This window comes from Tursiops truncatus, chromosome 12 (assembly GCF_011762595.2).
Source record: "Tursiops truncatus isolate mTurTru1 chromosome 12, mTurTru1.mat.Y, whole genome shotgun sequence".
In the NCBI taxonomy this organism is placed as follows: Eukaryota; Metazoa; Chordata; class Mammalia; order Artiodactyla; family Delphinidae; genus Tursiops; species Tursiops truncatus.
Window position 1 is genome coordinate 58,521,363 of NC_047045.1, and position 235,793 is coordinate 58,757,155.

At 38.4% G+C, this 235,793-nt stretch overlaps 3 protein-coding genes and 1 long non-coding RNA gene across 8 annotated transcripts; 2 read left to right on the top strand and 2 right to left on the bottom strand.

The window, feature by feature from the left end:
* Nucleotides 1-45,703: 45,703 nt before the first annotated feature.
* LOC141276100 (uncharacterized) lies at nucleotides 45,704-49,768 on the bottom strand. The gene is made up of 3 exons (XR_012325045.1): nucleotides 49,613-49,768; nucleotides 48,979-49,108; nucleotides 45,704-46,216 (listed from the first exon to the last, which is right to left on the bottom strand). It is a non-coding gene; the product is annotated as an uncharacterized lncRNA (long non-coding RNA).
* A 10,269-nt stretch (nucleotides 49,769-60,037) lies between these two features.
* Nucleotides 60,038-72,465, top strand: ARG1 (arginase 1). Its single transcript, XM_004313335.4, has 8 exons — nucleotides 60,038-60,194; nucleotides 64,708-64,780; nucleotides 67,143-67,317; nucleotides 69,172-69,331; nucleotides 70,558-70,652; nucleotides 70,986-71,090; nucleotides 71,314-71,450; nucleotides 71,694-72,465. Exons 1-8 carry the CDS (start codon nucleotides 60,138-60,140, stop codon nucleotides 71,858-71,860), a joined length of 969 nt encoding a protein of 322 aa, XP_004313383.1. The 5' UTR covers nucleotides 60,038-60,137; the 3' UTR covers nucleotides 71,861-72,465.
* On the bottom strand, nucleotides 72,355-114,863 carry MED23 (mediator complex subunit 23). 5 transcript variants are annotated; one of them, XM_004313333.4, is made up of 30 exons: nucleotides 114,628-114,862; nucleotides 114,243-114,274; nucleotides 113,997-114,084; nucleotides 111,096-111,220; nucleotides 108,875-108,986; nucleotides 107,350-107,448; nucleotides 106,678-106,779; nucleotides 106,140-106,209; nucleotides 104,746-104,858; nucleotides 103,329-103,424; nucleotides 102,765-102,782; nucleotides 97,527-97,727; nucleotides 94,589-94,732; nucleotides 92,805-92,950; nucleotides 91,608-91,853; nucleotides 89,869-90,011; nucleotides 88,551-88,725; nucleotides 87,710-87,873; nucleotides 85,107-85,231; nucleotides 83,858-84,063; nucleotides 83,589-83,769; nucleotides 82,463-82,633; nucleotides 81,807-82,023; nucleotides 79,694-79,930; nucleotides 78,550-78,715; nucleotides 77,917-77,989; nucleotides 76,883-77,097; nucleotides 76,102-76,222; nucleotides 75,224-75,355; nucleotides 72,355-73,579 (listed from the first exon to the last, which is right to left on the bottom strand). In XM_004313333.4, the coding sequence occupies exons 1-30, from the start codon at nucleotides 114,673-114,675 to the stop codon at nucleotides 73,412-73,414; spliced, it is 4,134 nt and encodes a 1,377-aa protein (XP_004313381.2). In that variant the 5' UTR covers nucleotides 114,676-114,862; the 3' UTR covers nucleotides 72,355-73,411. The 5 variants fall into 5 exon arrangements, 4 of the variants coding, with proteins under 4 accessions (XP_004313381.2, XP_004313382.2, XP_019807208.1 ...); XR_012324838.1 differs by having other exon boundaries at nucleotides 73,438-73,579; nucleotides 76,113-76,222; nucleotides 114,628-114,863; XM_004313334.4 differs by lacking the exon at nucleotides 102,765-102,782.
* A 469-nt stretch (nucleotides 114,864-115,332) lies between these two features.
* On the top strand, nucleotides 115,333-196,644 carry ENPP3 (ectonucleotide pyrophosphatase/phosphodiesterase 3). Its single transcript, XM_004313332.4, has 26 exons — nucleotides 115,333-115,347; nucleotides 132,162-132,302; nucleotides 135,888-135,963; nucleotides 139,935-140,057; nucleotides 141,854-141,979; nucleotides 145,146-145,206; nucleotides 146,247-146,344; nucleotides 151,171-151,250; nucleotides 153,564-153,683; nucleotides 154,249-154,358; nucleotides 155,946-156,011; nucleotides 156,517-156,589; nucleotides 160,867-160,975; nucleotides 162,343-162,471; nucleotides 162,855-162,886; nucleotides 165,628-165,755; nucleotides 171,388-171,454; nucleotides 173,424-173,511; nucleotides 174,832-175,010; nucleotides 176,739-176,790; nucleotides 178,392-178,546; nucleotides 184,871-185,006; nucleotides 187,294-187,371; nucleotides 188,111-188,243; nucleotides 190,052-190,208; nucleotides 196,313-196,644. Exons 1-26 carry the CDS (start codon nucleotides 115,333-115,335, stop codon nucleotides 196,481-196,483), a joined length of 2,703 nt encoding a protein of 900 aa, XP_004313380.2. The 3' UTR covers nucleotides 196,484-196,644.
* Nucleotides 196,645-235,793: the final 39,149 nt, after the last annotated feature.

The following is a 235,793-nucleotide window of genomic DNA, read 5'->3' on the forward strand; positions in this document are numbered from 1 at the left end:
CATAAATTTCATCTACTGTGAGTGGTGCCTTACAAAGAATCTTTTGTATATATATAAAATCTTTTGTATATGTATAAATTGCATAGTATAACATTTTCACAGAAGAGGAAGTTCTGTAGGCATTTCTATAACTGATTTTCATTTCAGATTTGATTAGAAATCCATTTCATTGTCTTAATCTTTTTCTTTTCCTGTGTAAAAAAATTCCTTTATGTAAATTAATTAACTATACAAAAGCTTCTAGACCTTGCACATTAGGGCAACTACTAAATATACCCCAAATATTATGTTAAATGTTGAACTGCAAGAATAGAGCTACGCAATCTATTACTAGATTTCCTGGGCATCTCTTTAAGTTTTTGAATGAGTATAGAGAGGCTTCATTATGAAACAGATATAACAATTATAAATGTATTATACATACCTGACAACAGAGCCCCAAAATATATGAAGCAAAAATTGACAGAATTAAAGGGAGAAATACAATAATAGCTACAATAATAGCTGAGTATGGACTTCCCTGGTGGCGCAGTGGTTAAGAATCCGCCTGTCAATGCAGGGGACATGGGTTCGAGCCCTGGTCTGGGAAGATCCCACATGCTGCGGAGCAACTAAGCCTGCGTGACACAACTACTGAAGCCCACGTGCCTAGAGCCCCTTCTCTGCAACAAGAGAAGCCACTGAGAAGCCCGCCCACGACAGCAAAGAGTAACCCCAGCTTGCCGAAACTAGAGAAAAGCCCGAGCGCAGCAACGAAGACCCAATGCAGCCCAAAAAAAAAAAAAAAAAAAAGGTGAGTGCTTCCATATCCTACTTTCTATAATGGACTGAACAACTAAACAGAAGATCAATAAGGAAACTGAAGATTTGAACAGCACTATAAACAAACTTGCCCTGAGAGACATATATATAACGCTCCACCCAAGCAAGCAGAATACACATTTTTTCTCAAGTGCCTTTGGAACATTTTCTAAGATAGACCATATGTTAGAATACAAAACAAGTCTCAGTAAATATTTTTAAGTTTGAAATCATCCAAAGTATCTTCTCTGATCACAATGGAATAAAACTAGAAATCAATAACAGAAGGAAAACTGGAAAATTCACAAATTTGAGAAAATCAAAGAAATACCCTTAGCACAATTCAACCCATAACAAGGATTACTGGATTTTTTCCCCTCAAGTCCAGTTAGAAAACTGGAAAATGACTCTAATGGCCCAACTGGAGATTAAGTGTTATCCCTGAGCCAGTCAGTTGGGGCCAAGGTAACTGGAGTAAGAAGAGGCTAATCCTTGTATAGACACACAATGGGGTTTGGGTGATTTTCCAGGAACAGGAAAGGGACCTGATCAGACAATATGGTAGGTCCACCATGCTGAGAGTGGTTCACATAAAGTCAAAAGAGTTATAAGGAAATTAATATTTAAGATACACATGGGGAAGGGAGGCTGGTAAGATAAGGATCATCTATTGCTCAGGTGGGTGAGGGAAAGCTTTCACCTCTGTTGCCCAGGCAACATGAATCTCTGCATCTGGAAGTAGCAAGGGCCAGCGAACCCGAGAGTGGTTATCTCTGGCTTTCTAAGCCAAAGAGAATAGAGCAAAATGCGTCATTAGAACAACATTCCCTGAGCTAAACATTGAGAGCTGAAGTACAGAAAAAAATCAGTTGAATAACCTAAGAAAGACATAAGATAGAGGCATAACTTAGACCAATGCCAGAGATCAGGCTGTTGCCCACAAAAGTACATATGCATGTTTCTAGAAGCATATGAGAAGGGTAGGCTAAGTGCAATAGTGAGACTTGATGATTTTAAGAATATCTTTATTTCTTTACTCTAATTCTTTCATATATATTTCATTTCTTTTGTTCTTTGTCTCTGGAGGTGGAATGGAAAGAATGCTTCTGCATTCTAGGAACAAAGGTTTATATTGCAATTGTCACTTAAAGGGGAAGACCTTACCCACTTCAGGTGATCTCCCTGAGCGTTGTTTGTGGTGTCCCTCTTTTAACGGTGTTCATCTCCTTATCTGGATGCAGCAGAGAGGCAGGGAAATCACCATGAGCATGTCAGAGCACTGACAGGGGATAGGTGGTTCTCAAGGCAGAGCTTTCTTTTGTCCAGAAACGGCCGAGCTCAGCTCTGTTGCTGGTAGTTAACAGGTTCTTCACCTTTCTTCAGGGAGAACTACCTTTTTCTTCTTGCCCTTGGCATTGACCAGTCATTCTTTGACAGCTTGGTGAAATTCCTAGGAGAGAAAGGATAAGAATGGCTCTCAGCAGATTCATGAGGAAATTCTTTTGTAAGGAGTTTAAATTAGGAAATACATTGACTTTAAATAGTGTTTGTCTCATTTTGAAAACTTAGTGAAATGTCTTTCAAATATTTTAGATTCATTTAAGTTCATTTGATACATAAACTATGTGACAACTAAAAGAAACCTTCTTGAGTACTCTAAAAATATATTAAAAACATTAACGTTACAATATTGAAGAAACTTAAATTTTGTTAAATGTCCTCAAACTGGACGCAACCTTACTAAGATTTCATTTTGAAATCACAAGTTTAAATTAATTATTCAATTATTCATTTTAAATTGGAATTACAAGACTGATCTCTTACTCGAATTGGCTAAATTCTTATAAACATAACAAATATGAAATATTAATATTACACAGATTCAATAACACAAATATTAATGCTATGGTTTTGATTACTTATACATTTTTATATTTAATTCTAAATCTTTGCAGAATTGAAAAATGCTTAACTATCAAGGAGATATTTATGCCTTTGCAAACAGTTTTGAAGGATATCTTCTCTGCTGGTTGAAATTCTGTAAGAGTGGAGGATTTCAGCTGAGACACTGATTGGATTCTTGTGGATGACATTGATGGGCCATTTTTTGACCTGTTATCTTAAGATCCTCTAAATAGGGTGGCCTGATGGCACTCATGGTCCCTATTCCTGTGACTAGGTTGTATATTACCCAATTCTTTTATCTACTCACAGAGTATGAGGCTCCCTTTCAGCAGTACATAAATTATTCTCTTATATCCTTTTTTTTTCTTTCAGGGGGTTCTGGCTGAGGGATCTTGTACCAGCTACATATTTCTACATAATAAACTACTTCAAAACTTAGTGGCTTTAAAAAAACCCTCTATTTTATTATATTTCACAATTTTGTGGGTCAGAAATTTGGCAGGAATCAGCTGGTTCATTCTTCTGTTCCATCAAGTGACCTCCATTAACACCACGTGGAAGAGAAAGATTATCCAGCTGAACCTTACAGCATTCATGACCTACAAAACTGTGAAATCTAATAAAATGGTCTGAAAAGTCCAGAGAAGTTTTATTCCCATGTCTCATACTTTAGGAGAATGGCTGGAAGGCTGGGCTTAGTTGGGACTGTCAATTGAAGTGCTTACATGTGGTGTCTCTAGCATGTGACCTTAGGGTAGGCAGACTTCTTACGTAGACTCTAAGGGCACTAAAAGCAAGTGTTCTTGTAAGCAAGGTGGAAGCTGCCCGAGCTTTTGTGATCTAACCTCAGAAGTCACATGGGGTTCACCTGCCATGAGACTTGACTAGTTGAAGAGTCACAAGCCCCATCCATATTCAAGGAAAGGGGACATAGACACCCCTTTTTATGGCAGAACAAATGTGTCTATGGCAGAACAAATGTGTCAACAAATATGTGACCACACTTTAAACCTGCCACAAAGCTATTAGAATAATTAAAGGTCTTTTCCATTTAACTCGAAAGGTCTTTGACTTTGATGTGCATTCTTTTCAAATACTTCCTGTATGTTATGAACGCATAGATATTAAAACAATATCTGATTAATTCTAGGTATATTGCATGGCATTTTCTCACAATCTGGTCATGACTTTGAAAGGTCTTTCTATTTGGTAAAATGACCTCGAAAGATCATTCTACTCGATGAAATCCTGTATAAGAAAATTTCTGTACTTTATTTGCTAATGAGCCACAGATGCCATCTCTCGAAATGAACTCAGAGGTGAAATGTCCTGGTCTTACGTGAATGATTTTTTGAATTTTTCTAACTGATAAATGTGCTATGAAGAATATTTTATGTTCTTATATACTCAATTCAACAAATATAGAATGAGTATCTTCTGTAAGTGAAGTGCACATTAAAGAAAGGTTTGGATTTTATCAGGTGTAGGTGGCTAGGAAGTCATTCAAAATGAATGGGACAAGACAGCAATCTAGGGAAGACATTTCTGAGAATAGTGTGCTAAGAAAAGATGCGAGAAGGTCTGCAACCTGCTTCATTCAGTCGGACTTGCAGACCAAATTCCTTCTGTTGTCTTACTCTATCTGGTTAACTCCTACAGGGTTCTTAATCTTGATTCCACTTTTTGGGTGATTCTGTCCATTGCCCCTCATTGAAACAAGAATTGGTAGATGTTGAATAAATATTTGTTGACTGAATAAATGAATGGCCAATTTCAGAGAATCTAAATATAATAAATCAACTCTTCACACTAAAATTATAGTGCTCATAATTTAATTTTTCAATGATCAGAAAGCATTTTAAATTCTCACTAGTACCTTTGGTAATCATTGTAAATAATCAGTTATCGTTGTTTTTGCCACTCAACTTATTTTGCTTTTCTGGGTATTTTAATTCCAGGTAAAGAAGCACATACTGTATTTCTCTCTAAATGTTTTTTCTATCTAAATAAGATGATAGAGAGTCAGGACTCTAAGAATTCAGAGTGAGCTCACTGATATACAAACAATCACCAGCTCTTTTCAGTGGCTACTGTAAAATATCCTTAGGAATAGAATCTTGTTTGGTTCCAGTGAAATGCCCTGAAGAATGCACAATGCTTGATGTGTGCTAAAGGCAAGATAATACTGCAAAGTTGCCATCCCCTAAATTCAGGGGGTTTTGATCTCACTCAGTTGTGTCCTATAATGTGGGTCTGGAGGGAGATTTGCTTGATCTGCCACTGATTTAGTTGCCGGATCGCCCTACCTTTTACATTTCATTGGTTCGTTCTATCTCCTTGTTAATCTCCTCTTTCCACTCCAAATACCATGTCCTCTTTGTTTTGTCTTACAGGCTTTGTGCTGCTCTTGAAAATAACCTACCATAGTTAAGGGGGCCTGAGAGGAAAAGCTATCTGTGATTTAGGGTGATGATTTCAATTTTCAAATGCTCTCTAAATATAGAGTCTACTTGCTTGAAAAAATATGTTTAGAATGGGATCAGTTGTGGCAGGTTTCTTGCTTTCAGGAATCTGAAGGGAGTGCTGAACAGAGGGGAGGAATGAAATGTGAAATGAGTTTCATAGTCCTGAACCTTGGCAGGCTGAGCTGTGTCACAGTGGGAAACAATTCAGGGGGAGTGTGACATGGGCGAGTGGATGTGTTTTCTCCTTATGCTATTGCAGCTAAGTGACTGGGGTGTCAGTATTTTGCTACCATTTAAAAACAAAAAGGGTTCCTGGTAGGAGGGCCTCTAGTTATTTTTGATTTATTACCTAATTTTCAGACACTAGAAATTAACAACAAGAAATGAACATGGGCAGAGAATAGCAGAAGCTCTGCAATGATGATTCATTCATATGAATAAATAACATCATTTCAGCATTAAGACAAACTAGGTGTGGCCATTTTCGAAACACCAAGGTCTTTTATCTTTTATTTCCTAGAATTACATCATTGTACACTGTACAATGAAGAAATTGTGCAAAGAGCTGTTCATGAACATTAGCCTCTTTTCTAAACTGGTCCATGAGATTTTTAGTAAGTAGTCTTTGGAGGGAAAAATGAGGTTTTTTCCCCCTTTGAAAAATGAAGTAAGAGAAAGGAGTATTGCTGATCTAGTGTGCTTAAAATTGTAAAAAAAAAATCAGTAAAAAATTTTCATGTACAAAGATTCTAATGCCGATCTGGCCTCCTTTTCCATGGAATATAAATCTGTATCATTCAGCTAATTTTGCCACATGGTTTTTACTCAGGTAATGCAGTAATAGATTAAAAAATTAAAAAAAAAATATATATATATATATATTTTTTTTTTTTTTTTTTTTTGCGGTACGCGGGCCTCTCACTGTTGTGGTCTCTCCCGTTGCGGAGCACAAGCTCTGGATGTGCAGGCTCAGCGGCCATGGCTCACGAGCCCAGCCTCTCCGCGGCATGTGGGATCTTCCCGGACCGGGGCACGAACCCGTGTCCCCTGCATCGGCAGGCGGACTCTCAACCACTGCGCCACCAGGGAAGCCCTGCATATTCACTTTTTAAAAACAATAGACAACTCTTTAGATTTTCTATATATTCTTGTTTCAGTTTCAGTAAGTTGTGTTTTTCAAGGAATTTATCAGTTTCCTCTAAGTTGTTAAATATATTTCCATAAAGTTAAATGTGATTGCTACTGGTGGCCACCTCACAACTGCAAAAGGAACGAGCTTTATTATGATGTATGGAGAAAAATATTAGATAGACAGAAGGAACCTGGGTGCTGATGAGAATGAATTGCTTCTGAAGCTGCCCACCTCTGGAATTCTTCTTACATAAAATAGCTTTTTTTTTTTCTTTTTTTGCTTAAACTAGTTTGCATATGAGTAGAGTGAGACTAGAGTAACACAACTTTAATCCTTAAATTCCAATAAATATTTCATTTGTACTGCTGAGCCACAAAATGAACCCACACCAATCTTTGCATACCTTGTTTGATTGAACATTTTTTATACTTTTTCTTTTATTGTTTAAAAACCAGTATGTTTATCATTCATATCACAAAGGGCTACTTTTCCTAATAAACAAGAAGTTCTTCAAATCAATAAGAAAATAACAATTGAATAGAAAAATAAGCAAATGCCACAAACAGACAATTCACAGGAAAGGAAATAAAAGTAGATCTTAAATATAAAAGAGGCTTACCTTCACTCATAATAAGATAAGTGAAAACGAAAATTACACTACTTTACACTATTTTTCTTCCATCAGATTGCAAAGACAAATCTATTTGATAACACTATTCTGGCAGGTGTGGAGAAATGGCATTACATATGTTACTGATGGTTATTTAATTGGTACAACTTTTATGAAGGGTCATGTGGCACCATCATTTTTTATTGGAGTATAATTGCTTTACAATGTCGTGTTAATTTCTGCTGTATAACAAAGTGAATCAGCTATATGTATACATATATTCCCTCCCTCTTGGACCTCCCCCACTCCAGCCCACCCATCTAGGTCACCATAGAGCACAAAGCTGAGCTCCCTGTGCTATACAGCAGGTTCACTAGCTAGATACACTAGCTATCTATTTTATTACATATAATAGTGTATATATGTCAATGCTACTCTCTCAATTTGTCCCACTCTCCCTTTCCCCTCTGTGTCCACAAGTCTGTTTTCTACATCTGCATCTCTTTTCCTGCCCTGCAAATAAGTTCATCAGTACCATTTTTCTAGATTCCATATATATGTGTTAATATTCAATATTTGTTTTTCTCTTTCTGACTTACTTCACTCTGCATGACAGACTCTAGGTCCAACCATGTCTCTACAAATGACCCAATTTCGTTCCTTTTTACGGCTGAGTAATATTCCTTTGAATATAGGTACCACATCTTCTTTATCCATTCATCTGTCGATGGACATTTATGTTGCTTCCATGTCCTGACTATTGTAAATAATGCTGCAATGAACATTGGGATACATGTCTCTTTTTGAATTATGGTTTTCTCAGGGTATATGCCCAGTAGTGGGATTGCTGGGTCATACGGTTCTAGCAATTCCATTTATGGGAATTGAGCTTACAAATATAATTATACTCATTGAAATTATATTTTCACAAGTTTATTACTTTCAGTTTTGTTTGCCATAGCAAAAGATTGGAAACAACCTGTATGTCTAGGTACATAAAACTAGTTAAATAACTTAGGGTGTACTATATAATGTAATACCATGGAAGTATTAAAAAAAATGGAAAAAATCATCTAGAAAGAGAAAAAATAATATCAAAGATATATTGTTTAAAATAGGTACAGAGCAGTATATATAATGTGCTATCAATTATGTAAAAGGAGAAAAATAATGTTTTGGAATTTATATGTATTTGTGTTTGCATAAATTTATATTTTTGCAATATATGAATTTGCTCAACTTTTGTAAACTATCTCTAAAAGGATACACAGGTAAGTAAGTGATGACTTTTTTTGCCTTCAGGAAGGGAAACCAGGGGGTTAGAGGTCAGCATCAGATGAGGCTTGAACTTTTTGAATTTAAATACAAAAATATTTTGAAAAATAAAAAAGCACAATTAAAAAAACCAAATAGCCAAACAAATATATATATGTATATATATATGTATGCATACATGTAGACATGAGAACAATTTCTGTTAGTAATTTCTAAAAATCGTTTTAAAAAATTTATTTTAAGGATTTCTTTTTCTCTAAAGTTGCATCTTCATATTCTTTAGGCATGTTTTTTGAGTAAATAAGGGTGTGCATTCAAATTTATTGACACAGAAAGATGCCCATATCACATACCATACAAAATTGCATATATATGTATATATACTTAGAAGACATATGTATACACACACAGACACACACACACACACACACACACACACACACACTAACCCCTAGAGAGATACTTGGAAGTAGTGCAGGTATCAAGTATTATCCATAATAATCTCTCTCTAAGTGATAGCATTTTCACGATTTTTGCTTCTTCTTTGTACTTTTCTATAATTGAATTTACTACACACAATGAATATGTATCTCTTCTCCCCCAAAGAATAAAGTTTTTGTAAAAGAATGCAAAATATTCATAAGTTGGAAAAATTTATCCCATAGTGAATAATATTAAGTGTAGTGTTTTTTTCTAAATTGCCACTTGAAATTAGAATAAAAACACTGCATTTTAAAATAAAAACTGCTAGTTCCCTTCCTTAATAGCATACCAGCCTAATAGGAGCAGTATTTTTCTAAGGTTCCAGATATTTCCAGGCGTCACAGTCCCACGTGTTTTCCTGCCAGAGCTTTCCTGGCTGCAACGTTGTTTTTTCTTGCAAAAAAAGATTTACAGAAAAAACTTGTAAAAGAAAGGCACTACTTCAGCAAAATTTTTAGACTCTTTTATCAGATAAGATTTGCAGGCTGAACACGACCAGCCTTACCTTAGCCTAATGTAGGAGGGATGGTTTGGCCTGACGTTTATACCCCTTTTCTGGAGAACTGCTAGGTTATTTCTCCTCTCCACCCTGTCCTTCGGCACTGATGAATTTTATTCAAGCTCCTCTTCAAGTCTTGCAAAGTTGCCAGCACACTTGCTCCCTACACTATATTGTTACATGACCTCTTAACCCAGTAACTCCCATCTTATAATTACAACATGGAAAGAAGTACAGAATTTCCAATGCCAATCACCAGTGTGTACATACTAAAAAAAAAACCATAGATATAATACATATTATTACACACAAAGAAAAACATCATCTTTTTCCTGTGTTGTGCCAGTTCTTCAGGGTCAATAGATTTAAACTTGCTGGATTATCCAACCTAAATCATGAAACAATAAATGATTTAAAAATATGCCTACAGGGACTTCCCTGGTGACACAGGCGTTAGGAGTCCGCCTGCCAATGGAGGGGACGTGGGTTCGATCCCTGGTCTGGGAAGATCCCACATGCCGCGGAACAGCTAAGCCCGTGCACCACTACTAATGAGCCTGTTCTCTAGAGCCCGCGAGCCACAACTGCTGAGCCTGCGTGCCACAGCTCCTGAAGCCCGCCCGCCTAGAGCCTATGCCCCACAACAAGAGAAGCCACTGCAGTGAGAAGCACCGCAACAAAGAGTAACCCCTGCTCGCCGATTCTGGGGTCAGAGATAAAGAATATTACCACTCATAGCAAAAGCAGTACATAGACTTTCATGTTCATTTGCATCAGTTTCCCATGGCCCCCAAGTCCAGGCACTATACAAAGAGCCCTTGATGGATACCTGTAGACGCACTGAGTTGCATTACAGGAGAACACTGATCTCGGGGAATCTTTCACTTTTAGAGTGAGCCTACTCTTAGTCTTGGGGAGATGTACCTCATCCCTCAAGTTTGTTTCCTACAAACACCATCCTGAAAAAGGCCTAGTAAATATCTGTCAGGGTCTTGCAATCTTGGCATACCAAGCAAGGACGTGCAGGACTGCTCAGAACCCATGGCAAAATTGCTTCGCCCGAAGGGGCAGAGGGTGGAAAATTACAGACTGCACGAAATCTGGCCTGCTACCTTTTTTTTTACTATCCATGAGCTAAGGACGGTTTTTACATTTGAACTCTGAATAAAGAAATTATTATGTCCCACAAAAGAGAATTCTATTCTTCTCATTAATAGACCCATACTACAAAAAATTTTACTCAATTGTTATTAAAATACCTTGACTTTTATCAATAAAAAAATCTCTTTTTTTAAATGTTTCTATATAGTATCGTTGATTTTGTTTCTTTGCCTGCAAGCCCGAAATTATCTGACTCTTTTTTTTTTTTTTTTTTTGCCGTACGCGGGTCTCTCACCGCTGTGGCCTCTCCCGTTGGGGAGCACAGGCTCCGGATGCGCAGGCTCAGCGGCCATGGCTCATGGGCCCAGCCGCTCCGTGGAATGTGGGATCCTCCCGGATCGGGGCACGAACCCGTGTCCTCTGCATTGGCAGGCGGACTCTCAACCACTGCGCCACCATGGAAGCCCTAAATTATCTGACTCTTGACAGAAAAAGTTTGCTGGTTTCTGATCTAGGTAATTGAGAAAAAATTCACAAATGGTCCTACTTATTTGTCATTTTTGTAACTGCTAATTTCATTGCTAAGCTTAGAGGAAATGTGTGACTAACCAAATTAGTTCAGATGTGTGCAGATTCTTTTTTTAAATATACTTTTTGAATAGGTAAACATGTACATTATTTAATTCAAATCAGAATTTATAAGGCTTCTTACCAGCTTTTCTCCCCTAGTCAGGTTGGTCTTTGAGTCTCCCATCACCAAAGCTGAGGTTTATCACTTAAAAACACCTTGGCTTTATATTTAATCTGATAATAAAAAAGACTAGCATGCTTGAATTAAAGGGATAGAATACTGCTTATCCAAACTTTTTTATTTGTATCATTTTCTCTTCTTTCTTGGATCCAGCTTGCCTGGATTAGCTTTATTTAGTCCTCAGTACAAATGTCAAACTAGTTAAAGTTGGTGTTTCAGTTATGTATTGGTGCATAATAAATTACGTCCAAACTTAGAGGCTTGGAGCAATAACAATTTATTATGTCTCACAATTCTGTGGGTTGACCAGATGGTTCTCCTGCACTCTGGAGGGGTCAGCTGAAGTGCTGAGATGGCTGGAAGGGCCGTTATGGCCTCCCTCATGTTGCTGGCTGTTGGTGCCAGGGGCCAGCCGGGAACTCAGTTGGGATTTTTGGCTGGGGCCTTGGTTCTTCTCTAAACGGGTCTCTCACATAGCTGCCTGGTTTTTTATCGAGTGGACATTGGGCTCTGAGAAAGAGCATTCCAAACCTAGTCTAAGAAGTTACACACAAACCACTGAATTACATTGATCAAAATATATCACAGAAATGTATCCTGGTTATGCAAGATGTTAACGTTATGGGAAGCTGGGTGAAGGGTACACAGGACCCCATCATATTATGTTTGCAACTCTTCTACAAATAAAAATTATTTAAAAATAAAAAATTTACAAAGAAATAAGTCATGGGGTTAGCTCGGATTTAAGGGGAGGGTAAATAGACTCCACTTTTTAAAAAAAATTTATTTAATTTATTTATTTAATTAATTTATTTTTGGCTGCATTGGGTCTTCGTTTCTGCATGTGGGATTTCTCTAGTTGCGGTGAGCGGGGCCTACCCTTCATTGCGGTGTGCGGGCTTCTCATTGCAGCAGCTTCTCTTGTTGCAGAACATGGGCTCTAGGCTCGTGGGCTTCAGTAGTTGTGGCACGTGGACTCAGTAGTTGTGCCTTGCAGGCTCTAGAGCACAGGGTCAGTAGTTGTGGTGTATGGGCTTAGTTGCTTTGTGGCATGTGGGATCTTCCTGGACCATGGATTGAACCCGTGTCCCCTGCAATGGCAGGTGGATTCTTAACGACTGCAACATAAGGGAAGTCCCTAGACTCCACTTTTTGATGGGGGAATGACCAGGTTATATTACAAGAGAGCATGTGATATGGGAGGGGTTGTTGTAGCAACCTAGTGGGCTTCTAACAGTGTCTTCTGTTCAGGACATCTTAGCCATGGCATGAGTTGGAGAGTGTGTGTGTGTGTATGTGTGTGTGTGTGTGTGTGTGTGTGTGTGTGTGTGTCTGATTTCTAATGCTTTCCCACCTGAATTTCACAATTTCACTTTTGAGCCAACTATTAAGAAATACTTCTGGGTTCGTATTGCTATCCACTCCTCCTTGGATCACTTTTTTTGAACATGATCCAGAAAAAATAGGTTGTCTTGGGTAAAGTTAAGGAATGGTCACTGACTTGACTACGGTGATGTGCTGATCCCAAGATTGGGACTCAGACATAGAAATCCATCACATGCAAATGGCGCATGAGCTAAAGTAGAGAGCATTTGTTCCTGAAGGACCTGGGTCTCTCGGTTGCAACCTCTAGAATCTAGATGAACTGCTAATCATCAGTATTTGCTTTGTGAGCTAATCAATCACAAAACACTTTAAATTTGAAAGCTTGGCTGTGATAATTTGCAAGTCATTTGCAAACACCTCAGAATTTATTTAAACTACATTTTACCATCTGCCTTTGTCTTTCCTGAAGTTCCAAATTCCACTTTCTGCTCTTCTTTTAACCTTTCATCATACCCCAGCATGGGAACAGAGGATTTATGAGGGAAGAGGAAGAAATCTGGGGTTGTTTGGCACAGAGATTCTCTCCAAAACTTGTTTAAGAAAGTGCCATATTCGTAAATGAAAGTGATCTATGTTTTACTTCTTGTGCTGTCTATCTATATCGGATTTAGTATAAGAGACATGCTAGTTTTCCAAAATGAACTGGAAAGGTTTCCATCTTTGCATGTTCAGCAAAAATTTAAATAACACAGGAGCCATCTGTTCTTTGAGTAGGACACATTTTTTAAAAATAGGTCTTTGATAAGTTAAAATTTTTTTTTCAGTGACTATTAGTATATTCTAGTTTTCTATTTATTCTTGAATCAGTTTTTAAAATTTATTTTTCTAGAAAATCAGCAATTTCACCTAGATCTTCAAATTTGTTGGCAAAAAGCTGCGCATGATACTTTATTATGACCTTTCAAATGTATCCTTATTTGTGGATTTACTGTCTTTCTCATTGATAGTTTTTCCTTTTTTGTTTTATCTCTTTTCCTTGGTTAATCTTAGCTATCTTTTTTCTTTTTCATTGTCTTTTTGGAAGAAAAAGCTCTGATTCTATTTATTAATTTTACTTTTCTGTTTGCTTTCTAATTTATTAATTTTATTAATTTCTTTGGCTTTGTGACTACTCTCATTTTACTGATAAAGTCCAGAAGCTGAGAAAACTGAGTGGTAAAATTTCAACATGGGTATGAAAGTTGTTGAAATTGGTGGTGAGGCATGTGGTAGAGAGGGAGGCCGCTGGATGTGGTAGGGGCTTCTGAATGGTCAGTAAACAAAGTTGGGAGATGAGGGACCACTTAGTTTAGTATGAGTGGTAATCCAAAGACAGTCCTTTTGAGTGATTTCCCTGAAATGTAATGAATAATTTAAAGATGTTTATAGTAAGTAGAGCATAAAGGACAGAAAGGAAATAAAACGAGCATATTTAATGGTGCTTAGGTAGATCTACTCTGCTCTGACTGCTCTCAAATTGTTTTACAGCAATCAAGAGCTTCATGATTTCTAGGAAAAAAATTACTCAGAAGGTTATACTTCTAAATTTAAATTTATGAAATATTTTGTTATTCAGTGATGCCTTTTCTTCCATCCAGAGCCATGAACTTCCCACGTCAAGATGTAGAATCTCTCCTTCTTGAAACAAAGGCAGATTCCTAATGAGCAGAAAGAGGTTTTTAATGCCACTGGGAAAGCAAACTATCCTTCTGCCATTTTGATAACTTAAGGAGAATAATTGACATTGAATTAGGAGTGGAGGGCTTTGTCTCAGGCTTCAACAGCTAATAAAGTATTACAGAGAAGCAATTCCTTGGATTCAGATTCCTCCGGGATCAAGTGTCTGTCTTACTGAATTTGAATGCAGAGCATATAAAACTTGTCCCAGCATTTAATGCAAACCAGATAATGAAGCATTTATATGTACTGCTCTCAGTAATGTCCAACAATTTTCATTACATCCCCCATCTTTAATTCCCTGGCCCCAAGAACCTGGGCCCCATAAACCTCTTAAAATGAAAATTTTCACATTATTCTCTTCCAACCTATTATTATCTCCTCATGGGTCTCCGAACCTCCTAGTTTTGCCTATCCTGAACTCAACCATCTTTGAATTTTTTGCCTACCCTCACTTTCCTCTTACAAATAATGGTTTTTAAATTCAGCTGTACACATGTGGTTCAGATGCATTCTTGCTTTCAGAGGAACTAGGAGTCACCAAACACCAAAATATATTAGACATTGTGGCAGGCATTGGCTACCTAACAAGATTTACTCTCCCCTTTCCTTTAATAAGAAAATCGTGATTTTAAGCTGGGCACATAACTGCTCAACCAAAAGGAAATCTTCTTAAAGATTTCCTTAAAAGGGAGTGTGTAGGTTTTTCTCCTATCCTTTCTTTGTCCAGCTGTCCAAAAGAGGGGTCACGGGTCAGTGAACTATAGTCTTTGGATAAGAAAAGTAGGAAATTTGGTGAGAAGAATTACTGTGGATTATGAATTGTGTCTTCTACCCTCAAGTCTTACATTGAAGCCCTAACCCCCAATGTGACTGCATTTGGAGATAGGGTCTTTAGGGAGACCATTAAGGTGAAATGAGGTCATAAATGTGGTACCCTAATCTGATGGGACTGGTGTCCTTGTTAGAAGAAGAAGAAACACCAGATCTCTTCTCTCTCTCTCTCTCTCTCTCTCTCTCTCGGTGAATACAAAAATACCATGGAGGATACAATGAGAAGGTGGCTGTCTACAAACCAGGAAGAGAGGCCTCACCAGAAACCAAGTCTGATGGCACCTTGATCTTGGACTTCTAGCCTACAGAACTGTGAGAAAATAAATGTTGTTTATGCCACCCAGTCTGTGGTATCTTGTTGTGGCAGCCTTAGCAGGCTAATACAGGTGTATGGGAACTCTCTGTACTATCTTTGCAACTTTTCTGTAAATTGACAATTATTTTTAAATAAAAAACTTATTAAAGAAGAATACAGTGAGAAGAAAGAAGAGAAAGAAAGGTAGAACACAAAATGGACAGAAGGCATAAATACAAAGCTAGGCTGTGTTGGAGAGTGGTTCTTCTCCACCTCATTCCTTTAAATCAGCCACTGCCATTTTTGAATTCATTCCTTTCACCTTCCTGCTTTACCTCCCCTGCCTTCTTCATTGTACTTCCATATGACTAGCCCTCTATTTTGTGAGTCCTCCCATCTTCCTCCTCCCTCATATCTGTATATTTAGCTTCTTGGTTATAAGAATTAAACAAGCTATGGACTAGAGCTACTTCATGCAGCCCGTGTTATTTCATGATTATGATGTGATTCTTATAATGTTCAAGGCCACAGGTAACACATGCCAAATGAATGGCGTAGCCTCTGAAGACGACTGGATTCCAGGGACAAAGGGAGTCTGTAGGGACCTGAATGGATTCTGACAATATTCTCTGTGTGTATAATGATATAACGAATAAGGAAACTGAGGTTCAAAGAAACCAGGTAACTTTCTAACATTACCCCCTGCTATATGATCTGAATGTTTGTGTACCCCCCAAATTTATATGTTGATATCTTGACCCCTAAGGTGATGCTCTTAAGAGGTGAGGCCTTTGAGAGGTAATTAGGTCATGAAGGTGGAGCTCTCATGAATGGGATTAGTTCCCTTATAAAAGAGACTCCAGAGGGATCCTTTGCCCATTCTTCTGCCATATGAAGGTACAATGGGAAACCTGCAGTCTGCAAAAGGACCTTCACCCGACCATGCTAGAACCTTGCTCTTGGGTTTCCAGCCTCCAAAACTGTGAGCAATAAACTTCTCTTATTTTTAAGCCACCCAGTCTGCAGCCCAAATGGACTTAGACATCCCCTTACCAATACCAGTAAGTCTACATTAACAGAGAATCCTAGCTATTTAGTCCCAAGCCTCAAAGTGCCTGGCACACAGGGGCACTCATTAAGTGCCTATTGTGTGAATGTCTCAGTCCTCTTCAGTTGTTACATTGGAGTTCATAGTGCACAGCCTCTAATTTAAATCCCTGGCTACTTTGCCACATTGTCATCATCCTTGGATGGTGGTTGTTAGGACCTTTGAATAAGAAAAGAATAATTGAATATTTCTCCAAATAATCTCCTTTTATATACTGTCACTGTCTTTGGGCTTAACAACCCCACATCCTGTCACCATGACAACACACTGTCCTTAGTCCCATTCAGACCATTAGACATACTTTATAAGTAGAATATTTGGTTTCATTCTACCCCATTTCGACTTAAATTTTTTGTGTGTGATAAAACCAGAGATACGAAACAACATATTAAGTCTTTGCTTTAAAACTCAGGCTATGGTGTTTTCATGAGGTTTTGATTTAATAGTTCACACAGGTCATGTGAGACTTGTCATGAGCATTGAACATTTAGAAACTATTTATTTTGTTCTCGCAACAAGTAGCAAGAAACTTCTATCTGGTAGGTGTAAAATTAGGTTCCAGAAACACAAAGATGAGCAAAAACGCCTTTCCTTCCCTGGGGACACTAACAACACAACACCTAGTATGTTCATGTGTATGACGCATGAATCTGTAAATTTAAAATTAGAGATAATATGGTCAGATAGTGTTTCCCTCTTTTCTGCTAACACAAACACAACCAACTATTGATGTCCTCATATCTGCAGTTTGTTCTAGATTTTACTCTGAGAGTTTCAGATTATCCTAATGCTGAAGGGTTTATAACCTATCAAACGACAAGACAGTCAAATTAGCGAAAGGAGAGACAGCACATTAATTCCAATCAGTGGGTTGTCTTCCTGTCTTGTTTCAAAATATATTTGGTAGAGAAGCAGTTTCCTTTACCTCAGGTAATAAAATATGCTCTAGGAAAGTTTTCAGAAAATAAAAAAATTCCACATTATTTAATTATATTTTATATTCAGTCTTAATGATTATCTTTCAGATTTTTCTAGGGGTAGGAAGAATGTGCAGAACTAACTGGGATTGGTAATACCAATGGTAATAATAGTTATTATATGTATTAGGCATGGTAATCTGCCTATTTACACTCATTACCTCATTTAATCCTTATAATAATCTAGTGGAATATGTACTATCATCAGCCCCATTTAAAAAATGAGGACTCTGAGGCTTAAAGAGATTAAGTAATTTGCTGAGCTCCTAAATAGTGGAGGAGAGGGGAGGAAGTTTTGGATATTATTGGTACTCATCTTCATTAATAAAAAGTCCATCTTCATTTGTTCTCAGGGTAAATGTCACGCAGACCATTTGCAGCAGAATTTTTGCAATCAGGGAATATTTTATTAAGCCAAGACATTTCTAGTCCCTTGTCATATATCTCAGGTTATTAACGTCTCTCTTGTTAGGAGCTAAATCTACTTCCTGTCGCTCTGTAATACCAAAATATCTCCAGTTAGTTAGACTGTGGAATCCAGAACAGTACCCCTGAGGTCGTTGTGATGTTGATGTTTCAATTTGGATCTTCTTCCTTTCCTTCTCCAGGAGCCATTCTCTGCATCCCTGACTCACAGCACATGCTAACGGCTCCGGGTGGCAATGATGCAAGCCGCCTTAGTTAATAAGCCCATTAGCAGTCAGCACCATTGTGGGTGGAAGAGAAAACAACTCTCAGTTTGGAGTGAAATAAAAATACACACTGTATACTGAGGCAACAGAAAGGAATGGGAGTACAACTGTGAAAGGCACAGTTATTATTCCCTTAGAGACCCCGTACTGTACAAAGCTCCTTAAAATATTTTATTCTCATCTTTCCATGACTAAGAAATATTTCTTAATGTTGAAAGCAGAAGAAAAAAAAAAAACCCACTGAAACTAAAACCTGAAAGTTAATGGAAAGAATTAGGTTTCACCCAGAGTCCTGTAAATGGTCCAAGAAGAAAAATCAGAGTTTAAAAAAGGAAAGAAAGAAAAAGCAGAGCTCTTTAGGATTTCAGAGTTAATGGGTAAACCTCCAAAGTGCTGGCCACTTGAAAGCAGCTTAGATGAACACCCAGAATTCTGAGACTTCACTAAGGAGGAGCCTAATTACTCAGATCTACGGTGACAGGAAAAAAGAGGCTGCTCTGCAAGATTCTTCCCCTCCAGGGGTGATTAAAATATGGTCCTAATTCCAAGATGCATCTTAGGGTGGCCTAGACCATGGCTTCTTAGCCTCAGCACCACTGACATTAGGGCCAGGTGATTCTTTGCTGTGGGGCCTGTCTTTTGCATTGTGGGATGTTTACCAGCATCCCTGCCCTGTCCACTAGATGCTGGGAACATACCCCCTCCCTCAGTCATGACAATCAAAAATGTCTCTAGACATTGTCAAGTGTTCCATATGGAGCAAAATCACCAATGGTTTAGAGAACCAATGGCTTAGCTGTCCCTTGTTCACGCTCCTATAATGTGTGGTGACCCAGCTGACACTTCTTCAGGAGACCTAAGCTATATAGGGTCAACCCAGGGGTAAGGACTTCTACTCTCCTTCAGATGGCTTTGAATTCCAACTCATTTACTTACTAGCTGTACAGTCTTGGTCAAGTTACAGAATAATAAGATATCGGTAGTTAATATTTATTAAGTGCATACGCATTCACTTTTCAACCAGAGTGTACTGAAGGAGCCAGGAAATATACTAGGTCCTGGGGATATGATTCTGAGCCAGAATAATACTGACTCTGATTTCGTGGAACTTAACAGCCTAGTGATGGGATGGAAATTAATCAAACTACTGCTCATGTAAATGCATAACTACCCAATCAGATGAGTGCTGTGAAGTAAAGTACATGGCATTAGCATGTACATAGGTCCTATGGTTGGAGAAAGCATCAGGCATTTTGAAAGATCAATGTGGTTGAGCCACAGAAAGCAGATTTGCCAGAGGCCAGAGAGTTTGCTAAGCACCTTCCCTGTGGGATGGCATGGAGTGGGTTCATGCCACATGATACGGGTACTGTTGTTAATACCCCTATTTTTTAAAACAAAATTCATGAGTTATCCCTCCCCTCCTTTCCCCTTTGGTAACCGTAAGTTTGTTTTCTATGTCTGTGAGTCTGTTTCTGTTTCATAGCTAAAAACATTTGTACCATTTTTTAGATTCCACATATAAGTGATATATTCATCTTTCTCTGTCTGACTGACTTAGTATGATAATCTCTGGGTCTATCCATGTTGCTGCAAATGGCATTATTTCATTCTTTTTTATGGCTGAGTTGTATTCCATTGTATATATGTACATCTTCTTTACCCGTTCATCTGTCGATAGACATTTAGGTTGATTCCATGTCTTGGCTATTGTCAATAGTGCTGCTATGAACATTGGGGTGCGTGTATGTTTTCAAATTAGAGTTTTCTCTGGATATATGTCCAGGAGTTAGATTGCTGGATCATATGGTAGCTCTATTTTTAGTTTTTAAAGAAACCTCCATACTGTTTTCCATAGTGGCTGCACCAATTCACATTCCCAACAACAGTGTAGGGGAGTTCCCTTTTCTTCACATCTTTTCCAGCATTTATTATTTGTAGACTTTTTGAGGTGATACCTCACTGTAGTTTTGATTTGTATTTCTCTGATAATTAGTGATGTTGAGCATCTTTTCATGTGCCTATTGGCCATCTGAATGTCTTCTTTGGAGAAATGTCTATTTTGGTCTTCTGTCTATTTTTTGATTGGGTATTTTGTTATTGAGTTGTATGAACTGTTTGTATATTTTGGAAATTAAGCCCTCGTCGGTTGTATCATTTGCAAGCATCACTAATTTTGATGCTGACAAATTTATCATCCTTTTGTTTAAGGTATTTACATTTTGTGTGTCATTTAAGAAAACCTTTCTTACCCAAAGCCATGAAGACATTTTCTTATAAAATGTCTAGAGTTTTATTTTGTTTTATTTTTTAATAAATTTATTTATTTGGCTGTGTTTGGTTTTCATTGCTGCATGCAGGCTTTCTCTAGTTGCAGTTAGCGGGGGCTACTCTTCGTTGCGGTGCGTGGGCTTCTCACTGCGGTGGCTTCTCTTGTTGTGGAGCATGGGCTCTAGGCATGTGGACTTCCGTATTTGTGACACACGGGCTCAGCAGTTGTGGCTCGCAGGCTCTTAGTTGCTCTGCGGCAGGCTCAGTAGTTGTGGCACATGGGCTTAGTTGCTCTGCGGCATATGGGATCTTCCTGGACCAGGGATCGAACCTGTGTGTCCTGCAATGGAGGGAAGATTCTTAACCACTGTGCCACCAGGGAAGTCCCTAAAGTTTTATTTTTTAATGTAAGTCTTTCACACACCTAGAGATGATTTCTGTATGTGGTGTAATGTAGGAATCTGATTTTGTATTTTTCATATGGATAACCAATTGTTTTAGCACTCTTGAACTCTGCTGATCAGTATTGCCACCTCTGTCACATAAACATTAACCAAATGTGTATAGATCTGCTTCTGGGCTATCTCTTCTCTTCTATTTGTCTTTCCTTGTCACGTTATCTTAGTCATTACAGTTTTGTAATGTCTTTATCTGGTAGCGTATGTCTTGATCCTATCTAATATTGTTTTTAATATTCTTGACCCTTTGTTTCTCCAGGTAGATTTTAGGGTAAACTTTCAAGTTCTACCAAATCTTGTGGGCTTTTTTATAGGAATTATATTAAATTTAAAGATTAATCTGAAAGAAGTATTATATTTTGATTTCCTAAATATATACATCGCTCTACTTATTTTGGTCTTCTTTAATACCCTTCAGTAAAGTTTATAATTTTCTCCAAGTCAAGCACATATTTTATTATGTTTGTTTCTAGATTCCTCATGTCTTAAAATTACATTTTCTAACTATCTGTTGCTAGCATATAAAAATGCAATTGATTTTTGTATATTGAGCTTATATCCAACAATCTTGCTGAACTCTCTGTTTAGATCTCATAATTTGTCTGTAGATTTTCTTGGGTTTTCTAAGTAGACAACCATAATGACTATACTCATATACCAATACACATATTTACCACATGAGGATCTGTGATGTTGTCACTCAGCCAAGGTCACGTGATTTGAGAGCAGGGAAGCTGTGGTTCAAGACCAGATCTGTTGTACTTAATAGCCTGTGTTCTTTCACCACTCAGTTATGCTACCTCTTCATTATCCCATCTTTTAGTGTTTTGTTTGACTGATTCTTTTTGTTCTTTTTTTTCAATTCTTATGTATTTTATTTTGCAGACTTTTTCTTTTTGAATTGTTATGTTTTAAATATATTTTTCTTCCTGCAATAGCTAAGACTTCCAGTGGTAGCTTGGACTTGCATTAAAATATAAAATATAAGCAATATAGTAGACATTCTTGATTTGTTCTTGGTTTTAAAGAACTGTTTCTACATTTACACCATCAGGTATGATATTTACTGTAGAATTAAATATATATATCCCCTATACTAGATTAAGAAATTCTTTCTATGTAAATATTGCTCAAACATTTTATCATCAATGGAAACTAAATTTTTTCTAGTGCTTTTTTTCTGCGTGTACTTAGACATTTTCCCTCCAAACTATTATTGCAGTGACTTACATTATTGGATATGGTAAATTACAGTAATAGATTTGAGCCTCAGTTTTCTCATCTGCAAACTGAGAAAAATCTTTACTTTGCTTGGTTTGGTGAGGAATAAATTAAATAGTGTCTGTGAAGAATTGCCACGCAGGCACAAAATAAAGACCACACCCATGTCTTCCTTTTGCCCCATGATCCACTCTCTGCTCTGACACTGTGCCCTAGGACTGTGTTCATAATTAATGACTTCTTTGTGGCTGTCTCTAGTTAAGTTCAGCCAACGGGCGGTGGCAGCAGGCCATTGAAGTATTGGAAAAGGGTGAATAGAGTGTTTATTCTACCAGCCATGTCCTCGACAGGCCACACCAGACTGTGTGCATTTCTCTACTGAAGAGGTCAGTTCCTATCATGTAGCCCTCTCCACAGAGCTGCCTCATCCAGATTGTGTTAACCATACCCTCTCCTGCCTCTTTGAGCCCAGAGTTGATATAGCTCTCCACGCCCACATGCACTTACCAGACTCTGAGTTTTGCTGTCTTCACCTTGGTTTCCTTAATCTCTGCCCACATCTTTGTAAAATGTCCCTTTACTTAACTGTCGTCAAATGATTCAGTTTGAGTGCCTGTGTTTCATCCTGGGAACCTGATGAATACAGAGAAAAATAAATAAATTGTTCATTCCATCCCACTACAACCTGAATATGGAAATGGATGAGCTATTTATTTATTTAGTTAGTTTTTGCAATTCAAATTTTTTAATGTCCCTCTATTTTCACAGTTTTCAGGCAATGAAAGCATTTTAGGAAATTTGAAAGACTGGCAAGCCGCCTGAGTGGAAATGGATGAGTTTTTTCTTTTTTTTTAACATCTTTATTGGACTATAGTGGCTTTACAATGGTGTGTTAGTTTCTGCTTTATAACAAAGTGAATCAGTTATACATATACATATGTCCCCATATCTCTTCCCTCTTTCATCTCCCTCCCTCCCACCCTCCTTATCGCACCCCTCTAGGTGGTCACAAAGCACCGAGCTGATCTCCCTGTGCTATGCAGCTGCTTCCCACTAGCTATCTATTTTACGTTTGGTAGTGTATATATGTCCATGCCACTCTCTCACCTTGTCCCCACTTACCCTTCCCCCTCCCCATATCCTCAAGTCCATTCTCTAGTAGGTCTGCGTCTTTATTCCCATCTTGCCCCTAGGTTCTTCATGACCTTTTTTTTTTTTTTTAGATTCCATATATACGTGTTAGCATATTTGTTTTTCTCTTTCTGACTTATTCACTCTGTATGACAGTCTCTAGGTCCATCCACCTCACTACAAATAACTCAGTTTCGTTCTTTTTATGGCTGAGTAATATTCCACTGTATATATGTGCCCCATCTTCTTTATCCATTCATCTGTTGATGGACACTTAGGTTGGTTCCATGTCCTGGCTATTGTAAATAGAGCTGCAATGAACATTGTGGTACAAGTCTCTTTTTGAATTATGGTTTTCTCAGGGTATATACCCAGTAGTGGTATTGCTGTGTCATATGGTAGTTCTATTTGTAGTTTTTTAAGGAACCTCCATACTGTTCTCCATAGTGGCTGTATCAATTTACATTCCCCCTAACAGCACAAAAGGGCTCCCGTTTCTCCACACCCTTTCCAGCATTTATTGTTTGTAAAGTTTTTGATGATGGCCATTCTGACCAGTGTGAGGTGATACTTCATTGAAGTTTTGGTTCGCATTTCTCTTATGATTAGTGATGTTGAGCATTCTTTCATGTGTTTGTTGGTAATCCGTATATCTTCTTTGGAGAAATGTCTATTTAGGTCTTCTGCCCATTTTTGGATTGGGTTGTTTATTTTTTTGATATCGAGCTACATGAGCTGCTTGTAAATTTTGGAGATTAATCCTTTGTCAGTTACTTCGTTTGCAAATATTTTCTCCCATTCTGTGCGTTGTCTTTTCGTCATGTTTATGGTTTCCTTTGCTGTGCAAAATCTTTTAAGTTTCGTTAGGTCCCATTTGTTTATTTTTGTTTTTATTTCCATTTCTCTAGGAGGTGGGTCAAAAAGGATCTTGTTGTGATTTACATCATAGAGCGTTTTGCCTATGTTTTCCTCTAAGAGTTTGATGGTGTCTGGCCTTACATTTAGGTCTTTAATCCATTTTGAGATTATTTTTGTGTTTGGTGTTAGGGAGCATTCTAATTTCATTCTTTTACATGTAGCTGTCCAGATGGATGAGTTTTAAATCAAGTATTTCTTCTGTTCAGTGAAACAACTATTCATTGTTCTGATTTAAATGATTGAATTAATAATTATTATCTCTGATTTTGTCAAAACTGTTTTCTCTGTTGTCATTGTTTGGAACTACTTGCAACTTTCAAATCAGAGTTGAATAAGCAATGCATATAAAGAGTCTAGCACTATCCTTTGAGGCATTTTAAAGGCACTCTAACATTTGTTTTGTTTAAAAGGAAGAAAGAAAGTGTATTGTGAAGGGTTTCAGGAGTAGAAATTTGAGCCATTTTAATAACTTTCAAGCTCACTGTGCTCTGCAAACCTAATATTACTTCCATTTTGTGATATTATAATGGAAATTATAGAGCACAAGTCAGATCTGGAAGGTAAAGATATGGAAATTATTTAACATATCAAAAGGAACCCACATTTACTCTAATTTTCTTCTTGGTTATGCTGACAATCTTTCTCATTTTGGAATGTCTTTCATAGCTTGTAAAAGGCCATAGACGGACATAATGGGCCCAGTAGAGTCTAAGTTGAAATTGGAAAATTGTTCAGTAATCATCCCAATGAGAAAACTGTAGCGATCCTTCATTTGATGATAGTCTTGCTTATAGTATATTTGGAATTATTCTAAGATAAAAAGAAATTTCGGGTGAATTTAAAAATCCAAGGTATTAGAGACTACAGCTTTCCAGCTTTTTCAGGGGTTAAACAAATACCTCTGGAAAAAAATATTATTGAAAACAATAATCCACTGACCAATCTCTTCCGTGGTGTTTAAAATTCGGTATTTAATCTATCTAGGTATGATATAGAGTCTTGTTTAGAAAAATAGATAATATGATATTACTGAGTTTGGTTACTTTCAATAATATTCTAGACACATAGTTTTAAAATAGGCAGTCCTAAAAATAGTGTCACATTACTGAATCTCTGCATTTGCCATCTTCCTCATCAGTCACGTTAGAAGAATATGTACTTGTGTTTAATAAAGTATTTATTTGCTTATTTTTAATGGTTGTTTCAATTCTGTCTCCAATTACTTTTTTTTTTAATTGAAGTATAATTGCTTTACGATGTTGTGTTAGTTTCTGCCGTACAACAAAGTGAATCAGCTATATGTGTGCATATATCCCTTCCCTCTTGAGTCTCCCTCCCATCTCCTGCCCCCGTCCCACCCCTCTAGGTCATCATGCTACACAGCAGGTTCCCACTAACTATCTATTTTACACATGGTAGTGTATATATGTCAATGCTACTCTCTCAATTTGTCCCACCCTCCCCTACCCACCCGTGTCCACAAGTCCTTTCTCTATGTCTGCATCTCTTTTCCTGCCCTGCAAATAGGTTCACCAGTACCATTTTTCTAGATTCCATAAATATGTGTTAACATATATTTGTTTTTCTCTTTCTGACTTACTTCACTCTGTATGACAAACTCTAGGTCCATCCACCTCACTAAATAACTCAGTTTTGTTTCTTTTCATGGCTGAGTATTATTTCATTGTATATATGTGCCACATCATCTTTATCCATTCATCTGTCGATGGACACTTAGGTTGGTTCCATGTCCTGGCTATTGTAAACAGTGATGCAATGAACATTGTGGTATGTGACTCTTTTTGAATTATGGTTTTCTCAGGGTATATGCCCAGTAGTGGTATTGCTGGGTCATATGGTAGTTCTATTTGTAGTTTTTTTAAGGAACCTCCATATTGTTATCCATAGTGGCTGTATCTATTTACATTCCCACCAACAGTGCAAGAGGGATCCTTTTCTCCACACCCTCGCCAGCATTTATTGTTTGTAAATTTTTTGATGAAGGCCATTCTGACTGGTGTGAGGTGATACCTCATTGTAGTTTTGATTTGCATTTCTCTAATGATTAGTGATGTTGAGCATCCTTTCAGGTGTTTGTTGGCAATCTGTATATCTTCTTTGGAGAAATGTCTATTTAGGTCTTCTGCCCATTGTTTGATTGGGTTGTTTCTTTTTTTGATATTGAGCTGCATGAGCTGCTTGTATATTTTGGAGATTAATCCTTTGTCAATTGCTTTATTTGCAAATGTTTTCTCCCATTCGGAGGGTTGTCTTTTCATCTTTTTTTATGGTTTCCTTTGCTGTGCAAAGGCTTTTAAGTGTCATTAGCTCCCATTTATTAATTTTTGTTTTTATTTTCATTACTCTAGGAGGTGGATCAAAAAGGATCTTGCTGTGATTTATGTCATAGAGTGTTCTGCCTATGTTTTCCTCTAAGAGTTTGATAGTTTCTGGCCTTACATTTAGGTCTTTAATCCATTTTGAGTTTATTTTTGTGTACAGTGTTAGGGAGTGTTCTAATTTCATTCTTTTATATTTAGCTGTCCAGTTTTCCTGGCACCACTTATTGATGAGTCTGCCTTTTCTCCATCATATATTCTTGCCTCCTTTGTCAAAGATAAGGTGACCATAGGTGTGTGGGTTTAGCTCTGGGCTTTCTATCCTGATCCATTGATCTATATTTCTGTTTTTGTGCCAGTACCACACTCTCTTGATTACTGTAGCTTTGTAGTTTAGTCTGACATCCAGGAGCCTGATTCCTCCAGCTCCATTTTTCTTTCTCAAGTTTGCTTTGAACCAGTGGGAGGGAGCTGTGAAGGAGGAAAGGTTTCCACACACTAGGAAGGCCCTTTGTGGGCAGAGACTGCAGGTGGCAGAGGGGGGAAGCTTTGGAGCCATGGAGGAGAGTGCAGCAACAGGGGTGCAGAGGGCAAAGCTGAGAGATTCCCGCACAGAGGATCAGAGCCGAGCAGCATTCACCAGCCCGAGAGGCTTGTCTGCTCACCCGCTGGGATAGGTGGAGGCTGGGAGCTGGGACTTGGGCTTTGGAGGTCATACCCTAGGGAGAGGACTGGGGTTGGCTGCGTGAACACAGCCTGAAGGGGGCTAGTGCGCAGCTAGCCGGGAGGGAGGCTGGGAAAAAGTCTGGAGCTGCGAAGAGGTAAGAGACTTTTTCTTGCCTCTTTGTTTCCTGGTGCGCGAGGAGAGGGGATTAAGTGCGCTGCTTAAAGGAGCTCCAGAGACGGGCACAAGCCGTGGCTATCAGCGCGGACCCCAGAGGCGGGCATGAGGCACTAAGGCTGCTGCTGCAGCCACCAAGAAGCCTGTGTGCAAGCACAGGTCATTATCCACACCTCTCCTCCCGGGAGCCTGTGCAGCCTGCCACTGTCAGGGTCCCATGATCCAGGGACAGCTTCCCCAGGAGAACACACGGCATGCCTCAGCTGGTGCAATGTCACGCCGGCCTCTGCCGCCACAGGCTCGCCCCACGCTCCGTACCCCTCCCTCCCCCTGGCGTGAGCCAGAGCCCCCGAATGAGCTGCTTCTTTAACCCTGTCCAGTCTGAGCGAAGAACAGACGCCCTCAGGTGACCTATACGCAGAGGCGGGGCCAAATCCAAAGCTGAACCCCAGGAGCTGTGCAAACAAAAAAGAGAAAGGGAAATCTCTCCCAGCAGCATCAGAAGCAGCAGATTAAAGCTCCACAATCAACTTGATGTACCCTGCATCTGTGGAATACATGAATAGAGAACGAATCATCCCAACTTGAGGAGGTGGACTTTGGGACCAATGATATATATATATTTTTTTTTCCCTTTTTCTCTTTTTGTGAATGTGCATGTGTATGCTTCTGTGTGTGATTTTGTCTGTATAGCTTTGCTTTTACCATTTGTCCTAGGGTTCTGTCTGTCCGGTTTATTTATTTATTTTTTTAGTATAGTTTTTAGTGCTTGTTATCAGTGGTGGATTTGTTTTTCAGTTTGGTGGCTCTCTTCTTTCTTTCTTTCCTTTTTTTTAATTACTTAAAATATTTTTTTAATAATTATTTTTTATTTTAATAACTTTATTTTATTTTGTTTATTTTATCTTCTTCTTTCTTTCTTTCTTTTTTTTTCTCTTCCTTTTATTCTGAGGTGTGTGGATGACAGGCTATTGGTGCTCCAGCCAGGTGTCAGGGCTGTGCCTCTGAGGTGGGAGAGTCAAGCTCAGGACATTGGTCCACAAGAGACCTCCCAGCTCCACATAATATCAAATGGTGAAAATCTCCCAGAGATCTCCATCTCAACGCCAAGACCCAGTTCCACTCAACAACCATCAAGATACAACGCTGGACACCCTATGCCAAACAACTAGCAAGACAGGAATACACCCCCACCCATTAGCAGAGAGGCTGCCTAAAATCATAATAAGGACACAGACACCCCAAAATACATCACCAGACTTGGACCTGCCCAGCAGAAAGCCAAGATCCAGCCTCATCCACCAGCACACAGGCACTAGTCTCCACCACAAGGAAGCCTACACAACCCACTGAACCAACCTTACCCACTCAGGGCAGACACCAAAAACAACGGGAACTACGAACCTGCAGTCTGTGAAAGGGAGACCCCAAACACAGTAAGTTAAGCAAAATGAGAAGACAGAGAAACACACAGCAGATGAAGGAGCAAGGTAAAAACCCACCAGACCTAACAAATGAAGAGGAAATAGGCAGCCTACCTGAAAAAGAATTCAGACTAATGATAGTAAAGATGATCCACCCAAGAGGGAAGAGATGTGGGGATATATGTATATGTATAACTGATTCACTTTGTTATAAATCAGAAACTAACACACCATTGTAAAGCAATTATACTCCAATAAAGATGTTAAAAAGAAAAGAAAAGAAAAGAAAGCCATAAAAAAAAAAAAAGACTGCTTGGCTACTCAGGGTCTTTTGTGTTTCCATACAAATTGTGCAATTTTTTGTTCTAATTCTGTGAAAAATGCCATTGGTAATTTGATAGGGATTGCATTGAACCTGTAGATTGCTTTGGATAGTATAGTCATTTTCACAATATTGATTCTTCCAATCCAGGAGCATGGTATATCTCTCCATCTGTTTGTGTTGTCTTTGATTTCTTTCATCAGTGTCTTATAGTTTTCTGCATACAGGTCTTTTACCTTTATAGGTGGCTTTATTCTTAGGTATTTTATTCTTTTTGTTGCAATGGTAAATGAGATGGATTTCTTAATTTCTCTTTCTGATTTTTCATTTTTAGTGTACAGGAATGCTAGAGATATCTGTGTATCAATTTGGTATCCTGCGACTTTACTAAATTCATTGATTAGCACTAGTAGTTTTCTGGTGGCATTTTTAGGATTTTGTACATATAGTATAATGTCATCTGCAAATAGTGACAGTTTTACTTCTTTTCCAATTTGTATTCCTTTTATTTCTTTTTTTTCTCTGATTGCCGTGGCTAGGACTTCCAAAACTATGTTGAAAAATAGTGGTGAGAGTGGGCACCCTTGTCTTGCTCCTGATCTTAGAGGAAATGCTTCCAGTTTTTTACCATTGAGAATAATATTTGCTGTGGTTTTGTCATATATGACCTTTATTATGTTGAGGTAGGTTCCCTCTATGCCCACTTTCTGGAGAGTTTTTATCATAAATGGGTGTTGAATTTTGTCAAAAGCTTTTCTGCATCTATTGAGATGATCATATGGTTTTTATCCTTCAGTTTGTTAATATGGTTTATTACATTGATTGATTTGCATATATTGAAGAATCCTCACGTATATTGAAGAATCCTTGCAAGTGATAAATGCCACTTGACCATGGTTTATGATCCTTTTAATGTGTTGTTGGATTCTATTTGCTAGTATTTTGGTGAGGATTTTTGCCTCTATGTTCATCAGTGGTATTGGTCTATAATTTTCTTTTTTGGGGATATCTTTGTCTGGTTTTGGTATCAGGATGATGCTGGCTTTATGGAATGAGTTTGGGAGTGTTCTTCCCTCTGTAATTTTTTGGAAGCGTTTGAGAAGGATAGGTGTTAACTCTTCTCTAAATGTTTGATAGAATTTTCCTGTGAAGCCATCTGGTCCTGGGCTTTTGTTTGTTGGAAGACTTTTAAGCACAGTTTCAATTTCAGTGCTTCTGATTGGTCTGTTCATATTTTATATTTCTTCCCGGTTCAGTCTTGGAAGGTTGCACTTTTCTAAGAATTTGTCCATTTCTTCCAGGTTATCATTTTATTGGCATATAGTTGCTTGTAGTAGTCCCTTACAATCTTTTATATTTCTACGGTGTCTGTTTTAACGTCTCCTTTTTCATTTCTAATTCTATTGATTTGAGTCTTCTCCCTTTTTTTCTTGATGAGTCTGGCTAAAGGTTTATAAATTTTGTTTATTATCTCAAAGAATCAGCTTTTAGTTTTATTGATCTTTATTGATCTTTACTACTGTTTTCTTCATTTCTTTTTCCAATAATTTATTTAAAAGCTCTAATAATTATATGAAAATAAACCAAATAGAAAGCAAAGAATGTAGAGAGTCTCTGGATTGACTCATTTAAAATCCTCCCCAACATCAATTCTATTGTGCCTTCCTGTGTGTAAAACTAACAGTTACATTCCGCCGTCTCTCTTAAAGGTAGAGTTCCAGGTGTAACTCAGGTTGCAACATTCAAAGAGGCTCTTCCGCTGAGTTATGTGGAGGGAAAAGAAGAGTTTGGGGCATCCTTTTCGCCAATAGAGATCATTGCACCAGTGGCATATTGCTGTCAGCAGCAGTGGCTTTCAGATTCAACAGCTTCCTATTGTGGAAGAGCCAGCAGCTTCTGAAGTTCAGCCCATTTCTGCAGTCATCCCGACAATTCTGGGAGTTGTCTCTATCCCTGAAAAAAATCTCTTCACTAGTGGAGTGGATTCTGCTGCCTACCACTAAAAACTCTGTCTAAGACAATTGGTATAGTGTATCACTGAATCCTCAGTATAGCTGAAATGAACCATAATAGGAAAAGAAGAAGACCTTTGAAACAGTAGAGTCGACTCACTTAGTCTGCACCAGGTGTTGTGCTCTGCAAAGTGCTTGGAGTACAGCCCCTAAGGAGCTCCCCATGAGCATTTTTGTACACGGGTGTGGGGAATGGCGTGGTTTGGGAGGGGGGCAAGGAGAAGCTGACAGAGAAAAACAACCAAATATTAAACATGGCGGTAAGAGCAGCGTATTGTATAAACCTTACCACTGTTTGAAGCCTGACACCTTTTAAAATCAGAGAACTTAGGAAGGGAGGAAGGAGAAGAGAGAAGAAGGAAGGAAGGAAAAGAAAGGAAAGAGGAAGAATATCTGATGCTTGTAGATATTATTTGACCAGCATGATGTACAAACATTATCTTATTTAAAATACCATCATGGTATACCAGATACGTTGAGAATATTGGTCCTGTTTTAGAGATGAGAAAACTGAGGCTCAGAGTCTGGGATTTAAATCCACACCCATCTATACCAAGAACTTACACTGTTTTTAACTTAGTGTAGTGTGATGGGGATAGGGAGAGACAATAAAATTTAGGGTTATCTGTACAAAGTTATTAATTTAATACCCAGTCCGTAGAATGAGATTTAAAATTGTGAGCATTTTTTCCCTTAAACTTTAATTACAGCTTGCTGAGTTTTCCTCTACATAAATTCAAATTTTTATACTATGGACATTTACAGGGCAAATTTGAAATGAGGACATGAATGTTTCTGGATATTACTTACCACTCCTGAAAATTTTGCTGATTTGGCCTGATGGTTCCTATGAATAACTTTGCGAGGTGGGGAAGTGTAAAGTTAGGAGGAACAAGTTTACCAGAATGAACTATGATTAATGACAACACGTAATTCCCTTAAAGTTTTAAACTAAGAATGCATGTAAATGAATAACCTTTTTAAGGACAGACATGCTGCATCACCAGTAGAGTTTACTTAATTTATTTTGACAACTGCTTCTAATTACTTATATAACGCATTACATGGGTAATAAAAATGCTTAATAGGATAAGACCTCATTGCTATTTCAGATCAAGTGAGAGGTGTGTGTATTGATTTGCCAGACATATGTGTGTGCGTGTGTGTGTGTGTGTGTGTGCGTGTGTGTGTGTGCACGCACTGGGAGGATTCATTCAAAGAAACTTTTGAAATGTCAGGTGTAAAAAGAGATTAATTCCCACATGGGAAAACTCTTCAATTGGTGAATACTGACAATTCTCAGCTGTGGAAAGCAATAGCTAAAATCTATTTTAGGTTAAATTGTATTCTAAAGCTAATTTAAATGTTGGTTCTTGCGCGAGTCAACGTATTATATGTTAATCTAGCGCCCCCTTGTGTAATAGATTTTAATAAAGTTTGGGAGTCAGTATTTATATACTGTTTTCTGATAAAGTTCTGGTATCTATAATATATAAACAATTCTTACAACTCAGCGACAAAACCCCCAACTATCCAATTAAAAAATGAACAATGAATGTGAACATACATTTCTCCGGGAAAGATATACAAAATGGCCAATGAGCACATGAATATTTGCTCAAATTATTAATCCTTAGAGAAACGCAAATCAAAACCACAATGAAATCGCACTTCACACACATTAGGATGGCTTATATACTATATTTTGATTTCTAATTTCTAAAGGAATATTGGATCGCGATATTATTTTACCTTTTTTTTTTTTGTATTTCGAAAGGCATACATAATAAAAAATATAGAAAGGAGTGAGACTGAAATTTTCAGGTTTACGTACTACGCCTATGACTGTCATTGAACAAAAACCACTTACGCATCAGGACATTTCTTAAGAAAATCAGATTCACTCTCAGGAATAAAGGAAAAATAACTTTGTAAAACAGGAGAATTTGTTCTGATTCTTGGAATTTCAGGGCAAGAAGAAAATGTGGAGACCTAGTGAGAGGCAGGAAGTGGTTGGCATTTGTGTTTCTTGTGCAAATACTGCTGTCACCGTGTGAGGGCAGCACAGGCTAAACGGCATTATTAGTCCTTCATATGGAGCGTGGTTTTATGACAAATTTCTCTCCCCCCTTTTTTTTTTTTTTTTGCGGTACGCAGGCCTCTCACTGCTGTGGCCTCTCCCGCTGTGGAGTACAGGCTCCGGACGCGCAGGCCCAGTGGCCATGGCTCACGGGCCCAGCCACTCCGCCGCATGTGGGATCCTCCCGGACCGGGGCACGAACTTGTGTCGCCTGCATCGGCAGGCGGACTCTCAACCACTGCGCCACCAGGGAAGGCCCCGAATTTGTCTTTTTAAAGAAGGTTGTGGTGCAGATACAGAGAACAGACTAGTGGTTACTGGTGGGGAGAGGGAAGGGGAGCAACATACGGGCGGGGAGTGGGAGGTTCAAACTATTGGGTGTAAGATAGGCTACAAGGATGTATTGTACAACATGGGGAAGAGAGCCAGTACTGAACCCTGTAAATGGAGTGTAACCTTTAAGAATTGTCTATTTTCAAAAAAAAGACTCACTGTCTGTGTTCTTCTGTTCCCTTAATATCGTTATTACTGAGATCTGTTCAAGGGCAAGCATTGCGGCCAGGCTTAAATCAAAAAATGACTTAGGCCAAAAGTGGCTTCTTTTATGTCAAAAACTATAACTGGTTCTTTTCCTCGGGGGGATTCTTGCCCTATCTGCTTACAGAAGTATATTCTTCCTCATAGTAAGATTTTCAATGTGGCACAAAAACTTGTTTACTAATAGAACGAAAAAGCTTTAGTTTCTCTGTAAAAGGAAGTCAAAAGTATACAAACCTATGCACAGTAATGTTTTTATTTTTTTATATTATTTGGAAATGATCTAGATATTCAATGAATACCCATCAATCAAGTTATCTCAGTATGACTAGAAAGTTTCAAGTAACCAAAAAGATTTTGGAAATTATTTTTAAGTACACATACCATAAAGTACAATTATTGTTGAAAAGTTTATTTATAAACTTATATCTCACTTACGTCTATTTAATTTACTTGTTAATAACTGTTACGTTTAGATTACTCATGAAAATTTCATTAGACTTTGAACAGGTAACCATGTTCTTAAGTTATCTTTCTTGCTGACAAATTCTGTGACAGAGATAACACGAGCTTATTTTAGTAAACGTAGGTAGAATAAAAGTTTTATATTTAATGCTGATGACTCTAAAGGCATGACTTCTAAAATTAAATCAACAAACTAGATTTTATTTATTAATGTGGGCAGAGAAAGTCAGCCCACCTTATCAGTAAACAAAGGATACTGTAGCCATGAAGCCATCAGTCACTGCAGCCACCCCTGATGGTGCTCTGTGAAGGTCTTCAGGATGGAGAAAAACAGGACACTGGCAGTAGATAGTTAAGGTGCATATCAAAGGAACAATTTCATTGACCCTAGACTCTTGCATCTTCTAATACATAGAAAAGCACTAAATTCTTTAACTTGAGAAGTCTGCTTTTGTTTAATTAGCGGTAATCTTTTGATGTTCTACTACCTGTTTTTTGTTTGTTTGTTTGAACTCCTATATATCCTGACTTCTCCCTTACCTCTTTGGAACAGTCCCTCAGAGCTATCTGAGAGGCTGTCTCCCAGGCTTACGTCCTCAGTATGTCCACTAAACAAAACATAATTATCAACTTTTAGATTGTGCATTTTTTTTAGTAGACACTAAAGACTTATCCTAGATCATGTGAACTTGAAAACACATTTGGGTTACTTTCAATATTTCTGAGAGTCTAGAAATACTTAATTCATATAGGCACTTATTTTTCTTTAAGCCAATTACATAGAGTTCTTTTACAGATTAATGTTGGCAATATTGTCTGCAGGTAGAAAAATATCACACATCTATAATGTACATACATAGACATACATAAACATATAGACAGATGAAAACAAATCTTATAACTTTTGTTTTAAAATTTTAGCTGTGAGATGGGTAAGATAACGCAAAACTCACTAGCTTATAAAAGAACAATTTGATCCAAATAGTGTTTCTGGCTGATGGCATAAGTTTATCTGTTCAGACAGCCTAAATTTTTTACTAATATTTGTGGAGTTTTAAGATTTTTCATTTGTCTAGATTCTAAGTAAATTTCCTTTCTTCCCCCGCTTCTGATACGAATGACCTCCTTGAAGTTTGCACTTCAAAGATACGACATAATTAAGAGTTCCAAGGGAAAACCAAGTAGAACATTTACATCTCAAAGGCACGGGGAAAATGCAAGTTCCTCCAAGAAGGACTTTTGTTTCTTAAATTCAGATTTTTTTTTAATACAATATCTGCAAGCCTTTTGAGATGACTAGGGGAGGTTTGGGGATTGGTAAAAAGGATAGGTGGGCTTTGATTTGCTTCTAGAGCTGAATTCCGTTTCTTGTAAAGATTAGATTCGTAAACAAGTACAATTGTTTCTAATTCCTCTAGGGATTGGGTTGCAGCTTGAGTGACATCATAGGTTGATCCACCCATCTGACTATATTATCTTCAATTTGCTTCTTTAGATCAGGGAAATCTTCAACTTAGATAGAAATAAAATATTCCTCTGTTTGAGACTTAGAGCTTTGTCTTTGGAAGGTTTTTCTTTCCCTTTGGGTACATAGTTTCATGTAGCTTAGGGACAAATGCCTTAAAAGAAGTTTCTATCAGGCTCTGAATATCAGCTGCTAGTTTGGCCAACTTTTGACCATAGAGCTACTGAAAAAAATCCTTTCAAATGACTTGTCAGGTCTCAGTCGAGACAAACAAAGAAAACACTGAGCCCCCTAAAAATTAAGAGAGGAAGAAAGAAAGAAAGAAAGAAAAAGAAAAGAAAAGAAAGACAATTCCTCTGAGGGCTGGCAATAATTGGTAGGACCCAAGCTACAAATGTGGTGCAACTCATATTTCTATTCCACCACATTTTGGGGTCCCCAACCTGATGGTTGCCAAGTCAAGTTCTCAGGACACAAAATGAAACAAACAGGAAGGTAACAGCTGTCCCTGGGAAAGAAAGGAGCAATAACTGATAGGTCTGGATTTGGAAAAGTAGGGACAATGTGAAATTATATTTTCCTTTCTAGACTGGCAGTGCAGACAGAGATTTGGGAGAGCTGACTATCAAAAGAATTCTCATCCTTCTGTCAGTTTTCCTAGGATTTAATCTGTAGGCTCTGGAGTAAGTTGGGTTTAAAGTAGAGTGTAGCTCCACTATTTACCAGAAGTTGTCAAGATTTTCCAATAATTTTAATTTTAGTTTCCCTTTGGCTGTTTAAGGGAATCACTGGTAGCAGTTACAGGAGAACCCCTTGGAGTCCCGTCAACACTGATATGGGCCCATAAGGGGGAACTTCGAGGGTAGATATGGGGGTGTCTGTAAGGCCACTAAATTGGTGTACTTTTTTTAATGGTTGTGTAGTCTCTTCAGAGTGGAGAGACAATTCAGACAGAAAATTAGTAGAATGAGTACTCAAGTAAAGGGTAGAAGGAAGCAGTAGATGTTATGTGTGCCTTAGAGTCTTTTGTTTTAGGTACCTCTTGTATCTTTAATTTTTCATTAGCCTTTTTCAAGGAATCTTTGAATAAAGTTACTTTGGAATTTTGAAGCTTTTTGGAAGCTTCTGCATGCCAATTAAAATAGGGATCCCATTCTGTTTGTTTGATTTGGGAACCCTTGCTTTCAAATGAACTTCTTAAATAAACGATTTTGTCTAATTGGAACATTCCTCATAAAGCCATTGTAGTTCAAGGTTGTCTTTAATAAGATTGGTCCATGCACATAAAGAGACACCATAATTTTTAAAAAATATTTATTTATATGTTTATTTATTTGGCTGCGCAGGGTCTTAGTTGCAGCACGCAGGATCTTCGTTGCTGCTTGTGGAATCTTTAGTTGTGGCATGTGGGAACTTTAGTTGTTGCATGTGAACTCTTAGTTGCAGCATATGGGATCTAGTTCCCTGACCAGGGATTGAACCCAGGCCCCCTGCATTGGGAGCACAGAGCCTTAGGCACTGGACCACCAGGGAAGTCCCATAATTTTTTTTTACATAAAACCGGCTGAGGTTCCTAAAGGGGGGGCATCCTTAGAATATTTAGACGACTGAGATCTAATTTTTGGAGTTTTCCTGAGGGCAAAGAAAAAAGTTCTAGATAGCTTAACGGGTATGCTTAGGGTTGGGACTTGGGTTTTTTTTTTTTTTTTTTTTTTGCGGTACGCGGGCCTCTCACTGTTGTGGCCTCTCCCGTTGCGGAGCACAGGATCCGGACGCGCAGGCTCGGCGGCCATGGCTCACGGGCCCAGCCACTCCGCGGCATGTGGGATCCTCCCGGACCGGGGCACGAACCCGTGTCCCCCGCATCAGCAGGCGGATTCTCAACCACTGCGCCACCAGGGAAGCCCCTGGGTATTTTTTGATAGTATGCCTTTCACAGGATACTTCTTTTTCCTGGTAGATGGCCTTAGCTCTATTTGACCCACGACCAGCTGTTCCTCCTTGGAGGGAATTTTCTTACAGGTGGCTAGAGACCTGTTGTCAAACTTACTCATCCGTGACCACATTATCCTTACATGGGAATCTTGTGCTTTGGAGACAATTTTCTCTCAAATAAAGGTGACAAGTTCTTCAATACTGTTGGACTTCCCGGGTGGCGCAGGGGTGGAGAGCCTGCTTGCCGATGCAAGAAGCACGGGTTCGTGTCCCGGTCTGAGAAGATCCTACACACTGCAGAGCGGCTGGGCCCGTGAGCCATGGCCGCTGAGCCTGTGCGTCCGGAGTCTGTGCTCCACAACGGGAGAGGCCACAGCAGTGAGAGGCCCGCGTACCGTAAAAAAAAAAAAAAAGGTGACAAGTCCTTTAACACTATTTATGTTCTTGATTGGTGCCTACTGATTTTAGTTTTGCTCTCAGGGAAATTCACAGTTTAAGTCTAAACCAAGCACGCTCTAATTCAGAAACCGAAAGAGTACTCAGCAGAAGGACAATCTGTCCTTATCCAAATCCTGAATAAAGTCAGAGAATTAGACCAAAAGGAGGGAGCTCAAAATCCAGGAGGAGACTCGTCAAATCAGAAGCAGAAGGTGACCCAGGGAAGCACTGAGCTCAAGGCATTCAGTGCAAATACTTTGCTGGATTCCAAGGGTCATTGTCCCTTCAGGGGGTCATTTTCTTCAGATCCCACATTCTGTCACCATTGAATGTCAGCCTAAATAAGGAGGTAAATTGAGGTGAGCTCAAATTACCAGAAATTGGGTTTATTTGGGAATAGCCAAGGAATTGCAATCTGGGAAACACAGGCAGGTCCGTTGAAGATTTGGGGTGGGTTGTACTTCTGGGCAAGGAGCTCAAAGAAGGGGAAGTCCAGCCGGAGTTAAAGCAGTAATTTCATTGGCTTGAGGGTGGGGATGTTCGTTGGTCAGGAGATAAGTCTTGGACTTCTATAAACCAGGCATTCACAGGAAATCAGTCTCTCATTTCCTAAGCTCCATTCTTCTGAGGGGGCATGCGTGAGATTCTCCATTTCATATATTCTGGTTCCATTTTAGGTTGAAACCCCTTCACCCTGGGTAGCTCCCACTTATACGGGAGGTATACATGCTATAAAACTTCTGTTTGTTTTTCTCCTTTTAATCTGTCTTTTATTACAGAGGAGTCTCAGCTAAGAACCTAGAGGGGTAGAGGGAAAATTATTGCCCCCCCCCAAGAAGAGTTAATTTAATAACTGCCTCAAATGGTGAAAAGAGAGTGTCATTTGTTTATTTTTTTCTGACTTTTCCTTCTGTTAGTATCACTATGGATTCGTGGATTTTTATAAATTCAATGAATTTCAATAAACTACAGTTATGGAGGGGGGAGGTTTCAAACCATCACAAATATAAGCAGTGGAAGACCCTTTAAGCTGGCTCCTGGGTCCTTTGCACATGACTCCATCAGCCTTTGAAAGTGTTCTTGCTCGCTTTGGGGCACCAAATCTGAATCCTTGGTATGAGAGACAAAAATTCCTGTTCTAAGAGAGCTAAAGGCAAATGCAGCGACATCATATCTTAGATATTTCAGTGAGCAAAGGTAAAAACTACATATTTTTAAAAAATGAGTTCCTATGGGTATTTCTAATCTTGTCATTACAGTATTTTTACTTAATTTCTTTAATTTTATAGTTTTATCTCCCTCCACTTATATTTCATCCTATAATGTAAAGAAACTACTTTTAAAAACAATACCATAACACAACATTGTAAAACAACTATACCCTAATAAAAGAAAACAAAGAACACAAAAATTAAAACAAAAAACAATACCAGTATTACCACTGAAAAAAGTTAAAACATTATTTTTCCATAGATTTTCTTCCCCTTAGAGTGCATCCCAGTAAGAATGTACAGTTGGGACTTCCTTGGTGGTCCAGTGGGTAAGACTCTGTGCTCCCAGTGCAGGGGGCTGAGGTTCGATCCCTGGTCAGGGAAATAGACCCTGCATGTGTGCCACAGCTAAAGAGTTCGCATGCTGCAACTAAGAGTCTGTGAGCCACAACTGAGTCCAGTCCGCATGCAGCAACTAAGAAGTCCGCATGCTGCAACTAAGACCCGGCACAGCCTAAATAAATAAATATTAGAAAAAGAAAAAGGAAAAAAAAAAGAATGTACAGTCAAGGTACTCTCTTTTAAAGTTACTTGAAATACATCTTTCCTCTGTGGAGTAACCCTAATAATTTAATATACAGCCAGGGTCATTTATTTTGTTTGGCTTTCAATTTCAGTCACTGAGATTTAAATAAAATGATATTCCTTAGCAGGTAATGACTCAGAAATCAGATCCCGATAAGAAATCTTCCTTCCATCCTGCCTCTTCCACCTCATTTCTCCCCACCATAGGTAATCATTTTTCATGGTGTCTTCTTTAGCCTCCTAATGTTTATTTTTGCAAGAGGATATTGCGTCTTATTTCCTTCCTTTCCTACACAAAGGGCAGCATATCATTTATTTTTATACTCCCTTGCTTTTGTACATAACCATATATGCCGGTGATCTCTCCACAGCGGTGTTATCGCTACCTTCTTCTAACTTCATATATTGAGTTTCCTAATCCAGCATCTTTTGAATAGTCTCACTACATTTAGGGGACAATGTAGCCTCACAATGGTAGATAGAGCCCACAAAAGCTGATTCCCACACCTCCCCGCAAACCGTCCTCCCCCTTTCAAAATGGCATTCTTATATTTCCTGGGCTCCTCCAGTCAGGCTGAGCGGGCAGTGAGTGTTTGGGGAAGGCAGTTATGCATGACACCCCTTCTGATGGCCTTGGTGGCAGCAGGACGGTGAGGCTTCTGCGTGGTTCCAACAGTTCCTGGTACAGAAGCGTCCTGGGTGACTATGGCATTTGCAGATTTGATAAAGTCCACTTAATGGCATCAGGACAAACAGTAGCGTCTGGTGGCAGCAGTCACTGTGAGGGCCCCCTTGTCAGGCCCCCTCTGTGGTGATGTCTGGGGGCTTGTTCCCAGAAACAGCCTTGAGCCTGGTTTTCCAGTCAACCCAACACTTCTCTGAGCTGCCTGGGATCCTTTTAATAAAATCCTTTTTCAGCTTAATTGGCCAGAGTATGTTTTCCTTGCTTACAACTAGGAACTCTGACCTAAATGCTCTTTATGAAAAAATAATGATTAAACAAGACTAAATAAAGAGAGTGAGGAAAAGGAGTGTACCATCTGTCCTTAGTTCATCTGTAATAGATTATCCTTGACGCACTCTCTCTCAGCCTGTCCTCAATATTTCTATTATGTTCATTTTTCTGCTTAAAAAAAGATAAAAGCAACCAAATTTTGAATTCTGTGTTTTGCTTCCTCCTTGTGTACCGGGATGATAATTGCAGATGGTAAACTGAAGTTTAGCCCTCTACCCAATGCCAGCATTTCTCAGCATCGAGGCTCCTTCTTTTGTTCTGGCATCCAAGATGGCTTTGAGGATGACTGCTCTCAAGATATGAATGGTAAAGAAAGAAGAGTCAAATTGTTGACTTTTGGGTCTCTACGGAGATTCTCGTGAACTCCCTCAGTAAGGGAGATGTTAATCTTCAAAACGTGATTTTCTGTTTCAAGAGCCAGGTATTTGAGGGTACCACGAAATCTGATTATTGGTTTTTGTTTTAGTCCGAAAATCTCATCTTTGAATATCAAGAGCAAAATCAGGAGAACTCACACATGAATGTTTATGCCAAAACACGGTGAGAAGAACGGGGGATATCGTAAGGGGAGGTTCGGGTTTTCTCCCACTTCTAGAGATGTGTGGCTGAGTGGGTCAGTGGACCTGGAGGTGCCTTGGGGTGATGCAGGAGCATGGGAGAGAGCTTTGTGACCTGGCTGCCCAAGAGCAGAGGGGCACAGCAGAAGCAGCCAATAAGGGACTAAAGGAACGGTTAACCTCAGCAGCAAGTATCCACAGAGAACTGGCTGCATAACAGACCCTTGCATGCCCCTGATGCCATGATCCTAGTCGAGTATTATCAAGCTCACTGCCTGGAATATGGGATCTAGGTAATAATGTTCTCCTGTTGTTATCACCTTATTATCAATAGGCTGGAGCACTTCTTGGTCACCGCTGGACTTAAGCACACGCTTCATTAAGTTACTATAGGCTAGAGACGTCCCTGGTGGTCCAGTGGCTAAGACTCTGCGCTCCCAATGCAGGGGGCCCGGGTTTGATCCCTAGTCAGGGAACTAAGATCCTGCATACCGCAACTAAGACCCAGTGCAGCCAAATAAATAAATATAGTTTTTAAAAAAGTTACTGTAGGGGGCTTCCCTGGTGGCGCAGTTGTTGAGAGTCCGCCTGCCGATGCAGGGGACACGGGTTCGTGCCCCAGTCCGGGAAGATCCCACATGCGGCGGAGTGGCTGGGCCCGTGAGCCATGGCCGCTGAGCCTGCGCGTCCGGAGCCTGTGCTCCGCAGCGGGAGAGGCCACAACAGTGAGAGGCCCGCGTACCGCAAAAAAAAAAAAAAAATAAATAAATAAAATAAATTAAAAAGTTACCGTAGGCTACTGAAAAGAGGGACTGGAGGACTCCCGAGAGAACACGGCGCACAGCCGTGCCCTGGGCACACTCAGACCTCCAGGGAGAGTCAGAGCTGGGAATGAAGTAGAATATTGGGTTTTGGGAGGTCAGAAACCTCACACCTCACTGGTGCCTCTGTCACTGATGTTGCAGGGGCTGGGTCAGGCTGTATAGGTTCAGGAAGAGGGAGGAGGAACAGGGGTCCTGTGAGGCTGACAGTGCAGAGAGAAGACATGGCAGAACCCCCAGAGACAGAGCCGGGAAAGCATAACACGACCTGGACAAGGCTGGTGTTGGGCGCTTTCTATGACTCCTCTCTTTATGCCTAACCGAACCCGGACGCTGGGACTCCTCCGAAGATAGGGCACTCCAACTGGTTCCATGAGCTCCATTACTTTTGTTTTTCATCTCTTGATTCCTTCCCACGAATCTATAAGGCTCAGGCTGCTTTTTAGGGTTAACATACAAGTTTATAAGTAAAAACATATGGGAGTTTATCCTCCTTTCCTCATAATAGATTGTAAACTCCTCTGAGACGGAGGAACCCGCCTTCTACAAGATGCCTTCTATTATGTACTATGCAAACAGGGGAGAGTTTTCAAATATTAACTGACTGACTAGACCCCTCCATTCTGATGGGAATGCTGGCAGCTCCATCCTCAGCGTCACAGGTGAAAATAACAAATAGCACTAGATGTCCCAAACCTGTTTGTTTTTCTTTCCCAAGAGGACTACCTTGTGCTTCCCTAAGCCATTTCACCTGGTGGCTCATCAAACCGTAACCCTGCCCAACAAACTTGTCTGACAAATGACCTCACAGAAGCTGAAGCTAATAACCTTGAGATCAAACCAGGATTCCTGGCTTCACCTGTTGGCTCGAAGTATCTGGGCTGATTGTCCATGTTTTCTTAACTTTGTTCCACATTTAATTTTATTAAAAAACATTGTACTAATTGGCAAATTAATGAGGTTTCATAAGATAAAAATGTAAAACACTTAACACAGCTTTGACACCAAGCAAGCTCTCCCTACGTGAGCTAATCTTATTACCCGATCTTCAGAGATATCACCTTATTCATCCTTCTCTCCCGTAATCATATACCACTATATGAGAAAGCAATGTCTAAGTTGTTGAACTTATTGCTTGATATATGTTTTAAGGTATGCCCCCTCCTATTTCTCCTGCATTTGCTACTTTCTAAAGTGGTCACAAATATTAGCACAGTAAGAAGTACATGAAAAGAAACTGCATTCTCTGTGCATTATTCATGGCCTTCGTTACCCAGAAAGGGCCAGCCTAGTTTTCTTTTGTTTTTGTTTTTTTGCGGTACGCGGGCCTTTCCCTGTTGTGGCCTCTCCCGTTGTGGAGCAAAGGCTCCGGACGCGCAGGCGCAGCGGCCATGGCTCACGGGCCCAGCCGCTCCGCAGCACGTGGGATCTTCCCGGACCGCGGCACGAACCCGTGTCCCCTGCATCGGAAGGCGGACTCTCAACCACTGCGCCACCAGGGAAGACCCAGCCTAGTTTTCTATTTCCACATGGACATTTTGCACAGCCCACATTCAGCGTGACTGGTAGCATCATGGCAGGTAATTTTTTATTCAGCCGGATCTAGACATCCACACAAGCCTAAATCTTGAAAAGAAAGCTGAAGCCCCTCTTGGGAAATTGCTTTGCAGGAAACGTACTGCCTTGTTTGGGTAGTGCGTCCACTCAGATGGATCTCTAAGGACCCTATGACGGGATTCAAGTCAGTAAAATGTGCAGGGGACGTTTTCCTTTTTTTTTTTTTTTTTTTTGCGGTAGGCGGGCCTCTCACTGTTGTGGCCTCTCCTGTTGCGGAGCACAGGCTCCGGACGCGCAGGCTCAGCGGCCATGGCTCACGGGCTCAGCCGCTCCGCGGCATGTGGGATCTTCCCGGACCGGGGCACGAACCCGTGTCCCCTGCATCGGCAGGCGGACTCTCAACCACTGCGCCACCAGCGAAGCCCCATTTTCCTGTTTGGAACTTGCTTCTCCTCCACCCAAGGAGGTAAGTTACCTTTGCCTACTATGGAGATTTCAATGAGGACTGGGAATGCCAATGTCAGCTTAGTTCAGTGGTTCTCAAATTTTCATCTGCTTCAAAATCATTTGAGAAGTTTGAGAAAAGTCAGAATCCAGGTCCTATTCACTCACCTCCCCCCTCCACACAGATTCTAATTTGCTAGACCAGGGAGGGGGTCCTAGGAATCTGCTTTTTTAACTCATCCACTGGGTGACTCATTGGCAGGTGGTACACAGACCACAATCTGAGAAACACTGGGAAGGCCCATTTACAGTCTCCCACTTAACAAGCATTTACTGGGTGCACAGGGTAAAACTGGGCATCAGGAGTAAAACTAGGCATGCAGTGTATTCCAAGAGAATACAAAGCACTGATGAAATAGACAGTTTTCAAAGCATGTTCACATCTTTTGTTTCCTCTCCACGTCAACCATGTGAGAGAGGCAGAGTACAGATTGGCTCTTAGATTGAGAGGCTAGTGTCTTTAGTGGCTAATTGATTACTTTTAACAAGATGAAATGCTTTTTGTGCTAGTCAATACTGAAGTTAGTTTTTTTTAAAAACAAAAGACTACTTTTTTTCTTCACTCTACTCATGAAGATATAACATTTAATTCCTATAACAGTGCCTTGTAACATTTCTAGATCACGGAACCCCACCCCCTCTTAAGAATCTGATGAAAGTGAGGAACTGGCCTCTGAGTGTACAGAGGCACATGCCCATGAAACACTGCAGAAAATTCCATCCATGGACACCAGTCAATCTACCTTGTCCTAGAAGTTTGCTCTTTTCAAATGGAAATCTAACACTGTTTATTCAGCAAATATTTTTAGGGCACTTACACTAGGCAAAAGCACTGTGTTAGATGTGGGGTAGCAATTTGTGTTTTAACAAGCCCTCCAGGTGATTCCGATGTATGCTAAAGTTTGATATCCATTGGCCTAAACCAAAATGCTCCCCATAGGTTCAGATTTATTTGTGGGGGGCCATCACTGGTGTTTTTAAAACCTCTTCAGGAAATTTTCATACACAGGCAGAGTTGAGACTCACTGGTTTAAACGTTGGAAATGTGGTTTCTGGTCCCTGATAAACGCTCACCGTCCCCAAAGGAAGAAAATCCGATGTCCACACCTATGTATCTATGGCTCCCAGCATGCACGGTGACAGTAGGCTTGGAGTTTTAAAGCCGTCCATTATGACCAGGCAGCCCTTTTGCAGTCATAAGGTCACTTTGGAGGTGATGTTCCAATGCTCCTCCTCCTTCCAACTAATTTATTGTTTAAGAGCAGAAGCCCCAGGTCCTGCTTTCTAGTTAATTACTAAATATTAATTTATCTTTTAGAGTTGTTTTAATGGAAAAGACAAAACACAATCTCTGAGTGGTTTGTATGATACTAGAGGATAGAAAATCCATTCCTGGGGTGGAGGCTTTTAACTTCCAATTGCTGTCCTTAGTGACAAATAGATCAATTTTTGTTACTGATCAGTTGCTCTGCTAACAGTTTCTGTTAAGACATCTATTTCACAACTAATGGAGAAATTGTTTTGGAGAGCTTGTAGGCTTTTGATTCACACGAGAAGAAATTTTTGCAAGTCACTGTCCTCTGGAATATCTGCGTAGGGTCACTAAAGTCGGTAAAAGACATTGCCTTGCCCAATAGAATGATTTTTATTAAATAAGAAAATAAACATATACATGTACATATAATTTTAAAATAATAGCCATTATTATTCATTATAATTAATCTACAATAAATTGAGCATTTATTATAGATGGACACTGTATTAGACACATTACATACATTAGTTAGTATATTCTTCACCAGAATCATTCAAAGTTATTATTATCCCCATTTTGTAGATGTTGTTCAAGGTCAAATACTCCGGATTCAAAGCCAGACATTTCTGATTCCAAATCTATGAACTTTTCACAATATTGCACTCTCCTATTATGACACATAGAGTCCTAATATTCATATCATGCTTCATCAATTACCATGAGGAAGACTATTACGACAGAATTCCAAACTCCTCGTGTAACTGAACACTTAAAATGTTTGAGGGGAATTCCTTGGCGGTCCGGTGGTTAAGACTCAGTGCTTCCACTGTAGGGAACATGGGTTCAATCCCTGGTCGGGGCACTGAGATCCTGCAAGCGGTGCACTGTGGCCAAAAAAAAAAAAAAAAAAAAAAAAATTTGAGGAACTAACTGCGCAATGCTCATCGTCGCCCTTTCTAGTTCCTATGACAGCTGCCTCTGTTTTAAGCTGGTAAAATACTCTTATTCAGTATTGGGTTTATCTTGGCTGTTGTATGAGAGCCCGTAGAATGGATAACTTTGGAATTTTAACAGTAATTTCAATAGTAGTGAAGAGTGAAAAACAATCTAAATATTCATCATTCAAGTTAATTATGGCAAGATCATTTGATAGAATATTGATATCTCTTTAAAGCATTCTTCAAAAAATTATTCATAACATAGGAACTGTTCAGAAAATAATTCTAAGAGAATAAAACGAGATATAAAATTGTTCCCAATGAACAAAGTTGTTTGCAATGAACAACACATGTAAATACATAAGATATTAGAAAGTAACATAGCAGAATATTAGCAGTATTTATATATGAGAGGTAGGGTTGTGGGTAAACCTACATTTTCTTATTTTTTCAATATTTTACAATGGGCACATATCCATTTTTAATAATAAAAATATTATTTTGGTCTATCATCAGGAAGAAAAATAAAAATTATGAGGAACCTGACAGATTATTCAGTGAATAATTGAGTTGTCTAATTGAAATGATAAATGTCTCCAATCAGTCTCCTTAGAGATATTCATGTTTGGATATAAAACTTTTCTGAAACTATGTCTGTTTTATAGAAAACCACACGTTACTAACACTTTCCTTGTGAGTTTGGCATTATAAAATATTGGTTTATATATATTCATTGTTTTCATGCTAGAAATAGAGTAGAAGGTGCCTGGTACAAAGTATGTTGTCAATAAATATTTGCTGAATGAATGAATGAGTAGGAGACAGTTTCTCAGGTTGTAATGCACAAAGAGGTCACCTTCTGTCTACTTTCTTTTACCGTTGCAATCTTGGATTCTTTTTTTTTTTAAATCAATCAGCTGGTATGTTTATGAGCATTGTCCTATAAATATTTTAATCATAATTTTCTCTAAGCCTTCTCTTGGAGGATTAGTGTAAATATGCTTAAAACAGAAATATGAATTCAACTAATACTAAAACTACATGTGTCTTAATGAGGGTGTAACTTCTTTTTGTCAATGTAGAAAAGAAAGCATCAAATCTTAAACTTGCATACAATTGTCTGAAATCCTTGAAAACAGTAGAAGCTCTTCCCAATAGCACAAATCTTCCTGGAAGTTCACTTGTAATAGAGTTTGGCAACAAAGTCCATGGACATTACACTGTAAATAGCACTTATATCCCTGCTTTCAACAGCCTTGTTGTTAAAAATTTTGAAACTTTGGAAGTACCGTACCAGAAGGTAGACCTCAGTGGGAATGGAAAACAATGGATATTCCTAAATCTGAGAAAAGAGCAGTGACTAGATCCACCCAACTGAGAAACCACTTATCCCTAACTAAAGTTGTATTTTTATACTCTTAGGGCTTTCTGGCTGTTCTCCCGTCTCTATTTGCCACTGACTCTCACAAACAATTTAGGACCACTTTTTTGAACAGATACAAATAAATCAGCCTATGGCATTTCAAGAGAAAAAACTGTGTATCAAAACATTTTAAATTTACTATTTAGTTGCTTATTTATTTCTCCCATGCTTTGAGACTATGAAGAATTGGAGGGTGCTTTTAGGCAACACACATAATCTAATAATCAAAAATATACTAAAAATCAGGATCAGATAAAATGAAAGTGAACACACACACACACACACACACATACACACACAAAATCAGCTTTGAGCTTCCTGGAAAACATAGCCCCAAAGAAAAGTCCAAAAGAAGAAAACTTAACTTTCTCAGGCCAAGCAACACTTTAGAGCATTCAGTTCTGAAAGAAATTACTCAGGGGACTTCGTGTAGGGAACACTTAAAGATATAGCACACAATAACTTCAATAATAACTCCACTGCAAATATAGATATAAGGCTGCTTATATCTAAGACTTATAAGATATAAGGCTTCTTCTTATTGTGTCCTTCCAAAAAGATCAATTTCATGATACTAAAAAGCAACCCTGGGAGATCAGTCTGCAGTGAATCAAAACAGTGCCCAAGGATATTACTTTCTTAGATTGTGGTTCAAACCCTGAATAAAACCTACATTAAAAAATATCAGAATGGATGAATTGCTTCACTTGAGAACACTCATCTATTAATAGATGTAGGTATAAAGTGTCATTGATTGAAGGATGTTCCAGCCAAATACTGTAAAATCAACTAAAAGGGGAGTGGCCAAGTTGGCAGCGTAGGAAGACCCTGAGCTCCTCTCCTCCATGGGCACACCAAAATTACAACTATTTATAGAGCAACTCTTGATGAGAAGAACTGGAAGACTAGCAGAAAAGATCTTCTACAATTAAAGACATAAAGAAGTAACCATGAGATGGGTAGGAGGGGCAGAGATATGGTATAGTCAAGATCTATACCTCCAGGTAGGCAATTTACAAATGGGAGGATAATTACAATGGCAGAGGTTCTCCTCAAGAAGTGAGTAGTCTGAGTCCTACATTAGGCTCCCAAGCCTGGGGATCCTGCACCGGGAATGTGAGCTTCCAGAATGTTTGGCTTTGAAGGTCAGCATGGCTTACTTTCAGGAGAGCCAGAGGGCTGTGGGAAATAGAGACTCCACTCTTAAAGGGCCTACACACAATCTCACATGCTCTGGAATCCAGAGCAAAAGCAGTAATTTGAAAGGAGCCTGGGTCAGACCTACCTGCAAATCTTGGAGTACCTCCCGAAGAGGCAGGAGGCAATCTGGGGGCATAGACACTGGCAGCAGAGCTCCTCGGTTGCATAGGACATCTCCTACCAAAGGCCACTTCTCCAAGGCCAGGAAACATAACCTACCAACAAGATACATAGAAATAAAATCAGCAAATTAGGCAAAGTAAGGCAACAGAGGAATATGTCCAAAATGAAGGAACAGGATAAAATCTCAGAAGAACTAAGTGAAGCGGAGATAGGCAATCTCCTCTACAGAATTCAAGATAATGATTATAAAGGTGTTCCAAGAACTCAGGAGAAGATTGGATGAACAGAGGGAGAAGTTAACAGTTTTTAACAAAGGGTTAGGAAATATAAAGAAGAACCAAACAGAGATGAAAAATACATTATAAGGAATCAATAGTAAATTAGATGATACAGAGAAATGGATCAGCAAACTGGAAGACAGAGTAGTAGAAAACACTGAAGCTGAACAGGAAAAAGAAAAAAAAAAAAGAAGTGAGGACAGTTTAAGAGACAACATCAAGCACAGCATTTGCATTATAGGAGTCCCAGAATTAGACGAGGGAGAGAAAGGGGCAGAGAACTTATGTGAAGACATAATAGCTGAAAACTTCTCTAACCTGGGAAAGGAAACAGACATCCAGGTCCAGTAAGCACACAGAGTCCCAAATAGGATCAACTCAAAGAGGACCACAGCAAGACACATGGTAGTTAAAATGGCAAAAATTAAAGATAAAGAGAATATTAAAAGCAGCAAGGGAAAAGCAACAAGTTATACACACAAGGGAACTCCCTTTGCACTATCAGCTGACTATTCAGCAGGAAGTCTGCAGGCCAGAGGGGAGTGGCAGCATATATTTAAAGTGATGAAATGGAAAAATCTACAACTAAGAATATTCTACCCAGCAAGGCTTTTCATTCAGATTTGATGGAGAGATCAAAAGATTTAGAGACAAACAAAAGCTAAAAGAGTTCAGCACCACCAAACCAGCTTTACAAGAAATGTTAAGGCAACTTATCTAAGCAAAAGCAGAAAGGCCACAACTAGAAACATGACAATTATGAAAGGACAATCTCATTGGTAAAGGCAAATATACAATAAAGATAGTAAATCAGCCATGTATAAAGCTAGCAGGAAAGTTAAAATACAAAAGTAGTCAAATCATCTATATCCACAATATGTAGTTAAGAGATACACAAAACAAAAAGATGTAAAATATAATTTCAAAAACAGTAAACATTGGTGGGGGGGGTTAGTAAAAATGCAGGGTTTTAAAAATGTATCTACTTAAGAGATCAGCAACTTTAAATAATCACATATATAATAATCATATATATAATATATATAATAATATATATATACTGCTATGTACAGTGTGGGGAACATAGTCAATAACTATGTAGTATGGTGACATATTGTAACTAGACTTATCATGGTGATCATTTTGAAACATATAAATACCAAATCACTATGTTGTGTAACAGGAACTAACATAGTGTTGTAGGTCAATTATACTTCAAAAACAAACTCATAGAAAAAGAGATCAGATTTGTGGTTACCAGAGGTAGGGGGTAAGGGAAGGGGGAATGGCATGAAGGTGGTCAAAAGGTAGACTTCCAGTTATAAGATAAATAAGTACTAGGGATGCAATACACAACATGATAAGTATAATTAATAGTGCTGTATGTTATATATGAAAATTGTTAAGAGAGTAGATCTTAATAGCTCTCATCACAAGAAAAATATTTTTTTCTATTTCTTTAATTTTATATCTATATGAGATGATGGATGTTCACTAAACTTATTGTGAGAATCATTTCATGATATTTGTAAGTCAAATCATCATGCTGTACACCTTAACCTTATATAGTGCTGTATGTCAATTACATCTCAATCAAACTGGAAAAAAACACCAACAGTGGACTGGGACCAATTAGCTCAAAAGCCTGCTAGCACCAAATTCAAGTTTTTACACATCTAGTGACTTCCCTGGTGGCACAGTGGTTAAGAATCCGCCTGCCAATGCAGGGGACACGGGTTCGAACCCTGGTCTGGGAAGATCCCACATGCCACAGAGCAACTAAGACCATGCGCCACAACTACTGAGTCTGTGCTCTAGAGCCTGAGCCACAAGTACTGAGCCTGTATGCCACAACTACTGAAGCCTATGCACCTAGAACCTGTGCTCGATGACAAGAGAAGCCACCGCAATGAGAAGCCCACACACAGCAACAAAGAGTAACTCCCGCTCTCCACAACTAGAGAAAGCCTGCACACAGCAACGAAGGCCCAACACAGCCAAAAAAAATAATAAATTAATAAATAAATTAATTAATTAAAAAAATTTTTTTACACATCTAGTTGTTTTAAGCATTGCCCAAATAAACAAAATTTTAGCCATTTAGAGCTGCCTGTCTGCTTTGCATACTTCACCAAATAGCGCCCAACATCTGCTGGTCATAGATAAGATAAACCCTGTGATTATATAGGTGCCAAGCTGCTGCTGCCCTTCAGAGCTTTCTGCCCCAGAGGCTTCCTGGGAGACTGCTGAGAAACAGCACATAAACATTTAAGTACCCTCTTTTCTGGGAATTTCCTTGCCCTTCTCTCCTTCTGGATGTCCCCCTCCCCCAAATAATCTCTGGATTGTTTGGTTCTGGTTCTGTGAGGGACTATTTTCAGATGGATGGATGCTTATAGGAATAGGGGTGTGTGTGTGTGTGTGTGTGTGTGTGTGTGTGTGTGTGTGTATTTCCTAGCTCTGCCTGCTGAAAGAGCACAGAGGCAATGATTTCCCAGGAGCGATGGGCATTCCTGGCACCCGGGTCTGAGTTTCCACATACCATTCTCAAATAAAAGGAACTGGGGCTCCTTGGACAAATGGCTAGTCCCAGGGCTGTCATAGGGAAAGAACAAGATGAAAGTACAAGACGAGCCTGGAATATCTCGTGGTTCCAGAAAGTAAGGAAGTGCTCAATAAAGATGGTGTGATTAAAACAAGATACACAAGTCAGCTTGAAACATTGGCCAAATCTGGGGTAATCTGAGAACAAAATAATAAACGGTAATGTTTTACGTCAGGCAGCTATAACAAAATACTGTAGACTGTGGCTTAAACCATAGAAATTTCTCACAGTTCTAGAGTTCAAAATCAAGATGCCAGTAAGGTAGGTTTCTTTCTTTTGGCGTGTAGGCAGCCGTCATCTCTCTGTGTGCTCGCAGGACCTCTTATTTGTGCAATCATGGAGAGAGAGAGAGCAAATTTTTGGTGTACCTTCTTATAAGGGCAATAATCCCATCATGAGGGCCCCACCCTCATGACCTCATCTAACCCTAGTTACCTCCCAAAGGCTCCTATTTTCAAATACCATTGAGGGTGCAGGGTTCAGCCTATCAACTGGATGTGGGGGACACCAACATTTGTAATAGAATATGATGGATCAATACCCATAGAGTAGAAACCACGAACACATGGTGATATGAATAACTGAATAAATAAATAAATGGGGAAGGAATAAAAGCTCTTTGTTAGAGTAGAATTCCAACTAACAAATGTAAAAAGTGATGGAAATAAATGATCACCATTTGGCAAATGTCACAGTAATAACTCTTTTAGTCAAGAATCATCAATGAAGGCTAAACTTAGTGGGTTGAAGTATAATGAGAAACAGGATAATTACATAAAACTGATTAACCTCACAAGATATATATTAATCACAAAGAGAAAAATAGTAACTCTACAGTGGAGAAACCTGGCAAATCCTACTTTAACTGAGAGATCAAAGTCAACCTCCACAGTAATGGGAGAAATCAACATCACATGCCCTCTAACGTGATACACTGAGAGTATACAATATTACTTTTGTGGTATTCTTGCAAAAATGTAAAACTTGAATTTAATCAGAGGAAACCTCAGACAAACCTAAGTTGAGCGACTCTTTAAAAGTCTGAAGTTTATGAAAGACAAAGAAAAACTGAGGAACTGTGATTAAAGGAGATTAAAGGTGATTAAAGGAGTCTAAGGGGACATAACAAGTTCATGCAATCTGTGATCCTAGCTTCATCCTGAGTTAAGGGCTCTGTCTATATATTATACCTCTGGTCCCACATAACGAAAAGTACAGAAGCAAGCAGTAAATAAAATGGTTTTTAGTAAATACTTACTGATTGATTGATTACTTACCAAGGAATCTAGGTAGGTAGAGCCCTCTGCTTTCATCAGCCTCCCTCTCTTTGAGTAGCAATGTGTTTTGAACCACCCACAGAATGTAAGTGTGCACGTATACAGGTCAGAGGAGCTCTGTCCTTCACCAGAGAATTGATAGCCTATAAGCTAAAAAACTGAGTGGCTGCCTTCAAAGTGCCGGACTCTGCCACGTAAAGATGTTTCATGATCTCAGAGGTGACTCTCATTCGTCCTTAACTCTGGAAAGCCAGAGAGCCAAGCCTCCTTGCTGATGTGTCCTGAGGACACATCTTCAAACGGTTTACCCAAAGAGTGGATATCTTGTCGATTCCCCCTTTCGGGAAATGTCACTGGAAAGACCGTAAGTTCAACTTTCTACGGTATTTTGCCAGAATGCTCTCAAAAATTCACCTGTAAACTTCCAGTTTCCAAGAATAGCAGGCTAGGTTATTGAGATCATCTCTCTTGATGACAACAACTAAAAATAATGGGCAAAACTTGCTTAAAAGCAGTGATGACCTAACATGACAGTAAAGAATTGTGAGGTTAAAATTAAAAGGGAAAATGGGAGCCTCAGGAAGTAAGCTAGAACAGAAGCTGCTTTTGCTCTGGGGCATTTGAAAATTCAGGTAAATTTTAACTTTTATTTTGACAGCCTTGTGGAGTGAAATGGACATAAATCAAAGCTCAGGGCGTACAAAGTTCAGAATTAAAGAAGAGACCTTAAAAAAAAAAGCTGTGACCCTTTAGAGGGACTATCCTCAGAGTAAGGTGGACAAGAAGTTAACCAGTTTTTACAAAGATTTGCATCCAAGTTGCAATTCACCTGGGTGGCACTGAGACCCTGGGCCCTGAATTGGATTTAAGGTAGTTTTAGACTTGTTGTGCCCCAGGTACCTGGAAACTACACAGATTTTATCGGAGGAAGATACTTTTATCATCTCCTCACATTATTCCTGAAAATATTTTCATTAACAATGACCAGCACAAAGGTGACCTAGCATTAAAAAACAAATCACCATAAGAAAGAAACAATAAGAATAGAAGTAGGCCTAAAAAGATTTCAAACACTAATTACCAGCTACAGACTACAAGCTGACTCTATTTACTATGTTTAAAGAAATGAAAGACAAACTTGGAAATAGCTACAGGGAGAAGAAACCCATATCAAAAAAATGGATAATAATTGAGAATTCATTAAAGAGATTTAGCTGATGGACAAATTATTGAACCAGGGAATAGATCAGAAGATGTTCCCTAGAATGCAACATGGAAAGATAAAAAGACAAAAAGAGCAAGAGATAAGAGAATAGACTTAGAAGGCCTAACATACTTTTCACTTTAATCCCAGAATAAGTGGAGAAAGAAGGTGAGGCGGAGAATATGAGACACTTGCACATATAAAAATGGCTGGGAATTAAAAACAACCTGATAAACAATATTTATCCACAGATTCAAGAAGCCAAAAAAATCCAAGAAAGATATATAGAAATGCACAGCTAGACCCAGCACACCAAAACTACAGAAAGCCAAAGGCAAAGAGAAAAATCTTGAAAACAACTAGACAAAACCCCACTTTCCTCCAGAAATGCCTCATTGGGAGCTTAGATAATGTAATTCCCAGAGCATGAACCAAGATAACCTTAAAACAAAATCCTGCCATCTCTTAAATTAACACACTTCTGGTTTCCATGAATAGTTACAAGAAATTGATATCCAGTGCTGATTAATACACAGACACACTAAAACTCCTCAGCAAAAGAGGCAATTTTGTTTTTAATTTCAGTTTAATTTTCCAGAGAAGTCAGACTTTGAGGGCATCCACCATTTAGTAGGACAAATCGAAAGTAACCACTGAAACATAACATATAATGATTTGATTCTCTGGGTCTAGGTAGAGAACCTGATGAATTTTCTACAGATTCTTTGTCAACTTTTTCAGAGTATATGGTTCACTACTCACCAGGTTTCATTTCTGAAAGATTCCGAAAATCCTTTTAATTTTTTAAAAGCTAAAGTTTGACTGTCTCGTTTATAAGAATGAAGAAGTCTTGCAGGTGAAGAGAGGTGGCATGAGAAGTGGGAGTGGCATTAGAGGAATCCAAGAAATGTGGATCCCGTTCTCAGCTCTAGACTCAATTCGTTGTGTGAATTGAACAAGCTGCTCTACCTCGGGGGACACGGTTTTTCCATATGCCTGACTTCCTACATTCCCAGCCACATTACCTTGGAGTAAATCTAGATCCCAATAACAGGCATACACAGTAGTTCTCTGGCTCCAATCTTTGCCTGTTAGTGCAGGACCTTAAGTCCCTACGCTATTTCTAGGGTACTCTCAGGTGACTCACATGTGCTCATGAAACCAGAGATGATCATTTTCTGTGATTTATACCTTCTTCCTTCTCTCTTAGATTCTGTCTGGGAGTCTGCCACTGCAGCTTCCGAAATGAAACTTAAATACCTTCCCCATCCCAAGGCTGCAGTTCAGGGTCCCCTTGGGAACTGAGGGATAGCTCTGGAGACTTCGGGGCACCAGGTGGGTGGGTCTTCCACTTTGGGGTTACTCACTGTCTCCTGGTGCAGTGCTGCCCCGAGCTCCTATGCTCATAGAGAGATCAGTGACATCCCGACATTTTGTTTCCTATAGCCCCCACACCCTCAGGAGGACTGCCTCAAGTCTGACTGGGTAAGAGGAAGGCAAAGAAAGAGGAGGAGGCTATAAATACATAGTCATGAAGTGACACGAGCCAGACGCTCAGAGGGAAGCTTCTTTCATGGCCGCCCACTCTGCTGAAGCTTCTAGCATGCCTCAAAGGGTTAGAAGAGTTCCTTTCTAGAGACATGACTAGGTAATGTACCAGCGATCATTAGTTTGAACACTTCTATAAAATCAAAGTGTTCCAGGAGCGGGCCCCTTCTTATTGTATTGGGTTTAAAGAGTTCGGGCAAAAAAGAGTGGATCTATGTATATGTATAGCTGAATCAGGTTTGCTGTACAGCAGAAACTAACACAACATTATAAATCAACTATACTCTAATAAAAATTAAAAAAAAAAAGAACACTCAGTAATTCAAGAAAACTTAAGAACCACCAACCTGGAAACACTGGTGCCGAGCGCGAACGTCCCATCTGTAGCACATACATCGTAGACCCACCCCCCTGCTGTCATACCCACCCCCCTGCTGTCGTACCCACACCCCTCACACCCACCCTGACCCAGACCGAGATGAAACAGGCTCCAATGCCAGCCTTTCAGGTCACTTCCTGAGTAAGAGATGGCTTAAAGGAAAAGAAAATCTTTAATGGAATCTGTTCTCAAATAATATGTTACAACAAAATACAAAGAATGTATACAATACAAAAATATTTAGAAGAAAAAAAAAGTTTGGGTAATGCATCAAACAAAATGGTTCCCTGAAATCACTTCATTAGAGATTTAGTCCTTTGGATTTTTTGTACTTTCTAGTTCTTTGTAAAAGTGCTAAGACTCCTGGGCTTCATTGGAAGACAGTCGTGTTTGTTAGTTGGCTGATGAAAGGACAATGCAGAGATGGGCCACAGTTTGAAGCCTTAGAAAGAGAAAGAGGTAGACAGTAAGAGCTCTATGATTTTTTGGTTTCTCTCATCATGTAACTTATTTATTCATCCTTTCTTTTTATTGCAAAACCATTAGCGGAGGGCTCTTAAGGGTGGCACTGTGTTCCCCTAAAGATATGGTGAAGTCCTTATCTCCAGTTCCTCAGAATGTGGTCGTATTTGGAAATAGGGTCATTGCATACATGTATAACTAGTCAAATGAGGTCATACTGAAGTAGGGCGGGCCCTAATCCAATATGACCTGTGACCTTATAAGAAGATGGCCATGGGAAAACACAGAGACACAGGGAGAAGACCATGTGAAGATGGAGGATTAGAGTGATGTATCTACAAGCCAAGGAATGCCACAGGTCGCTGGAAAACCACCAGAAGCTAGGAAGAGGCAAGAAACGATTCTCCTATCGGTTTCAGGAGGAGCATGGCTCTGTGACACCTTGATTTCAAACTTCCAGCCTCCAGAATTATGAGATAACAGATTTCTGCTCTTTTAAGTCATCCAGTTTGTGATATTTTGTTATGGTAGCTCTAGGCAACTAATACAAGGGCCTGTGTGTCAAACCTCATTCTAGTGGCTTTGGATCAAAGTCAAATAAGATGTGGTCCCATCTTCAGGAAAGTGCTAGATAGGATTTCAGAGAGAGAGAGAGAGAGACAGAGACAGACAGAGAGAGAGAGTGAAAGACGGAGGGAGAGAAGGAGAGATATTAGATAAGAGGTTTGTACTACTAGGAGAAGGGCTTTAAAAACTTAATATGTACACTCTAAAATAAAGGAAAGGATTGAGCTGGAAAAACTGGAGCTCTGATAGGATGATATAGGTAAGATGCCCTCTGTCTTCTTCCTTTTGAAGTCCTGAGATGACAGCTTTGGAGATCAAAAAGATGGTTTATGTTCACAACAAAAAGGAAACAGTGATCACTAGAAGTCAGCATGGGTTTACCAAGAAGAGAGTGTCTCTCAGGGTCAATTCATCACCTTTGACAGGGAAGTCAGACTGGTAAGTGACAAAATGTAGCAGGCAAAATGTAGCAAGAATTTATTGACATACCTGGAAGTTTTCCTTATGATATCCTTACAGCCAAGATAGAGTGGTTGAGCTGGGAATTGAGGGAACAGCTGTACCTATGGATCCATGACTAATGAATGGAACTATGACAATCTGGGCTGAGGTTTCCATCAGAATGCCAAGGAGCTCTTGCATAGGTGCTGCCCTGTTCAGTATTTTTATCAGTGAATTGGAAAGTCAAGCATTACCAAATTTGTCTTTGATGGGCTAGATGCCTCCACCTACACCTGGATGTGTGCACTTGGTTCTGGATAGAATCACATAGTTAAGGAGGCCATAGGGAAGCCAGAAGATGTTTCGAAGGGAATGACCAAGTTGATGACCTGAAGGAGAGTAGCCATCATGTAATATAAGAAACTGGTGAGGTATTTGGGGATATACAGGCTAAACGATAGAGAATGCAAGAAGTACATGAAGCCGAGGGATAGTGTGTTTTACTTGGATTGAAGGGTTGTAATCACCGGGTCAAGTAATAGGAAGGCAAACTCAGCTTGATATAGAAGGAACTTTCAGATGTTAGAGTAAAAATAATACACCCACAATGAAACCTGAAAGATATCAAATCTCTATGGACTCATCTACAAATTTAGTAAAAATCCTAGCAGGATTTTTTTTAAGGAACCCATCAACTTATTCTGAATATGTAGATGAACAGAGGCTCATAAATAGCTAAATCAGTTTTGAAAAAGAAGAGCAAAATGTTACTATTAACCGAAGAATGGTAAGGTATACCGTGAAGCCAGGATAATCAAAGAGTGTGGACCTGGTACAGCCACAGGTAAATAGGCCAATGGATCAGAAGAAAGGGCCCATGTGTCTAGGGGAACTTGGTACACGAGGGAAATAACACTCGAATCCATGAGGCAAAATGGAAGGACGGCTCAGTGGGTGTTGTTGAGGAAGCGGATGGACTCTACAAGGGAAAATAGAGTTGGAAAACTTACACAATGTACAAAGATGGGTATAGATGGATTAAAGAACTAAATGTGAAACATAAACTCTAAAGCAAATAGGAGAAAATACAGAAATACATATTTGTGATCTTGGAGTAGAAAGGACTTAATGAAACTTCCAAAGTGCAAAGCATAAGGAAAAAATTATTCAACTGTCCATTTCAAAAAATAAGAATCTTGAGTGATGACATATAAAGTTATCAGGTTACTGACAGATTAGAAAAAAGTTATTTGCAATGTGAAACCATAAGAGGTTAATACTTAGCTATACAAAATACCCCAAGTAAATATCTAGGATATATTGGGTTGGCCAAAAAGTTCGTTTGGGTTTTTCTATAAGATCTTACACACTGGTCTGCCAGGCACACATAGCTGACACTTCATCTGCGTTTAGAATGTAAAGTCCAGTGGTTAGGTGGCTCCAGAATGCCTACGACTGTGTCATGCCTCTTCCTCTTTGTGACATTTGGCAACCCCTCTGAACTTTAGTTGCTTCATCAGTAAAATAACACAAATAATGAGACTGGTCATAAAATTCACATAAGGATTAAATGAGATAATATAAAACAGAACAGCATCTGGCACATGATAAAAACTCAGTCGTGGCTGTTTTTGCATCTCTATTTCATTTTGATATTATGAGTCCAATAACTGTTACTTTCCCACATATCGTATTTCAAAATTAGTATGGTAACGCTTCTGGGTTATTAATCAGGCAATTAATTTTTTCTTTAATTAATAATCAGAAAAGGAAGTCATATGCCTTCCCTGAGACTGTGCTCTGGTGGTGTATGAGGTGTGCCTCGTGGATTAACTATTAATCCCAGAGTGAAAACTGAATTCAGCGTTGTAGCGCTGGAAAGGATGTGGGAGACCATCTTGCTAGTCCCAGCCCTTTCGACACAGGAGGATGCAAAGACCTGGAGGAGGTAAGTACCATGCCCTGAGTTTGCACCGCAAGAACCATAGCACTTCTTCTGTGGTTTTGATTGATTAATTATGACTAGAAAAGATAATTAGGAAATCAAAGTGGTGATTAGGAAAGATTAATGTCACCAGCTGGCTTTGTCAAATGGGTGTGAACTGTCTACATGAATGATCTCACTTAATTAGAGACCTAGACCCAGAGGACTCATAGCTATTCCAAGTATGAACTTGCTGGACTTCCACTTGACTGTTGCTTTGTTTCAGTAGGTGGAGCCACTCTCCCTCATTAGAATAAAGTAAACAGATTTAACTCAATTATAAATAGAAAAAAAATATGTGCTCTCCGTCACTGAGAGTTGCACAGAGTGACGACTGCCTCGAAACCCTGGGTGCAGCGGTGAGCAGTGCCGGAGCATGAGTTCCAAGCCAAAATCCATAGGGATCATCGGAGCTCCTTTCTCAAAGGGCCAGGTGAGTAAAAACCCTGGCTTTGAAGAACCGGAATTTATGAGAAAGTTTCGAACTTCAAAATTACTAAGGTGTTAATGTCTAGTTAGTTAAATTCCCTGATACAACCTGACCTGAAATCTATGTTTTAAAGTCCTCTCACCATTTTGCATCATTGTATAATTATGGTCACAAATCCATTTATTCTTATGGCTCCTAATCTCAGCCACAGCTAATTTTATTTAAATCTGCTGAATTTTTCCTCATAATTTTTTAAGAGAAAATATTTTTACTTGAATGGAAATAGACTATTTCTGCATTGTAGCTGCTCATTTAGATTTCCGTGCTCTCGATGCTTTTGGTGTTACTGTGTATGTAGAAGGAGATAGAATTTTAAGAAAACATATTTGTTTAGTTATGTAATTGACACCTAGAAAAATTTCATAGACGGGCAGCAACCTTTAGAATTTAAAACTGTGGATAACCTAAACATTATTGATTTATCAACTTTGCAAGTGATTTATATTATTTTAGGGCTTTCATGATTCTATAAAATACTGATTTCATGGACTCGGTAGAGTCCCTTGTGCACCTCTCTTTGAGGGAGGAAGAAAGAAAAACAAAAAAGGAAACCCACCTGCAAGTTGACCACATTGAAAGGACTAATGAATTTATCAAACTCCCAGATTCCAAAACATGCCAGCCACACGTAAATTAGAGTCTTTTTTTTTTTTTTCTGCCCAGGCACACTCATTCTGGTAAATCTAATGAGATTACAGATATCGTCGACTCCTGTAAGCGTCTGTGCTAACAGAGGGGGGGTGGGGAAGTACAAAAACAAAAACAAACAGGATAGAGTGTGAATTGACACCTTCCCAGGCTGATTTTTTGTGGTTGTGGTTGTTTTAAATGGGGTTTCTCAGGTGTCTTAGAACTTTCTCTTTGCCCGTCTGAGCAATGTATTTCTTCTCTTAGTTTTGAACTCTTGCTTTGCACTCTGGCTTCTTTATTACAAAACAGGTCGGAGGTTAGAGATGCAAACTGCATTTGGACTGTCAGTCAATACTGCTTCACTTTCCCTGGAAATCTTCCAAAGGTCTCTCCTGAAACACAGGGACATTTTGCTGACAAAGAAGTGTTTCTTTTAATGCTGGGGGTAATTGCAAAATCCACAATGTGCTCACCTATTCTTGGGACAGGTTCTAACAAAGATAGCCCTGAAATAACTGATAAAAAAAGAAGGAAGGAAAGAAGAGAGGAGGAAGGAAGGAAGGAAGGAAGGGAGGAAACGGCTTGAATATGCTCTGACCCCTGGACCTCAGCAGAAGGCCAAATGCTGATAATAACAGCCACTCCAGGGGATAATATTTTGAAATATAGCCAGATGCATTTTCCATTCTCCATAATTCTTCCTTCCTGACTTCTACAGCTCTTCCTTATTAAAACATGGCCCGGGGCTTCCCTGGTGACGCAGTGGTTGAGAGTCCACCTGCCGATGCAGGGGACACGGGTTCGTGCCCCGGTCTGGGAAGATCCCACATGTCGCGGAGTGGCTGGGCCCGTGAGCCATGGCTGCTGAGCCTACGCGTCCGGAGCCTGTGCTCCGCAACGGGAGAGGCCACAACAGTGAGAGGCCCGCGTACCGCAAAAAAAACAACGACGACAAAAAAAAAACCATGGCCCCGTGAGAATGAAGCTTATTGTCTCGTGATAGTAAGGACTCAGAGAGAGATATTTTTCTACACTAAGCCATAGCATAGAAGGGAAAAAAATGGCCAACATATAAATTTCTGTCCTCACTTAAAGGAGGTAAAATTGGATAAATAGGCAAAAGAGAGGATTAAAGGGCTAGAAGGTTGAATCTGAAAAAGGACTCCATTCCCTTGCAGGGCAGTGGTTAAGGGGAGGAGGTGGTGGCAAAGAATGAAGTAGGTATTGTATTGATTTTACTGTTGAGTTAACTAAGGCTCAGAGAGATTTGAGAACTTGCTCAAGGTCACACAGCTTCGACTGTGTAATTCCAGACAGGACTGTCTGATACCAGAGCCTGTGCTCCCGACCTGCACTGGTGCATCTTTAGATCTATAGCGGATCTTAGAGTTGCAGTCAGTTAGGGAATGGAGCCCAGCTTCAAAGTCAGTAGAGCTAACAAAGAACAATGAGAAAAGACCAATCATTAGAAGCAGTTTGAATCAGACAAAAAAAAAATCTAAGAAGTGTCACTCTGTGAAATTGATCGACTGTGATATTGTAATAAATATACAGCTGGGCCTCCATATCTGCGGGTTCTGTATCTGGAATATCTTTATGTCATTTTATGTAAGGGACTTGAGCATCCGTGCAGGGGGCAGGGGGTAGGGGGAGTAGGGGTGGGGGGATGGGGAGGTGGTGGGGTAGGGTGGGTGTCCTGGAACCAATCCTCTACAGATACTGAGGGAGGACTTTTGTATCAACTAAGGGGTGTATAAGATTTGTTGTGGTTTTTTTTTTTTTTATAAATCTTAAAGTTCAGAATGGTGTTATTTTTATTTTTATTTTTTTGGCGGTAGGCACGCCTCTCACTGTTGTGGCCTCTCCCGTTGCGGAGCACAGGCTCCGGACGCGCAGGTTCAGCGGCCATGGCTCACGGGCCCAGCCGCTCCGCGGCATGTGGGATCTTCCCAGACCGGGGCATGCACCCGTGTCCCCTGCATCGGCAGGCGGACTCTCAACCACTGCGCCACCAGGGAAGCCCCAGAATGGTGTTATTTTTAAAATTTTTATTGAAATATAGTTGATTTATAATGTTGTGTTAGTTTTGAGTGTACAGCAAAGTGATTCAGTTTTATATATGAACGTAAATTTTAAATTCTTTTCCATTATAGGTTATTACAAGATGTTGAGTATAGTTTTCTGTGCTATACAGTAGGTGCTTGTTGGTTATCTATTTTATATATAGTAGTGTGTATATTTTAATCCCGAACTCCTAATTTGTCCCCTCCTCCGTCTCCCCTTTGGTAATCATAAGTTTGTTTTGTATGTCTGTGAGTCTATTTCTGTTTTGTAAATAAGTTCACTTGTAAGGGGTGTATGAGATTTGTTCTAAAGTTGGAAAGGGAGAGGGAAAAAGGGCAGGGAGTTTTATCAAATTGACAATTTTTGAGCATCTACTAAGTGTCAGCTCCGTACTACAAAATACAGTGCTGGAAGTGTAGAAAAAATTGGACTGAAATCTAATAATGGAGAAAAGACAAAACAAACACAAAACCAAGGCAAAATCTGAGCCAAGCAGCACACCGTTGGAGTTCAAAGAAGGAGAAATTGTATCTACTTGAGAGGGGGTGGGAGTCATACAAAAAAGGAGTGGAGTGAAGGAGCAAATGTGTCCATCCGAGCGTGGGGCGTCCCTGGCTGCCAGGGACAGGAATTTGACATGGAGGATTTGCCCAGCAGCCAGGGCAAGTCATCCGGTAATTTGAGTTGGGAAGAAATATCTACTTAGTTTGGTGCCGCAGCACAATCCTGGGGATAGATCCACCTGTCTTTTGGCACACCTTCTCCCCTGGGAACACAAGGTAACCTCCTGTATTGAAAAGGCTTGTTGGAAATTAGAATCAGAGAGACACATGAAAGAACCGGTTCTTTAGATGGCTAATCTGCCAGGAGGCTGGAGAAGATTTACAGCCAGGAGGAAGCGTCTTAGCTTCCCTGATGTAAAATGAGCAAAGGTAGAATTGTGCCAACTGTGCTTAACCAGGTCAAAATACCTGAAATACCGGGTTAGTTTTGTGGTTTCGGCTCCCGGGTGATGATTTTCCCTGCTGCCTGCTTTCTCGCCAAGAGCCCTAACTTACCACCGTGAGGACCTGCAAGTAGGTCTTTCTCATGCCACGCTCTTTTTTTTTTCTTCCTTATGTTTTTACTCAAGCTGTTCCCCTGGTTTGCAAAGTTTCTCTAGCACCCTATCTATTTTCCTGAACACCTACTCACCGTTGCAGAACTCAACAGAAGTATCAGCCCACTCCACGCAGACTTCTCTGACACACTCTGCTCCTGGCAGAGTTAGGATCATCCTGTTTTTGTGGTTATGAATCTTGTATCCGCGTTGAAGCAAGTCTCTAAGCACTGTAATTGGGATTAAATATCCAAATCCCCTATTAGCTTGTTAGTTACTCAAAGACAGAAGCCTTCTCCTTTTAATCACTGTATCTCCATCTCTCAGAGTGCTTTTGCACAAAATATGTGTTTACTGTGCTGGTAACGCGGTGCGATGGAGAAGAGGAGATGCAAGTTTTGGAATCTAAAGAATGCGGATGTGAACTAAGGCTCTCCCACTTGTTAGGAAAGTTAGGAAACCTTTCTGATTCTGGATCTTCATATTTGACATAGCGGTAATTCAATCTACCTTGCTGTGATGATTAAATGAGATCATGTAAATTCCTGACTCTGTAGGTATTCAAAAATTGATACTCTTCAATTGATTAATGAAAAGGGTTCCTATTGTGGGCATCAGATGGTCATGATAATGTCTGAATTACTCTATTTTTTAATTGTTCAGCCACGAGGAGGGGTGGAAGAAGGCCCTACAGTATTGAGGAAGGCTGGTCTGCTTGAGAAACTTAAAGAACTAGGTAATTTGAAAAAATTAATTACTTTTTATTGAAGTATAGTTAATGTACAATATTATATGTTACATATATGTACAATATAATACTTCACATTTTTAAAGGTTATACTCCATTTACAGTTATTATAAAATGTTGGCTTATATTTCCTGTGTTGTACAATATATCCTTGTAGCTTATTTTGTACATAGTAGTTTGTACCTCTTAATCCCTTACCCCTATATTGCCCCTCCCCACTGGTAACCACTAGTTTGAGCAAGGTAATTTTTAACTTGAAAGATCAGCCTGATTTTCTTCTCACTCTGAAGGAAGGACCAGGCTCCTGCTAAAAGAGAGTGTGTCTGGAGTGACATTTATACCACAGAATTGCAGCATTGGCTATAACCTTAGAAGTACAGCCTATAAAAAAAGCAGTGATGGGGAGCATGCTCAGTCAATACTGTTGGATGAATATCCTCACTCAGATCTTTTGTCTTTCCAGCCAGACTCTTGCATAAGAGAATGTGTGTGTGCAAGACCTGGGGGTGGGTGGTAGGCGAGTCAGAGGAATTGAAAATGAAAAGCCAGGGGCAGCAGGAAGTACACTACTAGCAAGAGGACCCCTATTTGTGAAAGGAAAGAAAATAAAACAGTAATATAATAACAATAATAGTACCTAGTGTTTGCATGGTGTGTATATGTGTACACATATACATACATGTATACGAGCATGCAAATGCAAAGTGACATAATTTTAAAAGTATGGGCTAAAGTCAAGGTCATCTTTATATTTAGAACTCTGATGAAGTGTTGGGGAGGTGATGGAGCAGCTCGAACCCTCGTGTATTTCTGGCGGGAATGCATAATGATACAGCCACTTTGGAAAGCACTTCAGCAGTTTCTTAAATAAACATACATTTACCTCTCGACCCAGCAAATCTTCTCCTAGATAGTTACCCAAGAGAAGTCAAAACATATACTATAAACACTACTACCCGAATGTTTGTAGCAGTATTATTTATAAAAGCCAAGAAATGGAAACGAAATGCCTATTAACCGGTGAATGGATAAACAAAAAGTGGTACATCCATACTATGGGATAGTACTCAACAGTAAAAAGGAACAGACTGCTGACATAGGCAAGAACATGGATGAATGGCAAAGACGTCATGCTGAGTGAAAGAAGCCAGACACAAAAGACTACCAACTGTGTGAAATTTTAGAAAAGACCAAAGCATAACAGGACAAAGATCAGTAGTTGCCTGAGGGTGGGGCAGGGATTGACCATAAAGGGGCACGAGGGAATTTAGGGGGTGATGAAAATATTCTAAATCTTGATTATGGTGATGGTTGCAAGACTGTAGATATTTCTAAGACTGGTTGACCTGTACATTTAAAGTGAGTGAATTTTAGTGAATAACAATTATACCTCATAAAGCAAAAAAAAAAAAAAGACCCCAAGAGAGAACAGAAGGCTTGGGGAAATGGACTAGACTAGTCCCTCTGTTAACAAGCATAATTTGGTCATATTTTATATCAGGTTGAATCTCTTGAAGGTGTTAGTGAATCATGGATACACATGGACATTTAATGACTACAGCGTACAATGACTGGTTAGTTCAGAACACTGTACTTATATCACATGAAGTTCTGTACATTGAAGCCTAAACAGGGCCTTTTAGGGAGTGACCTAGGTCCTTAGAAACTTTGGGCTACCTGCAATTTCTTTTTTAAAGAAGTATAATAATAGAGCTTTTATTTCCTGACCTCACAAAAGCTTTAAGGCTCGTTGCTAATCATACGTTCTTATTTAATTCAGACCGTCCCACTATGAGGCAGGTATGATGGACAGAGCAGGGAGCTGAGCTGCTTCAGCTGGTGACACATTGGACTGAAACCATGGGCTGTTAATATAGTGTGAGAAAATTTAGAAAATATTGGTGTATTTTCTTCTGGGCATAAATATATATGTATACATATTCTTTTAAAAACAATTTCTTCATTACATATACAAAACACGCTTATTGTAGTAAAGTAGACGGCACATAAACAGAGACAGAGACCAAGACAGTGATGCCACCCATTAAGAGCAAACCAGCTTATCACTGTTACACTTTCGTGTCTAGCCTAACTGGCTCGATTCAAGCAGTATCGATATTTGCAGAGAATCCAGTATACAGCAGGCACAGGTGTACAGCAAGGGTGGGATGATGCTGTCAGGCAACAGTGGACAAGGTTTTTTACCTTCACAAGTTTTTACAGCCATTCCAGACTTTTTTTTTTTTTTTTTTGCAAATACACCTATTTGGTAAAATTGGAATCATCCTACAGGCTGTTTTGTAATCTCTATTTTTACTTAGTAACCTGAAACTTTTAATTTTAATTATAGAGTGTGATGTGAAAGATTATGGGGCCCTGACCTTTGCTGATGTCCCTAATGACAGTCCCTTTCAAGTCGTGAAGAATCCAAGGTCTGTGGGAAAAGCAAGTGAACAGCTGGCTGATGTGGTGGCAGAAATCAAGAGGAACGGAAGGACCAGTCTTGTACTGGGCGGAGACCACAGGTCTTTTTTAATGATTATCTCTATGGAAGTCTGGCACAAATACTGTAAAGGAAGTATCACCAAAACCATGAGAAGAGAGAAAATATGGAAGGGAGAGCATTGATCAATATTTTATACCAAATTTTCTGTCTTTTTTCTTTTAATTTTATTGGTTACTACTTTATTTTGGAAACATAAATTTAGCTCTGTTTGAAGGCTTGCATTATCTGTGTAACAGCAGAAAATACATGACATGTGAATGGATTTAGGCAAAATATTCAGGCTTACATTTCTAAATAAATGAGCACCGAGGAAATTCATAGTCAGTTTACTGTGCTTGATTACTGGTAATAGAAACAACTCATTTAGGTCAACAACTAAAGCATGCGTTTTCCCATTATAAAAGTTAATAATTGTAAAAATTTTGAAATACACACACATATATAAAAGGGAAAAAACAATGGCAGTTGTAATTCTCTAACAACCGTTTCTACTGGAATTTTGAAAATCTGGCATACTTCCTTCCTGCCATAATTTTTTCCTTGTGTCTGATTTTAACAATTGTGTATTATCCTGTTTTGTTCTTAATCTACACTACAAATTTCCTTAGGGTACTTCATGATATATACAAGCATAATTGTTTATTGTTGCTTAATTTTTCATCAAGGTATGATATCACTATATATATCCATATTTTCAGATATTCAGATTATTTTCAAATTTTCACCACTATAAATAATGTGGCAAAGATAATTTTTGCGTGCAAGTCTTTCCATGTTTACTCTCAAGCTCCCACAATATGTTATCAGAAGAAGTATAATTAGCTAAAGAGTACAAACATTACAATAGCTCTTGATGCAAGAGTCAGTTACCTCATCCCCCTCCGTTTTCTCCCCTAAAGCCAAAGAGTTACCAGGGCTTCTGTGACGAAACTACCATTGAGAAACTGGAGCTCACTTTCTTTTCTAAGTGGAAAAATTTGTAAGTGGAAATTTTAAGAGTGGCAAATGGCCAAAGGAAAAGAAACCTGTAGGGAAAGACAAACATCAAGCTGAATCAATACCTGAACATCAAGAAACGACTGCTTCCACTTTGAGAATCTGAAAGTTCACGATTCTCTGGAGGATTCCTGAACATTCACAAGTGGGAGAATGCAAGCACCACATGGCAAATCCTGATCTTTTAACTTTTGTGTAAGATATTACTTAGCGTTTTCATTCCGGCAAGTTTTCTGGAGCTTGGAATGTTTGAGATGAACTTTGAGGGTTCTGGATCTGGCTAAGAGCGGGTCCTTAAATACATAGCAGGAGACTAGAAAGTTCCAGCAGAGGATCTGAGTGAGTGAGCTCCCAGGATACACTGGCTGAAGTGGCTGTAAGGACTTCCGAGTGATGCTCCCCAATTGTAAAAGAATTGGATTTTAAGAAAAATGGAAGGACTCTGTCATAATTCACTTGGGAGAATTAGTATTTACCAAGAGAGATAAGAGTACAGAAAACGAGCCTGATTTAACCCTGAGAGTTGAGTGGTGTCTCATGCTAAAAAATTTCTTGTGTGGCTACTGTCTTTTCACACAGTTAATTTTTAGTTAAACTATAATTTGCAATTTTATTAGAAGGTGGTTTTGAAAAAAATTACAAATTTATTAGTAATGCCATTGAAGGGAATAAATATAACTTGTTAGTAAATATTAAGTATAAGCTATACTTTCTCTATTGTTATCATTGTTTAATTGGCATCTCCAGTTTAAAACCTCTCAGAAATATTAGCCACTTTGACTTAAAGGAAAGTCAGGTGAGGATGTTGCATTTCTGATATGATGTACGTAATGATACTGCAAACCTGATGTCCATACAAACTTCTTTTCCTCTCAAGTTTGGCAGTTGGCAGCATCTCTGGCCATGCCAGGGTCCACCCAGATCTCTGTGTCATTTGGGTGGATGCTCACACCGACATCAACACTCCACTGACAACCACAACTGGGAACTTACATGGACAACCTGTATCTTTCCTCCTGAAGGAACTAAAGGGAAAGGTAAACAGCTGGTTCGTATTTTGTTACAAAAGAATTATCTTTAGCAGAAGCTCAGGAGGCGGAAGGGAAGTAAGAACCCCTGGGCCATCTTCTTGATTAACTTCTCAAACTTTTTTTCTGGGCAGCCAATAAGCAATGGGTGGGCGGATAGAGGTGGTGAGGCTCTGTACCTCTACCTTACTTGACAGTTTGCAAACTGACTTCATATGTAGCTTCCCTTCTGATTCTTAAACTACCCTTTGTAGTAGGTGGGGCAGAGAGGAATCCTCTATAAACAAGTTAACAGAGGTTCAGAGGTTAACAGACATACCAAATGTGCAGCAAGGACCAGAACTGGTCTCCTGGCACCTCCTCCTTCTACTACAAACCCCAAAGCCTCTCATTCTTACCAAGCGTCCCCTCCACATCATAGGGCCTTTTCAAACATGGAGTTTTAAAATGAGGATTATGGTGGTTTATTATTTAACATCTTTACTGTGAGAAACATATATCTAAACCACAAGAGGAAGAACTACCTCCTCCTTGGAAACTTCTTTTCTAAAAGACGTTAAGATGAAATTCCAGAATGAGATTTAACATTGTAGTTCATAATTTTATTGATATGCTGTAGCATATCAATAAAACAATTTTTATTGATTCAACCGTAGCAAATTGGCCGTTGTGATGATACTCGGGGATCAAAACCTCCTTCATGTTAAATGTCAGCAGCAGTGTTTTCCGAACAGATGACCAAAGTGACAGGCTTGCAAAATGCATAGCCAGCTCACGGGAAGAGCCAAGCTTGGCTCCAGGCCATCTGAAGGTACGGCCAAACCAAAGGTCTGATCGAAAATTTCCCTTAGCCACTCTCAACCACCCTCTGGATTAAGTCTTTACTGAGAAAGAGAAGAAAAGAAGGAAGCTATGAAAGTAATGGAAGCACACTGATTTCTTTACAGAGGAGTTCCAGGAGAGCAGGGCAGAGTGGAAATGGGGCGCAGGGCAGGTAAATGCTGACAAGTGATTCAGGTTAGGTGTGGGCCACAGGGTGAAGCTGGGTAAGGCCAAAGCAAACAAGGGTAGCACAGGCGGGCCGGAACTTCTTCATTTTGTATTATATTTTAATGATTTCCCTGAGATTTATGTTCTAAACCAGATACACGCAATCTAACAAGTGTCCTTAACTTTCAATGTAAGATTTGCTCAAGAGAAGCATATATAACCCAATGGAACCATTGCAATTCTAGATTCCCGATGTCCCAGGATTCTCCTGGGTGACTCCCTGCCTATCTGCCAAAGATATTGTGTATATTGGCCTGAGAGACGTGGACCCTGGGGAACAGTAAGTTTATTCCTTGATGTGACTTATCTTCCTTTTTGTCCTTTCTCTTGCTAGGTGTGCTGGTCGAGCCGATGAGAAAAAATTATTTTCAGCACCAAGTCTATATATCTATATCTACACATATTTATATGTATACAAGTACATACATATACGTGTATGTATTCAGGTGATTTTTACGTTGACTTGCTATTTAGAAATATATTGATATATACATACAGTTCACCAAACTTATTTTTTTTAATCTCACCACACTGATCTTTTCTTTAAAAGGAAATAAGAGGGCATAGGGTCAGTCTCCTTATAAATTGTAGATTAATATATTCTCTTTCATAGCTACATTTTGAAAATTCTGGGAATTAAATACTTTTCAATGACTGAAGTGGATAAACTGGGAATTGGCAAGGTGATGGAAGAAGCATTCAGCTATCTACTAGGAAGGTATGATACTTGTGTGTGTGTATGTGTGTTTGTATGTGTGTAACATAAATATTATGAAAAGGACTTGCTACTGACACTGGTCAATGTAAGTTATTAATAAAGCAAGGAAGTACAATCATGGAACTTCACTGGGTTGTTACTTTTTATAAAGTAAGAACTGTATTTTTCCACGAAATATTAAACCACCAATTTTAAACTGAATTCCTTTCCCACCTCTTAAAAGAAAGAAAAGGCCAATTCATTTGAGCTTTGATGTTGATGGACTGGACCCGTCTTTCACACCAGCTACTGGCACACCAGTCCAGGGAGGTCTGTCTTACAGAGAAGGTCTCTACATCACAGAAGAAATTTACAAAACAGGTATGTAAAAATCTGAGTGAATAAAGAAGGAAGTGTACACCCGGCCAATATATATTGATACCTCCCAAATCTGAAGATGGAGCCCCAAGACACTTCCTAAATGTCCACTGCATGATGCAATGACTGAAATGTTTTCAGTTATTACACCTCTTTCTATTCCCAGATAATATTTCAAGTCAGTCTGTACTCAATTAAAAATGTCAACTGTTTAATAAATTACATTATTTCCATTTGTTGTTGTAGGGCTACTGTCAGGATTAGATATAATGGAAGTGAATCCATCTCTGGGGAAGACACCAGAAGAAGTAACTCGGACAGTGAACACAGCAGTAGCAATAACCTTGGCTTGCTTTGGAGCTGCTCGGGAGGGTAACCATAAGCCTACTGATTACCTTAACCCGCCTAAGTAAACATGGAAACGCCATATAAAAATCTCACAGTTGATGACATAATTAGCAAATCGACTAAACTTCTAGTTATCCTCCCAAAGGTTTGGTCTTTCAGAAAAATGTTTTGCCTTGGTAAAAGTTAGTACAATTAGTATAAACTGTATCAATTCCCTCTTGGTATGAAATTCAAGATATGGAAATGCTAACTTTTGTGAAATTAAAAAGCTTATATTCCCATTTTGGCAAAAGCCTTATCGTTAGAGAAATACACATTCATTTCCAAATAAAAATATGCTGGCATTAAAAATAAACACCTATATCAGCCCCTGTACATAGAGTGGAACTCTTGATTTCAGGAGATAAAGCTACCCAACCTGAAAAGGGACCATATTTCCATGTTGTTCAAAGCTGTAATCCCTAGAAACTTCTTTTCTCTTTATCTCTTTGTAAGATTCTGTCACTGCTACACAGGTTTCTAAATACATGCAAAACACACACACACAGGTGAGAGTGTCAACCTGGAAAAGCAACTGATTTATTTTTAAAAACAGATTAAAGAATCACCACTTAAGGATGATTTTATTAAGCTTATGCATTTCTAGCTATGTTCTTTTCTTTTTTTTTTTTTTTTAAAGAAGATGTTGGGGGTAGGAGTTTAGTAATTTATTTATTTATTTTTGCTGTGTTGTTGGGTCTTCGTTTCTGTGCGAGGGCTTTCTCTAGTTGTGGCAAGCAGGGGCCACTCTTCATCGCGGTGCGCGGGCCTCTCACTATCGTGGCCTCTCTTGTTGTGGAGCACGGGCTCCAGACGCACAGGCTCAGTAGTCGTGGCTCACGGGCCTAGTTGTTCTGCGGCATGTGGGATCCTCCCAGACCAGGGCTCGAACCCGTGTCCCCTGCATTAGCAGGCAGTTTCTCAACCACTGCGCCACTAGGGAAGCCCTAGCTATGTTATTTTCTTACATGACTTCCAACTCATTTCATATAGTAAGTTCAAGTCCATGGCAAAGGCAAAAACTTGCCAATCTACACTACAAATATTAGCCCATTTACTTGGAAATCTATGATAAAAAATTTAAGCCATTTTAAAAAGAATATGAACCTATTTGCTCCAGTAATGCAATGAAACCTAGAGTCCTTTACTTGACAAAAATCTCTTATCCCAGATACACCAAAAGAGATTTATGTATAAAAGGATTTGTAATAACTATTTTACGTGTGTGGTGCCTTTAAAACAGTGTATTTGAAGACTGAATAAGTCATTAATACTAAAAAATAAAAACAATGGTCAAGATAGGAAAGATTGAGAGTGCCTAGTAAAAGTCATTTAATCAGATATGTCCCCATTCCTAGGTAGCTCTAGTACATTGTTGTGGATATGAACAACATGTAGCTTACTTTATCTCTTAGAGACAAAAACATAGGGAGATGGGAGTTGGAAGTCAACAGATTCACCATTTGAATCAGAATAAAACAATCTGAACATCACTGCCTCTACTCCACCACTATGTAGCACGATCATGTTCAGATTTAATAGACTGAAGTCCGTTTTCACCACAGCACACCCTGACTTCACTGAGTCACTGGTAGAGACACTGGCACCTGATTAGACTGAGGTGCTGGAGACCCACTATTGATGGCTTGTGGAGGCACTGCAGCCGGTTCCATCTTGCTAATGTGAGTGATGAATCGAAGACGAAGTTTTAAAGCTGGTTTTAAATTACAGATAATCTTCTCTACCTAAAAAATGAAAACACATTAAAAAGTATTTTAACCAGAGAACGTCAATTTCCAACCTTTAAAGAAGCAATTTACACATATCCTGAGACAATAAACTAGGGAGTGGAACAGGTGGATGAGATGTTTCTCTGAATGTTTTGTGTTTTAACAAAAGCAGATAAAACTTTCTCTCTTACATGAGAAAAAACGTGTTGTCCCTCACACACACATTATATATATATGTATATATGTGCATGTGCGTCTATCTATGTATGCATACACTTACAAAAACATACTCATTTACCTAGCTAGCCAGTCGTCCCACTGACGATAGCTAGTAGAGTTTACACTGGGAATTCTACATACCCACCAAGGGGATCATCCTTTTAAGATACCGTCTTCACGTAAGGTATCACATAAGGGAAGCATAAAGCACGATTATATGTCGAAGTTCTCTGAATAACTTACGTTCATAACATTTATCTATAAAGCTAACTTTCTGGTTTTGATTTACACTTGAAATTCAAACTAAATAATATAAGATCTACTCTTACTTAAAAAACTTTAAAGAAATAAATACATCAAGCAGTTCCAGAGCTTTCTTAGCTTTACTCAGATGTTTTTGGATCTTACTAGGAAAGATCAGCCCATTGATAATTCTTCCTTTTTGTATTCCCCTTGTGTCAAAGTTCCTTAGGCCCAAATACAGGGAATATGCTAACGAGAACATTTCTGAATTGGTTCCCACGTGACCATCCTGCTGAGGCATGAACGAGGCGACACCCTCCCCACCCCATGTCGCCAGCCCCAAGGAACGAATCCCTCACACTAGGAGTCATATGTTTACGTCTATCAATTTATGTTCCCCTCCCATTTTAGAGAGAAATAACATTGAAGTATGGAGGGGAGGTCACTTAATTCCACCTATCTGCCCTCTCTCCACCCTTCTAAAACAGCTGAGATCCTGGTTCCCACAGACAGGAAACTCAGTTATGATTTAAGGAGGACCCTTCCACTTTGAGACAGCTCTCCCAGGGAATGGCTCTTTATATGCTGAGTTACAACGTGCCTCCCTTTAACTTCACCAGTTTGAATACCTTTTAAAGTGACACAGAACAAATTTAATACCTATTCCAAATGGCAACGCCCAAACAGTAAGAATACAATGAATTCCCCAGGACTTTAAAAATTCAAGTTAAGCACCCCCAGTTCCTTCAAACACCCTTCATTAGTTATTCTCCTGACCCTCCCGGTTTTAGTCTTCTTGTCATGCTGCGATTTGTCTCACATCCTCACAGTGCACCCTAATCACTGTGGGGAAAACTAGGCCCTGCTTCGCTTATAACACAAGGCCTCTCTGATCTTTTCAGTAGCCATACCGTACTGTTTCTTCCTAATGAGTTTACTGTTAATAAACCCCCAGGTCTTTTTCAGATGTTTTGCTGCAAATATCAAGGGGAAAAGTGTGAGAAATTATAATAGGTATTTACTTTAACACTATGTCCAGAGTAATATGCCAGGTAGCCTAAAAAGGTCTATTAACCTTGTCCCCTTAAAAGAAAAAATTAACCAAAAACCCCACTCACCCAAACAAAAAAGTCTATCCGCCATATATTTAAGTTTTCTAAACTAAATGTCATTAAAAAATAATTAAAGTGAACTTACTTGCTCTTTTACACTGTCACCAGTAAACATGTACTTCATATGATACAGGAAGTCACAGATGGGATCCATGTAGTTTAAGTGGGTGCTACACTGGTCTACGTTCAGCAACATGTCATAAAATGCCACACCAATCTATTTAACAAATAATATAAAATTATTTAAATGGTAAGAAAATGGTTCAATAATTCAGCTTGATGCAGCTAGACTCCATTACAAGACTAGCACAGAGGATAACATGTTTGTTGAGGAATTGTCACTATCAGACAGACCTCTGCACATGGGTGATATGAAACTGCCTGCATTTATAATGGAATCCAGAGCGCTACAAACTGCCTCCTCATAGAGCTTACATGCAACTTCTCTTGCTAATAGTATTCGCTTAAACTTAAGAGCTAGACAATCCCTTTTCTAGAAACGACCTCTCAATTGCTGGGATATCTGCAATCTCAGGGAGCCTTTATACTGGACCTTCTTAGTTCCATTTGGTGGCTCATACTTTAAGGGTCTACTCCTGGCTCATTTTCTTTTATCTATACTCTTGTTATAGGTGATTGACTTCAACCATTCCCATCATTTTAATGAATTCCTCTGTACTACAGAGAATGTTCTCAAATGCACTTCTCCGTCCTTAACTTTCTTCTCAACCTTGATGACAGATATTTTCCCCTGCATCTCCAGTTCAACACATCACACATCAAACTCGTTATAGGCATACTAAGTTATGGGGACACTAAGGCCTCAAGAATTGCTCTTAGATCCCACTAAAATGATTTTCCTACTAATGGTAATGATACGCAGTTTGAAAAACACTGGGAAAGAAATCTTAATATATCTTTTAGAACTTAATCTTATCATGGAAAACCCAGATTTTATTCTACCTCTATCATACATCGAGTTCTCTCTTGCTGAAATCTTTGTAAAAATGGTCCCACGAGATGGTACACGTAAAGCAACTGGAACTCAGTCTTCACTATAGGAAGAAGTACTTCAGTAAGAAACCTAAAATTTAAAAATAAAAATTTATTGTTACTTGAAATCAGTTGAATTGTTTGAACTTTGTTAATACAGCCTACCCGAGTATTTGCAAAATTTGTAATCTTCTTAAAAACGTTTCCTTTAATTTTGGTAACATTTTAAATTAATCTCACATCTCTCACTGGCCCTTATTTTCATTTGATTATTGAAATAAATTACTTCAGATTTAGAAGTCATTCCTAATAGTAAAATTACTGAATGACAGAATGAGAATTATTTGAAATAAAAAGAGAATAACCAACCTAATATAAAGGCCATTCTCAAGAAACATGAATCTAATTAATACCAATTATACAGTCAAAAAAAAAAATCAGAAGATAGCCTAATATTAGTTATGCAGTTCCAAAGCCAACTTTGGGGATATATTCTGGAAAAAGAATACATTTGACTAAGCCTCCCAAAATCATAATGGAAAACAAGATACCAGATTGTTACTTGTACATACAAATTAATTTCATTCAAACAGTTCCGAAATAAAGGAGGCTTCCTGATACCTAGAATCTACTTAAGACTTCTACTTCTAGGTTGTTCTACTGAATGAGATATATACCTCATGCATAAATGAGATTAAAAAACAAAAACAAAATGATAAATCAAATGTCTTTAAGAAATCATAATACCTACTTGGGAATGAGAGAAAGTTGCCCGATGCTAGAATGGTGCCACACCGCATGTGCCAGAGCTAACGTGTAGCTGCAGCTCATCTCAGAGTAGGACTGATGACAAGCAGTGAAATCGAAGAGGCGGAAAGGATAGCCGACCCACTCCGTCTCAGACGTCAGGCTGGGACTGCTGATAACACTCACAATTCGATCATGAAGGACAATCCAATACGGCTCCTTTAAAACCAGGAGAAAGCCTCGTGAAAAATAGCATTTACCCAGTATTCCACCCCATATCCAGTATTCTACTCCAAAGCTTAAAATAATAGCACTTTCTCATGTCCAGTTCATTTAGTATCTGATATTTACTACATGGTAAATTGACTTTGCCTATGTTTATTATACGGATAACACTGGTACACATTTGTAATTCATAACTATGTGTGTGTGTATATATATTTTGGAAGAGTGTAAGGAAAAAGTGATTCATAAAGGTGCATAAAAAACAAGTGTGGAAAAGAAAAAAACAAGTGTGGAAAGCTCAGGTTCAGACAATATTACTGACATTCAAAGATGTCAGACAACTGTGTGGTGCTGACTAGACACGTGTGGAGGTCACAGAAGGGAGACTTCACATGGGCGGAGAAGTCATGGAAGACTTCACTGAAGAAGCAAGCCCTAAGCCAGCAGAGAATGAGTAAGCTTTAGAGAAGGTGACGGAAGGAATAAGGTTCTGATATATTCTCTTACATGGCAGAAGTACCTGAAACATGTCTCAACAAGCATTATTGCAGGAGCAAAGGCTCTAGATACATAACATGTTATGGGGGTTGAAAGTAGATCAGATTTTAATGGGAAAACTAAGGCTGGATAGGTAAGGTGGGACCAGAGATGCAGGGACCCATAAGTCAGGTAGATTTATTTAGATCTGATGCAAAATGCAAACAAAATAGTCACTGTAGATTTCTGAAGCAATAACAACGTGAAAGCTTAAAAAATATGAAACATTTCATTAACTGCATGACAAGCTTATACAAATCACAATGATTAACTCACTGGCAGGGCAGTGATGATCAATCCAATTGCATTCATCCATGCTGTAATGTTCTCTCTTGGCACTAAAGGCTGACTATTAGTGGGGAAGAAAGAATAAAAGAGTGAAATTATAAAAGTGACAATGGATCTTATTTTGAGAACATATATCATTTGGGGGGGTGACAACTGACCTATTTCAATAAAACTACAATGGATTTTTAGCGAGTCAAAATATAAACAAAAGCTAAATAAGGCTTTTCTTCTTTTTTTGGTCGTCTCCTTTAACAATGGTTGCTGAGCTAAAAGACTATTTCACTTATGTATACTTCTTCTCCAATCATTATCCCCTACTTTACGTTGGTCTTTAAGAAGGGAATCTTGAAAGACTATCTTTAGTGAGAAGTTAACATTATTCCTAAATTAAATGTCAAACAGCTAATAAAGAGTAGAAGTGGGAACAAACCCAGGTCTTCTGACCCTGTTCAGGGCTCATTCCATTTCATCTGTATTACAAAGCCAAGATCTGGACCCAAAAGACAGCCACTATTCAACGTGCATTGGCCTTGGGACAACAGGTTTGTCACACAGCTCCAAATAAAATATCATTCTCTACAAATAAACAATGAATCTTACTGCAGGAAACAGGATACACACCTTTTCAGGACAACATTTAGAAGAGCATTTCCAACATCTTGGCCTGAAACAGCCAAGGCCATGAGCTCCACACAAGTAACATGCAGTGCGTGGGCAGCGGGGTTGGGAAACTCATTGAATCTCCAGTCACAGTTTGGGAATGGACCAGGAGATTTGCCAGCCATTGGTGCAGATGATTAAAGCAATAACTATTTGATTATTTTGAGATTAAAGGCTCACATTTGTATAATGCTTCACAGTTTTCAAATGTTTCACATGTAAACATCTCATTCGATTACCAATTCACCTGATTATGAGGCCTCAAGAAGTGATTTATTGGAGCGCTTAAGAGGCAAACAATACAAACCAAATACAAATAAATTTGACATGACCGAAGTGTACTGATAGCAACCATGTGGTCAACCACAGGTATAAACAATTGGTCTTATATAAGTGGGCTCTTGTAATTGTGACATGATAGCTATAGATGCAACCAAGGTATCTGTAGGCTTTATCAACCTATTTTCTTTTAATAGTTATAGGAAAGTTAATAAGAACATTACTTTCTCATGAGTAATTCTTTTACTTCAGGAAATAATTCCTTGCATACGAAAAGAAATCATGCCCATTTATGTAAAATTGCTCTATCTAGTAAATAGTGGCATGGTGTATAGACATATTAAGCACAGTGTGCTAATAATTTAAAACAACATAAAAGTGAAGAAATAAAAATACCAATATAGAATCTCTTTCACTAAAAAAAAAAAAAATAAGGTTTTATTGTTATCTATTAATGTTTTAAAAAACATTCAGGGATTTATTTAAAGCAACAAAATTCTATGTTCTCCAGTGGCAAACAAGATGTATGTTCTATAACACATGGTACATTTATTTAGGAATAGGATTTTTTTTCTTTAAAACAGATTTTTTCTCTAAAGTCTTTTTTGAAATATAAATTTTAATGGAGTAAATTTCTGCCTATCTGGCATAATGCTGCTAATTTAAGATTTCAAAACCTTCAAAACATTTCAAATAAAATGATCTTAAAAAATTGAAATCCTAGAATATATCAAAATCTTGGAATATTTAAAGACAATACATGTTCACACAAATCAACATATAGTTATTTCTGAAGTGTCTGGAAAAATCACAGTAAAAAGGATATTATCTACTAGTCTGCCAATCAATTTGCAATAGTAGGAGTCATCTGGGACCCAGGGATTGTCTTCTCGTGCATTCATAGCGCATTTCAGGTAAGTGTCACTTAGACACCAGCCCTGTGGTCGATTATCCTTGAGCGACCCAATGATTGCATGGACAAGTTTTCGTTTGAGACTTTCGCGATTTCTCAGGTGCATTTCATAATAGTGCAGAGTGTTATACAAATAGGTCACTGGACGATCTGCCAAATAGAAAACAGATCATTACAATGTTACCTGGTTACTGACAACTGTGAAAAACTAATCCTCATTTTCAAGATTACCAAAAAACAGCTCAGAAGGTTATAAAACGATTTCACATGTTGGGCAATTGCATACAATGAATATTTTTATTCTAGGACAACGCAGAAGGCTTCTAACAATATACACAGCTTATACTGAAGGATATTCATCACATTCTGACATAGCAATTCCAGTCCTGGAAATTTATCCTGCAAAAATGACTTATGTGTAAGCAATGTTGCTGCAGCCCTGTTTATACTAGCAAAAGATTAGAACAGTGTAAATGGTGAAAAACAGGGGACTGGTTAGGTCAATTATGGCGTGTATGAAGCAGCTTTGTACGTACTGATACAAAATAATCAACCCTAATACATTATAAAGGTTAAAAAAAATAAGGTGCAGAACAATGTGTATATTACATAATATTTGTGAAAAAAAATAAACTACCAACTCCAGAGTATTTAAGGTAGGATACACAGGAAATTGGTAATAGTGATTGCCAACAGGGAAAGAAACTGCCTAGCTGGAGGATAGGGATGGGACTAACTACTTTTCACTGCATCATGTGCATACATTACCCAATACAGAAGAAAAGCATTTTTTTTTTTTTTTGGTGGTACACGGGCCTCTCACTGTTGTGGCCTCTCCCGTTGTGGAGCACAGGCTCCGGACGCGCAGGCTCAGCGGCCATGGCTCACGGGCCCAGCCGCTCCGCGGCATGTGGGAACTTCCCGGACCGGGGCACGAACCTGTGTCCCCTGCATCGGCAAGCGGACTCTCAACCACTGCACCACCAGGGAAGCCCCAAGAAAAGCATTTTTAAAGGAATGCTCCCTTGAACTTCATACCTACTCTGCAGTGCTAAAACGCAATTCAGACTTCTGCTTTGAAGGGAGACATCTCAGATCAAGGACTAAGAAAAACTGCCCCCAGATAAATACGCCCTGTCCCCACAGTGGCTGCTCCAGGACTTCTGCGCTCTGTCACTGACCTCACCATGCTGCAGTTACCAGGCTCAAAGCTTTAGAGTTGTCCTCGATTTCTTTCTTTTGATATTTTCCCCATAACTGGTCAATCAAGCCCAATTCCTACTTCCTTGACTATCTGTCCCTTCTTTCTCATTTTCAATGCCACCATACTTGTTTAGATGCTAATCATACACCTGAACGTCTTGACATAAGTCTTGGAAATGGCTTCCTCCTTCCAAGACATGCTGCGGCTAGAACTGGACCTACCCTTCTAAAAGAATGCTTTCCATACCATGACTTTACTCAGTAACTTCTAGTTACCTCTTGAATATCTGCAGGTTATAAAATCCTAACTTCTCAGCCTGGCATTTACGGTGATCTACCACCAGGTACAATTTAGCCCACTGTTTTCAAAATGCCTTGTTTTTTAACACCTCCATGATTTTTCCAAAGGATTCTTTCTGCTTATCATGCTCTCTTCTCCTTTCTCTTTATACAAATCACATACATCATAGTTCAAACACTATCCATCCAAGAAGCCTGCCAAGATCTGTTTAGCTCATAGTAACATTAGTCTGTTCTGAACTCATACTTCCCTCCTATACTGATTTGGTAATTAATCACACAATATATAAAATAAGGGATCTCTAGTATATTACTTTTTTTTTGGCTATGATTTAACTATTGATATTTTTATGTTTTCTATTTTATACTTCATGGCATCATCACATAGCACTGCCCCTCAAAAACATTTTTATTAAAAATTATTAAAATAAAACCTTTAGAACTACTATTACCCAAATGGTCATGCCCAGTTTAGTTTTGTCTATAGAGCTATTAGATGGAATTAAAATTTGAAAAAGCTCACCATGAAATTTATATAAGCCTCCCAGGTGATCTAGTAGAGTCTCCAATGACTTGGATACTGGGAGCAACTCTAAAAATCTGTGGATTACTATATCAAATACTGGAAGGAAACGGAGACACACATTTCCAAAATAGATGGGTAGATACGGAGACTGGATCGGCACAGGAGGATCGACCTGCTCTGCCAGGCCCTCAAAATAGAGCTTCTCCGGGTATTTCTGTGGAAGTGAGGAAATGGTAAATGTTTATGGGATCTTTTGTAATTTTCTTAAAAAAGGAACTAAATAAACCTGTCATTTTTCGAAGAGTATGAAACTGTGTTTGTTCCTGCAATGCAATGAAATCTAGAGTCCTTTACTCACCAAAAATCTCTATTATCCCAAAGATATACCAAAAGAGATTTACATATGAAAGGATTGGTAATAACGCTTTTCATTTTGTATTGTAAGTACCCATGTCTACTAAAACTGTAGTTTCAATTTATTCTTAACATTAGAGATACTCTAGAACCTTGAGAAAGTTTAGGGAGCTAATTCACTTCTATACAGACCAGAGAGAAAAGAGCAGAGCTGCAGAGAAAACAGCCAAGTCAATTAGCCAAATACCTAAAGTTTGGCCTTAAAAGGGATTAACTGAAGCACTAATTTTAATTAGTACCTTGTGATAATTCATGTGCTTGGTGTGCCAGTCATTCTGTAGCCAGTGTTCTGGGGAATTTTCCTTCACAAAGTCACTGACTCGATTTCTAAAATCATTTGGTTTGAGCAACAGCAACTGAATTATGAAGTAACAAACCTGGGCTTCATTCCCTTCATGACTACGCATGGCCTTTGGAGAAGAACAGAAAAATTAAATGAAAATGCCCAACCTGTGCGAAAGCATGGCTCTAAAGAGTCTAAATTTGAAAACAGTAAAACTCACGATTATTAGAATTTCATTATATGTCTAGTCTACCCCAAAACAACTGTTCAGCATTCCTCCAACATATCTGACCCTTTCTTGCCTATTTTTGGCTCTCACCTAGAATGTCCATCTTTATTTTTTGAAATTTAACCTACCTTTTAAGATCCACCACCTAGGTAGATGTAATCTCTCATTGTTGTCTGGCAATATTTTCCCTACACCTCTAACTTATCCTTTTATTTTACTGATTTATAAACTTACCTTATGTCCCTTACTAGACTATAACCATCTTTATATCTATGCTCTACAGCTACGAGGTAAATGTTAACCACTTAAGCTCCCTAAATATCACCACTATAGTATTAAAAAAAAATGTAGCATTGTCCAGCCTGGTTCAGTGATTTTTCTTAAAATTTGGCCTGAAATAGACATCAAAATCAGGAGAAAAAACTGCTTGGGGAACACTGGGTGGCTATAAGAAACACTCAGTTATGACTATGGCTACCAAAGTGTACAGAAATGGTTATAAGTACTGAAAAAAGATTCAGTGACCTTTTACTACTTCCTGCCTCTAGTAGGAGCCTTTGAGAATCAACTCAGGGCATTACAAGGCCAGGACCACATCTGTCTTATTTACTTCTATACCTTCTGTGCATATGACACAGTAGATATTCAGTACATGCTTACTGAATGAATGAAGAAATTGGGGAATCTTTAGTTCCTTAGGGAATTGGTAGCAATATTTGTTTTACAGTATAAATTTATTAAATCCTTAGAAACAACACAGAACAGATCAGCACAAGATCCATTAGCCATACACATCGATCCAAAAGAGAATGGGACTGCTTAGAAATCTGTTCTTAAGTAAATGTATTCTTACCAGGCAGAGAATTAATCTGTCCAATGTAACGATGTTGTACTTCCATACCATGTCATTAAGAATTTCAATGCATTTGTTGAGTTGCTGACCCCCAGCTGATGTAGAGAACTCATATACCAGGAAATCTGCAAATGTTCTCACATGGACTACCAAGGCCCTAGCTCCAATTCTCTCTAACACTCTGGAAAGCAGAGAGTAAAACATAAATTGCATTGCTGTAGGGTATAATGGATTGCCAAATGGAATGCAGATCCAGGTTTCTGGCTTACCTATAGCCAATCTGATTAATATGATCTGTTTCCAGGAGCATTTTCCAGAGAAGACAAAGGAAGAGAGGAGGAGAGCGTTGTGCAGAAAAGTGGGTAATGATGTCATTTTCATTCGTCATTGACTTCCACTTCCTATACTCCTCCTCCACGTTTTTTTTCAGATTAAAACGGCTTTCCTGAGGTACATTATTTTGTTTAAAGAATGCCTACAAGGAAGAACAGAAGTTTATTTCAATGGTTGTAGTAAAAAGGGCTATGGCTACAGAGTCAAGAAACCAGCTCCAGGCTTGACTCTAACACTAATAAATTCCAGGTCACCTCAAGCAGCTCAGTAATCAAGGCCTGAATTTCTATACTGGGAAAATACAAAGGCTTGATTGGATTATCTGTAAGATTTCTTTCCTAGATTTTCTAAACAGAAATTCCAAGCAAGCCTGAATTTCAAACTTTCTTCAATCATCTGTTGATACTTCTGCTCATCTTTGGAAAAAAAAAAGGAAAAGAAAAAGAAATTTAAGTACTCTTTGGTTACATATCTTAGTATATCTATAAGGAAAATCCATTACACTAGCCGAGTGATTCTCAGAGTATGGTCCCCAGACCATCCGTATCAGTGTTACCTGGGACCTGTAAGAAACGCAAATTCTCAGGCCTTATCCCAGACCTACTGAATCAGGAGCTCCGCAGCTGGGGTCCAGCAATCTTCAGCTAAACAAGCCCTCCAGGTGATTCTGATAAGTTTGAAAAGACCTACCGTTCCAGCCCTATTAAAAGTTACAGAAAACAGATGTTCATTATGCCTAAAATTTTCTCTGCGAAGTGGAAGACAGATGAGGTTTTCCTTTCTCCATATTATAAAAGCCAAGTTTATAGTTTTCTCTTTGTGTGATTTTAAAAAATCAGTCAAATGTACATGATGTGTATTCTGTGAAGCTCCATTACACTGTATTTCTCCCCATTGCTGTTCTATGAGAATTTTTCAGTTAATGTGTTAAATCTCACAAGATTCTAAAACTGTTCACTAGTAAGATGAAGCCATAACAATTAAATTTTTAGAAACATATCCGGTCCTATAATAAGACAAGGAAAAAACTCAAGAGATTTTGGAAGTAATAGCAAGGATTTACAAAAAAAAGAAATAAAAGCTAATTTTCTCTGGGTATCATCAAAACTCTCTAGAATAACACAGTAAATGGGAAGAATGATTTCATATACTGTAGACTCAATATATAATTCAAGATGAAATTACCTGCAGTGGGCCTGGAAAACAACTAAGGGTGTGTGAAGCCCAATTATGAGGAGTAAAACTCATGATGGTCTGAAGGATGTCTTTACACCAAGTTCCCTGAATTGAATCAGAGCCTGTAAAAAAATCTAAACACAAGCAAACAAATGTAACCCAGATATAAAAGATCATGGCCACAATTCATAAAGGATTTCACAGAGAAGTCACAAGTATGTACACTCAGAGAATTTCACTGCAGTGCATTCACTACTTAACTAGTAATCACATCGGTAAATGTGAACATAACTAGTGAAAAGAAGACAAAAGACATTTGGTATCTTTTTTTTTTTTTAATTACAGAGCACCAATGATAAAAGATTGGTACAGGCCCATCACGACGGCTCATTTAGTTCACTCTGACAATGAGGTATTAGCACTTTACTGAGCCAAGGAAATAGAATTAATAAAGTACCACATATCTCTTCTGGTGGTTGAAACAGCTATAGACTATAACTCTCTAAACCAAAGAGGTTTATTTAGGTAAAATAAGACAGTTTACAGAAAGGTATTTGAGGTTGCTAAATTCAATAACTATTTCTTTAAAATAGCCATTCTCAAAGTGTGGTCTGTAGACTCTGTGGGTCCCCAGTATCCTTTCAAGGATTCGATGAGGTCAATGCTATTGAAATAATAATAATACTAAGATATCATTGGCCATTTTACTGTGTTGAAATGTGCACTGATGGCACAAAAGCAATGGTGGGTAACACTGCTGGCCCTCAGAACAAATCAAACAGTGGCACCAAACAATACTAACAGCCACTGTAATCTTCACCACAAAACACTCTTAGCAGGAAAAAAAAAAGTGCCATTTCACTTAAGAAGATTGTATCTCAGCCCTTAAGTACATCTATTTGTAATATTCTGTGTGATAAAATGGAAGTACGCATAAGGTGTTCCACCTACACACCAAAGTATGATGGGTATCTTGAGGAAAAATACTTGTGCGATTGAGTACTGGGTCAAATTAGTTCTTTTTTTTCAATGGAATTCCAATTTTACTTGAAAGAACATATAGTTTTCTGGATTTGGGCGTTAGGCAGACATTTTCTTGAAAATTAACAAAGGGAGTCTGTCACTTCAAGAAGAACAAATGACTGCATCTTTTACCAATGATAAAATTTGACCTTTCAAGTGAAAATTAGAATTTTGGAAAACTTATATACACTACCACAAGCCTAATAGTTTTCCAAAACTTAAAGAATTTTTCTAATGAAATCTGTAGTGAGATTAAAAAATGTAATTTTCTTATACTACATAATGAAATGTGTCAACATTTACAAGCTCTATCTACAGAACTCAGCAAACCAATGTTTTCTAAAAAAACAATTCATGAATTTACAAAATATGCATGAACACAAAATCCATTAAATGTACAAAATAGACCAGTGGGTTATAAGGTAACAGAGTACGAAGAGTTCACTGATAGGACTTTGTACTCCATTTAAGAAACTATCAATTTTTCAATTTTGTGTGACATCAAACAATATTCATAATTAGCTGAAAATGCTATTAAAATACTCTTCCCCTTTCCATCTCCTACCTGTGTGAGGCCATTTCCTTTTTACTTACTTCTACTAAAATAACACTTGCAATAGATGAGATGTAGAAGCAAATAAGAGAATCCAGCAATATTCCTTTACATCAGACATTAAAGAAAGATGCAAAGGGCTTCCCTTGTGGCACACTGGTTAAGCATCTGCCTGCCAATGCAGGGGACATGGGTTTGAGCCCTGGTCTGGAAGGATCCCACATGCCACACAGCAACTAAGCCCGTGTGCCACAACTACTGAGCCTGTGCTCTAGAACCCACGAGCCGCAACTAATGAGCCCACATGCCACAACTACTGAAGCCCAGTGCGCCTGGAGTCTGCTCTGCAACGGGAAGCCACCACAATGAGGGCCGCGCACTGCAACGAAGAGTAGTCCCTGCTCACCACAACTAGAGAAAGCCCGCACACAGCAACAAAGACCCAATGCAGCCAAAAATAAACAAACAAACAAATAAATAAAAGCAGCTCTATAAAAAAAAGAAAGAAAGATGCAAAACATGTAAAACAATGGTACTTCTCACTAAAGTTTTGTTTTGGAGACAACAGGGTTTATTTTTCATAAAAATTACATCATGTATGTTAACATGCAATAGGTTTATTACTGTTATTTTAAAATAAATCAAATATTTAAAAAACTCCTACTTTAATATCTGACAAAGTAAATATCGTATATGTAATCCATATAACAGAAAATCTTTGGGAATTTCAATTATTATTATTATTTTTTAAGAGTATAAAGTGGTCCTGAGACCAAAAAGCTCAGGAACCATGACTTTAAAATGATGTTAGATGACCAAAAACTGATGTTCAACCTAGTTAAAATGGTAGTACACAGAGAAGAATTTACATTAATTACTGAAATGGTGAAGACATCAAAACAACTGGTTTTTTGGAAACAAGTGAGAAGAATCTTTTCAGTAGGTTACCCTCCCCCCTGCCCCTTAGTAGTCAAGAGGGACACAGCACACTCTGACTCATCTGTGTCTGTTGGTAGTGGCTGCATATTCACTGTACCTGTTACGTGAGTTGCTCTAGCTAAGGTCAATATCAAGGCGCGGTTCAGTTCTTCAGATTCCGCTGAAAGCACCGTTTTGGGATCGCTAAGGAAGCGTGTAAACTGTGGCTGTACCTCCGAGCTACCTAATGCTGTTATAAGCCTGAGTGCAGTGCTCTCAACACTGAAAAGTGGGAGAACAAAAACAATCATTAAAAGATTAAGCTGCAGATAACATCTCAGAACTACAGAATTAAATCTAATTCTAGGTTAATCACAACGGGAAAACATGCAAACTATAAATTTCCCTTCTTTGGTTAAAAACAAACAGACAAATGAACTCGTCTTTTGTGTGGGAATGAGCTTTGCTTAATTTGTTTTAAAAGCCCGAGGTGCCAAATTTTACAGCAAAAACCAACTGACATTTTTACACATTTGAAAAAGATAGCTTGTAGCCTGCAGGACTAAAAAATTTCACCCGGATGCACAGCATTTCAAAAAGTACATCCTTTAAAATTTGAAATGTATTTTCACTTAGAGAAAATCAAAATGACGTGATACTTTAACCATAATCTGAAGTATATTTGAATCCAGTATTCTAAAGGGCTTAGAATACAATGTCAAAGGTCTTGGAAGTACTTGTTCTCAGTCCAAAGATCCCTAGGCAAAAATTCAACTATCTTACTAGGTTTCTATTTAAAAACGCTGGACTCTACTTCTTCTATACTGGAAAGAAAACACTCCAGAAGCCCTGGAGTTTTATGACAGTGAATAAAAATACTGTAAGGTAATGGATTAAGTTCCCCATCTCCAACAAAGTTTCTAATAAATCCAAGGAAAGACAGTCTCCAATGAGCTCACCAGAGGTGGAGCTGGTTCTGGTTGGTTTGTGCAACTGCAGCCAAAGTATGAAGATGACTCAGGAGCTGAACTCTGTAATGAGGCTGAATGTGGTGCATCCGGTAGCTGAACATCTCAAGAAGCGTGTGCAAGATCCCCCAGGCATGAGACTTGAAAACAGTTGGCAAAAGCTGACCTTGAGGAACAAGACAGTTGAAGGCACCAGTCAGTAACAGCTATGTATTAAAAGATACCTGAAGAAAAGTCACACTGAATAAAATCCATGCAAAGACTCTGATCATGAACACACACACATACAAACATACAGATACACATGCACACATATATACTCATATATTTTCCAAATTTTCTCCATAATTTGTACTTTAATTTTAAGGAAGAAAATCCAGATCCTAATTTTTGGGTTGGCCAAAAAGTTCGTTCCAGTTTTTCTGTTACAAAACGAACTTTCTGGCCAACCCAACAATACCAACTTTGCTTTTTTTTTTCTGGCATTTGACAAATGGTACTCAAGTTCATCTGGAAAGGTAAAATAAGAGCGAGGATATGGAAAAAAATTACTCTAACCTTCCTCACTTCTTTATTTTTATTTAGTTATCTTTTAAATTACTTTCATAACGTTACTGTTCCCAACCTTTTGAAGCATGAGGATCACTTTCTAATACACAAATTGCATCACACCCCCTCCTCCCTGCTAATAAAGTTTAATTTGACTTTCAATTATCTGGAAAAAAGAGTAACCATGGTTAAAATGATACTGTATTAATAAAAAGTTAAAATTACCTCAAATCAGAAAAACACTTCCATAGTAGGAAATATATATTATTTAGAACTGCATAACAACCAACAGACGTCGTACAATGTCTTCTGCAATGCAGGAACACCCCCTGCCTATTGCCAGTCAGACTTGGTACTCATTGCTGCCCCGGGCAAACCAGAAAGAGAGGCAAATGGGACCGCTGGTTTTTATATGAGTACAGGCATCATGTCTGTCCTGCTCACTGCATCCCAAGCACCTAGCACAATTACACGCCCCCCTTTCTTAACCATAACTTTACTTTAAAACATGCATCCCACTCCCTTGACCCTCTGTGAGGGTCTATCCCTCTTTTTTGTTTTATTTTTCTCTGTGAGGTTTATCACCTGACATATTCCATATTTCGATTATTTACATTTTTTGTCTGTCTTCCTCATTTAGCAGGTAATCTCTACGATGGCAGTGATTTCTGTACACTGCTATATCCCTAGCAACTAGAAAAGTATACGTTGAATGAATGGAAGCGTTAATGGTTAAAAACACCAGAAAGTCCTGTCTTACTGATAAATCCTTTGATGCCCAAAGACTCTATTTCCATATAGACCAATAAACGGCTGTATGTTTCCACTAGGGCTGGAGCCAAGGCCACACTGGACTTTGCATGAGCAAGTTTTATCACTCTGGTAGCAATGCTGTGGATGAGGCTGAGGAGAAACAACATATTAAAATAAAAGAAAATAAAAATTCATTACTTTTGACATAAACACAGGAATTATTCTACTTATTGAGAACTTGGTATAAATCTGAACTTAAATATATGAAATGAATCAGCTCTGTTTTAATCATTTAGGTTGTACAGGACACACGGTAGTGACGCACTGTACAACCTGAGGCTAATTCTGGTTTCCACGCTGCTTTCAATGTGCCTCAGGATCTCTCTGCTCACGGAAAAGCAAAATTTGGGTACAACTCATGTACCCAACTCAAAATCTGGGTACATGCTCGAATGGTTTTAGGCTGTTTCTTTTTCAAATATGTAACTAAAACCATTTAAGAAATTAACTTTTGTTACAGAATTACTTAACAAATCACTGGTAAGACCCAAATATTAGGTACTAAAGGGACTTTCCTCAATTTTGTCACATATGCCAGTAAAGCGCTTGTATAATTCTAGCACAATGTTAACCATTTGAAAAAGAGCATGTTTTTTCTAGAATCAATGACCCCCCACCTGGAGGTCCACACATACATTCTCTTTGACCTAGGCAGTGTTTGAAGTTTGAGCCAACACTTAATGGTTGAGAGTCTAGAAATAAAAGCCCTTTCCAAAAAAAACAAGAACTAGATACACTAATGTTCATTCTTACATTGCAGAAATTAGCACAAGTGGCAGCACCATTAAGTTGAGCCCCTCCCGCTCCAGTCAGCCTCAACCCCTCTATACACGCAGGCTTCCGTGCACACTATTACCTGACTCGCCTTCACGCAGCCCCAGGCAGGCATCGCTCACTTACATTATCAGCTTGGCTCCTGTGGGCACTTGAGGTTCTAGAATCACACCCAACACAGCCCTTTCTGTCTTTTAGAAACCATAAATGTCAATTCTAAAAGCACTCTTATGTACAGTCAACATAGGAAAGATATTACAGTTTTTGCATCCCTGGACTCAGCAATTCTACTTCCAGCAAATTATTTGATAAAAATGGAATTATGGATAGGTGCAAAGACAGCCAGAAAGATAATCTTCATAGCCATCTTTATAACCCTGAGACACTGCAATCTCAGTATCCAACTACGTGGAACTGACTGAAGAATCATACATAGACACACAAAAGACTTCTTTGTAGCAATTAAAACAGATGTTCCTGAAGAGCACTAGACTAAAAACATGTTTAATTAAAAAAAAAACCCAAAAAACAGGTGTGTAATAGATTATATGAGAAAAAGGTGGTTATAAAATAGTACTGTAGTTAAGAACACATTTTGAAAAAACAAAAATACCCCCTATAAATTCATATATTTATACATAGAAAAAAGACTCAAAACATATATATAAATATAATTTTACAATGCTTATTTCTTACGGAGGGATTATAGCAATTATTTTCATTTTCTTTGGGTTTATTTGTATATTCTAGAATTCCTATAATAAACAATACCATTTTTGTAATAAAATAAACCTAAAGGTTTTTTAAAATATACCTGGCCATAAAATATACACACATAATCATGAAATCAAGTCTTTGCTGCGCTGATATCAATTCCCTGGCATAGGACAAAATAAATAAGAAAGAACATACCTCATTTTGGCATGAACTGTCAGTGAATCTAGGAGGTTCATTGGTAAGGGAGTAATAGATCCTGAAGCCAAACAGCTCGTTCCAGGAAGAGGTATCCTCATAATTCCATTTCCATAAATAGTTTCTACCAGAGCTCCCATGGGTAATGTAAAACATTCTGAATTTGTAGAGTATGCATTACACAGCAGGGCGATCTTATAGTCATTCATCTGTAAACTTTTATTTCTAAGACTCTGCTGTAGGAACCTAAAATTTCAAGTTCCATTCAACAGAAAAAAAATGCAAATAATTTCTAGAAAGGTAATTTGCATTTCTAAAAAAGTTTAATTTAATGCAACTATCTATTTATTCCTATAGGTATTATAGTTTCTGCCCAAAACATAGTGTTAACACATATAAAAGACTAAGAAGCATTTCAGAAAGAATGTAATGATAAGTGAACACTGAATCGTTGTTAAGTATGTACTATATATACTGTACAAAGATTCAGATAATGAAGAAATAACTCACAGATTCATGAACTAGTCTTCTACTTATCTATTTGCTTAAGTACAATAATATACCTTCATTACGGATGTCACTAAGAAAAAATGGTTAAGGGTTACCTCATAAAATGAAAGCCAAATGAAATGTGAAGTCTGACTACCCTACAGTCTCCTATGAAGAGACCTGACAGTCCTTTTCAGAAGTTCAGCTATTCCTAACACCCTTGACGGAAGCCCAGTCCTATCTAAAAGAGGGCATCTTCTTTGAGTAATCGCAGCTTTGGAAATGATGTAAGGGAGCATGCCAGCCAGATCAGCTCAAGCAATCCTGGCAGCCCAGGGAGTGAAAGATATCCCAGTCAGGTCATGCTCAAGTTCCAAGTACTTAAACAATTTTGAAACATTTTCACATAGTTTTGGAAATTAAGTATTTTAACTAAGGTAAAACATGTAAAAGCGTAGACCTGAAAATTAAAAAAAAAAAAAAATATCTCCACATACATATAAACAGGCTTGGTTAATCTTCTAGTTGCTTTCTGCTGCAACTGATCAGGTTCCCTTAGTTATAACGTACACATTAAATATTTACCCTTACCTCTAGTGGATGTGGGAAGATTTCCATACTTCACATAAATACTGAGACCAATATTAGTCTACAACCCACTATTTATTAAATTAAAAAAAATGAACTGTCAAGCTACAAACAACTTACTCATGGTGAAGCTTTAGGGAATGAGGTATTGGAATCTGTAGCTTGGAGTTGTCATTTTGGGCTTTTCTATTGAGGTGAATCCAAATGCAGGTCATTGCAAAGGCATGAGTTGACTGGGGTTTGTTAATGTCAGGAACTGGGATAAACTAGAAAAGAACAAATTAAATATAAGAAAGAGTAGAATTAACTAATTATATATATTTTAGTAATCCATTTCTGCTGTATCTCATAATTTAGCTCCAACTGTCCTTTGTTCAATAACACAAATCAGAAGATCTAACAGCTATCAAATATTGAAACTACTACAAGATTGTTTTTACTTGCCAAGAAAATAACTGAAATCCACAGGTGCTTAGTCAAGCTTTTCCTACTGCCACAAAGCATTCATAATCATTAAATTTTTATTCTTGGACGCCCCTGGTGGCGCAGTGGTTAAGAATCTGCCTGCCAGTGCAGGAGACCCGGGTTCGAGCCCTGGTCCAGCAAGAACCCACATGCCACGGAGCAACTAAGCCCGTGTGCCACAACTACTGAGCCTGCACTCTAGAGACCGCGAGACACAACTACTGAAGCCCGCATGCCTAGAGCCCGTGCTCCACAGCAAGAGAAGCCACCGCAACGAGAAGCCTGCGCACTGCAACGAAGTGGAGCCCCCGCTCGCCACAACTAGAGAAAGCCCGCGTGCAGCAATGAAGACCCAATGAAGCCAAAAATAAATAATCAAATAAATTTATTAAAAAAAGTTTTATTCTTTAAAAATTAAACACATCATTATGAAAAAAATTAATCACATCATTATCTTACTGAGTGTGATAAATATGAATACACAGTTTCTAAAAGTCACATACATGCTTTCCAAGAACATATAAGAGACATGCAATCTAAATGAGTAACATAAAACATATTGTTTATTGATGGGTGAAATGACACGGATGTCTGGAATTTGCTTTAAAATCATCGGCATTAATCAAAAAGATGAGGAAAGAAGATGAAATAAGAATATTTCTTGGACTTCCCTGGTGGCACAGTGGTTAAGAATCCACCTGCCATTGCAGAGGACATGGGTTCGATCCCTGGTCTGGGAAGATCCCACATGCTGCAGAGCAAATAAGCTCGCGTGCTGCAACTATTGAAGCCTGTGCACCTAGAGCCTGTGCTCTGCAGCAAAGAGAAGCCACTGCAATGAGAAGTCCACACACAGCAATGAAGACCCAGTGCAGCCAAAAAAAAAAAAAATTCTTGGTGATGGGACAGGAGTGTCTTTTTCTATTTACTCTACATTTTTTGTGCATTTAAAAATTTCCATAATAAAATGTTTCTAAAAAATGACAATCATCAATATATACCATATTTTACTCAAATACCTTACATAATAAAACACTAGTGTGACACACTCAATTGGCAAACCACCAAAAAACCATATTAACAGATACTGATATTATGTGGTCATTCAACTGTGTATAGATTAAAACAGTTTCATGCTTTTAAAAATTGTAACCCTGTTTAGAAGGTAGAGAAAGAGCTTGTCATACTAGATGTTCAACTGTGATTTAAGATAAACTTCAAAAATAATCTTGTTCAATTTCGTCACTTTATACAGGAGTAAACTAATGTCAAGAAAAACCGAATGTCTATCCCATGATCACAGCAATCACAAAAACTGGGAAAAGAACCGTGTTTCCAGCTTTCAAGTCCAGTGCTCTTTTCACAAAATCACACTAAAATCCTTAAACATAAATTAGACATAATTCTAATCACATTGTTAACTATTTAGTAAAACTTACTTCTTTTTCTGGGTACAGAAGGTCAAAGAGCTTCATGACAGGGAGAAAATCAGCTAGTGCATTTTTCTGAATACTTCCAGAAATGAATTGCAAGAGAACCCACATCAGATGATCTCTGCCTTTAATCAGTCCTCGCCCTGCTAACTGTAAAAAATGTTTAAATACAAATCTACACAGCCAGTTAAAGAAACAGATACAGTAAAGTTTAAAGAAAAAAGAAAGAGAGAGAAACCTTGTTCTCAGAAAGTTAGCATCTTTTTTTTTTAAACATCTTTATTGGAGTATAATTGCTTTACAATGGTGTGTTAGTTTCTGCTTTATAAACAAGTGAATCAGTTATACATATACATATGTTCCCATATCTCTTCCCTCTTGCGCCTCCCTCCCTCCCACCCTCCCTAGCCCACCCCTCCAGGCGGTCACAAAGCACCGAGCTGATTTCCCTGAGCCATGCGGCTGCTTCCCACTAGCTATCTACCTTACGTTTGGTAGTGTATATATGTTCATGCCTCTCTCTCGCTTTGTCACAGCTTACCCTTCCCCTTACCTATATCCTCAAGTCCATTCTCTAGTAGGTCTGTGTCTTTATTCCTGTCTTACCCCTAGGCTCTTCACGACATTTTTTTCCCTTAAATTCCATATATATGTGTTAGCATACGGTATTTGTCTTTCTCTTTCTGACTTACTTCACTCTGTATGACAGACTCTGGGTCTATCCACCTCATTACAAATAGCTCAATTTCATTCTTTTTATGGCTGAGTAATATTCCATTGTATATATGCGCCACATCTTTATCCATTCATCCGATGATGGACACTTAGGTTGTTTCCATCTCTGGGCTATTGTAAATAAAGCTGCAATGAACATTTTGGTACATGACTCTTTTTGAATTATGGTTTTCTTAGGGTACATGCCCAGTAGTGGGATTGCTGGGTCATATGGTAGTTCTATTTGTAGTTTTTTAAGGAAGCTCCATACTGTTCTCCATAGTGGCTGTACCAATTTACATTCCCACCAACAGTGCAAGAGGGTTCCCTTTTTCCACACCCTCTCCAGCATTTATTGTTTCTAGATTTTTTGATGATGGCCATTCTGACTGGTGTGAGATGATATCTCATTGTAGTTTTGATTTGCATTTCTCTAATGATTAATGATGTTGAGCATTCTTTCATGTGTTTGTTGGCAGTCTGTATATCTTCTTTGGAGAAATGTCTATTTAGGTCTTCTGCCCATTTTTGGATTGGGTTGTTTTTTTGTTATTGAGCTGCATGAGCTGCTTATACATTTTGGAGATTAATCCTTTGTCAGCTGCTTCATTTGCAAATATTTTCTCCCATTCTGAGGGTTGTCTTTTGGTCTTGTTTATGGTTCCCTTTGCTGTGCAAAAGCTTTGAAGTTTCATTAGGTCCCATTTGTCTATTTTTGTTTTTATTTCCATTTCTCTAGTAGGTGGGTCAGAAAGGATCTTGCTGTGATTTATAACATCTAACTTTTACATTTACTAATTACTTTTTCTCCACTCAAGGCACACCCAGCAAAGCCTTTTAAATTATTTTAATATTATATGTTTTCTCCCTGACCTCCAAAACAACTATGCGTATCAAAAATTAAATGTTTTAAAACATGATTAAGTCGATAATGTATGCATGAGAATCAAGTTTAATTTTGGAATATTACGAAAAATATTTCATCAAAACACGAGTACTTTATTATACCAAAAGGATGAAATTTATTGTTTTTACTCCTCAAGGACTGGTTATCCAACACAACTGGTTTCCTGTAGATTATAACAGAAACCAGTGGTGGTGATTGGGGTGGTGGGGAAGTGGCGGTTGAAAGGATTTTAACAACTCTTATGAAAATATTTCCCCCAAATAATCTAGATTATTAAGATGTTATAGATACAACAACACTATTTTATTCCCATTCAATGTGTCCAAAGCCTTAGGCCTAAAACCAACCCTTTCCACAACTTACTCTTCCACTCGTATTCCCTGTTTTGGATTCATTGTTCTACTCTTTCATTCACCTGTCTAAGCAGAAACCAGTGAGTGATCCTAGATTCCTGTTACTCCCTGTCACCTATCGTCACCAAGTCGTATTCACCTCCCAGCATACCGGGTTTCTGGCTCCTCCTCTCTGTCCTGGTTTAGGTCTTCAGCATCTCTCACCCGGACCACTGCAACAGCTCTCTTACTAATTTCTTTGCTTCTGATTTTGGCTCCATCCATCTCTACATCACTGTCTTCCTACATGTGGTCATTAGCAGTAATTTTTCCAACTTGTATATGATGATGTCATTCCCTTCCTCATTTGCTTCCCAAAGTAAGTTTAACTCAGAACAAACACAGGGTCATATAAAGTTCTCCATGTCTGGCCTTACCTTCCTGCTTTCTTCATCTCACCAACACTTTCCCTTTTACATTTTTCTTTCCAGCTATCACACACTTTTGTCCCTTTCCAAATGACCATCTTATTGTTATGGAAACACTTTCCTATCTTTTCCTCTTGGCAAATTTCTACTTGCCTTTCAAATAATAGTTTCAAGATCCCTTTGAGAAAGCCATTCCTGATGTCTTTAATAGGGACTATTCTCTCATTCCTATCACAAGGAAACATGCTTCCATTATGTGAACTATAATATTATAATCAAATTGTTTATACCTATATCTTCCCACCGGTAAAGAGCTCTTTGAGGGTACTATACTAGTGCCTTTTCATTTTGTATCTCCTGGTCCTTGCACTGTGAATATGTGGAATGAATAAGTGAATGCAGTTTTTATGGTGACCAGAAAATGAGAAGTTAAGAAATCATAAAGGCACTGAACAAAACAGAAATCAGAGCTCGGAACTTCTGTTCACTAGGTAACATCCACACCAGTCTAAAACATACTAATCAACAGGTAAAGTGGCTCTGACAAAGGGTGTGGTACTTACCTTCTGATGAAGAGAAAGGACCATATGTGGAAAACTTGCAAACTGGAAAAGCACAAAGAAAATGAGCTGACTCGAGAGATGCTGCCAGAGGAGTTGGCTTGTTCCCCCGTCATCAAACTTCTCCTCAGTCTCCGATCGCTCCATGGCATAAACCACCAGATCCACCAACTGGTCCTCCAGCACAGGGCAGCGCTGCTTGTGCTGTAGGGCAGAGATTAAATACAGTATTCCAAAAGCCTCCCGGTTAGTTTCAGAAGTTACCAGTTAATGGGCATTAATCGTAACGAGAGGCTGAGAAGCATGGAATGAAGTTGAACTTAGAAAGTTAAGGTTAGATTTAGTCTGTTAAAGCTGCATCATGTTACATTATCATAGAGGACGAGTATCATAAAAAATTATTTTTCAGGTCTCACACAAAACAGCCTTCCCATTAACTTTTGACTTTCACTATAGACATCATTGTTCCAAATGACAAAGGGCACTACACAGTAGAAAATTTTGTTATTTATTTTTTGAACAAAGATCATTTAAAAGACAAACGAAATGGGGATAACAGTATTAAGTTTGCAATCTAGCTCAAAATATGAAAACCCTGGATTTCCAGGAATTAAATACTATGACAGGAGAGCAAACAAAGCAGTGTGTGATCTATTTATTTAAAAGTAATCACCACATGTTTACACTAACTTTATATACAGAGGTATATCTAAATAGCTTCCAGATTACTCAATGTCTATTTTTCAAAGTGTGGTATTGATCTGATACTGAAAGGAAAACTTCCTCTACAAAAAAAAAAAACTTGATCTCAAAGTTAAATCTCTGCTCTTCCCTCTTAGAAGCCAAACATAATGCAGCTTTAATTTTAAATTAGACTATTTTAAAAATCTAAAACAAGAAAAAGAATTGAGTTTAAACACTAAAAATGAAAATGCAACTTCCCTTTCTAGAGGCAAAAAGATTTATGCTTTTTTAAAAAATGTACTTTTACCAAAAGAAATATGTTAAGCCATATTTTAAGCCATTTTTATACTTTTAATAAAATGTTATATGACTCAATTGCCAGGCAGTTGGAAGCATTTCTAATGAATACAATACTAACATAGATGCTTTCCCTATAAACTTTAGATGTGATTATTAGTCTTTTGCCATGAAAAAGGGATATGATTTCCTTAAATTTAGGGGAAAAATGCAAAATGGGGACAAATTTGGAAAAAAACAAAACATAATGAAGAGCATCCCCTCTTTTGCATGCTTTCTGCCAGCTCCAAACTTGTAAAGCTCCAATATAGCTGCACTTTCTTAAAGCATGCAAATAAAACAAACATCTATCCAAAACAGTAAGCATCAATGGTTGTTTCATATTTTTTCCAAAAACACAATGCCATGATCACAGTTCAATCACATTACAGGTTTACGAAGAGCAATATTAACACCACCAGTTGGGACTACAGTACTTTTCCTCCAAATGTAATTATCATTATGAAGCAGAGCAAAGTGCAACAGACAACACTACAAACTATTTCTTAAATCAGCATGCACAACTACTGTGTACAGGGCTTGAAATTCACTAGTTCTGCCAACCACCAACAACCTAAGAAATGTGTCAGACAACACAAATTTAGAGCGAGATCATTCAAAGTATACAAGAGTCAGAAAAATTTGTGAAAAGAAGTAAAGCCAGAATTTCCAGTAGGAATTTTTCTTCAGTGATGGGAATGTGCTGCTAGTTGGAAACTAACCAATTTGTCATCTACTCCTCCATCCATGATGGTCTTCCATCAGTCTGCTTCAGGAAAAAAGAATAAACTAAACAAAATTGGTGTTTAGCACCTGGGTCGTTTTTGAGTTTCCCTTATTAGTATTAGCTATTTGTTTCAGAGAACTGGATTTTTACCTACATATTTTTAGGACTGCAGTGATTGATGGTCATATAGTTAATGATTTAGAGGAAAACCAAAAATATTAAGATTTTGGCAAAGTAAGAACAACTAGGAAATTTACAGTCAAAGCTGATAAGCTTTCAGTACATACCATGACTCAAGACTACCCCCAGATTTTCTGTTAACATTAAATCAGTCAGGAATCTCTACGGCACCAAATGCACTGGTTGGTCTGAGGGTAGCAGAACATCTATCAGAATGAACTCTATATTTCCCGGATGTTTTTGGTTAAATCCAAGGATAGTTCTCACACCAAGTTTAGGGATAGCTTACACATGTTCTTTTTTACTTGCCAATTTTAATAATACCCAAAAAAAAAAAAAAAAAAGGAAAAATCTGGAATATAAAATGATCTGTGCTACTCACTACTTTAGAATAAGTTTTGCTTTAGTTTTCAACTGCTAAAAGATAATTACATTAAAATTAAGATTCTCCACCACATAAATTTTATAAAGTGGAAGAAATGAAAATTCGTAAATCAGTTTAATGATCTGTGAATAAAGGCTAATTATCAGTCACAGGGTGTGATAATTCTGGTAGCCAATGGATGCTATGTCTATTCACAACTTGCTGAAAGCTTTCATAAATTTAAGTCTTAAGATATAGGCATACAAATTGAATTAGTTTACATCATATGTATATGTATGTTTAGTTAAAGCCTGTGTTAACAGTAACAATCTAAATTCAGTATTTTAACAATGCAATTTCTGCATAACAGCTCAAACTGTATCGGAAATTTGTATTAAATTTTCAGTTTTCGTAAATGCTGAAAATCAGGCACAAGGAATTAACAGAAACATTAACATTAAGCCCCACCCATGCCCCTGATTTTTTCCCACCACTATTTAAAATGGCAAATGATAATGCTTTCCGTCTTAGTAAGCATATCCTATATTAAGTGGCCCCTGACATTTTCATATAAGTTTTGGTACTGCTTATGTGGTGCAATTTTAACATATTGTACTTAGGTGGGCGTAAGTTAACTTAAAATCATTATTTCAGTGCCAGAAATCAATTTTAAAGCAGTATCTATTTAGGACAGGTTGGGAAGAAAAATCCCATTGTATGTCATTTATCATATTCTCTACCAATCAGAACTGGAGTCCCATGCCAGTTAGTACCACGTTCAATGGTGCCTTTTAAGGATAAACTGAGTGATCAGTCTAGTACTTCACTGTCTCAGGTAGCCAGAGTTCATATACCACCACAAAAGAGCTTGAGGAGTGAATCTGTTTTGTAATGCTCTTATTCAGTACAAAGAATACAAACTCTTGTGCAAATACACAAAACAGGATTCTTACACTGTGAACACTACCTTGCTGGTCACAGAACTGGGCTATTTATGACCTTCTGAATGCAACCCATTTTAGGATAAAATACCATAGCCCAATTCCTACTGGAAAATGCAATATGGACAGCTCTTAAAAGGTTTCAAAGCTTTAAGTAAATTATTGCATTGCTAGAGAGAGGACAAGAAAGTATAGTGCAGGATATAGTTCTGTAATGATAAAAGATGTGATGAGATAACTTGTTTATTTTTAATCATATGCTTCTTATACAGTGTGCTCTCATTTTCTACCCTACTCTCCAGGTGGTAAAAATAATATATCAAGTCAATGCAGCATATATCTTACAAGTGCGTTCACTACAGTTTTCTCCCAAAACAATTAATGATGAATTGTGAACTTTTGACAATGTTTACACTACAGTGAGATCAATATTAATAATGTTCTGTCAGCATTTCCATTATAAACTTTATTTTTTACGGATTTATGTCTTAGTCATAAACTTTTTTTAGGTTGAAACTTGTTACTGAAAGGATCAGATCAGAAACACCCTTCTCTAAATTTTGTCAATTTCTAGTTTGAGACGAGCTGCCCCCAAAAGCAAAAAGCTAAGGATGGCTAAGGATATCTGGGGGAAGGTACTTGCAGCTCAAATGACCATGGGTACATTTATTCATCAAACTGCAAAAAGAAACTGAGTCAAGTATGCCTTAAAGTGCACTGCAAAAATTAGTTTTAAGACATAGCATGAAGCATTCTTTCAAGGTTCACTGAATACTTACCTCTAACTCAAGTGAAAGCTGATCACAGTTAAAGACTTGGTGTTTAAGATGTTACATTGACAGGTTATGTGAGGTTAACTGTCAGATACTGTGGGGTGAAGCAGTTTCAGTTTCACATGAACAAAGGCTTGTCCAAACAAGGAGACTTGGTAAATTTTTCAGAAGAAAAAACTTAAAATAATAAAAGAGATACTGCTACTAGGGTGAGGTTTGGCATGCAAAGTTTCAACACTGAGCAAGTTTTATGGCCAAGCTATATGTCCTTAAAAATAGGGCTTTATAAATGGAAGCACTGGCACAACCTTCACTATAGTATTGCAAACAGCAACGCTATTTTATATAACCTAGACAAGAATGTCTTTTTAAAATCAAAAAGCTGGTCTATTTTAATATGTTGGGCTCAAAAATTTTTAACAAAAATGAGAACCACTATTTTGCTTAAAATCTCAAAGGTGAAAAGTCCTGGAACAGACTTGGGACTGTATAAGAGTTTGGTTTATAAAGTTTGGCCATTTCGTGTTCCTCCTGCCACAGGTGGACTTCAGCTGCGAGGCGCTCACTGCAGGAGGAGGACACTTCTGGCAAAGACTGACAAAGAAGGGTGTTTGTCAAGCAGGTGTGGGGTCACCTAAGAGTGTGACATTTCTTAGTCAATCTCCATGTTTCCAAAAAAACTTCCCCATGTAAAGCGTACCACTCCAACTTTTAAAAGTAACATATCTCTGTTAAAGTGCTTTTGTTCTCTTTTCTGTTTTGTTTTTAATTTGTTTTTGTTTTTAGGCAAAGCAACATAAGTATTTTTATTGATGTTGTTGTTTGTTTATGTTTTAATAGTCTGGAAAGATAAAGGCCACCACAAATCTTTCCATCTCTGAAAATTCCACCAGGCTAGCTTTAGCCCTAAAGTATGAAAAACAGTAAAATGGAGTGGGAAGGAAAAACAACCCATCAAAAAAGTGACAGGCTTTATCATGTGCCAGGTGTTGTCTCTTGATTTGATTAAAAAAAAGAATATTAAAAAAAAACAAACACCAAAAACCAAAAACAAAAACAATCCACCAAAAACAACTCTCATATCCCAAGAAGAAATTCATTTTAGTGGCCTTGGTCTCAGCATGGTCCTGCCAATTTCAAGCCCCGACCATACATGTATTCTCTAAATGGAATCAGTGGCTACAAAGCGGCCAGCGTATCGTTAGTCACAATACAACAGTAAGGTTGTGAACATACCTGAGCAATGTTCAAGGTCTAGAGCATTGGAGGATGGGCAGGACAAGACAGGACAGAACAAAAATAAAGGAAGAAAAAAAGAAAAGACAAAACAGTGACTATGAGGCCAGCCTCAAGGAACCCAGAGTCAGCACAAACCCTCCCACATGTTAAACCACCAAAAACAAACACACACCAAAAAGAAAAAAAAAAAATCAGCAATTGAGGCCATGCTGAAAATACCAAGGGTTATAAAAATAGACACCCAAACAACAAAAAAAGTCAAAAATTATGGTTAAGTCATGTGTAGGTTTCTCTGGCAAAAGGTATACTTGAAACTGGCCTTATAGAAAAAAAAGCAATGCAAAATAAACCAATTTTTAAAATATCTCCTTCTTAATTTAAATATTCTTAAAGCAATATATAAATGATAAGAACAATACATTGTTTAATAAACCATATATTAAAAAAAAAATCACCGAATAGTTCTTAACTGTTTTGCTCAGTTAGCTATAGCAAAGAAAAGAGAAAAGAATAGTGCAGATTCTATGCAGAATTTACTAGGTTTCTAGCACAGTACAGTACCTGCTTATTTAAACCTAGCATATTGCAGACCATATCCCTGGAATAAGGCTGCTCCAAAACATATCTCAACAAAGCAGTCTGTGGTTCAAACAGATCCTTTAAAGAAAATAAAGAAAATTATTGCTTCAAGATCAAAGTTAATGTTAATTCAAATAATTTGAAATTGGGATCAAAAAATCCTCTAAAGGCACTTGTTACCTTCACAGAGTAGGCAGTATCTAGTGGAAAAAAATCATAGGATTTTAGTGCTTACAATTAATCTGTTCCCACCCCTCATTTGATAAATGATGTAATTGAGGTGAAGGGACTTGCCCAAGGTCATAGAGGAAAAGTTAGAAATGGCTTCAGCTACAGTCACGTGGAAGTCTTAAGCATCACTGTAGGGAAAGGATTTTTTCCCCCAGAAATCTAATCAAAGAGGAATGGAGGCAGTTTCTATTCATTCTCCTACAAGTGTAAACATAGACATCATTTCCAAATTTGGAGAGGACTTGATAGCACACGGGTTAAGAGTTCAGGTCCTGACTATACTATTTCCTAAATGTGGGGCCTTTTAGTCAAGCTACTACCCCACTCACTGTCTCAGTTTCATCATCTGGATAATGGAAATATTAAGATGATAGTTAAGAATAAAAGTTGTTGCAAAGTAAGCTCTTAAAACAGTGCCTGGCACATAGTAAGTTCACAATAAGTTCCTCTGTTTTCATTATTACTGCTATCATGATTGCAAATTCCATTTAGTTTTCCACTTTTTCATCTTCTAAGGTTTTGCTGACTAATATGCCAAGAACCCAGCATTGTCACTTTAGTTGCACTGTTTTACAATCCTCACTTTTGGAAGTTTCCTAATCACTGTCTATGTCATTTTTGACACGAAAACATGTACATGAGAACTATCTTGCCCTCCCCATACCCTGCTCTGTCACTACTCCAAACCCCAAGATAATAAAATACATGTCCTATTTCATTATAGCTTTATGCCAAATCACACATTTCATTTTATGGATATTTGTGGATTTTTTTCCTTTGAGAAATTTCTACTCTACTTTTGTCCTCCCCTTCTGAAAAAAATCTAACAAACAGGAGGCTCACTCTTCAAATTTTAGGGACGCTGCAAATTCATTTGTGGTCCCTGCTTTGTAAAGGAAAAGTGAAAACAAGGAATCAATTAAAAACTTCAATTTTCTAACACCAAGTGCTTTGCCAGAAGTGGACCATTGGAACATAGACACCTGCAATATCATAAACCACAGGCTGTACTTGGATATTGAAATCATATGATAAACCATAAACTATCTTTCATTAAATATTTACTTCTTCAGTCTATGAAGAGACAGTTTAGCATTACACATCAAATACTCCAGGATGAAGACTCTTAGACGGAACTTAGAAAGTTCCATCGTATTTAGTAACATACCTTATCATATGGCAAGAGGCCTTTCAAAGGAAAACGGAGAGTTGCAGGGTCCAATTTCCATGAATTACAAATGGCGCCTGAGTTATTTACAACTGGCAGAAGGCTGCAACGGCCTGTATGCATTACAAAAAAATGTTTCTAAATAAATGTGAACATAGCAATGCCTGGCCCTTCATTCACTCTACAACTATTTAATGAACATCTATGCTGAACCAGGCACTGGTTAAAAATATGTTTTAATTAGATATAAGTTTGGGAATTTTCTTTGATTATTTTTAGCCCAGATGGTTAAAGACCAATTTGTACAGGCCTTCTAAACTCACAAATGTTGCATTTGTCCAGGGACAGAGGTCGGCAAGCTACAATCCATGGACAAAATCCGCCTGTTTTTGTAAAGCTGTACTGGAACACTGTTGCTTTTGCACTGTAATGGCAGAGTTGAGTAGTTGCAGCAGACTGTATAGCCCACAAAGCCTAAAATATTTGTTATATGACCATTTATAGAAAAAGTTTACAGACGCTTAATCTAGGGTCAACCTGAGTAACTTTAAACATGATGCTCCTAGAAGCCTTAGATGTAGTATATGACCATCAATCAGTTCATGTATCCAAATGCCTGATAAATACTGTCACTGCGATGTCCCACACGCACCTCAAGTTCAACATAACTTAAACTAAATTCGTCATCATCCTTCTCAATCCTTCCATAATTCATTAAATGATGTCAATATCTACTCAGTTACAAAAACTAAAAGCCTAAGAATTATCTGTCTAGTGTCTGTTTAGTTTTTGTATTTCCAGTGTCCAGAATAGCACCTGACTCACAGAAAGTGCTAAAAACTTCATCATTGACTAAATAACGTCTATATTCCAGGCTGTTCTGAGGCCACCATGATTTCTAGAAATTATTCAGGAATATATATGAGCACTGCAAAAACTGCAAATCACGTGCTTATTTTTAAAAGAAAATTCTGAGAATCTAACAAACATGAAAAAATGGAAAACAAAATAAATGAAATACAGAGCAAAGGTGTAAATTGGAATGGGCTGAGAGAGTCAGATAATCGAGGGGCAGATCTACTGCGACTTCCAGTTGCCTAGAGATTCCATGGTGCTTTACTAGCTCTATTAAAAGTTCCCTCTAATCACCAGGAAACACATCTTCTAGAATGGTTCTATCTGAAGCTTAGACCAGTCCAGACAGTTGCTTTTCCTTCCCTGTACTTAACACACAAAGTACCTGAAGCAAGTAAAAGGACATTATTAAGCTCCTAAAGTTATACTAAAATAACAAGTCACCAAGACATGTATAAGATACCATCCATCAACTTTGTTCAATAGTCAGATCACTAAAGACCAGGTACTATTTAGTATATTTTGAATTATAATCCTACCGCAAATGGAGTTGATCCTTGCTGTGGGCCTGAAGGTGTCCACAAAGTCTGATACCAGGTTTCCAAGTAACTGACACAAAACAAAACAAAAAAGTATAAAAATAAAATCAAGATTGCTCTGAATACAAGAATCATTTACATAAAATGAGATAATATGTAAAGATTTAGTACAATTCCTGGCACATAAAATTACTCAAAGGTTAGTTCTCTTTTGCTTCCTTCCAAACAATTACTGACCAGTTCATTTCTTCCTGAATTAAGCCAGGTCATACCACCATGTTCTTAGCTATTTGATGAAGCTATGTATATTTCATCACATAATATATAAACTGTCTCAGCAGGATGGCAGAGAAATGGAAGAAATACGTATTACGTATTATCTAAGGATAAAGTGTTAAAAGAATAAGCACACAAAAAAATCACATTATTATCTAAGAATAAAGTGATCATTAAAAGAATAAGCACACAAAAAATCAGATTAATATAACGATTTTTAATAAAACTTTCTATTAAAAATTTTAGAAAATATCAAATTTACCCAGTGTGGAAGTTTTCCCTCAGGATATAATTTCCTGATCTCTGTGACTGCAAAATATGCTGGTAATAAACAAGCATTTCTTTCCAAGATATATGCTATAACCTAAGAAAAATAAGAGGGTGATGTTATTATTCTGACTAGTCCCACAGATAAGCCCCTTAAATGCAACAACAACAAGAACTATGGTATTAAAAAGTAGAGATATTACTTCATGGATTCACTGGGCTTAAACTGTAGCATAAAAAATTTGTTTATATGTGAATATCTAAAAATGAAGATTAATAAATACTAAAATGACTGCTGATAGTAAGAAACATTGAAAATGCATCAATTATTGGTAGACTCTAATAGGAAGGCAACAGACTAACAATTCTTGCAACATTAGTTACAAAGCACAAAGGTCTTTTAAGTTGTCCAGGCTGATGTTTTAAAATGGTTGAAAATACTTTAATATCAATATTGTTGCTTTCATAGTTAAAAACCATGAATTAATTAAAATATAAAATTTCCCTCTGAAATAACAATGGAAGTGAAATAGAACCTTTAAAACACGATTTTTGTAGAAGTAAAGAAATGGAACGTTTTACAAGCTACCACAAATTTTAAAAGCACAGAACTATGTAAAACTAGACTTTTTTAAGGATATGATCAATGAATTGCAGACATGGTTACCTCTCTTGCTGCTAGAAGCTGCTGCACTACAGCTGAGCTCACTGTATTGGGAATTGTTAAGGTTTTCTCCAAAATCACTTTTAAGAGATCTCGAACACCCTGATAGAACAAAAAAGTCATAGGTTAAAATATAAAAACGTCCCCGGTGCTAGTTAACACATCTAAAGTTTTCAAGGTTATACACTTGGAAAAAAAAATGTTACCCTCAAGGTCACACTTTTGATTTTTTCTGAACCAGAGCTAACATTCCACCTCCTAACATTAACCCAAGACAAGTGTCACGTTCCAAAGCAGAATTCTAAAGGATGGCTTGCAATGTGAATGAACGAAGAAAGTCACTTATAAATAAAAATTAAACTTTCCACACTCTGCTAAGCTTTTTTGACCATCACAACATTAGAAGAGTTTCTATTACTATGAGGGGCCAAAAAGTTTAATTTGAGCTTAACGGACAGAAATATATTTGAATATAACTTGAAAATACTCTGAAAACATGGACAATAATACAAACTTTCTGGCAGATGACCTTTTCTACTCCTTCTCATTGCATATTCTAACTTTATTCCCCCTTCTCATCATCTATCACATACTTTAATCACTCAAACTTATCGAATAAGGCCATTCTGTTAACTGGTCATCCATATCTATCACCAGTTGCATTATTTCAGAGCAGAATCTGATACATAGAGAAGAAATTTCATTCCATAGTATAAACAATGTGATCAATCTTGTAAAAAAGACAGACAAAACATATATATGAAAGAAATTAGAAACAATTATAAAGCACCATACAAATAAGTACGGAGGTAAAAACCACATATTAATGCTAAGAAAAGTGAAGTACAAGTACAGAGAAAATAATCAGAAAAAGCTTCTTAGAATTAATTCAAGCCAATACTTATCAGTTAAGTCATTTTAGATTAGCAAAAATACAGACATAAAGCACAGGGTCAGGTATTGGCAAGTCTTTCAAAAAGGACAATAACAAAAGTGGCTTGAATGAAGGAGAGGCTTCTGCAGCTATGGAGCTCCTGAGATGTATTATGAGACACAATTAGAGACTGTATGCTGTTGTTTTTGGTCAAGAGCAGAGTGCTGAAGATACCAGTTAAGGAAGGAAATGTGTCCAAGGGAGGTCAAGGTGAAGCAGGACTTGCTCCCTTCATCAGCTGATGCCTGCATCTCTTCTCAGTTCCATACACACCTGCTCTGTGCTTTCATTGGAAAGGGGCCCCAACATCCTAAGATCTGTGGCATGAAGGGACCCAGAGTCTGCTTGGTGACTTCCCTACTTGTCACAGAAATTTACCAGCCACCCGCATTTTTAAGAATGTTGGGAGGGGAGCAGAGAAGCTGTGAGAAACACTGAGCAATTTTAAATCCCTTCAGTAGATACAACAAAAAAGGAGATTTTGTAAATGGTTCCACTTCATTTCTCCCATGTGAAATTATGACATGTACACTGAAAAAGTAATCACACCTAACAACGATTACTTTTTATATTGAATAATTAGGAAAAAAATACCTTGTAATCCACTCCTCCAATTATTTTCCGAACCAGTTTAAATGTTAAGGCCCAAAGCTGTGTTCTTTCCCATTCAAGTGTGTCAGAGTTTATCAGGGATTCACAAACCATCCTAGAAAAAAGGAATACCCATTCCAATTACAAGACAGAATTTTTGCAAGTTCTCTAATAGCCAAGGTCTGCATACTTTGGATATTATATTTGCCACAGTAAGGTTTTTTTTTTTTTTTTGGCCGCGTTGGGTCTTCATTGCTGTGCGTGGGTTTTCTCTAGTTGTGATGAGCAGGCTTCTCATTGCGGTGGCTTCTCTTCTTGCAGAGCACGGGCTCTAAGGCACATGGGCTCAGTAGTTGTGGCGCAGGGGCTTAGATCTCCGTGGCATGTGGGATCTTCCCAGACCAGGGATTGAACCCACGTCCCCTGTATTGGCAGGCGGATTCTTAACCACTGTGCCACCAGGGAAGTCCCAGTAAGTATTTTTCATAAAGGTACATATTACTCAAGCACACTTTCAAAAAATTACGTATAGTATTATACATTTTTTACTTATATGAAAGACTAAACACAAAGTAGAACTAAATAATATTAATTACATTATATTTTTACTAGAAAGATACGTACCAAAAGCTATTGGTTAAATATTTACCATTTACCAGTTTGTGGCAAACTGTATTTTTCCAAGATGGCTGCAAGAAGACTTTCGATCCCACATGCTCTTCTAAAATGTGACATTGATACTCCTCCCATGAAAAGTATCAGTGTCATTCTCTACCCCTCAACCTGGGCAGGCCTAATACTGGCAAATGGGATGCTGTATGACTTTCAAGGCCAGGTGATAAAGCTTCTGCCTAGCCCTCTTATGAATGCTTGCTCTTGGACTCCACTACGCTGTGAGAAAGTCCAGGTTACATGGAAAAGGCACATGTAGGTTCTGGCCAACAGTGCCAGCTGATGTCTCAGATGACAGCCAGGTATCATCCACCAGATATGAATGGGGAACCTTTGTCATGACTCCAGTCGTAGCCACTATCTGATTGCAATCACGAGACCTGAGAAAAAACTACATACTACTTGCCCAGTCAAGCACTATAATCGTGAATGTTAATAATAAAAGGATTATTATTGTTTTAAGCCACAAAGTATTGAAGTAATTCATCACACCGCAAAAGTAAACTGGAACCGACCGAGCAATTCCATTCCTGGGTATATAGCCAAAAAAAACAAAAACACTAAACTGAAAAGATACATGCACCCCAATGTTCACAGCAGGATTATTTACAATTGCCAAGATATGGAAGCAACCTAAGTGTCCCTCAACAGATGAATGGATAAAAAAGACATGCCATACATACACACACACACACACACACACACACACACACACACACACACACAGTGGAATACTACTCATCAATAAAAAAAGAATGAAACTGTGTCATCTGCAACAACATGGATGGACTTGAAGGGTATTGTGCTAAGTGAAGTAAGTCAGACAGAGAAAGACAAATACTGTATGATATCACTTATATGTAGAATCTAAAAAATACAATAAACAAACTAGTGAATATAACAAAAACAACAAAAGTTAACTGGAACAAGCTCACGAACGTGCGTGATTTTAGTCTCTGGACTGAAAGGCAAAGTCTGCCTGGTTTTGAGCACCGTAAGTATACAATTCTAAGAATACTGCATCCTAGAAATTAAAAATGAGATATTACAAAGGATTACTTGTTGAGCCCAACTTCCTTCTTCATTCCCTCAACCTATTTCTAAACATTAATAAAAAAGAAAATTCTGGGCTTCCCTGGTGGCGCAGTGGTTAAGAATCCTCCTGCCAATACAAGGGACACGGGTTCGAGCCCTGGTCCGGGAAGATCCCACATGCTGCGGAGCAACTAAGTCCGTGCGCCACAACTACTGAGCCTGCGCTCCAGAGCCCATGAGCCACAACTATGGAGCCCGCGAGCCACAACTACTGAGCCCACGCGCCACAACTACTGAAGCCTGGGCGCCCTAGAGCCCGTGCTCCGCAGCAAGAGAAGCCCGCGCACAGCAACGAAGAGTAGCCTCCACTCACCGCAACTAGAGGAAGCCCACGCACAGTAACAAAGACCCAATGCAGCCAAAATTAAAATAAATAAAATAAAATAAATACATTTATAAAACTAAGAAAGAAAGAAAGAAAATTCTTTAGATTGCTCATATTCACCATTAAACATACCTGGGTGGAAGGAGACCAGTCTCGACCGCCATTGCTAAGCAGTCATAAAGAAAAGAAATTCTTTTAGGACTATGCTGGCCATGAATGAATTTAACAATCCACTGGATGCATTGCTCGTGAGATTCCTGGAAAATCAGAAAATGATTATGCTTTAGGTCTAAACTTACATTTTGTAACTAACAAATAGCTAACAGTACCTGGGAGTATACCAAGACTATGAATGATATACTCCATTATAAATTCATGGATGAAAACAAATTCTAAAAAAAAAAACTGAAAAAATTCAGATTTAGTACTTGAGTTATAGTAAGCTTAAAATCATACAATTATATAAACTTCCACCATTTTTACTACATGGCACCTCCAAAAAGAGTACGATTTTATTAACATATTCATGATCAATAGAAGACTCTAGCAAAGATTGTGTACGGCATTGTAAGCAGTGCCCTTACTGGCAGATATAAATATTCCTGTCACTGGGGGAAAAATCCACTATGAATTAGTACATCAGCCTCATGAGAATTTCATGAGTCTAATCCCTAAGAGCCCAATGAGTTATGAATCTAATGACATATCCAATTTCTAGACTTGCAAAACTTTAAATCTGATACCAAAATGTAGTACCCAAATCACAGATTATCTTCTAGGATATCCTCAAGATGTCCTGCTCCTCTGTGCTACCACTGTCCCCGATACACACTTCTACTGTTGAACATATAATGCTGATTTAGAAATACTTATTTTCTTCCCAGCTCCTCCATTAGAATATAAAATTTTCGAAGACAAGGGCTGTGTCTTAACTCATAAAATGTTTAACGAATTATTAAAATATTAAAGTATGTCATAAAGATGTTCAACATCACTCAGAGAAATGCAAAAATAAAACCACACTGAAATAAAATTTCTCCTGTTTTTAGATTGGCAAAGATCAAAAAGTTCAAAGATCAAAAAGTAGATTAACATTCTATTATGAGGCTCTAGGGAACAGATACTCTTATACATTGCTATCGGGAGTATAAATTGGTAAAACCCTTATGGAAAGCTATTAGGCAATTTCTATAAAAACTACACATAGACATACCCTCTGACCCAGCAATACTATAAATTTATTCTGTGTCCCATGCATAAAACTGTTCATTATAGTATTATTTAAAGTGAAAAAAGGTAAGAAGCGACCTGTCAGTTGGTAGGAGACTGGTTAAATAAAGGAAGGTGCAGCCATATAATAGAACATTATGTTGCTATAAGAAAGCAAGAAAGGAAGGCAGAAGAAACTCTTAATGGATCGATGTAGAATTACTTTGAGAATTTAATATTAAGAGGAAAAAAGCAAGGTGTTAATGAACAGTGTACACGGCATATGAACAGTCTATAAAAATGATTCTATGCATAAAACACTTCTAGGGGCTTCCCTGGTGGTGCAGTGGTTAAGAATCCACCTGCCAATGCAGAAGACACGGGTTCAAGCCCTGGTCGGGGAAGATCCCACATGCTGCAGAGCAATTAAGCCCCTGCACCACAACTACTAAGCCTGTGCTCTAGAGCCCGCATACCACAAATACTGAAGCCTGTGCACCTAGAGCTCGTGCTCTGCAACAAGAGGAGCAACTGCAATGAGAAGCCCGTGCACCGCAACGAAAAGTAGCCCCTGCTCACTGCAACTAGAAAAACCCTGCACGCAGCAATGAAGACCCAATGCAGCCCAAAATAAATAAATAAAATAAATGTATTAAAAAAAAAAGAGCGCTTCTAGAAGGAAACATGAACTGGGAATGCTGTTTGCTGACAGAAAAAGAAACAAGCAATTAGGCTAAGAAAGATGGAAGGCAGATTCATCATTGGGTCCAACCCTTTGCATTTTGTACCGTATGAATATATTATCTATTAAAAGATAATTAGGGTGCTTCCCTGGTGGCGCAGTGGCTAAGAATCCGCCTGCCAAAGCAGGGGACACGGGTTCGAGCCCTGGTCCAGGAAGTTCCCACAAGCCGTGGAGCAAGTAAGTGCGTGCGCCACAACTACTGGGCCTGCACTCTAGAGCTCACGAGCCAGAACTACTGAGCGCGTGTGCCACAACTCCTGAAGGCTGCGTGCCTAGAGCCCGTGCTCTGCAACAAGAGAAGCCGCCACAATGAGAAGCCCGCACACCGCGACTAAGAGTAGCCCCCGCTCGCCGCAACTACAGGAAGTCCGCGCGCAGCAATGAAGACCCAACGCAGCCAAAAAATAAATAAAGAAAAAGAAAAACAATAATTAAAAGTAAAAGAAATTTAAAAAAACGAATGCATTGAAACTCTGTGATTCATGTCTGAGTAGCAAGTCGTGACCACCAGCAGCTCAAGTGCAAACAGTTCTCATTTTCCTACCAAAATGCACCACGAGAAGATAAGGTACTACTGGACTATGAGCTCTTTAAGGATCACACACTTTGTCTTTTTCAAGGCTGCATTTTCTGGTGAATGTTCTCTGTTACTAAGTTTTACTGCTCCTTTCCTCAATTTTATTATATCTTTGTACCCTTATTGTGGCATCTTTGTATCAATGCTGGGCCAGTTTCCAGTTCCTAAGAATGGAAAATTTTATCCATTACACTCCCTAACACAGCTGTTTAGAAGTACACCAAATAAATCAGCATAGGATCAAAATGGTTTTATATAATCTAACTTGGGAGAGATTTATAAAAACAACTCACTGTGCTGTCGTCAACCTGATTTTTCAATACAGATTCTCTACTGGAAGAATACAAATTGAAACAAATGGAAATCAGAATTGACAAATAAAAGATGATGACAATTTTATTTCTCCTTTTCCAGAAAGACCTTAACAGCAACATCAAAGAAAATGTGAAAAAAGAAAGGGTCAAAATTCATCAGCTGAGTGTATTAAAAATGCAGAGCTCACCTGAGAAAGACCACCCCAAAACTGTCTGAAGGCCCCCAGACAGCTAATTAGTTTTGTTTTTTCATCTTCAGGGGTGTCCATAAACATGCTAAAAAACAAAGATAGCATTATTTGCCACTAGTTTTAAAAAGGTAATTCAACATAATCAGAATAGTGGATCTTAAACACCTCCAAAACAGACCTAAATAAAATCTTACAAAGATACACTCAGGTAAAAACACAAAAATCTGCCATGCATATACTCACCCAGGGAAAGCCTCTTCTATAATTTCCGTTTTCTGTTAAAAAAAAAAAAAGTAAACGACGTGAATTTTGTATTTTTAAAAAGAGAGGGGGAGGGGCGTGCCCGAGCAAAATAATACAATGCAACAAGGGCAAGTCACCTTAATCAGCAACGCGCAGAAACAAACAATACCTGCCTGCTTGGCCTGTAACAAAGGGTGTTGTGGATTTCAAAGGAGACTTGGAATTGGACAGCAGTTTGAGAACTGCTCAACCGTTGCACACATACACGGTTTCACAACAAAGAAGAGATGGAGGAGAGGTTGCCCGGGCCAGGTTTCATGAGTCGTTGCCCGCGAGCCACCCCCTCTCCCAGCCATCGTCCTGGATCCCTGGCCGTTCCACTCACCACCACCTCCTCAAAAATGCTCTGCAGTTGCGTCTCCATCTGCACCATCTCCCCCGCCTTCCTTGGACACCAGGCGCGCTGCCCGGGTCAGACCCGAGATCCGGCAATGGAAGGGCAGAGGGCCGCAGATGCCTGTAGAAAACCTCAGCTCGCCGGGGTCAGTTTCTTCCCCAAGCGCCCAGCTGAGTCCGTCCCCTGTTTGTTGCGGGGCCCAGCAAACAACCGGAAGCTGCACGGCCCAGCAAACAACCGGAAGCTGCACGGAAGCCGGATCGCTGGGTGTCCGCTGATTACGAAACCCGCAGAAACCAGGGACACAGTCAGATGGTTCCGCCTGTGGAGAAGTGCGGCGCGCGAGCCAGACGAGAGCGCCCCTAAGTGGAACCTCGAGCCTAAGTCACCCCGAGGCCCGGTCTACAGACCGCCACTTCGCGGCTGAAGCGGGAATTGCTTCCTGCTTGGTGCTGATGCTTTTGCACGGCGGTAAGAAAACAAGCTTGAGACCCAGGGGCTAGAGCCTGCTGGAAATGCTCCTCTTGCGACCTGGGGCAACCTGATGTCTACGAACTGCTGACCTTCTAGGACTCCGTCAGCAGCCTGAAGCCAGGAGTTGAAAGCTCACTTTTCTAGACGACAGGGACAATGCCTTCTCGACTATGGTAACCTCAGTGCCTTGCAGAGTGCCAGAAGCACAGCAGGCTTTCAATGAAGGTTGAAAAGGTGAATGAACGCATCACTACTGATTTTTAATTAAAATAATCGAATAATAATATATACTGTTTTCAGTTATGATCATCAAAAATAATAATATTTATCAATTACTAAATACATATAGCCTCTTTGGTGGTGGGTAGGGATGGAGAAGGGTGGCAAAGAGGAAGGTTGATTCAGTGGCATGGTCGGAGCAGATACACTGAGTGGTGTGCCCCCCACCGCTGTATTCTTTGAAGCATAAGTTGACATTTTTGTGGAAACTTGCTCTCATTCTTCAAGCTGATTTAGGTGTCTCTTCTTTGTCTTCATATAACACTTTTGTGTGTAAGTAGTAGAGGACTTCATTTATGGAATATTTATCTACCGTTCCCTCAGTGCTAGACACGGTGATAGGTATTCACTGAACTGTATTACAGAGTGTATTTTGCAGAATATCTGAGCTATTATAGAAGGGTGACAGAGCCAGAATTATTAAAATCCAAGTACCCTAGCAACCTATTGTTCTTTTTTGTATGCTAAACAGATTATTTTATTGTGGATTGTCTTCAACCAGATTCACTTCTAAGACAGCTTTCATTTACTAGCAGATTTCCACGTTTCGGCTCTGTTTCGAAATTGGTATATTCTCTCTTTTTTTAAACATCTTTATTGGAGTATAATTGTTTTACAATGGTGTGTTAGTTTCTGCTTTATAACAAAGTGAATCTGCTATACATATACATATATCCCCATATCTCCTCCCTCTTGTATCTCCCTCCCACCCTCCACCCTCCCTACCCCACCCCTCTAGGTGGTCTCAAAGCACCGAGCTGATCTCCCTGTGCTATGCGGCTGCTTCCCACTAGCTATCTGTTTTACATTCGGTAGTGTATATATATCCAGGCCACTCTCTCACTTCGTCCCAGCTTACCCTTCCTCCTCCCCGTATCCTCAACTCCATTCTCTAGTCTGTGTCTTTATTCCTGTCCTGCCCCTAGGTTCTTCAGAGAAATCGGTATATTCTCAGCAAATGCCGGCTACTCTTGATATTGGCCAGGGCTTGTACAATTAAGTAGGTAAAATGGTCAGGTAAGAATTATTTGTCATAACCAAATACAAAGTAATTTTTATATTATGCTTGCTGATGCTCTATTCACTGAATAAAAGTTGACCATCCATTTCTAGACCTTCTTCAAGTGTTTCCCCCCAAGTCATGTTTTTAAATTGACGTATAATTTGTATACAATGAAATGCATATTTTAAATATAGAGCTCCATGAATTTTGACAAATGTTGACACTTGTTTAACTACTACCTCAGGCAAGATATAGAATATTTCTATCTTCCCAGAAAGTTCTTAGAGTCCTTTTGCAGCCAATCCCCCTCCCAGAGGCAAACACTGGTTTAATTTAAGTAATCATTAATTAGTTTGCATGTTCTCAAAGTTTATATAATTGGATTCACACAGTATTTACTATTTGTGTCTAACTTCTTTCACACAACTTTGTATTTTGAGATCTATCCATGTATATCATTCCATCGTATGAATATACCACAGATTATTTTTCAATTCACCTGTTGATGGATATTTACATTTTCAGTTTTGACTACTACAAATAAAGTTGCTATGAACATTCTCAAACAAGTCTCTTTGTAGACATATATTATTTTTCTAAGAGCAGAATTTTGGAGTCATATAGTAAGTATATGCTTAACTTTATAAGAAGTTGGCAAACAGTTCTCCAAAATGGTTTTTACTCTTTTTACACTCTGATACTACAAATTTGTGTGGTTTCTAATTGCTCTACATCCTTGTCAGCATTTAGTGTTGTCAATCTTTTTACTTTTAGCCATTCCAATGGGTGTGGATTTTCCTAGTGACTAATGATGTTGATTTTTAAAAAAATGTGTATCTTATAAGCTTTTCAGATATCTCTCATGAAGGGTCTGTTTAAGTCTTTTGCTTGCTATTAATCAGGTGATTTCTTATATATACATTTATTTGTAGGAGTACTTATATATTCTGTATACAAGTCTTTTATCAAATCCATGCATGGTGAACGTTTTCTCTCTGTTTTGGCTTGCTTTTTCATTTTTAAAATGATGTCTTTGATTAGCAGAAAATTTTAATTTTGATGAAGTCCAATTTATTATGTTTAAATTTTATGGTTATTGTTTTAAGTAGCCTATGAAATCTTTATCTACCCTAAGGTCATGGAGCTATCCTCCAATGTTTTCTTCTAAGAACTAAGCTTTATAGTTAATATAGATAGTGTAGATATATAGCTCAAGTATTTACATCCATGATTCATCTTTAATTAGTTTTTGTAGGTGGGGTGCATGTGTGTGTATGTGTTAGGGTGGGGCAGGGCTCTCTCCTCCTTGTTTCCAGAGGGATCATGGCTGCTGCCTAGGGCTGAGTTGCTCAGCTGCCACCCTGATGGGCCTAGAGAACAGAGCCTCAAGCTGAAGAGAATTATTCTTGAGCCTTAAAGTCTAATGGAATTTTCCCTGCCAGGTCTCAGACTCGCCTGGGACCCATGTGACCCCTTCTTTTTGACTTCTTCTTTTGGAACAGGAATGCTGGTCTCACCAGTGTATTTTGAAGCAGATAATTTGTTTTGTAGTTTCACGTGTTCATAGAAAGGAATTTTGCCAAAGGATGAATCATACCTCTAGTTTCATCCATTTGTTCCATCACCGTTTGTTGAAATTACCCTTCTTTCTTCATTGCATTGTCTTGTATTAGTCTGGGTCTCTTTTTAGACTCTCTATTCTGTTCTTTTGATCTATTTGTCTATCCTTATGCCAATATCATATTGTCTCAATTGCTGTAGCTAATTAGTAAGTCTTGAAGTAAGGTAGCTTAAGTTCTCCAAATTTATTTTTTAAGCTTATTTTGGTTATTCTAAATCCTTTGCATTTCCATATAAATTTTAAAATCAGCTTGTCCATTTTGATAAAAAAATACTGAGATTTTTATTGGGATTAAATTGAATCTATAGTGTAATTTGGAGATAATTGATACCTAAGCAATATTAAATCTTTTAGTCCACAAACAGGGTTGATCTCTCCATTTATTTAGTCTTCTTTTATTTCTTTCAGCAATCTTTTATAGTTTTCAGTGTGCAGATATTACATATCTTCTGTTAAATTTAATCTTATGTATTTTATATGCATTTTGGGCAGATGGTATTTCAAGTAGCATTTTAAAAATTCTGTTTTCCAGTTGTTTATTGCTAACATATAGAAATACAATTGCTCTTTGGATATTGGTCATTAATCCTGCGACCTTGCTCAATTCACTTTTTAGTTCTAGTAGTTTTTTATAGAACCCTTAGAATCGTCTCTGTCCACAATTGGTTGTCTGTAAATAGGACAGTTTTACTTCTTCCTTTTCAACTTACTTCTTCCTTTATTTCTGTTTCATGCTTTACTGTATTGGCTAGGACCTTCAGCAGTACAATGTTGAATAGAAGTGGTGAGAACACACACCTTTGCCAAGTTCTTGATCTCAGGGGGAAAACAGCCTTTCATAAAGTCTGATGCTAGCTGTAGGTTTTTCACTGATTTTCATTATCATTTCATTGATACTGTTTGTCAGATTGAGGAAGTTCTTTTCTATTCCTAGTTTACTGGAAGTTTTTATCATGAATAGATATTGGACCTTGTCAAATGTTTCTCTGCCTCTATTGAGTTTTTTCAGTTTTACTCTGTTAATGTGATGGGGTTTTGAATTGTGGGAGAAGGGAATTTCCCCCTCTTTTTCCTCTTAGTTCTTTTGAATGGCAATTAAAATGACATAAGGCAGATTAACAGGAGAAAATCAAATTTATTACATATATACAGGGAACCCTCATAAGCATAAAGAATTCCAAAGGCAATAAGGCTAGATGAGGTATATTTATTATTCTGGACTGGAGAGAAGGAGGTAGGGGTCTGGGACTTCAGAGGGACATAAGGCATTCACAGGAAGATGAAAAGAATTAATATTTGGTAAGCATATGTTTGCTAGGCCATCTAGGGACAGCGGAACACAGATAGGACTTTGATCTAACTAGCCTTGGTAGGTTCCTCCCTGTCTACCACACCTAGTTCATACTTTACTATAGTATCCATGGTGTTGACTCCTTCCTCAGACAGGTCTTCTATCATAAATTCTTTTAGACAATAAATAGGGGAAGGTTCAAAGGTTCTTCCTGAGCCTTTTCAGCATGCCAGAGTGGCACATCTTGGGGCAGCCTACCCTGAACCCCATCAAAATGCTAAACCAATTTTGCTTCCATGGGATACATGCTATTCGGTCATGATATATATTTTCTATATATTCCTTTCTATATATTTCTGGATTCTATCTGCTAATATTTTATTGAGATTTTATTTTTTTTTTCATATGCTACTATCATCGCCAACTCCTAACAAAACATGCCTTTTTTTGAATAATCAACTTTAACTAGTGAAGAAAACTGCTGGGAGTCATAGGCCTCCAAAAGCCCTTTAACTTTTTTTTGTTTTGAAGGCTGTGGAATACCTCGTACAGCTGAACTCGTGTCGTTCACTTGCTAGGTGATGAGCTAATAATTCTCCTGTCGTGGCTTTGACCTGGCAGATATCTAGTTCCCTAACATTTGTAATATGTATATACAACACAATATGCCCTTGTTACCACGTAAGAGCTTCTAACAACCTAAAATGAAAGCATTCCAATTTCCTGCTGCAGAGTAGCTTCAAGAGTTAGGCTGAGTGTATTAATTTGCTAGGGCTGCCGTAACAATAGAAACTGGCTGGCTTAAACAATAGAAATGTACTTTCTCACAATTCTGGAGGTACATTTCACAATAGAAATGTACTTTCTCACAATTCTGAGATCAAGGTGCTAGAAATTTGAGATCAAGGTTTTCTATTTTACTCAATAAGTCAAAATCCATTATTATCATTATTTATTTTGATAAATATATAAGAAATATTTATGATTCATAAATTTATCAGTTGGTTGGTTTCTTCGGAGGCCTTTCTCCTTGGCTTGCAGACGGCTGTCTTCTCCCTGTGTCTTCACATGGTGTTCCCTCTGTGCATGTCTGTGGCGAATTTCCTCTTCTTATAATGACACCAGTCATATTGGATTAGGGCCCACCATTATGACCTCATTTTAACTTAATTACCTCTTTATTTGGACCCTCTGTCCAAATAAATTACATCTTCAACATGTGAATTTGGAGGCATACAGTTCAGCCTCAAAACTCCTTCCTCTGGGCCCCCAAATGCACGTCCTTCTAGCATGCAAAATACATTCAGCCCGTTACAACAGCTCTCAAATCTTAACCATTCCAGCATCAGTTCCAAGTCCAAACTCTCGTCTAAATATCCTCTAAATCAGGTATAGGTGCTTCAGGTGTGAGGCATTCTGAGGTAAAATTCCCCTTCAGCTATGAGGCTGTGAAACCAGATCTGCTTCCAAAGCACAATGATAGGACAGATAGGACAAGCCTAGGATATACATTCCCATTCCAAAAGGGAAAAATTGAAAAGAATAAAGGGGTCACAAGTTCCAAGCAACTCTGAAATCCAGCTGGGCAATTTCCACTAGATTTTGAGGCTTGAGAAGATCCTTTTCGGTTTGATTATTTGCTCTGTCCTCCAGGATGGGTGTGTGTGTGGGTGGTGGCTCGGTGGAGCTTGTAGGCACCTAAGTGGCGTGACGTGGGCATCCAAGCATGGGAGGGGTGGTGGTGAGGTTGAGAGGCTGGTTGCATACAGGGGAGTTTATCAAATAAGCAGAAATAGTAAGTTCAGTGAAAGTCTGGTTTCACACTGTGGGAGAAGGGGAATACATATGTGGAAAGAGAAAACTAGGATGAACCCTATAGTGCTTGATTGAAATTGGATATTTTGATATGAACTCATGGATTTAATAGACGGGTAGTTTTAGAAATAAATACAGTATGAGCTGTCCTAGCTTTCCTCAAACATGACCAAAGCTTTAGCAGAAAGAAAAATTAAGTGGAGCGGCAGATTGAGCAAAAGGGTGAACATAAAACTGTACCTAAGGAAGTATACTAGTGGTCAGGTCAGTGTGACATATCAGTGCAATTTTGCATAGTGGAGCCTTGGTGCTGAGAACAGGAAGTATGTCAGAAGTTCAGGAAACAAGCTAAGGCAGAAATAGAGGTAAAGGTGACCAGCAGGAGTTGGGCAAAGTGAGATCAACCAGGATGTCTTTGTAAAAACGGCTAGTATATTTGGATCGCTGTTAGAGCTGGTCTTAGGACAAATAGTTGAATCATCCTGGAGAGTGAGTCCAAGGTAGTACCTCTCAGAATTGGAGAGCCCTGAAAGCCAGGATGGGTTGTTTGAGTCATCAGCTCATGCGATGATCACTTTGGGCTTGTAAATAATGGAGTGAGCTAAGAGACAGAAAGAAAATTTGGTTTTCTTTCTGTCTCTTAGAAAATAGACATTTGGTTTAGAAGAAATACTGGGCCAGATTTGAGGATCAGGGGATGCACCTACCTTCCTAAGGAATAGGATATAGCAATTCTAATGGAAAGCTGGAAACCCTAGATGCTGAGGATGGAGATGAAGCAGCTTAGAATCTTTGGAGGATGGGAATAGACCAGTCAGTTGTCTCCTACTGTTGTCATCTTCTTCTCCCCCTAGCTTGGTGATGCTTGTCTTAGTTGAAGCCAGGTGTAGAAACAGGGGTCAAAGTCCATTCAGGTGGAGGAGGCTTTTTAAAATGAGAGATGTGAATTGTGAATTAATGTCTTTCAGTTTGGCTGTGCCTGGATTGTTTACTAATACCTGATAAGGTTCTTCCCATTGTGGCTGCAAAGAATCTTTTATTTGATGTCCTTTCCAATAAACAAAATCTCTAGGTTTTAATTTATGATCCTTTTCATTTCTTGGGAGTTTGCTGTAAAGGTAGTTACTAATTTTTTTTAAAGTGTCTTAATAAGACCCTGGTAATAATGTAATATATTTCCTTTGAATCATTGTGGGTGAAAGTTTCCAAAATATTGTTTTCCCAGAAAACCATTTTCTCAGATACCCAATGGATTAAAGAATGTACATGCTGGGGAGGCTTCCCTGGTGGTGCTGTGGTTAAGAATCCGCCTGCCAATGCAGGGGACACGGGTTCGAGCCCTGGTCCGGGAGGCTCCCACATGCTGCAGAGTAACTAAGTCCATGTGCCACAACTACTGAGCCTGCGCTCTAGAGCCGGTGAGCCACAACTACTGCACCCGCGTGCCTAGAGCCCGTGCTCTGCAACAAAGAGAAGCCACCACAATGAGAAGCCTGCGCACTGCAACCAAGAGGGTAGCCCCTGCTCGCTGCAACTAGAGAAAGCCCTTGTGCAGCAAGAAAGACCCAACGCAGCCAAAAATAAATACATTTATTAAAAAAAAAAAGAATGTACATGCTGGAGTAACGGCAGTTCGGCTTCACTAGACACTATAAGTTTTGTTTTGTTTTGTTTCATCAGGTCTAAACCATATATGCGTGGTGGGGTCAAAATTTCCCTCTTTTCTTGCCGTGTCCGTTTCCCTTCTGTAGTGGCAATTTCTTGAGCCTGTAGAAAGAAACCTTTTACTGGGTTAGCAGGGTTAACGGTGAGCATTCTCGAGGCTGAACAGGATGAATATTTAAAGCTGCTTGTTGGGCTGCAGCAACAGCAAGCTGTTTCTTTTAGCTTCCCTAGTGTCAGATTTGGAATGCCCTGTTGTCTTGGTAATTGCTAACTGTTTTGGCACTTGTATAACAGTTAATAACTCTGCAACCTGACTTTTTTTTTTTTTTTTTTTTTTTTTTTTTTTTTTTTTGCGGTACGCGGGCCTCTCACCGTTGTGGCCTCTCCCGTTGCAGAGCACAGGCTCCGGACGCGCAGGCTCAGCGGCCATGACTCAAGGGCCCAACCGCTCCGCAGCATGTGGGATCTTCCCGGACCAGGGCATGAACCCGTGTCCCCTGCATCGGCAGGCGGACTCTCAACCACTGTACCACCAGGGAAGCCCTGCAACCTGTCTTTTCTTTTAGTTTTTACAGGTTGTCCTGAAGAGGTTAAAAACCTCGTTGTTTTCATAGCATTCCAAAGTTTTGTGCCACTCCAAAAGAATAGCGACCATCATTATAAATATTTGTCACCTGGTCTTCAGCTAGTTGACAAGCTAGAGTTAAGGCAATTCACTCGGCTTGTTGTGCTGACTTTTTTTCTGATAAATAAAAGCTTTCAGTTATATCCTCTACGGATGTGATTACATCTCCAGCTCTGTAACGTCCCTACTCGTCCCTTAAGTAGGAACCATCTGTAAATCTAATTAGATCAGCCTTATCAACGGGGCTTCTTGTAAGTCATTCCAGGGAGCAAGAAGATAATCTGTCAACAAAACGCAGTCGTAGTTGTTTTCTTCCTGTGATGCTGGAAGCAAGGTTACAAGATTAATGTTATTACATCAAACCAAGGTGGTGCGAGGTGCAGAAAGCAACATTACTTCACAAGAAGTTTGTTGGCTTTCAGAATTGTGCTGAATGTGGTGAGAGTTTAGAAGAGACTCAACTGGGTGTGGGACATAAATACTTAAAGGAGACCCTATTCCTGTTTCTTCAGTAGCCTCTCTGAAATAACCTTCAGACAAAGTGGAAGTCCTTTTGCTACCTAGTCTAATTTAGTTTTGGAGCATAAAAGCAAGTCATCTGTAAGCATTTTTGTAAAAGCATCAGAGTAAGACAATAACTGTCTATAAATGAAAGACTTAAAAAGCGTTGTTCAACGCTTTTTCTCATGTATCAGAATTTATTGGTTAGATTACAGACTGTTTATATTGTTCTGACTCTGTAGCTATTATTTACACTTTATTATTTACACAATGCAATACAGTGCATTGTGATTATATTTTCCTTTTCTGTACAACTTTTTGTTTTGTTTTAGGGGTTAATCATTGTGCCATGTTTTTTCTTTGCTTAGTTTGGGATGTGCCTATGAGTAATTCATCCAGAAACCTCCATCTGAGATATTTGTCTCTTCTCAGGAAGTTCAGATACATAAAGTATATACCAATTTTATCTTCCTCTCGCAGACATCCCTCCTGGAATGTCTGTTCTCCTCTGCCAGTCTGGATTGGCGACTCTCTAAGCTTGCCTCCTGGCTACTATCCTGTCTAGTGTCCTGGAGATTCTCTTTTGTTCTCTCTTACATGCATCTTCTGTTTGCTCAGTTTCATGTCTTCCTCTTTCTCAATTTACTCTCCTGTTTGAAGATGGAAGAGATCATATCCTCCATTCATTTCCTCAGAAAGACTATTTCTTTTCCCCCCAACTTTTTATTTTGAGAAAATTTAAACCTAGAGAAAAATGGCAGGAATTTTGCAATCATCACATGTTATTTTAAATATTTTACCACATTTGCTATTTCTCTCTGTCTCTCTCTCTCCTCTCTGTCCCTCGTCTTCTCCCTATCAATCTATTATCTTTATATGAACTATGAGAGAATTATTTACAGATGTCATAATTCACTCCTAAATACTTCATTGTGTGTTTTCTGAAAGTCCTGCATGTGGGACCTGACTTTCATAACCACAGTACACATAACACACTCAGGAAATTTAACATCAATATAATACTGTTATCTAAAATACATCCGTACTCGCAGTTCCTCAACTGTCCCAATAATGTCCTTCACATATTTTTTTTTCTCCCATCCAGGAATCAAACAAGGGTCTTGCATTGCATTTTGTTGTTAGGTTTTTGTGATCTCCTTTAACTGAAAGAGTTCATTAACCCATTCTTTTCCCCACTTTTCATAAAATTGACATTTTTGAAGATTCCAGGGCAGTTGTTTTGCAGAATGTCCCTCGGTTTGGGTTTGTCTCATTTCTCATGATTATATTCAGGTTAAACATATTTTGTTTTCTGTAGGTATGCTATTGTATCCTTAAAAGTGTTATGTTTAGAAGGTTTAGCTCTTGCCTTTGAGACTCAGAGGTAAGCTATATAGAAAACAAATACATACATATACCTATGCATATACCTACACATATATGCACATAAAGTTTGTGCATAATTTCAAGTGGTCCACAGACCTTCCCTTTAAGCCTATCCATATAAGCACATGAAATCTTGGCAAAGTTTTCTGCTATAAGTACAATTGGCACGGGTGATGGGACTCATGTTTTCACTACTCAACAACAGTGCTTGAGTTACTTTTTAAGTCACATAGTGCTTACTAGAAATGTTACCTCTTAAGGTACTGTTATGGGCTGACTCGTTTCCCCCAAATTCATATGTTGAAGTCCTAATCCTCCGTACCTTAGGATGTGACTGTTTTTGGAATAGGGTCTTTAAAGAGGTAATTAAGTTAAAATAAAGTCATTAGGGTGGGTCCTAATACATGATGGTTGGCGTCCTTATGAGAAGAGAAGATTATGACACAAAGACATCAGGGAAGTGCACACACAGGGAGACCACTGTGTGAAGACAGCCATCTGCAAGTCAAGGATAGAGGCTTTAGAAAAATGCAACTCTGCTGACAACTTGATCTTAAACTTCTAGCCTCCAAAATTATGAAAGAATACATTTCTGCTGTTTACATCACCTAGTCTGGGGTACCTTGTTATGGCAGCCCTAGCAAACTAATATAGGTACCTTTCTGAATCCCCTGAAAAAAGTTTATTATTTCCTCTTCTATTCCCCTGGCATTTCATTAATACTACTAGTATAGCACATCTCACATTATATTATGGTTTAACATGTCTATTTCTTCTACCAGACTGAAGTTCTTTAGAAGAGATACAGAAACGGAACATTCTTGCATCTCCTAACACCTGGCATAAAATCTGGGGCTTGGTGGTTCTCAGTTATTATTGTTACTCTGCATTGAATAAAAGCACCCAGCGTGGCGTTATTTCATGGGTGAGGCTTCCTTTGAGGTAATAGCTATTTCTGAAATGCTGGATGTAGAGAAAGATTTGGATCACATACCTGTAAGGTTGTCATAATTTATAACAATTTGTTTCACTAGACATTTATGACTTAAACCTCCAAGGTCATGTCTGAAACCATTAAATAATTTTAGCAAGTGTTCATTGAATGTTTTCTAGGTGCCAGCCATTGTGCTAGATAAAATGGAACAAAATGGCAAGCCTAACCTAATGTAGCCCCTGCCTCAATGGAGCTGGAATGCCAGAGAGATTCCAAGTTTTGGGGAAATAGCCCAGTGCCTGTCAGGCTTTAAAGAAGTGGAGTGAACTCACAGCCCTTATCTTCATGAACTGACACTTGTGGGGCTGCTCTCCCAAACACTGGTGAACTCAGGCAGCATGGCGGGACTCCAGTTTTGGGATGTCTCTTCTGGAGATATCCCTAGAAATTGTGTCATGAATGACACTCCCTTGAAAACACTAAAAACAGCAAGAGCCTAGGAAAGCTTGGACACTTTTTGGAAATAAAATTATTTCTGGGTTTTGAAATGAACAAGAGTGGGCCACTAGAATTCTAACACTAGTAGGGCAGATCTGCACTTGAGGCAAAGAAAGAGAAGTAGTTCTCCAGACCCCAGACACAACCTTAGAAAAGTTGACTGTTCAGTAGAAGACAGTTGCCACAATTGGAGGCATCAAATCAGGTTTCTGACTTTTTGACTCATCAGAGGTAGTAATCAAGGGTTCAGGTGATGAGCTGGGGTGGGTTTCTCTGGTTAAGTACATTAGTGCCAGCCTCCAAAACTGCAGAGGGTCAGTTAGTGAATATTTTAAGCTTTGTGGGCCAAGAGGCATAACCAAAGATACTATGTAGGTATGTGTATGAAATTAAAAATATGTGTACTTATATAGTAAAAGGAAACAAATTTCACAAATTTTTATTGATAAAATTAAAAATAAAGTAGTAGAGCTTTTTTTTCCCCTAGGGTTGGGGGATAACCTTTTGTTTAGTTGAGGTTCAAAATTACTGTTACCTGTCTTCAATATGCATCTGTGCTGACTGGTAATGAGATTTTATGTATTTCATCTTGAGAAGTGTTTTTTCATACACGTAGGTATGCAAAATACTGATATCAGTCCACAAGCATTGATTCTACTTTATCAGTCATTGTTTGGATGTCTAGTAACCCAGTCACTTTATTAGTATTTCAGTTCCAAGAGCCAGGGTCCTATAGTCCATGGTGAGATTTTGCCTTGTCCTTTCCTGTATACTGCTGCCTCTTGGCCCTGGTTTTGCATTGCTAACACCAGTCCCACCTGGACAGCTTGGTCTAGGTTCAGCTCCAATATTGGATCTCCACTTACCAAGGGCTAGCATCTGTCCTTTCTATACCACCTGCCTATCTGGTTAGCCTTTTTTCGTAATAAGCCCTCCTTGAAGTTGGCCACCTGCCCACGCATCCCTGCTCTTATGTTACTTGAGGTCTCCCTGTCCTGATGGACTTTTTCTGCTGGACCTGAGCCTAATATGTACCTCACCTCCACCACCCTCAGCGTATCTAGTTTCTCTGAACTTTTCCTGTCTGGCTTGTCCAACTACCACCCAAGCTCGAGTGGGAGAACCAGCAAGGGCAGTTCTATAAGACTTAAGGAAGTTGATGTTGGCAGGCCCTTGGGGTTTTCCTGAGACATTAACAAGTGGGCTTTCTGTGATTCTAGAAAATTCCCAGAAATCTGTGGACAGGGGGACCTTGTAGAATGTAAAAAATATTTATGATTGGTGGGGGATGTAATGATAGCTGCTTTTCAGAGCCCAAGTGTTCTAAGCATTAGAATATGCAGAGTGAAGCTTTCAGAACCCAGAAGGTGGAGATTGTTCTAAAACTGAAGGGAAGAAGAATTGTGAGGCTTCCAAGTTTCAAGTAACTTAGAAAACGTAGGTTCAGATGACACAGGCAGTCTAGTCCAAAGTCTAAATTGCCGGGAAGCTGTGGATTTGGCTGGTGTCCAATGTTTAGGAGAACTGTTAAGAAATTTCTAAGACTTGAGAAACTCAAAAGAGGTTGGAGCTTAGGACTCAGGGGAATGGTTATAGCAGAAAATATGACCAGAAGCTGGGCAATGCCAACATCTCTACTGTACATACCTGTACATGTCCCAGGTAGATTGTCTGAGGTTTACCACCCTCAGGAGCTGAAGGATTAAGATATTTCTCCATTATAATATCCAACATTTATTAGCATGGAGATAATCTGAGATCACTTTGAAAATGAAGATTCTAATGTCAAGAGTCAATTAACTTGTAACAGACATAAGACTCTATCAGAGGCCTCCTGACTTTCTTACCTAACGTTTTCTTGTGTTCTCAAGGTTGAAGGGGGTTGGGGAACAAAGGTGGAAGAAGAGAGGAGGGGTGTTCTGACAGTGTGGGAGATTAAACAACTGGTTATGATAGTGTAGCCAAGTTGACCTACAAAACAAACCACCACAGAGAGGTAGATAAAGCCAGGAGCACTGTGAACCAGACTCAAGGAGACTAGATAGATTGTCCTAAGTGCACATAGGCAATTAGAACCCAGAAACCAAGAAAAACTGAAGGCTTAAGTCAGATGAGTACACAGAAGCTGTAGGTCCTAGGAATCTCCTAATTTTGAGGCAAATTGCAATGTAGACTTAATCTATCTTTTATAAAATCAGTATGTCATAACACAACAATAACAACAAAATACTCTGCAGTGGGAGCCTGAAGACAGGGCAGAATCTCGTTTCTGAGAGATCGCTCACCAAGGTGATCTGGGCAGATGATCAAGTCCCTCGGGTCCTCTGGCTTTATCTGTACAGTCATCAATTTTGATTAGAATTCAGAGTGAAAGTTTGCAGAAGAGAATCCAAAAGCGCATACAGGACTCAAAGCACGTGTTTAGACTTGATTTCAGAGAGGCAGCAGTGAGTGGTGGCTTGAAGAGAGATCTTAGTTCCCTGCCCAGGAGTTGAACCTGGGTAGCCTGGATGAAAACCAGGAATCCTAGCCACTAGACCAGCAAGGGGTAGAGGCTAGAAGCAAATTTTCCCTGGCTCTTTCCCCCATTGAAAAATGCATTTCTCAAGGAGGCAAAAACTTTAAAAACAGGTACAAAGTTGATTATTAGAGACACAGCACAACAACAAGTGGGAGAGCACACAGAGAGACAGTTTGTTTAGTTAAGACGGAAGCAAGGCAGAGATACACACCAGGAGAGAAAGGGTACGGGCGTCCCCCCCAATATGGAGGAGCCCCGTAAAAGGCGGTTAAGTCATTTATACAGGTCAGTTCTTCCAGTCTTTGTCTTCCCTCTGGCCAATCGTCTTCTTTTGTCCCCTTGGCTAATTTGTCTCAGGACCCTCCCCTAGGTGCACGCGTACCCCTCAGCCAAGATGGATTTCAATGCAAAGGTATCTGCGAAGAAAAAAACAGGACATTATGGCCCGGCATCCCCTGACTTTTGAACCCCAAAGAGCCTTTCTTTGCATGTGTAGTGTCTCCCTTGCCCCAAGGAGGGGAAATACGTTACCTCTTGAGCCTTTACTCAAACAGGGTTTCTTAAGGTGTCCACAGGAGACAAAGCCTGGCTATTTATCCTCTCTCTGTTGTTACTTCCATTTCAGAGTAAACAGGAGGCTGATTGTAAATGCCTAACCTGGAGCCTACTTATCTCCTGTCTCAGGCAATGCAAACAGGAAGCTACTTGTAAGTGTCTGTCCTGAAGCCCACTTTTTCCTGCCCCATGAAATGTAATCAGGAGGCCAGTTGTAAATGCCTAGCCGGGAGCCCATCTGTCTCCTGCCTCAGATTGATCTTGGCTACATTAAAAAAATCACGTGGAAGGATACTTAAAAATACTGCCGCCTTTGCCAAAAGTCCAGAAGATTCTAATTCAATCAATGTGGAGCCTGGGCTTCAGAATTTAAAAACTTAAAATTAAAAAACTACTTTGGGTGCTTCTAAGTTTACCTGGTACAAAGAACCATTTGCCAAACGTATTCAAATATGTTTTTGTTCATTTCTGAATTTTTGAAGACCTGGTAGTTCATTGTGGTCCATGGAAAGAAGTCTGCAAGACCGTGAATTAGATTTTCTCTGAACCTTAATTCCTTCTGTTACTGCAACAAATGCAGATGCTTCCACTAGCAGGTCTGTAGGTGGAGTTGGTGAAGTGGGGGGGCATAGTGGATGGAGAAAGTGACGGGAAAGAATAGCACAAATCCTCAAAGCCACGAAAGGAAACATGGCTTTTATGCTGCAGATTTTTTCATGAAGGGAGTGCACTTCAATGACAGAAAAAGGGACGTAGCTACAATTTTCAGAAATATTCTTAATATTTACGTCATTGTATATTAGGGTAGATTCATTTCTTATTTCTTTCCACGGTCTTTAGGGTTGTAATAATTTGAATAGTGGTTTCCAAAGAATGTACTGCAGTCTACAGGATTTTTATAATCTTTACACTAAAAGAGAGTTTTCAAGCTTTATTTGATTAAATAAAGGAGGTTATCATAGGACTAATGTTCTGTTGACTTAAAAAAAATGCACAACGTGAGAGTTGCCAGTTAAGTTTTATTTGGGGCAAAATGAGGACTGCGGTCTGGGAGACGGCGTTGCAGATGCTTCTGAGAAACTGCTCCGAAGAGGCAAGGCGAGGAGCCAGTTTATATAGAAGTTTTGTAACAAAGGGCAGGTAGTCTGTACGTCAAAAAATTACTGTTAAAGAAAACCAGATATCTCAAGTTAAGGAATTTAGTACTCTTCTATGTATGTGAAGATGCAAGTGTCTGGGCTCACTGAAATCATTCCTTTAATATGCACCTCAGCTATCTGGGGGCCAGTATCCTGTGTTTTCATATCCTGAGTTTCCTCAGCGCTCACGGTAGGGAGTGGCTGCCGTCTGATGGCTGCTAGATGGCAGGTATTCTTTTCAGCCCTGGGTTTCCTCAGGGCTCACTGGCTCATGTTGGAGGGTTACAATCGTTGATGACTGTGACACCCTTTGTTTACTGACATGGTAGAAAATATTTCATTTATCAGTTCCATGGAATCACACTTTGAGAATTATTGCCTTAGGGCCGTTTAAAATAGAAATGTGTAAAACCCACCATTTATTAGAACTCTCTTAGGCCACACTGCTACTAATTTAGCTTCTTTCATCAGAAATCAGTAACCCCCTCTCAGCATGAAATATATGTATCATGAGACCAATCTCGTCTATGTAAATAAGAAAGGATCCCATTTAATTAGTTAGTGAAAATTACCTTGGATTTGGGGCTATAGAAGACTTGGGTTCCAGTTCCACTTCTGGCATCTAGTAAATGTGACTTGGGACAAGTAAGTCACATAATTTAAATAATCAGAGCCTTACTTTACTCATCTTACAAAATAGGGATACAGTGTTTGTAAGCGATTCTGTTATGTTTGACTTGAGATAACGCATGTGAAAACATGTCAAAGTGTGAATACTCTAAAATGCAAGTCATAATTATCACATGATTAATACTTTATACAGATTTGGCAGAGTTGGAGTTTTTATATGGATAAAGCACATGGTTAATATGTTAGTTTTCAACAGTGACAGGAAGTTTATATAAATGTAGAAACTTTCTAGAATTTTGGTAACAAGGTGTTTTGTTTGGGGTTATTTTTAAAGAAAATCAATGATCATTGTATTAAAATTTGATTATTATATTATTCTTGTTACATATATTTTGATTAGTATTTAGTAGAAACTATAAGGAGAGAAAGAACAGTTGTCTACAATGTACTAGAAATGAACTTTTATCTCTTGACACTGTTATTTTTTCCTCTCTCTTGATTGCCCAATCACTAAAGAGCTGTGCTCTTCCCAAACATTTAAAAGTCAGTTACAGCCCCGTAATTCATACAGTTTCTCTTTGCCAGACTAGAAAAACGAAGGAGTTCTACCATTTTCTGGTAGAACAGGTTTATACAGCTAACAGAACAATGGATTCTACTCTGGGTTTATCAACGGAAGAACCTGTTATGAGAAACACTGTTAAGAAGTACAAAATAATTTGTATTGTAAGTACATTTTAACATTTTTGTCTCTGTAGCTTTGTGACTAATGGTAGGGGTATGACTCCCCGATTGTATTTGTTTGTGTTGCTATTTGAATGTAAAGTTTTAAGTAATTGTGTTCAGTTTTATCCCTTATGACAACTCTAAAGCAAAGTGAATCACATTTTGCAAATAAGAAATTTGAGTAACAACAAATTAATATTTGATCAATCTAAAAGGTTGGGATCTGTGGCAGAACATTTAGCAGCACTGATTTTACCATGATTATAATTATATTTATCTCCCAGGTCACCATTTTTAATTTATTTTGCATGAATATTTTAAGACAAGAGAGTGAGGAATTAAAATCACTGTGTCTTCTATTCTTTGTTGGACTCTTGATTTTATCCTATTTTACTTCACTCCTAGAGGTGGTCTCTTTTTCCTATTTTCTCTTTCTTGTTCCCTTACATGGTAAGATCTTCCCTGTCCTAAAACAACAACAACAATAACAAAACAAAAACAAAAAACTTTCCTTGACTTTATTACATTCTCTTTTCCTTTTACCATCAAACTTTCAGCTCTAGCCATTGTCTCAATTTTCTCACCACCCAACCATTTTTTGTTCTCTAGCTTTGCTTTTACTGTACTCAAGTCACCTCCTCAAAAGTCAGCCCTTCTCCCCTATCCTTCTCCTGCTGAGTCTCCTAACAATAATACACAGATATTGTGGAGCAGTTTCTCATTTTGAATTCTTCTCTCCCCTTGCTTTCATGATGGCATTGACATTCCCATTTTTATCACTTTTCTCCTTACCTGCTTTATTGGCTGATTTATCTTTCTTCTCATTATGCATTTCACCAAACCCTATCTAAAGATCCTTTCTTTAGGAAATCTCACCTTCTTTAATGGTTTTAAGAGCATATTCTCCACCAAGAATTCCAAGTCGGCCACTAGTTCTGACCTGTTGCTGAGTGTCTACCACACCATTCCAAGTGCCTGCTTGCTGGCTCATCAATCCAGCACCTTCCTTGTAGCTAAAACCATTTGCATAGTTTTCTCACACCTATACTGCTGCAGTTTTCTCTTAAATTCCCTACTTTTCTTCTTTTTTCTTTCTTTCCTTTTTTTTTTTTTTTGCGGTATGCGGGCCTCTCACTGTTGTGGCCTCTCCCGTTGAGGAGCACGGGCTCCGGACGCGCAGGCTCAGCGGCCATGGCTCACGGGCCCAGCTGCTCCGCGGCATGTGGGATCTTCCCGGACCGGGGCAAGAACCCGTGTCCCCTGTCTGGGCAGGCGGACTCTCAAACACTGCGCCACCAGGGAAGCCCAATTCCCTACTTTTCTTAATGTCATTGCCATTCTCTCTGTCACGCAAGCATTGTTTGGAGGAGTAAATGAAACAGTGTGTATATGTATTGAGCTCAGTGACTATAACAAAGGAAACTCTCAAGATATTCTATTTATTTATTGTTCTGGGAACTTTGGCATTCTCTTTTAGCTCTTATGCCATTTACTATATTTATCCTACCTTATTAATTCAGGGAATTATCAACTCCTCGGGAGCAAAGTCTGTTCATCGTTTATTTCCCTTCGTTGTATCCTTTTAGTGGGTTGTTAGTACACGTAAACAGAAGCTCAATAGTTTAAAATCATAGCTTCAAAGTTACCCTATTGTTTCTAAATTTTAGTACAAGTTTTATTTAAAATTTTTTAATGTACCTATTGTGTTTCTAGCATTCTTTTTTCAGCCAAGCTAAAGCCAAATGTTGGTTTCTCAGTGATTTCTGGAGCCCAAAGCACTCCCCTCTCCATTTTGTAGATAGCATAAGATAGTTTAAGATATATTTGCACCTTAATATCAAGAAGCTTATTCAGAATTACATACTTAGAGTCAACGATTATACAACATTGAAAATGAACCTTTTTATCCTTGAGGAGATTACAGAATAATGCGAGAGCAAGTCATAAATATATGGAACAAGTACAAAATCACTAAGAAATAGACATGAAGATTTAACATTAAAAAGTTTTAAAGCATCCTAAGGACAGCTAGGTGTTGTCTATTGTTCCAGCAAGTTTGAATGGCCAAAGGACCAAAAATAAGATGTAAACTGAGATATAGCCGAAATGTAAATCTATGACACATGAGGTTTACCATAGGAGAGTTTCCCAGTGCTTTGTTGCTTTGTAGCGTTAGTAGCCTTAGTCAGCTGTGGCTCTTGAGCATCATAATAAGGGAAAAAGTGCTAATGATGTTATTTAATAACTGTTTATGTTTACTTTGCCCTCTCCATCCTCTCCACTGAATGAATACCTGCTGGAAGGTCACTGACCCTTGGGCTAATTTTGAGTCTTCATGTAAAAATTGTTTTCACAGTATTTTAACCATATTTTCCCAATCACTGAATTCACTTCTATTGTAAAAATTAGATATGTTAATTTCCAGATGATTTTTCAGAAGGAAAACAGACAAAATCTATAGTTTATGTAGGGTTTTTATTATCTAAGCAAATTTTGATGTTTTTTTTTTCTTTTATAAAAGCGATTTTTAAAAAAGAAACATAACAAAGTTTATTTGTATTGTAAAATACTTGGAGTAATCTGTGTACCTGTTGCATTTGTATTCTTTATGGTGATACATATTATTTAAGCTCTGTCATCCAGTATGCTTATCATTGGACTTAATGGATAGGGAAAGAGGTCAGTGGGAAGAATTCTCTTTAATTTATATCACAGTTTAACTTCAGTAATAGTATAAAGTCCATTACACTGAAGAGCTTTGTCAGTAGTAGTGATAATGAATGACATACACAATCTTTGGTCCCATGACTTCCTGGTTACCCCTAAAACATTTGTTTGCACTGCAGATCAAAGCAGATAATTTGCTAGTTAATTATTTGGACATTATATATATATATATATATATATATATTTATTTATTTTTGCGGTACGCGGACCTCTCAGTGTTGTGGCCTCTCCCGTTGCGGAGCACAGGCTCCGGACGCGCAGGGGCCATGGCTCACGGGCCCAGCTGCTCCGCGGCATGTGGGATCTTCCCAGACCGGGACACGAAACCGTGTCCCCTGCATCGGCAGGCAGACTCTCAACCACTGTGCCACCAGGGAAGCCCTGGACATTATATTTTTATATGTTAAATATTCTCATTATTCTCTGATGGTCAGAGTGGGAGAGAAAAACCCTGCTTCCTGGGAATGAGGTAGTTAACGATTTCACAGTTTTGGAATGCTTTTAAATAAATGATCTCCAAACATGTATCTAGTTAAGAAAGGAAAATGGGCAAAGGTAAATGGCCCCTTGGTTTCATTTGTGCTTTAACTCAATTTTGGGTTAAACTAACTAGGACTAACGTATTTGAATTTGAAGATCTGTAATAAATGGTATTTTAACATTCTTCCCAAACCTTTCTTACTTAATGTCTGAAAATAATCAGGCATTAAATAAAATTCTGTCCCCTTATCATTGTTGGATCTGGTAATGCGAAAAGCTAGCAGGCTGTGCTCCCTTAACAATCACCAAGGGAGGGCAGTTGTCTGGGTCTTTGTATATTTTAACAAAATGGTAAATGTCACATTTTTTTGTTAATAGGTTCTTCTCACTTTGTTGGTGGCTGTGTCACTTGCGTTAGGCCTGGTGGCTGGACTCAGGCAACATGAAGAGCAAGGTACTCCCCTCAACATTTTCTCAGAAACTTTCCTTCTTTCTTCTTTCTCCTCCCCTTCCCTGTTATATAACCTGGACTCGCCTCCTTTCTAGGCTAGGCTAGGCTCCCCTTTCTCCCATGCCCCACTTGTCAGGAGCCCACATCTGTGGTTAGCACTCTCCACTGCCGCTTCTGGACTTTCTTCTTTGACCTCATCTCCCTGCTTCTTTGAGATTCATATCATTCCAGTATTTGCCCCTTTTCCTCACTTTCATAGAGGACTTTGGTAACTGAATCAAAGATTCCTTCTCTCCCAGCTCCTACTCTAATCATTAATATCCTATGATAAACTTGACTTCGAAAGTCTTAGTTGCTTCACTCCCATGACTTCCTACCACCACTTTTGTACCTTGATATCACGTTAGTGTTACCCCATCCCAGAAATAGCACCATTTCTTGGTTAGGCAGTGCCACTTTCCTGAAATGTAGTGCACAATGAAAGCTTCACATTTTTTTTCTCATAAGAAGCAAAGAAAAAATAGGAGGTCTGTGGCTTAAAGTATCAAAACACCTCCCATCCCTTTTGCCATATTGCATTAGTATGAACAGTAAATAAACCATTTGCAAGCGATTCAATAAAAAGCACTTTCTATAATCTTACTATGTATTGTTTTGACACTTTTACTAAGGGAAAGTATGAGGTCAAGTGTTAGATAATTTATTCTCCTTTTTTATCTCCTTTTTTATATGATTAACTTCTAATTTGACTCCAATGGGGAAAGTCTTCTTCAGTGGGAGACTCTTGGTGAGGTTAACTGGCAATTTTCCAATTATGTTTTCACTTAGTAATTTACAAACACTCAGTACCCCTGCTGTAACATGGGAACACAGTGGAACTGAAAAGATGGGCATTGGCTGTAAAATTACTCTTTTCTTGGTCACTTGGCTGTTGTGTTTCTGAGCTGCAGTACCAGTCCTAGATCTAGCAAATGTTGGCAGGTCATTTTGGTGGTACTATTCTGACGTTAGTGTGCACAGGTGGGCATCATTTCTTGGTTATTTCATCCCACAAATCACATAAACTAATTGCAAAAGGCATATGGTAATCTCTGAGCAAAATCTCCAATTATTCCAGTTCTTTCCCTCCTTTCCTTACGTTAGTACAGCTACTGACTGGCTCCCTAGTCATTGTTCCTTATTCTCTTCCTTTCATCTCAGTCTATCAGGGCTTGTGTGGCATCACTCTCCTCTCCCTCCCACCCAGGGGATTGGTGTTTAACGCCAGCTTCTTTTTGCCAGCATCCTAACATAGTCACCCCCTCATTCTTCCACCACAACTGTTTCCTAAACCCCAACCCTTGATCATCTTCACCATTCTCTGCTCCAATTAGCCTACTTTTCATAGGCAATATATATTTTTTCTAGTGTGAGTTTTTAAACAAGTTTTTCTAGTTTGAGTGACAAATTTCTCATTTTATGTGCACATCCTTTTTACCTGTTCTTCAACAATTGAGCACTAACACTGTGCTAGGCACTATTCTAATTACTGGGGATATAGTGATAAAGGAAACAGACAAAAATCCTTCAAAGGGTTTACATTCTAGCATGGAAGACAGATAATTAAAATTGAGCAATATATATATATATATATATAAAATATGAAGGGAAAGTGCTAAGGAATAAGTAAAACTGAAAAGGGGAACATGAACTATTGAGTCAGGGTGGGTGGGGTGTGCGTAATGACTTTTGAGTAAAGAGCTAAAGGAAGTGAGGAAGAAACAAGGATATTTTGGAAAAGAACATTCCAGGCAAGAGAAAATAGCAAGTGCAAAGGCCTAAGGCAGGAGCTTATCTGGCATATGTTCTATTTAAAGAATAACAGGAGATCAGTGAGCTAGAGCTAAGAGGCCCAGAGGGAGGGTAGTCATAAAATGAGATCAGCCAAAGAGGAGTTGATCACAGAGGGGTTGGTAGGTCAAAATACGGCTTTTGGCTTTCATTCTGAGTGTGATGGGGAGTGATTGGAGGTTTTGAGCAGAGGAATGACATGACATGCTGTGGTTTGCTTTTCAACATGATCGCGCAGGCTGCTGTGTTATGAATAAATGGCAGAGCAAAACCAGGAGAAATAGAGAGACCAATTAGAAAATTATTGCAATAATATAGACAAGCCGTATGTCTTGGACCAGGGTGGTAGCATTGTAACTGATGAAAAGTACTTGGATTCTGGAGATCTTTTTTTGTAATAGATAGATTTTATCAACAGATTGGTTATGGAGTGAGAAACAGAGAAGTCAAGAATGACCTCAAGATTTTCAGCATGAACATCAGAAAATATGGCATTTCCATAATTCAGATGGGGAAGGCTATAGAAGGAGCTGGTTTGGGAAGAATAATCAGGAACTCAGTTTTGGATATGTTAAATTTGAAATACCTACTAGATGTCCAAGTAGAAAAGTCAAAAAGTAGTTGTATATAAAAGACTGGCTTTTGGGGGAAGTTCTGGCTGGACATGCAACATGGTGGTTACCAGCATCATACATGGGCTTTAAAGCAATGTGACCAGGGTATGCCAACCTTAAAGGACTGGAAGATGAAGGGAGGAGAACACAGAAGACTAGGAAGGAGGGTCAGGAATGTGGGAAGAAAGCCAGGTGATTGTTTTGTCCTGAAGTTCAAGTGCGGAAAATGTTTCAAAGGAGTGAATGTAAAAATGTAAAGACGTTTTATGTAAATGGCATATAAACTTTTCCCCTTACTTTCTCACAGGACTTTGTAACTATCTAATTACAATGCATGCACTTATTGTTATATACCTATCTACTTAATACATAGTGCTCTTTGGTGTGTATCCAACATGCCATTTGACCTATGCCCTCTCCCAGAGTTGCTTTTAGGAAATTTGATATCATTCTGACTTGTGATCCTGTACACATTTCTCCTGATCTATCTCTGGGAGCTTTCCAGATCTCTTTATCCCTATTGATCCCTTGGTGTGAGTTTTGCTGTGAAATTTGGTGAGCACCTTTGACATAATAATGTTTACTCTTCAACTCTGGGAAATTTTATTATGATTTCTTTAATAATATCATTTCCATTTTCTTTGTTTTCACTTTTCAGTAGTACCTCCCTGTTTCAAGGTCAACTAAGTAGTAGCCTTAATTATATCTGCAAAGTTCCTCTGCCATGTAAGGCAGTATATTCACAGTCTCGAGGATTAGGGGATGGAATCTTCTTGAAAACCATAATTCTGCCTACCACACCCCTCTACTGAGTTTTCCATTACTGCTCTCACGTTTTTATTTCTAAGAGCACCCTGAACGTGATTTCCCTTTTTAAAATTATAGTTTACTTTCTTATTTAATGGATGCAATTTCTTTTCTGAGCATCTCAATATCAGTTGTGTGTTTGTGTGTGCGTTATCGTGTGTGTGTTTAACTCTTCTGCTCCTTGCAATATTTCCTCTTCAAAAGTTTTTCTTTTTTTCTTGTTTGTTTTGGTTTTTCATGTGGATGCTATCCTCAAAGGTCTGGTAATCATCTGTTCACATTTAAGAGTAAGACTTGTTCATCTTTTTTTCTCATTATGGCCATCCTCCATGTCTGCTGTCTCTGTGATGAAAGCAACTCCTCCCAATTTCTTCCAAATTTTGAGCCTTCTATTCTGTAGTGGGAGGTGGGGTGGGTAGCTGCTGCTTCATATGCAGACTTTCAACCAATTCCACTACATTTAGCCTCTGCTTGTCCCTCCTACCCTCTCCTTATGGCCCCTGGTGTATCTGAGTCTGGGACCTCTCTGGAGTCCTGGGGAAAAATCACTCATTATGTATTACTCATTATTTATCACTTTGCACTGATGAGTCATACAGTGCAATAAAAATTATCTAATTGTCTGTCCTAGTCTGTGCTGGGTACTTCTTGGGCTTGCACCCTCAAGCTATGAGACTTCGGATAACTTCTAAGCACAGATTTCCTTATTCTTTCACTCTACAGGCAGCTGCAGGAAAAAATGCTTTGATGCTTCACATAGAGGACTGGAGGGCTGCCGGTGTGACGTGCAATGTAAAGGCCGAGGCGACTGCTGCTGGGACTTTGAAGACACCTGTGTGGGACCAAGTACGAATCCTGAGAGCAAGTTTATTAGCATGTTGGTTGTGCTATCTAATGATAGCACATTTGCCTGAGCATTTGCATGCAAATGCAAATGCTCACTTTGTGTATTAGTTTGCTCAGGCTGCCATAACAAAGTCCCACGAACTGGGTGGCTTAAACAACAGAAATTCATTTTCTCACAGTTCTGGAAACTAGAAGTCCAAGATCTAGGTTTGGCAGGGTTGGTTCCTTCTGAGGCTGTGAGGGAGAATCTGTTCCATGCTTCTCTCCTAGCTTTTGGCAGGTCTCCAGCCATCTTGCGTGTTCCTCCACTTGTGGCAGACGTAACTCAAAGCTCTGCCTTCGTCTGCAGATGGCCTTCTCCCCACGTCCTCACAGTCTTCCCTCTGGGTGTGTCCACGTCTGAATTTCCTCTTGTTGTAAGAAGAATACCAGTCATACTGGATTGGGGTCCACTCTAATGACCTGATTTTAACTTGGTTATCTGCAAAATCCTTTTCTAAATAAGGGCCCATTCACAGTCATGTTGAAGTTAAGACTTCAACATTTTAGGGGAGGGACACAATTCAGCCCATTACACCTTGTATTCAGGATCTAGTATAATCCTGACCCCCCTTTCAGTACTAAAGATAGAACCCACACTTTATTTAGTTGAGGTTGAGGAATAACAGTCTCCAGTAGATGAAATGTTGTCAAATTACACAAGTTTCAAGGGAGTTTTCTCATGGCTTTTCATCTTATTTAGTCTCATTTTTAGTGGTTCTCAAATTTCAGGATGCATAAGACTCCACTGGAAAGCTGGTGATTCTTAGCGATTCTGATGCCAGCGGTCCACAGAACACAACTTGAGAAACACTGTTCTTGAGGCAGAAGAGACAGTTTGCAATATTTAATTGTCTAAGAAATCAAGGAGGTGGTGGGGGGAGGTGTCTAGTGGTTCGAGGAGAGAAGATTAGGACAGTACAGCTCCTTAAATTATGCTCTCTGAAAAGGGCAAGAAGGAGGGTATAGCCTAGTATGGATAAGATCTGTACTCCTTTTAATTCATCTCCAGAACTCTTTTCTTTCTAAGTACATAGTATATAATTGAGAATGAAGAATTCTGTGCATGACTGAAACACACAGCTGTCACCTAGCCAATGCATTTGTCTGAGCACAGGGGCTGATGTTGATTCTAGTCACTGTTTCCTGCAGGTGGCCCTAGGAAGCAGCCTCAGTCCAGCCTCTTGCTGTTGTTAGCACTGGGATTTATTGAAACTGATCTCACATTAAGTGCCTAGCCTGGGCAAATATCAGAGGCATGGTGGGGAGCTGATCTACCTTTCTTTCACTCTCAGCTTGGAGGTACCCTGCCTGCCTACATTCTTACAGACCTGACCATGTTCCTGTTACTTCTGTTGTCACTGCCACTTCCTTGTTGTCTGTCCTTAGATAAGGCTGGGCAGGCTGCTCTTAGGTGGCAACAGTCACTCAAGGTTAGTAGTTCTTTACCATTGGAAGTTCCTACCCTTGGGTGGGAATAGGACAAGTGTTCAGAGTTTCTCCAGACTCAGAGGTCTACCTGATAGGTAGACCAGAGCTGCAGCTTATAAAGCTACATTTCTCTCTGCCACCCATGCCAAACGAAGAAAAGTGGTGGATTGCCCCTTATTCGTATTACGAATTTTCATTTATGAATGAGGATAAACCAAGAATTTGACCATAGGATAATACAAGAAGAAATGCATGGAATTTGTATTTTTGTTATTGGATGCTTAAATTAAGTTGTATGCTCAAAACCGAATTGTGTAATTTTCCAGCTCGAATATGGACGTGCAATAAATTTCGTTGTGGGGAGACCAGACTGGAATCCAGCCTTTGCTCTTGTTCAGATGACTGTTTACAGAAGAAAGACTGCTGTGCTGACTATAAGAGTGTTTGCCAAGGTAAGCAGGTGTTGACCCATTTGCCTGCGTGAGTTCAGTGACCCTAGAGCTGGCCTAGGCTGCAGACATTAAATCAAGTCCAAGAATTTTTAGCCACGCTACGTGGAAGAAAAGACCCAATGTGTTTACTGTGGGAAGAAATGGGTTTTGTGCACGATAGAGGAAGGGAGCTCAGAGCAAAGATATTATAGAAGAGAAGAGAAAAGTTAACATTCCACATGTTCTGTAAAGCAAGGTCTTTTTCAGTCCAATGACTATGCTAGACATTCTTGTGGTTTGAGACACTGGACGGCAGATCCTAAAGTTAAAACATCACAGAAGAGATTCTCTGGCCTGAATAGCAGTTAGTTAAATGACTGATTTCGGACTGGCAGGGAGGTAATGCAGAGAGCCAAGGTTAGAATCCAGGTTATTCAATGCCTGATTTCACCTGCTTTGACACTTTATAAGTGATGTAGATTTTTAAAAAAATCACCAATCCCTCTGCACATCTGATGAGACTTAGGAAAAACGTCATATACACATAGCAACAAGATTGCTTCAAGCTATCAACCCCTTTTTCCTAACACCACACCCAGTAGAGCTAACTAACTTACATGTGTAATATTTTTAGACAAAAAAAGAGATTAAGGTGAATTTTGATTTTTTTTAAATAAGAGGAAAATGTTATAGTAGAAACATTATTAAGTATAGTCCCTCAGTAAAAAATAGGCTTTACACTAATAGATGAATCCGTTTTTATGCAAAATATAACTGAAAATCCACTAAAAGGGGCAACCAGAAAGGAAAGTAAAAGCCTGAAATGGTAAGTCTGTTTTTAAATAATAATTGATATTTAATAGTGAATATCGTGTCATTAAAAATCCCCCTAAATTCACAAAGGCAAGTGTAGTTTGCAGTTTGCTTATTTCTCTAATAAGTTCATTGAGCACAGTGCCTCTGAGCTTTGTGGTCTCCTGCCTTCTGCCCTAATTTTATAACTCTTTTTTTTTTTTTTTGCGGTATGCGGGCCTCTCACTGTCGTGGCCTCTCCCGTTGCGGAGCACAGGCTCCGGACGCGCAGGCTCAGCGGCCATGGCTCACGGGCCCAGCCGCTCTGCGGCATGTGGGGTCTTCCCAGACCGGGGCACGAACCCATGTCCCCTGCATCGGCAGGCGGACTCTCAACCACTGTGCCACCAGGGAAGCCCTAACTTTTATATTTTAAGTTCAGAATTTTCAAAAGAAATATGATGAATTTCTAACATATGGAAAGAATAGTGTGTTTAACCATATGTCAATCACCTTGCTTCAGTAGTGATCAACTCATGACCAGTCTTGTCTCATACCAATACAGTATGAATGTTAAGCTGGCTCAGAGGATCGAAGAGATTAGAACTGAGAGAATGTTGGAATAAAATCACTAAAGATGTAACTTGTGGTGGGACACAAATGATTTGCTTTGCTACAGGACAATTTATCTGCTATCAGATAAGAATCAGTTACACTGCTATTAGTTTTCTACCAATTAACTCCTACCCTTACTAAGTTGTAAAATGAATAAGTGGTAAAGAATAAGCTAGATAAAGATATATACTCCTAGGTAACTAGATAATCCATAGGTGGGCTTTTTGAATAATTCCCAGCATGACATTAAAATGAAGTTTAATGATCAGTCCTCCTTTTGCTTATTTTCAAGCTTTGGGGTTTTTTTCTTAATAAAATACCTCCAACCTCTCTTTGAACATTTTAGATTACTACAAAGCAAATCCCAAGGTTAATGTCATTCATCTATAAATATTTTCAGTCTGTATCTAAAAAAGTTGAAGATTTAACAAAATTAGAATACCATCAATATATCTAAAAATGTCTTCAATAATTATTTATTGTTAACAAATGTCCAATCTGTGTTCAGATTTTTTTGTTTTATAATATTAAAAAAATATTTGTTTGAAGTAGGATCCAAACAGATTCCATACATTGCAACTGGCTGATATATTTCAAGTCCTTTAAAAGTGGGTTCTCCCTTCCTTTTTCCACCCCATGCAATTTACATGTTGGATAAATGGAGTCACTAGTCCTGTAGAATTTTCCAGTCTGGGTTTTGCAGATTGCATCCTCTGTGACTTAAACAGTTTGTCATCCCCTATTTTTCCTGCAAATTGGTAGTTAGAACTAGAGGACTGTTCAGATTCAGGTGTTTATCTTTCTTTCTTTCTTTCTATCTATCTATCTATCTATCTATCTATCTATCCACCTGTTTACCATGTACCCTTCACAGGTAGTGGTGTTACTTCCATCAAGAGGAACATCTTGTCTGCTTGTCTCTTTTTTGGTCATGTTAGCCATTGATGATCATTGCCTAGATCCATTAGGGGTTGCAAATGATGACATTCATATTCTATCATTTCTACTTCATTAACTAGTGGGAATGTTTTATAAACAGAAACATCCATGGAGTGATGGAGTGTAATTTTTTAGTTACATGGAGTGTAATTTTTTATTTACAATCTTAAAAATTTGTTTGTTTGATTTTCCCCATTTGATGTTAATATCAATTATTCTCATTGGGGCTTCCCTGGTGGCGCAGTGGTTGAGAGTCCGCCTGCCGATGCAGGGGACACGGGTTCGTGCCCCGGTCCGGGAAGATCCCACATGCCGCGGAGCAGCTGGGCCCGTGAGCCATGGCCACTGAGCCTGCGTGTCCGGAGCCTGTGCTCTGCAACGGGAGAAGCCACAACAGTGAGAGGCCCGCATACCGCAAAAAAAAAAAAAAAAAAAAAAATTATTTTCATTGGCTATTTCTCTTTTTTTTTATGCTTTCATTTTTCTTTAGATTGTATACCTATATTTATTAAACTCATTTTTCCTAGCAGTTGGGAAAACACTGTCCTTGAGGGAAAAAACATTATTTAAAAAAGAAAAAAGAAATTGTCCCTTTCCAGTTAAAGGAATTCCCTTTATTTTCTTGGTAAAGATGGGTTTCCTGGTATTCAGTTAGTGTAGATTACTAATCTGTGCAAATCGCTAGAGGCACTGACCTTGCCAACATGTGAAGTAGCATTTAACATGTTCTAGAAGAATTTTGTCATTGCAGTAACATGAATTAAGTCGTTTGGAAAGAGCATGTCCGTTGAACGTTGGTTTCTCTTTTCTTATCTAAAGATTTTGATCTTATGCTTTTCAGGAGATACCTCATGGGTTGAAGAAGAGTGTGGCACAGCCCAGCAGCCCCAGTGCCCAGAAGGGTGAGAAGGAAACGGACATGTTTATTCTCCTTTAACAGATGGCACGCAGGAATGTAGCTGAGAGGCAGGGTGGAATTTCTCCCACTCTTTACATCTTAGAACAAAACAGTTAACAAAAGATTAGATTCCTTGTGGCTTCCAACTCATAACATACTTTGGTTTGCTTTATTGTTTAAAAAGCATTTTTACATTAAGTTATTATATTCATATTTTACAACGACTTAAAAAATGGTTGAAATATTTGTACTAACATCCCAAGGTCCTACGATCAGGATTAGAATTTAGATCTAAATGACTCCAGCCAGGACATCCCAAAGCTGGGATTTTGAAATGTCTCTAATATAAAATCTCATTTCTGGTGATGTTTTATTAGTGCTCTGCTTGCATGCTGCTGACTTCTACCGTAAAACTACAAATAATTAGCTCCATGTATACCTGCCCCTGTAAAATACTACATTTATTTGAGGTGAGGCAATGATACTAATGTGCCATGTTGTAATGATTCCAAAGTGCTGGGTGTGTGGGTTGGGACTGAGTTTTGAGAGGTTGAATAACTGCTCAGTTAAACAGCTCATAAAGAATGAAGCAGAGAATCAAACTTGTCTTTCTGAGGCCAATCCCTTTTTCTCCACAGTGCACTGCCTGGTCATTGTAAACACTCAGGGCTAGAGAAATTTCATATATGGTATACCTGGGTGTCACCGATAGCCAGTGCCAAGGAGCAAACAGAAATAAAGTTAGCTAACATTATTTAAACTCTAGAACTCAAAGGGTGGTAGATCTCCAAGTTGAAAGACCCAGATAAGTTATGTAACACCTTTTAAAAAATACTGTACATTTTTACTATGGATTAATAACATACTGGACATACTGATTGTAACGGGAAATAATTTTTAAAAAGAGAAAGGAAAACTTGACTTAGAACTATTTCTGGCTGTATTTTCTTAGTGTTTTCTAATTTAGAGAATTATAAGTAGTACAGAAAAGTGTCTTTTTTAAAAAATCAAAATAATGGACAAATTCTTATTTTCCATTTTCAGATTTGACCTGCCACCAGTTATTTTGTTTTCCATGGATGGATTTAGAGCTGAATATTTACAGACATGGGGTTCTCTAATACCAAATATCAATAAACTGAGTAAGTCTCCTCTAATCAGGGACATGCAGATGATAGACACCTAGTTAGTTAATGTCTAGATTAACTAACACTTTTCTTTCTGACCTTTAATGCTAGCGGTTTGTCTTAGTTCTGGGTCCTCTCAAGAGTTTGATGCGTTTACTACACAACAGCTATTTTCATCCTTCTTGGCTCCTCCTTCCTTCTTCTGCAGCGTGTTTATCTTTTTGTTTGTTTATTTTGATTCGTTTTATATTTGAATATAACTTCTGCTCTGTGAAAATCTGTTCATAGATACTCTCTCAAAATTGGCATTTGTCAGCCCTGGGTTCTGGGTCTCAGCAAGGTAGATATGACCAGTAAGGATGGGAACCTGAAGGAGCCTGAGCAGACTGGACAGAATCAGCAGATACCAAGGCTCCAGTAAGTGAAAAGTCCAGTATCTCTGTCCAGTTCTGGAATCAAAGTGCCTGGAACCTGGCTCCACCACTTACTAGCTCTGAGACCTTCGGCAAGTTTACTTGCACGGTTGGTGCCCTAGTCTCTTCATCCGTAAAATGGTCACTTACCACCTCATAGAAATACTGTGAGACCATGGACATAGTGTACATTGGATGATTTTCAGTTATTACTGTAATTATTATTTTTATTGGCATCTTTATCATGATGTACTTCTGAGTTAGGGTACTTGGACTTCACACAGTTTTATAAAGTCAATAATAAAGAAGAATGGAGAACCCGAGGACACAAAGTTAAGCAGTATCAGAGGGTTGGCTCTAGGGCGCATCGTCTTCACTGCCCTTCAGTTCCTCTCTTACTTCCCCCTTCTACCAGGCCCTCTTTTACCTCCATGGTCCTGAAAATTTCTGACAATTTTACTGGTTTCCTCTTTTTATTTTTCTCCAAATTGTTAAAAACTAGCTTTTGACTTTGAGTAAGGTGATCACCTTTTCTGGGCCTCAGTTTCCTCATTTGTAAAATGAGAGGATTAGACCTAATGATTTCTACTACTAATCCCAGCACTAAAATTCCTTGACTGTAGAAAGATCAATTACTTCCCCCCTACAGCATAAGGGACTTTGTCTCTTCAGGTTCTCCTACACTCTCTGAGGTAGATCTTTAGCAAAGAGATTTAGATGTTGGGCCTCTGACAGAACTGGCTCCAAATTCAGGATTTGTCACTTACTGCTGAGTTACTTTAGCCTGAAAAGCCATTAACAACTCTCAGTTTCTATTTCCTTATCTGCATTTCCCTTGGTAGTCTGGATATCAAATCCTGTGTCCAAAAGGGAATTTATCTAGCCAGGCTGAACTGGACCCCTTTAGAAGTGGAATTATTTTATTTGCTCATCCCCTTGAGAGTTGGAAAGGACACCAGTGAAATATTGGGCCATTAAGAGCCTTCCTTTCTAAGGTTTAAAATATTTTTTAAGTCATTTGTACAACATCTCGATCCTTTAATGTGTGAAGCCATAACTAATTAGGTCTACCAAGGCAAAATGGGCTCTTCATTTCTAGGAGGTCCAATTAAGTGTAGATGTGTTAAAAGATTTAGGATTAGGACCTCCCAAGAATGGTAGGGTTGAGGTGAGGTATGTGACAGCAGGCATCACTTTAAGGAAGTCTAGAACCTCATCTCTAGTGTCTTATCAAGCTGCCTGGAAACTGAGCATGGACTAATACCACAGTGCAGTGAGTTATATCAGTGACTACCAAGGGGTCATGGACTCTAGTGAGAACATGAGGTTGTTGTCTTGTCCTAACGTGGGTGCGAGCAGACAAAGAAGGGCCGGGATCAACAAACTGTCAGGTGAGATAGAAATGATTTAGCTTGAACTAGAAGTCAGATTTCTTGGAAAGTTAGATGTGAAACTGGAGATAGTACAAGACTAGTAGTAACTATCCTTGCATCCCATGGATAAATCTCACTTGAAAGTGGTGTATGATCCTTTTAATGTGCTGTGGAATTTGTCTTGCTAGTATTTTGTTGAGAATTTTTACATCTAAATTCATGAAGGTATTGGCCTGGAATTTTCTTTTATTATAGTATCCTTCTCTGGCTTTGGTGTCAGGGTAATGCTGATCTCATGAAATGAGTTTGGGTGTGTTCTCGCCTCTTCAAATTTTTGGCAGAGTTTGAGAAGAATTGACATTAATTCTTCTTTAAATGTTAGGGAAAATTAACCTGTGAAGCCATCTTGTCTTGGGCTTTTTCTTTGTTTGGAGGTTTTTGATTACTTGTTTTTGGTCTGTTCAGATTTTCTATTTCTTCATAATTCAGATTTGGAAGGTTGTATGTTTCTAGGAATTTATCCATTTCTTCTAAGTTATGCAGTTCGTGGGGTGTAATTGTTCATAGCAGTCTCTTATAATCCTTTCTATTTCTGTGGTATTGGTTTCGGTTTCTGATTTTATTGATTTGAGTCTTTTTTTCCCTTAATCTAGCTAAAGGTTTGTCAATTTTGTTTATCTTTTCAAAAAACCAACTTTAATTTTGTTGATTTTTGGAACTGTGTTTCTATTCTCTATTTCACTTATTTCTGCTATAATCTTTGCTGTTTTCTTCTTTTTTACTAACTTTGGATTTTGTTCTTTTTCTAGTTCCTTAAGGTGTAAATTTAGGTTGTTTATTTGAAATTTCTTCTTTTTTAATGTAGGTGTTTATTGCTATGAACTTCTTTCCTAGTACTGCTTTTGCTGCATCTGTACATTCTTCAGCTATTTCACCTACTCATCCATTCAGTCTTCCACTTCTTCTTATAGTTTATAGTTACTATGGATATATATTTATTCCATTTATATTTTCAGAATATTTTTCGGTTGGTACTTTCTTTTTAAAAATATGTTTTTTAAGGAGTAAAACATGCAAATGATAAACTTTTACAAGTGACATTACAGGGTATACAGTAAAAAAACAAACAAAAAAACCAACCAACCAACCAACAGACTGTCTTTCCTGATCTTCCTCATTTTTCTCTGTAGAAGCAACTATTCTTATTGGTTTATTGTGTGTCCTTCCAGAATTATTCTGTTCAGTCATAATTTAGATTCTTAAGACCTGGAAGAAACAATGGTAGAAGATCTTGCTTTTGATGAGTTATTCTATGATAGCTCTGGTTCAAAGGCAGGTGATCGAAAATGGTAGCTTGAATCTGTAGATAGTCAACTGATGTGTCCTGTTTAAAAGTACGAAGGTGTCATGTTTTTACATCACTGGTAGCTTAGCTTTGTTTTTTATTTTATACTCTGTGCCTTTAGGCATTTAAGAATTTGAACCATTTACCTATGTCTCAGGGAAATAAAAACAGAAACTGACCTTATATCTCTCTCTATTGTATGGTTGTTTTCCCCACTTAAATTCTTTTATCAGTGGATGAGATCTCATTTTATTTTCTATCACATGACTTCTTAACAATATTAAATGCGTCTTTCACTGATTGAGGACATGATTTATTTATTGGGGGTATTGACTGAGAAAGAAAAAAGTTGATTATATGTTATGTCCTAGAGCAGGCCTCAAACTCGAGTACATCAGAACCACTTGGGGTGCTTGCTAGAAATGCAGATTTTTTGAGCTCCTTTTCTTCCACCTTTCAACCTCCCCCATCCCCACCAGAGTCCTATTTAGTAGATTTGGTATTGGATCCAAGAATCTTCTGAAGGAGGAAATTCCTGGATCATATTGGAAACACTGTTCTCGAGGCTGGGAAGGAGACCAGTTCCAAGCCTATCTGAGAAAACCTTCATTATTTCCAGTTGCAATGTTTGTTGCTTTCTGGACAACAATCCTTTGCACTTTTTGTTTTAACCTAAATAGAATCTCTAATGGTGAAGCTCTCTTTTAGAATTAGAGTTGGTAGGATTTTGGTATGGAAAACTTCTCATACTTCACTGCTGCAGAGGAAATATCAGTGTGCCTTAGTGGTTCTGACCTCCTTGAGCGGAGTTATTGCACAGATGAAAACAATAGAATAACTGAAAGCAAATTTGATGCCGTGCTTTGGGGAAAACAGATCGCAGGAAACTCCACTGATCAGATGGAAACTGTACTGAGTGAAAATAATAAGTGGGAAAGTTAGTTCATCTTGTAACATTGCTTTGTGGCATGGGCTTATGCATTTACACAAGTTAAATTCCTTTTCAGTTATCTAGATAGTCGTGTTCACTTTTGTTATATTGGATAATTTATGTATAAGAACTGGCTGAGAAGCGGATGTTATATAGAAATTCTTGTTGTAATGACCTGGGTCAGAAAGAGGGGAGCAGCAAAAGCAAACAAAGCTGGCACTGTGTAAAGCAGGGTACATTTAGCTCAGGGGTCAGCAAGCTGTGGCCCACAGGCCAAATCCGGCCCACTCTGCCTGTTTTTGTAAGGCCTGTTAATGCTAAGAATTGTTCTCATTCTTAAATGGTTGGGAAAAAAAAAATATTTTGTGCCATGCAAAAAAAATATGTGAAATTCAAATTTCAATGTCTTCAAATAAAGTTTTATTAGAACACAGCTATGCTCATTTGTTTACATGTTGTCTATAGATGCTTAGAGGCCTTAATAGCAGAGTTGAGCTGTTGCAACAGAGACCATATGGGTTTGCAAAGCCTAACATATTTATTATCTGGTTCTTTATAGAAAAATTTTCCTGACCCTGATTTAACTCACTCCTCTCCTGAAAACTGTCATTCCTTGGAATGGAGGAATTTTAAGCATCAGAATTTCGACCTCTTTCCATCTAATTCACCCCTTAATTAGTTTTCTATTTCTCTGTGAAACTTGCACGTTCAGATTTTTATATTCAAACAACTTCTGAGGAAGAAACAACGTCTTAATTTCTCACTATCCTTTGCTGCAGAAACATGCGGAATTCATTCAAAATACCTGAGACCTGTCTATCCGACCAAAACCTTCCCAAATCATTACACCATTGTCACGGTAAGTGCTTAGCCCAGTGGCAAGACTGACAGGCCCCCGAAGGGCAACTGACCACACCAGACATGCGTAGGCGGAACTGGCCAAGCCGCAGGTCACACATTTCACGAGCATGTGTGGTGGCAGTCACAGCTAATTCAGACTGGGAAGGAGTGTCTCAGTATGGGGTCAATCCAGGGCTGTGAGATGTTAACTATGAATGAGTGTCCCAGCATTAGGTTCATTTACCTCTGTGACAGGCCAGGATAGCCTCTTGGATGTGAGAAATACCCTCTATTCTGATCTGTTGATTAACCTCCATTTAGCTGAAGGTCTGCTGAGAATGGTAGGCTATGTATGAGGACAGCCACTCTGATGTGGGAAATTTCTTTCTTTCCTAGTCTTTTTTTATTATATTTAATTTGATAAAGTCTCTTGTTTCATAATTGAATTCAAACCGGCTATATCTCTTTATAAATTTATTTATTTTTAAACATTTATTTATTTATTTTTGTCTGCATTGGGTCTTTGTTGTTACGCACGGGCTTTCTCTAGTTGCAGTGAGCAGGGGCCACTCTTTGTTGCCGTGTGCGGGCTTCTCATTGTTGCGGAGCACAGGCTCTAGGCGCACAGGCTTCAGTAGTTGTGGCGCACAGGCTCAGTAGTTGTGGAGCACGGGCTTAGTTGCTCTGCTGCATATGGGATCTTCCGGGACCAGGGCTCGAACCCGTGTCCCCAGCATTGGCAGGTGGATTCTTAACCACTGCGCCACCAGGGAAGTCCCAAACTGGCTATACCTCTTTAGATAAAGCAAGTAAAGCAAATGAATTCTCCTCAATGTATGAGAAGACGTACATGAAATGATCAAAATGAACCAAAGGAAGATTAACTTATTTAATATTTATAGATTTAGAATACATCTTAAGGCGTTCTCTGCCTCAGGCTTTATTGCCAAAGGATATTATGTCTTTACTACATTGCATTTAGTCTTTTATTAGTATGGAACAGTAATTACAACTTATTTAAATTTTAGTCCTTAAGTAATTATATGTATGTATATATGTATATATGTGTGTTTGCGTGTGTGTGTGTGTGTGCATGTATAAATGCAGATTCCATTTTGCAGATTCACCTAAACATTTGAGTTACCCAGCTCACATGTTTCCAGCTGAGGTCTAACAAGGCAATACTCTGCCTTCTTGTTTTTAGCTCTCATTCTATAAACAAATGTTTTCAAAGTCCACTGTCTATTTAGTGCCATGTTTTTCACATGTTTGTGTTTTTTTCTTGGAGATTTTGCTGTTTACAATGGCCCTCAAGTGTGGTGCTCAAGTAATTTCTAGTGTTCCTAAGAGCAAGAAGTCTGTGATGTACCTTATGGAGAAGATATGTGTGTTAGATAAGCTTTGTTCAGTCATGAGTTATACTGAACTAAAAATATATATTAAATAAGGGATCTTCAAACAGAAACACACATAAAACAAGATTACATATGGATCAGTAGACAAAAATATTGTAACCAGAGGCTCACAGGAACCTAACCCTTTATTTTCTCTAGGAGCAGTGGTTCGCTATTCACTAATTCAGTGTTTGCAGCAACTTTATAGAGCATAACTATTGCAAATAGCAAGAATTGACTATATGTACACATACATAAGTCTACATACATAATATATAATACTTATACATGTATATATAAATAAGGGATTATACATAAGTGCTATTAATTTCCTACATATGCATATGTATTCATATTCATATATATAGTAATGTTCTGAAATAATGACCCTAAAAATCTCTCTAAATGTAGTTACAACTGCATAGGGTATCATGGGCATTCAATAAAAATATGTGAATTGAAGGAATGACTGGATTGATGGATGGATGGAAGGGAGGAAGTACAGAGACTTGGCAGGCTTCCTTTTAAATTGCTGGTAACACATTTTAACCCATTTGCCAGGCTATCTGATACTTAAAAGCATCCATGTAGTAAATTTCTTGCTATTACTGCCAATAAAACCAATAGCTAGTCATTATTATAATATAGAATCTATAATTAACAAACAGTTATTAATAACATGAGTTATATTAAAACCATCAGCCCAAATCATCTGCCTAATGTCATTCATTTGCAGCTATAGACCACGGTGGAACTAGTATATATATAATACTAGTATGTATATTTGGTATTAGGGTTCAGATCCAGGGGTTTTCTATTGAAGGGTATATGGCATCTTTTCAAATATGAGTTATGGGTCTTATGCTATTTCAATTTAAATGTATGTTTTATTAATTTATTATTTTATCTTAAATCTTTTTTAAAAATTATCATTTTAGGGGTTATATCCAGAATCACATGGCATCATTGACAATAAAATGTATGATGTACACCTCAACAAGAACTTTTCACTCTCTTCAGAGGAGAAAAATAATCCAGTTTGGTGGCATGGACAACCAGTATGTAGCATTCTCCTTGTGGCTCCAAAGTAACCTTCATTTCCCAACGTGACAGTGGATCTCTCTTCTCTCTCCACTTTGAGTTTTACATTATCTTTTTAATTTCTAAGGGCTAGGGGTGGGACAGTGTTTCACCACTATTTATAATTATAATTTGAATCTTTTTAACGTGTATAGTTGTTCACCTAAATTGTCTTCAGTTGAAACTTGGATGTTGTATTATAAACGTATCAACCTGGAAATTACTCAGAAAGATTATCTGTTAACGTTTTTACTCATTCTGTTTTCTAAATCTTTAAAAGGGAAAGAAGAACTGTACAATTTTACCAATTTGAAAAATGATCTTTCTTACTGTCCTATGTTTTTTGATTTTTGAAGTAGATGCCTGGATAATTACTTTTCTGAACTGCAACAAAGACAAATTTTAAATAATTTAAATACATTTTAATAGTTGAATAAATTTTGCAACTGTTAATACTGTTCAGTTTCTCATAAATGGCACCATTTCTACTCAAACTGATTATTCTCTTGACCTCCACTCATTTGAAATTTTCTCTTCTTATAGATCTGGCTGACAGCCATGTATCAGGGTTTAAAAGCTGGTACCTACTTTTGGCCAGGATCAGATGTGGCTATAAATGGCACCTTTCCTTCCATATATAGGACTTACAACAGGTACTAAAGCACCTGCAGATGTGATCTTGTCTAGGCAGGGATGATTAGAATTTTTTGTTGTTGTTGGCTGCGTTGGGTCTTTGTTGCTGTGCGCGGGCTTTCTCTAGTTGCGGTGAGGGGAGGCTACTCTTCGTTGCGGTGCATGGGCTTCTCACTGCAGTGCTTCTCTTGTTGGGGCACACAGACTCTAGGTGTGCGGGCTTTGGTAGTTGTGATGCGCGGGCTTCAGTTGTTGTGGTGCATGGGCTTAGTTGCTCCGCAGCATGCGGGATCGTCCTGGACCAGGGCTCAAACCCGTGTCCCCTGCATTGGCAGGCGGATTCTTAACCACTGTGCTACCAGGGAAGCCCTAGAATTTTTTTTTTTTTTTGGTCTTAATCTTGATGGTAATTTTATTTTTCCAGTTGTTTGGGCCAAACAATCTTGAAGTCAACGTTGATTCCTCTCTCTTACATCCCTCATCCCGTCTGTCAGCAAACCCTTGTGCCTCTAATTCAAAATATTATATGCAGTCTGAGAGCTTTTTATTACCCCCAGCATTAACACTCTGGTCGAGCCGTCATCCTCTTTTGCCTGCACTACTGCAGCTGCCTTTTTACACGTCTCCCTGTTTCTATTTCTGTTCCCTATAATCTATTCTCAGTTTATTAGCCAGAATAATTACTTAAAAGAACAAGTCCAATTATGACACTCTTGTGCACCAAAAACTTCAACGGCTTGCAGTTTAGCAAAGAGTAAAGCCTACAAGGCCCTTGTGGTATGAGCCCTGCTGTGCCCCTGCCTCTCAGACTCCTCTCCAGCTACTTTCCTGGGTTCTGTCACTCTGCTCGAGCCATACTGACCTTTTCGGTGACCCCAGCATACCAGGCTTGCTTCTGCTGTAGGGCCTTTGCACAGGCTGTTCCTCTGCCTGAGACAATCTCACTCCATGTATCTGTACAGCCCGCTCCCTCACCTCCTTCTGGCTGTAGCTCAAAAATTACCTTCTCAGTATTGTCTTAGCCTCATCACACTAAGCTTTCAAATTCAAATTCTCCCACTCCAGTTTCTCAGTGCCCCTTATTCTGGCTCTAGTCTTGCTTTTGTTTTCCCATAGCATTTTTCACCTTTCAATACACTCTGTAATTTATTTATGTGTTAGGCCTATTTATTGTTTGTCTTCCTTGACTAGAATGTAACCTCTAGGAAGGACGCTGTCTTTGGTTTGCTCACTGATAAATTCTGTTTAAAATGAACAAATCATGTCTGACAAAAGATAGTGCACATAAATGCATAAATGAATGAAGTAAATAAAAATCAACAAATTGAACTAATGGATAGTAATTAATGGCCTATTTTAATCGGGGGAACAGTGAAGGAAGGATGGATGAGAAGGAAAGAAAACAATATACATTGAATTTATAGTGAGTCGAGTGTATCTCCATATAGGTGTTGAAAACGGGAATCCCTTTGAGCAGTACTGAATCCCTTTTATAATATATGGACACAAAATATCTGAAAATATCAACCTGCCTTCCTGAGCAGGCATATAATGAAGTTATTTTGATATGATTAATTTTTAAAAATTATTTTTACTTTTCATTTCAGAAGTGTCACATATGAAGAAAGGGTCTTTACATTGTTAAAGTGGCTGGACCTGCCCAAAGCTGAACGGTAATATCTAGTGTCAGGGAAGTGCTGGCACAGCGGGATGTTTGTGGGCATAAAATGAAAGTATTTCTTAGTTTAAATTACCATTTTGGAAAAAAACTTGGCGTTTCCTTTTTACAGGCATTTTTCAAGAATTATTCTTAAAACCAGACATTTAAAGAAACAACTAGTGTGGCAGAGAAAAGAGTCAGCAGAAAGTCATAAAGTAGGAAATACAGAGGGCTGTGGCTCATCAAGAGAGGTCTTAGCAAGAACAAGACAGATTTTCAGCACTGAGTCAGACAAGTGCTTACATCCTGGAAGGTCTCATTTAGTTCCTGCTAGACCACTATCCCTGCCAAAACCAAGCAGAACCACTGAACCACTGGGCCTGGTTGTAGAGAAGGAAAGACCAGAGAAAAAGAGGAGGAAACTGCCACAAAGTTCCAGACCTACAAATCTCCCACACCCAACTTGTACCTTTATTCCAAATGGGTAACGTCTTTCTCTGTTTCAATTTTACCCCTAGACCTGATTTTTATACCATATACGTGGAACAACCTGATTCTGCAGGACATGCTCAGGGACCAGTCAGTGCCGCAGTAAGTTTTTCTTTTTAAACAAAGCTAAAATCATCTAGCCTTCACCCACAGCGTGCAACGTTATTCTTTAATTTCCACTGAATACAAGTGTATTTGATATACATGAAGACATAAAAAGAGTTAAAAGTCTAAATGATTATCTGCTTTCATAACCACAAAATAGTTAAAAGTGTAAAAAGAATATCTGGCTTATTAAGCGCATCTTGATTAATTTGATAACACTTATTGAATACTTAGATGCAGCATTGTTATCTCACATCACGAGAACATCGAGGCTAGATCCCGTGTGTCAACTTAACATGTTAATGTAGCCCATTTCGAGCCATGTCACCTGAAAGTCCATCGTGGAATATATGGCTGTCTATTCAAGCACAGTTCCAATTAGAAGTTCCTTATAATTGGACAATATATTATTGCATCAGGCAGAGTTATTCGCCTTCTAGGCCCCCATTATAATTGAGGTAGACTCTTCAATACTTGTTACTTCATTATCTAAACCATTTTGTATTTACTACAGAAATATAGTTCTTAAATATGATTTTTTTTAAAAAGCAGATTCTCTTCTAAAACCCACTCAAGGCTGCATTGTCTTGGACATGATATAAAGTTGCAAAGGTCCCCACGAGTATGGCGTTTCCTTACCCCATGGAAACTCATTTAACAGTTTTCCCCAGTTGCAATGCAAGCATATTCGTTCTGGCAGCATGACTTAGGTGTTTGTCAGAAATGCCCTTCTTCTTCCTTTTCATTAAATCAAAATGATTTCTAATATAAGCCCTGCTCAAGTCTGACCACTTTGAACCCATTAGTCCTCTTTCATATTCCTACACCACCCTTGAGTGTCTCACAGAATCTAACACTTAATCAGGTTATTCTAAGGGTGAATGGCTTAGTAACTATCTAAAGCATATTCACCATTTCTTCTTTTCCATTTTAATTGTTACCCCTGCTTTATATGATCTGAGAGGAGTTACTCTAATCTGCATTTGTCTGACCCCTACAGCTGACTTTATGTGCCATATCTTTTTCTTCTATCCAATGCTCTAGTTTAGTACCCAAATAAATTTTAAGTGTAATTTGGAAAAGTGCTGCAAAGGGAACGATCAGGTTGCCCTGAGAGGTCTTTAGGGGCTAACCTAGTCTGGGTTGGGGATGGTTAGAAAGTTCTCTGAATAAAAAAAAAGATAAAAATTTCACAAATGGCCTGATTAAGGGAAGAGCTGAGCACATTAGAGGAACAAATGGACAGACAAATGGACAGATAGCTAGACAATATGATAATGGTAAAAATAAGAATAGCAGCTAACTCTTATTGTGTGCTGCTCTGTGCCAGGTACTGTCTGAATTGCTATACGAGGATTATCTCTCACTAGTGTCAGGTGCACTGTGGACCAGGGGAGAGGGCTAAGAGGAAGCTTACAGAAGGAGGCAAGCGCCAAACCATGCGAGTTCTTCTAGGCCATAAGACGTGCAATGGGAAGCACTGAGGCATTTTAATCAGGGAAGGACATGATCAGATCTATGTGAATTTAAATATCACTTTTATCGTGTAAGAGGAATGGGCTAGAGAGAGCAAGGGAAAGTGGGGAGACATGAGTTAGCTTTTACGACATTTCAGGAAAGAGATGATAGTGACTTGGACTGTTGTAGTGGCAACCATCATAGATGGAAGAAGGTATATTTAAGATTCATTTTAGAGATGGACTTGATATGACTTGGTGTGAGATAGGTGATGGGGTGGGGGAATCAATGGTGATTTTCAGGTTTCTAGCATAAGCAGGCAGTTTCCTCCAATAAGACCACTGAAGGGCATCTTCTTGGAGGTGAAGATCATGTTGTGACTGGGGTGCCTGTGACATCCAAATGGAGATGTCCAGAAGGCAACTGAATATGGATTTAAAGCTCAAAGGAGTTGGCGATCAGGTCGTTTGGCAGCATACAGATGGTGCATGGAAGCGGAGATGTCCTAAGGAAAGAAAGAGTGAAGAGTGAAACTAGAAGGATTAAGACAAAGCCTCATTTAAAACTTAAGAAGAGGCCAAACAGATGCAGAAACTGGAAGGCTTTATGGCTTTGCTATCGCTATTGTTAGGAGGCTGGCATCTACTCACTTCACGTTCAGTGCAACGTGCCATCTATGGAGTGTGTACTTTGTGAACAGCTCTGTGCTTAGGAAGCAGGTGATGAGTTTGGTTGCACAGTCCCTTCGCTGCAGGAGCTCCCATGCTCCTGGGGAGACAGACACAGGCACAGATGATTTCTAAACTGTGGAGAGTCCAAAGGTAGCGGGATGCCAGGGTGCCAGGGGAGGACAGAGGAGGAAGTGCTCTGAGTGCAGCCGGGAGGAGTGAGTAGGTGGACTGTGTGAAAGGGAACATAATTATGCTGTGATGACAGGTGGAAACCATGACTCTCACTGGCAAACCAGAGTGCGTGGTGACCCTGAGAATGAGGGTCAGGAAAGTGTCATGGAGTTGATGACAGATTTAGCAGTATATAGAGATGATTTGAGTTAAAGTCCTGCCCTGTCCCTTAGTAACTGTGGGATCAGCAGCATGTCACTTAACTGTTTTAAACCTCAAGTTTCCTGGTCTCTATAGCTGGAAATTCCAATAGCACCTTCCATGAATATTTGCTGAGAGGTTTCATGAGATAATGCACTAACACTCTTAACAGTAATTGGCTTGTAAAAGCCTTTCTCAAAAAAGAAAACAAAAGGCAATCATTGTTATAATAGCACTAAGAAGATTAAACATTTTTCCCAATCCTGTGGGGAAAGTGCTATTATATTTTCTTATTCACTGAAAAAAGATGAGGTTATGTTAGTTAAAAGTTATTCGCTTAAACCTTAAGTCAGTTAAATATACTATATCAATAAAGTGTAGAAAAGTCTAAAAATACAGAAGAATATAAACAATAAAATAAAAATGAACTCCAACTCATTATTCAGAGACAATCACTATTAACTGTACCTTGATATATTTTCTTTTGGTTTTCCATATATGTGACTTTACTATGAAATGCTGAATATATTTAAAAACAAAATTGGATTATGCAATATGTATGGGTGTGTATACAGTTTGGCTTCAATTTTTTAACTTTAGCATTGTACGGTGATCATCTTCCTATGCCATTGTTCTTTAAAAATATTTTTAAAATTATTTTTTATTGGAGTATAGTTGCTTTACAATGTTGTGTTAGTTTCTACTGTACAGCAAAATGAATCAGTTATACATATACATATATTCCCTCTTTTTTGGATTTCCTTCCCATTTAGGTCACCACAGTGCATTAAGTAGAGTTCCCTGTGCTATACAGTATGTTCTCATTAGTTATCTATTTTATACATAGTATCAATAGCGTATATATGTCAATCCCAATCTCCCAATTCCTCCCATCCCCAACCCCTTTCCCCCTTCGTATCCATACATTAGTTCTCTACGTCTGTGTCTCTATTTCTGCTTTGCAAATAAGGTCATCTGTACCATTTTTCTAGATTCCACATATATGCGTTAATATACAATATTTGTTTTTCTCTTTCTGACTTACTTCACTCTGTATGACAGTCTCTAGATCCATCCACATCTCTACAAATGACCCAATTTCGTTCCTTTTTATGGCTGAGTAATATTCCATTGTCGATATGTACCACATCTTCTTTATACATTCCTCTGTTGATGGATATTTAGGTTGCTTAAATATTTTTTAATTGTTATTGAGTATACCTACTAAAGGATATGGTATAATTTTTTTCTTCTATTTAAATTGTAAATAAATAATGTGATGAATATCCTTGTATGTTTCTGGACAAATGCCCAGAAACAGAATTATTAGGTTATAGGGTATGCCCCCTTTAAACTCTCTGGCTACACATTGTCACACTGTTCTCTGGAACACGTGTAACCATTTAGGCTCCTATAGAAGTGTCTGTGGACTCTTCTCCCCAGCACTGGAAATTATCATGAAAACCTTTGCAGTTAAATAATGTTTGAATAATGTTGAAGTTGAACACTTTTTCTCAGGTATTTATTGGCCAGTAGTCTATTTCCCTTTGTAAGGAATATGGTTTAATTTTTTTTTTTTTTTTTTGTCTATAGAAATATAGGGAAGTGGTATTTGGTAAATGTAGTATGGGTGCTGGGCTCTGCTATCCTATTTCAAAACCCAGCAATTTCAGAGAAGGAAATTATTTAATTTTTACTTGATTAGGTAATGGTTTGGTTAATTAAGCCTTAATCCATGAAGATAATCTTAACTCCAATTTTTTTTTTCCTTAGGTAATTCAAGCCTTACAGTTAGTAGATTACACTTTTGGATTGTTGATGGAAGGCCTAAAGCAGAGAAACTTAGTCAATTGTGTCAATATAATCCTCTTGGCTGACCATGGTATGCTTTCTTTAAAATCATATTTTATCATTGCTTAAATCTTATCACTTTGGGGGGCATACAGAAAAATAGAGATTTTTAAAAGTCTATTTCTAGACCTAGAAGCTCTTAAATGAGCAAAGAATGAGCTTTGTAGTAGGCTGTGATGAATAGAGGACTAAAATTTATACTTTTAGTTTAATTATTCTAACATTCACTCTGAAAAATCTATCCATACACTTAATTTTCTATATATTTGGAGTTAGTAGTACTTAACAAGGATGTGGCTGGGCTGTCATCATAAAAAGTGTCTTCTTTTCAGTGAATGATTCATTCATATAGATTGGCTGCAGTTTGCTGAATTGGCTAGTTTTACCATGTTCTGTGTATTTTTTTGGTCATGTGAATAGACTTCTATAAAGTCCTGTCACTCCACATTTCTCTGCTTGAGGGTAGTTCTCCATTTCCGTCAACCTGAATATTAAAAGAAGTGAGACAGACGTCATGCCCTCTGCAACCTCACTTTTAAAGTACTCATTCATTCAACAAATATTTTTTAAGTGCTAACTCAGTGCCAAGTATTTTCCTTGATGTGGTGTGGTAGGAAGTACGTAAAGCAGAAGTGGACCTTTTCTAGACAGGGTAATCTAGATGGGGTGAGAAGAGGAAAAGGGACACGTCTGCAGAATATTGTTTATATCTTACAACAAGATAATGTGAGACATAGTAATTTATTTTAAGTTTCTAAAATGGTTCCCTAATACTTTGACCCATTGTTTTAAAATTGAAGAAAATATTTTAATGCATATTTTGTTAAAAAATTATAAAATATAAAAATAATAAAATGAATGGTAAAAATAATAAAAATATGGATGGAGTCTGAAGAATCTTCAAATAAAAAAGGTTTAACTACCAATTCTTTTTTAAAGCATATGCTTCTTATATAAATTTAAATAATACACTTATGAAAAGTAAAAATTATCTAGACTTTGTTCTCTTGCTTAATGTATTGTTTTATAAAAATGCATGTTATTTTTTGATTTAAAAATATATCATGTTGCTTTATGTAAAATCAGATGTTATAAAGGTTTAATTAGCTTCCTACAGAGAACTTTCTTCTTCGAAATTACTTTAACAGATCTACATTGAACAGATGATCTGTTTATAATTCCTATCTGTTCTTCTCTTATAAACATGATCCTTGTCTTCCACTGCCAGGATTTTCAAGGCCTGCTAATTAGAATAAAATAATTGAGTAAATTGTAAAGGTTCTCAGTCAAACTTGGTTTGAGATCTGTAACATAAAATATCTCCTATTTGATCTGATCAAAGACAACCGATCGTTACCATCTTATACATTCAGTGAATAATTTTTTTTTTTAATTCAGGAATGGATCAGACTTATTGTGACAAAGTAGAATATATGACTAATTATTTTTCCCAAACAAACTTCTACATGTATGGAGGACCTGCCCCCCGCATCAGGACTCTGAATATACCTCATGATTTTTTTACTTGTAAGTATGAAGATGACCACAGAAAAAAATAAAGGTAATACTGAAAGCGAATAACCATAGCCTCCTGATTCTGAGGATGCAGGGATTCCCAGGCCCCCTCTTCTCACCTCTTGGGAAGACCACACAGAAGCAAATGAGAAAATCCCATGTTTAATTACAGTCTGTCATTAAAGTCTATGGTAATATCTAATATTGTTAAGTTAAAATATACTCCATTCTTAAATGCTAAAATAATTCTTTGCTTAAAGTACTTTTTTACTTAATTTTACCAGATCACAGTCATTAATAAATGTCTGTGTCAAATTCACCTGAATTGTTTATATTTTTTTGCAGTTGTCAGGTATCAGTTGTAATGTGATTTACTTCTTTTTCTTTTGAAACAGTTAATTCTGAAGAAATTGTTAGGAACCTCAGTGTAAGTATACAGTCTTCTAATGCATATGTTTAAATTAATGGATGTCTTTAATCTAAGTTTCAAGAAAGCTGTATTCTATATTTTCGAGTCCAAGCCATTTGTAGTTTATTTCTTAAACCTCCATCAACTTTATTTTAAATTCCTGTCAGTTGGTTTTACCTTAGCTGTTTTTATTTTGGAGTTGACACCGCCATTGGAAATTTGTTTGGGTATCGGAGGCACTCACTCCTGAATTGAATGGGCTGATGTTTCATTCAAAGGAGCTGGGCTAGTGAGCTTCAGGTGGCATCATTTTTCATATTTTTTGTATGATCTAATATTGGAAAACAGTGAAGCACAGATATTATAGATCTTTTTGTACAGGTCAGAAAAATCAACTCCCTTAAGTATAATTGCAACTGCTTTTGATTGGTTCTTGTATCCCAGGTTGTAAGTAAATAAGCAGGACAAATTCCAGATAGCTTAAAGCGGTCAAAATATTAAAATATTTAATATTTTTAATATTAAATGAAATATTTATTTGTTTTATATTATATATAAAACCACCATTATATTAAATGAAATATTTAATATTAATAAAATATTCTTCTATGGTGGTTTTAATGGTTCTATGTTTAAAGTATATTTGCAAATATACATCTATTATATGGATTCATGAGTTTACCATGGCTTGGGATAGGGCTAGATTTATTTACATATAGGCGATATGCAAACATAGTAAAAACTGTGAGAATAAAATGTGAATCATTGAACGCTGAAAATGTGAATAAGGAAACGCTGGGGAAAGAGTGGTTACTATAACCTGGGACCCACTGCAATTTTGAAGTAAGAATGAATGCTTGAGCAGAAATTCTTTAGTGTTAGTCACTCCTTTTGTCTCTTACACCTAATATTCTGATCTTGAGTAAGCATGATGGGTCATCTCACTCCCTACTGGTGAAGGTGGTGAAGGGTGTACCTGGAATGTGCCCATGCTGACTGGAAGGGTAGTGGAGAATTTCCAGCAAATGGACTCTCTAAATCCACATATCATTTTCCCTTTTTTCCATCACCTCATGATCCATATAGCTGTAGTCCTATTGGTGAAATGATGGCAAATGTCTAATAATCCTAGTGGCGCAAAGGGATTGGATACCGCAGGCTTTGGAAATCCATTACATGGCATCACAGATAGGACCAGGCCTGGAGCTGCAGAGCCCTGAGGAAATGGACTATCATTTTATGAAGTAGCCCATTATTCCCAGGGAAAAGTTCCAAGTGGTAGTACAATATTTCTAGGAATGCTGATTTGTGGGCCTATATTGAGCTTATATTGGACAAACATAACCAAACACGAAGTGGCAAGTTCCACACATTCTGGCTGCATGACAGACAGCAGCATCAACTTTGTTCTTAGATAAAAGGACCAAAATTATATCTCAACTCTAGCATCTTCATCTCAAATTCTCAGATGCAAAGAATAACCCCATACTTCTTCAGAGGTTGGCAGTGTACCACAAGTTTTCTCTGGATTTACTCGGGCTGTACATCCAGTCAGCAAAGTGTGCCTCATCAAATGATCGGCGGTCCTTAAGGGCACATTCTAGTCCCTTGGACCTTTGAGGAAGCTGCGTCCTCAGCAGCTGCCACAGTGTGCTTGCCTGGAAGTTACAAAAATAGCGGCTTAAGAAAGAAGTAATGATAAATGAAAACGTAGAAAAATAAGAAGACTGGAAAAGTAGGCAAGAAAAAAAAATATCTGGCAGAAATATCTGTGCAATAAATAAGTTTCTCTGCCCTTTTTCATTCTATAACTCTCTTCACTCTCCTACTCTCTGTATTTCTTTTAAATTTTTAAAATCAATTTTGTAGTGTCTCTTCTTTTTCTTATGCAAATTGAACATGAGATAATAGTGACACAGACTTGAAATATTTATGAGATTGTTGAGGCTTAAAATAAATAAGAAACTGAGCAAGTAGAAAACAATTCATTTCCCCTTATCCTCACCTGTATTTTTTTTTTTCTGTTGTTTCTCAAAAAAGTCGAGGGAGAAAAAGGTTCTTTGTAGTTCTATTTCTCATTTGCTCACTTTTTTTACATGTATAGATACCAGTATGATTTGCACCTTTACCAAGTTTTTAAATACGCCATCTAGTTAACAGCAGTTATTATTAAGAAATAAAATTTCATTCCAGTTTGTGAAGAGACCCATGAATTTTTCACAAGTGGGAGAACTGGACTAGATTTCAAAAACTATTGACTTGATTTGAAAATTAAGCAAATGTAGGTTATTTAAAGGGTAAATTGAGTCAATTGTGAAGGGATTTTTGGTGCAATTTAACTAATTTAAAAATTTTTTACTCATATTTATTAATGTCTATATAAGACTTTTCATGTATAATTTAGACTCCAAATTTGTAATTGCCACTCTAAATACAAACTTATATTTATTCTCTGTCGAAAAAGGAGGGGAGATTTATGGTGGTTTAATGTATATATACAAGAATAAAACTTCAGACAGCAAACAATATAATTTACATCATATGTTAAATTAGAACTTAAATATTGTTGCCACAATTAAAAACAATATAACTAGAGAATGTAACTACACATAATCAGTTTAATGTTCCTATTTTATTAGCCAGGCTTAAATCCTCTTACTTTTAAAAAGTGTTTAACAAATCATCTTAGGAGGTGAAATTGTTGAATTAGTTTGCATATCTTATAGGTGTCATGAAGAAATAATTTACCTCTTTTGCAGTGCCGAAAACCTGATCAGCATTTCACACCCTATTTGACTCCTGATTTGCCAAAACGCCTACACTATGCCAAAAATGTCAGAATTGACAAAGCTCATCTTCTGATGGATCGACAGTGGCAGGCTGTGAGGTCTGTGTGTCTGTTAACTTATCTCATAATATTTTTTTTTTTGCGGTACGTGTGCCTCTCACTGCTGTGGCCTCTCCCATTGCGGAGCACAGGCTCCGGACGCGCAGGCTCAGCGGCCATGGCTCACGGGCCCAGCCGCTCCGCGGCATGTGGGATCTTCCCGGACCGGGGCACGAACCCGCGTCCCCTGCATCGGCAGGCGGACTCTCAACCACTGTGCCACCAGGGAAGCCCTCTCGTAATACTTTTAACAGCCATCTTTCATTATAAATTTCCCTGACCTTACCCTGCTATTATGATCACATGAATTTTCCTGAGTATGACAATTTCTTGACCTTTTATATGCTATCTAGCACTTCTGTATTTGAAATGACTGTTACGAGGTTGCCCGTCTTAGCCTACTAATCTTTACAATGTAGATGAGAATGAGGAAGAAGGCTGACTGTCGAGAGATTATCAGAACCAGCACATTCTTAACCACTGAGACCACTGTGGTCTCCTTTAGGTGGCAGACAGGATATAAAGATGGCATCAGTTGTCTCAGAGGCTGGTAATGAGTAATGAATTAGATAGCTCTTTAAGTTCGTTGTCATCTTTGTGGTTTTTCTGAAGGAGCATGCTTATGGCTGTAAGGCCAAGCTAACCAATTAGTTGTAACATTTCTTTTTTTCTAGCTATAATTGTGATTCATATTGATCATTGAGCATTTGCAAAATATAAGGCCATTTTGAGAAAATATAAAGCATTCTGAATCATTCTATCCCCAAATAACCAATTAATTAATTGACTCAACAAAATGTTCTTGATGCTTGCTATATGTGTACGAAACCCTGTTCTAGGCATTTGGGATACAGGAATTATTCCTGCCCTCCTTGTCAAATGGAGAAGCCTGATAATAAGCCAGTAAACAAATAAATACACACTATCTGGTAGTTTAACTCACATTCCCTATTTTTGTATTTTATTCCAGTATTTTTTCCATATGCATAAGTGGATATAAATAAAAGATATGTTTAGTAAAGGAAGAGGAGACAAAGGAAGAGAGGAAGTTGGGCTCTAACATAGTAAATGTGTGCAGGATGAGGAAATGGAGATTTGCTAGGGTCTATTCACTGAGATAACAGGAAAGCCAAGCAGGGCACCGCTAGGCCAGGGAGTGTGCAGTTTAACACGTGGCCACTAGATGACACTAGCCTTTCTTCTTGGAATTGGAGTTTCATAGCCCTTTGGCTTAGAAGGCTGTCCTGTGGGTCAGGACAGCATTCTCTAAAAGAAGATTAAATTACGTGAGATAAATTAAGCTTTACTAACATTAAATATATAATATTTTTAGCAGTGTGTGTATGTAATATATAAATGTGAGTGAGTTCTCCAGATATTTACTGTTGAGGGTATGAGATCAAAGGAGTTAGGAGACCAATGGTGCAACATGAGAAGGTGCCCATCAGTTCAACAACATGGACTATGGGTTATAGAAGGAGAGCCCAGCCACCAGGATACCTCTGGGTTTCACACATTAATATTCAGTCTCAAATTGTGAGCTTTGTACATGTACTAGCTAGCAGTCAGATGTACATAGAGCAGCAGCCCCAGAGTTCAAGTCCCGGCTCCGCACCTAGTTTGTTGTGAGAACTTGCCCAGATAAATATCTCAGGTCTTCATTTGTCTCATCTGTAACACAAGACGAACCTGGTTTTACTATTCTCTTGCTATTCGTATACAACGTAAACTAACTTACATCAGAAGAAATGCTGACTACAGCCCCAATCAGAGCAACAGGAAGTCTCATCTGATTAAGTCCTGGGTGTATCCTACCTCCAACCCTTAACACATGAGTCTCAGGCTACCTATTTTCTAAGTTAAAATATGTCATCTTTAGTTATAATGTTCAATATTTGATAACTAGGTTACCTTTTCAAATTATAGCAAATTTAGTGTAATCTATTTTCCTCCTTTTCCTCCTTATTTTGCCCTTTATAAAATGTGTTAGATTTTACTAATTTGGGGAAACCCAATTATTTGAAACTAGTTGAAGTAATGTTAAAGTTCCCTTTTAGATAACATGAATAATAGCTTTTTATGTTATGACTGGAAACTGACAAATCATCGATTTGTCCAGGCACATTTCTAAGAAATGGAGATGGGCACAGTCCCCACCCGAAGGATCTTCACCCAGGGAGGGAGGATGACAACAGTTATAATCAGGTGTAACAACTGTTGCACTGGGATCAAGTACAAGGCACAAGGAAACAAAGAGTGATTTCACACCCCAGGTGCGGATGCCAGAGAATGTCAGAGAACGCTTCCTCATAGGTGTGATTCCTGCTCTGGGTTTTGAAGGCTCAGGATGGGTTAGGCTAAATGCTGTCACATAAGTGGGTCTCCCTGTGCAGTTGTCTAGTCTGTGCATTGTACAGAGGCACTCAACCAAGGAGACGAGTGGGAGCGGGAATCTAACCCTTGTTCAGCTCACCAAGCCTGGACAGGCTGTGTCTGCAGAGGAGAAGGACCCCTTTTCCTTACTGGAAGGCACACCTCTGCTTGCCACACCTTGAGCACTGCCAGGCTGTGTCTTCTCAGATTTGCTTCTTTCTCTGAATTCTCTGCTCAGAGCAGTGGAGCACCTTTTTTTTTTAAATTATTTTTTTATATTTATTTTTGGTTGCATTGGGTCTTCGTTGCTGCGTGTGGACTTTCTCTAGTTGTGGCGAGTGGGGGCTGCTCTTCACTGCGGTGCGCAGGCTTCTCATTGCAGTGGCTTCTCTTGTTGCAGAGCACGGGCTCTAGGCACACGGGCTTCAGTAGTTGTTACAGCACACAGGCTCAGCAGTTGTGGCTCGCGGGCTCTAGAGCACAGGCTTAGTAGTTGTGGCACACAGGCTCAGTAGCTGTGGCTCGCGGACTCTAGAGTGCAGGCTCAGTAGTTGTGGCACACAGGTTTAGTTGCTCCGCGGCATGTGGGATCTTCCCGGACCAGAGTTCGAACCCGTGACTCCTGCATTGGCAGGCGGATTCTTAACCACTGCGCTACCAGGGAAGTCCCTTTTTTTTTTTTTTTTTAAGTCAGTAGCAGCTCTGGGGCAAGGAAAGGTAGAAACAGAGGGTCAGGTTTCCAGGCAGAGGGACTAGATTCCATGAATTGCAAGTAGTTCCGTTTTGCTAGAGCACTTAGTGAATGAAGCTGCCTTCATTCAGGTCCTCCTGCATGAAGGACCTTATCTGTCAGGACTAAAGAGTGTGACTTTGTGAAAAGAGTAGGAGACCACTGGGAGATACAAGGTGGCTGGAGGTGAATATATTGGGATTTGCATTTCTGAGAGCTCACTCCAGCTGCCATATGGAGGAGGATGGTCAAGCAAGTGGCAGGGAGGCCAGTTAGAAAGATGTGTTGTGACCCAGTCTTCAGCGTGATGACAGCCCCAAGGGAGGCTGTGGAGCTGTAGTGGATGGCAAAACTAGTCAGCACACTTTTGGGAAAGTATGGTGAACTTATGACCCAGATTTTCCAGAATAGTACCAGTTCATTATATTCTGTCTTCCATTTGTACTCATTAAAATATATGTTTCCATTTCCAGCAGGGACATATAGGGTTAAATACAATTAGGGGTGTGTGTATGTGTATGAGTTATGTGGGAAGATTTTGGAGTTCAGAGTCAGGATAACCAATTCAGGTCAGATCTAGCTTAGAATGGTGGCAGTAGAGGAAAGCGAGGGAAATGTGACAGGTACGACAGAGAAAGATAGGACTTGGCACCTAACTGGGTATCAGGAGAGAAGACTTGCTCATTGCCCGTGTGTGTCATGTCCCAGCTGTGGCAGAGGAACGGGGCCTTAATTTTGACTTTATTAATTAGACATGGAGAAGATAAAAGAGATTTGTTCCAAAAGATTTTAGATAGTACTTGGAAGTTGAGCTAAATTATGAAAGATAAAATCAACTCATCTTTTCCAATTGCCAGCTTCCATTTTTCCATATGTAATTTCCAGAGGCAAATTAATGGTTGGAAAGCTTGAATGTGAGCAATTAGAAAAGCAGACTTCTAAAGTTTTCACTTGGAAAGCAATAAAAAAGAGAGGTTTTTCTAACAATATTTTTATCTTTTGCTTCCAAATATGGTTTTGTAATACTAAAGTTTTCTAATGAAGATGGGTTAGGGATTGGAAATATAAAAACAAACCAACAAAAACTAGATTTATCTGAAAACAGAAAGATAAAGGATCAATTTTAGAGAATTTTACCTATGGCTTAGTTCAAAAGACCTTTCCTTTCTCTCATTAATGAATACTCTAGCTTCCCACACAGAATTTAAAACTTAATTATACTCAATCAAATAGCTCCAGTAATCTTGGGGAACCAAATATATATGGAATAAGTATAAAATATTTTTTAGAACAAGTTTTACCTCATACCATCAATTTTATTGGCATTAACTAAGATGACATGAACTGGCACCTCAGAGTAACTGAACTTAAACCCCCTATTAAAAGGACTACTCTTGCTTTCCCCATTCTGGGTGGTACTTAGTTTCTCCTTTCTTCCCTCTATTGGGTAGAGTTGAGTGTGGCCTTGTGAGTTTTGTGATTTATTTTTTATTTTGTGATTTATTTTTATTTTTTTATTTAACCTGAGTGAGAATCAGTTATGAATTTTTTAAAAGTTGATTTTTTAAGACACTAAAGTCCTGCTCTCAATTAGGGTTACAATGTAAAAAACAAAAACTGTGCCTGTGTGTGTGTGTGTGTGTGTGTGTGTGTGTGTGTGTGTGTGTGTATTTGCCCAGGGGTTGGGAGCTGGGCATTGGGGAAACAAATGAGAGATATTTTTTAAGGCCAACATTTGGAAATATTAGTCATTTTCCCTTTAGGGGCCTAATTTGAACCTGTATAACATTATTGCTTTAAAAAAATCTAGGTTCCTTTATCACTATTTTGTTTTCAAGTATAAAAACTAACTACATATAAAATTGCTAATACTGCTCAATTCAAAGACTAAAATGTGAAAATGTAGGCAAAATACAAATGAATTAAATTTGAAAAGTCTTTCAAGTAATAGAACAACAACCTATGGAAGAAAATCCCAAAAGTTAAAACTAAACTCTGACTTTACAGAATATACTGGCTTTTCCTTCCCAAGTATTATAATTAACTTGCCCTGAGTATTCTCTATTCATATTTTCATATTATTTCCCTAGATATCTCTGACCTAAAATAGGAATTGATATTTTTTCCCAGTTCCAAAGATTTATTTTTAAAGCACTGAAACGCTTAACATAATATATTAATCAAACTACTCTTAATCACACAGACATGGATGTGTAAATGTACAGGTAAGCCCGAAGACAAAGTTTTTAAAAATCAGTGCCTTTGTATATCCTTCTTTTAATATTTAAAAGCCAAATACTTTGAATTCTATTTATAGATACTGGAATTCTCCTTCCTTCTCTCCTACTACTCTTTGTTCCTCTGTGGCTCTGAATTTGAGCACGAAAATAAATATATTTATGCTGTTGTTGACAGAAAATTTTACTTATATAAAAGGAGAGGCTACATCAAAATCCACTAACGCTCAGTTTGCAATAAGGTCTCATATTAATAGATTCATCAGAGTGTAATAATATTATTTCTTTATAGGACTAAACCATTTTCATCCTGTGGAGGAGGCAACCATGGTTATAACAATGAGTTTAAGAGCATGGAGGTAACTTACTGCTTTTTTTTTAAACAAATATTTATTGAGCACCTACTTTGTGACAGACAATGTTCAGGACTCTTGAATACCTTTGTGAACAACACAGATAAAGACCCCTGCCCTCATGAAGTTTTCATTCTAACAGATGGATATAGCCAATTGACATAACAGAGCAATGTATGGCTGGTATGTTAGGAGATAAGTGCTACGGGAAATAAAGAAAAAGTAAAGCAGGGTAGGTGGAAATTGGGGGTGTTTTGGGGTGACATGGGGGCAGGGTGCAACTTTAACTAAGATGGAGATGGTAAGATTCATTGAGATGACGGCTGAGCAGAGACTTGAAGAAGGTGCAAGAATTAACCTTTCAAGTATTCAGGGGACAGGTGTCCAAGGCAGAAGAAACAGCCAGTGTCAAGGGCCTAAGATGGGAACGTGTCTGATATGTTGGAGGTGAGAGAACTTTTGTTAGGCTGTTAGGATATTAGACCATGGCTGCTGCTGATTGGAGAGGAAAGAGGGAGAGTTAGTTTGATATGTTAAATTCAAGGTATTTATTAGGCATGCAAGTGGAGATGTTACATATAGGCAATTAGAGAGTCTACCTAAAGGGATAGAAAAATTGAGTTTTGGGTATATAAATTATTTCGAAGATATGTGACTAGATAACATTCTCAGGGATTGAGTGTAGGTGGAGAAGAAGAGCAAGTACTGAGCCTTAAGCACTTTTCCTTGAAGAGATTGGGAGACAAAGAGTTACTAGCAAAGAGACCTAGGGGTAGAGCCAGTGAGGGAAGAAGAAAACCAGGAAAGTGTGTTGTCCTTGGAGCCCAGGGAGGAAACTATTTGAAAGAGCCCATGAGTAAAGTGTAGCCAATATTCCCCCCTCAGTAAAGCTTCATGATTTTGCAACCTGATTGTCTTATCTAGTTCCATTTGTCACACACACACACACACACACACACACACACACACACACGCCCCTTTCCAAAGAAAGAAAAATGTGTTAGGCTGTATATGAATATACTGCCTCTTAACATTGTCATGATGAATTATATCTCTTTGTAAATACTTGAGAAGTTTCTGCCTTCTCTATTAATTAGGGTACTATTTGATAATTGAGTTAATTACTGCGAGAAAAACCTATGCCTCCAATTCTTTGCTGATTATCTTGGGAAAATATATATGTGTATATTTATATTCCTGTAGCCTGAAGAGAATTGCCTATCCGTGTTTGATACTGTTCTTCTAGATATTTAGAATCTAAAACAAATTAGATCTGTTATAAATAATATAAGGTTACCTTTAATTATTTAAACATAAATAAAAATATTTAGGTCTCTTCATCTTAAAAGTAAATAAGAGATGTCTTTGAGAAATCAGTGAGCAAGTATAAGTTGTGCAAAAATATTTAATACTTAGAAATGTCAACATTTTTTGTCATGTAGTAGTAACATATGTGAACAATGATAAGAAAGGAGTATAAAAAGAATATATGATGTTGTATGATGAATGTCTAATTTCTGTTGTCCAGATGTTGTAGAATTGTGCAGGCATCGGTTGTCCAGTGTTGCTTGTATTCTCCTAGTCTGTTGACATAGGAGGTGCTATGGAAGCAGGTGGATTTAGAAGTAAACACAGTATGGATTATATTTGATTGGACTTGGTACAACATCTCAGGTGGAAACGTTGCAAAAATCATTTTCAAAGCTGGAAAGCAGCCAATATTTTACGATAACTATAAATGGAGCATTTAAAAATTGTGAATCACTATATTGCACACCTGTAACCTATAATATTGTACAGCAAATGTACTTCAATAATAAAAAAACATACTGTTAAAAAAAAATCTGGAAAGGAATTCTTAAAGAGGCTTAAGATACAAATAGAAGAGCTGTTAGAAAAAGAAAATTGTGTCTCTTCCAACATCTGTTTTTGAGATTACATGGCATCTAGTAACAGGTGGACTATTACTGCCTAGGCTATCTTTCTGGCACATGGACCCAGTTTTAAACAGCAGACTGAAGTTGAGCCGTTTGACAATATTGAAATCTATAACCTAATGTGTGGTAAGTATACCTATATAACTTCAACAATCATACATGAATTGAGTTTTAAAAATATGAATTTTGAAGCTGGTGATAAATTGAATCCCAGAAGTAGATGCTCTGTCCTAAGGAGATGGAAAGTAGAAAAGATGAGGTAGAATTATTTACTATTCAGAATTATTTAGCGGTCAATGTGAGTTCTTTTCATTTTGTTTTGTTTTAGTAATGATAAACATTAGACCCTGGGAGACCAACTTTTCTGTTAGTTACTACATGAAAATTTAATTTAATAGAACTTAGATAAATAAAATTACACTTCCAACTTTTCAGAGCAGGGAAAACACAGCAAAAAAACAGAAGTATTTTCTTGTAATTACAGAGCGAAAGCTTCTGGAATAAAAGGATGGTAAAAAAGTCCTATTTGGATCGACACATTACACTCAATGTTAAAAAACAGTAAAGAATTAGAGTTTTGGGGAATCTAACCTACCTTCCTGCCTATGTGCTTACCTCAGACCACACATCATTTAGCTAGGCAAGGCAATGAATTGAGTTGCAATTTCACCTTTAGCTACAGGAATTTGGGAACATAAGTACACTCACAGTTGTCACTCTTCATCTTGCCACTGGCCTGTGGTAATTGAATGTAACTTAGAGACCAAAGAGTATCCATTTAAAAATAATGTGTTGTAGCATTAACTTAAATTCTTTGTTCCCAAGCCTGAGTTTATGGTCAGGGCTACTGGCCCTTTCCAGGAAAGGTTTAAAAAGAACTAGTTAAGATTGCAGTTCTAGGAGAGATCTCTTTGGTAGTCCTCAGCAGGGACTTACAAGGTTATGTTTGTGCAATATTTGTATGTTCTGTTTTTATAGGAAAAACTATAAAAAGTTCTCTAAATTTTAAGCAAAATTCACTAGTTTAATATTTTAAAAGTATCTGTACTTAGAGTATTTTCCTATAATTAAATAAATATACTACAAGTAAGACTGTAAATTATTTAAGTTCTTTAAACTTGTTTTTACTAAAAGTGTAGCTTTTTTATGCTAGAAAACCATGATATACTTAAGGCACAAAGTGATCATTTAAGCAGAGATGCTCTTCTCCGGAGGAACAGAAACAGTTCATAAACATTCCTATGGCTCATTTACAGCAACTGTTCCTATTTTCTAGAAAGACTAGGTATGGAAATTGGGAGGGGAGGGGGAAGCTGCTAAACTGAATGGTGTATGCAGCAGAATTTATTAAAGGAAGTGAACACTAAGTGTTTGTTTTCTCCCATCTTCTGCATAGATGTTGTTGCCTTCTAATTTAAAACTACTTTGAATTTAATTTTTAAACAGATCTTCTACACATTCAACCAGCACCAAACAATGGTACCCATGGTAGTTTAAACTATCTTCTGAAGGTGCCTTTTTATGAACCATCTCATGCAGAAGAAGTGTCAAAGTTTTCTGTTTGTGGCTTTACTGTTCCAGTGCCCACAGATACTCTAGGATGTTCATGCCCGGAGCTACAAAGTGTAAGTAATAACTTCATGTATCCATAAGAATGTAAAGGGGCAAACTCACCTATAACCAGAGTAGCTAACAACCAGGTTTGTGTTCTAGCTCAGATATTTACTAAGAGAATATGTGGTTTCTCTGAACCTTATCTGGAAATGAGAGGTACATTGTAAGATTAAGTATGTGAATATGTTTTGTAAGCTGGAAAGCACTACTTGGCAATTGTTAATCCACGGTGAGCTAACTGTCTGTAATCGTTCAAAACAGTGGAATCCTGGGGCTCTCTTTGATTTCCCTCATCAACCATCTTTCTTACAGCTTAAGAATCAGATGGTCATACTCGGTTATTTCAGAGCAGAAATAGCCCGCGGGGGCAGGGACTGAGATCTGGCATCTGACACACCCACTAGGGTAGGTGCTGCGGAGTCTGCTCAGCAGGAAGCCTAGCATTTAAAGTGGGAGGTATTCTTCTGGGTAGTAGTGAAGAACCCTTTGATGAGAGGACGCTTGGAGGCTGCCTGACAGACAGTCAGCATTGGGAAGGTCTTTTTAGTGGATCAGATGCCCAGCTGAGTTCAGCAGCAGGATTTCAGATCCCAGGAGACTCTCAGCCAGGTGAGATTCCAGTGCTAAGAGGGGTCTCCCAAAGGCAAGCAATCAGAACAGGAGCTCAGAATGCAAGGACCAAGCCCCGCTGTGAGAATTAAAGCACATGGGTGGGGCTGGGATATCGGAATGGAATTGGAGCCCACTATCGGGACTCCATCAAGCTAAAGCTAATGTCGAGGTGCATTTGATGCCAAGTCCCGAGGGTGGCTGTAAAGCTAAATAAACACCAGCTGCCTCAGGTAAGAATTATTTCTTAGAGCCAGGGGTCAGGGAAGGCTTTCCATTCTCTGATCCTCAAAGTAACATCATATCACAGAAATAAATGCATAAGTAAATTACCAACCAAAAAAGATTTAAAAGGGCAAAAGTCTAAACTTCCCAGTAAAAATCAAATCCATCCTGAAAATCAGAGTAAATGTGTGGGTTTCCTACTGCTCCAGATAACCTCAATGGAACCACTATTTAAAGTAATAATAATAAATATTATAAAGTGGGTGTTTTCTTCCCCACTTTAGAGATAAAGAGGGCTCCGAAAAGTTAGGTAAATTGTCCAGTGTCACAGAAGCTCGGTCTATGTGACTGCAAACCCCAAGTTCTTCTTTGTAAGGAAGGTCCCTTCCTGCTCAGTGTGGTCCCAGGATCAGCATCTGCATCACTTGCAAGCTCATTGGAGATGCAGAATCTCAGGCCCCCCTGAGCTTGGGCTCACACTGAATCAGAATGTACATTTTAGCAAGACTCTCAAGGGAGTTTCGTGTGTGTGTGTGTGTGTGTGTGTGTGTGTGTGTGTATATATATATATATATATATATATATATATATATATAAAAGCTTGAGAAACCCTGGGATGTTGTCATCCCAACTTAGTAATTGATTCCAGCACGGTCAGAATGATCTGCCCCATTATCAATTACATCTTTGCAGACTCCCACACAACAAATGTATTCCTGGGAGTAGCAATGTCTCTATATTTCTGAGGTAGTGGCAGAACTGGAATTTAAACTCAAGTTAGTCTGGCTTTTTTGTTCTGTAGTAAAACATTCATGTGACTACTGCAGAAATAATCTTGATCACCTTTTAAAACATGTGTTGTTACTATGATTCACTTTCTCCCCATCTCCCACGTTATCTTGCAGAGTGCTGACCTTGACCGCGTGAATCAAATGCTAAATCTCACCCAAGCTGAAAGTAGGTCAATAGAAAGCACGTTAAGTCTTCGATGTTTAGACCTAACAGAATGCCACATTGCCTTTTGGAGGTTCTCCAAAATAAGCTTACAGGTTCTTTTGAACATAAAGATTTTCTTGCCAATATATAAGAGGGAAAAATGCCCCAGGTCTAATAACAACAGTAGCAGCATGGAATAGTTATGATGGTCTCAAGCACTCAGCAATTCCTTGAAATGGTGGTGCGTTGTCTACAGTTCCCTATTCACTTTTTTAGATGTGAAGAGACAAACTGCCTGGGTTTAAGTCCTATGTCTACTTCTTCCCCTCTGTGTAAGCTGGGCCAAATTACTTAACCTCTCTGTGCCTCAGTCTCTTCCATAATAATGGTACTCACCTCACGTAGTTGAAAAGATTGAAAGAGTTAATCCTTGACATGTACACACTGCTATATTTAAAATAGATAACCAACGAGAACCTACTGTATAGCACAGGGAATGCTACTCAATATTCTGTAATAACCTAAATGGGAAAAGAATTTGAAAAAGAATAAATGCATGAATATATGTATAACTGAATCGCTTTGCTGCACACCTGAAACTAACACAACATTGTTAATCAACTATGCTCTGACATAGAATAAAAATTAAAAAAAAAGAGCTAACCCATGGAAAGAATGTAGAACGGTGTCTGCCCTGGAGCAATATGATTATTACCTGTTATCCCTTTTATTTTTTACTTTAAAAATTTTTTAACTGAAGTATAATTGACGTATAACATTTTATTAGTTTCAAGTGTACAATATAATGATTCAATATTTGTATATATTGCAAAATGACCACCACAGTAAGTCTAGTTAACATCTGTCCCCATACATAGTTATAAAAACTTTTTTTTTCTTGTGATGAGGGTTTTTAAGATTTACTCTCTTAGTGACTTTCAAATGTGCAATACTGTGTTATTAACTACAATCAACCTGTTATCTTTCAAGTATTCTTGTATTGAGCTCTCTAGGCCTGTTTCATCATTGTAAAATGGAAATACCTACTTTTAGAGTTGTTATGAAGACTAAATGAGTTAACATACGTGTGTACTTAGAATGGTGCCTGGCACACAGTAACAGTTCAGTAAATACGTTGGCTGTTTTGACAATCTTCTTATAATCTACTGAGTGTTATTCCATGGCATGAATACTCTGCACATTTTTTAACCATCAGTAATTGGTGGAATTTAGACTAATGGCAGATAATTAAAAATGAATAAATACAGTAGGCATACTTTTAATAAAATTCCAATTTCTTTCCTAGGACAATTACGAAAGTAAGTCATCTTTGTTATAAAGTATGTGCTTTTGATTTTAAAGTTTTATCTCTTCGGATATGTCTCGTGAACTGTTAGCTGTTTAGCTAAGTAATTTATCTAAGCCTTAGTTTTATAATTTATAGAATGGAATAATAACACCTACCTCATAGGGTTGTTGTAAGACTTAAAAGAGGTTACATATGTAAAATAGTTATCAGAGTACCTGGAAAATAATAATCCATCGGAGATGGGTAGTTACTATACATAGAAACATTTGCTAATTTTCACAAACATTTTTATTTTATATTATTTTTATTTTAGTAAAAACAACAGAGAAACTAAATTTGCCATTTGGAAGGCCCAGGGTTATACAGAAGAACAAGGAACTCTGTCTTCTTTATCACAGGGAATATGTCAGTGGATTTGACAAAACTAGCAGGATGCCCCTTTGGAGTTCATATACAGTCCCTAAACCGGTAAGTTCCTGTGTCCATTGATTCACACAGGCTGGAAAGAAATTGTAGTTCTTTACTATACTAAAAGTTGAATTTTGATTTGCAGTAGAGATCCCAAAGGGAGCTCAATGGACCTGTGGCTTGTATTGATAAGACAACGTCCCAGGTTTTACTTACAAGTACTTGTAGGTGCTACATGGGTGCAAAAGAGGAACACATTGTGTTTTGCCTGGAGAAAGCAGAGTGTTTACAGGCCAATTGGTTAATTGGTATGGCAGGTAGAAAAGAAGATTTCAAAGAGAAGCAACAGGAAGTACAGAGGCACACATTTCATTTGGTATTTCCCAAGTATATGGTGGGTGCACCTAAAAGGTGATGGTAACTAAGTTATAAAGGGTTTTGTTATTTATTTGATTACTTTAAAATATTATACTATCTGCTGTGTACCATGGTAGGTACAGTAAACACAATGTGAATAAGAGGTAATCCTTCCCTAAAGGATCTAGTACTCTAAGAAGCCAGGCTAGACCTACATGTATAGGTGTCCTATGTTACAGGTCTCTGCAGATTGAGGTTAAGAATCCAATTGTTTAAATCCTCTTACCTCTTTCACTATCTGGCAAACTCCTTTTCAATTAATGTCACCGGGACAATTGGCTACCATAAGAAAAAGAAATATTAGATCCCTACTTCACACCACATACAAAATTAAATTGATGGTGAATTTATAGACCTAAATGTGAACAGCAAATCCGTATTTTCCTTTGTGTATATTTTTATGACCTCAGGATAGAGAAGGATTTCTTAGCACACAGAACAACAACAAAAACAAAAATTACATAGAGGAAACTGATTAATTTACTACATTAACATTAATGTGTGACCAAAAAAATGAACTTATGGCTGGGACAATATATTTGCACTGCACGTAAGAAACAAGTGATGAGTATACAGAATACTAATTAGGATCCGGAATCGCTAGTAAATTTCTACCAATAAACAAGAGAATGGCAAGCATCTTAGTTAATAAATGGGCAAAGGATATGAACCAAAGGATATGAAACTTATTAGCAATCAGGGAAATGTAAATTAAAGCAAAAATCAAAGTCTGCCAAAAATCAGCCCAAACACTCCTTCATGGCAGGAATGGTTTTATTTAACATATTCCCCGGCACAGTACCGCTGCCCAGTAAATGGTTATTGAGTGAATGCATCAGATAAATTAATCCCAACCATTATTTTTAAAGAAGTAAAGATGAAGCAGTACTTCCAACCAGAAGGGTAAATAAATAATCAGGAAGCTTTTTTTGTAGAGAAAAATCTTAGTATTTTATATACAAAGATTCTGATGACAAACCCCTACCTATTACTGTTCTTGTTAAGGGTACAGATCTTCCATCTCTTTTTATGGAAAGGAAATGATTGGTTGTATCCAGTTTATTTACTCTTCTTGTTCCAATTCAAGATTTCTGGAATAAGCATATTTTGCCACTACTAATTATGGCTTTATGTGTTCTGAAAGTCAACTCTCCCGCTGACAATGGTTTAATTGTGGTCAGTGGTAGGAGAGCACTAATGTTATTTTCCAACGTGAGCAAATATATTACAAAGTTACCTGAGTTCATATGTATGGTTAATGGCAACATCACTTTCTTAATATGCACAGTGTTCAGTTGTCTGTGATTTTCTTCAACATGCTATGAAGCGTACTATGAAACAATAATATGAAGTTATTTATTCCTTAAAATAATTTCTATTTTGTTTTTGATTTTGAAAGGGGCAGTATATTCAAGGCCAGTTTTATTATTCAATTCTCTATTTTGAAAAGTCCAGGTACCAGGGATTATGTGGAGTTAAGGGGAATGTTTATGTGTTTAATACTTTCCCCTGCTGTCTTGCATTCCTGAATTTATATGAGCTTTAACGGAAACCAAAGGCAGAGAGATTTCAAGTGGTCTCAGACTAAGAGTTTAGTACAATTCTTTTTTTGTTATTGTTTTAAAACTAGCTTCTTTGTTACCCAAAGTTCCTGTCCTTTCAGGATCCCACAGAACTACTTGTGTATTTCTCCTTCCATGTGAGAGGATGGAATTCTAGCAATTTTCTGCTTTCTAATTCAGAAATTGCTCTGTTAGTATGTCGTGGTTCAAGAAAATTACATACAAGGATGTTTTGAGATTCACATAGAAATGTTATAAATCATCTCTGTGTCTGAAAAATCAGACTTTACATAAGCACTTTTTGGAGCATGGATCCAATTGGCTTGTGTCTTTAAGTTTTATGGAACTTTTGTTTTTCTGTGGTTTTGGTGGGTTTTCTAATTGTTGTTGTTGTTATTATCTCAGAAGAGTTTGGGGGAAGTAGCTGTGATTTGAAATCACAGTCCTACAGCAATTGCTTCAAAACCATTAAGGTTGATCAGACTGTATAAGGGTTTTGCTTCTGGCCCTCCTCAGTAGGAAGATGAGAATTGTTTTTTATGTTGTTAGGTGGAAAATTAAAAATAATAGCAAGAATTACAATTATTTAGCATATCTAATTCAGAAATTGAATATGAAGTTGAAGGGCTTTTTCAGAGAAGAAAATCTAGTACACTTTGAAAAATCTCCCATAACTAAATTTTTACAAAGTCTTTTTTGTTTCTAAAGCTTGTTAGCACTGATATTGTAAATTATGACCCAAATGTGTTTTGTGAGTCTTTAAAAACTAGGGACATTATTGTGTATTGCAAAAGGTTTGTTTTTGTTTTTTGCACTATAAGAAATATTTTTCCCTATAGAAAAAAAATCACAACCAGAAAAATAATTTAAACGTGTATAATTATCCTTACCATAAGGCAAGATCACAATTATCCAATCTTCAAATAAATATGTTTTAGCTTTGACATTCAGTCTACAGATAAGGAGAGTCTATATAACTTCAATAAAAATAGTTTTATCTCTTGTTTAAGTTCTATTTTGTCTCCATACCAGACTAGAAATGAAAGTATCTCACTTTCCTGTCTGTGCTTATCATCTACTTCCCTCGAAGAATTTTGAGAGCTAGGGTTCAGATTTCATCTGAGTGTCTGAATTCTATTTATTGTTTTCCTGACTTTCTATCCCCTGGCTTAAAAAACTCTAAGGAACTCTGAACAGATGGAAGGATGAAACTATTTGTGAGTGTGTGTGTGTGTGTGTGTGTGTGTGTGTGTGTGTGTGTGTGTGTATGTGTGTGTGTCTGTAGGGGATTGGTGGGGTAGTAAGGTGGTAGTTCACTATGCCTTTTCTCAAGAGCCCAAGATTCAGAAATGATGTGACTATACCTCCCCTCCATCCTTCTAGAGAGCTGCCTACTGCATGATCTCACCTTTATAAAGTAGGCCATATCCTGTCTTTCCCAGTCTTGATGTATTTATATTTGGGGGTTCAAGTTTGATATATAAGAAACACATCTAAGATTTTCAGTTAGCAGAAAACGTGTAACTTTTTTTTAGTACTTTCTGACTAAATACATCCTGGTCCTTTTCTCCCAACCCAAAGTCTATGCCACTTTGAGAAAATAGTAAACATTTTGCCCAACTGAATTGTTTGAGCACAACTTCCATAGCTGCAGGCACATTAAAATTACATAAACTTCCCTCCTTAGGATTTTTATGATTTTAACTATTGAATATAGGCATTTCACTTTCCTTATATTGTGGAAAATGCATCAATGGCTGCATTCATATATTATATATTTCTTGAAGTAAAATGGTAAGGTGTGTGGTAGGAAACATCAACTCACAATATTCTGGGTGTCTATAGGGCTGACTGGGTCGGCTGTCAATCTCCCTAGTCCTCCCACTTTGCATCGTCTCTATGTGCCCCTTTACACTAAGTGAAGAAACCTTGTCATTCAGAATTGTTCACTATATGTTTTTGAAGGAATATAAACAAATGTTTTTAGCTTTCTAGTATCTGCACCAGAAGGAGAATGAAATAAATGGTGGGAGCGGATACACTGCATCTAATACTAATATCTTCATATTTCTTGGTCTACTCCTTGTTTTGGTGACTATATCACTGAGGAGCTTCCTAAGAAAGGAAGAAGAGAAGATACATATTTGAGACTTTGTGCATCTCAAAGTGTTTTTATTATTCTATCTATATGCTTAATTGAAGGCTTAGCTTTAGAATTTTAGAAACAGTTTTTCTTCAAAATTAATAGGACATTAGACTTCTAATGTGTTTATATTTGCCTTTCTTCTTTCCATCTCTTGTCTTTAATTCACTTTTTGAGAAATATCTGTAATTTCATTTTCTAGAGCTTATTGAAAATTTTATTTCTGCTGTCATATTTTTAAATCCCAAGAGCTCTTTCTGTTATCTCTTTCCTTTTTAAATGCTTTCTGCTCTTTCTCTATGGATGACATACATACTCTCATCTCTGTGAGAAGTGAGTTTTCTTCTGCTGTCTGTATTGTCTCTTTTTCTTCTTGGTTCCTCTCCCCAACCCCAATGCATATCTGGTGGTCCTTGGCTGTCAGCTCATAGTTTAAGGGTGAGGCACTAAGCTACAGGGCTGAGCTTGCCAGCTGATAAGCTTCATTACAGGTTAATCAGGAGGAGAGCCAGACATTTTGTTGGGGACTCCCAATTGTATCTAGTTTTCTTTTCAGGCTGGTTTGTTTTTCAAAGAAAGGACACTTCTCATGTGAACCAACATACACGGGGGTGATGAGACTGGAGGGAATCTTACCGTTCAGTACATAGATTTTAAAATTTAATTCCATTGCTTTCACCTGCTTTCCAGGGTGCCTTGTGTCCTTTAGTCTGGTTGTCTCTTTGGATCAACCTCCCCAGTGAGTAAAGCTTCTGTCTGGCCTCTTTTACAGACTTTCAACCTATCCTCTTCTTTCCAACTTTACATACATCCCCTGTCTTTAGGAGACTCCAAGTTCTACGCTTCTGGTGTTCTACAGAAGGAATCAGTTTCTTTGAGTTTTTCCCAACCAGAGGCTCTTTGTTATCAGTGTTTACTGGTTTACCAAGTCAAGGTGACAGTAGTAAACACATATGCCTATCTGACTTCCAGTTTCTGAAAATTTCTTATCATCTCTTATGTGTCTTCATCATTACTGTGCTTTTAATGGGATTTCAGAGGGGAGCAGAGATAAATGTTTGTGTACAATCAAGTTGAGAAATTTACTCCACTGCTGTATAGTGTTTTCCAACTGGAGTGTTGCAGCATGTTAGGCATACATCCTCTGCTTGTGTTTCCCCTCCTCTTCATCTCCTTCCTGTCCTATATCTCATCATGGAGCTCTCCTGCCTATGAATAGAGCACACAGTGTATGCTGCCTTTTCCTTTGTGAATTGATCTTGTACATTTTATTTATTTATTTTTCCCCAGCTTTATTGAGATATAATTGACATATAACATTGTATAAGTTTACAATGTGTACAATGTGATGATTTGATATGTGCACATATTATAAAATAATTACCACATATGTTTTAGACACCATAGCTACTTATTGCTTTTAGCAGAATATAGTGACTAGAGGAAGAACATTCTCATTTAATTTAATCTTCTTTTTTATAAATTATAAAATAATTTTTAAAGAAATATATATGTTGCGGGCAGTAGAGGGCATATAAATCAGAATTTCTGAAAAAATTAAATGAATAGCAAAATGTTTACATACTCATAATTGTATGCTCATCAAAATATGATTATGTAATACTGTATTACCTTAAGTACTTAGGCAGTGCGTTTATAGATGCCTGCTAGTAAATAAGTTATTGTATTAGTCTTTAAAGTTGCAAAGAAAATTATAAAAATATATTCCTATATTTCAAGATGAATAAAGCATAGCTACAAATTTATTAAAGTCCCCAAATAAGTAAATTTATACAACTACAGCTTCTTTGAGTTAATCTTAGGTTAATTAGAAGTTCTTGCTCAACTGAAGAATATTATCCTTAAGTCATATCTGTATTTTAAAAATAGTTTATATTTTATTTTCAATTTTTATTTGCAAACACAGTATATATCACCACCTAAAGTTAGAGCCTGAAATAGATTTGGGTTTTTAGCAGTAGCTCCCATTATCCCTGTGCACTCAATTCAGGTTTTAACCTGCAAATATTCCTTTCCAAGGTGTATTTGATTTGCCCTTCCCATGTCCCTAACCAGAAGGGAACCACAGAAGAAAACATTGCTGAAGACATCCATTTCCATTGCTTGCGTAGACCTGATTCACTAACAAAATAAGAAAAGGTTAAATGAAAAACATTCTAGGGAAGTTACAACCCAAGTAAGGCGATGGGTGAGCCACAATGTGGGCGTCATTTTTTTTTTTTCTTTTCTCTCTTTCAACAGGGAGACACATCGCCTCTTCCTCCCACTGTCCCAGACTGTCTGCGGGCTGATGTCAGGATTGCTCCTTCTGAGAGCCAAAATTGTTCCTTCTCTTTAGCAGACAAGAATATCGCCCACGGCTTCCTCTATCCTCCTGGTTTGTATAACTCTTTTTTAGAGCAGCAGCTTAGAAAGCCCTCATCAGCTGGATGTGGGCATGTGCCCTAAACATATGCTCCCCACCAAAACTACCTGCTTGGGCTAAACTAGTGGCCCAGGAGGCTTCCAGTGATTGTGGACTGGCCTGGAGCAGCGCAACAGCTATAATAAAGACTAATAAATTTTGCACTGGGAACCACACATCAGCTCTAATCTGGCCCAGATGTTCAGAGAGTTCGGCAGGTTTAAGTTTAATTTTAAAACTGAAGATTCTTTGGAGAGGGACACAAGCGTCTAAAAAACATTTTTTTTTTTTTCTGGTGACTGGCCAAGCTAAGGCTTGCATTGAGAATGCCGCTGTGCCTGTGAAGACAAATCAGGTTGGAATTGGGGCCTCTCGCTCAGGCTATATATCCAACAGCTTTATGTGGATTAAGCAGCTGAATAAACTTGAAATATTTTTTCAGGAAGCTTCTCTCTTGGGAACGTGCAAACGCCATTGTGATTTTTTTTAAAACCCAAATCTCTTCTCTGTTCAGCAGGGATTGTCATTTCCTTGATTTACTCATGAGATTTTCAACAATTTCAGCTTCTGAGAATGGGTTTTCTCCAGATATTTGACTCCATTTTTCCGGAAGCCATGACCAAAGAGGTCAATTTAGAGATTTATAATTTAGAGGTTCTGAGATTTATAGTGGGAAAAAAAGGCCTAGTGAAAGCAAGTAGCACATCAATGTAAAATTCCTAACAGAGAATTAGGATAATAAACTGGTATATCTTGTTACAATATCTAGAGACAATTAGAGCGCCACCAAATTTATGTAAACCCTAGGATAATCCTTAAATAGTTGCAACATTTTATTAATAAAAAATTTTAAATTGGCATTATAAAATTGTATCTGTTAAGCCCTAAGATATTGGTTGATTTATAAACGTTTGTCTTGACAAGGAAATGAAGTGAAAAACTAATCAGCTTGTCTCAAAAAATATTAAGGATTGAATGAAACCACCTTCTAACTCTCCATTACAAATTGTTAGCATTTCCATTATAAGCAGATTCTTATGTTTCCTGAAAAGAAGGTAATGTTATGTTCATTGACTTTACAACTTTCAAAGTTTAGTTTAACAAGTAGAAAAGGCTTGTAGAGGACTGTGAGTAGCATGTGAAATCTTGAAGAAAAAGACAAAACAATCTTGCCTCTCCTGGCCTTTTGGTTCCCATACATTGGCCTTTCATTTGAGTATTAGTTAAGGTAGCCAAGGGTAGTTTAAATATAAAAAACATTATAATAAACATTCATAGGCTTGCAGCAGTTTAAATCCTCACAATATTTCAGTGAGAGAGATGCCATGAGACAAATGAAGTACAGAGGGACATAGCGCTTTGCCCAAGAGGGTCAGCTGGCGGGCAGTGGAGCTGGGATTCCAACCCGGGCAGTCTGGTTCCAGAGCGCACAGGCTCAGCACACACTCCTCTAGTCCATGTGTCTTCAAAGCCAACCATTTGTGGTGCTGTCAGCAGTCTTCACTGAGTTAAAACCCACTTTCTTAAGAAAATTTTACTTTGGAAGAGTTATTTATCATAGCATTATTATTTTATGTATATTCAATAACGATGCTTTCCTATCGGTATTATATTTGTTTTCTAGAGACTGCTGTAACAAATTACCCACAAACTTGGTGGCTTAAAACAACAGAGGCTTATTCTCTCAAAGTTCTAGAGGCCAGAAGTCTGAAATCAGGGTGTTGACAGGGCCACGCTCCCTTTGCAAGAGAGAATCTAGGGTAGAATCCTTCTTTACCTCTTCCAGCATCTGGGGGCTCCAGGTGTTGCTTGGCTTGTAGTTGCATCGCTCCAATCTCTGCCTCCATCTTCGCATAGCTTTCTCCCCTGAGTCTCTCCTCTTCTCAATCCTCCTTCTCCTTGTAGGACACCAGTCACTGGATTTAGAACCCACCCTAAATCCAGGATAATCTCATCTTGAACTTTTAATTACATCTGCAAAGACACTACTTTCCTACCTATCACATTCAGAGGTAATGGGGTGTTAGGACGTGGACCTACCTTCTTGAGGGTCACCAGCCCACTATAGGTATCAATCAAATGCATAAAACTGCCTGCATTATTGATGACTTCCATCATCAATAATGGAGATGTGCTTTGTATCTCTGTGTTTTGTGTGTTAATAAATTTACATTAGTATGTGTAATACTAATGGGCCTATTGTGTGGAATGTCATACTTTCTCTTATAGCTAGATTTAATAAAATTCATTTGTTTTGCAGCAAACAATAGAACTTCTGATAGTCAATATGATGCTTTAATTACAAGTAATTTGGTCCCTATGTATGAAGCATTCAAAAGTAAGTATATACTTAGATTATTAATTTTAAAACACCCAAGTGACTCTTTGAACTTCTAAACTAAACACATATTTTATTGCAATTTGTTCTTGTTATCAGTCATTTTGTTCTAATTTTTTTTTTTGGCCGCACCTTGTGGCATGTGGGATATTATTTCCCCGACCAGGGATTGAACCCGCGCCCCCTGCAATGGAAGCATGGAGTCTTAACCACTGGACCTCCAGGGAAGTCCCTGTTCTAATGTTTTAAATATTGAAACAGGAAGGATGTCTAACGTAAATTCTTTTCAACTTACTTCAACTTTGGGTGAATTGTTGCTAGAATTTTGATAATTTTTTAATCCTAATTTTACTGTAAAGAGCTAACCACAAAATAAAATTTTACTGATACTCACCATAAGTAAATGAAAAGTGTTTGTCCCTAGAGTCACAATTAATAAGGCAGTATGTGTATTCTGACCATTTTTCAATACAGTCCCCAAAGCAGCTCAGCCCTAGGGAGGCATTTGGAGACATATTTAACTGTAATTTTGAGACTGTAACTACATCAGCAACAAAAAGCTGTCATGGGTGTGGCTGTTTATTTTTGTTGCATAGACTATTTTGCAGTATTACTCAATGACCACTGACAAGTATTAAAGCAGAATTGGATGCTATTTAAAAGTACCTGTTTATAAGAGAAAATATTTCCATGTTCAATAGAGGCAGACATTTTTAACGCTTTATTCTTTTATTTTTAGCAATGTGGAATTACTTCCATAGTGTTCTTCTTGTAAAACATGCCATGGAAAGAAATGGAGTCAATGTGGTTAGTGGACCAATATTTGATTATAATTACGATGGTCATTTTGATACTCCAGATGAAATTACAGAGTAAGTAATTTGAAACAAAATGGACTTTTGATCTGGCAATAGGGTATCGTAAGGGGAAACCTCAATATTTAAAATTAAAGCTCAGTATTCTAAACATTACATAACATATTTATATAGAGATGCAATTGTTGACTATTTTCAATTAGTCTATCTAAATATTTAGCAAAATTTTTATATGGCAAAGATTTAAACTAATAAGCAAAGAAAAAAATGTCCAGGAATAGTTAGAAAAATTTTTATTTGGATAATTTCTAAACTAATGTGAAAGGGAAAACGTGGTTTTGTCAACGTTAAGGAGGTAGGGAAGACTCACTGTGCTATCAGTAAACAGAGAACCAGTTCAGCAATAAATAAAAAAAAATCAAGAAGTGACTATTCAAAATACTGCCCAGGGCTTCCCTGGCGGCGCAGTGGTTGAGAGTCAGCCTGCCGATGCAGGGGACACGGGTTTGTGCCCCCGTCCGGGAAGATCCCACCTGCCGCGGAGCGGCTAGGCATGTGAGCCATGGCCGCTGAGCCTGCGCGTCCGAAGCCTGTGCTCCGCAACGGGAGAGGCCACAATAGTGAGAGGCCCGCGTACCGCCAAAAACAAAAACAAAATACTACCCAATATTTTGGATAGTGGATGATTCATAAAAGTATCTCCCAGGAGATAGTGTAGGCTTCCTATAGAAAACTAGTCCCACTAAACTGTACATCTTTGGACTAAACCTGGTCATACATGTTGCTAAGAATTACTTTTGAACTCAGCACACAGGAATAGAGAGTTTTAGAAGTGTCATCCATGATTCCTCTTTATTATCAAAATGGACAGTACTGAACTATGGTACTAAGCCTAGATTATGTAAAGCAATGATTTCTACTCATACCTTCTGATAAGATAACATTCATCATCACTAAGTGTGTGGCCTTAAATTTTGTTTGCCTTGTCCTTATTTCAGTGTTTATTGATCCTGTCTTTCACCATTTAATAATCCTAGCAAACAATTTGATAGCACTTTACTCCATGCTAGGTATGCTTCTAAGAATTTACAGATACTTCATTTTATCTGAAAAACATCCACATGTTAGATTCCATTAGTTCCCATTTAGAAAAGGAAACTGAGGCACAGAGAGGTTAACTAACTTGTCTAAGTTCCACCGCTAAGTAGTAAAGCCAGAACCCAGACAGGCTAGCTCTGATTCTAGATCACAGTAATACATTACTACTTATACCAGTTCATTTTCCTTTTAGTGGACTCATACTGATAGCTTACCTTTATTTTGCATTTGAAACCTTTAAAAGCACTTTCATGTTTGTTATCTGAGACTAAAGGACTGTCGTATCAGTTGTATGGATTTGTCCCTGTCTATGCTGCGAAGTTGGTAGCATAAGAAAACCTCCATGTTAAAGTTGAGGAAAGTTAGAAAGTCATAGACTATTAGAGGATTAGTACACATCCAAACGACTAGTAGAAGTGCGCAGCTACAGCTGAAATCCCAGCTCCTTCATTTCCAGCCCCTACTCTATTAGGAAACGTCACTGTGATGTACAAGTCAACAAAGCTAGGAGGCAGAATACCATGCTCTGCTTTTCATTGTATTTTAATATTTTCCCATGATGTTAAAATGACCAGGCTTGGACTTCTATAATCTTGATTCAGACTCATTAAGGTTTAAAAATGTGTGGTAAGATTTTGTATTTTCTATTTATTTACTTTCTTTTACTATAATTTTACTTTGACATTTCTTTAAAAATATAAAAAGACATTTCTAATCTTCAGAAGCAAAAGTATAATAACATCAAATCTTTTCAATTATGTTTTTAGATATGTAGTCAACACCAGTGTTCCCATCCCAACACACTACTTCGTGGTGTTGACCAGTTGTAAAAATAAGAGCCAAACCCCCAACGCCTGCCCTGGGTGGTTGGACGTCTTACCCTTTGTCATCCCTCACCGACCTACCAACGTGGAGAGCTGTCCCGTGAGTATGCTCCTGGAGAGGCCCTGGGCCCTGAGAAAATGATTAGTCAGAGCTCATCTGGGCTTTCATAAAAGTGGCTCTGACTACAGTATATTTTTTAGGTGTTTCATGGGTTAGAGTTGTAGTAAATATGACCTCAGTTTTGAACTTTTCCTTAGACTGTTGATCTCTATGTAATTAATATCAATTTAAACATGTATATGCTTACATGAACATGTGTTTATATATGCACGTCATATATTTTATTTAGATATATTTTATTCACATTCACTAATAAGGAAAGGGGTTGTATCTTATTAGGCTTTTTATTCTGAATGCAAACCTTAAGGTTCTGTCCCAAAGTTGGCACTAAATTAATGTTTCTTAAATGAATATGTAAATATAAAAATTCCATCAACTTAAAACATGAGGTCTGAAAATACATATATATATATAGTATGTATATATATGTGTATATATATTTACCTAAATACATATATACATATATGTATTTACAAAATAAGTTAGCTCGAATAACATTCCTTTTTTAACATCATGTATTAGGCCACCTCAAAACCTTTTGGATCAAGGCAAATTATATGTAAATAGTTACTTCAACTTCATATATGTTCTTAATAGAAAAACATATGTATTCTGGTAATTGGGTTTTATTGAAGTCATTCAGCGAATATATTGAATACCTATTAAGTAAACACTATCACGATAGAAGCTTTTTAGAATGCACCAAGGAAGAATACATTGTCTCTGCCCTCAAGGAGTTCATATATAACTTTGATATATAAATGAGATACAGACACGTAAATGGGCCAGTCGATCATATAAGAATTATTTTAAAAATTAGAAGTAAGAGACATTACAAAGTTGGGATTCATTGTCAAATACTGTCGTAAGTATTTAGTGTTTCAAATTCAAAACACTTTGGCTGGAATAACAAATAAAGGTTACATAAATTGAGGTGGCAGAAGGGCTGAGCCCTGAAGGATGGGCGGAATTTGAACAGATTGAAAGGATTAGGAAGACTCTTCTGTGGAGGAAATGAAGAAGGGAGGGACTTGGCAACTGGCTGGATGCAAGAACCAAAGGAAGAGGGAGACTCAAAGCTGAATCAGAGATTTTAAATGCAGGTAATTAGGGGAAAAAAAAGAGGGAAGTTAGGAATGAGAACTGTTTTGGCAGGTAGGTAGGATAATTAAGTGTAGGTACATCTGGTTTGTAGAAATGGGTGTTCACATGGAAAATCCCATGAGCTAGTAGAGATGGAAGTTAAAGCTTAGGTTCTAAGCCAGGTTGGGATTCATCTCTATTCTTTCATCTGTTCAACACATAACTGCCTTCACCATACTGTGTGCTATGGGCAATACACAGATAAATCAGACGTGAATTCTAGCAGAAAAGGCTCATTGTCTATCACTTAGAAGCCTAGTAAAATAAAAGAAAGAAAAATAAGTGGCACAAAGAGGGACAGATAAAATGTAGTAGGATTTCAAAAGAAAAATACTTTCTGGTAAGGAAGGCGACATTCTAGCTGAGTCTTGAAGATAGGATTTGAACTTGAGTGTTGAATGGTTGCTCTCAGTGACTCAAGATGGATGGCAAAGTTTAGAGGCTAAGCAGCGGGTCACTCATAGTCCTAGAATGAGGAAGAGTTTCCAAACAAGAAGCTATCAGGAGATGTTGTGTAGTTGAATCTCTTCCTATTTGTCCTGTCAGAAGTTTATTTAGTTGAGACAAGGGGAAGCCATCATTCTTCACTTCCTCTTCCAGTGGCAGACTTTGGTGACTGATAGGGTGTGGTGCTCTTTTCCACTGAACCAGGAATAAATAGTTCTTTATCATAGAGGTTCTAGATAGCCATTTTGGATTGGTTAGAATGGGTGTGAAAAGAAGAAATGATTCGCTATCCCTGGTCTAGGCCCTTATTGTCTTCTATCAGGACTTTTGAAAATGAATTTTAAGTAGTTTTACTGTCTCCTGTCCTCCTCTCCTTCACCTCTGTATTTCACTATCAAGTTGCTCATCTTAAAATTTAGTTTTTCATGACGACATCCTTTCTCATCCATTTGATTGTCTATCTACCCTGAATAAAACTACAAAAATAAACAAACAAAAATCTCCCAGCCCGTACTTAAGGCTCTTCACCATTTACCCTCAGTTGACTTTGCAGACCTAAGTTCCAGGCGAACTGAGGTTCTTGAAATTACTTGAACACCCCATGATTTTCCCTACCTCCATGTGCTTGCTCATGCTCTTGTCTCTTCTAGAATGCCCTTCTTTTCCATCTGCTAAAAATTCCACCTACACCTCAAGGTAAAGTACAAATGATATGAAGCTTTCCAATGTGGACATCCAATGTGGAGATGATCTCAAAATTAACAGGGCATCATCTCTATTGAATAAGACATGATCACTAATAAATTGGACATATTCCAAAATTTTAAGGAATTGGCAGTATAGTAATCAGACTATGATATCTATAAAGATAACAATGAGGCATAATATGATGAGTATGAAACAAACTTAAACCAAGCTATAATTATAAGAGAGATTGTGACATTAATAAGATGTGACTGTCAATTAGATATAGGGAGGGAAGAGAGGATAGAGCCAAAGGTGACTGAAAATTTAGGTGTGATTGGCCAGGAAATATATAAGACAATCAGTTGTTTTGGGAAGGATACATTTGCTGTTGGTGGTCTTCCAATTAAGAAACTAGTTGAGGGCTTCCCTGGTGGCGCAGTGGTTGAGAGTCCGCCTGCCGATGCAGTGGACACGAGTTCGTGCCCCGGTCCAGGAAGATCCCACATGCCGCGGAGCGGCTGGGCCCGTGAGCCATGGCCGCTGAGCCTGCGCGTCCAGAGCCTGTGCTCCGCAGTGGGAGAGGCCACAACAGTGAGAGGCCCACATGCCACAAAAAAAATAAATAAATAAAAAAGAAACTAGTTGCATATCTAGGAGGGTATGTGAGAAACAGTATAGAATAGAACGCAAATGCATGAGTTTTGGAGTTGGGTATCTGGGTTCAGTTATTGATTTGGCCTCTTTGGGTAAACAACTGAGTGTCACTTTCTTCAAATGTATAAAAAAAATCATCCCCTCATGATGTTGTTTTGAAAATTAAATAAGATATTTCACATAAACCCCTAAGAATTCTAAATACATAGTAAGCAAATGGTAGCCATTATAAAGAAATCACATTTTATTAAGCAATTACATTCTAAAGTCAACATAAAGTGAAATTGTTTACAGATAAAGTCACTCAGAATCAAATCACCCACAAAGTACTGTACATACACAAGCTGTACCCTAATAAGTGCAATTCAGCCAACATTTCCACCAGCATTAGAAGAGGTCATTGTGCTTTAAGCACCCAATGAAATAAGCTTTCTTTAAGCGTCATGTTGTATGAACATTCTGCACTTTTAAATATTCTAATCACTGAGTGGGGGGAAGGTACTCACACTATAAAATGTTTAAGGGAACAGATACCAGTTGTAGAAATGGTAGATTCACAATTCCACCTCACACTTGATGTAGGGAACTAGATTCTTATTTCCTTATATATTTTATGTCTTCCTTTGTTCTTCCATCATTTCTTTCCTCCTCCTTTTTCTTTTTTTCCCCTCAACTTTGTATGGCTGAATTCCTGTCAGATAAATGAGAACGCTGCCATAACTCCAAGTGACTATCATTATTGTAACTTAGTATATATTGGAAATGCAATTGGGGGTACACGGTTGTACTGTAAATAGAATTAGGGGTAGACAATACAGGTATGGAACTTGGAAGAGAACAGAACTATAGAGATAGATTTGGTATTAAATCACGGGAGTGAAATAAAATTTCTGAAGGGGAGAAAATAGAGAGAAGAGATCCAAAGATCAGATGGAGGAAAATGTCTATTCTTCCAGGATAGAAAAAACTAAAGTCAGCTGAGGAAACAGAAGGTGTCATCAAACAAGTAAGCAGAGCTATGGAAGACAAAGAAGGAACTTTTAGAAGCTTGGGGTAATAGCTAAGTGAAAGGTTTACAAAAATTCTACTGTTAGGTCATCCTTGACAAAATGGTTTTGTTAGTGTGATGGCAGTGATAACGAGACTGTAAGTGAATAAGGAAGAGATTAAGGAGGTGGTTAGGGGAGAAAAATACTGAAACTGGTATTGCCTCAAAAAACTAACAAACTGAGTTGTATTTTAGGGGTATACAATACTTCTATTTATGTAACAGGTCTAATACATATGTAATCAACCAACAAATTTTATATATATATATATATATATATATATATCTAAAAGCATATATTTAAATATGGCTCATAAAAACTTGATATACACAAGGCTTTTATTCTCTTGGGATGCAGTGGTACAGCTAGAGCAGCTGTCTACAGCTGGCTTCTGTTCAGATTGGTTGGTGCTGGTGAACTATCTGACATGGGGTAGCTTGAGTATCACCCCTGCCTAGTTATAATTATGTTGTACTTAAGATCATTTAAGTACATTTCATTTCATTTAAGATCATTAAGATCATTTCATTGCAGTTTTAAAAAAGCGAAGACTGTCAGGTGTTCCCTAAACATTCAGTTAGATGGATACCAAATAAGCTGGGAGAAAATAGAGTTAGAAAAGCCATGGGGGGGAAACTTTATGAAAAACGTCATCAAAACTATTAAATGTTACTAAAATGTGAAATAATGCAAGCAAGAAAAAAAGACTGAATTGGATTCCCATTAGAAATATGAGTTAATATTAGTACATCACATATATATTTTAAAAAATAATAACTCACCTCATGAATCTCACATGGAGAAATACTTCAGAGGTTCAAAACAGTGGTTTTGTCTTATACTTCCTCTGGCTCAAATAGTACCTGCCTATTTTAATCTTGCATATTTAAAAAACAAGTGAACCAGTATGCTGAAGTCAACTGAAAGTCATTTAAGCAGACTCATCTAATTAAACAAACTTGTAAACTTTCTTACTTTTAAAAAATTTAACTGGAAATTTAGCAATATCATATGAATATCAGGAAATTAATAAATAAAGAATAAGGAATTTCACAGAAATCCATGGCTCTAAATTATTGCACTAACCTTTATATATACAGTATATATAGTATAAAACATTTTTTTTACTATACTATTTATTATACTATTTTAAACTATACTGTTTTTTATATGTAGTTAAAAACCTATTGAAAGTCAAATGGCCAAGAAATATCTGAAAAGATACTCAATATAACTCAGGGTAATAACACTTAAACAGGGATAAAGCACTATTTCACATCATGGTTTGGTAAGGATGTGGGGAAATGGGGATTATCCTCCATTGCCAATGGAACTATAAATTGGTATAAACACTTTGAGGAGTGCTAGGTTTAATATCTGGTGAAGTTAAAGTTACATGTACTCTATGACCCAGCAATTCCATTTCTATATCCTAGAAACTCATGTTCTTGAACACAGAAGACATGTGGTAATTTATCATGACACTATTATTTATAATGCCAAAAATACTAGCAATGTGGCAATGAAAAAAATAACCTGTGCTACCACAAACCATAGCTAAAAACAAAAGACTTAACTAGATCTAGATATTTCACTATGAATAAATTACAAACATAATATTGAATGAAAAAGTAATTATAGAATGCCACTTACATGATTTCTATAAATTTGAAAACATAAATCAATGCTATATATTGTATACTGATGTGCAGTAAAAGTGTAAAAACACAAACTGGATTCACACTGACTCATGATAACGATTAACTCTGAGTAGAGGAATGTGGGGACTTAACTTCATCTTTAATGTCTCATTTTTTTAAAAAAATTGTATCTGAAGTAAATATAAAAATGGCTGTGGGCTTCCCTGGTGGCGCTGGGCCCGTGAGCCATGGCCGCTGAGCCTGCGCGTCCGGAGCCTGTGCTCCGCAACGGGAGAGGCCACAACAGTCAGAGGCCCGAGTACCGCAAAAAAAAAAAAAAAAAAAAGCAACAACAACAACCAAAAAAACCCAGGAAAAAGGACAACTTCTAAGTTATAAAAGATCTTTCTGTTAATGAAAAATCATGCCCCAGGGAAAATAGTCTTTTGTTTTTCTTTTTCAGGGAAATAAACCAGAAGCTCTTTGGATTGAAGAAAGATTCAACGCACATGTTGCCCGGGTCCGTGATGTGGAACTTCTTACTGGGCTTGACTTTTATCAGGAAAAATTCCAGCCTGTCTCTGAAATTTTGCAACTAAAGACATATTTGCCCACATTTGAAACCATTATTTAACTTAATATATAAAACAACTTTGGCAAACTGTAAATGATTTTTTCTGCTGAAGAATGTAAAAGTTTTCTATTTTTCCTTGACTCCTCTAAAAGCCATGTTGTATAATTTTCATTATTCTCTTCTCTTCTTCATTTCAATAAAAATATATTATTTTAAAGTTACACTTTTTTTGCCAGAGATTGTGCTATGTTGTTCCTTGCTTATTATATTTATTATCTCACTTACAATCCTGGGCTATATTTTTCTTCCCAGCATTATCTAAATAGAAGGGAGAGTAGGAGAAGTAGGTCTCCCTTTTGAATCAGTTCTACATCAGTTTTGTTATGAATCTTTTTATACTTGGCAATCAGGCAATATTTATTAAAATAAAAAGTACCCATTACCTTTATTCAGTAATTTCATTTGTAAAAGTGGTGTCAACAGATATGCATGAAATGCATGAAATGCGTGGAAATATCATCTTTTACGAAGACCAGAAGGTAACCTAAAAGACTTCTTGAGCAAATTATGGAGTTTATTTAAGCAATCAATGGGATGCGATTCCACTACTATAAAGAAAGAAGTTGATCTACATATTGACTGTATGACTATTGTTAAATGAAGAGAAGTGGTACAATAGCATGTATAGTATACTATCATTTTTCAGGGGCTGGCAAAACTTCTCTTTAAGTGTTGGATAATAAAATTTTTCAGGCTGTACAGACTCTGCTGCAACTACTTAACTCTGCCATTACACCAAGGAAGTAGTCATAGATAATATGTAAAAGGAATTGGAGTAACTGGTGTCCAACAAAACTTTATTTACAAAAGTAGATGGGGGGCTGGAGTTGGCCCATGGTCTGAAGTTTGTCAACCTTGATTTGTACACTAAAGCCAGGGTGGAGAGAGGCAGGAATTAATACTAAGAGACAGAGGAAGATAAAATTTTTATCTTGTGACTTTTGGCGTTGCATAAAATTTTTAAAAAACTCTCTCTATATGTATCTCTTTAATTTTTCAAAATGTGATTATTAAGCAAAGAGATCCCAGTACTCATTTGGGAGGCAATATCATTGGTCAGATTTTTGGATTTGCAGACTGGCAATGTTCCAGATTCATTTCTGATATATATAGACCAGTTCATACAGGGGACACAGGCTTTGCTGGTGAGAAAAAATCTTGTGGCACGAGCTTCAAAAAAACAAATTATTTCTATTAGGACTTCAATGGAATTATGGTCATTAATTACAAGTAATTTAAATATTAGCTTAGGGCCATTGGGTTTTTTTTTTAACTCTACTTATAGAGTTAGTTTTAAAACGTACAATTCAGAGAAGCTGAAAGACAAGACAAAAATTGGAAACTATTTCCAGCTATGTGGCAAAAATGTTGATGCCCTGTATACAGACAGAATTCCTCCAATCAGTGGTCCCCTGCCCCACTGTGGCCTGGAAACCAGCTAAGATAACCTGGAATTTAGACTCCACTATGGGGGGAGACAAGTGAAGGATGATTACAACCTTGAACTGAGTTTAACTCTGGTTGTCCTCATTGCTTCTGAGTTTCTCTTAAAGCAACTAAATTGTTTTTGATATCAGATCAAATGGGTGCTCAACATAGAAATAAAAATTCAGTCAGAGAAACATTAAAATTGCATATTTTGCATAGAGATTGTGTAAGGTTTTTTTTTGGTATAATCTTATCCCATTAAAAAGAAATATGTATGTGTAAAATCATTCTTAAGGAAAGACACCACTGATTTAACAATTCATGGAATTACAGGGGATTTACAATCATTACTTTATAACTTTCAGTATGTAGCCTACTTTTTTTTTTTTTTTTTGCGGTACGCGGGCCTCTCACTGTTGTGGCCTCTCCCGTTGCGGAGCATAGGCTCCGGACGCGCAGGCTCAGCGGCCATGGCTCACGGGCCCAGCTGCTCTGCGGCACGTGGGATCTTCCCGGACCGGGGCACGAACCCGTGTTCCCTGCGTCGGCAGGCGGACTCTCAACCATTGCGCCACCAGGGAAGCCCTGTAGCCTACTTTTTAAATAATGATCTTGTCTTACTTTTAAAATCTGAAATTGTAAATAATAAAGTTAGTTGCATTTAAAAAATATTTATTTAGAAAGAACTTCAAAGATACGGAAAGGTTGTGAGAATAGTATAAAGAACTCTGTATAACCTTCACCCATCTTTACTGATTGTTAATATTCTCTCTATGTATGTTTATGGATAGCTTTATTTTTTTCCCTGAACTTTCTGAGAGTATATTGGAGTCATTATGCCCATTTATCCCCCCAGAACTTTAAGGTGTATCTCCTAAGATCAAGGACATTAAGTCACACAACCACAGTCAGGAAGTTGGATGTTGATACAATATCATTATTTAATTTCCAGATCAAATTTAATTTTTTCTCATTTTCAAAAATGTCCTTTAAAATATTTTATTTTCTGGGATGCAAAACAGAATCATGCATTGCATTAAGTTTTCTTTCCTCTTTGGTACAACAGTTCCTCAGCCTTTACCGAATAATGTCAACGTTTTGAAGAGTCCAGGCTATGTATTTTGTAGGCTGTCCCTCAGTTTGGGTTTGTCTGATATGTCCTTATGATTGGCTCCATGTTCTGCATCTTTGGCAGGAGCACTACATCAGTGCCAGTGTGTCCTTGGTGCTTCACTTCTGGAAGCACAAGATGTTCAATCTTGCCATTATTATTGATGCCAAATTTGGTCAGTTGGTTAAGTTGGTGTTCACCAGTTTTCTCTGCTGCAAAGATAGTACTTTCTCCTTATAATTTAGAGGTTATTTGTGGGGAGATACTCGAGCCCCTATAAATATTCTGTTTCTCATTAAATTTTCACCTGTCTTTAGTATCCATTAATAATTCTTCCCTGATTCAATTTTTACTATGACAATTGCAAAAGGGTGATTTTAAAAACTGCCATTATTCCTTCTACATTTATTAGCTTTCTACTGTAAGGAAAAGCTTTCCCTTCTTATTTTTGTTTGTTTGTTTATTATTTGTTTCTTTTTTAAATTTTATTTTTAAGTTTATTTTTGGCTGCGTTGGGTCTTCGTTGCTGTGCGCGGGCTTTCTCTGGTTGCGGTGAGTAGGGGATACTCTCTGTTGCGGTGTGCAGGCTTCTCATTGCAGTGGCTTCTCTTATTGTGGAGCACGGGCTCTAGGCCAGCGGCCTTCAGTAGTTGTGGCTCACAGGCTCAGCAGTTGTGGTGCGTGGGCTTAGCTGCTCTGCGGCATGTGGGATCTTCCCGGACCAGGGCTCAAACCCGTGTACCCTGTATTGGCAGGTGGATTCTTAACAACTGTGCCATCAGGGAAGCCCTATTATTTGTTTCTTATTTATATAGACTCATGGATTCTTTTTTATTCCAATTGATTAAAATGCACGGAATCATTGTTTAGTTAAGTATTCAAATTGCCCCAAATTTGGCCTGTGCAAGCTCCTACAGGTGGGTTCTTGTGTCCTTTTGACATATCCTCATTATTTTCTGAGCAACTTCCTTACTTTCTGATACCAAAAATAATGTTTTATTCTTTATTCTTTAGTTATCTTGTACTTATCTGTGCTAACTCTGGAATCAGCCATTTCTCCAAGGAGCCCTGGTTCCATTTAGTCGGTGCTGGTACCCTAATTACTTCTGGCGTATCATTGTATCTAGGCTCCTTTAGTCAACAAGAGTACAATCTATAGCTACATCTCTTTGTCTATGTGTCTCTATTTATATCTCTATTTATATTTATAATTACATGTGTAAAATGCAGTGAGTTCAATTACCATTCAGTACTACATGGTTCTTTCTAACCCTTTCCCATTTCATAATGGTATCTTCCTTCTCCAACAGTGAGAAACTTGGTTCCCAACATTATCAACATATTTACTCATTTGCTCAATCCTATAATACGAAGAATGAAGGAATTACTAACCAACACCATTGAGAGAGACAAATCTACTACGTAGAATTCAAGAAATGTTTTTAGTTCTTTGTGTCTCAAGACTAAGAATTTATAATCACAATTCTGTGTTCCAAAATGACTTGTATTAATCTTTCCCCCTTCAGTGTAGTTATGTTATTCTTTCATGGATCAGGCCTTTGGTGTTGTATCTAAAATGTCATCCCCATACCCAAGGCCGTCTAGGTTTTCTGCTATGCTCTCTTCCAGGAGTTTTTAATTTTGTGTTTTACATTTACGTCTATGATCCATTTGGAGTTAATTTTGTGAAGGGTGTAAGGTCTCTGTCTAGATTAATTTTTTTTCTTTGCACGTGGATGTCCACTTGTTCTAGCACCATTTGTTGAAAAGACTACCTTTGCTCCATTGTTTTGCCTTCACTCCTCTGTCAAAGATCTGTTGACTACCATAGTTAATTAAGTCAATCTCCTATGTAAGGGCCTTTAACGGTTTCCAATATTTTGTAGTTACAAATATACAGCAATGAATAACCTAATCCATATGTAATTTTGTCCAAAGTGTATCTTCTGTGAAAATTCCTAGAAGTTGGTAAACATATATATGGCACTTTTATTTTTTAAAACTAAAAGTACTATATTGGCACAACTTTAATTCCTAAATTGGTATATTCAAAATCTGAATTTACTGAGATGTAGTTTTTCCCCACCAAGAATGGAAATAATTTATTTTTTCTAAATCATAAAAGAAACACATACTCATTGTAACACTATCTAAACTACATGTATATATTTATACTATTTAACTACATATATAAACATTTTATATATAAACTACATTTACATATCAAAAATATATAATATATATTACACATTATTAAAATCACACATAATCACAGCAACCAATGATTATAACAGTTAAACTCTATTAATTCATGGCCCCTGGGCATAGCTCGCCTTTGAATATAATATTTGAACATAGGATTTGGAGAAATGTCAATCCACATTACTTTGGTTCAGAGTCAAATGTTTTTCTCAGGTGAATTTCAAAATTTTCAGGAAAATACTTATGTTTTAAGGATTTAAAAAATCCTTTCTATCAGAAAATTTAACTTATTGGAGTAAGTCGGGAAATGACTACTTGATATTTCAATAAATGCCTTGATTTTTTACAAATTGGTACCCAAAATGTGTAGCTGAGAATTAATGGAGCCTTAGGTGGGTGTAGTAAGAATCCATGTTAGCATCCATGACCAGTCATCACCCCAAGTTTCTTGAGTTATTTTTTGTCTTTTGGCCAATAGAACTATATCATCTCTCAGGTGATGCAGTTGTCTTTCCTTTTTACTCTGCTGACATCAAAGTATATGATCAACTAAAGTTTTGACAAGTGCTTTGTATATAAATGATAATTTAATACTACAGAATTACTTGCTTTTTAAATAGAGGAAACTCGTATTACTTCTGTTTTTAGTTGTACGTGTTTTGGTAGACAGGCATATAAGAAGGACATTTTTGTGAGTTCCAGTGTTACTGAATCAAGGACTACAATTAATTCTTGTTTGTAGAAAGAGAACATTCTAACCCAAATGGGGTCAACTAAGGTCTTGGGAGCAGACTTGGAAAGAAGGGAAATTTTAAATGTTGGCTTATTTTCCAGATTTAGTTAAGATTATGGAAATTTATTTTTCAATGCCTTTCTCCATTTGTTCTTCTGTTTTTTTTCTTTCTTTCCTTCATCTCTTCCTCTCTTTCTTTCTTCTTTCCTTTCTTTCTCTCTGTCTCTTTCTCTTTCTTTCTTTCTTTCCTTCCTTCCTTCCTTCCTTCCTTTCTTCCCTTCCCTTCCCTTCCCCTGCTCTTCCCTCCCATCCCTTCCCTCCCTCCCTTCCTCCTTTCCTTCCTTCCTTCCTTCCTTCTTTGCTTTCTTTTTATGGTTTTTAGTGCCATAGTCTGAATTAAGGAAGCTCAGATTCTGTTCTTCCATAAAATAATCAGAAACAAATGAGTTTTCTGGGCAAGTAGAAGCAGATGGGTGGAGATGAAGGGGATAAAGAGGTGTACCTATTTATGTGCCAAGAATTCATCTTTAGCCATTAACTTAGCTGGCATTTAGTATAAGAATGTCCATCAGTGTTTGATCATTTTAGAGTAAGTACATGAAATTTCTCTCAGTCTATATTTATGCTTATAGATTTGACTGATCTTGATGCTATAAATCCCATCTGGTTTTGGCACTTGAGTTTATTTCCAAATTACATTTGGGTTCTTTGAAAATCTTCTTGCCCTAGGGACATCTCTTTCCTTCCTCCACCTCCATCCCCACCCCTGCATCACCACTACCCTACCACTACTGCTTGTCATCTGTTTACTTTGAGAGGGCTGGGCCTGGGAATGGAGACAGGACATAAACTGAAACAGTTTTCAAAAACACAAACAAGGCTGTTGGAAGAAATAACTTCCTTTTTACACAGCACCCTTGGAAGACCACAATCACTCCCTCAATCAGTGGACTCAACGTTTGAACAAACTTCAAGAAAGGAACAAACCTCAGCCTTCCAACGACAGGATTCATGCAATTCTGACTTCTCCCAAATCCATGTTGTAAACGTAGCTGAATAACAACTTGTAAATCATGACACCAGACTTAGACCTAGGCTGGTTCTGTTATTCTATGATATTATGTTTCTCAGTGTGTAAATTAAAGATGTATAGGTGTAGAAGAAATCTGGAGCGGCTAGCTAGTTCATCTCATATGGCTCACTCCACTAAAGTATAATGTTTTATATGTCTAAGGGATAAACAAAGACCTTAAACAATTTTTCCTATTTCTTGAAATTAAGGAATTTTGCCTAATGATTTGCATAGTGTCTTCTCTATTTAATGTGTTAGCTGTAAAGTTTGTTTATAATAGTCTCCCAAGGAATCATCTCTTCTCGGTTGTGTTATGAGATGGTAGCGAATTGATAAGACCATGAATCGCTAAGTTACAGACACCGGGGTTTAAATCCTGGCTTTCTAGTTGTGTGACCTGGAGCAAGTTTCTTAAACCTACAACTTAGTTTTCTCACCTGTAAAAGGGGAATCATTTAGTACCTACCTCATAGAGTTGTTATGAGGATTCAATAAGTTACCAGATCTAGAATATGTGCAACAGAGGCTCTGCCGTGGTAGCATTGCCCTCTCTCAATCACATAGAAAGTTCTTCTTGAATGAACAAGGCAATTGTTTCTGCTTCACTTGGGTTTGGGCACAATTTCAGTGACTCAAATTTGTGGATTGTGTCAGGTTGATCTTTGCCCTGTGATTTGGAGGTTGGACTCCTATATTTCCTGCCAGGATGAGTTAGTCACATTAATAGCATCCTCCATTATGGTTTGTGGTTGCCCTGATCTTTCAATTTGGTCTGCCTCTATTACAGTCCTTATTCATTGGTTAGGTCCAAGAATATTTTTATCAGTTATGCACACATTAGCAATTTAAGGGGGAAGAAAAAGCAACCGTGGCCTGCTTAATCTTGTTACTCTGGGATACCGAAAAAACCGGAAACAGATTGTCCACAGTGTCTCTGATCAACTGGCTTTGGCAGTAGAGTCATATGTTTCCTCCTGATCTGTCTGGATGTCATCTCAGAAAATGGACTTATTCTGATGATTTTATCATCAGTTATCACCTCAGATTGTGACTTCAGTCTCTTACAGCATTTAAGCAGAGTTTTCCACAAATTAAAAACAGAAATTTAGAATCAAATGTGTAATCAATTACTTTGATACAAAATATCTTCCTCTCTTGCTGTCCCTTTGAGACTGGAACCAACTACCTCTTCCTAGTCATTCAACAACATGTCTTTCCTGTTCAAGATCTTCTCATTAAATTTATTTATTCAACTAATGTTTACTGAGTTCCTACTATGTTCCAGACACTGTTCTAGGGGCTTTGGATAATCAGTGAACAAAATCAACAAAGATCCCTGCCCTTGAGAAGCTTATATGCTACTGAGGAAGATAAACAATAAATAATAGGTACAACAAATAAGAAAATTAAATTATATATGTTAGAAAGAGATAAATGCCATGGATAAAAAGGAAAAATAAGGTAGAATAAAAAAGGACCAGGACAATGGGTAGTGGAAATGTGGAGGATAGTTTGCTAAAAATAATATATAAGGTGGTCAGGGTAGGTCTCCTTGAGAAGGTGAGATCTGATAAAGAATTGGGGGACACGAGGTGTTAGCCAGGCAGATGCATGGGGGAAGCTATGAAGTAATGTCCCTGGTATGTTCAAGGAGCAGTAGGAAGCCAGAATGGCTATTAAGAAAAGTTTCTTGTCCCCTCAGACCTCTCATAACCATTTCCTGCGATACACAGTAAGAATAAAAAACTAGGGCTTCCCTGGTGGCGCAGTGGCTGAGAGTCCGCCTGCCGATGCAGGGGACATGGGTTTGTGCCCCGGTCTGGGAAGATCCCACATGGCGAGGAGCGGCTGGGCCTGTGAGCCGTGGCCGCTGAGCCTGCACGTCTGGAGCCTGTGCTCTGCAACGGGAGAGGCCACAACAGTGAGAGGCCCGTGTACCGCCAAACCAAACCAAAACAAACAGAACAAACAAAAAAAACCAGATAAAGGAGATTTTTTAAAAGTTGCCACCAAATCAAAAAAGTGATCAAATTTTTTTCTTTCAGCTCTTTTTGACACTCTGAGTCATTCTGTCCCAGAATAAGATCTTCTTGGAGGCAGAGACAATAATGAATGGGGCCTACCAAGCCCTAATTAGCAATAACAAGTCTGTTAGCTATAATAACCTCAAGTATAGCCCTGCATTTTACCACCTATTAGTATTAGGATAAACCAAATGAAATTGCCATTCTTGTAACTCAAAACCTGCTAAATGTTGACAATTTCATATGGTTTGACCTATACCCCACTTTGGTAACATTAAAATGACATGTGTTTCACTTTTGGCTAAAAAACAAAATGAATAAATATTGATAACAGAAAAAAATAACATGAAGTGTATTGATTTTCAGAGATATACTTTGACATTGTCATGGAGTTTTAATTGTTTGCTTTATGAAACATTTAAAAATTCATAAGTGTGTGTACCAAACACTTTCACATATCTTCTCATTTAATTTGATATACTTATGATTACTCCCAGTCCACATGTAACAAACCTGATAAGAATAGAGATTGAATTATTTCCTTGAGGCCACAAAGTTACTAGAATGTTGAGCCAGGATTGGACTCCACGTTTTTTGATTCTAAGTCCAGTGCTCATTCCATTTTATCATAATTACAGTCTTTTGCTATCAATTAATCAAGATATTGAAGGATACAAGAACTTAAAAACCCAGGTCTTGCCTTTAAGGAGCTGATAATACAGCCAGGGCAGTGTTTTCTAAGGTGATTTCTGTGGAATCCTAACGTACTGGTGTGACAGTTAATTTTACGTATTAGTTTGTCTGGGTCTCTTCTGGGTATTTCTGTGAAGGTATTTTTGCCCCATTTAAATCTGTGGACTTTGAGAAAAGCAGATTGTTTTTCATAATGTGGTGGGCCTCATCCAATCAGTTGATGGACTGAATAGAGCAAAAGTCTGCCGTCCTCAAGCAAGAGGGAATTCTCCAGAAGACTTCCTTAAGACTTCCTTTACAACATCAGCTCTTTGGACTTGAACTGTATATTGTCTCCTCCCTGGGTCCCTATAGTGTTGGTGCACCCTGCAGACTTTGGACTCGCCAGCCTCCAAATTGTGTGAGCCAATCCTTAAAATCAATAGATCAATAAATATTACATATATTTAACATACATGTAATATATTATATATGTTACTTATATCTTATTAGTTCTGTTTCTCTAGAGAAACCTAATAGACCTGGAAAGCTCCATTACAAAACAGTCTATATGTTTAGAAAGTACTAAGCACTATTATGTCCTTTGGAAATATACACAGTACACATTAATATATCAGAAGCTTCAAGGATTAGTTTTACTTAAAAAAAACTTTAATCAAAACAGAAAGTACCAGCAACCTATGCATGTAGTTCTAGCGTTCTAAAGAATACACTTTGGTAAATGTGGAGCAACAAAGCCAATTTGTATAAACTAGTACTACACGGAAAGACCTGCCAAGTACTTTAGGAAAAGCACAGGGAAGAGGAAGTGTGCACAGTGGTCAGAGGCAGACTCTTGCATCACGTTGCGTGAACTCCGTGTGGTTCATTTTCATTGATAACATGGGATAATTTAATGCCCGTTGTAAGGATTAAGTGAAATAACACATGCAATATGCTTAGAAAAGTGAAAAGTGCTTCAATTATAGGTTGATACTTGCTCTGAAAATTTACAGCAAGCCTATAGGTTCCAATGTGATAGAATTTAGACTAGTCTTAAAATTAAGTTGCAGAAAAAAATGTATTTTAATGACCATGTAAAACAACCCATGAATTTTAAAATATAGTTTTTTAAACCACAGTAGAGGTACTATTAGACAAATTATTGAGATTCAGTTACATTGTCAACTACAGTCTTAGTGAAAGACTGGCTGATAGATCTTTGTTCTGTTCTGATGGACCTTAACTTCAGAACTTACGATGACATCACTGTCTCTTAAAGTAATTTTAGTGCATATATTGTATCACAATGATTTACTTAGATGCTTGTGAGCAATTTGAGAGTAAGAACCTTGTCTTACTCATCTTTGTACCAGTAACTACCAATGTGTCTGATTGAGAAGGGCTCAATAAACGCTAAGTTAAACTTATCTGGACCCGTTTAAGCTTATGTTAGAAAAACGCTAAGAGTTTCGGCTACACTAAACTACGCTTAGAGAGACTTTAGATGTAAGGATGTAATAACATGATTTGTCCTGCCATATGTTTAAACCTGAGTGAGAACAAATTCTGCTCAATTCTGATCTTTCTTCTTTTCTCTAGCCACCCAGGTACCCTGTAGATTGCCTGTAGTTTACAAGACACATGGACAGCAGACTAAAAAATTTATCTCATAATTAATTGCATTATATTCAGGTATGCAGAGGAGTCACCATATGCTGGTTGACAGGGAAAAAATTTAACAAAATCCAGTCTTGTTTAAAACCTAGTGTGACCTTATAATGTAAGTGATATTTTTGGGTAGTGTTCAGACACTCTAGGATGAAAATATTTAGTTCTCATATAGTGTCTCCCCTCTTCTTCTCTCTTGGTTGGAGTCCAGGTTTAAAAGAAGTGGAGTTTCTGACCTTGTGGGGCTGCGGGGAGAGATCCCTGGCCTCCTGTTGTCCATGAGCATGCGCTGGCTGGCATCTTCTGGCCTCAGAAGTAAGTTCCTTTCTGCCTTTCATGGAATTGCCCTATTCATCTCCAGGCTTGAAATCTACAAGTGGTGATCTCAAGGTCCATCCATTTGGCCTGGCCACCTCAGTCTCTGAGTCTCTCACGACATCCTCCGTCTATCTGGCTGGCCCTGAAATCCAGTCTTATCCCCTATTGTGGGATTTCCTCTCTCACACTGCTGGCCCTGAGCTCAGGATCCAGGCCACAGGGAAACTGAGTAGCTCAGGAAAGCTAACTTCAGGGGCTCCATCTGTCTACCACTCTGCTCTGTGTCTATGACTGCGCCTTACATTGGATCAGGATAGCTTCCTCCCCAAGTTCACAATGCAAGACCACCTCCCCTGTACCCCATAAGTTATTGCCTCATGAACCTAACATGTTTTGGGTTGCCAGAGATATAAAAACTGCTACAAATATCTGATTGCTTCTTCTACTCGTTCTTTATTCTCCTCCTTTCTGCAGTTCACTAGGCCCAAAAGGAGCAGTCTTTTCTCCTTCTGGAGCTTCCTCAATGGAAACTCTATGTTTTGACAATCAAGTCAGTCCCTGAATATGTTAAAGGGGAGATGGAGGAATTTAGACAATCGTTTCCCCAAATAATAATCTGCCGTAAAGGTCTAGTTGTCTTTATGCAAAGTCCTATTTTTGAATATTAGAACATCAGCTTTTCTTTTGGTATTTGATAAAAGAATGCAAAACATTAATTTCTCCACTTCACCCGTATCCACGTTTGGGCAAGTCAGGATGACGGCTTGTGCTCAAAATAGGCAAAAGAGAAAAATCACCTTAATGCTTTTCAAAATGAATTTTTTTGGAGAATTAAAGATGCTTCTTGCTTAATGAGTTTATGGGGGATAGTTATTATTAGTTACTTAAAAATGTTGCCCACAGTACTTAGGGACATAAAAGATACTGGAAATGAGGCAGGTAAAACTTTAGTATTTCTTTAATGCACTGTACCTTTCTAGGAAGACTTTAAAATCCTTTCTCACTTTTTTTCCACGCACACACAAAAATTATTTTTGAAATAATTATAGACTCACAGGAAGTTCAGAAAATAGTACAAGAGTCCAGTATACTCTTCACCCAGCTTTTCCCAACGGTAACATCTTACATGACTATAGTAAAATACCAAAACCAGGAAATGTCATTGTACGATATTGTTAACTAGCCCAGTGGCCTTATTCAGATTTCACATGCACTCATAAAATATTACTTGTTTATATTTACACAGTACCATTTTTCTACACAACCCTGAGAGTAGGTACAGATGCAGCAAGTAAGGTTCAGAGAATGTAGAGTGTTGTCCCTCGTCCAATATGATACCCCCTTCTGAAGAGTATATGGTGGCCAACAGGGTGAAACCAACTGGTATTAAGGGCCCTGCCCTGAGACAATTTCCTTCTGGAGTCTTAACTATGCCCATCAGAGATTTGCTAAATTCACCTGAAAGCTTTGCGCCTTTTTTGAACTGCATATATTCCTAAGAGATTGACTCACTCAGTTCTTTATTTTTTTCTGGGATCTCAAGAAATGACAGATGCCCGAGATGTAGGTAACGCTTGGAGGATAAGATGCTGATGATAATGGGGAAGGACTAGCAAAGGGGAGTCAGAGGCTACCCAGGGCTAACATGCTCTCCTCCTTCACAGATTTGCTGTGGGAAAGCTGTATTCATTAGGTACTTCTGGGACAACTGTGGAATGTGGCCGCCTCAGACAGAGTGGGTAACTTGGGTTTTCAGATGCAATGGCATATGAAAAAGTCGGCTATTAAAACCTAAAATTGTGATTGTCTTTATTTTAAAATAAGAATAACGTAGATAATACATGAGCATAAAGTTGGAAACCCCCAAAACAGCAAAGATGAAAGTGGAAGAGTTACACTCATGTTTCAAAAGGCAATTAGGGAAAAACAGCACAGTGCACCATAAGGCTGGAAACCAGTGGTCTGGAGGTTTGAGCAGTGCCAATGAGGAGAAAAAATTTCCATAGAATTTCAATAACCAAGCAGAGTCAGAGTGACTCAAGACACGTCTGGAGTTCAGACTTATTTGATGGAAACTTTGTAGGCTGGGTTTTCCTCTTTCCCACTCTGACTTTACAAGCCAGAGCCCACATACTTGGAAACAGTAACTGGGCAATTACTAAATGGTTGCTGAGTGATGGCGTAAATAGTTGGAAAAAAGCTTGAATTTGGATTCATGACAGCTATCAAGGTAAGTCTTCCTTCCCTCACGTTATAGTTTATATACTAATAGGACACATGATTATCGAAGCAAAGTCAAAGTTTGCTATGTATTTCCAGTTAAAATTCATCTTGATTTGTCAAGTGTTATACAAAAGTATAGAGGAAATTTTTTTTTTTAGATTTCTAGAAAAGTTTTCTTAAAAAAATACTTTGCATTGGGAAGCTCCACGTGTTCTCGGAAGCCACCACAATGTGCTTTCTGAGAGGGCATACAGAAGGCTCCCACGTAGAGGGAACTTAAGTTAAGGAGTTAAGTTAAGTTAAGTTAAGTTCTGTCACCAAGGGCTCCAGGAATGGCCAGCTCTTTCTTCTCGGGAGCCAAAGCTTGGGACAAGGACAGGCTGAGAGCAGAATTGAAGGAGTCCTTGTCACTTTCATATTGTATATTTATTCATATATGTTTATGGGTATACAATGACTTTGTGTATTTATCCATCTGGTGGAAATAATATTCTCTTAGCTACGAAATTTCACTTCCATCACCACCACCACACACACATACCTGTTTTATTGGGTGAATATTTTGATAAACTGCCTGAGAAGGAACATAAAACACCCACGGGCCAGACTTAACCCGTGCTAAGTAGTTATTGGTCTGTGTTTTATTGCAATGGTGAGGGCTGTTGTTTGTGGAGGGTATTGCTGGCAACCAGCCCAAGGCTGGATTTCGGACAGTACCGAGGATTTTCTGATTGACACAGGAGAAGGGGGCAAACAGTGAAGATTAACTTTACTAAGTTTTGCTGGGTGATATGTGATGTAATTTCCTTTCTTCATCTCCCCTAGAGATCTTCAGTAAAATTGGCATTACTTATGAATGAATTTTAGTGTCGGATTTCTTTTGAGGATGTGGCAAAGAGCTGAGTTTAGTTTCAGAGTAGACACAGGGTGAGAACAGAAGCCACCACAGAATTTCAGGCACACCTGGGTTACTTAGACTTTCAGGCAGTGATCCATCTCTCAATTGAAAATGTTGTTATGATTATCAGGTTATCCGCTATTAATACTTGTTTTCCAACCTAGAATGTTGAAGCAAAAAATGACTTCTTTCTGATGAGAAAGTATTTTCTTTCATGTATGCTTTACGGTTCTCTCTGTGCGTCACTAACAAAAATTTAAACACATGTTAAACTTGTAATGCTAATAGGACGCTTTTTGCAAATGGGTATTTTGGACTATCCACTTAACAGGGAAACTTCAGGTGTAAAGAGAGATGAATTAATAAACAGTAGCATGGAATTTAAAATATTACCTTAAAAGCTAAAAATAACTTTTAAATTTTACTTGTTATAAACCTATAAATGTTTACTGTAAACAGAGAAATATAGAGAGGCAAAAGAAATAATACTCGAAATACTACCAAGCAGAGCAAATCACTGATAATATCTGAATGCATATCCTTCAAGTGCTGCTTGTATAAGGCCATATCCTGTGTATTATTATTTGTCTCCTATATCCAAGTACTGAGCTAAGTGCTCTACATACAATATTTTATTAAACCTCTTTCTATACTATGAAATAAATGCAATCTTACATAAATGGAAGCACTTGGTTCTTCCAACGGGTAGAAATTAACCCCTTTGGAAGTTTTCCAAAGAGCATTCTTATTTATTTATGGCCTATGGTACATGAAATAGGTAAGCTTTGTTGTCACTTATGTTGCAGTGCTCACCATAATTCTAGCTGTCCAGACACTGGTCTAAGTTGAAGAATTCCACAAGAAGGTTTCAGGAATATAAAGAAATTCAGACCAAATCCAAATCTCCTAATCTACTGAGGAAAGAATTTGGGAATATCCAACATACAAAGAGTTCTCTCTTTGTTAACTGGAATTGGAGTATAATATCCTTATACTTGACTCACTTTCAAATATGAAAGTGTTAGGATTGCCAAAGGAGGAGCTTAGCCATCCCAAATAATCAAGACAGTGTGTTAGAACCTTATATATTTTGGGATATTTGTTAAAACAGTTAGCAGTCCCATAATTAATGCAATTACAATAATAGTTGTGGTTAAGAAACGAATATAGAGACAACATGGTGATGTGAAAATATCTTATGCTACAAAAAGTATATAACATAACACTTTTTAGTTTTAACAAGCTATGCATTCTTTTACCATGTTTCAATTTCTTAACAGACACACTGTACATTTGGGAAACATGAAAACTTCTTTCCAAATGAAATTGTTAAAGGCAAAATCTATGAAATATGAGTCACCTGCCAGACTTCCAGGAAACCAATACTGGGTTTACGTACACATGGTGATTCACTCTTCCAGGATGTTTAAGTGGATGTCCTAGAAGGTGGGTGGCAAAGAAGTGAAGCTAAGAGCAAGAACAAGAATTAAAGAGTATAATGTGTCTTATTTCACACATATGGGTTCTCACCTGAATGTATGTTCCTGGTATTTTCACCCATTTTACGGAACTACTTGATCTTTTGGTTTTTCTCGTTTCTACTCTGTGATCGGTGGTAATTTACTTTAAGATGGAAGTTATCAGGAAACAATGGGACCACTGAGGGGCTGAGTCTTTTTAAGTAGCTAAATTTTTCACGTGCCTGGAGGTTTACCTTTAAAAAGCAATATTTAAAACCATGTAACCATACTTGAAGGATTGCTTTATAAAATGTATTACAGCCTTTCCTGCTCCATTAAATAAGCTACTCTACACATAACCAAATATTTTCCTAAAGACCCTGGGTGTTTTCACGAACAGCAGTGCATGCTGCCCTTTGGTCGGTATCCTTTTATTAATGTCTTGTGTTCGTTCTTCCTCCACCCCTTATGGTCCCCACATCCACCATGTTCTCTCCCTTGGCTCCAGGTGGTTGGATATCACTTCTCTTTCTGCTGTTGTGTGACTGCTTAGACCAGACTTGCCTGCCATTTTTCTCGTTAGCATAACAGAGATTGTTTTATAGGCTGAATTGTGTTTCCCCCAAATCCATATGTTGAAGCCCCAATCCCTGTTACTTCAGAATGTCATTTCATTTGGAAATAGGATCTTGGCAGGTATAATTAAGTCAAGATGAGGTCATTACGATGGGACCCACTCCAATACGACTGGTGTCCTTATAAGCAAAGAAAATTTGGACACAGATACTTACAGAGGGAAGATGATGTGAAGTTAGAGAAAGAAGATGGCCATGTACAAGCCAAGGAGAGAGTTCTGGAACAGATCCTTCCTCCAGAGCCCTTAGAAGGAACCAACCCTGCTGACATCCTATCTAGGACTTCCGGTCTCCAGAACTGTGGGAAAGTAAATTTCTGTTGTTTAAGCTACAGAGTCTGTGGTACTTTGTTACAGCAGCCCTAGCAAACTAATACAGGTTGACTTGGAAATCATTAATACCATGAAAACTAGCTATAAATAGACTATGAGAGAATGAAAGAATATATCTTCTGTGAGTAGCTCTTATGAGATTTATGATATGAATATTGGCTACCCTGAGGCCTAGTCACATTATGTTGCCTTCTTAGATGCTATTATTCATTCATCCAATTATGTATTTAATCAGTGAATGCTTATTGAACTCTTTCTGTGTACCAGACATTGTGCCAGACATGTCTGGCACAATGAAGTGTTTGTACAACCTTCAGGGAGCTTATAAGTCTCAGAAAGGAAGACGGTCATGTATGAAACTAGTTACAGTAGAGCACTACAGGTGCATAGGATGTTGGCGAGATTCAAAGGAAGAAGTGATTTATTTTACTTGAAATCTGTCTATGGAAATGGTGATTCTTGAGCACACAGAAGAGAAAAGAGGCAATCACACTTGGGGCATGATTTGGACTGAATTGTGTCTCCCCAAAATGCATAAGTTGAAGCCCTCATCCCTAATGTGATGATATTTAGAGGTGGGGACTTCGGGAGATATTAGATTTGGATGAGTTCTTGAAGGTGGGGCCATTATGTTGGGATTAGTGCCCTTATAAGAAGAGACACCAGAGAGCTTGCTCACTCTCTCCTTCTCCACCATGTGAGGATTCAGTGAGAAGGGTAACCATCTATAACCCAAGAAAAGAGCTCTTACCAAAACCTGACCATGCTGGTACACTGATGTTGGACTTCTAGCCTCTGTAATGGGATAAAATGAATTTCTATTGTTTAAACCTCCCAGTCTAAGGTATTTTGTTTTGGCAGCCTGAATTGACTAAGACAGGGCATGAAGCACAGGGCATAAGCAAAGAGTCAAAAGAAACTCACGGCTAGAGAGCTTAACTGTTCATTAATTTGTTCATTCATGCATGCATTTATTCATTTGTTCTATAAATATTTATTGAACACCAGCTATGTGTCAGGAACTGTATTAAACCTTGGGAGTTCAGTGGTGAACTAGCAAAGTCTTTGCTCTTACAGAATTTATATTCTAATGAATATATAATAAACTAGTAAGCAAATAAACAAGATACTTTGAGATTGTGAAATGCTATCAAAAAAAGAACAAGAATGAGGTGAAGAGTAACCAGGGGCTACTATAGATAGAATGCCCAGAGAAAGTTTCTATGAATGAGTGACATTTAGCTAAGTTCTGAAAAATAAGAGTCAGGCAGCCATTCAAAGATCTGAGGGAGAGTGGTCCAGGTAGATGGACCTGCAAATTCCAAGGCAGAAAAGAGCTGCATGCATTCTAGGACCCAGAAGGAGGCCAGTGAGGCTGCAACACAGTGAATAAAGGGAGAGATAGGTGAGAAAAATTGGAGAGGTATAGAGTGGCGAGGTTATGGACAGTTTTGTGTGCCATGCCAAAGACAATCTTGTGGACAATGGGGAATGTTTGAGGATATTAAGCCAGGAATACCATAGTAAATGTTCTGCTCACTTTGATGACAATATCGAAGATGTGTTTGTAGGATCGCTGGATAAATTATAGTCTTCCCATCAATATTTGGAAAATATTTTCACTAAAAATATTGATTGTTTATCTGGAATTCAAACTTAATTGGGCATCTTGTATATTTATTTACTAGAATTGTCAGTCCTGGTTGGAAAGCATAGAGCAGAGGTGAGGCTGCTATTGTGTTTTCCCAGAGAGAGATGACAAAGGCCTGAAAAGGTAGGCAAGTGGAAGATTGAATAAAAGAGAAGGGAAGGGCTTCTCTGGTGGCGCAGTGGTTGGGAGTCCACCTGCGGATGCATGGGACACGGGTTCGTGCTCCGGTCCGGGAGGATCCCACATGCCGCGGAGCGGCTGGGCCCATGAGAAATGGCCGCTGAGCCTGCGCGTCCGAAGCCTGTGCTCCACAACGGGAGAGGCCACGGCAGTGAGAGGCCCGCATACTGCAAAAAAGAGAAGGGAAATAGACCTAATTGGATATGGTAGTTGTTTATTCTGGTGGGAAACAGAAGTGGAAACTGAGGGAAAGGGAGGAGTCAAGAGTGACTTTAAGTTTTTTTGACTTGAGTAGATGACATTGCCTGTCTCTTAGAGATACAAGAAAAAGAGATTTGGGGGAAGGAGTGAGTTAGGTTTTAGAAATGCTGAATTTAAAGTTCCAGTGGCCTATTCATATGCAGGAGGTCATTGGATATAAAGGTCTGGAGGTCAAGAAGAGAATTCTGTGTTCCTGATTTGTGAGCCATCAGCACACTGTTTTCAGTTTTAGCTATGAAAATGATCACACACGGAGTGCACATTAGAGTGATAAAGGGGCCAGGACAGATTTTATGATAATTCTGATATTTAAGGGGCAAGACATGGGAAGAGAAACAAAGAGGAAGAGAAGCAATAAAATGTGGACACATCGAAGAAAAGGGAAGTTTAGAGAGAAAAAGAATAACTTCGCTTTTCAGGCAGTAAGAAGGACCAGCTAACCAGAAACATCTTTGCTAAGTAACACCTAGGTATGTTGGATAAGATATGACAAATAGGCTTTAAATGTGTAGCTAAATTTGCAAAGATTAGCTGCAACTAATAGGTGCGTGCGTGCACCTGTGGGCGTGTGTGCTCGTGTGTGTGCGCGTGTGTGTGCGTGTTTATGTTGAAAGAGACTGAGAATGTTTTGCTAAGTTGTGTAGAAGACACCAGGGCAGGTTTATAGAAGTGAACATATGAATAAATGAATGAAAAGTGGCCTTAACTTCCTCTGTCAACTGCAGAGAGAAAAGAATCCAGAAGACTTGCGACGTGTGAAATTTAAGAATAGTTCTGTGGGGCTTGGAAAAGAAAGATAATTGGTGAGCAGATTGATAGATAGATAGATAAATAGATAGATAGATAGATGATAGATAGATAGATAGACCAACCAGGTGGTTTTGAGTTCTGGAAGGTGAGTTCCCCAGATGGTTGAATTCAAAATACATGAAATATTATGATGTGTGTGTCTAGATATTTATCTATCTATATAACTACCTATATCTTTAAACCTAGTAGCATGCTGCCTCACATCTTTCCTTAGTTTCAACATCTGCTGCAGGCTTATGGATGCTAGTAGCTAGGACAGAGTGGGGAAGTAGTGAGAAGCCATGCATTATGTCCTGCCTCTGTTATTTATCTAGCTGAGTGACCACGAACAAGTCACTTAGCCCTTCTAAGCCTCAATAACTTCCAAAGTGGTTGTTTTGGGGATTAAATGAGATGAAATATGTCACAGGGCTTTGCAAAGTATAAGACCTTACATAGTCCAGTTATGATTTATTAAAGAAAAACGAATCTTTCCAGACAAATAAATAGTTAAAATTAATAAGTGACAAATGAAACCAGGGCTAAATCAGGTACAGGGAACATGTTGCTATCTAAAATTATCTTAGTTATTTTAGGTATTAAGTGGCTTTTTGTGTACAAAGTTCGGTTGTTTTTACTGTGTTGTTGTTTTTACTGTGTTGTTGTTTTTACTGTGGCAATACCAGTTAAACGGTGCTTCCTGCTTGATTGGAAAATTGAATGCTTACCACCCTTGTATAAGTGGAAGCAGTTGGAGATGCTCTTAGTGGGACTGGGGACATTCCCTGACGGGCAACATTAGTTTGTAGTTAAGACTCACGGACTCGAAAACTATCCCCAACAATTTACATAACCTCCTTGTAAAAATGAGGCTAAAAGTGGTATCTGCCTTATTATGGGATTGTTAGGGGAATGACATGATGTGAGATTTATAAAGCACTTCGAGTGGCTGGCACATAATAAGTGTTGTGTAAGTATTTGATTAATAAATACTTTCTGCACCTCCAAACCGTCAGCTTTTATCAACTGCTGCCCCCGAGCTTTTCACCAAATGCTGGCTTTTCCTCTGTTTTCTTAACAACGCTGCGCACTGAAGCAATGCCTTCTCAGAAGGCCCCCGGGACTCTCCATTGTTCCGGATAATAATCTAACTCTGCTGCTTTCTCATTTTACAAGCTTGGGATGGGGGCAACAGAGCGACAATCATTTATATTATCTCAGTGAATTGTCAGAGCCCCAGTGGAAGGGCTTCCTGGCAAAGCAGCGGATCTGCCTCTTCCCTCTCCTAGGATTGTTTTTGGAATCACTGGTTTGCTCTGCTCTTTGAAAAGGCTTTATGGGACTTTTCAAACATTGCTCGTGAACTGTTGGAGATCATCTTTCTGGAGGACAATGTCTCAGAAACCTCAGTAAATGTGCCGGTTTGAGTCTGGCAATGTATTTTGAATAATTGGCAAGTGCTCGAAAATGTATGAATGATGCTGTTGTGTTGTCGCTTAAAGTAATAGTGAAAAATGAGGAACTACCTAAATGTTCAACAATATTGAACAAATTAATGAATGATGGCATGCTCATCTGTATAGATAGCAGTAAAATAAGAGAAATTTTAATTTGTATATGAAAAGATCTATTGCTAAGTAAAAAGCAAGTTACAAAACCATGTGTAGGATTTGACACTTCTTAAAAGAGTTAACTTTTATATGTTTATATTTGAATAGAAAAGGCTTGGAAGAATTGGCACAAAATTATTAATGATAATTACCTCTGGGTAGTGGTATTTTGAGTGGTTTTAATTTACTTATTTTCTTTTTGTTGATCTATATTTTCTAAACTTTCTTCAATGATCATGAATAGAATACACAAGGGCAAAAAAAGGAGAAAAATAGTTTAAAGAGGCATTTTATAACTTTGGCTAGTTTATGTCATCAAATTATTTGGGAAAAAAACGTCCATGCATCCCAAGAGGGCTATAGGGGACGAAAAACTTGCTTTTACCCGCCTAGGTTCTGTGGACTGAAATTGACAGAAGACAGAGTCGCAAGAGAAAAGCATACATATATTTATGTGTATACGGGTGTCTTCTGAAGGAAAATGACAACCAGAAGAAGCCATTGGACCCCAAAGCTTATATGTCTTTTCAAGCAAAGAATGATAAATTGTAGGAATACAATAAGACAAAGGGGTTTGGGCTAGGGGGAGGAAATTGTGAGATAGCGATAGAGAATGTATGCAGGAACTGATGGAAGATAAGGGTTAATTTAGTAGGTTTGTTTGTACACCAAACCTACTGGTGATGAGGATGTTCTTCTCTTCCTGGTGTAGGGGGGGCACCTCCCTCATGGGAAATTTTATCATGTGCTTTTAGGTAGAAAAAGGAGGTCACAGAGCCCTTCCTGTACCTGCTATTTCCTGAGTGCTTTCAACTCAAAATAATCAGTATGTCAAAGCAGCATATTTTGGGGTGACATGTTCTGAACCCCTTCAGGGCCATCACTGGCCTTAGGATTGCCATGTTTTTCCCCTGACACTACTGGTGAGGGCCACATACCTGCGGGTTTAATGAAGGCTGATGGGGTAAACGCAAGTGCCGAGAAGCAGTACAATGGACACGTACTTCTTCCCGCCTCCCTCCCCTTCCTCCCCACATTATTCTCAATGGGAAAGAAGATCTCTATTGCACAAGGTCAAAAGTGCTTTACTATCTAAGGTCTCAAGAGGGAAAAAAAGAGAGAACAATCTTTATCTCGACCTAGTAATCAATGGTGAGCTCTCCAAACCACAATGGCTCCCTTTTGCTAAACTAATTATCTTGGTTGAAAGAGTATCTTTGAGCTACTCCCAATGGACAAGTCTCGGTGATGAGGAGAGGATCTGGAAGCTTTTGGCTAACAACTCCTAGGGGTGCTGCCAACAGGTCTCCTAAGGCTGTTTGCAGGCTTTGCGGACAGATTCCCAAAGCCCAGAAGCCTAAAAAAAATAAAAATGAACAGAAAAAGACTAGATTCTTGGGCTTCCCTGGTGGCGCAGTGGTTGGGAGTCCTCCTGCCGATGCAGGGGACACAGGTTCGTGCCCCGGTCTGAGAAGATCCCACATGCCGCGGTGCAGCTGGGCCCGTGAGCCATGGCCGCTGGGCCTGCGCGTCCGGAGCCTGTGCTCCGAAGACTAGATTCTTTTCTCAGGGCTTAGGCAGCCAGCCTTGCGCTCTTCTCTCAAGCCAAGGCTGGGGGGTGAACCTGCCAGAATAACTGATGTCACACGTGGTATTCTCTGATACTCCTGCCAGGGGGTTCTTTTTGTTTCTAGTGGCCAGAGATTTCAGGTTCCACTAACTCATTGCCTAGCTGGGATTTTCCTTTTCATTAGAACACTTCTGATTAAATTCAGGCGTCCGTGGACCCAGTGTATGCAGAAGGAACAAGGCAGAGAGACACATTTTAGGGTAACAGTGAAGGACTAGGGCTCTGAGCCTGAGTCACTACTTACCAGCAATATTTTAAGCAGAGCTTCTAAGTCTCAGTCTCTGTCTTTGTGAAATGGGGGTACAAACGGTACTCATTTCAAGAGGTCACCATGAGGACTAAATTCAATTGTGTCCTTAAATGCCTGGCATATAATAAGTATTTAATAAAAGTCGACATTAGCAAAGAACGGCTGTGAGGGAGTTCAGGATTGGCCTGATTCTGTTTTGAGGGGTGGTGGAAGGACAGACTGGACTGAGTTGATGACCAGACTCCATCTCACTGGGGAGTGTGACCACCCTACGCCCCTCCAGTGGAGTCATCTAGGTACTTATGTCTTCAGTAAATGCACTTCTTTCTATTCCAAAACCCCAAACCATAGTATGTCAAACAGCACTACTGTTTGGAGGTTATGTTTGGATGTCTGTTTTCTTGAGTAGTTCATAAAATTTATGCCTGTAAATCTATGTTCTTTAACCACAGAGCTTCAGATGTGCAGAAATCTGCTGGGAACGTTACCAGGGGAAAAAAGAATGCTTCTTCTCATGCTGTCAGTTTCCTGGTAAAGCGAATACCAGAAAGCTCAGAATATTTAGGTTATTTGAGAATAGTAGGAAAAAGTGAACTATGAAACACTAAAAATAAAGAAAAGCCATTGAATCTACTTAAACTGATCACTGTGGCTGGCAGCAGCTCTTTGAAAGTCAGTTGCAAAATGTTATAGCTTTCAAAGAACCTTTTCATATATTTTCTGAGGTTTCCCTGAAAGGATTCCTCTTTTCGTGAACATTGCTATTTAGGAGATTTCTATAAACGAAAATGAATTTGAAGGTAAGCATGGTTCTTAAAGGAACAGAAGCCTGATTCAGAAATGTTTATCGAACTGGAGAACCCCAACTGACTTTCCCATCCAGACACATCAATTTTTCTCATTTTCAAAGCAGACTCCATGTTTTAAAGTCCCATTTAGGAAATCTGCCAACAGCTCCTTGTACACAGGTTAGTGCTACGTGTCTACAGTTTTCTGTGAGATTGGGCTTCTACCTGTGACGTTTCAGGCGGCACACACAACCCGTGTCCTTTCAGATTCTGAAATCACTTTTGATGGCCGGAGTGGCTTCTCTACCTCTGCTTCTCAGTTAAATGTTTGCCTCTCAGGCTAAAAGCCCTTTTTTCTTCCTCTTTGGAATCCTCACTGACTTTAACTGTGCGGAAATTTTACAAACAATGAGATTCTGTTAATACAGAAGCAGTAATTCAAAGCCTTGGAAGATGAGCCTGGATGTACGGAAGTGGTGCCTTGCAGTGTTCCCGATGTACTTGGGGAGAGATGTCAGGTGCGTGTGTGCATCGGGGATCAGGCACTTTAAGCTAAATATGCGGATTAGATGAGATAATGTACCTGAGGAGTGCCTGACTCAGAGGTGGGCCCCAAGTGTTCTGCCTGCTCCTCAAATTCCGGCCCACCCTGGCAGCAGCCTTTCTATACTAGAGGCAGCTATTATGTGTCCCCTGATCCTTCTTTCCTCTCAGGGCAAACACCTGGGGCTTTCTCCTTTTCAGTCACTCCCGATATGAGTCTCTGCACTTCCTCGGCATCTTTGTATTGTCCTCGGATTAACAATATTTCTTTCCATTTCAATTTTGGCACCTGGAACTGAACTCAGTACCCAAGGTGAGGTGACTTCCGCAGAAGGTGGCCTTTCTATCCTTTCTGAACAGGATTTCTCTACCAAAGCAGATGGAAATCACTCTCTTGGTTCACTCAGTGTGCTACTGATCTACATCAAGTCGCAGAGTCTACCTACACATTCCACCATTCATCGGTCAGGGACTCGTCCTTCAGTCTGCTGAGACGATAACTACGTAACTAGTTTCCCATAAAAGGTGTTATCAAATGCTTTTTGGAGATCCAGCTCTGCTCTTATGGCATTGCCTTTATTTACCAGTCTCCAAAAAAAGAACAGGGTGTTATTTTCAATGAGGGTGGGAATTTTTTCTCATTCAAAAGACATTTATTGGGGCTTCCCTGGTGGCGCAGTGGTTGAGAGTCCGCCTGCCGATGCAGGGGATACGGGTTCGTGCCCCGGTCAGGGAAGATCCCACATGCCGCGGAGCGGCTGGGCCCGTGAGCCATGGCCGCTGAGCCTGTGCGTCCGGAGCCTGTGCTCTGCAACGGGAGAGGCCACAGCAGTGAGAGGCCCGCGTACCGCTAAAAGAAAAAAGAACTCAGGTTTGCTTCCTCAAGGCTTCTACTCATCCATTACATGACCCTGCCTACTGACTTTCGTTTATCTATTTGAAAAATATTTATTGAATGCACACTAGGTGCCAGGCACTGTTTTTAGTGCTCAGGATACATCAGTGAATAAAGACAAAGTCTCCTGCCCTTATGAGTTTTAGATTCCAGTGGGAGGGACAGACAAAAGAAACAATATAATTTCATATAAAATTATATACATGTTAACAGGTGCTAAGTGCTGGGGCAAAAAGAAAAAGAAGAGCACGATCAGAGGAATCAGGAATGCTGGGCAGTGCGAGCCAGGGCCCGTTGCCATATTAGAGAGTGAGCCTCATTGGAAAGGTGGCATTTGAGCCAAGACTGGAAGGTGACGGAGTGAGAGAACCAGGCAGATCTCTGAAGAAAGGATTTCCAGGCAGGGGGAACTGTGGGAGCAAACGCTCTGGAGAGGGATGTGCCTGTCCAGTCCGAGGACCAGCAAGGAGGTCAGGATGCTGAATAGAGGGAGTGAAGGACAGAGGAGCAAGAGGTTAGGTCAGAGGGGAAATGAGGCTCCATGTTGGGCTGTGAATTTAATGGGTGGGTAGGAGGCACTGGAATGTTTTGAGCGGAAGCGTCATACATTCCGCCTTAACTTTGAGCAGGGTCACTGCATCATCCACATTGAGATCAGACTGTTATCAGGGAGAATGTAGAAGGCAGGCCATTTAGGAGGTATTGCAAAACCCAGGCAAGATTTACTATCACTTGTATTCTGATAACCCAGACGTCAGTGGGATCAGTGGAGGGAATAAGTGGTCAGATTCTGCATGTATTTTGAAAATAGAGCCACAGATCTGCTGAAGGATTAGATAAAAGGATTGAAGTAGAAAGAAAAGTCAAGATGACACCAAAGTATTTGTTCTACCTCAAAGGATAACGTTGACATTAACTAAAACAGAAAAGGCTAGGGAGAAGACGAGGAGCTTAGTTTTGACATCTTGAGGTTCAGATATTGATCAGACATCAAAATGCAGTAGCTGGGTAAGCAGTTGGGCACATCTCAATCAACTTTATGCATCCAAATACAGTTTATCAATAAAAGTCATTTACCATATATATGCTTGGAATTGTTGGTAAGCCCTGAGTACCTTTCCCCCATAGTCCTTATTTGCTTATAATTATATTGTTGGTACGATTCATTTATTAGCACCTTCATTAGACTCTAAACTCCAGGAGGGCAGGGATCACCTTTGTTTGTGCTCATTTGGTCACTCAGTATTGCCTGGCAGGTGGTAGGTTTCAAGGCACATATCAACCACCCAATAAGTATTTGTTGAATGAATTGATATTTGTTAAAAGAATGATTTTTTTTAATTTGGAAGAGGGATGTTGATCTGTAAATATTTGGAGATAAGAACGAAATATTTTTTGAATTTTTCAAATCTCATTGCCATGCTATTTTACCAGAAGTATCCACCAACTTTAATTCAAGACTAAAAACACAACTTTATCAGAAATTATATTTGTCCTAGATGTGAGATTTCGACAAGTTTGAGGCATCAGGACATGTGACTATTAATATAGCTTGTAAATTAATATATGTATATTAAATATTTGCATATATAAAACAAAAAGATATATGTATACGTATAAATTGTCCTCTTCAAGTGAGATGGCATGTCTGAAATGACAGTGCATCCCAGGGAAAAACATTAATAAGATTTATAAAAATTGCAAATAAGCAAATCAGAACTTTTCTAGAATGCTACAAGCTTGTAAAGAAAGACTCACTTTATGTAAACGTTATGGATTTAAGTAGATGGTACTGAAGTAAGTGAACAAGGAAATGGTGTGGGGTGAAGTGGGTGGAGGATCTTGATGCAGAAACCACGGGGAGATTGGATTCTGAGATACTTGGCCTTCTGTGTGCTTCTGAGGGACTCGACCACAAGGAAAGAAAACAATGTGTCCTTGGATTCACCAGTGTCCCCACAGGGGAGTTTTCTGGAGTCTCAGAACCACTTCTCTGTCTGCTGAGGTTGAAGAAAGGAATGGCCAAGACCCAAGTGAAACAAGTACATCCTACTTGTTTCACTTCTTAGACATTTCTGAATTCCTCATCCTGAGATAAGGAAAGCGCAGCTAAATCCCAGAGGAGCAGTGCTGCGTGAGGCCCAGCAGGACAACGGTGTACCTCAACGTATCTCAGTTCATTTAGCTTATTTCCGTGATTTTTCCTGAAGCACACAATTCTGACCGTGGTTGAAACCGGACCCTGGTGTGGAAAAAGTGAGCTAATGTGTCTGTATCTATTTTTCCAAGGTTTTCAGGCCAATTCGTGGGTCTGTAAAACCTGAACAAGCCAAGATTTCCTACAGCTTTCCTGACCTACACCCAGCTCCTAAGGGAATGTCTCCCTCATGCATCAGAGAAATCCATCAGGGACTAAACTCTTGATAGATTAAACATCACAGACAGAGCTAATGATATTGGTGTCATTATCTAATGATAATGGTATTGCTTATTGCGATTTGAATATATTTTACCAGTTCTCCATGCCTCCCTCTGCAGAGTGAAGGAAAATGTGTGCCTTTGGCAGTTACGCATAGCAACGCAGTGAAAATTTCTGTAACTCTCTAAGCATCGATTGTTTCATCTTTAAAATGGCATAATAGAATACATCAGACATTTTTATGGATTAATATATGTAAAAATATATGCTTATCAGAACATCTGGTACAGATTAAGTGTTCTAAATAGTTGCTTTTAATACAGAGAAGTTGTATGAAACATCTTTGTGATGCGATCTAGGCACCGGGGATCCCTAGCAACAGATGTAAGCCCATTGTGTTCCTTTTAGAACGCATCACCACATTTCCCATATTCTGTGGGTCACTATCTTACCTCAATATTCTTAGTGACGTGCCTGAAAAATGCATATATCTCTGGTTGTGAATCCTCCTATATACTTCCTTTGACCTTGAATTAATTGACTGAAGAGTCAACAGAAAACAAATCTCCACATATTTCTATCTTTATGGCAACTGTGAGCAAAACAATTCCTGACAAAACCTATCAATGTAACTGCCATTGAAGGAACCAAGAAATGCATAAGTGTTTTGCCTTAAATTGGCAGAGGTTCCAAGTGGAGGGCAGAATGTCTAGAAGTGAACAGCAAATCCTCTGGCTGCTCTCAGGTATAAAGGATATAAAGTCCCTGTGGAGGGCTCCCTAGAGGAATGCTCCACGTTTCTGGGATCTGGGGATGGTCAGAGTTGTTTCTCACCTCCAGGACCCATCATCTTTACCTCTTCCACCCCATCTGCTCTGATCTTCCCTCACTAACTCTGTTCCAGCCACACTGGCCTCCCCAGCATCCCTGGGACTGGCCAGGCAGGCTCCAGCCTCAGGGCTGTGCACTTCCTGCTTTCTGCAACGCTCGTCCCCAGATGTCCCCCCTCTTCTCCTTCAGGTCTTTACTGAATTGTCAGTTTCTCTGTGAGGCCTTCCCTGGCCACCATGGTTAAAACTGCAGCCACCTCTCTCTCCCCACTTATTTATAGCCACAGAATTGACCCCTTGCTAATATACCAGATATCGTATTTATTTATTTTCCTTGTTGTCTGCATTCCCTCCACTAAACTGTAAATGCCAGGAAGACAGGGATCTGTGTCTCTTTCAGTCGCTGCTACATTCCCAGTGCCAGCCATGTAGCAGTCTCCCAATATCTCTCTGTCTGATACATGGATGATGCCCAATAAAAAATGGGTGTAAGGGCCTTGATGGTGGTGGTGATGGTAATAGTAGAGATTCAAATAGGTATCAAGGTGGGCAGATTGATCATGAGGTGGGAAGACTGAGGGACTGAGAAGGTCTGATGGGCCTGCTGAGATTAAACATATTTCTGACCTAGTTCTACAATGGATGTAGATTAGACGTCTGGTGACAATTCCTGGGCCACCATGTCACTGATATTAAGTAAGAGCACAGTTTTCTGAAAACAGAACCCTGAGGAGGACAACCCAGGAATCCCAGGGTCATGGGGATGGAGGACATTATAAGCTGTCGGAGTGTAGATGTGACAGCCCTAGGAGGGTAGGAGAGCAGAGAGAACACTGAGATGCAGTAGAAACTAGGGCAACCTGAATATTTTGGGAATATGGATCATCATTTAATGCCAAGGCTGTGTGTGTTCTTCGAGCGTTTCCACGTGTGTCCTCTGTAACACCTTCTCCAGGTGTGCCTGGCCACTTATCCTGGATTTTTTCATCCCTATTGACCAAGGGATGTTCCATTTTGTTCCACTTGCCTCATCAGATGCGGGATCCTGGTTCATCTAGCTCACTAGTTTCTGCTTTCTTTTACCCAGATAACGAATGTTATCGTGAAGGGGGAATGCTGTCAGGGAGAGGTTCAATAAAATAAGGCTGCTGTATTTGTTTCCTAGGGCTGCTGTAGCAAAGTACCATACACTCGGTGGCTTAAAGCAATAGGAATTTATTCTCTCACAGTTCTGGGAGGCTAGAAGTCTGGAATCAAAGTGCCAGTAGGTCCGTGCTCTCTCTGAAAACTCTAGAGGAGGATGCTTCCTTGCCTCTTCTGAGCTTCTGGTGGCCCCCAGCAGTCACTGGTGTTCCTTGGCTTACGGTTGTGTAATCCCAACCTCCATCTTTACATGATGGTCTCCCCTCTGTGTCTTCATATTTTTCTTCTCTCTGTGTGTTCATGTAGGAAAAGCCTACACTCATCTTCCTAGGTTTCTCCTTTACACTCACACTACTACTGTCCTCACAACACTTCTGACACCAGATGTGTGTGGGGTTTTCCCACATCAAGCAATTCTGTGACACCCGCTGGGTCTCTTATGGTAAAACTCACTTCTGACGCTGTCTCTTTGGAGACAGTATCAGGTCCTGCAGGTTATGTGCTCAGTCCCAGAAGACTCAATCAACCCCACCTGAGATGGCAATTGCAAGTAATAGGTTCCCAGGTTACCCCAAAACTCTGTCCGACTTAGCTATGAATTGGAGGTTCCTGTGACCTCCTCCTCTGGTTAGATTAATTTGCTACATAGGCTCACAGAACTCAAGAAAACACTTACTTAGGTTTACCAGTTAATCAAAAATAGGATAAAGGATACAGATGACCAGCCAGATGAAGAGATACATAAAGTGAGGTCTGAGAGGGTCTTGAGCATAGAAGCTCCTGTCCTCGTGGAGGTGGGGTGCCATCTGATACATGGATACATGGATACATCTGATACATGATATGTGGATATACATGGATACATCTGATACATGATACATGGATACATCTGATACATGATACATGGATACATCTGATACATGGATACATCTGATACATGATACATGGATACATGGATACATGGATACATCTGATTCATGATACATGGATACATCTGATACATCTGATACATCTGATACATGATACATGGATACATCTGGTACATCTGATACACTAATCTGGAAGCTCCCTAAACCTTACACTCTTGGGATTTTTATGGAGGCTTCCTCACATGGGCATGATCAATTATTAACTTCATTTCTAGCCCCTCTCCCCTCCTAGAGAAGTGAGGAGGGCAGGACTGAAAATTCTAAGCTTCTAGTCATGGCTTGGTCCTTCTGGTGACCAGCCCCCATCCAGGAGCCCAGCTAGAGTCAACTCATTAGAACAAGAGATACTCCTAGTGTTTCTACACTAGTAACTGGGGGCAGATATATATATATATATATATATATATATAAAATGTGGTTTTGACACCTCACTTCTAGAGGTGGATTCTGTGTTTCCTTTCCTTGAATCTGTTTTATTTTTCTTTTATTGTCCATTAGATTTTATTCTTCATTCTGCTTTTGAACACTAACACATTTTTACTATGTTCTGTTTTTGCCACTCCCTGTCTCATTTGGGGGTTGTTTCCTCCAGGTATATTCCTTTTGTGTTAGTCAAAGGGGTAAGTTTGTACTGACTTCTTAGGCAGTACATGGGGTGGCTTCGTGCCTAATGTGGCAGTGACACTACATGACTTACCAGCTAGGTCATAAAATTCAGTAACTGCCCCCTGGCTCTCCTGGGAAGTTTGCTCTCAGAATTCAGCCACCATAGTCTGAGGAAGCCCACGTAGACACATGAGAGAGCACAAAGAGGCATTTTGGCCAATAGCCCCAGCTGAGGTCCCAACTAAGAGCTAGTATCAACTGATGAGTGAGAGTACCTTCAGATGATTCCAGTCTCCAGCTGTCCAGTGACCCCAGCCCTCACTTCTTTACAACTGAGGCCCCAAACACTGTGGAGCAAAATAAGCTTTATTCCTGTGACATTTCTGAATTCCTGACCTAGAGAACCTGTGAGCACAATATAATGTTTTTTTATTTACACCACTAATTTTGGGGTGGTTTATTAAGCAGCAATGGTGACTAGAACGGGTAGGGGAAAAATAGAGTATTCATTAAATGGTTCTGGAAAAAAGATAGGTGGCCATTTGAAAAATAAAACCCATATCTCATACCAAAATAAATTTCAGATGGGTCAAAGAGTGAAATGCAAAAATGTAAACAAAAATGTTACTAGGATAACATTGGAGAATTAAAAAAAAAAAAAGCTTAGAAGGAAGATTTTTCTAAGTGTGATATAAAACCCTGAAATTATAAAAGATCAATAAATATGACTACATACAAAAATCATATGTTGCTTGGGAAAAAATCATAAGCAAGAGTCATAAGTAAAGTCAAAAGATCTTGACCATATTATGGGTCAGTAAGAAGAAAACTGACAACCCAGCAGAAAAGTGGACTAACAAAAGGAGTAAACAGCCAACTCACAGAAAAAAGAACAGCAAATTCTTATATAAAGAATGTCAATCTTACTCATTATCTGAGAAATGCAAACACTACAGTGAGGTACCCCTTTTCAGCCAACAGACTGACAAAAATAAAACTTGAACCATAGAATGTGGGAATTAAAAGTATGGGCCCTGGAATCCAAAGCTGCCTGGCTGACCTTCAGCAAATTTGTTAATCTTTGCCTGCCTCAGTTTCCTCATCTGTAAAATGGCGATGATAACAATAGTATTTATCTCTTAGGGTTTTGTGAGGATTAAGTGACTTAATGTATGTAAGCCTTTTAAAACAGCGTCCAGCATTATAATAGGCATCAATAAGGGACTGCAGTTATTACTGCTAAATTGAGAGGCTGGGGGTGGGGACTGGAACACATGCATTGCTTGTGGGAGAGTAAATTCACTTACTCCATGTAAGGGCCATGTGCCAGGATCTTTAGAAACGAAAAGAAGTGACAATCCAGCATTTCCATGTGTTTAAGTATATTCTACAAATGTGGTCCACATTTGGGAAATAAGGTGTATGCAGAGGTATATTCATTGTAACATTGTAGTGGTGAGACTGGAAACAGCCTAATATCTCACTCCATCCACAGGGAATTGGTTTAAAAATGTGGTTCCTTGGTACCATAAAATCTTGTGAAACTACTGAAAACCTTTCAGTCTCCTCAGAGTAAACAGATAATGAGAACTGCCTCATGAGTAGGGAGGGAGGATGAGGGCACAGCTCTCTAGCTGTCACTGTCTTGTAAACAGTGAAGGGAAGGGAGCAAAAGCAGTCTGCAAATTGCACAGCTCAGTGCCTAGCGTATTGTAAAGGCCCCCAAAGTGGTAACTGGCATTGTTTTATTATTTGTCATCATTTATTTTCTCCATATAATAGAGCCACATTGCCACGGGTCACCTGGAGTTGTATCAATGTCTATTAGAGATATCATTGGCTTTAAGCCTTTGCTCAAAAAAAAAAAAAAGCATCTCTCAGCTGCTTGCCAGACAGGTTTGTCACAAGCAGCTGTTTCCCAGCCAGTCCCAGTCATGGCTTACAGCCAGGGAGCTGGAGAGCATGCTTGAGTGAACCCTTAAAGTTCTTTTCATCTCTGCTTAGGATTGCTTCACTCTTGTTTACAGTACAGCAACTGCTAGAGAGCAGGGCTGCCCGTTCTGCTCACGCGGTAACCTCTGCTCCCAGCTGGGAGGCCAATCGCTTCCCTGAGGACAAAGGCCTAACATTGTGACCCACAGAGTCCGCATCCCCCAACCCCGGTTGGAAAGACACATAATAATTTACGGAAATAAAATTTTGATACATTTTACAATCTGTGAGGAGGTTCAAATACTTCTAGTCTGAAGAAAGTGTAAAAATAACCAGGATGAATCTTTATGTTGTATTTTTTCATTTTGTCAAGCACGCATTCCTCTGAAATGTTTTTGCAAGTTTAACTGTGTAAAATTGAGGAGAAAAGGCACAACTTTCAATTTCCTTATAACCTATTATAGATCACCTGTTACTTAGAGTGTCTTAGAACTCAAGTTAAAACAAGAAATATTTTTATTGATTTCCTTCCTCAACATCATTCGGTCATTTGCTTTCTTTTCAAATCTCTTTTCAGAGGTACAACACCTCATTTACTGGGATAAAACCTTATTTTCAAATAGATATTTGAATAGATTTTCTAATTTACTGTTTCCTATGTTCAAAATGTACATACCTGAATCACATTTCAAATGTATATTATTGTTATCATCCCTTTCAAGTTTTTTTTTTTTTTTAACTTGTCAATTCCAGTGCTTCCCTGTTCTCTGAATTACCAAACTGTTTCTGGCATTGTCGGGGTGGTGGTGGGGGATCTTGACTTATTCTCATTTAAAAAAGGGAACCCATAAAACTGGTGGATTAAGAATTGATGTCCGAATAGTTTCCAGTTTATGACTCATAGTCCATATGTCTCATTTCTTCCTATACACAGATCTTACACAACTAGCAAAAGCCATATTTCAAAATCATCTAGGTCTGTGGTCTTATTTCTACTTCTTCCTTATTTTTCAAATCTCAGCGAAAGCATTCCATCCTCAAGGACCCCTTCACTGACCACACATCCTACTCCTACCACAGATTGGTTCAGACATTCCAGTTATATATTCTGCCCTCTTATACTTCACCATAGTGTTTATTACCATTTTTTATTATAGTTCTCAGCATTTATTTGATTATTATCGATCTCCCTTCACTAGACTCTTAAATTCCTTGAGGAGACTGATATTCTCTTACTCATGTATCCTGAGTCTAGAATAACGCTTGGCTCATAGTAGGGATTCAACAAATATTTAGTGAATAAATGAATAAATAGAGATGAAAAAAATGAAGGCATGACTAAAGTCCCCAGAACTGTGACCAGTATATGGTGGCATTCAATAAAATGATAGTTGATATGATTATTGCTGGTCTCCATTCCAGATCAAATCAATTTGCTGAGTATTTTAGTTTGTTGAAGTCTTGATGGTGGCTTCAGAAACAAAGTTATGTGCTCTTTCAAATAACTTTCTTACAGTTGAATTCTTTTCTGTAGTTATGCAATAGACAAATATGTAGATAGAGATAGAAAGAGACACGTGTGTGTATGTATACACGTGACTGTGTTAATAAGGAATAAATCAGGGCTTCCCTGGTGGCGCAGTGGTTGAGAGTCCGCCTGCTGATGCAGGGGACACGGGTTCGTGTCCCGGTCCGGGAAGATCCCACATGCTGTGGAGTGGCTGGGCCCGTGAGCCACGGCCGCTGAGCCTGCGCGTCCGGAGCCTGTGCTCTGCAACGGGGGAGGCCACAACACTGAGAGGCCCGCGTACTGCCAAAACAAAAAGAAAAATAAACCTACTAAAATCAGATCATGGCCAAAAGGAGGGGCATTCTTTTGAGAATACAACAACAGGTAAGATCCAAAGACAGTAAGTAAGGTAGAGCTGAGCCACACCGGTAGTGGGTTAGGGTGTTGAAAATCAGGAGGTCACTTCACGTTTTCTCCTGACTCTGCTTCTCTCCAAGTGCCCACTCCATACTTCCCTGTCTGTATCTACCAGAATCCTCTGCTGACTCAGCTTGCACGGTGAGTCCAGCGTGGTCTCTGTCAGCTGCTCTTTCTACATTGTGACTTTCGGCTCTGTCTGATTGCAAACTTCTCAAGCCACAGCAAAGAGCTCAAGCCAGAGAAAACCCCGGTCACAGCTGAGTGAATGGATGGGCTGGATTTCTGTGAGGCATCTGATCAAATCATTCGTGACCGCAAGAGCAGGGCCATGTCCCAGGATATGTAAGGCTGTCCTTTCTAGTGGCTCTCAGGAGAATAGGTTTTCTAAAGTAGACTACAGGAGGTATAAGCAATGATAGTCATAAGGACTATAGCCCTCCAATTTGGGATTTGTACCTTTCTATGGGCTCCCAATACATTGTGCTGCCCTTTCATAGTTCTCAACATACTGTATTACAATTAACTGTGAATATTTCTGGCTTCCACACTGGGCTAGGAGCTTCTCGTGAGGTTGGACCATTCTTGCTTTTCTTTCTTTATCCCATGTTTCTGGTACAGTCCTTGGTATACAGTAAGTAATCAATAAATGTGTGTTCCAGAGCGCAGGCGGATTAGCATTCAGTATGCATATTTGCAACCTATTTTTCACACTAAATATATATTTTGGGTAAATATATGGTAATTAGCCAAATATGATGATATGGTAATTTCTCGCCTTTCAGTTCTAGAGCCCTAGAGTCCAAAGGTTCTGTTTTATTTTCTCCACAAAATAAACCTCCAGTTTTCTGCTGACAAGGGGGAAGAATAGTCACCAGCTGCATGGAACTGGGGAGAAGATCTGGCCCTCTAACTGCTTCTTAAACAGACTTTGAACCAATTTGCCCGGTTTTTAGTCCTACCTTCACAGACTCTAACAGAAGTACCTGGTGTAGCCCATTTTGCATATGTCTGGTTACATCTTGGTTTTCTTCACTTTTGGTTTAGGGTTAGGCTTTCTTTGGTCTGTTAAAGCATTTATCAAGTGTCCACCTGTTTTTCCATCCACTCTTGTGTTATTCTCGTCATGTCTTGCCAATTCTCTTTGTCCCCGAGGATTTATGCCTTTAAAAAAGGCATTCTTTTGTCTTAGTATGGTCTGGGGAGAAAGTGAAAGCAAATGTACCCATTTGATCCATCATCTTTTTCCAGACGTCCCTGTTTGCATGATTTCCTTTTTTTAATTTTTAAAAATCACTTTTATTGAGGTACATTTGACACATACTAAAATTCTTTGATTTTAGGTCTACGATTCAATGAGTTTTGACAGATATATGCAGTCGTATAACCACCAATATCATAATGTAGAGCATTTCTATCACTCCAAAAAGCCCCCTTGTGCCCATTTATAGTCAATTTCCTCCTCTCACCCTGATCCTAGCAAACACAAGCCTGCTTTCTGTCACTACAGTTTTGTCCTTCTAGAATTTCACATAAAATTGTTTATAATATTCCCTTATCCTCCTAATGTTTGTAGAATCTGTAGTGTTTGTGCCACCTGTTTCACAATATTAGGAATTTGTTTCTTTCCCAACAAGTCTAATTAGAGGCTTATCAATTTTATTAAGCTTTGCAAATAAATATCTTTTGGTGTCATTGAGTTTCTCCATTTCTTTCTGGTTTTGATTTCATTAATTTCTATCCTTCACTATGTTTGTTTCTTTTATATAAAATATAACAGTCCTTAGCTACCCATTATTAATATGATGAAAAGACATTTTTAATATGTTTTGTCTAATTTTATTTTATTGGTAATATAGTATTCCTTTGATTGGCAGTTCCCTATTATTAGTTAGGGCATTGCTTTGAATGTTTTCTTGGCCATATGCTTTTCTATTTCTGGTAAGTGCCTTTCTTTTTTAATAAAAAGAGTTGGGTTTTTTGTCATTTTTTTAAATACTTAAGTTTTTCAAAATATCATTAACTTTAAATGATTATAAACTCCCTTGTATATTAAGAAAGATCATACTTCATCTCTCTCATTTATTCATTCTTTTAAAAAACGTTTGTTTGAAAAACCAGGAGCTATGAGGTAATTTTTGATAATCACCTATATTTTTTTTCATATGCATTTGAGGGGTTTTTGTGCATGTGTTTATGTTCACGTTTTTATCTTTTAGAAGTTTATACTGGAATAACATATGAGATATCTTTTTTCATACTGTTTTTCCAATATTTTGGCTTTAGGGGGCTTAAGGTATAAAGAAGTACAAAGCTTTTTCCCCCACTATTCTCCATATTACGAGAATGAACGAATCTGTCTCACACTGGGCCAGACTTAAGCATCTGACGTTCTGGATGATGTCACCAGCACAGTGAGGAAGAGGAAATTCTTACTCTTTGGGGTTCACAGCTGCAGTATTCCTCCTTGTCTCCCAAGATTTTAGACTATCCTGCAACTATGACATCTTTGTAGCAAATGTTCTCTCAGATGAGTGAGAAGGAAAGCCATGTGCTTGTCTCAGTCTTGGTCCTGTGTGTCCCATGATCATACCTAACCAGCTTTGATGACCACATCAACAGAAAAAATGAGATTCCCCATATTGATGAGTCAAAAAAATGTCAGGAGCTTTCCTATATACGTGTTATATGTGATTATATACTTGTGGGGGTAAATATGGATAATAATTTTGAAGAGAATGGTGAGTTAAATTTTTTTTTTCTGTGTGAGGGATCTGATACCTGACCAACTAGAATTATCCACTTGCCTCAGAGCTGGGAGAGGAAGATAAGGTGGGCAGCCTTGGCTTTATTATGTCCAATATACAAAGATAAAGGAATTGCTACCAGTTTTCAACTGCAAAAATATAATTGTAATACCTACTTCAAGGATATGTAACACCCACTTCAAAGCCAGGTGTCGTTAAGAGACAAAACAATTTCTAAATTTTTTAAGCTCTCACAAACAAATTAAGTGTGAAGCCTGAAAGACTTGAATGTTCAGTGGACTATAAACTGTGGGAATACAGAACTCAGGAGATGATGCATGAAAAGTCCCTGCTACACTGCAATGAGAGAAAGTTGACTCTTGGTTTCTGTGGAGTGTGGAAAGGAGAAAGGTGAGAGGGAAGTGCTCAGTTAGACACCTTTCTGATGGCTTTACCTTTTGTGAGCTGAAATCCTAGATGGGAAGGTAAGTGTTAGGCAGGTTGAATAGAAAGGCTGAAGCAGAGATGCTTCTACGCTACTTCCTGATTGGGCCTCTGTGGGCAAAACGTTCCCCTCATCGATATGGAGGGCCTTCGTCCAAATGAAAAATGTTTACACCGTGTGGCTAGGCAGAATCTGATGTAGCGGATGAAAGCTGGCTCTACTGTAGGAAGCGAGCAATACTGAATTTCTCGCATGCTTTTGGGGATGTGGAAGTTACCTGAGTTGAGAGCCAGTGGAGTTACCCAGTGGGCCTTATAGTCAAAGATAAGATGACCCTAACAATCATCTCAGGGTTCCGTAAACTGACCAAAGGCAGACAATTTGAGAAAGCATTTACTCTTGAAAAACTGCTAGGGTTGGATAAGAACAGTGGGAGTTTGTAGCCTTTAGCCATCAGAGGGGCAGACTTGATTTCGTGAGATGATGGTGGAGTGTGAAAATGGCAAAATCTATAGAAAACAGCAGGAACAACCTGAAGTTTTAAGTCCAGGAGAGTACTGAAAGAAAAAATTCTCAGAAAAATAATCAGAATCCAGAGTAGCTATAACATATTACCTACAAGTCCAGTTTTCAACCAAAAATTACAGTACTTGCAAGGAACCAAGAAAGTCTGACTCAGATTCATGAAAAAAAAATCAGTGTGTGTGTGTGTATGTGTGTGTGTGTGTGTGTGTGTGTCTGTATGCATACTCTGTTTTCTTAATTTCTTTAAACAAACCTAAGGTTTAAAACAATGATTATAACACTGCATCATTGGCTTTATAACATATAGATTAATACATATGATAATAATGGCAGAAATGAGGAATCAGAACATGGAGATCTATTACAGAAAACAATGTTATATTTTACCAGAATGAAGTCAGTATTAATCTGAAGTAGATGGTAAATTAAAG

Excerpts from the sequence above, each read along its gene's own strand:
- ARG1 (XM_004313335.4), top strand. The coding sequence starts at position 60,138 with ATGAGTTCCAAGCCAAAATCCATAGGGATCATCGGAGCTCCTTTCTCA. Across the intron at positions 64,781-67,142 it reads TGAGAAACTTAAAGAACTAG|AGTGTGATGTGAAAGATTAT; the intron begins GTAATTTGAAAA and ends TTTTAATTATAG. Across the intron at positions 70,653-70,985 it reads GACGTGGACCCTGGGGAACA|CTACATTTTGAAAATTCTGG; the intron begins GTAAGTTTATTC and ends TCTCTTTCATAG.
- MED23 (XM_004313333.4), bottom strand. The coding sequence starts at position 114,675 with ATGGTGCAGATGGAGACGCAACTGCAGAGCATTTTTGAGGAGGTGGTG. Across the intron at positions 114,275-114,627 it reads GCATTTTTGAGGAGGTGGTG|AAAACGGAAATTATAGAAGA; the intron begins GTGAGTGGAACG and ends TTTTTTTAACAG. Across the intron at positions 108,987-111,095 it reads ACTGGTCTCCTTCCACCCAG|GATGGTTTGTGAATCCCTGA; the intron begins GTATGTTTAATG and ends CCTTTTTTCTAG.
- ENPP3 (XM_004313332.4), top strand. Across the intron at positions 185,007-187,293 it reads CGGCTTCCTCTATCCTCCTG|CAAACAATAGAACTTCTGAT; the intron begins GTTTGTATAACT and ends TTTGTTTTGCAG. Across the intron at positions 188,244-190,051 it reads ACTCCAGATGAAATTACAGA|ATATGTAGTCAACACCAGTG; the intron begins GTAAGTAATTTG and ends TTATGTTTTTAG.